Source organism: Anas platyrhynchos, chromosome 7, assembly GCF_047663525.1.
Source record: "Anas platyrhynchos isolate ZD024472 breed Pekin duck chromosome 7, IASCAAS_PekinDuck_T2T, whole genome shotgun sequence".
Taxonomy (NCBI): domain Eukaryota; kingdom Metazoa; phylum Chordata; class Aves; order Anseriformes; family Anatidae; genus Anas; species Anas platyrhynchos.
Window position 1 is genome coordinate 34,702,559 of NC_092593.1, and position 204,660 is coordinate 34,907,218.

The 204,660-nt window shown below is 37.8% G+C and overlaps 4 protein-coding genes and 2 long non-coding RNA genes across 6 annotated transcripts; 4 read left to right on the forward strand and 2 right to left on the reverse strand.

Moving 5' to 3' along the window:
- The first annotated feature begins 1,440 nt into the window (after positions 1-1,440).
- Positions 1,441-10,587, forward strand: ZC3H15 (zinc finger CCCH-type containing 15). The gene is made up of 10 exons (XM_005030717.6): positions 1,441-1,662; positions 2,632-2,733; positions 4,309-4,420; positions 5,297-5,449; positions 6,535-6,626; positions 7,313-7,495; positions 8,187-8,333; positions 8,505-8,609; positions 8,892-9,018; positions 9,781-10,587. The coding sequence occupies exons 1-10, from the start codon at positions 1,585-1,587 to the stop codon at positions 9,972-9,974; spliced, it is 1,293 nt and encodes a 430-aa protein (XP_005030774.2). The 5' UTR covers positions 1,441-1,584; the 3' UTR covers positions 9,975-10,587.
- Positions 10,588-19,434: 8,847 nt separating this feature from the next.
- ITGAV (integrin subunit alpha V) lies at positions 19,435-63,986 on the forward strand. Its single transcript, XM_038181953.2, has 30 exons — positions 19,435-19,717; positions 21,698-21,825; positions 33,774-33,865; positions 34,362-34,476; positions 35,913-35,974; positions 37,448-37,493; positions 38,946-39,071; positions 40,322-40,366; positions 40,568-40,611; positions 40,712-40,768; positions 41,192-41,244; positions 41,655-41,857; positions 44,246-44,437; positions 44,544-44,589; positions 45,304-45,405; positions 46,115-46,173; positions 47,175-47,329; positions 48,817-48,954; positions 49,641-49,708; positions 50,136-50,283; positions 50,794-50,886; positions 51,655-51,734; positions 53,064-53,144; positions 54,136-54,241; positions 55,112-55,270; positions 56,071-56,184; positions 57,127-57,240; positions 57,330-57,437; positions 58,466-58,588; positions 58,970-63,986. The coding sequence occupies exons 1-30, from the start codon at positions 19,536-19,538 to the stop codon at positions 59,063-59,065; spliced, it is 3,135 nt and encodes a 1,044-aa protein (XP_038037881.2). The 5' UTR covers positions 19,435-19,535; the 3' UTR covers positions 59,066-63,986.
- Positions 63,987-67,845: 3,859 nt separating this feature from the next.
- Positions 67,846-100,130, forward strand: FAM171B (family with sequence similarity 171 member B). Its single transcript, XM_038182238.2, has 8 exons — positions 67,846-67,984; positions 86,643-86,876; positions 87,568-87,660; positions 88,048-88,206; positions 90,059-90,226; positions 92,795-92,911; positions 93,728-93,851; positions 94,172-100,130. Exons 1-8 carry the CDS (start codon positions 67,846-67,848, stop codon positions 95,505-95,507), a joined length of 2,370 nt encoding a protein of 789 aa, XP_038038166.1. The 3' UTR covers positions 95,508-100,130.
- Positions 97,351-110,522, reverse strand: ZSWIM2 (zinc finger SWIM-type containing 2). Its single transcript, XM_027461525.3, has 9 exons — positions 110,239-110,522; positions 110,063-110,139; positions 109,604-109,644; positions 108,018-108,234; positions 107,487-107,738; positions 107,145-107,229; positions 105,960-106,078; positions 104,585-104,738; positions 97,351-103,893 (listed from the first exon to the last, which is right to left on the reverse strand). The coding sequence occupies exons 1-9, from the start codon at positions 110,380-110,382 to the stop codon at positions 103,132-103,134; spliced, it is 1,851 nt and encodes a 616-aa protein (XP_027317326.2). The 5' UTR covers positions 110,383-110,522; the 3' UTR covers positions 97,351-103,131.
- Positions 110,462-113,716, forward strand: LOC140002970 (uncharacterized). The gene is made up of 3 exons (XR_011810801.1): positions 110,462-110,591; positions 110,964-111,148; positions 113,389-113,716. It is a non-coding gene; the product is annotated as an uncharacterized lncRNA (long non-coding RNA).
- A 28,510-nt stretch (positions 113,717-142,226) lies between these two features.
- LOC110353887 (uncharacterized) lies at positions 142,227-144,125 on the reverse strand. Its single transcript, XR_002405063.4, has 2 exons — positions 143,989-144,125; positions 142,227-142,597 (listed from the first exon to the last, which is right to left on the reverse strand). It is a non-coding gene; the product is annotated as an uncharacterized lncRNA (long non-coding RNA).
- Between the last annotated feature and the right edge of the window lie 60,535 nt (positions 144,126-204,660).

The following is a 204,660-nucleotide window of genomic DNA, read 5'->3' on the forward strand; positions in this document are numbered from 1 at the left end:
TTCTAAATTTAATGGTGAATGTCAGCTAGAACCAAGTTGCATAAATTTCCAGGAACTTGAAATAAAATGCTGTTATTCACGCTGAGATGGATAACCCTTTTAAGTATGTATTTCATAAAGAAGTACATCTGGAAACAGACAACCAAGACCCTGAATTATCTTGCTGTCTCTGGTAGTTTATAGGGATTGCACCTCAAGTGGTGTGATGTATTTCAAATGTCTGCATCCAGGCCACAAAACTGCAAAAAGATGTATGCAATTCACTCCAGATGGAGTGCGTGTCAGGGGCACACAGGCTGCAGGTCAGTAAGGCAGGGAAGGCACAGAAATACTAGTCTCAAATTCCCAACCATCAGCAATGTTCTCCCAGCTTGCAACTTCAGTAATTCTAATCTAGTGATTAGAAAAGGCAAAGATAAACTTTTTTTTTTTTTTTTTTTTTTTTTTTTTTTTTTTTTTTTTGAGCATGCAAGCAGTGACATGTATTATAGCTGGTAGTTATTTAGCTCAGCAGTCTGAAAAATCAGGATCCTTTCTTAAACTAACAGAATGGCTTCTGTTGCAGATCATCAGGTGTGTAAATTCTGGTAAGAACAGCTCTCTTGGTAAAACTGCCTGTTGTCTTATTTTGATGTTCATGTTGTCTCATTTGGAGTTCATTCAGGTTTCTTACACCCTTTCTACAGAAAGATGTGTCATTCTCAGAGGAACCCAAATCCAGCCTTGGCACTTAGTAAGATGAACTGAAAGCTTATCTCCTCTCAGGCAGGCTGCCACTGTTTAACAGGCTAAAACCTGGCCCAGGCAGACTGCACTGAGGTGCAGGCTGCCTTCTGCAGTCAGACGCCTTATTTACAAGTGATTGTTTATTTAGTAGAGTTCCACTGAGTAGCTAATGCTCCAACGAAGCTCCTTACAGTAGCACACGTTCTCTCCCTTCAAGCCCTAGCAACTGGGCTTCAATGCACCAAAAAATTGTGAAATTCAGTACAATTTTTTGGAGGGCAGTCTTCAGAGAAAAGCGTGGAGTTGTGGGGAGCGGCTGACTGGAGGTTTATGTGTTACTTGAAAGTTGGAGTAGACTGGGAGAGCATTATTTTCTCTGCCTTGTGATTGCCTGGCTTGTAGGCTGCCTAACATACTGATAGCATGGAAACTGCAGCTGGCACTAAGTGGGAAGGCACTCCCAGAGCAGCGATCTTCCTTCACGTGGCAGAGAGCAGCGAAAACCATCACCCTGCCCAACGCGCTTCATCTCCACAAGACACATTCCTCCCCGAGCCCCCGGCTGCTGCGGGCAGGCTCCCCCATCCCCTCTCTGCGCCACCACAGCCTGCGGGAGGCTGCCCAAGATGGCGGCGGCGCCTCAGCGCCCCGCGCCGCTTGGCGCCTCCCCGCCCGGCGGCGCGCGGCCTGCCGGGACGCACCGGGCGCTGCCTTCCCAGCCTGCCCCGCGGCACCGCCGCTTTCCGGTGCGGCCTCCCCGGCGGCGGCGGCGGCGGCGCTGTCCCGGCCGGGCCCGTCCCGTCCTGTCCCGGTCTTTTTCCCTTCCCTTCCCCTTTCCTTCCCCCTTCCCCGCCCGCCATGCCCCCCAAGAAGCAGCAGCAGCCGGCGGGGGGCAGCAAGAAGGCGGACCAGAAGAAGAAGGAGAAGATCATCGAGGTGAGGCCGGGCCCGACAGCGCCGCGGGGGGGGGGGGGGGGGGGTTCTGGTGTCGTTGCTGGGTCCGGCTGTGTGGGGTAATTCCACTTTTATGTCGGGTAATTAAAAAAAAAGAAAAAAAGCTATCAAATCAAAGGCACAGATAGGTTTTAAGTGCGGTATTTCAGCTACAAACAGCAATTGCTGTTTCAGATCCGTGTGTGAAACAGAGCCATCCTTTTTCTTTTAATGAAAACTTTAACAGGTTTGGTATAGAAACTTGTTTCTAGTAGTAAAACTGAAGATGTGGAGGAAGATTTGGCTCAGGCGGTGTAAACAGCAGCTTATTGCAGCGGAGTTTAGGATATACAAACACACGTCTGGACTGGATGTGGGGGAAACACTTAAATAAATCAGTACAAAATACTTGGGGGAAAAAGAGGAAAATGTTTAATGCGGCAGTGTTGACCTGCATGACGTGAAGATCAAAGATTTATGTATGAATACTTGAAGAGGGAAATAGTAGGTGGTTTCAAGCAGATAGAAGGAAAAGACAGTGTTTATGACTATTCAGGTTTTATTTTCCAGTTGTAGCTTGTAATCAAAAAGATCTTGCCTATTTGTCTTGAGGAGTCTTAAAACACTGCGTGCAAACACATGCATTAATATTTGGACGTGATTGGATCTGGGGAGAAAAGCAATAGCTCACAAAACAGCAGTATTTAGTCCTGTCTTTGGAAAAGCGAATTTTAAAGATTGTACAAATGGGGAATGCTGTCCATCTTGTTTCTTCTATTGGTCATGTTGCTAGATGTGCTAAATGGCACTAAATTTGTGTTTAACTAACAGTCTGAGAGGAGTGGCAAGGGTTTTGTTATGTTTTTTTTTTTGGGGGGGGGAGGTATTTTTTTATTTTATTTTGTAATAACGTGAATTTGTTCTAACTATTGGTCAGTCTTAAATAATTTGTGCTCATCTTTTGACTTATAGGACAAAACCTTTGGCTTAAAGAACAAAAAAGGTGCAAAACAACAGAAATTTATCAAGGCTGTGACTCACCAGGTTAAATTTGGTCAGCAAAATCCACGCCAGGTAAGCATTGCATCTGTAACGCTTTTCCTACTGGGTAGTGGAATCATCTTTACCCTACGTACTGATTGTCACATGATACTCGAGTAGAAAACAAGTTCAAATGCTCTTTTTTTTTTTTTCGATTCTCACCTAATCTAAGAAATAGCAAATCACGAAAAATAAAAATAATTCGTATTTAGTTGGGCATTGAGATAAAGTTTGAAACAGTTACAAACTCATGTGCTTGTTGTTCTACCCATGGAAGTACTTACTATAATTTCAAGTGGAAACAAGTCTTACAATTACATGTCTAATTGATAAACTGGTCAGAGAAACTGAAGTTCGGAGCCACTGCTACTACTGCTTTGCTCTTGTTTTGTATCATGAAGTAAAATGTTAGAATGGCTGAGTTACAGTGTTTTGCTTAGTCAGAAAGCACAGATTTCATAGAAATATTACTCCAATGGATGCAAGCCAGGTCTTGCTGCTACAGCGCTAGAGAAGTTAGCTGCTAGGTATTCACACAGCTTCCTGTTAAACGAATAAGCCTACAGAATAATGACATTTGCGGCAGCTAACCTCATGATGTCATAACTGGTGTTGAATTCCTTACATAGCATTAGGATAATCTAATAAATGACAAATGCAACTTTAATGTTGATGCTCATGTCATGAGATGTAAAATTCTTGAAGTGGTAAGGATTATTTGATGTCACTTTGAAAGCATAGATACTACTCAGGCAGTCCTTCTGAAATTTCTCTCTCAAGTCCCTGAATCCTGTAGCACTTACAACAATACTATATGTAAATTAATCAGTCAAAAATAATTTGTTCCTCAAATACTCTTAGCTATTAACTGGTGGATGTTAGAAGCTAGTTTCAGGACAGTTAATGCCTGTCTTATTTTGTAAAATACTTTTCAGTATTTAAATCTGTCAAGATTTAAAAAAAAAAAAAAAAAAAAAAAAAAACAGCTATTTTCATCTTCATGCTTCTGGAATCCTAGGGTGAATCGAAAAAAATAAATAAATAGATGTTTTTGTTTATAAACTACTGGTTATTGTTGAAACATTAATTTGTCAAGTCCATATAGGTTTAAACAAATAGTGTTCCAAAAGTAGTTTGCTACTTCTACAGACAAATACTGTGGCCATGCTACTGGTATACGTGACAAGAATAAAATAGCACATGGGATACAAAAGAGAAGCTTTTTGCATGGATCTTGAAGTACCTGGATAGATTAGTTGCGCTGCTAAAGCATCACAAAAGAGTAGCTAACTTTTCCTTTCCTCATTGTCCATCTTGCACTTGGTTTACGAGCTGGTAAAGGTGGAGTAGAGGTAGCAGCATCCCAGACCTTTAACAGATTCTATTTGAAGTGTTTTCTGTTTGAAATGTCACTGCCACTAGATGGCGTTCTCCGTTCATAAAAGGACAGGAGTTCTAAAAAACGAAGAAATCACAGGCTCCCTGTCTGCACTCCCCTCCCTTGCTAATTGAGAATGATGTGCTGTGCTATTTTAATTTACCATTCATATAAAGTGAGTAATGGCATTCTAATTTTCTATTAATAATTTCAAATTGGGGTCATTGTAGGCTGCTCAAACAGAAAGTGAAAAGAAATTAAAGAAAGAAGATAAGAAAAAAGAACTACAAGAATTAAATGAACTCTTCAAGCCCGTGGTTGCTGCACAGAAAATTAGCAAAGGTATGAGCAACTGAAACTTCCTTTATGTACTGTTTTCATACGTCTACTTCAGGTAAAATAACCTGCTAAAAATGCCAGCTCGCTGGCTGGCTCACTGCCAAGTAGATAGGTCATTTCTTTATATAGTGTACATAGTATTTTGTCTGCTTGGCATTTTATTAGGAACTCCTATGGGGTTACTGGATCTTTAGAATACTGAAGGCTATATTGATATCGACAGGACTTGTAAATACTTGTCCAGTAGATATGTTTCTACCACTTTTCATTTCTTACTTCCTGATGGTCAAATAATTATGTCAGTGTGATGGTGTTTACTTCAAAATCGTAGTTAGTGGTTGAACAGTTCATACTGTAACAACATGTTTATTTTGGAGGCCATGACCAGCCACCTGATTTCTTTATAAAAGAAAGTAAATGATCTGGATGGGTGTGGTTTAGGTTAATGAAATTTATTCCAGCATGTTACTGATTATATTACAGAAACATTGACATTGAAAAGATGCTATGACATGCATTAGAGGCAAAAACAGTTTGTTGTATAGGGAAGATTTTGCATAGCGTGCTATCTGGTATGCGAATAGTTTGTTCAGGCACACACTTCTGCCACAGTTAATTAAATAGTCAAATGTCAGCTTTGAAATTCAGTCCAAATACCCCACTGTATGAACTATAATGACACCTCTATCTGCTTGAAGGAAGGAGAGGTGCTGAACTCCACATGAAATAACTTTAATGTTTAACATGTTTTCATTCTATGCAGATCCTAAAGACGGGATCCTAGCCATTGTGTCTCAGAACTTTTAAGATGTAGCTTTTGCTCCAGATTAGTGTTTACCTTATAAAAATCACTAAAATATGACAATTTTCTTCACTCAGGTGCTGATCCCAAATCTGTAGTTTGTGCTTTCTTCAAGCAAGGGCAGTGCTCTAAAGGAGACAAGTGCAAGTTTTCTCATGATTTGTCTTTGGAAAGAAAGTGTGAAAAACGAAGTGTCTACATTGATGCAAGAGATGAAGACCTTGAGAAAGGTATATAATGCTTCTATGAAATGATAGATAAAAGGTGGCTATTCTGGTTTTGCAGTTGTATTGTTAAGATTAAATGAGTTGTGTTGCATTATATGATGCTGAAGACCAAGGCAACCCATACTGCTGTTTGAAAGGAAGAACAACAGTGAAACATGATTTTAAAAGCTTTCTTAGAAGTATTTTTTTGAAGATATTTTGATAAAGTATCACATAATGGTCTTGAGTGGTGTATTTTAAACCCTGCTGTGTGAAGCGTTATGTTATACAAGTAGCAGTTTGTATGGTGTTTAATCTTTATTGTAGTTGCTAATTTTGTGCAAATTCTCCAAAATGTGAGTGCGTAAGGGACAAGTGTGGTGAGCAACCATAGCTGACTGAGAGAACTGTTTCTAATGTTTGCCAGTTGGATGTGGTTTTTGAATTCAAGCTGCTTGGGATTTTTTTCTGAGTTTTCATTTCCTTTTCCCAAATCATTTGCTGGCAAAGTACTCTGGGTTTTGCTTTCCCTTACAAAGGTTAGGGATTGTATATTAAAATAAATTATTCTGGTTTTCCACAACAGATGAAGTCTCTGACCCTATGTAAATTGTAGCTTCTGTCATCCTACATTAGTGTGATTGGATCCTATAGATGCTACTGTTCTACTGTTACTGTTAATAATCTTGCTTCCTTTGATGGCACATCCTTTTAACACTGAAAATTTGGTATGTTTGGTATTCAGTTATGTTGTCTGTTCTTCTGGATGTTAGCGTCCAGCCTTCTCTTTTATTCTGTCATCTTGTTCTTCTCTCCCCCTTTCCATTCCAGATAATGTACATATGGGATGACATGTTTCTTAGTCTTTAACTGAAACACACTTTATGCATGTCAAAAGATAAGCTTCTAAGGTTTTTGAGGAAAAGGTCTTGTGAGCATCACAGGAAAGTCTGACAAGTTCACTACAGAAGTCTGAATTTATCTCCCATTCTGTAGATTAACTAAAATGTAAGAATTACTGATTAAAACTGCTATTCAGAGGAAAAGCCACAGGACGGTGCTGTTTAGTGTTTGGCATGTTTGTGAAATGACCTGTTGTCTTGTTCTAGATACAATGGATAACTGGGATGAAAAGAAGCTAGAAGAGGTGGTGAACAAGAAGCATGGTGAGGCGGAAAAGAAAAAACCCAAAACTCAAATAGTATGTCTTTTTGTCCTTTTTTTTCCTTGAGTTGTAGTATGTGTTAATTAGCAGCAGAGAGAAGCTAGTTCAGTCATTTATAGTTCCTGATCTCTTACTTGAAGAGTATTCTTTAGTTTGTGTGCTAAATGCTATGATACCTTTCTGCTGTTTTTTGGGACTATTCACCTTATTTTCAATACCAAATAATTACATATTCTATTGATTCTTCCTAAATGTGCAAAAAAATTAAATTCTGGGGCTGTGTTATGAATTCCTTGTGGAAAGCTCCAGAATGGTATATCTTTACCTCAGGATCATGAGCTGGAACGTGTAACATCTGAGATTGGTTACATTTATTTTGATTAAAAGTACACTGGCATTGGTGGGCTTGAATAGAAAGATTGTTAGCATGCTTTTTCTTACCTGTGCTGCTCGGTTTACGAAGTACCCAGTTGTCAGTCTTCTGAGTCATCCCATCTTTCTCAGATTGATAATGAGGGAAAAAAGCCATTGGAATACCTGATAGCTTTAGATAATTAGCTGCACTTCCTTTGTCTACCCTTTTTTAATACCATTGCATTTCACACGTTTCTTATCTTCATTTTTGAGTGCACATGGCTGATTTACTGTACTTATGTAGTAGCTATACTAGTATAAATGGGGCTGAAAGAGAATGCAGTGCTAGTGACCTTTGTTTTATGCAGGTCTGCAAATACTTTCTTGATGCTATTGAAAACAACAAATATGGATGGTTTTGGGTCTGTCCGGGTGGTGGAGACAATTGTATGTATCGCCATGCACTCCCTCCAGGTTTTGTATTAAAAAAAGACAAAAAGAAGGAGGAAAAGCAAGACGAAATTTCCTTAGAAGATCTAATAGAAAAAGAGGTAAAGTTGTCAACAAGGTACCTGTTGGTGGTGTTTGTTTTCATTATACTGAAAAGAAGATAAAATTGTAAATAACTTCCTAATGAATAATTGAAAAGTATAAAATGTTTTTAGAGGCTCTGTGAGCTAGGGTGAGGGATACATAGCAATTAATTCATGGTTTTTATTTCAGTAAGTAATTTTAAAAATTAGGTCTGAATATTTACTGTTAGGGTGGATATCCCTAATCCTGTTTTCGAGGCTTTCTCTTTCTTGCTTTTTCTCTTTTTATCTGTTACAACTGCTTCTATGGGCCTTCCTCATCCTCAGTTCACTGCTTCCTTGGTTGTCGCATAACTCAAATCGTGAGGAAGCAACACTAAGGACGGGGCCTCCTAAAGACTTTGCAGCTCTGCTTCTGGCACCATTGCCTGACAGTGTCAGTTTGAGGAGAACCTAAACTAATGCCGTTGGTTTCTTTCCTCCTACGCTTTTCGTGTTAGCTTTCATGTCAGCTCATCTCACTAACTGGAAAATCGTGCGTGGAGTCAAACTTTATGTTGATGGGGCATGTTTAACAGTGGTAAGAGTGCAAAAGGAATTAGAAAGAAATGTTTTTAATTAGGTTCTGGAAAAGAGCAATTAAATCTTTAATTTAATATATAGCCTTTGGAAACAATTTCTACCATTAATCAGTCTTTTTACTTGACAGCGTGCTGCCTTAGGACCAAATGTTACCAAAATCACTTTAGAGTGTTTCATTGCATGGAAGAGAAGAAAAAGACAAGAAAAAATTGATAAGGCTGAGCAAGATATGGAAAGGAGGAAAGCAGACTTTAAAGCGGGCAAAGCATTGGTGGTACGTTCTACACTTCAATTCTTAATATAAGAAGAAAGAGTAAATGAGTTTTGCATTAAGGTAGCTGCCTTGGAATTGTTTTGCTTTTGTTTTTGTTTTTTTTTCTTTAATTTTCCTTAATGGCATTTAGAATTCTGTGAAGTGATAAATCAGATTTCTTTCTGTTACTAGATTAGTGGACGTGAAGTATTTGAGTTCCGACCAGAGTTGGTTGATGCAGATGATGAAGAAGCAGATGATACCCGCTATACTCAAGGAACAGGAGATGATGATGAGGTAAAGAACACGGGCAACTCAAATAATATTTCAAGTTACAATATTGCAATTTACATGCAAGCTTTGTAAGTTTTTTTGGAGAGCTTAGTAAAACTTAATTTGAGAGTGCAACTCTTACAGTGCAATTAATGTGCTGGGTTCACAATTGAACACTACTACAGAATATATTTTTCTCAGTTTTGGTGTCAAAAAGGAAGATGAAAAAAACGTGTAGAAAAACTGCTGAAATTAGAAATTCTGTGGAAGCATCATTTATAGAGAGCATCTTGGTGTACTTTTCAGATGGAAGATCCTGTGTGCATAAACGATGTGGATTTGAGCCTCTATGTCCCAAAGGCTGTTGATGAGACTGGTATTACTGTGGCTAGTCCTGAGCGATTCAGCACATACACTTCAATAGAAAAAGACGGTAAGTTCATTATTTAGGCGTCACTTCTAAGGGAATGAATTGTTAAATGCTCCCCAAAAATCAGGTAGAAATGAGTTTTTGATTCTCCAAAAAGCATCATTTGTTATTTTATTAATTTAAAAAAATATGATCATGGTGTTTGTCGTTACTGAAGGTATTGCTTCTAGCAAATTCTATACACTTCAAATTTTTCTGAAATTCAACTTTAAATAAAAGGTAGTGTGTTTGACCACTTTAAGAAAATCCATGCAACACCTGTTTATTTGGGCAATTCCTCCATCTTTAAATTTAGTAAACAGACAAATGAATAATGTCAAGAAATACAAGCTTCTCTTAATATTTTTCTACATATCTTAGATTAACTTGTAATTTCTTCAAGTAAAGACTTTATTGTTCTCTGCTTGTAGAATACATACCCCAATTTTTAAGGTTTAACCTTAAAAAAGGTTTAAAGTTTTTAAAGTTTAACCTTAAAAAAGTCTTTAAAGTGCAGGTGTTGAATTGGGAGTAACTCATTGTTTGACTCAGTTACAATAATAGTAGTTAGTGTTTGAGTTTGTGTTTTTTTAAGCCTGTTCTAATTAATGATCCAAGCCTGTGTATTAATTGGATACATGCAATTTAGTTTGCATATGTAAATTGAAACGATATAAAAAGTGATTATTTCAAAAATTTCCGAGCCTCTTCAGTAGGATTGTGGACTACTGATTAAGAAATTTTTGACATTGTCATGTGTAAAATCAATATTTTCATTATTTTCAGATAATAAATTAAGTGAAGCTTCTGGCGGTGAGATAAACGTCAGTGAGCAGAACGATTTAGAGGAAGATAATGATGGAGATGGGGAGTTGGAAAATGGAGTAATTGATGCAGTTCCAGTTGATGAAAATCTTTTTACTGGCGAGGACTTGGATGAACTAGAAGAAGAACTAAACACTCTTGATTTAGAAGAATGAATTAAAAAGCTCAAGTGCGGATTAAAATCTATGTGACAAAGTGAAAACTGACTACATTTTTTTCTCCTTTTTGAATAGAATTCTTAAACAGGATGTTTATGGTTACCCAGCTGATTCTGAGGGGCATGTGATATACCAGGAGTATTTTCCTTCAATCTCATCTACTCCAATCTTGACTATTATCACAGTAAAATATTCAGAGTAGTTTGTAATTACCTGACAGCTGAATTCACAGAAAATGAGATGGTATATTTCAACTAAAAGTAGGAAGCGTAACTGCTTTGCCAGTGTGCAAGTATAAGTGGGCACGTTGATACCAGGTACAGTATGAAATCAAAGGGAATGTTCTTTACCAGAACTTCATTTTAAATGGTGATTGTGTTGACTTAGAAACGGCCTGAAGTATTTTTTGGCAGTATACTAATGGAGCTGGTGCAGATTATGCTTCTTGAAGTTCTGATAAGCTTTATTTGATCAGCTGGATCCTGAGGATACAAATTGTGAACTGATACATCATACTGTACAGTGATACAGTGTCCTCTGTTTAAAATGTTTTAAACTTTCCCACTGCCTTTTGCCAACAAAACTGTAAATAAAAATTATCAACTTTAAATGACCTGTGTTGGTTTTCTCTTAAGTGAGGATATTACAGCAAACTGTTAACTTCATTTTTTTAATACATTGATAAACACTTTTTCTCCAGTCCTGATACAGTAATGCAGATGTTGGCTTAAGTTAAATTAGGGCTAATTGCAATTAGATTTTTTTCTACACTTTGTGCAGCCTGTAAAATTGAGCAAATTTACAGATTTAAAAACAGTGACTTTTCCCTCCTCCTGTTCTGCTCTCCTACCTGTCCATTAACAGTTTCAATACACCGTATGACACTTGCTGCTGTTTCCGGCTCATGCTTACCCTGCTGAGTTGTATGTTAGCTAAGACTGGGAGCACTGCAGAGCAGGGACGTTATGGTCTAACAAATGCCTGTCAGATCGTTGGTGTTATAAGTAACACCAAATTGTGCAGTAATAACACTCACCTCAAAGTGGAGCAGTGGATTTCATTGCATACCCTGCAGGGAGCAGTTACTAAGGTTTAAATAAGTCAATATGCCCTTTGAAAATTTATCAAAACCTTACCATAAGGACTTTCCTGTAGCAGTGCTTTTTCAAGCGGGCTGTGGGTTATGCCTCATCGCCGTGGTACTAAGTGTCTATAACAGTACTGCTGTTCTAATGATACCGTTTGTATCAATGTTTTTCTAAAGGTTTCAAGTTACTTCCTAAAGACTGTTAAAGTTCATGGCATTGTTAGTGAGCTTACTTGAACCGCTTTTGAGTGGGAATACTAGCTTTAATGGTTATTTTTGACACTGCTGAATCAACTCTTATTAATGCTATTTCTAAAATAGCTGACCTTTTTTTTTGCCCTTTTAGGAATCTTTGTGGACTTTTTTTTTCTTACAGGAACAAGAAGCAGTGTTTAGGAAGCAGAGACCTACTGGAATTGACTTGTAACTCTAAGTGTTTAAGGAGAAGCTGCAATATCAGATAATAAATGTTTATTTCTGGAGAATTTTCTCTCGTGGCCAAAAGTAGAGTGTTGAGAGATTATTGTATTACACTGGCCAGCGACAGGATAGCTGGGTATCAGGACACTTAAGAATGCAATTCATGTTTGAATGTATGATGCGTAATTTTTCAAAGCTGTATATTTTAAATGGGAATAAAAGTGATTTAATCATCATTACGGACAAAAATGACTTTTGTCTTGGAGGCTGTTATTTTGTGTGTAATAGTGATTTCTGTAATGCTGATCCATTTCACTGATCTAAAAATCTTAGGTCTTCACAATTGTGCTAAATGTTAGGACGGATTGGCCTTCGATACTATTTAAATACACTGAATATCCATGAGTTGAAGAAAAAGTTACTTTCATGGGCAGGAGACATTGCATGTTAATATTTCTTACTGGACAACAGTCCTCAACTATTTTTTATGGGGCTGGGGGGGGGGATTTTGATGAACTTTGGATGAAGCAGTGTTACTTTTTGTGGTGATTCAGTACTGTAAATATTAGATAGTTTTCATTTCCCAAATAGATAATATAGCAAGAGCTTGCACATACAAATCAGTGTATTTGATGAATACTTCTGCAATTCTTTAGTCAGATGCGTAGAATGAGTGCCGAAGTATACATCAGATATCTTGAATGCTGATTTCAAGCTATTTTGTAATGTTTATGTGCCTTAAATAGAGAAACAAAATCACACTACTATAATAAGCTACGCAAATTGAAATATTTTTATCCTTGCTTATCTTGCAAAAACCATACTTGGAAGCTGCATGAGCAGTGTTTGTTGTTCCATGTGTTGTTTTGGAATAACTTGCTGAAACTCTAGGGGTGATTGACTAAAGCAAAAATCTTACAAGGTTACATCTTTGTTTACCTCACGGTGAAATTATTACAGTCCTAAGTTGAGAGAATGAAATTGCTCGTATGTAAATATAGCTCATATATATATATATATATATATGAGCTATATTATATATATATATATATATATATTCACCTAAATACCTCAGGAGAAATACCCCCTGAATAACATCAATAAGAGTAAGATCACTGGAAAAGTGAGACCTGGGAAGCCAAAGGAATAGCAAGAAACTTTTAACAGCACTGGTACTGTATCAGACAGGGAGACTGCTTATCACTCCAAAAAGCAGGCACGTGGACTAGAAGGAGACAAGAACAGGGCGAGCCCATGCACTTCTCAGCAGTACTCGTCATACATAGTCTCCTTTTTCTGTCTGGACGATTTCCTCAACCCAGTTGTAATTTATGGCTTTCTCTTTACAGTATGTGCCCTCTTCTCCCCCTTGAACCTCTATACATCTTTAGCATCTCTTAGAATGCCAATTTGAGTATTTCAGTTCTGAAGAACACCAACTCCTTACTGTGTTTCCAAGCTAGCAACATTTTTTTTTTAATACATTTTTTTTTTTAATACATTTTTTTTTAATACATTTTTTTTTCTATTTTTTTTAATACAGAATTAGAAACTCTACCTCTTCATGGTGTTCAAGTTTTTGCTACGAATGGGCCTTAATCAGCAAAATCCTTAATGAAGCAAATAGTCTTTGCTCTTGGTTATGGACCAGATGTGTTTTATGTCTCTATAATCCCGTTAAGTGCTTTTTGTAGTGATATCTGCAAATCACCTTTCCCTTTTCCCACATGCTGGTATTAGAGACTTAGAAGTGACCTTGGCTTAGATCTGTCGCTTGTAGTTTTTTGCCTTTCAATAGATGCTCTATCTTTTTACAGAGAGTGGCTGTTGCTGGTGTTAGCAATAAGGCCAAGATGTTTTATTCATTTATGATGTTATAGCCTTAATATTTGAACACAATGGGTTCCTTCAGAGCACACTATTGAAATGAATGGTGAAAATAATCACTTCTTTTGATCGTAAGTACCAGCATTCCAGTTGTGCTTTGTGAAAGGGACTTCAGTAATCTTTATTTTACATTTGTGATTAAAAACTTCAGCAGTGTAATACACTCAAGAAAGGATGGCATGAAAGTGTACTCAGACTTAAAAATATGAGATGAGCTCCTAAATTCAAGGAAGATAGAATGGAAAACCGTGTATTACAAGTTGTCATTTAGAAATTGTTAAATTGCTATAAAAACACACGGGAAGATGCAAAACATTCCTGAAGGGCAAAGATGAGCAAGTTGTTCAAGAACAAAGTTCACAAGGCAAAATCATGATCTTTGTATGGTAAGCCATGAGGGAAATCTGCTCTACCAATGCTACATCACTGGACCCATGTTGGAATGAAGCTGTATTGTTGGTGTGTGATACCTTTTTAGAGCATTTTTTGTAGTTGTAGAAAACCTTTTATTAGTAACCTAATAAAAAAATAACAGGTTTGCTGTTCCAGGAGAATTTTTGTCCTGTTCATGTTTGATCTCCACTTCTGCCTAATTCTTTAGTTTACGTCCTGACCCTGGGGCTGTCACTGTTGTGCTCTGGGTGCTGCATGTAAAGATTGTCTCAAGGACTTTACTGTACTTGGGTGTCTGCAAGATAATACAAGTCCATCATAAGCTCTCTATCGGTTTTCTACTAATCCTGGAAACATTTAATGTTTAAGTAGGTGTCATGCTTAGGGAACAGTAGACTTAAAATCTTTTTTTTTTTTTTTTTTTTTTTTAATGGTGATTTGATGCCCATTTAGAGTTCCATACTTTCAGCTTAATGCCTCCTAAAAGTTTCAGGCACAAACGAGATGATAGTGACATTTCTAGCCAGGAAAATTTTAATCTGCCCTCTTCACCATCTTCTTTTGCTTCTTCTCTTCCTTCTCCCAGAGGCTTTGCTGACTGACCTCTCTTGGTGGGCCTGCTGTGCGAGCCAGCTGGCTGTGTGAGAGCAGGCGGCCTCCAAGGCTCCGCAGCGCCCAGCGGTGTGCTCTGCTGGGGCAGCCCCGGGGCTTGGTTTACGAGCGGAGAGAGGGGTCAGAAGGGACACAGCGAAGACGTGATCGTGGTAAACGTGTCAGATGAGTCAAATTGATCAAAAGGAGTTGATTTAAGCGTGGTTACCTTACTTTTGTCAGCTTTTTTCTTGACTAGGAAGTTAGTGGGTGTCGAAAACTGCTTTTTGTCAGTAGTATCGGCCCTACACTGGTCTCCTCAACCTTCTTGCTGTCAATACAGAACGTCTGGGTTCTGTAAATAGCAATTCTACGTTTCATGTCCCCCAGTGTTTTCCACACCGGAAACACCAAGTTAGTTTGACAGAATATTTGCTAAAAATAGATGGATGCACATTCTTTGTATGTATGGGAAGCAGGAAGAAGTGAAACAAGAACCCATACATGGTAAAAAAAGGGAAAATCTTTTAAATGTGCTCTTTATTCTTTACAGCATAGAAGTGTTTGCATGTTCTATCACTAGGAACTTGTCAGCCGTAATGGGCAGAGGTCTTTTGATAGAAGCAGAAAGAAAATTTACATTCCAGAAATTCTTTTGCCACCAGTACCCAGCTAGGAGCCTTTAGGAACGAAATCCTGGCAATTGAAGGGTAATGTACTCAAAGCAAACAGTAGCAACTTAAAACAAAATAAAAATAAATGTTAGAATCCCTAGAGACTCGATTCTGTGTTGATCTGTTATTTTTAGCTTTATTTTTTCACTTAAATGTGTTGTGTTTTTTTTTTTTTCCCTCTAGTGCAGCAGAAATATAGTCACCAGTATGATGTTTTGTAAACAATGGTATCCTTTGATTTTAATATTAATTCCAGACAGGACAATGTTTCTTGGGTGTAGGTGATCAAAATACAATGGTTTTTGGCATGAGGCTGAGTGTGGGTTCTTGTTTTGCTTTGAGAGAAGGGTGATTTTGTTCTTTGGGTTCTCTTCGGATAGGAAAGAGGAGGAAGTTTGAGCTTTGAGGCATTGTGTAAGATGGTAAAATGTTTTCTGAAGTCTAGAGGCTAGAGCTGATGGTTGAGCTGCATTATCATGCCTGGGTTCAAGCACTTAACACTCTTTTTGTTTGAGAGAGAGGGAAATATCTTTTTATAGATCAGTTTATCTTACTACTATCCTTTAGTGCTTTTGTATTTGAGTGTAAAACAATATTCAGAAAAAACAAAACAATTTAATTAGAGCATTTCTGAAGTATTACCCTGTCATAATACACCTTTCCATATCATCTAGAAAGGAACTCAGCTCTAATTTCTTCACTGCCTTCCGATCTCTTTGTTCTGCATGTTATTATTTTGCTACATACTCCCTCAACACATGCAAAACATGAAGTCATTGCTAAGCACTGAGAAGTCTGAAGATATATATATTTTTTCCATTATTGCTAACTAAGGAATTTTTCTGAAGTTCTAAACTTGGTTTTGTTCCAAATCCTTTGGCGAGGATGTAGAAGTGCCTGTGAAGTACAGAAGCACTAGAGGACTGATGGTTCAAGAGAAGATGTGGCATTGTTTCTGGAAGAGCTAATGCAGAAGCAAAAATGGCCACTCTTTGAGATAGAGCTTTATTAAATCACTTCAAAAATCCATGACAAAAAATAATAATGAAATGTGTGAAAAATTCTCTAGAACTATGGAATAGGAAGAAAAAGTTGTACATAAACTGTGGCACTTTTACTAAACATAAGATTATGTATGCTAACAACAGGAATGGCAATATCTCTGTAACAGGAAGCAGTGACCGCCAGTACTTCTGTATAAGCAGAGGCAGGCAAGAATGTCAGAAAACTGGAAAATGCCTCATCTTCTGGAAATTCTCCATAAATGGAAATTTATAGAAAGAGACCCCTGTCTTCTACACCTATGGATCAGGGCTGCTGGGAAGTGCTCTGTTTCTTTGTGTTCCTAGCAGAAGAGCAGAAGACAGTTTCAAAAGTATTTCTGCCAGATATAGTTGCTTTCTAAGTAAAAACTGAGTGTAGGTTCTAGTAATGTGTTCTATACCTCTGTTTTGTTTTGTTTTGTTTTATTTTTCTGGCTGATAGTTGCATTTGGTAAATGTAAAGAAGTACAGTAAAGTTAATGAGAGATAGTATGCAATTTATGTCCTCTGGAAAGAAAAAAAGCAGCTACAAAAAACTGGAGAAGAGCGTGGTGAAAAGATGGTAGAGATCACTGCTTGTTTATTTGAGTGTAATATTAGCACTCCTGTGCCTGCTGCTTACTTACCAGCCCCCCAGGATCAAAACAGAAGGGGGGATGCTGGAGAAGTGCAGTTGTGATCCGATAATGGCATCGGCCCATACAGGAGCTGTCGTGGTAGCAGTACCCAGCACAGGGAGCCCAAGTTTCTTCATGCAGTGAGCTACATAAATGCAATGCAACTACAGCCCTTTGGCAGGTGTAGGAGCAGCAGGAATACAGAAACATCCTCTATATGTAATGTGTGTGTTACACGCAGGATGATAGAGCAAAGAAAGCCTGCGACTTTGGTATTTCTGCTTGTCTGTTCTCTTTTTCTGGTTTGGAGGTAGAAAGCCAATTTTGTTATACTCTCTAGAGAAGAAAATTCCCTCGTCCCCTTCTAGGAAGTGTTGCTGGGACCCATCCTGGTGGAAGAGGCAAGAGAGCCCCATCTCTGCCAGGCAGCTTAGCTCCTAAAAGGTCCTGGTGAGTAACCAGCGTCCTGTGAAACACAACAGGGGCTTGGAGGAGCGACTGACTAACACTGAGAAAATATTGTTATCAGTGCTGAGCACATGAGAAGAAAAAAAATGGTACGACTCACTTCCTTTCTAACTGGAAGATTTCTATTTCTCTGCTGAGAGTCATTCCCCAGCTAGATGCTGCTTCTACAATCATGGTTATACCCTCATTGGCCCAAAGAAAAATCTGCCTTTAAGCCTCTGGCTAAGGACAGCTTTTGCGTCACCACTGAGTGAGGATTTGCTGGCCTGGTGCATTGCTGGTGGGACTGAAGCAACTCCGGATTGCAACATCCTACAGTGGTTTTGCTGTGCTCCTCACCCCGCAGAGCTTTTGTGCTTGGCAGGTTTCACGGCATTTCAAGAAAACTAATATTCATGTGAATATTAAACAAAAATAGAAATCCAAAGCACCAAATGCCCAAAATGAAATAACAAAGGCAGTCCATCTTTTTGTCAAGTTTGGCTTGCTTTCTGCTGTTTGGTTAGAAACTGAGTTACTTCTTAAAGCTCTGTTCAGGAAATTTAAGCCACTCTGAGTCAGCGTGGCTGAATGGCACAAGAGCAAAGCATGTGCAGAAACTGTCCCCTGGTTGAAGGTTTTTCTGGGTGCCTTATAGAGGTATCTCTGAACAAATCAGTGGTAATCCTTGCTGTGCTCCAGACATTAATACCATTCCTGCTGTAAAGCATTGGATTGACTGAGAGGCTGAAGCTTCATGCGTATGTGCAGGACATAAAGTCAATAAAGAACCCCAGCTCCCCACACCTTCCTTTAGGAAGTTTATCAGTAAGGTCTCCCCTGAGACCCCTGAAGGTCTCTTCATTAGACCAGACTCCCCCAGCTCCCTCAGCCGCTCCTCACAGGCCTTGTGCTCCAGGCCCTGTACCAGCTTCATAGCCCTTCTCTGGACGTGCTCCAGGGCCTCAATGTCCTTCTTTTATGGAGGGCCGTTGGCCTTCTTGACCACAAAATTATTTTTTGGGGAAGACCACGGGAGGTATCACACCTTGCCAAGCCTTTTAAGCAGGACCTTTGTGGCTTGCACATTGGTAATTTCTACCAAAGTATAGGACTTTTTCCATTTCTTGCTGGTGACTGTAATGTCATAAGGTGGAAAGACAGCATTGCAAAGGGAAAAAATTCTGACATACTCTGTCCATATTGCAGGCTAAAGACTAAGGAATGATATTTTAAAAAGGTGCTTGTCCTCCAAAAATGTCTTGCATCAAGCAAAGATTTGTTCAGCTGTGTTAACAGACGGTTGCATATGTAAAAGCTAACTAACAAGATCAGCAGCTTGCTGCCTCTGCCCATTTCGTAGTGGTTAATTTTCACCACCGAATAACTTTAGCAGACTGCAAATCATAAACTAGAGATACCAGGAGAGTAAACAGAGATGCATATAATTCATGTGCTTCCACTGTGTGATACTATCCCAGCAGCTGTTTATCTACGTGTTACTCATACCGAAAACCAGACAGGCTAGCAAGGAAAATCACATCCTCAATGAAAGGGTGGTTCCTGCTCTAAGTTAATAACAAAGTCCGCGTGGGGCTGGCGTTCTGTCTGACATTGTAACTCAGTGCACACCACAGCATCGCTCGCCCATCGGGCCTGCAGCAGGAGATGCTTTCCGTAGCGGAGGGTGAGATAGCTTGGGGTGGAAGCGCAGTCCCCTTGGGAGGAAGCTGTCCCGTGGCGATATCCCCAGGGATGTCAGCACGGCTGGCAGGGCACTGCGGAACCAGCCTCTGGCCCTTTGCTTAGCAGCCTTTAGGGGCTGAAATGTACCGAGCAGCCCCAATACCCTAACAGCAGCCTACCCCAACCCACCTGTAGCCTGAGCTGCTGACACACAGAGTACCCTTCACTTTGGTTTGTTACCGTCTGCATTTGGGAGCTCTCAGGAAAATTAGCCACGAGTATCAAGTCCGAGTTTAGGAACTCTCCAGTCAGGGAAAGAATTATTGTTTCCCGGTTGGCTTAATGAAGGAGTTACTGATACGGCTTGGTGCTGGGGAGCAGGGGCTGGAGCATGGGGTTACCTGGGCTCCTCCCGGCTGCGCCAAGCACTTACTGCGCGGTAAGTCACAGCACGTTTGTGGCACACCGGAATCGGCCCCTATAGCCCCCCTATAAGCCCCTATAGCCCCCCACGGACCCCATGCCCACGGCCCCGAGGCCCGGGTCGCTGTGGGGCCGGCTCTCCCCGTGCCCCCGCCCCTGTCGTGGGCCCCTCCCCGCCGCCGGGAGGAAGGGGAACTGGGCGCCGGGCCCGCCCCTCTGCCGCCGCCGCTGCCGTGGGGCCGGGCCGGGCCGAGCCGAGCTGAGCCGAGCTGGGGCAGCGCCCCGGGGCCATGGCCGGGGCTGGGAGCGGGTCTGGGTGCGGGTCCGGGCCGCGGCTGCTGCTGCTGGGCTGCGCTCTGGCCGCCGGCAGCGCCGCCTTCAACCTGGACGCGGAGCGGCCGGCCGTCTACTCGGGCGCGCAGGGCAGCTACTTCGGCTTCGCCGTGGATTTCTTCGCCCCCGACTCCTCCTCGTAAGTGCGCAGCCCCCTCGCCCCGTAGCGACCCCTCCGGGACCCCCCGGCTCTCGGGAGGCGCTGCCCGGGCTCCCCGTGCAGCTGCCGGGGCTTTTTGGGGCGCTCCTTCGGTTGGCTTCGTGGCTTGGAGCCCGCAGGGTTTGAGGCGGTGGGGGAGAAGGAACAACTCCATGTGTTGCTCCAGCAAAAGTTTAGTTATCGCCTTCTCTTTGCTTAATGTTAGTAAAAAGCAGCAGGGAAGAAGCACCCTGTGTGTGCCTTGTGCCGGGCAGGGGCTGAGCGGTGTCGGAGCGCAGCTGGATATATAAAAAACTCCCTTGGACATAAAAAACTCCCCTCTGTGCCCATCCTCCCTGAAGTATGCAGGTTAAAGACCTCTTTGTATTAATTTAACCTTTATAATTCAACTATAAAGGTTAATGTAGTAATATCTTCTTCTTAAAAGCAAATGTTTCATCTAGGGTCTGGTCAAAGCTGGTGCACCAAGGATGAAGTGGGAGGCGAGCTAGTACCCGTGTAATAGATAGTAATTATAATAATTGATGTGTTTCTTTACTTGGCACCATGGTGTTTGTTTCTAAGCATTTCTGTTATACCCAGAGAGAAGGTTTTATGTTCATTAAAAGCGTTTCACGTTTATGTTCTTGGAATTGAGAGAGTTTGTGAATGGCAGTTCGGGGAAACAAATGGCTTGCCCCAAAGTCTAGCTTTTCTACCTGGGTCCATACCAGGAAATTTTTAAGGTTCTAGAAATTAAACGCAGTTGAAAACTAATCTTGTATGTTGGTATTCTTACGAGTTCAGCTTTGGTAAGGCACTACATGTTTATAGGTAGTATTTACATGCTAAGGAGAAAAAACATAGCTTTTTACTCTAGTCTGGAGGATGCCCATCACAGCCAGAACGAGTTGTCTAAGCCTGGATCCGTCTACCTGTAGACGTCTCCAAGCAGCTTGTTCAGCTCAGCCAATTCCCAAACCAACCAAATATGCTACCTGAAATGGGCTGGTAAGACTTGCTTCCACAAGCTGTGCTCTGTCTTAAACAGTCCAAATGGCAGCAGCGGGGCAGATTCTGCTAAGAGGAAGTATTTTAGTTTTTCATCTTTACTTCTTCTCTGCCTGTATGTCAAAGTGACTTCTTAAGGAAAGTGCTGATCAGTCAAGTGTGTCTCAGCTGTCGGGGTTCCTGGAAGATGTTAACAGCCCTCTTTGGTCTGGCTTTGTAGTCGGGCTTTTTCTGAATTTGGCAGCTTCTGGATTTTACCACCTGCAAAAGCCTTATCTCTTAGCGGTTCCCGCTCAGAATGCACTTCAGTTGTTTATTTAAGCAGAGATGTATAAAATGTCACAGCCATGTAAAAAAAACAATGACTGTGTAAAGAATTTCAGTAAAGATTCATTAATGCGCAAACCTGAGGTTGGCAGTAACTTGGGTGCTTGGTGACTGGTTTTAGAGGAGTGTTTGCTAATGGGAGGCTGACTCACCACTTAATACTTCCTGAGCTCAGAAGCACTGCTGTTTTGTGTATATATCACTGAATATTTTTGTCTGACTTCCATGAATTACTCTTACATACAAACTGAACCAGAAATGATGTCAGACAATGACTTCTGTAGATTGCAGCAATACATGACTTCCTATTCTGAAGCATAAGTGCACATTTTTGAAAGGGAAAAAGAAGGAAATAAAAAGCATTTATCTCATTTTAAACTTGATTCTAAGCAGGTCAGAATATTTTAATTCACTCATCATCATCTTTTGGCTCTTTTGTTTTTTCGCCTACTTTTGTTTGCAGAAAAGAGGGAGCTAGGCAGGACTTGAAACTCAGTAAGAACTGCTGTGAAACTCAACATAGTTTTTAGCAGGCTTAGGTTTGAATGGATAAAACCTTTGCTTCATTAACTCTTTGAGTGTTATAAAGTAGCAATGTCCTGCCTTAAGTTTTGAAACATTTATTTCCTCTTTTTACCCCAGGATATCTCTTCTGGTGGGAGCTCCGAAGGCGAACACCACCCAGCACAAGGTTGTAGAAGGAGGCCAGGTGCTCAGGTGCGACTGGGACTCAAACAGGAATTGCCAGCCCATAATATTTGACTCCACAGGTAACAAGCTGTTCGCTTGAGGGGAAAGGGGGGGTTCTGTTCTCTAGTCCTGTGGCAGCACAGCAGGGATTCGGGTGGACGCGGTGTTTCCTGATGGTCAGTTTGAATGCAGTGGTTTTGGGACTGGCAACAGGTCAAGGCTTCGTTTTGTTGCTCTTCTCCTCTGGCTTTGGGAACTGTTGTATGTGGTAGGTGCTGAAAGCCTGAGCAAACACACGTCTTCTGTTTCAACCTGAGGAGTTAATTCCATTTCTTCTCTGTACTGGCCAGCAGTCTTAAAGCATTTAGCAACCTACTTACCAATAAAACCTTGAGGGGAATGACATGCCCATAACAACATAGCATACGAGTAAGGGTCCTTTCTCATATCAGCAGAGTGGTGGATGCAGAAATAATGAGAAGTTTCATCTAAAACTGGGAGTATCAGCCTAAAACCACAGAGCAAATACATTTTGAAATTTTTGTCTCTTGGATGTAACTTGATAACATTTGTGACGTTGCTGATGCCTCTGGTCAGGCATTGCTGTCCATTTCTTATGTGTGTTGAAGCCGAGCAGCGGCGATGCTGACAGGAACCATTTCACTCCACCTTCACGCTCCGGTACACACAGTGATTTCCACAAGCTGCAGCAGGTCATGTGTGAGTGCACCGCATGTGCTTTTCTGCTCGTGCCACTCAGGGATGAATCCTCTTCTCCACAGCCGGTTTCAGGCCAGTGGAAAGAACTGTGCGTGTCCTGGGAGTGGATTAGCAAGACCCGCATGGTATGGTATGGTGGAGGAAACACCTGTGCTTTAAGGTCTGGCTGGTTATAATTCATTTCTGCCTCTGCTGGTATTTTGACTTGTTAGTCTGAAGGCTGTTACGTTTATTCAGCCTTTGTAAATTAGGTATGACACAGTGGAGAGTCTCATTCCAGTCCCATCATCGAGGTGTACCACAAAACGCTGTTCGTGTTCAGAAAAATACGTGCAGGCTTCAGAGCTCTGACAACTCTTACTGATTCTCTTGCACAAAAAAAAAGTCTGTAAGGGTATGTGTCAAACTGAAGTCACTGTCAGCCTCTACATCATCCTACTGAAACCTTTCTGCCAGATTAGTGGAGATAAATCTCCAGTAAGCTGCAGAAGCATGCCATTTTGTCCGCAACAGTGTAAGACAGCAGAAAATTGCTTTTAGTTTTTTTTTTTGGTTTCATTTTGGAGGTTTGGGCTTAATCTTTTCACCAATACACTTTTTATCTAATAGTCTTGATATCTGTAATATTCACCACTAATGTAATAGCTAAAAAACCTCCTGTGGGGAATGATGAGCCTCTTGTTTAGATACACGTTCAGATGAGAATCGCAGAGCACGTATCTGTATCTGTTTGTGCTGTGAATATTGGCAAGGCACTTCTCAATATGCCAAGCACAGTAAATAGACACAAAGGCAACATCAATTTGCTTCGTGTCTGTGTTTAAGGTATATGCTGCTGGGCAAACAGACAGCATTTTGCTTACCATTTGCCCTTAAAATAATTGGGCATGTAAATCTCTTGAAATTTGACTGCAGAGCTAGCAGGCCATAGTGGCTAAAGAGGATTTCTGCCAGGCACATTTAAACACGTGCCAGCTTTGTGGTAGTGGAGTGGGAAATAATGTATTTGTCAATTATTCTCTGGGTGAAAGAGGGCATTGTATTTCAGCATAATAAAATAATCAACACGCTGAAACAAAATAAAATGTCTTTTTCTTTGTGCACAATACAATGGCTGATTCCCTGCGTTAGGGTGACTGCATCTTACTGCCAGCACGGTGCAGTCCCCAGTTCCTGCCTGCCCCGACGCAGGGCAGCGATGGGAATTGGGGAAGGCTTGTGATGCCCTTCACAGGAAATGGGGAGCAGATGATTTGACTGCTGATCTGTACTGCTAACAGGAAGGGGTTTTTGTAGATGGCTAAACACAATTTCTGCAAGAATTGTGGCTTGTCAATCCACTACGTCAACATTTGTGCACTTGGGTTGGTAACTGCAGGCATTCTGCTTAGCCCTGCCAATACAAAGCAGATGTATTTTCAAGCTTATTTAGCTCTTATGTTAATGGCAGAAGTAACACACCTTCTCTGCTGGGCTTCTTTGGGGTTCTGTTGCAATTGTTCAAGCCTGGTGGGAAATCTGACCTCTGGAAATGAAAATGCTCATACTTCTGCCTTCCTGTGGATCTGCGACCTGCCTGCAGCTGCCCAGCTGTACGTGGAGCTGCAGACTGCGAGCTGCCCCCAGGAAGGCATGGTCCTGATCTTGCCCCCCAGTGTCCCATGCCAGTCGAAGCTACTGCCTAGTGTACAGCCTGCGGGCAAGGAAGGGGCTGTGGCTCTGTGCCCTGAATTGTGGCCAGGGGATGGAGGAATGGGTGAGTCTTGCTTTGGCTGCCCGAGCTCTTCTGTGCCCCTTTGCCCCTGCGGTTGTGCCACACATAAGTACAGGAGTAGGGTATTACAGAGGTCAATCAAAGCAGGGTGTTTTTTCTTCCCTGTATTATTTGCTTTTCTTAGACGTATTCCATATTTTCAGTTAGGTTTTCCTCCAGCCTTGAGTCCTTTTTTCTTCTCCATCCATATACAGGCCACGCTGAGCTCAGCTGTGCAGCAGTGACTGCATCAAAATGGGTTTATTTTCCAACACTTGCTTTTGGCTATGATATTGTTACGTGTAGCCACTTGGCTGCTTACAGCTGTTGGTGTGCATTGTGCTATGTAGCCAAAGAGAGAAGGTGCTCACTGCTTTATGCTCACCTTGAGGAGCAGAGGAAAGTGCTCCAAGTTCACTTACTTTCTGCTGGCATTGCTGCTGAATTGCACTTGCTCTCACCCATAGAGAGCAAAATGTCATCAGGCTGGGAGGGCCCGCTCGTACTGAATTTGCTGTCTGCTTCCTTCCTTTCTTCCTGTGCATGACAGCTGGGTTCTTCTGGGAGGGATAGCTGGGTGCCTCCTGATAGAAATCCCTCTGTGGAACCCACATCTCCTGTGCTGAAAATGTGTGTACTGTTTATATACATACGTGGGTGTAGCACAAAGCTCATTGAAACATGTTACAATTTTAAAGTCCTAGACAGAAATAAATTCTTTCATGGTTCCTATATGGTTTTCTCATTTAAAGCAGCAGCATGTTTGCAAGGGGAAGGGGTGCTCTCACCTTCTCCTAGGTGCCCTAGGTTCCCCTGCATGCTGGTTACACTTGTGTGGAAAACACACTGAGGAATATTCTCCATGTGTGCCTGCGTGCGTGTTTCTGCGTGCATATTACACTAATTGCTTTTGACGTTCTGGTATACATGGTGGCTTTGGAAGGCAAAATGTTTATATCACACATTAACACTTCCCAAATGTAAAGATGCTTCACTGTGGGGCTTCTCGGAGTTTTAGTACTGACATCAGTTGGCTTTGATTTAACATCGTTATGACTATGTGAAAATTGCATAACAAACATATGTGGTAGAAAATGCCCTCGTATTCGGGGGTGCCTATAGCTGCGCTGTGTGTGCTTGTGTGTACATGGCCAGAACATGAACAAATTTTTTTGGAAAGGCTTTCACAGACCGTTTGACAAATGCTTCAGGCAGGTTTTTCCTCTTAGGAGCACATAAAGGGTAAAGTCAAAAAGAAACCAGCCACGCGAGCAAACTTCCTCACATGCACAATTTGGTTGGTCTGCTGCAGAACTGAAGTAAGAAGCAGTGCTGGTGTCTGCTACTCCGACAGGTTCTCTCCCCAAACTATTGATAGAAGGAGCTCTTGCTAAATAGCAGTACATAAGCACTGAACTTCCTTGCCTTGTTCCCGTTTGTCTTGTGAATTCAGTAGCTAAACATGCCGCTGACACACAACTGAAGGTCCTCGTGCTTGTGTTCTTGTACATCCTGACTTGTTACATTTGCCACAGCTTTACCACAGTTTCAACTGAATTGTTATGTAAAATAGTTGGGATTTTTTCCCTCTGTCTCAGTCCACTTTCAGGGTTTCAGAATGTGTAGGAGGGTTATTGCTTCAGCTTAAGCAGCCAGGGGAAACTTCTGTTGGAGATGGTGTGACGTGCTGTCTGCCAAACGGCATTATTAAATCCTTTCCTTTGCAAGATGCCTTACATTTCACATCAAATTACTCAAAAAAAAATGAACTTACAGGTCAAGGTGGATAAATCTTTGTCTTGATTTGTATACACCCTTCACGTGAGTTAATTTGGTGACTCAACATTTATTTATTTATTTATTTTTAAAAATCCATAGCAATAGGGAAATGTATCGAGCTTATAAAGAAAGAATCTGGGTCTGCAAGTGGGAAAATTGCTCTTATATCTTGCCTTTACAAGCATGGGTGTGGCTGTTTTTTTTCCTTTTTTTTTTTTTTTACTTCAATTATTCTTTAGCTGAGATGCTAAAAGATGCGATTGAATTATGTTGCAGGATCTGTAAGCCTGTTTGTTCTGTGGGTACTGTTGTCTGTATAGAACTGACTGGAGAGGTGGTTCCTCTCTTAGAAACCTTAGCAGTGTCTTAACTGAGTGGTTGGCTTCATTTGCCTTTTTACTTAGCGTTTTTTTCCAGGAAAAACACACTCTTTGCGGTACGCTGTAAAAGGAATGCACTTAATATAGCAGTCCATTTTCTGTTTCTGATCAGTTCTGAGACGGAGGTCCCAAAAGGCTTGTTTTAAAGACACACCTCTTCACCCTCCCTTCTCTCCTTGCACAGTCTACAGTGGCGAGCATAGCAAAGCTTGCACAGATACTGCCACGTTACGCAAAGTATTTCCAAAAGCTTGCTCAGGGAGTAGATTCTTGAAAAGTTAAAGGTTTCTCTATAAGTTATACTAATTTTCTACAATTCTCCATTTTAGTATACAAAACTATTTTTTTTTTTTTTTTTTGCAAGGGGTTGGATCAAAAGCTTAATGATCCAGACAGCAGAACCGGGGAGATCACCCGGTCAGCTGTGGTTTTTAGGAATATCAGCAGGTCATCGCCTTTTCTTTCCTTTTATTTATACATTTTACAGTTTGGCATATGTGGAATAGCGGGGTGCATAAAACTAGCTATGTCTGACATCCAGATAAGTACAAAGAAGGTAGGTTTAGATGAGACATCAAGAAGAAATTCTTTATTATGAGGCTGCCCAGAGCAGCTGTGGCTGCCCCATCCCTGGCAGTGCCCGAGGCCAGGCTGGATGGGGCTTTGGGCAGCTGGGCTGGTGGGAGATGTCCCTGCCCATGGCAGGGGGTTGGAACCGAGTGGGCTTTAAGGTCCCCTCCACCCTGAACGGCTCTGGGATTCTTTTGCTGTAGGATTTCTGAGAGCGGGTGCACGCTGCTGGTTCGTTCCGACATAAGAAGATCTTCAGAGGCTCATGTAAGCAGTCAGAGTTAATCAGACTGTACACGTGTGAGAAATATGGAGCAAATTAATGTAAACCAAATGAGTTCCCCATGTGCTTGTTTTCCAAAAGGAAGCAGTCTTCTTTACAACATGATTTTACTTTCCATCTTTGGGCCCTAGCTCTCCATCAGCCAGGAATACCGGGAAGTGGCTCGCTAGCATCAGCGTCCCTTCGTGCTCCCCATGACTTATGATCAAATACTAACAGCACGGCTTGGTGATGTTGCTGGTTTTTAATCAAAACTTTCAGTGGGCTATGTACAAGCTCTGGTATGGGGTGCTTGGAAGTGCAGCTTGTGATGGCAGCATCGAGAAGTGCAGCGTTCAGCCTGCTGCAAGAGCTTCTGCATGCGGAGTAATCTGATGAAATGCAGACAGTTGGACTAACTGTTACAAAGGAAAATATGCTCATAAAACAACTTTGAACTTCGATGCTAATGAGTTGCAGATTTCTTGAACAGACTTTGTTTTTTTGCAGGGGAAGATCTGGTTGCTCAGCTCATGTATTGCTGTGCTCTTTGGATGTGCCTGGTGTAACAGATCGATGCGCTGTGAAATTTTCGGTCCTTTTAGTGAGAAGCTTTCCCTGCTGCGGTGTTAGATAGCAAAATTCAGGGCTGGGGAAACTGACTGAAATGGCTGAATACTAAAAGCTAAGAGCATCTCCAGCAGTCAAGTCCTGTTCGGCTCTGTGTGATGTTTTTATTGCTTTGGAAAAATAATTCGATGTAGCCTCTAGCTGTGTGCAGTTTTTGACTTTGACAGCTGCAGTGTTCGTCCCCAGCCTACCTTCCCTTGTTTTGGCACACCGGAGTCATTTTAACTGAATGACTTGTTCTTCAATATTTCTGGATGAAATTCCTTTAAGACTGGTTATTTCGATCTGTGCTAAAAGACAGGAAAGCAGCTTTTGAAAAGGGAAACACTAATAAAAACCTCCCTCTATTCCTCCTTACACTTCTAAGGGTTTTGTTTTTTTCCCTGCATCCCCGAGTGGGTGATTGCAGACAATAGCAGTCTTTGTTTGGAAGCCTAAACCACCAGTTTGGCATGGCTCTGTCTATCTGTGACCTATTTAGTTTGAAGTGGATATTTTAACTGTGCCGTGCAGCTTTATTCCGTGGCATTGCACAGTGTAAGATCTGCTGATGTTGGGAAGTTGTGACTCGCGTGGGTGTCGTGAGCTTGCATTTAGAGATTTGATCATCTGTGTAAACGTGTCAGCTGTTCATAACTCTCATCTTTTCCACCTGTGGAATAAGTGGAAAAGAATCAAGAATTGGAGGGTAGGTCAGCGTTTTGTTCAAGCAGCATGCTTTAACCAAGTACTCTTTTATTTGCAGCTGATTGGTTTATCAGTATTTGGGTGCAATCAGGATGGGGATTTCAGTTTTGACTTAGTCAACAACAAAGCAATCAATCTTATGAAGACTATTCGTTCATCTGTAGTAGAATGGACTGATTTTTATCTCACTGAAGCTGTCATTACCTCAGTCCCATTGAAGTTTGGTTGTTCTCCTTATCATGTGCTGGGATAACTGAAGTCTGCCTTGGGCTTTGGGTACTGCTCTGAATACAAAAGAGGGAGGTAAAACGTATAAAACCTCCTCCTCTTGTTGTTATAGCTGACAGTGGAAAAATGCTCATGCTTTTGTGATTAGGTAGACTCCTGCATGAAGCCTGTTGGCTCTGTGTGGGGGTAGCTGGATCTCAACTGTATGACTAGCTGGAAAAAAAAAGCTCTTAGTTATATTAGGCAAAGGGAAAAGGCCCAGTCGTTCCAGCTCCACCCAAAGAGAGAAACAGGATTCGTAGGTCAGGAGGAGGAAGGGGAGCAGTGGGAAGCTCTGTATTCCCCTGATCCCTGAGTCACTGGCAAAACAGGATTGCTAAACCAAGGTGAGTCATCGGCTGCCTCACAGCCTGGGGACTTTCAAGGGAAGGTAGCCCTGTACTCGCTCGTTCTTGCCTCTAACGAAGGTTGAGGTCTCTGAGATTGTAGGTGGAAGGACCAGCTTTATGCTAGGTCAAATTCTTGTTCACGCAAACAGTGCTTTTGTATGTTTGATGAGGTTGTCGTTCTTCTGGTTAGCTGCATGATGTATCCCTTTACCTAGAACTGGCAATATCATTTACTTTGGTACTGTGAAGAGGTTTATTAAAAAAAAAAAATGGTGTGAATTAGGTGTCTACTTAAATTTTTACAACTTAAATGTTCATAGCATGATGACACCAAACCAGGCTTCATCAGTTCCCTTCCTTTTGGCTCATGATTGTCTCAGTTCAGCCTGGCACTCCAGCAGGGGTAAAGGAGCCCAGTTTTCTTGTAACTGTGCAAACAGGCAGGCTACAGGTTAGTCACAATGCCAGTCACTTTGTAGCAATGCTATTGTTTCTGTAGCTGATAATGTGTTAAAAATAGAAGGCACCAACTAGGTAAAGCTGATAGCCAAAAGAAAATACACATCAAAAAAGCCTTTGATCTTTTCAGTTTGATTTGGGAGGTGATTTAGACTTTCTTTCCCCTTTATTCGCAGTTAGCATCCCTCTCCATTAGTTTCCAGGTATAATATTTAACCCCACATAGTGCAGTCAAGTGACACTGGTCCACCAATGCGCCTGGGTAAAGGATTTTTAAAGCAATTCTCTTCCTGATGTTTATAACCCCATCACCCCACCTGGAAAGTACTTTGAGACAAAGCAGTGTTGGCTTGGTGTGTCAGCCCTTTTTCCCTAATGACAAAGTTATGTAAAATCATCATGTGAGGTCTACTTTAGTGAGAGGGAGCACAGGAAAAACCGCAGCATAGGCTGTCTTCGCAGACGCCAGCTAATACCCCAGGGGCAGGTGACATGCTGCTGGAATCTGTGACCCAGCAAGTAGTGGCCCCGGAGTGGCTGCGTTTTAATCTGCCAAACAGCATTGTAGAGCTTTACAAGTTGTTTCTTGAGTGAATGTAGTCAGAACCTAATTTGCTTCACCTCCATATAATCATTTGAACGTCTCTCTAAAGTGTGTAGCACTGGTGTGAAGGCACTTACAGGGTATTCCTGAGATAGCCCGGAGCAACTGAGAAATACAGGAAAAGCAGCAGTGGCTGTAGGAACTGTCACAGCAGTAAGGCTGTGACTGTACTGTATGTCACAACGTTGGCTTCGATTTATAAATCCAAGCCATGTTTAAATCCTTCCCGTATTAGCTTGCTTCATTTAACGCAGGTACTGTTTTTAAAAGATATAGGGGGAGGGTTTTCTCTTTTATCTCTATCACTGAGAAGTTGTACCACGATAAAATAATAACGAAACCAGGCTCTTTATTCCTACTAAAACACAAATGCCGAAGTCAGTCCCATAACTTCCCCGTGTCATTTTAAATAAGTCAAGCTACAACACCTTATTGAACTCCGATTTGCTCCGTAGAGGGCTCCCATGTAACTGATCTTTGTTTGTTTTCCCTCGCGAGGAACAGAAACCCAAATGGCTTCTCATTTAATGGAAGGGGATTTTTGACTGGGTGTTTTCCAGGTTTCCTCGCAAAATTGGTTTTTCTTTGGAAACTGAGGAAGAGGCTTATAATCTATTTCCCCATTATTTTCCTGTGGGGAATTTTGAAGGGAGGTGGGTGGGTAAATGAAGGTAACTTCTTTAATGGAGAGTTACTCTTAGACTTGGCCTGCATTTTTAATGTTTACAGATTTTATGAAAAGTCTGTCTTCAAAATAATGTTCTGGTCCATTTTTCTGTGTGTTCTCACACTTCTGTGTTACCACCAGCCTTGAGCTGGACAGCAACCCCCGTCCACAAGAACCCCCTTAGCTTCAGAGAACCTGATGAAGCTTGGAATAGAGGATAAACTCCACGTAAGGCATCTTATCCTTGAAGCAGATGTTGCTTTGTTATCTGCACCTGCACTGACATGAGTGAAGTTGTGTGATGGAGCAGGTTTTACTACGCTTGTTGTTGGTTTTTAAGCATGCAAATTTTAGGTTTGTTATTTAGGCCTTGAGAAACCATGGTGCCAGTTTCTGAAGTCATGATACTTGGAACTTAATTAACTTGGGGTCATGTTTGTTTGTTTTCAGGTTTGGAGGCTTTTAGCTTGATATATGGCAGCTTCTGACTAGATCTTGAAGCCTAGATGCTTGCATATTAAAATTGAAGACAGATTCCTAATATTATTCTTAATTCAGAGCTCCAAAACTGTAGGAAGGACAATTCTGTCGCTGAAAGCCTGAAGAGGAAGAAGTCTTTGTAGCTGCCGTCCTGGACCTTGCTGCATTCCTGTATGTGGGCAGCACCTGGAGCTGCTGCGGCTCAAGAATGTGCTGGAAGAGGCAGAGCGGCTGTTTTGGCAGCGTGTGCTGGCTGGACGACTGCTTCCCCCCTTCTGCGGTGTAGTCAGCATAGACGAGGGATGGATGGCACCATTAAGCATTAGTCTGGCTTTTTTTATCACCTTGTGCTGTCTCAGCTGATACATTCGGCTGAAACTTGAAGGAGATAATTTCCTTAATGTCTGTGATGAAGTCAGATTGCTGGCAGTGCTGTACGGTTGCTTATCTGTTATTCCAGCAAGACCATTACTTCTACATGCTGGCTGCTGTTTTAAACATAAATTGCAAGTCTCTATGTACCATACACTTCTAGGGATTTAGGGCAGGATTCTGCTTTACCCCATAAAACTGCTACGCCACCTTCCATTTGAATCATAGATATATATCATTGCATACATATCCGATGGCAGAAAAGGATGTAAAATGCCACGCTGTGACTACTCCTGGTAAGATTTATATTGTTTAAAACGTTACAGCTTTGTTTGGCAAGTAAAACTGTATTCGAGAGTAGCTGGACAAACAGAGGGTAGAAGCCAAATCTGTCTTTCTAGGCTGTGTAACCTTGGGTGTGGTGTTATAATCAGGAAAAAAAAAGCCAATTTAAGTCCACAGCGCTGCCAGAAAGGATTTAGTTCTCGGCCCTGGCCATGTGTCCCTGCTTTCTCCCCAGCAGGTCAGCACCACTCCCCTCCCTGTGCAGTCAGCTGGCTTTGTACCTGATCGAGCTGCCTATCTTTTTAGGAGGGTTTGTGTTCTGGCTATGTGACCTGAAGGTGGTAGTGCCACAGCAAAAATGTGCTTGAGACACTCCCTATCTGAAAATATCTCACTCTGTCTTTGGTTTTCTATTCCGTAAGAAGGTGGCCTGCAGACCTCCAAACTCTGTTTCTGGCTGTGCACAGGGTGACAGCATGCGATGTACGTAAATCTGTGCAGATATACTCAGTCATCCAGCCCTCCATGTCCTGAGCACCTGTTCAGTGACAGAGTGACAGAGGGGGTGACAGGAGAAAGGCTTTTCTTTTTTTTAAAATAGATGATTATTGCCATTGAAATCAGAAAAAGCACAATAGTTTTCTGTGATGCTGTGCGCTTGGCCTTGACTTCTACATAGTTCTGCTGTTAGCAAAATGGGACTAGTCCAGATCCTTGCTTGTTTTGGCTGACTGAAGATTAGAATCACTTTTTTGTGCCCTTTTTTGTGGGATTTTCCTCATGGAAGTACCGCCGTCTCTTGAGATAGGACATGTTTTATGAGGTGTATGACAAAGAAGGAAATGTTGGTTCAAGTGTTTGCAGGTCTTGAGCAGCAGAAGTGCTGATTGATAACAAGGTTGGGCTTTGGGATTCCCCCACAGCCTGCGGAAGTGATGTGTGGTTGGTGACCTCATTAACTCCTTTGGCTCTAGGCACTGCAAACCAGCAATTTAGGAACCATGTAAACAAATTTCCCAAGCGTTACATGAATTTTCTCATGAGGATGGCCAAGTTTCTTTTGTTCCAATGAAAGCACGTAGGAATTATGCGATGATTTAGGGACTTCTAACGTTGACAACTGCATGAAGGACCGCTCATGGAGTTGCTTCTACCAAACGTCATCGAGGAGCGGTTAACATACAGACCAACTCTTTCAACTCTTGACCCTTTTTTGTTTCTGAAGAACCTATAATTTTACTCGTAACTTGTAAGAGTGCCAGTTGCCATGCTTTGTGTGCTGCAGAAACATTCAGAAGAGAAATGTTAACAGTTGAGAGAATAGCAGATGAATTTCCATCCTGAGTCCAGCCAATGGTGGAATTCACATAACTTCATCAGGGCAATATTTCCTCTAGAAGCGTTAGTCTCACTTGGTTTTGGCACTGGTTCTTGAGCTGTGCTGTAATCTGACTTGAAAATCAAATATTTCAAGTATGAGATACTCACTGTGTTCCTGTCAAAGATGCTGTAAATGTTGTGCTCTTGCAACAAATCACTGTTGTAAAAATGCTTCATGTATAAAAATAGCTGTCTTTGGCCATAGATGTAAAAATAAGTAACAATAAATCACTTTTAAAGCCTGTTTCTGTAAAAGGCTGATGTCCTTCAATGTTGCTGTTTTCTGCTTTTCTGTGTGCGTCAAAACCCATGACTTAGCTTTTTTTTTATTCTTACTGTACAGTTTCCCATGAAATTATGCTGCTTTCTCATTTTATTTTTAGGCAACAGAGATTTCGCTCCTGATGATCCGCTGGAGTTTAAGTCTCATCAGTGGTTTGGAGCCTCCGTGAGATCCAAAAATGACAAAATTCTGGTACGTTTTTGATGCCTTTCAGATGCCTTAGTCCTGGTATATTGCAGTCGACAAATAGTGGAAAGATCTGGGTAACTCAGAATTTAAACAATCCTTCACAAATCAGCTTGATCTGCCTTTTTCAGAATCTATTGGCCAGCCTTCTCCTAAACTGTTTATAAGCAAATGTTGTAGTATTTTTTATTTTTTATTTTTTTTGAGAAAAGTAGAATTAGTTTGAAGTTCAAGTGTGTTTTTAAATTCTTAATGAGTTCTTCACAAATGGTGCTTTAAGAAAATATTATTTCTAAGGTTTTTGCCTTAGGTCAGCTGTTTCTAAAAATACAAACACTTCTGCCTGGGTGGTGGTGGTATAAATCTCTGGTAACACGTGGTACATCTGTCAAAACTTTTTTGGTTACTATTTTGTAGAAAAACTGCAATTCCATTGTATTAGTCCATACCCCCCAGCATTTGGAAGAGGAGTTTTTTCTCACTGTCACGTCATCTTCCGTAGGCCTGTGCCCCATTGTATCACTGGAGAACTGAAACAAAACAAGAGCGAGAGCCTGTAGGGACTTGTTATTTGTTTGATGGATCTAAATCTGTGGAATATGCACCCTGCAGGTCAAGTAAGTGAAGAGCACTTCCTTGTGCTTCTGCTTGGAATTTCTCTCGTGTTACATTTCGTGTACATTTCAAGTGTGATGTTTTGCAAGTATTTCCCCCTTCCATGTATAGCTTCATAGCCATTCCAAATAAACTAGGCTAGATGGAGACATCTTGGTTCTCCTCAAGTTGATGTTCAGGGTCCAGACCTTGTTTTCTCTACTGTAGGCTAGAGGATAATCTTTGACCCCCGTATCACTGGAACTTGAAGACCTAAACCTTTTTATTGACTGCTTCAGGAGTAATGCCACTAGCATCTAAACTGTGCCTTTTTTTTTTTTCTTTTGGACATGTCAAGATGTCTGTGTTTCTCTTCAGCAAGTGCAGTAAACAGGAATTGTTACTACATTTTAGCTGATGCTCTTCAGAGCTGTCTGAATAGCGTAATGTTAGTACAAAATATCTGACACTACATGGGAAGTCAAGTTTTTGAAGACCAACTCTAGAATCTTCAGATTCTCGGTTGCTCAAGTAGCTCCAAGACAAAGCCCACATACATAAGATACTGCACAGGCAGGTTCTGATTTCCATGTATACATATGTACATGGTGACACATTGCCTTAATTATATTCGGTTTTGAACTTTGAGTCTTATTTTCCAAACGCTTTGCATCCGTACCATGTAATTGGCATAGACTGTTTGTAGGCTTATAACCTTTTCTTCTATTATTAAACGTGCAAGTTTTAAGGTTGAACTTAAGATCAACTAAGATGCGCTATTTGTCCTTATTTTGCCCCAAATCATTGGTGAACAGCAGGACTGAAATCGAGTGTGGTCCACCATAAAAAGAGGTTAATAAGAATGTATGAACATGAATTAGTCACGTGCCTAGATCAGGATGTCTCAACATTGCTGTTTTGGAGCTGTATAATCATGAGATTAACTCAGCCTAGGAAATTCTTGCTGGGATAAGTCTCAGTATGTATGGATGCATTTTTTTATTTTTTTGTCCAGGTATGCATTTTTTTTTTTTTTTTAAGGCAGTACTTGAAATAACTTATGGTTACGTATCTTTCCAATTTTATTCCATAAGAGGAGCAAACCTTATTCTGTATTTCAGTGATGCTTTATGTCCTGGATAAAAATTTCAAATACTTTTTCCCTGATATTTGAAGATTAAATCCCAGAGGAATACAGAGTTGAGGATTACTTAGACTGTAGTAGGCTGAAACTTACATTAAGGTTAGAATAGATAATAGGCCAGCCCTGAAGTTATTCAAGTATTTGCTTGTGAATTGTTGATACAGAGAAAATACTGATTTAGGAGAAAGAAAACTACACATTTCAAGGTCAGGAGTGCAAAGTTACCATAGGAAGATATATTGGAAAGAATCCCCAGAACCATCTGATATACTACCGATAATCTGATTTGTTCTTCTTTCTTCTTTCTTTTTGTAGCCACTATCGATGCAGATGGACAGGGATTTTGTCAAGGTGGATTTAGCATTGACTTTACAAAGGTATGTGATTGTTACTTAATTCCTGTGAGTCAGCAAACAGTTGCAGGTTACCAATCACTCCGACGCGGAACGTTTACACGCACTGATGCTATGGAACTTAATGTAAAGCACCATTCCTGGGGGATAAAGAACAAACTTCTTCTAAATTTAAAAACAAAAAGCCAAGCAAACAGGCTGGTAGTGTAACTGCTTCTCTTTACATCTTCACAACAGCGTGCTTCTACCTCTTGTAGGAATCGTGCCATAAGCAAATAATCTACTTTTTCAGCCTGATGCCATAAGCCTCTGCTGCAGCTAGTCCTGAAGTGAAATAAAGTGTAGTGTTCAGGTTTTTTGAGAGCTTATTTTTAAAGGATTGGTGTATGGCTAATTTATTTGCTCAGGAAAAATAACTTACTGCTAAAGTGAATTAGGAAACAATGCTCTTGTGAATGAGGCTTGTTTTTCTCATCTGATATGAGAATTTAACTTTCTTCTTTGTTGTTTTTCTTTTATGTTTGTTCTAGTGTCTGTTCTTCCTCCTTTTTATACTTTTTTTTAATTCACATTTACTTTTAAAATTCAGAATAAAACAGTGCATTACTCTGAGAACTAACTATAGTTTTTTACACTGTACAATTAACTTGTTCAGCATCTTCTGGGCATGTTAAGACCTATTTGTGATGTGGCAATCTTTTGGGTTCTTCACACCTTATAATTGGGTCATATCCCTCCACTCTTTGCCTGAGGACACCCTTGCTTTTCCTTGGGGGAACTGTAGAAAGTACAGGACTGCAAGTGTTTCAGTTATTTCTCCTGAACCCCCTGAAAATGCTTCAGGATTACAGTGCAGACTCTAGTCCGTGTTAAAACAAATGCTGGGCTCTAATCCAACCCCCTATCCGAATGGGCAAGCCTGGTATCTCCAAATCTCTGACCTAGATTGTTCTGAGTGACGAATATGGGAGCTTTTAGATTAAACCAGGATAAGTGACTTAATTATGCAGCAAACCCTATGATTTCAGCCGCCGGATTGAGTAAGTCCTTATGGAGCCAGTTCCCAGCACTGGGGTAGCTAATGTGGTTTGAGTTTCAGAAAAGGGTTTGTGGATTGCAGTTGTACCAAGGAATGTGGAGTTGGGGGAATTACATCACAGCTTTTCTGAATTAAGCCTTTCTAACGATAAGTTGTAGAAACAGGCAAGACAAAAGACGAAACTAGTTTTGTGTCTTGACCATAAAACGTGTTAGTGTTTTATAGCATTGTTAATGTTATCTCCTATTTCTGTTGTCTTAGATAATGTGGGTAGAAGGGTCTACTCAAATAAAAGCAAAATTCTGCCGATAATTTTAGATGGGTGGTGAGTCACAGAAGAGGTATTTTTTCTTATCTTAGCATTTTCCAAGATACATTTCTAACTAGGTTCAGTCATTCCTTCAAAAACATAATGTCTTGATGTGAAGATTCCCTTTTCCTTTTTTCTTTCTCCCAAGGGAGACAGAGTGCTACTTGGAGGACCTGGAAGTTTTTACTGGCAAGGTAAGATATATTATTGGTGTTGCAGAAGAGACTGACCTCATTAATTTTCTCCATCTTTGTATTTCTTTGTGTTCACTTTGCTCCAAACACTGTCAACTCTGTTAGTAAGAAAACCAACAAAAATAATTTTGCTCATCCGTCGAAGTATTTCCTGAATCATGGGAACCACAGATTAAAGCCAAAGTAGTAACTGTATAGATGTCTTTTGCCTTTTAAATAGCTCCATGACAATTTTAAAGGCATTTTCCTGAGAATGCAGAATTTGCGTTTGCACTAGCTGGATACATTTATTTTAGGATGCTTTGCTGCTTTTTTCTAAACCTGCTATTTTTGTATTTTCTTACACACTTACCAAGTATGTATTTTCAATGAGAAACATACCCTGCAAATAAAACTATTATTTTAATTTCAAGGCCAAGATGTATTGAATTTGTTTGACTGATCTGTTTGTGCTACGGCGCACATCCCCTGCACTGCTCTGTTTCCACAGAACATTTCCTATACGTTTTGCTAACATGGTCTTCACTGCATGTTTGCAGGATCATTCAATGTTTACCCATACCTGTCAGTTGAGATGGTGCTGCTACAACCAGGACAGCTGCCAAGCTCTGTTGCCTGGCTTGTTTTTTTTTTTTTTTAATGTAAATACCAATGCTTTATGAAGGATTTTCTGTTTCAAACTCTGAACAAAATGAAATGATTGAAAATCAACTGCAAATACAGGATAATATAGGTTGGTTTTAGATTGATTTTACTACTTTTGGGCACAAGTGCTAGCTAATCTGCTGAAACAAATTTATTCTCTTCTGTTAACTACACACAAAAGAATCTCAGCTCTGAATAGAAGATGGTAACAGCATACTTGTAAAAATTTTTCACCCCAAGTTTTTATTCTGTATTGTGGTATGCTAGACTTGTTGCCCCATGCTTCATAAACGTCTGGGGAATATGCATGTGAACTCAGTGCTCTTCTGAAAAAAAACACGTTTTGTGGTTTAAACTCAAAGAAACAATGTTGTGAAGTCACCATCTAGTGGCTAGTGAAATGAAAACAGGGAGAAGGCAGGAATATAATATGCTGTGCTTATTAGCTTGTCCGCTTTATTATGCTTTCAAGTTATATTTAGACAAGGATTGACTCAGCATAAGCTTATGCTTACTGTTACCTAACCGAGCAGTCCCATTCAAGTCCCAGCTTACATGTAGGAGCCATGCCTATTTTCAGTGAGAACTGTTCATGTGCTTGTGATTAAATATGTGCATAAAACTTTGCCGAAGCAGGATCCTGACTGCCGCTTTTATCCTTTCTAGTACTGCTGCTTTTGGTTCTTTTCTGGTCAGTATTATGAAGAGTTGTTGCTTTAGAGGCAAGCATTCTGTAAATGTCTTTTTTTTACTGAATGAATGCATGTGCATTTACCTGTTTGCTTAAGCTGTTTTCTTTCTCTTTAGGCCAACTTATTTCTGACCGAGTGACAGAAATTGTGGCTAAATATGACTCCAAAGTCTACAGTATAAAATACGATGACCAGTTAGCAACCAGACCTGCTAGTGCTGCTTTTGATGACAGTTATCTTGGTGCGTAACTTGAAAAGGAAGAAAACCTGTCTGTACTTGAAAAACCCTCTTCTGCTATTCTTAACGTTTGACAGATAACTAAAGAGCTGAAAACGCAGTAATTTGTGTGACCAATACTTAGTTATCTTGCCATAACCCTGATTCAAAAACCAGATGATGACAGAAGAAATGGGAATATTTCAAAAAAAATTTCTCTGTAATTCAGGCCTAGTATAAATCATCAGGTATGATTTTTACACGATATATCACTCACATAGCTATTAATTTTAGAAAAACAGCTGTTTCTAAATCATCTACCAAAATAAATATGGGAAATAATCATGATTGGGAATAAAACTAATAAAAAGACTTTCTTAGACAGTTAGGAAATTGCCATTTAGCCTTATGCTTGTCTCAGTGGGTTCAGAAAAAAGCAAGGGTGGACCAGGATATTTTCTAGGGACCTACTCAAAGAACCTACTCTAAAATCCTAAGATAATTTTAAAGAGTTCATTTTCTGTGAATATTATTTCTCTTGATACCAATGGTTAGGTACGTAGATTAAGATTTTCAAGAACAGGACTAACCATATGGAAAAGCATGGAATCCAGGGTTAACGTGGCTTTTAACGTGGCTCACTAAGCTTTAAGCTTGTTTTAGCTCTAAACTAAGCATTGTTTCTGACTGCAGGGTTTAGTGATGAACAAGCCCCTGTTTTTATTTCAAAAAAATCTATTTAGATATGTACGTGGTTAATAAATTTAGCAGAGAGAAAGTAAGTAAAATGTATGCTTTTGTTGCTGCATGTAGAAGTCACAGCACTTCTACACTGCAGACAGAAAGTAGAAAGAGTATCCAAACACAGAAAACCTAATTGTGTTTCTAATTAAAACTTGCATGGCTGTATGCAAATCAGTTCGTCATCCCACAATTGCTAACCACAGCTGGGAAGCTGTTTGTGTAATCCCTAGACAACCTGTTCCTAAAAGCTGAATCTCTCGGAAGCAGAGGTGCTCTTTATTTTGAAAGACCCTTTTTTTCAGTGAGTAACATCAGTTGTAGATTTCTTCTGAGTTGCTAGTTCACTTGAGATTCACTACTGTGGTAGCTGGAGAATAAGGAACATGAAATTCAAACAGAAGCTTTGTGATAATTAGTGTGATTTTAAGATGAAATGAGAGGGCTGTGCACTGAGGCCTATGAAGAGTTTAAACAGATAAAAGGCTTTAAAAGGTTCCTGAAGTGATTTACTAATTCTGTCTGTTGATCAGGTTATTCGGTGGCTGTTGGAGACTTCAGCGGTGATGGAATAGAAGGTAAGATCCTTGTTTCAGTTAAAATAAATAAATAAAATCATGGTAATATGTTGGGCAGGTCTTTCAAATAAATTGTACAGAACAAATGATCAAGTGCATAGGAAAATGTATAAAGCACTGGGACTGAGCTACCCTGTCCGAGCAAAGACTTTCTGCTCTGGAACCTGGATGTTAACCTGTGTGTCTTGCTTTGTATTTCAGACTTCGTGTCAGGAGTCCCAAGAGCAGCAAGAACACTGGGCATGGTAGGAAATTTGAAACATTTGACTTTGTAATAACTGAAAAGATTACAGAATCACAATTACCGTTGTTGGTATGCTATAATGAGTATTTTCTCACATGCAGGTGTCCATCTACAATGGGAAAAACATGTCTTCCATGTACAACTTCACTGGAGAGCAGGTATGTACCTTCATGTGGTGCAGTCGGTGGCAGGAAGGTTATATTGGGGTAGTAGACTGCGTCAAGTTCTGTATCGTATTAGCTGAAGTACATGGGAAAAGTTAATTAAGTTTGTAGGAATCCAAAGAATATAAGCTCTGTGAGTTCTGGTTTGATGGTATTACTTAGAAAAGCAACTTTATTTGAATGGAGTAAATGCTGCCCACGTGGATAACTGGGAAGGAGGAGGGAGAATGCAGAAGGTATCCGAGCCTTTTACCTTCTCATAGGGTAAAGAAGAGAAATGAAAATAAAAGAACAACCGTTTTTGCAGTATATGTCATTCTCTCCCTAACATCATCTTTTTTGTACAGTTTTGTGTAAACTCACTGAAGTGTTTATACCAGTACAACTCATACATTTGTTTTGAATTTTGTTTTTCAGATGGCTGCCTATTTTGGGTATTCGGTGGCTGCCACAGATATCAATGGGGACAAGTAAGTGGGATCCCTTTTCTTACCCTTGCCATTTTACTGAAAAACAATTAAAAAAAAAAAACTTTCCTCTAATATACATTTCTGTTTTGTTTATCTAGTTAAACATGTATCTGTATAATCAACTTCTTTGCTAGCCTGTAACATTTTAACAAGTGTAGATGGTTTCTGATATTTACTCATGAAACTATGTGTGTATTCATGTAAAAAAAATCATCATTTAAAAGCATTAAGTTCTGCTATATTTGTGATTTCTTTGTCATAAATATTTAGCTTCTGTTGCAATTTAAAGATAGGGAACTTTTACCTTAGTATTGACTTGAGTGCTGAGTTAGTCCTGCTAATGGATATTTGAGAGAATGAAACCAGACTTTGATATGGTTATTGAAGAACCTTGTCCTTCTCTGGTCCAGTTATACAGATTTGTTTATCGGAGCCCCTCTTTTTATGGATCGAGGTTCTGATGGGAAACTTCAGGAGGTCGGCCAAGTTTCCATTTGTCTTCAGCGAGCCTCTGGAGGGTTTCAGATCACAAAGCTGAATGGGTTTGAGATATTTGCAAGATTCAGCAGTGCAATTGCCCCACTGGGTGATCTAGATCAGGATGGCTTCAATGGTAGGATATCAATTATTGATCAATGTTCTCAGTTTATAGACTAAATGTAGACAGCACATGGAGTGTGGATTCTGCAAACAAACATTAAGTGTTCTAACCATGAGTGAATGTTGGACATGAAGGTCTAGACTCCTTTCGATGCTTGTATGCTACTCCCAAGAATGCTAACAGGAGTTACATGTATGCATCGAGCAGAGACTATACCATTTAAACTACAGCATGGATTATTTTAGCTGTTACATTAATCAGTGTTTTACTTCCTATGTGATAATTACAGTAGACATCTTGATTAAATATCTGATTCTCCATTGTGACTTGTGAGGACTGATATCCTCAATATAATTTTCCTGTTTATATTGTTTAAAGACAATCTTTTTCTTTAGAAACACAAAGATGACCAGGATTAAAAAAGATTTCTTTGCTTTGACAGTACAGTTGGTGAAAATAGTCTGATAGAAGAGATCTTCCAGAGAAAAGACTAGTTATTTCTTTTTTATTACTGCTACTTTGAAAAAAGTCTGTTGAAAATGTTTTGTAACAACTGTAGTGAACTATACCAACTTCTTGAGTAAGTCTTTGGATGAGAAGTCTGAGTCCGATGCAGCTGAAGCTGTAGATTCCCAAGCCCTTGGCTACTGTTTCTTGTTCCTTTCACTTAGGAATGGGCAGCAGTGTAACAGCCAAGAATTGTATAATTTTGGGTCAGAGACTTCCAGGAATTTTAGGGAGAACATGCTTTGCAAGTCGTAATCCAGTGTTTCTTGAAGAGTGGTGGGAATTTGAGTTTCACAAAAAAAAATCCTTATGGTTTATTTTTTTCCATTCTGATTGTAAGTTAAGCATGTTCTGAATGATCAAAAATTATAGTAGGTTAATATTATAAATTCCCTGGTAGCTGTAATTGATTTTTTAAAATGAAATCATAGGCATTTTATCTTAATCTTCGCTTTTCTTTTGTTGTCTTGGATATATCTCATTCTATCTGTAAAATAGTCATGCTTTAAAACCCTTAAGGTCTATAAAGCAATATAATTTGTTCCAGCCACTTACCTTTAAACAATATTAAGTGGATAAGTGGCTTACTCATTAACGGGTAAAATTTGATTTTGGGCCATCTGTGAATATCTTAAATTGAGAATCCCTTTTTCTAGACCCTATTTTTGTAAAGTGCTGGTTTGAATATGATGTGTATGTTGTAGTTGTAAACGCTTTATGCCATTGGTTCTGATGAAGTTAATATTTAGATTTATTTTTTTAGTTACTAATTTTATATAGAATTAGTGTGAACATGAGATATCATGGCACCTATTTATGGAAAACATTGGAAAGGTTATAGGAGTAGCCAAAAATTCTAGTCACTTGATCAGATTATCCAAATGATGTTTTTATTCAATCATATTTCAATCTGAAATATAATGTAGGTGAGAAAATTGTAGCTAAATCTTATAAGATTAATTATTCTGTCATTAAGTCTTTTTAATTTCTTGGACTGTTTCGTTTTGGTAGTGTTAAAGTAATTTTTTGTCTCAGTAAGATGGATTGAAATTTCTACTGTTTTCATAAAGATGGTAAAGATGAGCCAAAACACAAAATGGTAATTTTTTGAGTGTGTGGTTTTTTTTTTTTTCATGCACCTTTTTCAAACTTAAGAGGGAATAATTTAATTATATTTCCGTATCTTGTTTAATATTTAAACACTTTGTTGTTAAGGAAGTCTTTGAACCTGCTGGGGAAATCTTAAATTTAGATGACGTGTACACTTTTAAAGCTGTCTTTAGAGGTAGTGTTTCCTGTACAGAGTCCAATTAGCATTTTTACTACTGTTCATTGATAAGAGCTCTTTAATTTATTAAACTGAAGAGATAGCATAATTGCAGTAACTGAAGCTTCTCAATAAAATGTGTTGCCAAGCCATGATCGTGGTAGACTGGAATTCAATATTTAACATTGCTTTACGCTGATTTCAGAATCTTTTGCATGTGTTAAAATGTCACACCCTTTCGAGAAGCATGAGTGTATTAATGAAATGGGCAGACAGGCCCACTTTGTTCTGTGATTCGTCTCCAGCATTGTCTAATTCTGGGCGTTTCATAAAATCAAGAGCATCCCAAATCCATATGGTTTGTAAATCAGAAAAGTGCAGAAGTGTTCGTAGAACTGTTCCTTTTCCATAGAAATTTATGACATGTTCTTGTTAAACATTCATAGTTTTTAGTGAATATTTGCATTTAATTTTAAATGAGTAGTTTGAACTTTAAAGTCTGGTCATGCTTTGTCCTTACTGACACGCATTGAAACTGTAATATTAGAAATTATAGATAAACATTGCACAAATATGTTCCTATGTCTGTGTCGGGAGATGTTGAAGGTTGTTCTTTTGGCTTGCAGATATTGCAGTTGCTGCACCATACGGTGGAGAGGACAAGAGAGGACTTGTCTATATCTACAATGGAAGAGCAACTGGTTTGAACGCAGTCCCGTCTCAAATTCTTGAAGGGCAGTGGGCTGCTCGCACTATGCCACCCAGCTTTGGGTACTCGCTGAAAGGAGCCACAGATGTGGACAAAAATGGATATCCAGGTCCTTGGCTCTGAATATTGCTTTAGATGAACTTAATAGTTCCACTGACTGACAATATAGATTTAAAAATAAATTCTAACATGGAGTTTTTGTCCTTTCTTCCCAGACTTGATTGTTGGAGCCTTTGGGGTTGACACGGCTGTTTTGTACAGGTGAGTATTGCTCTATGCTTTTTACATAAGTGCATGCAGAAGGAAAGCTCAGTGGCATCCGTTAGTTACAAAATCAAGCTAGATAAGAGGGAAGTCCTGAAATTCTGCTGTTCCACCTTTCAGACTACCGGAAATAACAAGGTAAAAAGGCTGCACTGCTCTTTACGCTGTGTAAATCTGCAGTCTGCAATTAATTATTTATCCCTCTCAATATATCTGTTGTTAAGAGAAAATTTAAATAAGCTGTGTTTAAAGCTTTCTGACTAACAGTTTTTTAGATTCTGACGTGTAGGGTGTTGGTAACTATTACACTGTGTAGTCTCAATATCTTCATCAAGGCTCATTTGGGGAAAACACCTCATTTGTCTGCGCTGAAAACAGGAAGGGCTTTGCATTAACACTTAGCCTTAGCTGCATTAACACTTACCATTAACACTTAGCCTTAGCTGCATTAACACTTAGCATTAACACTTAGCCTTAGCTGTCCATATTAAAACTGTAATGGTAATAAAAGAGCGCAGCAAAGGTTATTGCTTTTCCTTATCAATTCCAAGATAATTTTTCTTGAAGTTCCAATAAATGTTTAAAAGTGTGAAGTACACACTTTTACACACAAAAGTGAAGTACACACATATGTGTGTACTTCATAGTTCAGTGGAAGGTTATTGTCTACCGTGGTGCTGAATGCTGTTGAAAAGGGTATTTTCTTTGTAGGGCCAGACCAGTTATTAGGGTGAATGCTGCCCTGGAAGTTAATCCAACCATTCTAAACCCAGAAAACAAAGCCTGTATGCTGTCAGATGTAAAAGTTTCTTGGTAAGCAATGTTTCCCAATTTTCCTTTGAGGGGAGGGAACTTCTCAACTTCTATTTTCATAGTCTTCCAATTCTGAAAGGACTCATGAAATCTAATGAGCCAGTTTTTAAAAAAAAAAAAAAAAAAAAAAAAGGTAGGAGGCAATCCAGTGTTCCTGCAGAGATTGCCACTTGTCTGTGTTGAATAGAGTAAGATCTTCCCAAGGTAGAAATAGACTACACCGCTCTTGCAATGTTTTCATCTGGAGACTTTCTAGTCAAAAAATAGAGTGGGCTTATGGAAGACATATGCAGAATGGTCTGCGGCGTGGACTGGTTTTGGTTCAGTGGAATCTTGTTCCTGTACTATTATCCAAACCCACTTATCCTTTCTAGTGCTGACTTCCTTTTAAACTCAGTATGGCAGTTCCTTTTAGCTTTACGAGTGTATGACTCACCTCTGATTGCAGGAGTAAACACTCTGCTACATGGGTGACTATTTCTACATGAATCACGAATCCAAAGCTTTGCATTGTTTTCATTGCTGTCTCCTAATATTAGTAAGTTACAGTTTCTCTTCCACCAATAGAAAATACGACTTGGGAGTGACCTAGAGTCTCAAAACACAAGACATTTGAACTGAGAAAAAGTGAAGAGTTCTAGAAGAAAATAAGGGGACACAAGTGTGTGAAATAAACTGAAATAAACTGTTCTTTTTTCCTCCAAAACAGCTTCAAAGTCAAGTTCTGCCTGAAAGCAGATGGCAAAGGAAAGCTCCCTAATTCGCTCAGTAAGTTTTGTTAGTTTAAAAACTTCAGACTTTTTATACTCTTTGCAGACATGATTACTGGTCACCGTTTTTTCACAGCACAATCCCGACAGTTTGGTAACCGTAAAGATCTACAGGATTTTCTTCAGTAGTTTTTTTTCTTCTGAAATTGTGTTGGTTGAAATCAGTGTAATTTTTAGCGTATGGAGTAGAGTAGGACTTAAGATTTAGAGTAGGACTTCAAGCATATGCTTCAACATTTTGTGGAAATAGTCTTGAAGTCCGTTGTATTTTGCAAAAGTGAGATGAAGTCTTACTTAGAAAGGAGTTTTAAATAACAATGTTCAAGTACATGCATTGTTAGGCCTTAAAAATAAGCCATAAAACTTTTCATATTTCTGTTGAAATTGTGAGCCTTTAATTGATGTAACTGATTTAGGGATTAAATTTTCTGGATCAGAATCAGAAAGATTGTTTCAAACAGGTTAAGTTGTCTGAGATTTTTGTAGTGTGGCAGATAGCCTGCTGTAATCACATTTTCCCTTACGACTGTAAATGCATTTCCTTTTTTTTCTGTACAATGTCCATAAAGGAGGTATGATGTGGGAAAAATCATGTAAATAGCTGTTATATATTTAAAATATTTGCTAATGTTAGATTAGCATTACAGTTAATTTATATAAATGTTATGTGCAAGATTGTTTCAGTGTTTACTGGGGGTGGATGAGCTTTTTTACTGCAGTTCCAAAGCAATTATAAATGTATAGGTGCTCAAACAGTAATTTATTTTCAGTTTTGAAAGAATGAGCAGAGTCCAGTTTCGAACCATAATAGTGCTTCTTAGCTACTGTAGTGAGAATGCATTAACAGGTTTTAGATTCAAACAATTGGAGGTTTTATAAAGCTTCAAGTGTTAGGGTTTTATTCTGGCAGAAATTAGCTTTTAGGCCCATTTCAATGTGAATGTGCTCTGTGTTTAATTGGACAAAATATCCCTAATCTGAATGCTTTGGATTGGACAGATTTCCAGGTGGAGCTGCTGTTGGATAAACTTAAGCAGAAAGGAGCCATAAGGAGAGCTCTCTTCCTCCACAGCAAACAGCCGAGCCACTCTAAGAATATGACTATTACAAAGGGGGGCAAAATGAATTGTGAAGAACTTGATGCTTTTCTGAGGGTAAGTTTCCATTTATGCTTCAGTGAAATCATTTCTGGTGCACTGTCTGTTAAAATTCCTTGTGTTAAACGTGTTTAAAAAAATGCTAGAGAAATTTTATGCCTGATGGATAAACCTAGAATTATTAAACCCATTTGTCTCTCCCGGGTTATAGCTGCTGTCAGAGGATGAACAATGGATAGTGTTGTGATTAAGGTCCTGGTCACTTAAGGGGACTGGAAATTGAATTTTGAACTTTGTTATTGACTTCTTGAAGAACTCGTCTAGGCAAAAAATTATTTATGATTTGCAAGAAGCATGGAAGTCAATAAGCGGAGTTTGTGCTTCTATCTTGGAGGTAAAAGAAATGAAGAAAAATATGGATCTGCAACTAAAAAGCAAAGATCAGCAAATAACAGAGGCACCAGAGAAGGCTGAAAGACTCTTGGCTCCTTGTCAGTCTTTGCTTCAGCCCCTACAAATTTCTGTGGGTGCTAAATCAATAAAATATGTGACCCAGTAGGAGAAACAGAGTCTGCAAAAAAAAAGGAAAGAAAGCTGAAAGTGTAGCTATGTAACTTAGATGCAGCCCAGATTTACCACTGAGTACTTAAAAATCAAGCGTAAACAATACTTAACACTCTCTGTCCCTCAAATACAACAAAAAATAAATAGAAAAATAGTGGTAATCATCAAGGATTCATTGAGGACAGGGAAATAGATGGAAATAGACATCACAGGTCTTAGTGTTGGCAAACTTTATTACTCTTCTGCCTGACATTATCATATGGAAAGTAACAAATTGTGATGATACAAGATGACCTTCAAGTTGATGTAAAAGTAGTTGGAAAACATCAGGAAGAGTTATCACTAGGCTTCCGTCCAAAGAGGATAGCTTCTGAAGTAAGGTCCTGTAATAAACTGTTCTAGGTTCAGTAATTTTCAGTATTTTTGGAAACAATAATGAAGCAGAGTTTACACTGATAAAATAGGCTGCTAATGTAAAACGAAGAGAATTTGTAAATACTCTGAAAGACAAGATCAAAACTTAATAAATGGAATGATTTGAAAAGTATGAAACTCAACAAATCCAAAAAGAATGTGTGCAAAAGAACATTTTTACGAAGCCCAAAGCTGAATATCTTTGTATACTGCTAAACATCCCTCAGATGTTTTGTCTGATAGAAAAGAGTGTCATTGTACAGGCTCTAAGCCCCTTGCTACTGAGCTTTGACTTAATCCTTCTGTATGCTCTAGGTTTACACTTGTAAAACAGGCATGTTAATACCAAAATTGCCCATATAACGAGTTAATATTGCAGGTTCTCTGAGATTCTCTAATCTGAACAGAGCTCACATATTTTAATGTTTTGGCTTTTTCCTTCCTAGCAGAAGGAAGTTAAGACCAATAAACAAAAGTACTGGTCAATATTGTTGGGATGACTTAACTAGGGATACTTTGTTTTATTTACACGCTTTAATTGTAATTCAAATCTTTGGTTTCCTCAGGATGAATCTGAATTTAGAGACAAACTAACTCCCATTACTATTTTTATGGAATATCGCCTGGATTACAAGACAGCTGCAGATGCAACAGGATTGCATCCTATCCTCAACCAATTCACTCCTGCTAACATGAGCAGACAGGTACGTTTCTGACGCGATCTGTGATGTGAGAACACAGAATGTATTTTCAGCATTCAACACTTACTACATTCATCCTAGCACTTCTGAAAAATGAGGATACAAAAATATGCATATAGGCTTTAGTCTCTGGGTTGTGGAACTTCTGATTCGACTTGTATGTTTCTCTTCTCTTTTTTTCCTTTTCTCTGTGGCAAATTTTGACACATTATACCTTAGCATTGGATTTTTTTTTATTTTTTTTATCCAGACAGTGTTATTCTTTAGCACTGGACTTCTTTTTTCACCCAGACAGTGTAACAGTATTCTAAAGAACATATGTTAATAGCAGTACTGAGATGTTATCCTTGAAGTGTTGGAGTATTTCATCCATTCCACATACTGTGCTGCTCTATGTGTCTTATCAGTTTATAGCTCCCATACGGTGACAGTTTTTTGGGTTTCTACCCTTTTGTATAAAGATTTTACACCTCTTTGGAAAGAGGATAGTGGAGATACAGCCCAAGACAAACAGATTATTCAAAGTAAGGGAAGAGGATGAAGACACTTAGGCATTAGTCCTGGATCTGCCAGGAACATTCAGGATTGTGGCAGGCTTTTTGATTCAGTGTTGAAACAACATTATTGGAAATGTGTGGTAGAAGAGATGCAGGAATTATTAAACCAATATGCTTTTGATTTTTGCGTAGGCACATATTCTGCTGGATTGTGGTGATGATAATATCTGCAAACCGAAGCTGGAGGTTTCAGTAGAAAGGTAACTAATTATATGAGAAAAGTGGCGTAGGAAAAGCTAATGTCCACACTTGATTTATAAAGTTTGAGAGCTTGCAATGCTGTTGTTAAATTAATAAAAAATAAAATAATAGTTGTTACTAATCGTTTGCTCTCTGTCAAAAAAAAAAAAAGTGTCGGGTTTTATAGTTTATTGCAGATTTTATTTAAAAAATTATCTCATAAAACAGCATATATGTAGTATTTGCTCCATTTTTTGTTGGTGATTATAGTCATGTTTTTTAAATATAGTGCAGTGCTCTCTTGATATTCTTGAAGCATATGTACTGCCTCTGGATTTCTCTAATGCCTTCACACAATTTCTGAGTGCCTCATTGCTTTGAGTTAGTTAAATGCAATATACGTAGCAACCTGAATGCAGAACTAATTTTTACACATTTTTTTTTCAGCGATCAGAAGAAGATCTATATTGGTGATGACAATCCCTTGACACTAATCGTCAATGCTCAGAATCAAGGGGAAGGAGCCTATGAAGCAGAACTCTTTGTCATTGTTCCTCCCCAGGCAGATTTCATTGGTGTTGTTCGTAACAATGAGGTAAAATTGCTTCTTTTTGCCTCGGCCACTCGAGACCTTTCTAATGCGGCTTATCAGTCATGAAATGACTCTTGCTTTGTGGATGTACACAAAATCTGATACTCAACAAGAGGTCTCAGAGGAGCTAAGCTAGTCAATCTTCGTGTTATTTGGCCTTGCGATCCATATTTCCTGAAGAGAGTTTTAACCCTTGTCTGATTGTCAGTGCTTCTTGATGTATGTTTTAAAGAATCAAGTGCTTTGTCACAGAAATCATCAGTGCTACCCAACATAAGAGTGATGATTTTTTTTTCTTCGATAACCTTGATAGAACATGTCTCATACCAGAAATATGTCTCCATGCAGACTTCAATATTCAGATTTTATTAAGTTGGTTTAGTGATTATGTTAGGACTTAGAAGTTGGATTAAAGTTAATGTGGCATACCTAATGCTCTTCTCCAGAATTTCATACTGATATCAAAAGGTAAAGAAAGACATTTGGTAATATTTCTTCTTATTTTTTTTGCAGGCTTTAGCAAGACTGTCATGTGCATTTAAAACTGAGAATCAAACTCGCATGGTGGTTTGTGACCTGGGAAATCCCATGAAAGCAGGAACTAAGGTAAGGTTTGGTCCAACAGATGTTTCAGTCCCTCCTGGGTTTGTCTTTAGATTTATCTGATACTGACTTTTTAAAGTATATAATAAAGAGCTAGTTCATAATACACCTTTCTCTTAATGGAAAAGTAATAGTGCTTCTGTGTAGCTTTGTGAAATTTGAGGGTTTTGTCTATCTGAGACCTCTGCACTTACATCAAATGTAGCTGAAACTAGACGAAATCAAAAACTTAGTGGGACCTAGCAGATACTAAGATATCACATAATAGGTCTAGTTTTCTGAGGAAGTAGAGTAAGAATCAGTCACAGCTAGAAACACTTTGACAGTGTTTTATTCTAAGAGGCATCTTCACAGATGAATAATAAATGCTACCTCTAAAGCATTGAAGCAACTGTCGTGCACTGACTTACAACAAACGTTGTGAACTTGTGAATTTTGAACTGTTAAACTATGCCCTGTTGTTTAGACTACAGTGGTTTTTGCAACACACGTGGAGGCTCAGTTTTACTTAAAAATGGCTGAAGCAAGGGGGCAAGCATGATGTACACTACATAGTTCTAGTTTATGGCAGTGATGCATCAGCTGTAATCTGTAGAGAAAGGTTCGTTTACTGCTGTGATGAACTGCACAATTTTATTTGGCAATTCTGTATGTGTACTCCAGATGACCACATGCCTCAAGCAATTTCATTGTAGTATAAAAGTATTAAGAAGCTTTTATCTTGCATTTTATTGTGCTTCCACTGAACCATGGTGATTTTTTTTTCTGAAGCTATTAGCTGGCCTGCGCTTCAGCGTGCACCAGCAGTCTGAAATGGATACCTCCGTGAAGTTTGACTTGCAAATACGAAGGTATGGTAATCTGTGAATATGCATGTCACCTGGTAGATCGTATGCGAGGTATATAGACTGAACTGAGCAGCTCTAGGTTCACTCTGGATTAAATCTATGGTTTTTGCCTGGTAATGTTTTAAAAAACACGGACATTCTTTTATGATTTATGCTTTTAAAATCTAGGGACAAGGTAGGAAAACAGTTTCCTATTTGAATGTAGTTTCTTTTGCTACTTCTTAAACATGTAATGGCAGAAGTGACATTGATGTTTTAATAATGAGGAACAAAAACATTTAAAGTGTTTTAAGACAGATCTTGTATTTTTGTACCTGCATGCTGTTGTGGTTTCCTAGTAGTTGTGTGGTGCCACAGAATAATTTTTGTTTTGGATTCTAGCCCTGTTATAAAACTAATGTTTGGACATGAAATTCTTTCTGATGGAAAAAGAGAATTTCAAATTTTATGTATGTTGAGAATGAGAGGTCTAAGGCTTCTAGAAGAGGCAATTCATATCATGGCTTTAGCAGATGCAATATGCAGTGGACCAATTTTTGTGCTGTACTGTAGCCAGCATAAGGAGAGTCTAAAAAAAATTGAACAGAACAGCAATGTCCTTTTAATTATAAGAACTTTCATATAAATGTGAGATATAAATATGAGTGTGTGTTTACTGGAAATACTTAGGATTTGGAGATGTGATTGAAACCTTTTTCCTCCACCATTTAAGGGTTTCATTTTTCCTATGTTGCAAATAAATTATTCTCATGCACACGCATTTTTCATCTACAAGAATTAAATAACTGTAAGCCTGGCGTTCTATTTTAATGATACATTCTATTTTAATGATACAGTGGTTTGCCATACTGATCAAAGGCCATGGCAGCATTCAATCTCTTTGATCTCGCACAGCTGTCTATTCGATTTTCTCCCTCTTCTCCATCATCTAGTAAGCTGTGCCAGTGGCAGAGGGGTAGGCAAAAGTAGCTCGGGCACACTTTTCTGCTGTGGGGCTAGGTCAAGGCCAAGTCTCTAGGCAAAGCAGGTGTCCTGAAGAGGAGCTTTAGGCTTTGCTGGCTACAAAGTTGATGTCACTCAGCATTTTCTTAGGCATGGCAGCTAAGGAGCAGAGTCAGCACAAGCTTTGTTTCCTTTATTAATTTCTCCCTGTGCTGAGTGTGGGACTGGTGTGCGTGAAAATAAGACCTCGCTGGAATGTGCTTTTTAGTTTTTAGCATATGTTTTTTTTCTACAGTGACTCGTGAGTTGTGGTCTGATGTTGCATGTAACTGTTTGAAATTTTTTGAATACGCGATTCACTTCATTTAAGAAATTAACTTCTTTTTTCAGTTCCAATCTGTATGACAACCTAAGTCCAGTAGCGTTCTACCAAGCTGATCTTGCCATTTCAGCAGCTGTTGAAATTAGAGGGTATGCACTGATACTATTTTAATACATCTTTTTTACCTCAAATAAGCTTTGTCTGTTTGTTTCTTTATAATTTAATAAACTTCCAGGACTGCCTATGTTAGTTTTCAGGAAGCCATACAGAATTGTTTTAGCATAAAAAAGAATGGTTTTCTAGCCATTCTTTGGACTTCCAAACCTTACATAATTACAAAATTAATTCCAAAAAATGGGTGTTTGGCTTCTTTTCTCAGTTATTTTTGGGGAAAGGGGGGATCACACCTCATTTTTACGGTTAGACATTTCTCTAGATCACTTCCTTCTTCCACAAAGCTTTTCTAAAACCAAGGTTCAGAAGCTTTCTATAAAGATAAGCTTGCTTCACCTTCTTCAGTCTTAAGCATAATATTAATATTGTAATGACTTCATTATCTCCATTGCCTACTTATTATAAATACATACTTCATAACTAAAAGCTATACAGTCCTCTTGCTTAGCCAGTTAACTCAGCTTTCTGAGTCATCATGTTATTAAATTTTCATTATATTCATTACTGTGGGCTAATTTTATTAGTATTTGGGGGAGCAGGGGTGGAGAATCACTGAAAAGCATTATTGCTAGCTTCACTCTTTTCAGTGCATGTTGAATTATTCTTATGAGTACTGATGAGTCTCTACATCCATCAGTATTCCATTAGTGGAACATTTCACACCATGTTTTCTTGGTGACATGTATAGATCTTAATTCTTCTAATACTTTACTAAATGTTGTAGTGTGAATCCGAAGTTTAGGACAGGAAAAAATGACACTAACTACATGTTCCATTTTTTCACGTAGAGAAGAAAATCAAACATTTAATATGCAAGCCACTCATCCTCTGCTTTTTCAGCTTATTCTAAATACAGAGAATGAAAAATTGCAGGTTTTAGGCACCTTGATTTTTTTGAGATGTTATAGAGAAATTCATTTAATGTTTCACACTTGATTGTAACTACTTGTTTGCTCCACTGTTTAGTGTGTCGTCTCCTGATCACATATTCCTTCCTATTGCAAATTGGCAGCCCAAGGAGAATCCAGAAACAGAAGATGATATAGGGCCTCTAGTTCAGCATATCTATGAGGTATGCCATTACTACTGATTTCAGGGACACAGTTCTGTGATAAAGAGAAAGAACTCTTTGGTGTCTCTTTTTTGCTAGAATAAATTATCTTTGTTTCTATGCAAGAACAAAATAAAGACCTTATTATGCTGGGTCAATAATTGATATGTGTAAGAAGGGTCAGAATGCCTGCAATTAGTGTAACAGCAGTGGACAAGTACAAGACTCTTTTTTTTTTAATACATGATTATACATTTTACTGTCTGTAAGATTTTTTTAGCCCTTTGAAATCTAGCTAAAATATATGAAGTACCTTGAACTCAGAAAATGACTGATGGTTGTAAATTATTCAGTATCCTTATTAGTATTCCAATTGTTCTGAATCATTATTGTGAAAGACTTCTGCCGTGAAAAATTTTAAGTATTTAAAACTTCCTTAAATAATGATCACAGCTTTAATCTAGATTGTTTAATCAAACAAAACTGAGAGCTGTGTGAATAACTATTTGAAGTTGTTCCATAACTTATAAGAGACCATTTATCTGAAGAAACTGATGGGCATGTGTATCTGTGCTCAGAGTGTCTTGGATGAAATGTGCACAGTGGCTGTGATTCATGTAACAGGCAACAAAAACTACATCTCATCAGGGCCAAAAAAAAGTAAATTGTGCCATAGGGCTTTACTTGGAAGAATTTTTTTTTTATCAAATTACAGAAATAATTTTAAGTTTTGCCTGCTGGGGGACTGCAGTTTAGTTAACGTTTTCGTGTCAAGTTGTTGAGGGTAAGGGTCTTCATGTCAGTATCATTTATGGCTCAAGTATAAACTAACTGCTGGGTGTGCATTAACCAAGAAGGTTTATTACATGTGTGTTTTATTTTCATAATCAGCTGAGAAATAATGGCCCAAGTGCTTTCAGCAAGGTGATGATGACTCTGCAGTGGCCTTACAAATATAAAAACTACACACTGTTGTATATTGTTCAGTATGAAATTGATGGTCCCATGAACTGCACTTCTGATATGGAGATCAATCCACTGAAAATTAAGGTAAGTGGGGCTTTTCTTTTTGCTTGAGTGGAATGAAGTACGTTTGTTTGTTTGGAAAAACTCTTAAAAACACCCAAATCCCTGAGAACTTTTAACAAGCTGAGTTAGGTTTTCATCTGTTGCCGAGGAGCAAGACTCCACTGTTTGGTGGTACTTGCCAATGTATAGAAGTGAAATAAAAGGTAGACAACAGATTGTCAACCCAAATGTATACTTTCTGTTTATTCTTGAAAACCATGAGTTTTAAGTCCAAAGCAATGGAATTATGTTGAACGTGGCTTTAAAAACAGTCTAAAAACATCAGGGCTGTTGATGTGAATTTCCTAGGTTTTATTGCCTGCAAGAATATTGCTTTATTTTTTTCTGTTACAAACTTAATTATCCTAGGCCAAAAGTCCCACCAGTTGTTCAGAGGTAAAAATTTGAAACGTTGAGGTAAAATACTTAGAATATTGCAATATCAGATTTTTCACTGCAATCTAAGAGTATTTTTATGTTCTATCTAAACAAGAAAAAGTTTTGAGTTGAAGAGAAATTAAGATACTTGAGGCTCTGTGATAGTTACTAGAAATTTGCACCAGTGATCAAGAAAAGGGCAGGAATAATGTTTTAATTATAGCTGTGGTTGAAACCTGAGTCTGAAGAACTGCAGACCTTAACTAGGATAGAAAGAGGGAAACCTCCTAAGTTATATGTTTTCTTGACCCTTGTAACTTACATGACCCTTGTAACTTACATAGAGATATCTGTGAACCCCAAAGTTAAAAATGACTTATTTGTGTTTCCTTGATGTATCCTAGATTTCTACTTCTAAGGATGATGACAAGAATGAAACGCTTAGCAGGGAAGATAATCGTGATCATCGCATCGGTCGAAGGGATGTAACTGCCATTGAAGGGGATGTGCACACTTTGGTAAGCTTTCAACATTGGTATGTCCATAGGATGCTGGGTTTTTAAGGGAGAGGTATAGATCCACGAGACACAGAATCATTTCAGAAAATGGGCTAGAGCTTGTTCTGTAAAGGGTAACAGACAAAAAGCCATGCTCTGGAGCTGTTGTTTGGGTGTTGTTTTTTTTCCCCACCCTCCCCAATGCATATGTTTTCCTCAGGGTAGTCATCCAATGAGGCATGTGCCTGCAGTTTTGTGCTGCTAAGTTTTATGTCCTTAAAAAACAAGGTCAAATTGAGCACTTCATTCAGTGTTAGTCTTCTATACAGCTCTGTTCCCTCAATTTGGAAATCAATGCTTAAACTACACAGAGATTTAAGCTGTAGCGTAGCTAAAATCACGGTTATGAAACGAAGCCTTATTTAGCTTTGCTTTCTTCTTGAAATACTGATGGGGTTGCATCAATGTTATCTTATGGATTTTAATGTAAATGTGATTGAGAAATGCTGCCTAAACTTCTGACGTTCTAAGTATTGCTTATAGGTTAGGTCAGTCAGTCATGTTTGAAGTCTTCCTGTTGAATCCAACAATGCATATTTTGTTAGATGCATTAATTCCCATGAATTTTCCCATCAAAAACATGTGGAGGGTGATGACATGAATTGATCAGAAGCTGTCTCCCACACTACAGATATTTTTTTTTAATATCTACATAGATAGAGCTACTGCCAGTAGTTTCATCTTTGGGCTCCAAAAACCTAGAAATGGCTTACATAGCACTTCTCTGAATGCAGACTAATGGAATATTTCAAGTAGTTTTTTAATATTGGGTTTTATTTAGTGTACTTAAATAGCTTATGTTGCTTTGCCCAGTTAATAGAATAATAAAGTACATGTATGAATCCAATAAGGCCATTAAATTTTCAAATATTTTCCAATATCCTTCCTTATTTTTACACGCAGGGCTGCGGGAATGCTGATTGTTTAAAGATAGTCTGCCAAGTTGGCCACCTGGAGAGGGGAAAGAGTGCAATATTGTATTTGAAGTCACGCCTTTGGACCCAAACTTTCATGAATGTGAGTGACTGTGTGTAGTATGTCCCTGTCTCTGAAACATAAGTGATTTGATATCCACATACAACACTAACTTTGTCTTTCTTATCCAGAAAGAAAATCAGAATCACTCCTATTCTCTCAAATCATCTGCTTCATTCAATGTTATAGAGTTCCCTTATAAGAATCTTTCCTTTGAAGATATCCACAATTCTACAGTGGTAAGTCATTTACATCCATTGTGAGATAACATAAATAACTATTTCAAAATTAATGAAAAAAGAAAGATTGCTCAATAGCTGTTTATGGTTTGATTTAATTCTAATTTCATTTGATACTCTATTCATAAATTAATTACTGTTATGCACACAATCAAGTACAAAAAATATTTTTTGCGCTAAAAAAATATAGCGTTCACAATATAAAAAAAAACTAGCGTTCACAATATTTGTAGCTTTAAAGATTTAACTGAAAAATGAAAAAAGGAAGTGATGGTGAACAGGCCTAGTGTTCTTGGTAATGTCAGTGTTGCTAGAGAAATATGTGACTTGAAAATTGCACTCTATTGCATTAGTCTGAATAATGGACCTTGATTATATTATATCAAATATGCTGTGTGTGGAAGTAAAAGACCATCTGTGCTCTAGAGAGGTTTGAAGAGAAAGGAGATGGGGTAGAAACAGAAGGGAACATGTGGGTCACTTCATTTGGCTGCCAGATTAAGTTTTTGGTAGGCAGTATAATATAACAGATCTTTAAAAAAGAAAAGGGGGGGAACACGCTGAAAAAGGATTATGATTATTTATTTTTGAATATGGTTTCCAGTGCCTGTTAGGAACTGCTTTTTATCTCCTAAACCTTGTGGAGTTGAATCCTTCTTCCCAGAGGAAGGTGAAAAAAAATCTCCCTCTCCCCCATTTAGGGTGAAAAGAAAGGAAAAGCAAAAACACTTTTTATTATTTTTTCTCTAAATCTCGAACACTTCTGAAATCCTACTGTTGTACTGAAAATCACCAAGCGTTATAGAATACATGTTGCTATGGTATCACTGACTGGAGAAAAAAACAACTGAAAATCCTAATAAATTAGGGACACTGAAGCTTCTATGTCACTATTTAAACTTTCTAATTTTTTTAAATCACAGATTTTAAATATTATAGAATCAAGATAAGCACTACTTAAAATGAATGAATGAACTTAACATTCTGCTGCTGTGCAAAATGTCTTTAATTGCTTTTTTCCCCATTAGGTTACTACAAATATTACATGGGGCATTCAACCACAGCCTATGCCTGTACCAGTGTGGGTTATAATTTTGGCTGTCCTAGCAGGATTATTGCTTTTGGCTGTCCTAGTGCTTGTTATGTACAGGGTAAGTACTGCATTGTTCATTCTTGTGTTGGTTTCCCTTGTAGTGCTGTATTACTTCAAACGGTACCAGCAGCTTGCAGAAATACACCGTTTCCTTAATGACCTGAATTTGTGAACCTTTTAAATAGCTGTGAAAACATTTCAGCTTTGTCAGGAAGAAGTTGAATAAAAGATGATGTCTGCAGTTGTGCTGAAATACTTGGCTTAATTTTTTCAGCTAGTACTTGCTGATTACAGAGGTCAAAAATAAGGAAAAAGCAAGTGGGAGGAGAAAAAAGTATGGGTTGTTAAAATCTGATCAAGAAGCAGAGAGAAAAAGAAAGGATGTGTGTATATTTTGACCATCACACTGCAATTCCTTCATTTTTCCTCTGAATTATAGATGGGCTTTTTCAAACGTGTGAGACCACCTCAAGAAGAACAAGAAAGAGAACAACTGCAACCACATGAGAATGGGGAAGGAACATCAGAAGCATAAGCAGAGTTTTATCTGTGAGACATTCTGAAACTTTAAAATGCCTACACCTTAGTTACAAATACTGGTTTCCCCTTAAGGAAGAAACACTCGTGACTGCAAAGCTGCTGGTCTCAAGATATCAGCACGTACAAAAGAAGAGCAATATACTTAAATCCTCCTTTTTGTATTAATCTAACATGTCTGCACTGATTTTTGTGTGAAAAACCTTAAGAAAAACTTAGTCCTATGATTTTGCTTACTGGGATATCGTAGGCTGTTTCACAGACCAACTTCACGTGAACTTCTACACAGACTCCATTTGTTGCAACTATATAGGGAAGCTGTTGGCTTCAAGATCACGTTTCGCTTCAGTTGATTTGAGTTTTAGTACACTACACTTCATTTCCTTGCTCTGGAAAGCTGGCAGCACAAAAAATGAGCATAGCTTGTACATGCAGGTCAAACCTCCACAGGGTTTGAAGTTGAGTCTGTGTATTATTTGGGCTGAATTTCAGTTTTTGGCAAAATGATGGAGGTAATACTGTGTGACAGGTTATCTGATACATCTTGGAGAAACTGTTAATCATTCTGGCATTCCATGGTTGACCACCTCCAATTGCAAGATAGAGCAAAACAGACTGTTTGAACTATGCTATCATCCATCCAAATATATCTAGATGCAATCTAGATTGCATCAGTACTTTAGCCCCACTCTTGCATGCCCTGAGAGAACAGTGAGCTTGTCTAATGAAGCTAAGTATGGCTGGCAATGTGGAAGAGCTTGAAAAGAGAAGGTTGAGTTGGCTTGGTTCGTTTCATTCATTCAATCTTTATTTCCTAGCACAAAAGACATTTCATTATGCTCAATACATTTCATTACTGGTAGAGACACTAAGTATTTGATTTCATTGCTTGTTTATAAACATACCAAACTTGAGTGGGTTCAAGCCATGGGTTTACATTATTGTTAGCTTACTTCCCTCAGTATTGGTTGGGTAAAATGAAGCCACGTATACTTACGAGAGCACACAAGAACATTGTCTATATGCATTTCAGTAGCCATGTAACTGTAAATTAGGTGGTTATTTGGCTTGCGACCACATGTAGCTGTGTTGCACACATCTCAGAGTGGACTTAATTAAACTCGTACAGAGAGGCCTTATATCGGATTTGTTTACCCTCTTCTCCAAAAAAGAATAGACTCCCTGCATGCAGCCAGATACAGAAAGAAGGGTTCCTGCTATAACTATTCCAATGGGATTTCTATGTAAACAAGCTCTTAGAAGGATGAAAACTTCTGGTTTTGTTTTTGTTTCCTGTGTTGTGGTTTTTATTTGAGATGCGTCTCACCCATAGATACTGCAATGCCCAGTAAACCCAGAATTATCTGAAATGAATGGTCTGATTCAACTCTCATTTCTGCATTCTTTCTGAGATGTTCAACTCACAAATAGCTTTCGCTGTTAAGTCCATTCTTACTTACTGAACCGTGATGGTATTTGAGTTGTTAAGGGAGACAGCAGAAAGGCTGTGGGGACCAGTTTGTATATCAGATCTAGGCTTGCATATTTATCCATTTACATGTCTTTATTTTAGACAAGTTGTTTAGATTTAATTAGTTTGAGAAAAGTGTAGGGCAAAATTCTGGTTTCACTGAATTTTCAAGGTCTTTGGTGTGGCCCACGTTTTACTTTTGCCTTTACTTCTAGTATTATTACTAGTAGTACTGTAAGGAATCAGGAGACACTTTTATCCTGGCCCCAAAATGTGACTGTATAAAACACACTTTGTCACTTACAGAGGCTTCTAGTTCTCACACCTTGTCAATTTATTATCTATGTGCAAGAAGATTGCTTCTACTCAGTCTTAATCTCAGTAGGTTAAGAGGTTTAAGAAACTGCCAGACAGGTCAGTAGCTCTAATTCTTATGTGTGTGTCTTCCTTACATGTACACACCATGTTGACTTGAAATTTATTAGACTACTTGCATGTCTAGGCATTATAAGGAGAAGAGTTTAAAAAAAATAAAATAAAATCATGGTCAAGATTTCTTCAGCTGACGTGGAAGGGATAGCGTAGCCCTCAATGTCAGTGCTAACTACGTCTTGTTTTTCTGTGGCAACTGGAAACTCATTTTGCTGTTTTTCAGGATAAAGAGGTACATTTTATTGGTACATCTACTGTAGCTATGGAAAGTTTCTTCCATTTATTGAAGTCACAGAATACTTATTTAAGTGATTTTTATTGTCTTACATTCTACTAGAGAATAAAAACAAATAGTTGCTTGTCTCATGTCCTCTAGTTTCCAGTTTCTTTAAAAAAGAGAAGTAACATATGTAAATGGAGTATACAGGTTACTGTAATGAATATAAATAGAAAACACCCCAAATTCAGTTTAGAGCAACAGTTGTGTTTCAGGGAGATTGAACAGAATGCTCTCCTGAAGGAGGGTACAAGAAACCTTTCATTTTTGCCTTCTAGATTTGGCTGGAAGCATACAGAAAACACATATATACACGCTTGCATCACTGTAAGTTTCATAGTGGCTTACAAGCGTTGATGTATTCTTACAGCAAATAGTTCAGAGGGTTGTTAAAACTTTTAAAGGAACTTTAATTTCCTTCCTAAAATACATATTTAAATACATATTTAATGTCCTTGAGTCAACTGATGGCCATATGATACACACCGCATGTGTTTTAAAAAAAAAAACAAACAACAGAAAACAAATACAGTAACAGATAATTGACTTAGTCCTCTTGAGAGTTATGTTTCAGAAGCATAGTTTTTATATGTATAAAGTCAGCAACTAGGTAATTGTTTAGTCAATGAAAATATTTTATAAGTGCTATATCTTTTATAATGAAATATGAAATTCTATAACTTTTCCAGTTTGCAATTATTGCAGCATCTCATGTTGCATATTAAAAGGTGATTTATATTACAAAATGCATATTATCTAGTTCTATATTTGTCAATATTTAGAAAATGTAAAGAGAATCCTAATTTATAGGTTTACATTGCTTTCGTGAAACACTACCAAATTGTAGAGATGGCTTTGGTTTAACATTACTGCAAAGTCAAATGTTAGTATTAAGCTTATCATTTTACTGGTCCCATTTTTCTGATTTAAATTCTGATTCATACGTGTATCTTTGATTCACATAATGCTTTTGAAACTTTAAGAAAGTTTATTACATATGTCCGTCCTTTATGCAATGTTCCAAGCAAAGACTTTTAGATGTTCCTAAATTTGTGTCCATGGCTAATTAGTCACTGAGCTAAACTCTCACAGCTGTTTTAAAAATATTTCAGCTATAATCAGCATGTTCTTGGTGCTTTGAAGGATTCGTATTGCACTTAAATTTTTGCAATGTTAAGATCTGCTGATGGTTATCCATAGGCCCTGCAGTACTTTTCCTACACCCTCCCGAACAGTAATGGAGCAGCACTACCATGCTGAGAATCTACTGTTTTTCTCTGTGGTCTAGAGTAAGACCTATTCCACAGTCTAACGAAATCACAGCAAACCTGACATTCACTGCAACCGGCTTTGAATTGCACCCTTTGTGTTTAACGCAGCTGACTGTTTCTGAGGAAGAAAAAAAGAAAGATTTTATAAAAGGAAAATAGAAATGTATATTAAAAAGTAGTTGGCCTAACAGTTGAGCGTTGCAGCAAAGAGGTTTGTTTTTTTTTCTTTGTTTGCCTAATTCTGTGATGGGAAGAACCTCTAAGTGTTGGCAATAGCCTTCTACCACAAATAAGTGCCACATGTTGGAGCGTGATTACATGCTGAGCTCTCCTGACTCACTGATGTGAGTGGGCTCTGAACTCTTTGGTACTGAATCTCTAGCTCCTAGTGCCCAAGTGCAATAAGATGTGATCAGAACTGGTCCACTGCCAAGTCGTCTGTTTTTGTTTGTCTAGGAAGGCATGTAGCATTTGTTGACTTGCAGTGGTCAGTATTTTTAAGGACATAAACAAAACCAAGGTGTTAAAATGACACGGTAAATGAATGGCGCGTAGAAAGTTTTTGATCACCCACATTGGGTGAAACATGATGTATATTCTAAAGTGTATCCATTACTAACTCTTGAATTATTGAGAATTGGTACAATATTAAGTTCTCTGTGGAAGACATGACTAGAGACTATACAATAATGGGTTTGAGTCTGTAGTGCTACTACTGTTTCATGTGATTATGATATTTAGAATTTTGGTCTACTTCTTACCACTCTGTAATTTTTTTTTTAAATGATGACCCAGGAAATCTAGCATTACATGCAATGACCTTCGGCAAATATGCTGCATTAAGATTGAATAACTTGATCTTTGGCTTTTGTAAAGTAAATGATTTAATGTAGCATTTAAGCCTTAAAAAAAATCTTTTCAGGCAACTGGTATTTGCTATGATACACGTAAGTTCAAAATGTAAGTTTTATTTCATCCTACTGGAGTTTTTTTGCATTGATTTTTTGCTCGTGCATTAAATCAGTATAACGTTGTTTGCACAAGCAGAAAATTAACATACTAACAAGACTGCTGCATTTTGGGTTTCTTAGTTAAGTAGTAAATATTTGTAACAAATGGGAATGTTTTCAATAACTATGAACTTATTTCCAAGGTCCTAGGTACATTTAAAGAGAGCAATATACATTTGAAGTCACCTTATTTTTATTAAATTATAAATCTTGCAAAAAGTATGGGTATTATAGCACAGTAATTTTGTACTGATATAAAAAATAGCTATTGAGCTATGGTTTACTTTTCAATGTGTTCTTTTCATCCTACTTCAAATTTGAATTTTTTTAGGTTTAATTTTTCTACATATGTATTCAATTTCAAAATACTATGATTGGATAAACTGTCTGAAAAATGTATTTTAAGTATTAAGTTGATTTTGATGTTTAGATTTTGGAATAAAACATCTCTTCACTAACATGACTTCCTTCTTTTTTTTCCCCCCCTACATTTTTTAAAATATATCCAACTTGCCTATAACTGTTTCATAGTATATATTTGCAACCATGGTTCTCTACTAACAGTCGTATCTATACAGCTCTACTCAGCTAACAGTATCTATTAATGTCAAGTCAAAAGAATTCATAATCACACACGCAAAAAAAAGAGAATCTGGTCACAAATTCTCCCTTGTCACAAGAAAATGGCTTTCCTACAGAAATTTCCATGTCCCAGGAGCAATTAGTTTGGATTTTATAGCTGCTGCATCACTGTAGAAAATGGCCAATACTTAACCTTTTGGTTAGGAAAATTCTCAGAAGTGGTGTTTATTTTCTTGTGTTATTCAACTGATTTTATCTCAGAATTGCAGTCTACTTTACAGTCATACCCATCTTTCTGAGTGAGGTGACAGTATATACTTTGCATCACAATAAAGGCATACACTCCTTTTCCATCCATTGTGCATTGATTTGTTTAAATAAAATTGTTTGCGTTTGTGAAACCTTGTGGAAAAACTCCAAACTACTGAGTTTCCTGGATTGCTAATAGAGGACTTGCTGACTTAAGGGAAATGACAAAAGAAGGTACACTGAGAACATGAAAATCTGGTATTTCTTTTATTTCACTGCTTCCAGTGACTTTACAGTAGCTACGCCTAATTTGTGTACAAAACATCACAGCAGTAGTCAAAGCACAATTCTCAGTGTTTGTTCAATATGCAATGCAGCCAACCCTGGTCTAGTTTTGGATAGCTTCAGTTGGTTATCAACACAGTGATTGTTAAACCTGTTCAGCAGTTCCAGACTAATGCACTACTGAGAAATTAGTGACAACAGCTGTATCATTACAGCAACAAGGGAACAGTTTTTTCCAAGTCCCATTACCATAACCCCCTTAAAGAAGAGGATGGTCTATGTCTTAAGGTCATTTACATCAATGGAACTTCAGTACCTCCATTTGAGTTATGCTTTCTTTTGTTGTCTGGGTTTCTAACTGACAATACATTAATAAATATTAGTACATTACTGTATTTTTAAATTACCAGTTCAAGTAATTTAAGAACATGGTGGAAACTGAGACTTGATTAAAAAAATTATATGAACCTCTTCTCAAATATTGTCTCAAACAGATAAAGAGTTTCGTTTAGTGCTGGCAGAAGCTTCTAGTCGCACCAGGTATTTCAGAAGCTGTGTTTTATTGTATCTTTCTGACAAAGCTACCAATTTTTATTGTATCTTTCTGACAAAGCTACCAATTTGGTGCTGAACCACTACCTCCCCTTCACAAACACGTACAGCACACCAAGACTAAACTTGCAGGACCAAAGTAACATAGGCCTTCCCAATGTGAGAAGCAAAAAAGATGTCACGAGTTTTTACAACATCACATGCAGACCATGCTTATGTATTAACTGCATATCTACATTACCGATTTCATCTCTACCGGCTTTCCTTCCCCTGAGGAAATTTTATCATATGCCTTATTACATTGCTTCAGTGGTTAATGATGTACGTGTATTCTATAATCTGTTCAAAATTTGAAAAGTGTTTGAGCTACCTTTAAAGATAGGAGTTACTGCTGGACGTATACCTCAAATCAATACTCAGGTGGGTGAAGTAAATTATTCATCATCAGTTTTCATCTCTTTTCAAAGAAAATTTGGTTAAGAAAACATAACCCCGATTACAATTTCTTTTTTTTTTCCTGAAATGGGATTTAATTGTTTGTACTCTTTAAGATATGCAGTCCCTTCTCATTAATTTACCTAAATTCAGGGCAAATGCCTAATTTCTATACTTTACTTTTGTGAACCACTTTCAATAACATGTTTTAACACACATTTAACAGATTTAGTTCAGAATTTTAAATATGAGTAATTGTGCATATTCACATCATTGTTCACTTCCAATGTTGTAGCTGCAAATGTGCTAAACCATTCCTCCCCAAATAAACTCAATTAATATATTTTTTAAGAGCCCCTCATATCAAAAAAACATTTAGAAATGAACACGTACATGATCTACGCTTGCCCAATACCACATGCCCATTCATCAGAGAGATTTATTAACCAGGGAAGTAAATTGCTTAAAGTATTTTGCTAGCTTTGTCTGCATCCCTTTTCTCCTTCTGAACACTCAAGATAATGGGGATTCCAAACTGATCTGAACTTTAACAGAAGCTGTGCAGAAGCAGTTCCTTTTTCTTTGCAGAGCCCTGATAAAAGGTTGAAATGGAAAGTTGTTTGAAAGGATATTGCCTAGGCAAACAGGCACTGAAAAAATGTTTTCTAAATGCAAGAGAGAATCTCTCCTTGTGAGTCATTAGAGGAAAGTTACATATCTGACAAATGATGGCTTTATTTGTCTGCTTTTTGTGCCCTCTTGTTTACTTGAAATCAAGATTCGTTCAGAAGAATTAAAGTTTCTGTGGGATGCATTTTTTGGTGTTGATGAAGAAAAGGGAGACCAACTTATTCAGCTATTCTAAAGAAAAGTAGCAAAAAGAGTACCTACCTAAAGCTGAGGCAGGTGTACATCTCCCAGTGCAGCACAACTCCCACGGCAGCTGTTGTCCCTAACACGAGTGGGTGAAGTTTTTTCAGCTCATTTTTCAGCTCATTTTTTCAAGTCAGTTCATTTTTTCTCCAAAGGTTCCAACAAACTGTCAGCAACTGTGAGAAAATTGTATTTTCAGTGACAATCCCAAATCTATGTGACGTTGTTATTATCACTAATGAATTATAACTACTTGTACAGAATGGCATTAAACGATAAGGAAAATACTTTTTTTTTTAGTTTTGCTGTGAAATCCATGTTAAATATGCACTGTAACCTGACAGCTACTCCTTTGAATATACAAAGAGTTTTGCTCTTTAACAGTTTGTAATTGTGTTCCACTCCTTTTTCCATTGCATAAAAATCTTCTGAGATCTGAAAACAAGTTTGGCCTAAGGTGTTATGTAAAATTAAGATTTTATTGATTTTATTTGGCTAATTTTTATTTTGTTAACAGGGAAGGTAATCTCAAAGCACATTTATACGTTTCAAAGAATTTTATATTCACTGGTGAAGCAGTACGTTGAAAACATCAGCCAGTTTGAAAGCCCTTATGCTGAAGGAGACTTGGTCCTGTCCAACATCATTACATGGGCTGCTCAACACCTCAGGCATGAAATTCAGTGTTAGGTGGTCCTGATGTATTTCAAAGACTTTTTAAGGTTGGAAAAGCCCTCCAAGCTCACCTGGTCCAACCATCACCCTACCACCAATGTCACCCATGAGACCATGTCCCCAAGCGCCACGTCCAACCTTTCCTTGAACACCCCCAGGGACGGTGACGCCACCACCTCCCTGCGCAACCCGTCCCAGTGCCCGACTGCTCTTGCTGACAGAAATGTCTCCTCATTTCCAACCTAAACCTCCCCCATTGCACCTTGAGGCCATTCCCTCCGGTCCTATCACCAGTTACCTGTGAGAAGAGGCCGACCTCAGCTCCCCACCCCTTCCCATCAGGAGGCTCTCGAGAGCACTGAGGTCTGCAGCCCAAGCACCCCCAGCTCCCTCAGCCGCTCCTCACAGCACCCCCATGCAGATGGCCGCCTGCTGAGCCTGGCAACCACAGACATTGTGGGTTTGAAAGCCCCCCTCAGCCCTCCGCTTCCCCGTGAGGGCCGCCCCCAGCCCAGCCCAGCCCAGCCCAGGCTGTCGCAGCAGCCCCTCCCCGGCACGCAGCGAGGCAGAGGCGGGGGCGGGCGCCTCAGCCCCGGCTGCCGGAGCCTCCGCCGCCGGCTCGGCCTCGCCCCGCGATGTACCTCCGCTGCCCCCGGGCCGGCCGCCATGCCGCGGGCCCGCGGGCACCTCTCCTCCTCCTCCTCCTGCTCCCTGCTGCTGCTGCTGCTGCTGGCCGCCGCCACCCGCCCTCAGCTGCAGCAGCGGGCGGCGCTGCCGGGGAGCGCCCCCGCCGCGGCGGCCGCAGGTAACGAGCCCCCAAATTCCCAAATCCGTGGCAGCCTCGGCTGAGGAGGCGGCCACGGTGTGTGGGGGGCGGTAAAGGGGGTGCCGGGGGGAGCCGGGGCCTCACCTGCGGCGGGGAGCGGGGAGCGGGCTCCATCTTGGGGGGAGCGCCGGCGGCGCGAGGGGTGAGGGCAGGAATTGTGCTGAAATCATTATTTAAAAATTAATCAATTTTTAAAGAGGTAAATTGCCATCTTTACTTACGCGTTCTTAAACACGTAAAGCACGCAGCTGGATCTGGCTGAATATAAACACGCTTACATTTCCCCGAGACCTTCTTCAAAATGCCTTGGATTGATTTTTTTGGTTTCTTTCTTGTGTTTTTTTTTTCAAAAAGTCTTAACCATACGACTTGAAAGAAGGCGATGTGGTGGGCAGCTTGGTTCTAGTTTTCCCTTTTGAACTGATGATTTTTTCCTTCTGGTTCTTGCCCTGTTTTTGGAGGAGCACACCAGCAATCACCAGCAGCCCCCGGTAACAGCATTGTCAGCACTTCGAACCTGTGCAGAGAACACAACCTTTGCTCATAAATAGATAAAAAAGGCCAAAAAAGATGACAGCTTTTATCATTCATTCATCCTCTTTAGTCTTTCGTGGTATTGATTTTGCCTCAAGGAGCTCTGCCACCTTGTCACGTTCAGTGTTGCCCAAATCCTTGTTGGTACCAAAGGCGCCGCGGCCACCCGTGGATGCACGGTTGGTGCTGTTGCAGCTCCATGTGCCCAGCCGCTGTTGCTTTGCCTTATTTTCCTATCATCCTTCATGGGTTTTGGTGTATGCAAGTCCTGAAGCTGCTGTGTAGCACGCGGCTTTCGTGATCGGTCCTAGTTTATGGATGTTAAAAATGGTCATTTGTGCTGGGCCTCAGCATTTGTTTGTTGGGTTTAAACATGGTTGGAGCTGTTTTTCGGTTGTGGGCTGGCTTTCTGAATGATCTTGATAATTTCAATATGAAATTGAAAGAAGCCTACGTTGATTAATCTTCAGAAAAGACCTACTAATCACCATCATGAAACTCATTACTCCAGAGAAACTGCTAAACACCACTGTATTTCATGTGGTATTTTCAGTCAAGTGCCGTTGGTAATTGTTGTTGTCTCGGTGCTTTTGAAATCTTAAAAAGTAAGGACCTGACTCCAGGTATGTATTTATCAGATATTTATGATGTTTTTTTCATGAAATGATCTTTTGATGGCTTACTGCCGAGGGGCAGGCAGGATAAATGGCTGTTGCATTTCCAGCAGAAGACTGGCAGCAGAGCAGTCCCTGAGGGGAATGCTCTGAAGAGGCCGCTCCTGCCGCAGCTGCAGGCCCTGTGCTGGGAATTTCCAGGCAGGCAGCAGCTTCTGGAGAGGAGGAGGAAGCTGACTGAATTTGGATTTATGCTGTTGGTGACCCCAGCGTAGAAGGGGGAAGGAACCTCAACCTCCTAATAGAGGGAAGGTGCACAGCTGAGATTGGAGTTCGCAACCTTTTCTTATCTGACATTCATGTATCGATGTCCATGTTCTGTCGAAGCTAATTATGCAGTTTTACAGATCAATTCCCTTCTGGCTTAACAGGCTTCTGCCAGTGTAATGACTGTAACATTTAAGAAGAGAAGCTCGAGTCTGTGCAGCTGTGTATGACTGTTTCGGGGTGCAGGCTGTACTACTAACATGAAAATGTAGCAGGGAAAAGGTAGTTGCACATCATTTAATAGCTTTTTTTTTTGTTTATCTTGGCCTTCTTCGCTCTTAAAAGCAACAGCAAGCCTACCACTGCCAGGAGAAATAAGAAAATAGTAAAGACGAGGCAGCAAAAACATGCCTTAGCGGGACTCAGTTCAAGGAGGTGACCCATGTTATTTTATGAATATAGTTATTTTTATGAATTTCAGAAAAAAAATACTCTGGAAGAGAAAGCCAGGTCTCTGTGGATAAGGTGCTGATTGCCGAAGTGGAGAACCTGTCTTAGTTCCTCATTATTCCTTCTGAATTTTTCTGTTTTCTGTGTGGCAGTTTAGAAATCTGGACTCTGGTGTGCAGAAGTGATCAAAGCGAAGTCAGCGGGAGCTTCAAATACTCAGCTTTGAGGTCTCCAGGAGCCACTAAATTATACTGCTGGCTTTCATCCAAGCAGATCCTTTTGTTTATTTTTTTCCTTTCTCCTTTTTTCTTATGCTTATCAACATGCATCCTTTGCAGGAGTGTGGAGTTGTATTTGTTAATGTTTGGGATGCACAGGATACTGTGGACGTGGTGCATTGTTCTTCTCTTCATAGTGCAGATGCTGTGCAATAAACAGAGGAGAGACCACTAATTGCATGAGTGATAGCTCACTGCATCTGTTCCATAGCTGGTCTGCTGTGTGCTGAATGAACAATGCTCTGGAAAAGCAGCCACTGTGCGAGTAGATGCTATGGCACTGTGCATAGGCTGCACGTAGGATGCCATCCATCGTCTTAATGACAGACATTTGTTTCCATGTTGAGACCTGAAACTAGATTGGAAGTAAGTTTTATAGTAAGTATATGACAGAAACTTAATGATATGGCAACTGCACGATCTGCACCGTGGGTGCTTGCCATAGCTTTTGAGGTGCCAGCACAAATAGGAAAAGACTTGCCATCGTATTTGTTACAGATCTTTGCCAATCTACTTTGATTGATACCTGAAGAAAATAAGAGGTTGCTGCTGTACCTGTTGAAGATGAATACCGTGTCTGGATGCTGTCTGTGCAACTTGATTCTGTGACCATTTCTCTATATTATCTGTACCTGATAACAAGTTGCTATCGAATTTGAGGTAGTGTTCTAGACAAGAGAATTCTAGTCCAGGTTTTTCTGAGCTCTTTTGTATGTTGTCTTATTCTTTCTGATCATTCAAAGAGGACAGATCTTTCTTGTGCCTCCTTTTATTTGAGATACTGAAGCAGAAATATTTCTGACACAGCCTTGTGTGTCTTAGTGCTTTTGTAATCTTTTGTTGTCAGTGTTTCTAGCTGCGAAATATTCTTCCTGATGACAAATGTTGATGTGTAGCTGGTATTTAGGTATTCAGAGCAGCATTTGGTTTTGATAGCTTGTTCTGTCAGGCTGGGTTTGAATCAGTGACAATCAGCTGTTTGGTTTGTTTGTTTGTTGTCTTTAAATGATGTGGTGCTGTGTGAAGGGTTTGTTGCTTGGTGGAAAACACTAGGGTGTCCTGCCACTGAAGTCACTCGTAAGGCAGGAATAACTCCAGTTCCATTGTAGAGTTTTTGCTGCAGTCTAAAAGAGACCCGAAAAAATAAGTGAGGTGATAAGGGTTGTATGGGAGTTTGTGTAGCCTTCTTAGGCAGAAGGAAATCGGGCAGCTTTAATGACTGATTGCATAAGATGCTGTTTCTGTTCAAAAAGTCAGGGCTGCTGAAATAGACGGTTCTGATCAGCACTGGGTTTAGTTGTCTTATACAACCAGCAAGGTGGTTTTCTTATCCGATAGGTAATTTGAATGTAATTGGTGTCAGTGAGATCTATTTTTAACTTGTCAAAGCATATGGGTTAACTTACAGTAATTGTCTTCTATTTGGACTTGGAGGAGATGGTTTACGATCCTTAAAATGTAAGTTTCCTTACTAGTTCTTATAAGTCAAATATAAACTTTTGCAGGGAATCAACGTGTATTGCTTATATAAAGAACCTTCATGAAACTTAAGCCAAGTTTTGGTCTGGTGGAGATTAATTCACCATCAAATGGAACTACAGAATTATTACGTGCGCACCCCAATAAAAAGGTTTTGTGTAAGCAACAAGTAAAATGTCAACAACTAACTGCACCTCCTTGAAGTAAGCTTGGAAAGCGCCTTTTTATTTGCTCTTCAGTTTGCTCAGCTTCCTCAGCTTCGGAGCTCTGTAATCATGGTTTCTCAGCTAGGTGAGAAAGCAGAGAAAGAATCCTAAGACTTGTCCTGATTTATTAGAGCTGATGGTCTTAATTGACTTAGCTTTCTGTGCTGCTCTAAAGCTTAGTAGTGCAACAGAATACAAGGAAGGGCGTTAGGTCACTGGGAGGTGATTAAGCATCTGCCATTTGAGACAGAAAGGAGTCATGAAAAGAGATAATTTCACTTTTCTGTCCATGTATTCCATGGCTTAGTTCACTCAGTGACTAAAATGAGAAAAAGAGGAGTTTGGGGTTTTCCATGGTCAAGCACAAATGGAAAAAATAAGTCGTTTTGTAACATTAAGGAAGTGAGGCCATATAAGCAGAAAGGTACTGAGGGGCTCCAAACAGGTAGGCAGCTCTCCTCTGTTGCAAGCTGCTAACAAAACCTGCAGTGTGTTACACGGCATCGGCATCGTGTTCTGTAGCTCAGAAAGCCCAACTCCAAGGAACTTGGATTGATTGTTGCTTTTGTTACAGAGAGTCAAGAGAAACAAAGGCAGGAATGTGATTTACATTCCCCAGAAATGGGGCCCGCAGTTACACCTGGCAGAAGTGGCAGGAAGCGAGAGCAACCAGTGATGGTGGGAAGCTGTATACCGCACGGTAGCAGTTATTGCACTTCTTTGTTTTGCTCAAGTTTTTCATTACTTCTCATAATCTGTTGGCGCACAACACATCAAAGACCAATTGATGTGTAAAAAACATTCATGGAGTTGCTGTTAGGCTGAAAAAAAGCTGTTTACGGATCTGGAATACAACTGCGATCTGTGTCACCGGGGACCCGCGGTATGATTTATCTGTGAACTAGCTGAGTGGATGAAGTGTTTGAAGACTGAGGCGAAGATCTGAGAGCAAAGCTTATTCAGAATAAGCCTGATGTTTGGCATATTAAAAAAAGTGGGTTACTTTGTCATCTTGAGAGCTGCATGATTTTATTTTCACTGTACCTTGCTGTAATGAATGGGGGATTCAAGGCATGCTGTGAGAGAGCAGATGAGTCTTCTGTGTTAGTCTTGACTTTGTGTTTAATTCCTAATTCAGATCCCTGGCAATCTGCTGTACCATAAGAGCACCCAGATGCCTTGATCAGCAGTTTTCATTGTCCTGCAGAGGTTAACGTACTCCTCAATGATGCCTCTGTGTTCACGAGGATGAAACCACCCGATGGAGCTCTTCCTACCGCATCCTGGTTTGCCCGCTGTATTTCAGCACACATAATGGCTGCTCCTAAACAGCGCCTTCCACACGTCTACGAGAAGCTGTATCTATCAGGCTGGGAAGGAGTTACTGCACTTCGTGCTTTGCTTTTCAGGCAGTAATTGCTTTAGAGGAAAGGTGAGGTCTGAAAGCAGCAAACTGCCATGTGCCATGAGTTGTGCCAGCAGCTGTATCTGCAGATGATACCAACAAACCCTCCTCGTCCCATCTCAGTTGGGGCAGCTGCTTTACCCAGTGGTTTCCAAACAATTCTGCTGTCCTTTGAGTGTAAGCACGAGGCGTTCTTGTAAAGAAAATGCTGACTGCTCTGCCATTTATTGTACATGCAGGTGGTGTGACCCTGGTGATGCTGGCGTGTTCTTGCCTGACGTGGCTGCTGGGAGCCATCCTGCTGACTGCTAAGGCTGACGGGGCCGGGAGCACGGCTCCTTGCTGTCTGTGCTGCTCCAGCCCCCGAGGCACGCCGAGTGCAGATACGTAGCCTGTCAGGTTCCCTTGTTATCCCTATTCCTCCCCCCCTTGCTTTTGTGTCCTTCTTTCTCTTCCCTCTAGGCTGTGATTCAGCTTTACCAGGTGGGCTTGAGAAGAGCTTCCACAGAAACAGTCAGACTTCAAGGCACAATTTTTACCCTTTCCAGTGTGAAAATGAGACATCAGAAGGTGACGGGTTACAGGGTCAGATCTTGCTGCTGGGCTTTCCCTGTGACCCTCCTCATTTCACCATCCTGCACCTACCCTTGGTGGTGCTGGTTACCCAAGGCGTTGTGATCCTGCCAGTGGAAGAGGCAAGCGGTGGAAATAAATTGTGGCTCTGGGGGGGAGGAGGAAAAAAATCTTGGCCCTCTGCCATCTGATTTTTTTTTTCTTGTCCTTTTTGATAGGTTTGAACGGTTTTGATGTGGGCTTTACCTGAGCTCCTGGCAGCTGTAGCGGGTTAATCTGCAAGTAGTGGCTTAGTAGCTGTGGTGGGGGGCGATTTATTCGATATCAAACCCGGTGCAGTGGTTATAGGGAACGAGAGTGGGGCAGGTATTGAGCTGTGTGCTCAGTGAGGAACCTAGAAATGCTTCAACACCTCCCCAGCGTGCTGTGGATGAAATGCACTATTGATGTGACTGCTGCACCCCAAAAGAGCTGTACGGGCTGTGGAGCATGGCTGGATCCGTGTGTGCTGCAGCCGTGGGTCTGTGCGCGCCCGAGTGCTCTGACTGAAAACAGCGGGGTCACAGCCAGGCAAACCGGGGCACTGACCCGTTATCACCCAGCCCAGCTGGGAGGAAAGAATGGGATTTAGCTTTTTAGGTTTCTAGATGGTCATTAATAGTTCATCTGCCTCCTCTTAAGTATTTTCCTGTGGTCAACGAATCCTTTGCTTCTCTGTCATCTGTTTTTGTTTGTTTGTTTTTTAGCCTGCATGCAGCTGTTGAGTTTTCCCACTGGAGTGTGCATGTAGCTTTTGGGTTTTGTGTTGTAGTATATTTTATTTGCAGGTCTAATCAATGTTGTCAAGCAGAGACACTGATGGTGCTGAAAGCAAAAGCCTTCAGTTTTTCGCTGAGGGTGAGTTAGAGTAAGCTCACACAATGTATATGTTGTTTTCATCCCATTTCCTGAAGCGTAGAATTTGTGTTCAGCCCTGAGCCCCGACCTGTCAGGTGATGCTGAGCTCCTGAGGCACTCAGGCAGACATGCAGAGCCTGCTAGGGTAGGAGCTGAAATGTGGGTCACCCACTTTATTTTTGTGTGTGTTTGTTTTGTTTTTCCTTTCGGTGTTTTCTGTGCCTTAGAAGTAACTGTGAGGATGTGAAATCATGAAGTGTTCAGGTCAGGCTATCGGGAGCTCTGTGGTCTGACCTCCTGCTTAAAGCAGGCTTGAATTTTTGACTGGGGGCTTGTTTTTTTTTTTTTTTTTTTTTTTTTTTCCTGTTGAAATGACTACTAGCATGCAATATGGACTTACTTCCTCTTGATGAATATTTCTTTGGTTATAAAATCTGGCAAGACACCAAATTTATAAATTATTAGTTATTATTGACTGATACGGGCAAGGTTCCCAAATGAAGCTAATTAGAGCATTCCCATCTAAGTTATTTTTCTGTGAGGTAGCAAAGCTGGTTGATAATTTGCCTGTGATGATTTGCTTGCACTAATGTGAGCTAAACTAGGAAAAAAAGTCAATGTTGCCAAGGTATTTGAAAATATAGGTCACTTTGCTGCTATGAGTAAGGAGGTGCTTGCCCCCTTGTACTATTATGGACATTAATGGAATTACGAAAAGCTTTTTAATGTTGTTCTGGAAAATATTTTTATTTCTGAAGCTTTTCGTTAAGTGACTGAACAGGGCAAATCAGTAGTTTTATGCTGGGTAAATGCTGAAGAGCAGTAAAGCATGAGTAGGGAACAATGGGAGCTGCTAATGACACAAATAATACCCTGTGATAAATATCACCGGAGCTTATTCCCTTGTTTGTGAGAGCAGGGAAGAAAAATTACAGTCTTGCTAGGCTGAAGGAGAGAATTTCTTTGGATTATGAACTACTGGCATGCAGAAAATTGTGTAATTAGGCGGACTGAAACAGAGACTCAGCAAAGCCCTTGTGAAGTGCCAGGCAGTTTTTGTGCGGTATTGGGCAGAAGATGGTCGTGTCTGTTTGCCTCTTCTCGCTTGTCCAGTTCCTTTTTATAAGCACGGTGTGGGAAATCTAGCCCTGTACAATTCTGTCTCTATTTTCCCCCTCCCCAATATTTCATATAACAGAAAGACTGAAGTGGATTCTTATTCCCCTGGTCCAGCTGAAGCTTTGTCAACCTTTCAAAAGCCGGCACGATATCACAGGTGCTGGATCAGTCTGAGTGTTTTGGGGGAGAAAACAATGTTTAATCCCCAGTTTTTAGTCTCTGTGTCAATGAAAATCTTTCTGTCATTTTAGGAAGGTTTCCATAGTGCCGAGGTTTTTTCTGATTACTCCCTACTGGAATTTGGCCGCGTGCTGTGATAGGAGAACTTGTTTGACTCTTGGTGTTCGTGTTGCAGCTTTGGGCAGATAACTGCACGTGCATCTCTAACAGCTGTTGCTAAACTGGATCCTGCTAAACTGAACTGGATTCAGGTGTTTTGCTTTGTAATTTGACTTGGGAGCTGTTTCTGTGTTGAGATCTTTTTTTATGACATCTGTGGAATTTCACTTTATGAAATTGATCATCAGCAATCTTCACGTTGACTTACTGGGGTCTGCAGTCATTTTTCTAAAAGTTAGTATCATATTCATTGGTTTTTATAATTCACTTTATGACTCTCAGCCTTATTATAAACTTGTATATGAAGGAGTGGCTTGTTGGGTGCTCTTGTTTGGTTGCTGCAGTACGGAGCTCCTAACCAGTGCCTTAATGAATTCCTCTCCCACATGTGCAGGACTAGAGCCACTTAGGAGATGTTCATCTGCCAACTCCACGTTTTCTCCATATATGTCTTTACACACTGGGCTCCTACCAAGGGGCTACGACATGTTTTCCTGTAAGAAAAAGCTAAACAGAGCTTAAATATCTTGTACAACAGAGGTAAAATATCTTTTCCTCAAGCAGTACTATGAGATTTTGCAGCTATTGGGGAAGCAAAGTTTTTTCAGCAACAAATAGTGACTAGTATGTTACTGAATCATCATGTCATTGAATGCATCAGCAGTTTTCCCTGGTAACTGGTGACTAAAATGCTTTGATGTTTGAATTATTAGCCTGTACATTGTGTCATTCCACTATGGGTATAGGCATATCTCTTAAGGTTAAAATCTTTAGGGCATTAAATGACGTGTCTGAAGAGGGCACTGCTTTTTTTTTTTTTTTTTGATTTTTTTTTTTCCATTTTCTGCCAAATGAATGGTATGCTTGAACTTGCAGAGGTTTTTTACCAGCTAATTCTCCCTAACTGCAGCTGAGAATTACACCGGTTGGATCTGGTCCCTAACCCATCCGGTTAAAATCAGATGTTTCGTGCCAGGATTGCTGGAATATTCTTCCTCTGTCCAAGTGCATAGATCAGGAGGTAGGACTGACAAACCCTTAGAAATTCTTGATGAGACATGATGTCATTTCATGAAGGAGATGATGCTGAATAATTTTCTGTTCTTACATAACAAAGGGTTGATGACAAATTTCAAGAGTGGGAAATGCACAGAGTTATCATGTTGCATGGTAGGCACTTGCTGACTTTTATTTTTTACTGTGTATAATGTAGTCTGGGTATTCAAGTTAGCATATTTGAAGTGGGTTATTATGTAGATTTTGATGTTTCCCTTCTGTATCTTCTTCCCAATGTTGTGTAACGAAGTGTACATTTTCGATACCAATTTTTTTCACTGCCTCAGCTGGTGCAAGGCAGAATGGCATGGGCAGCCTTTACAGATGAAAGAACAGCATTACAGGTTCACTATTAGCAACCAAGTAAACTGCGAGGAAAAATCTTAGAGCAGCCTCTGAAGTACATGTGCAAAGGTGTGCTGATGTGAATGCTTGGGGAGTTACTAGCAGCATTTGCTTGTTCATTTAAATCTCCTCCACTCACAAATTTATCTTTATTTAAAGTAGGCTTTATTTAATTTTGATATTGTTAACATTAATCATTTAATTCAGTTATTTAAGATTGCAGAATCAGTTGTTTATAATAAAGAAAGGAATCCTAACGAAGTGGAGACCTGCAGACCCCAGCATTTCCTTGTGTTGCCCATCTCTGTTGCTCCGGGAAGGTGAGCCCCCAGCAGGGAGAACGGGGCTGGGTGGCTGGCTGATGCAACGGCACAGCAGCACATCAAAGTGCAAAGCTGCTATGGTAACTGTAATTGTCACAGCATCATTAGCACGTGTCAGTTTGGAGCTTTATGGAAATTATTGTTCTTTATGGCAATGTGCTGATATGGCAAAACGGATGAACAAATTCCATATGAAAATTCTGGCTCTGTGTATCCTGTGAGTTTAAATGTGTTGTCTTGGCTGGTGAAACATTCGGATTCTTATGTGGAAGTTGAGTGAAGAAGGCATCTGCTGGGGGAGGGGGAAATAAAATTCAGCTACTTACCAAATGAGTACCTTACAGCAGTGCATGATACGCATGTAAAACAACTGCTTTTTTATTGACTTCTGTGTACAGCACAGCATTTAATGAATACAGGGGAAAAAAATCACATTTAAATTTTGTGGCTGCTTTTATGTCTGAATTTCCAAGCTCTTGCTCATGTAGCCCATAAAAATATATCAAGCAAAATGCTTGTTTTTCTTCCATTTAATGTATATCTTAATGGGTGTGCTTGAAAGTGTTTGGGGATATATTCCCACTGGAGAAATGAGTGAGTTGTTAGCAGCTTTATGGATTAGCCTGATGACATTCTTGCCTAGTTTTCATAAGCATGATCATTCTGGGAAGGTGGTTATTGATTATGCAGTAGTAATCAAAAAAGATGCAGCCTGTAATGATCTGTTTTATTTTCTAGTTTTTCCAGGGCCTTGGTTTCATCAATACTTGGTTCTTGTCAACAACCATGGCATGAATATTATGCTTACGTGTTTGGTCTGAGAGGTTGTTTGGAAGAGTAGCCAGTTAAAGTAGTATTACTCAGCTGCTGTGAGGTTTTCCTTTTTTTCATGATTAAAAAAGTCCATATATTCAATAGATCTTGAAAATGATTCTGTGACTTCACTAATTGATATACACAACAGAACAGATTTCTAACACTAATGCTGTCCAGACCACGATTTCGAAATAGTTAACCTTCTGAAACACAGCTGCGCAGTATTATGGTAAAATTTATTTGGGTATTATTTCTAAGATTTTACTATTATGCCTTACTTTTTTTGTTTACAAATTGCAGACAGCTTCTTTGCAGTGTCTGCTCTTGGATGCTGAAATCAATAAAATACTGGATTGCATCAAGTAAGAAACATTACGTGTGTCATTGACTATTATATAAACCATTGCACTATATATAAAAACCCCAATAAAATTACTACAAGCACTAAAAGCTTGTAAGAAAAAGCTTAGAAGTAAGTTTTTTCTTTTTTTTTTTAAATATTAACTCACAGTTGTGCTGCAATCTGTACCTGTACATGTTCAACACAAGTAGATGTCTGGGACGCTATGTAATGTCCGTTTTGATAAATCACTAGGAATTTCTAAACTGAATTCTCTGAGGAATTAGCTCACACTAGGCAAGTATATTCAATATCAAAACGCGATAGCTCCAGTTTGCCAGCATTGAATGCTGATCTGATTTAGTCCTGAATAAATTTACATTTTATTTTAAGTTCCTTCTGAATTTGGAGGAACCGATTCCAAAAGCTGTAGGGAAATCAGCATTGATTTGCGCTGACCTAATGACTGTTAGGCACTTAGGAAATGAGTGGCGAAGTACTAATGAGGCATGAATTTGAAGTGGTATTTGAGGACAACATTTCCCTTTGGAAAGCTATGGTATTTTTTTTACCCTCCTGCTTTAAAAAACCAAACACACACACAAAGTACACTCCTACCTCCAAACAGCAGCTAAGCCTCCTTTCACTTAGTTTGCCCAGGACTCGTGTTTATGCATACACATGCACATCCTAAATATAAAACAGGAATGTGTTAGTGTGAAAGGAAAATAAATAATTATCCAATTTCTAAGTGAAACAAAATTGTTGGTGTAAAAGCATTTTTTATAAAAGCATTGATGAAATTCAGTGCTAATTCTCCTGTGAAGATATGGTGCGAAGTCTATAAATACATCTGCTGGAAAGAAGAGGGAACTGAGGAAAACAGCCTGTTCCTTAAGCGGTGTGATTGTTGCTTTTAATTCTTTGTTAGTAAAATGTCCTTTAGAAGAGCAGTGGGCCTTGTTCTTACCTGTAAGGTATTTAATATTTTTTTCACTATTTCAATATTTGGTCAGTTTTTCCATGCTGTCTGACAGCTTTATTGTAACATGAAACTGGTTTTGGGGTCAGTTTTGAACTAGACTAATTATTCAATGACCTACTAATTTATTTGTGCCTTGAAGTTTGCTGTGGGTCACAGGCTGATTTGCCCTGGATGATGCAATGTAGTTTTTCAGTTTGTGAGATTTGTAGTCTCCGTTTGAAGTCCTAGCAGTCCTGATCCAATGCATCTGACTTTATGCAATATGTTTGTCAATTTTTTTTTTTAAAGCTGAAGAAACGGGCAAAAACTCATTTTAAGAGAAGTAACGATACATTTTTTTAAAAAATTTTTTTTTATCGTCATTGCTCTCACGGACTAAAATCTTATGCGAATTCATCCCAGAGATCATCCCAGGATGGGATGAAGGAGGCTGAGCCAAGGTCCTCAGAGAAAAGGGTGGTATGGAAGGCAGGGAGAAATAGGGACAGTGAGTTGTTGATGAGGGTTAGGTGTTTTGTTTGCGATTGCAGTTGGATTTACAGCTCTCCTACACTGCCGGCTTGTACAGCTCTTACAAGCAAATCTGTCTAGTAGTTTTAGGAGGTGCAACCTGGGCTTCATGCGGACCTGACAAGTCAGGATAGTGAGTCAAATGTTTTCTGAAGCATTTTTGGCTTGTTCTAGTAAGGTGGAAAGAAGTGCTGTGTAAATGCTGTAGTGTGCACTGAGATAATGCACGTGTGGACACGAATGAACTCGCAGTAAATGACTTCCATTTGTTCTTACTGCTTTGCAGATGCTTAAGGTCTCGGGCACTGGGGTCTGCATGTGCCTATCACAGCATGTCTTGCAGAAGTCAGGGAATTTCTCTGTATCTGAAATAAAAGCATTATTTGAAGGAAATGAACAAGAATGTTTGAAAACCCCTTAGTCGGCACATTTTTCTTCTTGACTAGCAAAAGCTCACCCAAGTAGTCTAAGGGTTTCAAATCCCCACTTAGTAAGTCTATTAATTTTTTTTTTAGTTTCTCTCTGTCTCTCTTAAATATGCGGTGTTTGCTGAAAGCATCTAGATTTGACTAGAATGGGTTAAACCATCTGCTGTAAAAATGAATGTAAATGCCTTTCTTTGTGTAAAAGGCACTGCTGTTCCCCTCAGGATCTGGCCTGGCTCCTTCATAATTGGGATTTTGTTGATGGCTTCTGTGGAAATTGGTTGACCAGAAATAGGGCAATGTGAATACTGTGGTGTCCTACTTTCCCAGCCCCCGTTTTGCTGCTTTGTCCTTGGAAATCAGTCATGTTTTCTGCACCACTGCATACATTTTTTTTTTTTTTTTTTTTTTTTTTGCCAAAGATGCTCTTCTCAATATACATCTTCCTGTTCAGGGAGTATGGAACCGTACAGTTTAGGTTATGTGGTGCTACCTGCATGGCATCGGCTGCTCATGTTCAAGCGGAGCAGATGTTGATTAGTTCAGGGCACCACTTTTCTTAATAATTTATTAAGAAATAATAAATTTCGCCAGCAATCCCAGGAGGGATCAGGTCCAGCCTCTGGTCTGGCACCGAGTGCCTGAACCCCACAGGGTCAGCCGGTTGTCAAGCCAGGTAGGAAGATTGTATTTGCTGTCCTGTGTGTGTTATGTTGTTAGCATCTAAATCTGGGGAAATGAAAACATTTTTCTTCAGTTTTATGCCGTTATTTTAAATTAATTGGAGGAACAGCACATAAATAGCATAAAGTTCCCTGTGGCCTGACGGTGTGCTGCCCTGGGGAGGGCTCGCTCCAGCACCACGTCGGTCAGGTACCTGCTGCCTCAGCTCACCTTCAGCTGTGTGGGTTTGTAATGAGCTGGAAGGTTGTAACAGGCCTCTACTTCCTATAGCTGTGCCACTGGAGTTTGCCACTGTCATTATTGTGCTTTTAAGGAGACTTTAAGTAGTATCAGTTGTCTTTGGGGCAGAAAGGCTGTTTTTATGTAACCTTTTTACTAAAGCCAGAGGTGAGTGTTGACTGTGGACATTATTTCATTGAGTCTTTTCAGTGGTGCTGCACATCAGGTGTTGCAAGGGCTAGCCAAGGCTGATGTTCTTAGAACATGTGATAGCAATTTTACAGATCAGTGCACCTCTCATATCCCTAATTTTATGAAGCCAAAAAGTATGGGGGGATGCAAATAGAAGAGGGAAAAAATGACTGTTTAGGAAGTCAAGGCCAAGCAAATTGCACATCACACACTTTACGTCTCTGGTTAGCTGAGAGCATGAGGCTGTAGGTAGTTTCTGTAACACACATTCAAGCATAGGCCTTTTGCGGACTTGTTGGTGTTAGTTTAAACATTCTCTAGGCAAAGAAGAGAAGTCTCCTCCTAAGAAAGGACCTAATGAATAATTTACCTGCCGTTGCTGTTCCCTACAACCTGTAAGATAATCGCTTCATTGGAGGATCGCTGCTCCAGGAGGGCAATGGCCTCCCGTGAGGTTAGGAAGCTCTCTCCCTGTAGGAAATCGGTGGTAAATAGGAAAAGGCAATTTGTCTGGGTCTCAAAATGTGTAGGGGTGGAGGAGCGGCTGTGTGCCGTCTCTGGCTGTGGTCTGCACTGACTCCGTGCCCGAGGCAGCAGGGCTGGGGCTGCACTGGGGTGGCTGAGCCCCACGGATAAATCCAGTGACCAGATAACATCTGCAGGTAAGGAGTTAACGACATGGTACATCAGGAATATCATTAAGACAGATTTTTTTTTTTTTTTGCACTGTTTTATTTTGTACCCTGCTTTCAGTTCCAAGCAGCTCCTCGGCTCAGTGCTGTGATACGGTTTCGGAATTAGGACAGAGATGGGAAGCCAAACTCCAGGCCCTGGATGATGTGGCTGGAAGTGAGGTGTTACTTTATTGGCTGGGGCATTTCAGAAACACGTTCAGTGGGGTAGAAGGCATTGTTTCCTTTTAGATAAGTAACAGCTACGTTTGTGTGAACACTTATTAGCAAATGTTTAAATGTCTTGTAAGCTGGCACTTCCCGTGCTCTTGCCAAGAAACAAATCTCTATTCCTTGGAGGCAGCACAAACCAAATTAGCTCAGGCTGAGCTCTTTTTTCTAACTGCAGGGGTTCTGTCAAATTGGTTTAATACAGAGATATAGCTGACCCACTTGTGTGTGGCAAGTGGTAGTGACCAGAAAACAGCAGGAGTTTTGGAAATTATTTGTTTTATGAGCTTTGGTTTTGTGAAACAGTTAAGCAGCAGTTCCTTTTTTTGTCTGCAATACTTAGTTCAGTATGTTCTATCAGATTAAAAATATATAATGGGGACTTTGGTAGGATTTATTTGAGACTCAGAAGTACCCTTAAGGCTGTGTACATGAAGATCTTTTATGGAGGGGAGGAACGAATGCCAAACCAGAATTTTCTTTGGAACTGAGATCATCAGTGTTAAAATAGCATCATTAGTAACTCGGTGGCATTAAATGTGCCTGATAAATTTGCACGCTAAATACGTGCAAGGCATTTGAGGGAGCTGACTGGAGAAGGGAGTTGGTCAAGGGGTGTCAGGTTGGGAAAGGTGGACCTCAATCACGGTGTCACATCACCAGCGCACACAGCCTGAGCCATCGGGACCAGAGGGTCGCTTGGCTTTGTGCTAGGCTGCTAGAGCTGGCCTGCTGCAGGATGCTGTGGTGCAGCCAGCTCCATCAGAACAACCTGGAGAGGTGGCAGAGGGAGGAGGAAGACTTGTGGGTACCAATAGATTCTGCGTTCCTTTTTTTTTTTTTTTTTCTTTTTTTTAACCACAAGCTTCTAGAAAAATGGGTTTTCATTTTGAGTGCACCAAAGGAGATGAGGAAAAAGAAATGTTCTTGCATGAAACCATTTTTGCATGTGCTAACGGCTGCTGAAGGAATGTAGGGACTCCCCAACAGCTTTGTTTTCATTGATTATTTTTTTGGGGGGGGTATTAGCAGGAAATGGAAAAATAAGCATTGAGTGAAATGATTAAAAGACAATGTCAGAATTTTGAGTGTGTTCTAGGCTTTCTGTTTTGTGGCTTAGTTCAGCTGTTAATTCTAGGATCTTTATTTCCTGACTTGAATCCAGCTGTTAAAAATACCAGTTTATTCCAGGCAAACAAAATTCATTCCTACTGGTATGAGGATGAATTATATGCTACTGATTTTTCTTTTTAAGCACCATGTAGCAAAAGGCTCCTGGCAGCAAGATGAGGACATTGTATGCAGCCTGTTTTCCCTACTTAGTGGCCTTTTCAACAGTCATTAACAAGGGCAAATGAACTGTCTTCTAAGCCTCAGAGACCCCTGAAATCTTGCTAGTATATCTGTAAATAGCCTTCGGCTTGAAAAATTTGTTGAGTAATCGTAATTTGCTTACATGATGATGTTTCTAATAATTAGATGATTTAAAAATCCATTATCAACAACAGATTAAGAACAATTTTCTTTCTGAAACACTGCATGAGAAAAAAAAGACTAAAAAAGATTTAGAAAAATTATAATTTTTGTTTAATTCTGTCAAATATGCTTGAATACATTTGTTTTCTTTGCAAGCAGCTATTAACTTGCACAGGAAGATGTAGTTTATCGTGTTGCAGAGGATCAGGCTGGCCAAGCTGTTTGAGTTTTGCTACATGTGATAAATAGTAATAAACTGAGGCCAAGGTAGCTTCTGTGTGCAGGTCATCTTTGTTTGAATATATGGCATGCTCCATGCATGCAATAGATATAAGCAAATACTCATTTCAAAGAGGCCTCACTTGGATGTCTTCTGTACATGCATCCTGTTTTGATAGAGTACAGCCAGCTTTTCAAGGTCTTCTGATGTAAATCAAAGTCAGTGGTAGTAATTTTTGATGTGGTGTCAATCCTGGTGACAGGGAAGGCAACGTAGTGAAACTGAACTGTGTTTTTAGGCAGAGAAATTTCAAGCAAATATAGCTTGGCATTTGACCTAAATAGAAATGCATATTCATAATTAATGCTCATGAAAATATTTGTGTAGTAGCAGCACAGTGGTACTGAACAGTAGGGAGCCCGTAATCAAAATATTGGGAAATTGATGATATTTTGTGGCATAGCCTATTTTAATAGGGGTCTGTAAATACTTTGATTTATGCTAAGAACTTTATTTCACCCTGGAAGTACAATAGAATTGTTTCTTAGTTTGGTTTGCTTTAATGCACCTGCTTGGTGGGAAAAGCTTCCCTAATAGTTTAGTTCCTATCTAGGTGGGAGAGAAATTGACTGTAGTTCAGTGTATCTAAAGAACATCATCCAAGTGCACTAATATTTTCAGCATATTGCTCTCTTGCTGTAATTATCATCTCTGTAAGACACCAAGTACCTTAAAGGAATGTCAGACCAACTAATTAGCAAGAGAGAAGTGCTGTCTAGGAGCTGCAGTACAGAAAGGCAAAAACAAGACCAGAAGGGTAAATCCAGTGGGAGATGGATTAAAACACGGTTGTAGTGTATGAATGCATTTGGTTATTGTATGATCATTTCACATGTGTAAAAAGAAATATGTTATTCCACAGTCTGTAAATTTCAGGTTCTGTGGTTTGTTTTTTTTGTTTTTTTTTTTTTTCAAAATTAGGTGTACATCCCTAAAGGTGAGACCCAAGCTGAGGTTTACACTTAGGTAACAAGCCCAGCTGTAGTGTCAGAGTGATATCACAGGGTGTGTTGAAGGCATGTTCAATCTCATATTGTCACATTTTTCAAATTTTAAATCAGAATGGGAAGAATTACTTCTTGATTTAGGGAGGTTTTACTTACTTTATTGTTATTAAATGGTCAAGTAATGTATTTCCTAACTTGAGTATGCTCTCGCATCTATCTAGCCCTATCTCGAGGTTTTTTGCTTCCTTCTCTGTGGTAAGGTCATATGAGTACAACTCCCTTTGGCCAGAATTTATCCTACAGTGAGACAGATTGACCATATGTTGCCTGAACAGCTAAGGCATGAACTCAAGGATTAAAAAACAAAGTTTTCACAGAATCACCTAGGTTGGAAGAGACCTCCAAGATCACCCAGTCCAACCTCTGCCCGAACACTAACCAGTCTTCCACTAAACCATATCCCTAAGCTCTACATCTAAATGTCTTTTAAAGACCTCCAGGATGGTGACTCCACCACTTCCCTAGGCAGCCCATTCCCATGCCTAACAATCCTTTCAGTGAAGAAGTTCTTCCTAATATCCAACCTAAACCTCCCCTGGCGCAACTTTAGACCATTCCCCTTGAAAAGAAGCACTCACACAACCCCTGAGAATTGGCAAGAGCTGTTTATTGCCAGGACACCTTGCAGGCAAGCCTGTGGGATGTCCATTGCATTTGGTGGCTCCAAACTATTTTTACCACACTTCCGCAAAGAAAAGCTTAACTTAATTATTCAAGCATAAGGCAACCAACAGTCTAACGTTTGCAGCATTAGAATGCATCAGCTAGGTCTTCAGTGTTTCCTGGTTTTGTTAGGTTTTATTACCAGATCGTGACAAAGTTTGAAAACCAGTAATTTCAGTGATCTGCAATAAGTAATGGAATGAGAACTTAGTTACAATATATCATGACCTCCCTTTTTCCTTTTTTTTACTAGGATCTGTGTTTATGCTAAAGGTTCAAGTAAATGACATCATCAGTCACCAGTACCTGGGACAAGCAGTTGTGGAAGTGTTTGTTAACTACACAAAGACAAATTCTACTCTTACTGGAAACAACGGAGCAGTATTAATAAAAGTTCCCTACAAATTAGGATTAAGCTTAACTATCGTATCATACAAGGATGGCTACATGTTAACACCTTTGCCTTGGAAGACTGGGAGGATGCCAAGTACGTAAGCCTCTTATAGTCCTATTATTAAACTGTGTCTGTTGGTAATTAAATTTCTTTCTCTTAGCAGTCTGTGTGCTCAGTGTCAACTGAAAATGACTGAAGCCAGTCAAGGGAGGTGATGCCTGTCAATACCGATGTAAGGGTGAATGACCTGATAAGTTTGTCAATAATTCATACTATTGTAAAACTGAAAATAGCCCTTGCTAACTCTAAGTAGGTTATATTGCAATTTTGCAGGTATATTCTGAGCAATTGTTTATGTAAACTCAGCAAAGGGCTGATGATATATTTTTGTTTCTGACAAAAATCGTCTTTTCTCCATTGATTCCTGGAGTGTTAATGTTTTGAGTCCTTACATCTTCTTTTAAGCAGCATTTCCTCACAAGTTTTCCTTTTTAAAAGTCTCTTAAAAAAGGTTAAGAAAATAACAACAACAACAAAAAGAGGTGGTCTCTTAACGCTAGCCACTCGTATACCATAGAAAATGCACGACATTAGCAAACATACAGCATATGCCGTCTGGTCTAACCAACAAAATTTCTGCTCTGGACAACAGAAGTCATTTATTTATCCAGTCTTCATGTGCTCTTTTTTTTAACCGCTCTATTCCCTATTCTTTCAGAATCAGAGAGCTTATGGGATTTTTCTTTCAGTTGCACAGTGTAACAGATATTATCACTTTCCACAGTATACTCGTCTGTGACACTTTCATTATTCCCACAAAGTCAAGCAAATATATGGCTGTTTGAAGATACTGTTCTAATTACTGGAAAATTGTCTGGTAAGTTAATTGTATATGGACCAAAAAATGTCTACCTTGTGTGATAACAATCTGTGCACACACAAAACAAAATCAGCATCTTCATATTCTCTGTAAAGGGTTATTTGTCAACATTTGTTGCTCTTCTATGGAAATAGAAGCCACTTAGGCAGAAACTACTTGAGCACTATTTTCCACAAGAAGAGGTAGATATTGCCTATCTACTCAAGGTAAAAATTTCAGTTACTTGTTTAACTGTATGTTTGTGACAGATGCTGGACTAGAAATATACAACCTTGGAGGAAGTGGGTGAAAATAGATTGCTGTGCTGATTGGATTTCTAGGCAGTAATAAAAACAGTGGTTGTGTTTTTTGCCATTGTTAAGACAAAATATTTCTCTTTTGCAGATGCCAAATCTCAACCAAGTGTTCAGTTTCAAAAATCTTTAATAAAACTTCCAACAAATCACCATGTTACAAATGTTACAGCTTATCTGACAGTGCCGGAGCAGTTTTTGAAAGTGGACAGTTTTCTCTATACAACAGGAATACTTCTAAATAAATCAGGTATAGTAAATATGTTATTTAAATTCTTAAATACATTTTTTTTAAATGTAATGCATTTGAGAAGTCATGTCACCCTTTAACTTGCTCCATGTAGTATGAGAGTATAATATGTGACTACACAGAAAGACTCCTTCTGTCTGCTTTATATATATATATATATATATATTTATATATATTATATATATATATAATATATATATATTATATATATATATATATATTTATATATATATATATATGTATGTATGTATATTTATGTATCCATAGTTCTATGTAGTGCTGAAGCACAGCTGTGGGGTTCTAATTAGGATTCTGTATTACGTTCATTTCAAGAAGTTTAGGATTTCATGAGACTGCATCACTAGTCTAATAAACACATTAAAATACAGTTATGGCCAGTGTGTGAATTCAGGGAACCTAAAAAAGTCAGTCAAACTGCAGCAGCTGACTTCAGCAACGCTTTTCTGCATTTTGACTAGAACTCTATGGCTTTGCTGTTGGAGCTTTACTCCTAGCATATAGATGGCATGGAAGCTATATTTTGGCTCATAGACAGCTGATCTGTGTAAACCTGTTTGAGACCAAGTAGTCTGTATGTATACAGAGCACAGCTGCAATGCTTTCTGTGATTCCTGTTTCACAGGAGAAGCAGTAAGTGATTTCATTAGTCATTGTAACTCTGCTGAGATGCAGTTGGATCTTTCAGCGTTTGTCATTCTATTAGCTATTTCTTATTTACATGAATACAGTAATCTCTGGCAGATTGTACGGTATACAATTCCATGTCTCTTTTGTTCTTTTCTTTCTATTCCCAGTGGGCCTGAAGCCGTGAGGCTCTTAATTTAATTGCAATGCATGAGGAAGCTACTAGTGGGTGTATTTCAACCAACTCTTCTGTAATTTTCATTGAATTATAACCAGCACGTATACTCAATATCGACTTGACTATTTTAAAACTGTTCTCATCTATATTTCACCTCTTAAAATTTGAAGCATAAGAGAATAAGCAGTGTTTCTCCTCATTGGTTTTTCTTTCAGTCTGTCTGGTGTGTGTTCTAAATTATTCATATGCTCCTAAAGGAATAGGCTTCCTTTTAGGGCAGGTGGAAGCTAATTGATATCTGATGCGCCAGGAGTTTTCTCACAAGCAGCTTCTAACAGCTTGCACAGCTTTAATGGTATTCTAGTACTTACTGATTCAGTTTCTTTTTTTTTTTTTCAATATCTTGTCATATTGTGGACTCTGAAATAATTGCAAATGCAAGGAAAACAAAGGAAAAAACTTAAAAGCTGCACTGTAAGCTTTGTATATGCAGTTGGCTTTGAGTGCTTTGACAAGCTTCAAGATTAACTATTCAGTTAACTCTCTAATTTGGCAGTTATAATTAATCCTTACTGATTAAGGATGACTGATTAAGAGGAGAAATGTAGCAGTTATATGTTTGCAAAATATCTTCAGTTGGATTCAATGCTGCATATATTGAAATGATGAAAAAATTAGTCTTTCATCATATATTTTCATATTGACTAGCTACTTTGAAATCAAAGTACATGATAAACCTTTCTTTCTTCAACCCCAAGCCAAGTTTTGCCTAATCATTGGTTTTACAGTCAGTGCTGAATCTCTGTCAGAAGTATGTTCCTTTCTCAGATTTGGTAGAGAAATGAGTGTACAAGATATAAAATGCTAGAAATATTCATTTTGCTTGTCCAAGTTAGTGACAGAACTGTGTAGCTTGGTGCAGATGAGTGCTTGCCTCTCAGTATAAGGATAGTTTCTTAATTTTAAGTATATTTTTTTAAAAGTACACTGTGAATAGAGAATTACAGACAAGATATTTCTCAAATTCAGGTTTCAAAAGCATCGAATTGACTCCTCTTGCTGCAATATGTGTAAATGTTCTTTTGGCTGGGAAAGAGCTGAAAGTAAATGGTCCTATTCAGATTACACTTCCTCTTCCTACAAATACTGTAAAATCAGGAGATGCTATACCTGCATGGACATTTGATATGAAAAGTGGTAAGTAGGCTAATTTTTTTTCTTTTTTATAGTTCTGGGTGCATGCTATTTTGTTGTGAAGCATTGACTGCACTAATGTATGGGTGGTGGTGGTAAGCTGTCGTGAATTCTGTTAGGGGGTCTGCGTTGCTTGTTTGATTGGCCAGCTTGAATTGTTCAATGGGACATGCCCACTTGCATTAATTCCAAAAGCCTTGGTAAAATGTATTAGCATTCCTGTTGAACAAATCCATAATGTAACTGATGTTTGATTTCATGGAGACTAAGCATTCAAGGAACATAGATTTTGTAAGGTGTCAAACTTAAAGCCTGGAATTTCTGTGCCTTTTTAAAGGACAGCAAAACAGAACTGAATACACCAATGCTTTGTTTTGTAGGGTATAGTTCTCAAAATTAACTTTTTTTTCCAGTTTTTATGTCAACAAAAATTCACAAAGTGAAATGAAGGGGGGAGGTAAGAGTTATCAAAGGGTTATCAGAAAGTTCTTCAAGTATGCATGGGAGGCTGGGGATTAGATATTGTAAACCTCTTTTGTCATCCCTTCATGTCTAATTTTAGTCGAGAGTAATAAGCTGCATACACTTATTTCACTTAGATGTCCTGTGTTAGGTGCATGTTAGTGTACTCATGTATGTACCTTGCACCTTATGCTTCCCATCGCACTTTCCTCTTGAAATATGTGAGTGAAGAAGCAAGAGAGTCTTACTCCTTACCGAAGTAAAAAGCTGTTAATAACTGGAAGTAGAGAAAGGGATACCTACTCTAAAGAATTCTTGTTTACACATTTGAGAAATAAAATGATTGTATTAATTAGGAACAACCAAAGAATACTGATTTGAAATGAGAACATGCTAATTAAAAATGACATATTGAATAAGTTTTGGCATAAAGATGAAATCTGTCTAGACACCTAGAAGACTTCAGAAAGGGAAGTGGTGATTAAAGACAGCATTCTTTATCAAAGTAAGTCATAATCTGTGATGGTAAAATAGCATTAGGGGATTTAATTCCTTGTTCTTCTTGTTGCTGCAACTACCGTTTCCAGCTCCTGTGGTCATCTGTACCTATGCTGAGCTGTTTTAACTTACAAAACTAATAAAACTAGGTCAACAGTGCTATTAAAACAAACAGCTGATGAAGCATTGCATTTCAGCACCAGGGTAGATGAGAAATAAACCCGTGTAAGTTGCATATGTGGGTGTTGAGGGTAGGCACATCAAGCCTACTTGATGTGCCTGCTTGGGCATGTTGTCCTTGGGGGTAGAGCAAGAGTGTAATGTACTAACCCAAAAAGAAGAAAAAATAATAGTAGTTGTCTTTTCACCTTTGGGGTTGTTCTCTGGTAGAGGTTCTGTAAAGGTGAATTGTTTGTGATGGGCACTGATTAAAGTGTCGTGTTCTTATGGAACCTCGCTGCTGCTTGGTGAGGAAAGAACAGGAAGGGCTGGGAGCAAGGAGAGAGATCTTTCAGGCAAAACTTCAGCTACCACTTTATTCTGCTTCCTCATGTCTCCTCTACAGTGGGGTTTTGCAAACTGCATTCATTGTTCTGCATGTTTGTTTTTAAATACCTTTATTTTACCTTTGGTCTGACGTACAAAATATGACTTGTTTCTCAGATAACTGAGTACTAACAAGGTATTCCTTAACCAGAGCTCTGGTAACTGAGGGAGCTGAATACCTCCTCTCTCCAGCACACATTGGAGAGCACCCGTGAGCAGCAGTAGGGCCCCATTTGAGCTGCATGGAGAGGTACCACCACACTGAATAATAGGTTCTGGCATGGAGCATCTTGCATACAAGATGTCCTCAGCAAATGTTGAGATGTACTTTTGAACTCTGAAGTCCTTGGGTAATTTGTCATAAAGAATCAGTGCTTCCATGTCAGGTGGTGCATAATAAATGTATTCAAATAATACACGGTTTAATTCTGTCTCTTCTACTGCATACATACTTTATTAACTATAGAAGCTGGCATACCATAAGACTTGTGTTTTGCATTGCCTCCCAGATGGTGTGGAATCTGTGGCCTAACAATAGACCTTTCTTGGTCTAATCAAACTGTTCTTGTCTTGGGGGAGGAAGGAGGAAAGGGAACATTCACGACAAGCATTGTTTATCCCATTGTAGCTTATTAGATTATGTTGCTTTCCCACTAAGTGGTATGAGCTAATGTTAAACTTCTGTTCATATGTTTAAATTACCTGCCTGTTCATTTTGGGGCTTGGCCTTAATACATGCTTAAGCTCATATAATAGGATTTTTTTTTCCCAAATCGTTTACAGGCGTATCTATGCAAAGCATTTACTAATTTAAAAGATGTATTAGGAAATTAATTGAAGTAATTGATTTTGCTACTTTTGTTTCAAAGTCAGTGTTCACACAGGGATATTTTCATTGAAAATATCAAGAGAAAGTTTGCATGTTTAGCTAAAGCTGTCTAACACATGGTACATAGGACAGAAGCTTAATTTTTCCTGTAAACTTCTATTTTTGATCATAGATTGCTGATGATTTTAGATACAGAGGAATGCTGCATGGCATGTGCAATATTTTGTCTTTTTCAGGTGCTTGGGTAAGCCGTGGTCTAGGAATGGTAAAGGAAACAAATGGTCAATTAGTATGGACATACACTGCTCAACAATTAGGGTATTGGATAGCAGCTCCACTGCCTGGAACAAGAGGTATTGCAACAACTGTAAAAGAAAGTACTGAATAACCCCAGTACCAATGTATCATCAGGATGTCAGATTGTTTTGTTTAACAGTAGCAAGGGACAATGACATAACATTTCAACAGTTGGATAACTTTTGCTTGTTTGAATTCTGATAGCAAGCCTTCATGCATGTAAGCGTTTCCTAGAACTTTGAATACATCCTGGAGTTTCCCAGAGCAGCATTAGTAGGTTGGTGTTTATAGTATTGCTGTCTCTTGGAAGAACCCTTCAAGGGAACTGTGAGTATGGCAACTTAAAAATCAGTGGGCCATTATGTCCGTTACTGTTGAAGATCATGTATGACAAAGAAATGCAAGAAAGTTGGGCATAGGTAGAAAGTCCCAGTGGAACCTGTTTTATGTGGGCTTGTTGCACATCTGGATCTTGAGGATTGATGCTGAGAGCTTCTTAGAGGAGAAATGTGATGTCAAGATTAAAAAACACTAAAAAGCATTTCTAACAGAAGTACTAAATGGAAAATGTAGATGATGTTTCTAAGTCAGTGTGGATACAAATGCCATTTGGCTGGCATTGAGTAGATGTCATGGTAAGTCTATAGTATTTGAAATGAATCTTAGAAGATCCATTATATTGTAACTACTGTTTATGTATTTTCTAGTCTGCTGGAATAGCAAGGTGAAGAGAAGAGATGAACATAGTGCTATAGGAACACAAAATGACTGGAGAAGTAGAATATGACCTGTTAGTTTCAGCTCTGCCTATCAAGCAGAACTACTTGGTTTTGACAACTAATTCTTGTCTGGTTTTCTGTCTGAAAATCTAGAATCCATAATTAGTGCGGTTTCCAAGGACATAACAGCTTATCACACAGTGTTCCTTACAGCCATATTGGGAGGTACCGTTATCATTATCATTGGATTTTTTGCTGTTCTTCTTTGTTACTGCAGGTAAGCAAAAAGAGAGGTTTTAATAAGTTCAGTGTGAATGTAATTTAAAGTTGATAAACAGTTTCTTGATATTGTGACTGGTTTTCTTAACATAACTTAAAAGAAGTTAGGAATGTTTTTTCAATTTGTTTGCTCTATACACTAAGGTCGAATATATATAGCCTTTCTCTTTTTTTTTTTTTTTTTTTTTTGGTAATTACAGAACTTAATTTTAAGTTTGTGACTAGTAACTTCTTAACCAACATCTAATGTTCAACTATGGTAGTGAAGTTAGTATTTCATAGCATGCTCTGCAGTCACTTTGCATTTCTTTTGCTTAGGGATAAATGTGGTCGGACACAAAAGAAGGAAAAAAATACAACGAAACTGGATGTTGTGAAAAAAGACCAGACAACATCAACAACTCACATAAATCACATCAATACAGTCAAGGGATCTTTAAAGTTAGAGGATAAGTCTCAGTTATATCCACCGAAGATCTCTTCATACAGTCCTCAGAGAAGGATATCCATAGACACTGAAGATGGAAAATCAAGAGACAACTTTAAAATCTACAATGAGGATGCTTCTTATCAGTCAGCCTGTCAAACTGGTCAGTCAATGAATTCATCCCATTCATTGGAGCCTAACGCTGCAGTCAGACACTTACAGCAGCCAAAGCATAGTAACAGTGCTATTTCCCAGGGTCCCAGGGACATTCAAGACCAAAACAGGTATCTTACACTGCAAGAGGAGATGTATGGGCTTTCCCATATCCCAGAACATCTAATGCATATTTACAATCAACCTATTGCTATTCTTCAAACTGCTGACCTTTTCCATTCCCCAGAACAATTGCATGCTGCTAAATCAGCAACTTTGCCAAGGAAAGGGCAGTTAGTATATAACCCCATGATGGAGCCCGTGAATCGAGACGGTTACATGCAGACATTACCGAAAATGCCAGCGCACTCTCATCCACAGCCTTCTGTCTGCAGAGATGAAAAAAGCACGTTAGATGGTGAACAAGGCTTACCTTCTCAAACGTCAGGCTGGGGCCGGTACACTAACAGCTTACTGGAATCCGTCTCTGTTCCTGGGACACTGAATGAAGCAGTTGTAATGACTCCGTTTTCATCTGAACTTCAAGGCATCTCAGAACAAACATTACTGGAGCTCTCTAAAGGAAAGCCATCTCCGCACCCTCGAGCGTGGTTTGTGTCCCTGGACGGAAAGCCAATAGCTCAAGTGAGGCATTCCTTTATAGATCTGAAAAAGGGCAGAAAAACAGAGAGTAATGATACCAGTCTGGACTCTGGTGTGGACATGAACGAGCATCATCCTAGTAGGAAACTGGAGAGAGAAAAAACTTTCATTAAAAATATGCCACACTCAAAGATCCTTTACTTGGAAGATCTGGATCTGAGTAGCAGTGAAAGTGGGACCACTGTGTGCACTCCAGAGGACCAGGCTGTGAGGCACATTTTGGATGGCGGGAATGGGCCAGTCATGGAACATCATGATGAAGAAGGTCTAAGAAGAAAAACTGTGTCAGGAAGTCAGGAATCCAGTATCCCTTCACCTAAGAAAAGGGAGAGACCACCTATGACCAAAAGAGATAGCAAAACAAATATTTGGAAGAAAAGAGAGGAGAGGCCACTTATTCCTATAAATTAGAACACAACGTGCTTTGTGCTGTTGCTCTCCCTGCTGGTTGTTGACCTCTTGGCTGCTTGCGTAATTCTGCAGTGTTGGGTTTACAAGGGAAATGTTGTTTTCTAGTATCAAGAAAAGTTAATTTTTTTTTTTAATGTACAGTTTGAGTTACTTCAACTGGGCAATTGATATTCAATATGAATTGATTACAGGGAAAGACAAATTAAAACTCTCCAGTTCCTAAGTTTGATGGCAGTATAGGGAAGGCCCACGTTTTAATTAGTCTGTCATTCTTGGATGCACCTCTCAGAATGCACAGCGAGAAATGTAGGCACAACTTTTGTTTTTTACTTGTTGCTAATGCATTGGCAGAGTGGTTAAAGCCATTCCTCAGCCTTGTTCCTAATAAATGTGACCATCTGTACAGTATTTTCTATGTGAACTTTTCTAGGGATCTGTTGCTACTTTGATGTACAACGCTTCATCATGTAGTCCCGTGACACCAGCACAAGAGCTCTGTTGGATTTATCACCAGAGCTCTATAGCATCACTGCCCTTTCTCTGTGTCCATCTGTGTGCAAAAGGTTACCATTCCAAACAGCAGTGCCAGCAGGGGGACATGTACAAGCTGTGTGGCCACTGCAGTTCATGATCTCTGCTGTCTTAAGATGTTGCCCATCTGTTATAGTCCTTTTTGATCCAAGCTGTGGATGTTGAAGATTGGCATCTGCTAGGAAGCGTCCACCTCAGCAGAACGGGACTGGTTCTGTTAGCATTTGAGGCTGCTGATCCTAGTGGCTTGTTTTGGCTTCATTTATCAGTTAAAATCTCTTCTTTCCTACTGTTGAACCAGTTTTGCTCCAAAACTGTCTTGAATTCCTGCAGGTGTATGTTAAGAGTTCGGCCCATAATGGAAAAGGAAGTAAGTCTGGACAAGTTATACCTTTGTAATAGTTCCTTTTAATGGGAAAGCTGTTGCTTTTTATTTTATGATTTAAAAAAAAAAAAAAGATGATAATTGGAGGCTTATGTGCCTACATTCTGCTAGTCTGAGCTACTTTTGTCCCAGGTTGTGCATCGTAGAGGGGCTAAGCAGGCTTTCAAAAGCTGTGGTTTTTATGAGCATGAGAAGCAGACTTTAAAATTTGGTCTGTAATGCAATATGAATACTACTTATGACTCATCTTAGAGTTAAACGTACCAAAAGTCATGAATGCATGAAATGTAACTATGATATGTATAGAGGAAGGAAAAGGCCATTGGAATATTCTTTATTTTTATGTTCATCTTTGTCAAAGTGATAGTTTCAGCTTTGGCTAACAGAAAAGCATACACAACACCTCAATGTGCTTTGTATGGTGTATAGGATGTTTTTCCATGGCTTTCAAGATGCTTCCCTGATGAAATAAGTTTCAGCATTTTGGCTTTGGCAGTTTGATTACAAATCATCCTAAAAAAGCTTTATAATGATATTTCCCTTAGTTTGTAGTCGTTTAGGTTCAATACTGAGACCCAATACAAGCATACTATGCCTGTATGTGAATTGTAAGGTGAGGTGCACTGAGTTGTCTGTCTTGTAGTTCTGATTCCCCTGCCAGTTATTTGTTACTGTTGGTGAAGTACACCCTGATTTTCTTCTGTGCCTGTGCTTCAGGATTTCTTTCTACAGGAAAAAACAGGGAGTGAAAGGTGGTGGTACATATGAAGATCCATCCCAACCTTGCAGTCAGGATGTGGCAGCGTGATGCTCAGGGTCAGGAACTGTCCTGTGTGGCTGGGCTTCTGGGAGCATTGACTCAGGAAACTGTGCTGTGAGCTGTGTCTCTTCTTTTGGGATTGTTGGTTGTCTGGTTTTGTTTTTAGAAGAATATGTAGGGTAACCAGAAAGGTAATAGCAGTACATTAGTCCAACTTTTTTCTGGTATCTGTGATTTTGTTTGGCCAGAAGACTTAGGTTTAATGGTGCCATTCATCTACTTTAGATGTTAAGATTGCTTGCCATATTAGCATGCCTTTTGTACTTTCTCTAGGTAACTGTAATTCACCTTTCTTATACCAAATAATTTTTTACAATTCATATTTTCCCATATTCAGTTTCACTGGATTTGGTGTATGACTAACTTTCTAGCCCAAAGTGGTGATGTTCTCATCCTTTCCTTTGTTTACATACTTTTAATTATCCATTATATATCTTCAGATCTATATTTTCATATAGATGCACACTTGATTTGGAAGCTTTAGCTTTCAAGGTTCAGTAATACCTTCCTTAGAGCTGCATCAGTGCTGATGAGTTCCTTTTCAAAGACATAGCATCGTACATTCTGTTGAAATTAACAGAAGATCCCTGACAATGATTTCAAGTTGTTGAAATTCAAATGAGATGTCTCTATATTTAACTTTGTTCAACTCTGGTAAATTAAATATATAGCAGATTTTTTGTTCTTAATGCATTTTTTCATTGTAGATATGAAGACCACCTAATTCCTTAAACTTACCTAAAATCATCAAAAGATAAAGACAACAGTAAATGGCTTTATTCATGTGAGTTCAGAGGAATTAAATTTTGCACTCCAGCGTTCCTGTTCTGCATCAGAGTAGGTATCTGGGCACCAAAGAAAAAGGATTGGAAATGTTGAAAATATCAACACGAGTATGTATGAGTACGAGATTTTAAAAGAACGGTACCAAAAGTTGTACTGATTTGGTGCAGGTTCTTGTCTGCTATGCCAGTGGGTCATGAGTGAAAAGTAGAGTTTGTTTTTAAACCATCAAGTCTAAATGAGCTTTTTGGTTGTCTAGATCTAGTCACAGTTTTAACTTGGACATACAGATAATGGGCATACTGAATGGCCTCTTCAGAGACCACGTGCAAACGATGCACTTCAGCTTCTAGGCAGCAAAGCAAGTCAGAGGTGAACATATTCTTGAAAGAGTTTCTTGCTGCTAGACTTTTTTGGTAGTAGGAAGCAAGACAAATTTCTTTCTGAAATAATGATCTGTATATTCTCATCTTCAATAGAGATGATTTAGCTGTATGTAAATACATGTCCTTAGAGGCTGTGGAGTAGCCATAGCACCCCCATGTAGGACACCTCCTATTAACATCTTCCTTGTGGATTGCCATCTCTACTAGACTGTTGCCCTTCTCTTGCTAACAAGAGTATGAGCGTTTATTTTAGTAGAGTATTCAAATTTTTCTCTGGAGTGCACGTGCTGCAGTTCTGATAATACCATTTCTAAGCTGTTTTTAGCTGTTGCTTCTATCCATGCCATGCAAGCACCAGCTATCTTTCCTTGCTTTGTAGATTCCACGTACCGACTTTTATGTGTGTAACTTGCTAGCATTTATCACATAATGTTTTATGCTGCTGGTGACACTTTAGAAGGCTTTTCCAAAGTCTAGTTTTATATGCAAAATAAATATATAATTTGTTTTCTGTGTCAGAATATGGGAAGCTAGTCTGTAGAGATATTATTCCCATAGCTGTATATGGGAAGGTAAATGTGTGAGAATTGCTAATGCCCCTAAGCACACAGTGACAGGGAGTTCTTCCTTGGCCCTATCATGAGCATTAAATCTTGGATTTTAAATGCTATATATTCTAAAATACTTAGAATTCTTCATATTTATATTCAGTATTTACAGAATATATTGTCTGAGTCTTCATGTTCCAGTTGTATGTTGGAATTTATGCACTAGAAACCTGTATTACCTCTTAGTGACTGGAATTCTTTTTTTCTCATCCTTATCTTTTTTTAAAAAAAAAAAAAAGTTTGACTACACTGTGTTCCAAACAATTTTAATTCCAGATACTGTACATAGATACGCATATAGGTGGAAAAGACAAAACATTATCATGATGTTGAGATTCTTCTTGCAGATGGGTATACCAGTTCCAGGTGTCACCTGTTTTCAATGAGGTGGTTAATGGAGTTAGCGAAGGCCTGCTTCTGCAGATTAATTTATGTGGCACAAATCTGTACTTCGATGTATAATAATGCAGGTGATCAGATGAAATAATATATATGTGCGTCAGACTGGATATGTTCCCTAGAATAAGGTAATTAATAGTAATTTTCATATTGTTATGAAATGTCAGGTATTAAAAAAAAAAAAAGTTTGGGGGGGAATGCTTAAAAATTCTGTTAGTTTAACAGGAAAAATCTTCATACTACTGCCAGAAAATGGCAGTTTTATAAGTCTGATATCTTAAAAACCTGAAAGCACAACTTATGATGATTAGAAACATTATTTACCAATGCAGAGTTAGAGGTGATGCACAAAAATAATCCAGTATGCAGGAATGAAAATGTTTAGTGGTATGCTTTGTTTTTGAGCAGTAGTTTGTACCAAAGAGGATGAAATGATTGGACAGCATTTGAAACTCTTGATATTAGTTAAAATGCAAAACAGATTAACAACATTACTCGTAACAGTGTACGAATTAAAACGCAGTGAACTACATCCGTTGCCTATTACTGCATATGAAACATTGCATATTAGGAAAATCTGAAGGTAATTTAGGCTGCTGAAGTGCCTTTGTCTTTCATCAGACTTATTTTATCAGTGGAACACCTGACTATTGGAAAAGCACAGGTAATTTTTTTTCTGTTAGCCAAAAAAAAAAAAAACAACCATGAAAACCAACTAATTCATACTTGCAATTCTGTAGCTTTTATAGTATTTTCAAAGGCAGATATAGTGTTTTTATGTTGGAATACTGACTCCTGCATGATGATGATTGTACACCCTGTCTCTTTTGTATTTTATGTTTGAAAAGAAATTAAAGAAGTATATCTTTAGCAATCTGATTAGTAGTATCTTTTAAAAATCCACATATGGGATCTGATTCAACTTCATAAGTCAAGAGTAAGCATCTTGAAGTTACTGGATTTACAGGTATGAGACTGGAATTTTAACTCCAGAAATGAAATTAATATATGTTTATATGTACAAATTATTATTATAATAAAAATCCTTTTTTAGCTGCTAACCATTGTTGCCAGTAGAAGCAGAAACTATACGGACTTATGTATTTAATTTTTGTTTTCTAGAACTAATTTGTATCTCATTTTGGGGCGTAACTTGTATTGTGTACATAACCCAAGCTTCTCTTTGTTTAAGATTTGGTGGAATTATACATATGCAAAACACTATGGTAGGCCTACAGAGTTAAAAATGAGCCTTCTTTTATAGAATTCTCACTAAATTGTGCCACACTTCTAATTGTGAGCCGGTACATTTCTGATAAAGAATTCATATGAAAGGTTGATTAAGAGATTTTTAATTTGAGCTTTGTTTTCATTTAAAAGCAGTCTTTTTGTGTTATGTTTATTTAAAAGAAAAAAAATGACTTCACATTATTTTAAGACTGGTGGGTGAAAGCTGTATTTATAATTTCTAGCATTAGCACTCAGCTTAAAAGTGATTTTACCAAATGTAACTTTTTTTTGGCCAGTTTATTTCTATAATTTCTACAATCTACCTTTTACAATTTCTTCAATCTACAATTTACAGTTTCTTTGATCTACATTTCTATATTCGCGCCTCCCTAGAAGTGCAGTGGTACTTTTTTCTTCCATTTAACTGATTCAGTTCCTTTGAGGCACTTGTTGCACTTCAGTCCAATACTGTTTTTACATCATCTTGCTACTGTGTAAAAACTTTTTCGTGCACACTAGAGCATGGAGATCATAAACCATTACTGAGGTGCTGAAACGTAGGTGAGCTGATGACACCGGCTGTGGTCACCACCTTGCATGTTGGAGCCTTACAATCAACAGAAACTTCATTACTGTGGCAGTCTTTTTCAGAAACGCTCAAGAGCAGGTATAGTTCATTTAAAACACTCTTGATATTCAGCATCCAGGTTTTAAGTATTTCTACCTTTTTATATTTTGTCAGAGGTGTATTTTCATCTCTGTTCCGGTATCAGTGTGTCTGTTGCTAAAAATGTAACTAAGATTTGTAAAATGTCATAGTTTATGCAATATAATAAAATAGTTTTAAAAAGTCATCAGTCCCTTAACTTTTATTTCACAGAATCACAGAATTGAAGGGGTTGGAAGGGACCTCAAAAGATCATAGGGCCCGACCCTCCTGACAAAGCAGGTTCCTTAGAGCAGGCTGCTCTAAGGCTTTAGGCAAAAAAAGCAGGCTTAGGCGACCAGATGGGCCTTGAATATCTCCAGAGAAGGAGACTCCACAGCCTCCCTGGGCAGCCTGTCCCAGTGCTCCATCACCCTCACCACGAAGAAGTTCTTTCGCGTGTTGGTGCGGAACTTCCTGTGCTCTATCTTGTGACCATTACTCCTTGTCCTGTCCCTGCAAACCACTGATTCGAATGTCTTTGAAATAATACATTGTGTAGGAATGTATTTGTCTCGTGTTAACACTTCTAAGTAATACTAAAAGACTGTATTTCGCATCGCCATAATTCCAATGATAAAAGACTGTTATTGTCCTTAGAAGTTTACCAATTCTAGTTCGGTCATATTCTCTGTCCCATTTCTAGTTAAGAAAGGCTTCTATATCCATGTTAAATCTGATTACTGTTCCTTGGATAGTGCAATTAAGCTTACAGTGTAAATTGATTTTGCTTAATTGGAAAGGGGTACTTAAAGAACAAGAATATTATTTCATGTTTTGCTCTTGCTCATAATCTTTCTTCTCCACTCTTCCATTTAGACATTTTCTGTGGCTCTGAGGAAAAAATAAAAGATTTCTGCATGTCTGCACGATGCAGAAGACAGATGTCAATTCCAACTACAAATCTCAAAGTAGATTATCTGAGTAGAATCCAGGTAGAAGAACAGGACGATTCTGTGATATAGAAGAGCTTAAGTGGAACTCCAGGGTATAATGTCCTGTTTTTAATTTAATCTGATGATAGTATTTCTCAAGCTTTACTCTTTTCTAAACTTCACAAAAGCCATATTTCATGAATTTCATCATTGTTCAGAAACACTACAAGACTACAGGCAAGCACTTTGCAAAGGTTCTCCTGCCACATTAATTAAAATTTATTATATTGCCATTTGGGAAATAATTGTTACACCTGGTAGTTCTTTGGCTTGGCCATCTATACACAGTTGAAAATAGCTGTGGTTCCTGTATGCTAATTCAAGGCTTAGCTCCTCTTTTGAGGAATTAATTATTAGTAAGTGACAGCAGATCATACAGCATGTACCTGACACATATAGAGTTTCTTGCTTATCTTGCTTTTATTATTGCACACTGAAAACAGCAGATTTGATATGACTCAGAAATAATGTTAAAATCAGTCTGGCTTCATTACACCTCTAAATAGGAACTTTGATCTAATTGGTCTTTAAGAATATAAAAGCTCTCTACATTTTACATTTCTTTTGAGTCATTTACTTGACTGAAGGTTAAAAACTTGCAAATAAGAAAAGGTGACAATTTTACAACTATGTAGCTATTTTCTGAAACATGTCTACACCAGCCAGATGAGTTCCTGTGTTTGAGATGATCTAATGCAAACATTTCTTGCAGCACTCAACAGCAGTGGGTTAGTTTTTGTAGTATCTGCAGTTCATGCCATGGGATTATTCACTTATTAACTTATGTCTTGGTCTCTAAGAAATCCTGTGTATGGATTATAGAAATAAAAATATAGCTGTGTTATTTAAAATAAGGAAATCGTGAGCTGGCATGCAGTGGAATTCCTTCCAATAATAAATCTGTTTTTGTTTGTTTAAAGTTAAGATGGTTATCCTTAGGCAGTCGCTTTGTTAGGAGCCTTTGTTGGTGGCTGGTGTTTCCCATATCTTTACTACCTTTTTTTGAAGAATGGCTTGTTGCACACAAATTGATTTTCAAATTCAGCTCCCTGGGGTATCTTTCATTTGTGGAATTATCACAGTCATCTTTTCTAATAGGAAATACTTTCCTTGTTTTGCTGCAGTCAATCCAGTGTGGGCTTCTGAAAGCATTATGAATGTCAGCCTTCCTAATAGTGCTGGACTTCACAGAAAATGCTGCTTCACAAGAGCTTAGAGAAATATCCTTACCATGCCTAGGAAAATTGCATAGAGTTCTGCTGCTGTTAGGATCAGAATTACCTAGATGGAGGTCGCTAAAACTTCTTAAATCCTTTTGAGTTTCAGGCACACTGTTATTAGAAAGCTTTTTGAAGCTACTTTCAGATCTTCCTGATGTATATGCAGATGAGCCTTGCTTGAGATAAATTTGACTTCCAGAGACACAGATTTCCGGTTTCCCTTGTTTTACAAGTTTTTTAACACTTGTATGAGAACCTGCTGGGAAGTTCTCCTGTTTGGCTGGTGTATCCTTCCAAGTCAGGGGATTGTATATAACGTATTCATCAATCGGACATGTGTTTTTTCGTTGTAGTAGCCAACAGTCAATACATTCCCTATGAAACTTAAAAAACAAAGGTCACCTCTTTCATAATATTTCTTAACTAAATATGGGCTAATCAATGTAGCAGTGATTCTAAGACTCTTCAAGTGTTCTGAATGCAAACCAAGAGGAACTTCACTGGGTGCTATTCTGCTGATGTACAGAATGAATGCACTCTAAGTTTGGGGCACTATCAGGCTAAAGGAAGCTAATTAAAAAATTACAGGCTGCTACAAACGGTGTTTAGATCACACTTCTTAAGGTGCTCCAACAATGAAGTTACTGTCACAGAATAAGATTACACATGCTCATTAAAATGGGGAATCAGCACTGATCCTTAGTAGCTTTCTCTTTAATTCCCCTTCTGACTGTGTTCCATGTCAAGTCTGGGCTAAAGGGCAGTAGTAATTACTGAGACTGCACGTTTGGATTTACATTACTCCTATCAGGTTATCAGTGAAAGAAAATACTTCTGATCAGGCAAACTAGAACAAGGTAAATCTGAAAAGGGCTATCTTCTGTGGGCTTGCTTAAGGCTGCTGGTACAAACTAAAAAAAAAATATTAAAAGGCTGGCTGGGTCCTATATACTTCCAAATTATGTAGCTATGGATAACATCAGTGTCAACTGCACAATCTGGCGTGCTACAAGTTAACAGGTTATGTGAAGATTTTGGTCTTTAATATTAAAGGCACTTGTTTTAACCTCTTACCTTGTGATTACATGGCAGGAGTCTTACATACTGACCAAGATGAAAGCTCTTCAAACAGAGTCTACATTGAATACCTGGGGCAAGTAAATTACTGTGTTTGCTAACTAAAATAACAGGTAAAGACTTCACAATGTTCTTTGGGGTACAAGTAGTCCTAAAACAAAACAAAATAACAGTGAATTAAGAAAAATAGCAACTAAAGGTGAATACTTCAGAACGATAAATTGGCTTTGACAAAGGCTTCTCTGTAATAATACCTTTAATAATTAAGATAGTCTAACCAGTCTGCTAAACCAGAGCTGCTGTGCAAGTCATTCCAGTGATGTTGATCTCGGTATGACAGTCATGAACAGACACTTGGGTCTCTCAGGACACCAACTAGTATGTTCACTTAGCCTGAGCAGTTGCATAATGTAAACCATTGGATTTCATGCAATAATTTCTACATCAATTTTCCTGAACAAAAGCTATGAGTTATGAGCTTTTGAAATCCAAGCTCAGAATTCATAACCCAAATATTCTCATGCAAAACTACCTTCAGCTTGAAATTGTGGTATCAGACTCCAAACTTAATCCTGTAGTCTGCTTTAGAAGTAATTGGTGGTTCTAGTTTTGAATGAGAAGTAAATAATGTCTGAATAAGTATCTCAACAGGTAATCCTTTTCAGTAGCTTTTACTTTTATATTTTTGATAAAAGCATGAGATAAGGATAAGAACATCATCTTCTAAGGTATGATGCTTGGTGTAGAACTACTACTACCTGGAACAGTTGTTTATAATATCAGAAATATCAGAATATCAGAAATGTTTTCTTTGGGTAGTACTGATTCATTTCTGAGATGATCCTAGAATTACCAAGTTTTTAAAATGTTAATCTTCTATGCATGCAGTACCTACATCAGGTTATGCTGTTTTTCTAATGAGAGTCCTTGTGCGTTGAGGTAACAGATCCAGAGATAACCAAAAACTTTTGTTTCTCTATATCATCTGTTTTGTTTCTGTATGATAAAGCTGTCAGTTGAATTTTGTTTATTGTATTTGTTATCCCAATTTGTTGAGTGAAAAATTGAAGGCACTTTGAAAAATACTATTGAACAAGGGATATTTTCACTTTTAGAATGTAATTTTTGTTAGTATTGTGCTGTGACTTTCTAAGCTACATGAAAAGAATTACTTCATTTGCCATATATATAATTTTAACAATGCTAAAGCAACTTGTTGCTTCATTAGAAGTATTAGAAGAATGTTCTTACTAAAACATTTATTGCTTTTTGTAAAGTACTTAAAATTGTTTCAGATACAGTTAAAGAAAGTGTTACTGAATATGTTTCGTGTTTGTCATACTAAATAGTAGAGAAAAGGACAAGTTCTTACTTCTGAAGATATAATAGCTTTTCTTCAGAATTATTTGCTGGGTTAAAGCTTTTATATGTTCCTCCTCGGGCTGATAATTCTGAAAGCTGTTCAAGAGCTCTCCATTTCTTATTTCTCTTCTGTAACATGCAAAAGGATTGAGACAAATTGAACTCAAGATATAAACACCTATAAGCAACACAAAGAACGGCTGAGAATAAGTTGTAAAACAAATATGTTCCCTAACTATTTTTAGTGTGGCAAATAAAATTAGCTGTCTTAAGTGAAACCTCTTACTCAGACCTTTGCAAAGGCTGAAACAGAAAAAATTTACTTCAGCTAGAACTTGGAGACATTCTTAATGTTTGTCATTTGTGAATGGCAAACCTGAAGAACTGTTTTTTTTCTGGAAAACCTAAGACAATTTGGCAGCAAAACTAACTTTTAAGGCGTGAGTATATCCAATTATGGTTGTTCTGGTAATATGACTAATTTTTCACTGCTCTGATGCTACATAGCTGCCTCTTCTATACCCCAAATCCACTATTTGTAGAACTGCATATATACATTATCACTGATAGTTATTTTTGAGGGCTTTGTACTCTTGTTCTATTCCTGGACTCTGAGCAATGATCTTGTAGCACTCGTTTGGAGAAAACATGCTGACAGACTGCCACCAGCCTGTAATTGTCTCAGGTATGCCTTTTACAGAAGGTAACTGGTGTTGTGGGTAATACAACTGAGAATTTAATAAGGCACAGTTAAATTTAATTAGGGAGATCTCTAGTGCTGATTCATTGTGCTTCTGCCCTGGACAAGCAGAGCTCAAAGCCCCTCCAAAATCTTCTCATTTAATGTTGGTTCCTATGGCTTTTTTTTTTTTTTTCATTACATTGCCAGCTGTAAGGGGTTATTTACATAGAGGAACTGGAAAGGTAGATGGAATGAGCTAGGATGCATTTGCAGCTGCCTATATAAGGGTGCCATTATGCGACGTTTACAGGCAGAGGGCAACTAAGCTCATAGATTAAGGTGTTTTTTTTTTTTTTTTTTTTTTTTTCCTTAGTTCATTATCTTTCTGTAGCCACTTAGCTTGTAGCAAAGTAAATTTAATGCAGTGTCTGCATGATTTGCATAAGGGGAAACAAAATCAATTAATATTACAAAGGTCAGCATAGGATACAACAAAGAAAACCCGTTTGATACCTGTCTAAAAAGAAAAACATGTGGAGAATGGCAGAAACCAATGAAACATTCATGGCATAGGTGATAGTCAGCACACTCCGTGCACCTGAAAGGTAAAAAACAAAACCACATCAACAGAACAAGGAGTTAGCACAGCAAACAGTCAACACATTGATAAAGTAGTAGGTAAATTTATGATTTGGAAAAGGCCAATCCCAAATACATACAGCACTGCTTGGAGATGGGCTTTCTACGCTGTAGATGAAGTCACTTCTTTATAATAAAGACAGAGGATTAAGCAGTGAGCTAAGAGAGATACTCAAAGACACAACACTGTCGAAATCTGCATTTAAAAGTACATACTTGTAGCACTTTCCCACAATTGGAAATACTCTGCAGTTATTGCAAGGGATTCCGAGGTGCGTATCCAGTCTTGCTTTCTCTGTTGCAGTCACAAGTTGATTAGAGTTTCTAAATTCTTCTAGAATGAGCTTAAGAGGTGCAAATTTTTCCCTGCAGAGTGGGCATTTCACTACAGAATCTTTCTCAGTTTCATCTTGGTGGTCAGCCCAAATTTTCATGCATTTTATGTGTACGTTGTTACCACAGCTGTATCTACAGAAAACAAATAGCTATTTCTGTCATCTTTTATAAGCATATAAGAAAAATCACGTAGCAATACTAAGCAGTCTTCCTTTTCTCTTCCTCATTCTTTACCCGCAGTTCAACTCCTATGATTGCTAAATTTTTAAGATTGGAAAAGGGCTACAATAACAATCAGATACTCTTAATTGTGTATTGATGGTAACAGTATTAGTAGATCTTGTAACACCTATTCTATAATTATATATATACATATATATAGCAAGACAAAGAATAAATGGTGCACTTAACCTGCAGTAAGTGATGGGAAGCATTTTCTTTAGTAACTCCTCCTGACAAATGGGACAAACATCCTCTTTGTCAATTTCTTTCTGATGAATGCATCTGTCATGCTCTTCATGTGGTGTTTGTGAGAGGAGAGTTTGTTTTGCATTTTGTGTTGGTTTCTGATGCAATCGCTCAAGTATCTCCTCAATTTCTCTTTCGAGAAGACCCGACTTACAAGCATCTAGCAAAAGTAAACACAGCTTTAGCTTTTCTGACAGAACTCTCTACTTAGCTCTTCTAATTGTTTTCCATCTATAAAATGCAGTGGGGACCTTCTCTGTGGGGGATGAAACATATTGTATATATTACAAAATGATCTAAATTGTTTTTTTTTACGGCTTGTACAGAAAATGTTTACAATATTGTCTATGCAATTTTATTCAAGAGGCTTATCTCAACAAAATACCGACATTTCAGTAAAACACTGAAGGGCTCTCTCCTTGAAGTTTCCTTATTTTTGCGAGGGGGAAGTGATACAAGGTAAGGCATTCCTCTGCAAACAGGCAGTTCTGGCAAATCACTCTGTTCTCTGAATCACAGTCTGGATATAGTTCTGATACCACATGCCACTACGATTCCTCAGCCAGAAACTAGGTATGAAGTTTTCTGAGTTAAGATGAAATCCAACTGTCTGCTGAAATTGTTGCCTATGCCTCAGAGTAAATCTTCTAACAAATATAGTTCAGATAGAAATATACAAACCAGTTTCTGACTATGTATGAGATGGTTGATTTCATATGTGTGTATATATATATATATATATATATATATTTAAAGTATCTTTTGGAATAGTGGCCATTCTTTAAAGTTGGTTTGTATTTAGCTGTTTTGTTATGGTTACTACGTGATAAGAGATCTTTACACCAATAATTTTGTAGAATATTGAAGTTACTGGAGTTACTCAAGTCCTAGAAAAAGAAGTCTAAGAAAGTACTTGAGAACCTGCTTCTTAACATGCAGTTTATACTGTCTGTATTGGAAAGCTTTGTGGTTTGGGTGACAGAAAGTGATAAATATCAAAACGAGTAAAGGATTACAAAATCTTTTTGACATTTACAGCATGTAGCAAATACTACAGTTTAGATGCTGCAAAAGTAGAAATGGTGGAGTAACCTAGAGAAGTTATTACAGCTATTTTGGTATAAAAGATGAGCTGTACTTCTGTAGCTACTTTCTGACTAGGGAAAGCACCAAGTATGTCAGTGGCTGCTCTCTAAGAGTGTCTGGAGAATACTGGATTAACTTCGATACAAGGTGTTTTTCTAAATTATTTCTTTCTTCCTTCTCTCTTACATTGTTGCAACTGATTAGCTGTTTTGTATTTTGATTCTTCCCGAGACTGCAGCTGTAATCAGTGAAGTAATGTAAGTTTTCTGTATCAGGGGAAAAGGGAAACAAATGGGAAAATGTCCAAGAGTGCTATTTTTTTTTCTTTTTTAAGTGGAGGTGGGAGAGGAGGAAGAACAAGACTGAAACTTGAGGACAATGCTTCATCCATTTAAAATTAGTAAACTCTATCTGCAACTCAAAAAAGTGATGCCAATACTTACATTCATGATCTCTTGGTAATCGGTACTTTTTCAGAAGAATCCTGCAATTTATAACCAAAGTATCTGCTACGTAAGAACATCAATATCAAGTTAGTTGTTAATTCAGCTTTAGAATGTAATTGGAGCAGCTTTGTAAGAATCTCAGGGCTTCACAGAGCACGTAGTGTGTGTGATGTGAGACACTGAGTCATCTTGCTGTGGCCAATTCAGCTAAATACATATAAATTGGTGGAAAACCATGTTTAAAATACAAGGGTTAGTCCCGTTCTGAGTATATATCCCTGTCCCTTCCCTGCCTTGCTGCTTTGCCATTCCTTCTTGGGGCTGTGAGGTGCTTAGGACCCGTCTCTCCCCTCCTGGTCCCCATCTCTGGGATGTGACAGTGGCTGATACCAGCCTTATCTTTGTCCCCCCGCCCCGTCCCGTCCCCTCCCGTCCCCTCCGGCCGCGCCTCCTCACCAGCAGAGGTGCTCGCAGAGCCCCGCTCCCGCCCGGGCGGTGCCGCAGCTGCACGAGTGCGGCGCTCCGAGCAGCACCTGCAAGGACAGCGCCCAGCAGCCGCCACGGCCGCCTCACCCCACACCCGGACCAAGCCGTGTGCGTGTCCCCACACACCCCCCAACCCACGCACCCACCCTGAGCGGCGGCCCGCGGCGGCCGTCCTCCTGCAGCAGGAAGGCGGCGGGCCCCAGCTCCCTGACGACGCGCATGGTGCCGCGCAGCGCCCGCTCCTGCCGCCGCCTCAGCGCCGCGCCCGCCTCCTGCCGCCGCCCCGCCATGGCCGCGCGGCCGCCGCGCGCCTCCACAACGGCCGCAACCGCCGCCAACGGCCCTCAGGCGGCGGCTCGGCCGCCATTTCGTGAGGCGACCCCGGAGCCGGCGGCTGCCCGCAGGTGTCGCGGGGCTGGGGCTGTAAGGCGGCGGCGTTCCTTGCAGTACCAGCTGCTCTTCGTGCTTTCCGTCAGTGGTGGCAGCATCCTCCCTTTTGGTACTCGCCGGTTCTGTTTTGACGCGCTTGGAATCTCCCCGGGTTATCTCACGTGCTTCTTGTGGGGGGAAACATTTACCACAGAAAAGGGCGGGTTTTTCGGTTGTGTCACGGTCCCTATAGGCTTTCCATAAATAAATAAATAAAGATCACTCTTCTGTTTGTTTCCACTTTCCTTTAAATATTTGTATCAATTCTTCAAACAGCTGATAGTTACAATTCTTTTGATAACGAAGTAGATTGCATAGTTTTTCCCCAGAATGTAAAACACATGGAGTAACAGGGGTCCAACTCCCTCTCAATGTTTGTTAAAGACATCAGGGGATACTTTTATCATCTGGGAGGCTTTGCTGAAGTGCCTTTTTATTTCAGAAGTGACTAAAGAGAGGTCCCAGGAGGGCAGGCAGAGGCTGCGGAGGGCCATGGAGGCGATACGAAGTTAGGCGAAGGCTGTGCCACCTCAGAACAGAGCCTACCCTCACGCCAGGCGGTGGAGGAAAGTGTCTATGAAGAAAACCTCATCTAGCTGCAGGACCCCGATCCAGATCAGTGCAGAGGTGAGAAGCTTAGGAAAAGTTGTTTTATTGTGTTTTGTTTTTCTTTATTGAATGTTAGCTTGGAGAAGGAAGCAGCCAGGGAACCTGGTACAGAAAGAACTGGTGTGAGTGGTGTGAAGGATACAGGGAAGACTACAGGGTGACATGATGCAGCCACTCAGGTTGGTCAAAAGAGTGACGAGTGAGCTCAAGTGGACAAGTCAAACCAGAAGGGCTGAAGGGGTAAGTAGGAAATGGGGTCTGGAAGTGCATGTGGTCAGAATTCCAAATCAAAGGCTGAAACCTTGCTTTTAAAAAATAAACAACAACAACAAACACAAAACCACACAATTGAACTAAGCGACATGTAAAATAACCATCAGACCTAATTATTTTAATCAATTCACAAGCCCCTATACCAGCATGTCAAGGTTCAAGGGTAGGGAGCTGGAAGAAGATCAAGTGACAAAGACATTGTAGTGTTTCTTAGTAAATCCTGCGTGCACTTTTTGGCCTGATGTCACAGACTTCTTGTGAAATCTTCTGGATCAGCTTGTTCACATCTTTTCTTTATCCTTACCTGCCATCATTTCTTTATCTTTATCCTTACCTTACATTATCTCTCCTGAACGACATTGTAGGAGATTAACAACCAACCAACCAAACTTTTTTTTTTTTTTTTTTCCTTTTCAATAACCTTAAGATGTCATACCATTAACAGCTGTACAGAAATACCTTACCTGTGAAAAGAGGAATTTTAAGAATGACAAAGCCCAGTGCATTGTCTTGTGGTTTACACAATTTTAAATTCTTGTTGCAGTTAAAGATCCTGCTACACCTTTTGCCTGTACATGATCTACTGGTGTTCTCAGTAACTTTACCCCTGTAACTAACTCACGTGATAATGTATGCACATATTTTTGTGTCACTAAATATGCGTGACTAAATATTTCATACATATATTTGTATTATATATAAATATGTGTGACTAAATTTTTTGTGTGACTAAATGTGACTAATTTTTTTTTTTTGAGGGGGGGGGCTGAACTTGTTTAAACAGCAAACTTTAGAAAAGAAACTGTTATAGTAAATATTACAGATTGGTAGACACAATATATGTATATTGGACAGGTTTCACAAGTCATGATATAGGGAGTTCTAGCACATGAGGAATATTGTTATAATTGGTTATTACATATACAATGTTACAGACCCTTTCTATCTGTAGATACAAACTAACCCATGTCACCACACTAGGTGTGACATTTTGATTTTACAAGGTGTGATTGTCTTTGGAACTATTTCTGTTTTAGAGCCCATCTGATACTGATTCACCTTTTGTTCTGTCAAGTGTTTTCAATCCTTTTCCCCTTGAAGCATTACAAAAGGCAAAATGACACCATTTTCTTCATCTTCAAAGCAGATCAGTTTGTGCAGATCTTGGCCAGCATGCCTAGCATCTTGAATAGCATATTCATACTGTGACAGTCTTCACGCTATGTGGCAGGATCCAACTGTATGAATAGTCTTTAGAAATAACTGTTGTGTAATAGGGATTTTTTTCTAATATTGTTTGAGACAGTGGGTGCCTCTTATTTTGTTTTATTGTATTTTAAGGCAACGAGAGCTTCATCTCTCACATCATTACATAAAAGTTTCTTGAGAGTTTTGTTGACTTTATAAGAGGTACAGATGTGTGGCATCACCCATCTTCATCTCTCCGAACTGTTACCAAGATATATCCAGACAATAGAGATTTATTTCCCCCTTAATGTCATGCAGTTTTGAATACTGCTAGAGGCCAGTTCTGAATTGAACTCCAAGTTGAGGGAAAATTAAAGACAATTTCAATTCTCATCTCTTTAGAAAGTCAAATCTGGGTTTTCCTACATGCATAGCAAGTGTCTGATATCCAGAATTGAAGCTATCTGAAATCAAAAAGAAAAGGGTACTCTGCTCTGTCTTGATGAAATTGTGATGTTGAAATTGTGAAGTCAAGACTTTAGTGGGCCAGAGAGCAAGAGGGTATCTTTTTATCTTGCTTGTTGGCATGCTGATCCGTGCAACCTACAGTTCATAATTTTTAGATAATCTTTTTATTAAATACTCATTAACCAAGCAACAAATAAGTGGAAGAAAGATATGTGACCTTACACATTTCTTATTTAAGGTAAGCATCCTAACCGCAAATTAAATGTTTTTTTTTGTTGTTGTTGTTTTTTTTTTTTTTTTTTGTTTTGTTTTTGTTTTTCTTTTCCAAGGAGATTTTTGTCATCTTTTTCATCTACTTGCAGCACTTGGACACAAAGAATGGAGAATGCCTCCACCACTCCCCTTCCATTCCACTGAAACACCCTGTGAAGTACTGACATTCTCATTTCTGAAGAGAACAGTGTTTTTGTGCCTGCCTAGGGGTTAGGTATTCACTTTTATATGCCTTGGTTCTCTTCAATAAATGCACGCCTACCTTGTGCTTAGGCCCATAAAATTCACAAGATGGATATTTCTTTTCCTGTGTGACAGATGATCCCACTACCTACCTTGGCTAAGAATGAATTGTATCTATTTCCGAAGTATGTATTACAATCGCTGTATCCCAGGAACCTCTAAATACGGTGAAGCAAGACAGAAAGAAATTTTATTCAAAAAAAAGCTCTTTGCTTAAAAACAACACCAAAACCAAACCAAAACAACAACAGCAACAACAACAACAGCAACAGAAGGAATGAAAACTTGATGGAAAAAAAGGGATCAAAGATTCTGGGAATCAAAGAGAGTTATTAGATGTGTGAACTGTCCTGCAAATCCTGAAATCAGATGTTTCCTGTCAGAGATATTAAATTAGTGGTAAAGCAAAACAAAACAAAACAAAACTAACTATTCTAAGACTCAAAAAGTAGGGTGACCTTGTGGCTTAATGGTAGACCACAACTGAAGAGAATCTAACAATCCTGGCTCTTTTGAACATTTCCTGAGTGACACTGAGCAAAACCTCTTTGTGCCTCAGTTTTCTATCATTAACATTTCCTTTCTTCTCTTCCCTTCCTTCCCTTGTCTATTTAGAATGACTCTCCCTCATAGGAAGGGGGAGTTCAGTTACCTCATTCTATATTAAGTTATCTCACTAAATATTGTCAGTGATGCGTTTATTCAGTTCTCTCAATATATACTGGTAATGACCCAGTGGAGTACTGATCAGCTAGTTTCTACTTCCCTAATTACCATAGGCAATGATTTTTTCAATAGAACACTGATTTCAGTGATCTCCTGGCACCAAAGAGTAGATTCTGGGTAAACCAACATAAGCACCAATATCTGGCAGATCAGCTAGCTGCATTCTTTCCACATAATAGCAGAAATATCAGAAACTATGAATATAAGGGGAAGGGGAGGGGGACACAAATCAGAAAAACCTACTTCCCCTCTTCCTCTCCACCAGAAATATGAAGCTTGTTTCTGACAGATACTGGAATGGAGCACAGCCTTGATAAACTGAGACAGATTAGCAGTGGAACATTGCATGTTCAGCTTGCCAACAATCTCTCTTTTTTTAAGTACTATGGGAATAATATTTACTCTTACTTACATTCTTAAATATTGACACCATTGGTATGATACCCAGTGTGATTTCCTGACTACCAAATGATTTAACTATTCTTAATGTACCATTGTTTAATAGGATTAGGGTGCTGAGCACGGAACACAAAGCTTTATTACATGCTGCTGGATATTAATGGTGGTGTAAATGTAACAAAGCCAATGCAAATTGAAATTATATCCATGAAAAATTTTGTGCTAAAGTTGCTGAGACCTCATCTGACAACTGCAGAGTTTGTTTTATTTTTGTTTTGTTTTTCTTGTGGTTACCTAACATGGGGATGAAGGATGAGATTTATTTATTTACTTATTTTCTTCTTGCATCCAACCCACGTTGAAATGACTAGAAATGTTCCCTGTTATGTCAGTGGAAATATTGAAAAATGACTGTTTAACTGGTGCTGTCAGATCTGCAGACTGAGTACCTCAGAAGGAAGAATTTGGTTATAATTGTACTTTACTACAGTTAATTTAGAAGGCCTTGAAGATAAACAAAACCCCTGAATGAACTGTTTAGTGGGAAAAGTTGTGTATAATGTTTGATACAATATGTGACCTTTAAAGGTCTATTTCAGAATTGGAGCAGAGAAATAATGACTATGAAAAATTTATTTTGGCACTGGAAAGTGAAGTAGTCTTGATACTACTAACTGAGTCATTTCAAGTAATGTGAACCTAATTTTAATGTGTGGGATATAATGTTTCCTCTCCACTTTTACTTCAGATCAGTTTGCACAAATGACATTGTCCAGCAGCTTTTTTATTTTTATTTTTTTTTGCAAAAGTACATTTTTTATGGCATTACCAAAAAATTAGCACTGACAGGTTTTTATATATATTTCCTATGTGGGGACAGCTCTTCCAGCCCATTTCCTTCAGTGATATCTGGAGAGGATCTGATAAGCTTTATACCACTTTTCACAGGTCAAAGGGCATTGTCTTCCTCTTCAGTCCAGCTGCCAACAACAAAGTCAGACATATGTTATCACCATCACACAGGAAGCTGTGAGCCTGCTTGTGTTCAACAAAGTACAAATACAGGAAGAACATAAGGTTAGTTAAAAGCTGATGGAGCTCTGCTAAGGTAGAATCTGGCTAATAATATTATAATCCAACAATACTGTATGGTTCAGTATCAGGGTAACATGGTTACTTATTGTTGATTAGTTTTATAATATTACTGCCAAAGTAGTATTATATACCCTTTTACAGGAGGCATATCCTGAGTTGGGGCATAATGTTAAAAGAATAGTTATTCAGTGAAAAGCAAAGCTGTAATGGGATTAATTGATAAGGAACTGAACACAAAATTCATTTTAACAGATAAAATTTGATGTTGCCACTTAACAAAGAGGATGCTATTTGCCTAAAAAAATGTTCTAGATTTCTCTTATTTAACATACAGTGTGCTGTTATGAAGATGAAAATGGTACACAATATGTCAGCAAGCTCATATCATGTAATACTGTCAGTGTTGGCATCATTTTAGTATTTGTAAAAGTGAGTTTTCCATTCCTCTGTAACTTTGGAATATGAAATCAGCTTAATAGGCATCATTTTAGTATTTGTAAAAGTGAGTTTTCCATTCCTCTGTAACTTTGGAATATGAAATCAGCTTAATAGGAGCTTTATATTTTTATCACTGATAAGCAGTATTTTGGAACTGTTTGTTAGTGCTAAATTTGGATCCATTCGCAGCTTGTCTTCTGCTTCCGGTACATTGTTTACTGCTTCAGGAAAGTCTTCCCAACACATTATGTGAGTTCCCATCCTCTGGCCTTTGCTCAGCACAGAACAAATCAGGGCAGGCACACTGAGTTCCAACTCCCGTCTCCAAGGACCAGTTAGCTGAGGCTCTGCTGCAATGGAGAGCTGCTACCTGGAAGTTGTAGGCTGCACCACAAATAACATGCTACAAAGGATATCTGTGGGAAGAGAGGGCTACAGAAGTAGAGCTAGGTCTACTGCTCACACCTTCATGAAATAAGTGAGGAATGGGGAATAAAGTGAGTGTAGTACTTCCTCAGTGAACTGTCCTACTGCAATGTCCCATCACTCTCTCTACTTGTTATATCTTTGTTTTCACACTTCCAGTAGAGACACTTAGAGCTTACTACACTTTCAGAAGGGCCTTAAAAGGGCCATGTTATCTACTGAGATCTCTAGATTAATTTAAATGTGAAACCAGCACTTCAGCTCTAGCCATCCAGAAGTACAGATACAGCACCCAGTGCCTGTGTGCTGGCACTTTGGAATCCTATCTGCAAAGTAAGCAGATATCAAAGTCTTGTGAAAACAGGATGGATTAGTAGATAAGACTATGTCAGGACTTTAAAACTAAACTTCTGAATTCTTATTCTGCCAGTCTGTCAAGCAGAGGATACCAAGAACAGGAAACTAGTTTTGCAGCAACTGAAGCTTAGAGGCCATGGTAAAACTTTTCATTTAACCTGAGGGACAGCACTAGTTGGGGTCAGTGGCTGTCCTTAAAGCCTACTGGGTTTAAACATTCCCTTAGATCACTGCCCTTGGCTGGAGAATAAAGGTAATAAGCAGTATTTGCTTGATTTTGCATTCAACATCTATGAGAAATGGTCCATAGTGGCAAGTAGCTATTGCTGTTCCCCTTCAGTCACTTCTGTACATATCTACATAATCAGTATCCTGTCAGTCTCTACTGTTTTACTCCAGAAATGAGTGATAGTGCTTGAACAATTTCACATGGATTGATATAATGGTCTGTAACATTACTGCAGACTTCAGTCATTCAGTACTCCTCAAAAGTTTGAATTGCTTATCTCTGTAACCTACAGTGAAGCTCCTAACTATATATACCTGCAAATTGGAAGCATTGGAGATGCTCTGAAGAAAAAAGATTTCCAAACACATCTGATGTCTCTGAATTTTCCTAATTATCCATTTTGGGAAGGGCATTAGAGGGCAATATAAACATTGCTGGCTGCCAATTTCCAGTTGAGCTTTAAGGATTTCAAGTGTTTTTGTTTGTTTGTTTTTCTTCTTAATATTGTGAAAGTGATAAAGCTGTCATTAAAATAGGTGTACTCACCCACTATGGCATAAATATCATCAAAACAGCTGAAATATTTGGTAAGTGTACAGTGCATAAGGCAGAGTTTCACAGAACCAGTGCATTTGTGAGTTTCACAGAACCAGAGAGTGGCTGAGGTTGGAAGGAGCATCAAAGATCATCTATGGCAACTCCCTTGCTCAAAGCAGTGTGGACTCCAGGAGGTTGTCCAGTTGGATTTTGAGTATCTTTCAGGATGGAGTGTCTACAGTCTCTCTGGGAAACCTTTTTGACTACTCTCAAAGAAAAAAATAATCTTATGGTTAAATGGGTTAAATTATGGTTAAATTTCTTGTATTTCAGTCTGTGCTTGTTGCCTTTTGTGTACACCACCAAGGAAAGTCTGGCAAGGTCTCCCTCCCGTCCCCACTCAGGTATTTGTTTAGCTTCAAATCTATTTGTGCAGTCCCAGCTTTCTCAGCCTCTACTCATATGACAGGTGCTTCAATCCCTTAATCTTAACTGAGGATGTGCTTTGTCCTGCCCTTTGGGTTATCACTGATGACCTTATTCAGTCTTGGCCCCTGTGTCAGTCCTTGGGATTTTCAATAGGAGTTTGATAAATGCTGTTTGGTATTTAGGATATTTCTTTCTGGTCTTATTTTTTACTATTATTTTTCCATTGTTTAATTTTATGGACAGTATTACGATGTGAACTGTAATGTTTTTAAATCTGAGATCATTGTTTCTGTTGTAGTGGTGGTGTTTTTTTTTTTTTCTCTTGAACACACTTTTGGCATCCTTAGATTGCATCTTTTTGATTATTTATGACTTTGATTAGAAACAGCTTGATGATCTGTTGTGCTTGTATGTAAGCTTTTTTAAATGTATCATGAAGGGAATCAAAATTGAAATTATGATTAGAGCAAAGTGATTGAAATCTTTATATTGAAGTAACATTTAATGAAAACCATTTACTTATGCTGGGTTTCTTTGGTATTATACAGCAGGTGTTTCAGAAAGCTTCAAGGTAGATTAGTTCCAAAGGGCACAATTCATCCTGATAGTCAATGTAAGGATTATCACAGTCTACTTGTCAACAGCTCCCAAGAATCTCATTTTGTTCCTTTGATAACTATGCCAAAGCCACTAAATAGCATGTTTTATTTTTGTTCTGTTTACTCTCTATGCAATTGTTACCATGATTAAATTAACTCTTTGTACTATACAGGCGGGTGAGTGTTGAGAAGAACCAGCCCAGTAATTCACACATCTGGGGTAGGACTATCTTTTGTCACTTCTGAGACTATCAGCATGTTAGTAACGTGTCTGGAAATTCAACCGGTTAAATATGCTTTATTGATAATTACAGAAACAGGATGTTCTACTCCGTTTCAGAAGACGGTATATGATTTGAAGGGATTCTTCCCTGACTCATAATTGTATGTGTATTTATTATACCCTAAGAGTATACTCACCACAGGGTGCTGTGCCCCTTTTTGTATTATTGGTACTAGCATGTTTAAAAAAAACCACACAGCCTTTCATCAAATATGATTCCTTTGCTAAAGCCTACACCGTGAGGCCACAGTGTCATTGTCCACCTTGTCTTGATGTAAATAATATTGATACAGGGATAACTTAAGACTTTTAATATCAGAAATCCTATGAAATTACTTCTCTGGTCAGATGTTTTCACCTCCAGCACATATCAAAGGATATTGTAGCAGGGATGAGGACCTCTGATCTCTGAAATGAATTTTTTTCAGGTGGCTTGACTGCTTATGTTGTACGATGACAGGCTATGCATTTACCAGAGCATTTTCCAGAAAAATGCAGGGTTAGATTTTCTGGATGATAATACCCAATGAAAAAAAACATTGAATCCTATTTAAGAGATCAAAAATAATAAAATTTTTCCATCAGATGCCTTTTAATCTTCTACAGAACTGAATATTAAATTTGTCTATTTTCATTTTAAATTTATCAACATGTTTAATGTAATATGCCATCAAGTACTCCCATAAAAGTAAATGAATGTTCAATATTTTGGTCAAAAAATGATAGTGTTGAACATCATAGATTTGTCACAAGTCATTGGCATTATATTTGAAGATTTCCATGGCATGGAAAAATTCCTAGATGGCATAAAGCCATATTCTTCTTGTGTTTGTATGCCTACTAATCACCTCTCACCTTCAGTGACAGAGGTGGGATGAACTGAGACTTGTTATCTGGTATACTTTTATCTGTTGGCTACTTCCCTGTGGAAGTGTAGTCAGAGAATCATGACAAAGGGAATCTGAATAGCTATCACCCAGAGAGCAAGGAGGAACAGAATGTGTCGCTGTACTATGAGGATTCTCGTTATGTGGCACCTACTGTAATGTTGGGGAGAAATCAGTAATAAATAATTCAATCGAAGTTATTTCATTCCAAACCCATGATCTTTCTAAAGGAATTTTATTTGAATGTGATACTGTACGGTTGGAAGCAGCTTCCATTGTGAAACTGGGTGCCTTTCTGACCATTTGTCACAAGAGGGGGCTGCAGTTCTTTGCAATTCTTAAAAGCTTATCTGCTTTAAGAAGGAAAGGGATTTTGTGTGTGTCTGAGGGTAAAAGCCTTTCTCGTTATAGGCTTATTCTACTGTTTTTAATTAATAGTTTGTAAAATTGTTGAAATGCTTAGGTCAAAACAGTGAGTATGAAGACAATTTTCATACTGTTTTTTATTTTGTACTTTGACAGCAAATATGTAATTGGAAAACTCATGAAGTAAAATGTGTATTGGTAGATCGGCTTTTGAGCATGGTCATGCTGTTAAGCAGTGAAATTTGTGGAATGAGTCAGGGGGAAATCTGTAAGAGAAACTTCATACCTTTAGAGAACCATTGTCACAAGGTGAATCTAAGTCATCAGCTAACTAGGTTAAAGAAAATGAAATGATGCTTTGTACAGCTGAGACATTATCCCTATTTATGCTGGTATTTGTAGGATGTCAGCATGCTCTGTAAATGTCGTTCTCTTATTTTGTGAAAGAGTGACAAATATCATTGCCCTTTTCAGAATCCTCACTGGAAACAAGTTTTGGAAAAAGTGACCAAACAACGCCATTGTTTGTCCATTTTTTTCTATATTATCTTTAAAGAACATGACAGGTTAAGGGATTCTGTACATCCCTGTCTCATTTATTAACTTCTGAGCATGCAGATCCACGATTAGTTGTTCATTCTTGGAAAGGCTGGAGAAAAAGCATAGGTAGGAGGTTAACACACCTTGAAATGGCTAAGACTCCAGTTTTCATATTGGAATAGGGTGATGTAACTGGGCAGATGATGCCTTTCATGTCTGGTGAAGAAAAGGTTTGGAAAAGCTTCTTCAGGTCTGGAGAAGAAAAGAGATTTTTCAAATGATAGATGACTGCAAAGACTTTGTTTCAATTACTGGTGAATTGTTATTGTGTAAGAAATAATAGAGAAATCCTTTCTGTCTTGTGGGGAGCTCTAAACCTCCTTGTTCTTTCTTATTCTGGGAAGAACTTAGTCATTTCTCTTTGAAATATTGTTTGTAAACCCGTAATTCTTAGAAACACTCTTTCACTCATATTTATATTAACCACATTCTGTGTTTCTATTGTGTTGTATAGTCTATATTACCTGCCCGTAGGCATCCGTGAGGGTTGGACCTTTCCCTATAAAATCTCACCTTGCAGCAATAAACTGATTTCAAGTCTCGTACATCTGGCAGCAATTGAAGGTTTTTAAAAATTCAGCACACAATTGAGTGGCTTTGCAGAGCGGTGGCAATGGCTTTTTCATTTCAAGCCTTTGGTGTTTTCAGTCCCTAAGAAAATTGATTGCATGATTTTTCTTAGAATTAAAATAATAGAATACATTAAAATGCTATATTTTTAGGGAAAAAAAGTGGTTTTCAAGGCAACAGCACATATGTTTTCAGCAATACTGCTTTAATGAATGTAAACTCAGTGAAAAAAACAATTTTAAGATGTTGCTAACATGTATAAAAACACCAGAAGACTATATGTGTTCTTTGTGAGGAACAGTATTATGGAGGCCCAGTTTTTCCCTTTCACTGGAAAGGAACATAACTTTTTCTTCTTAGCTTTGTTTAGTTTACTTCAATATTCTCTTGAAAATCCCAACCAAAAAAGGAAAATAAGAAAAGAAAAAGGAAAAAAAAATCAATAAAAGAAAAAAATCTCATGGGCTTTGCACTGCTGAAAAAATAGCTTACACATAAGTGGATTTTGTCTTTTAATTACTGAAAAATTAGAGATTGTATTCTCACTCTTTTCTACTGCTGTTATTGAGTATAACAGAGTGCACAAATCAAATGTAGAGCATCATAAAAACTTGTCACAGTGTGAGCTACAATTCACTTTGTATTTACTCTTGGGAACTTTGAACAAAGGTCAACACAAGTTGCATTACACTTCCCATTTGCATTTTCCCACACTTTTCTTTTTCCCACACTTGAATGAATCAATTTGCTTATGACCATCATGGTGTTTCATATTTAAAATGGCATGTATTTTTGAACTTGAATATGATGCAGACTTGTAACTGCTGTATAAGATAGTCATTTATTCTGTTTGTCAGTAAACTGAGGAAATTCTCTTTCCTCCTCTTGTTCAAGTCAGAAATACACTTATTTGCATTTTTTCTTTACATTTAATTTACCCACTGATTTTTTTTTTTTTTTTCTCAACAGTAGTTTTTCTTAGGAATGCAGCCTGAACATGCATGTTTTCTTCAACACTACTTTTTTTGTGACTAGCAGTTCAAAATGTGAGGGTACTCACAGAGCCTTTTCCCCAAGAACTGGGGAAAATCACATTTACTGCCTCTTAGCTTACTTATTTTCTCTGATTTTGGTCCCAGTCCCAAAGATGTGAAGAACAAACACAGAACCCTGTTACCTTAACAGAACCCTTAACAGGGGTTACTATTTCTATGAACAGGACACAGAGAGACAAAAAGATATAACTCTGATTTTAAACTTCGGTTTGGAGCATCAGGTAGAGATTTTGTATCTTTTGCTTTACTATAAAGGAAATCCCTAGTTCTTTGTTATATGTGTGGGAGAGCTTGAAGTTGCTGTTCAGAGTTACACAGGTCTTAAAAACAGCTGGTAATAGAGAAAGTTCTTGTAGGTCACGGTCTTCCCATCGTAAACTCTTTGCACTGTTCTTCAGCTGTTCAAATAACATACCTCTGCTTCTTGTCTTCTTGCTGAGAAATTAGATCATAAGCCTAAAGAAACAGGTGTCATAATACACTACCAAGCCTGAGCAGAATAGACTTTTGTTTGGAAAACCTTTCTACTGCAGCAGTCAGTTTTACTTACTGTCTTTCAAGATACCAATTTTTAAAATACTAACAAAGGTGCAAGTTAACAGGGAACTAAGTATATCTTTTAAGGCAAATGTATGTTTGACCTATATAATGATTTCTCTGATGACCCTGCTTTGAGCAGGAGGTTGGTCCACATGGCATCTGCAAGTCCCTAGCAGCCTGAGTGACTTGATTGTTGTATGTTGGAGGCAGTTATTTTATGATATGAGCAGTCCGTTTATCCTACACAGGTAAGGCCGATAAGAGACTAGACAGGGGCATCAACTGTTGCTCTTATGTAGTCATTGTTTTCAGGTTGCCATTTGGTGGTCTCTGTACACACTGAGCACCTCTTGCATCATGGAGTCTTGTTATTTTCAGGTGAAATTTGTTTGCATTATAGTCTGAGCAATGAACCAAATAGATTTGAAGTGGCACAATGAAATTGTAGGTTTGGAATACCAATACCCAAGGAATTTGCACTGACACTAAAGCGGTGTTATTGTGTGGACAGATGCTAGTTTAGAATGTAACATGAATAACACAGTTGTAAGGCATAAAAGTAAAGCAGGATGCTTCTACTGCCATTGCTTTGATGATAAAAAATACGTAACACTAAAAAGAAGAAAAAACGATGTTCTCTGTTAAAGTTACGCTTTTCCTTCTACATTTTAGGAGAGTTTCATCTCACTTTCTTAGCTCAAACAGTTTGATTTTTGGTTACCTTTTCTGAATTTAGAGCTAGCTCTCCATCACACTTTTAAGAGGATGCTCGTAAGAGGTAGATCCTGAAGGCCTGTCACTGTCATCAAATAATAGCTGGTCAGATTTGTACTACATCTTTGACATTCCCTTTGCTGGACTCAGCCCAATAATACTTAAGGCTCACTTTGTTCTCAGCCTCTGAAGGTTATACATTTCAGAACCATTCTTCAGCTGCATCAATGCGTTAGAGCATTCCTTGGGCTAAAGGACATGAATTGCTTTACTGTCATATCTGTTCAAGCTAGCTTGTCTTTCCTAACTATGGTTTTCACTATATGCCATATCTCTTGATTAAGTACTCCTTGCTACTAAAACCTGCTCATATGTTTTTCCTCCAAAAGCTTTCTTGTCTCTCCATTAATCTTCTTCCTGTTAAGCCTTCATAAATCCTTTGATAACTTTGCCTTGCTAATAATTATTCTGTATTTCTTCACATCTATTCTTGTCCTGTGCGTTTTCCCTCTGCTCAAGCGAATATTTAGTTCCAAAATATCTTAGAAATGTATTATAAAAAAAGCCATAAAGATTTAAAGATTCTGCCTGGTTTACTTTGCCAAATGATGACAGGTACCTAGAGACAGAGATACTAATGTGAATTATTTCATAAAGATTTTTTGTTATTAACCACATCTGGTGTGCTGTACAGGTTTTTGAAGTGATAGCATCTAGTGAAGTACAGTTCACTATGTTAGTGAATGCACAATACTTTAAACTCTTCTGTACTGAGTATTAATAAGTAGCTTGTATGTAGATGAATAAGTTCTACTGGTTTGAACCTTCTTCAAATATAAAGATAGTATTTTGTTATGTACAGAAATATTTTACAAAAATAGACACTTAGTTGTGCATACAGGATGTCCCTTTCTAAAAGGACGTTTGCAAGAAAACCAGTGTTAGAAAAAATAGCCACTGCTGATAGTTTTTCTAAATTATAAATTTCATTGCAAATAATTTAACTTACAGTTAAAACAAAAAACAAGTCCAGCAAACTAAACAGAGAATTTGAGAAAGTCCATTTAAAGACCATGGAGAAAAGCTTATTTTCCTGAGATGTACAGAGCTAACTTGATGTATAGCTGAACTCTGTATCAGACAAAACAAAACAAGTTGGATTATATCCTGTTCTGTTATATAAACTTATTTCCTAATTTTCAGCACAGTTCATATGACAGTGTAATGGTAATAACATGATTTTTAAAAAATAAGTTTAGGATAAATAATTCTTTATGTTTTTTAAAAAAATGAACAAGCAAAACTCACTACTGCTAGCACAAAATTTTCTATATTATTATCCCTCGATTTAAAATTTGTGATAAAAGGGTTAATATTCTTGGTGAAAAATGTATTAGAATTTGTGCACTCCAGGAAATCAAGATTTTTTATTTTTTATTTCCCCCAAAAAACTTAATTATTAATGCCAATATGCCAATACAAATTAATATTTTCTGAAGAAGATGACTTTTTTTAAAATTCATATTTAGGTCCAACTATTTGATGATACTTATATTACTGCAAAATGATGCTTTGGGTAAAGAACAGGACAGTCAAGAGCAGTTTGTCTGCTGGGATATGCTAGCTGTGAGAAAGTCATCATTTTGTAATTACATTGTGCAAATATAATTCCAGTAGCATGAAGGATGTAGGCTATCTTGATTCAATCATTAAACATATCTTCACTTGCTCTTTTTGTATTGGATATAATTTTTCTGTTATGATGGTGTTAGTTCTAGTCTTCTGTTCCCATGGGAAATTTTATTTATCAGACTCATCAGATGCCTTGTTATGAAAATGAACATGTATACCCAACTCTTTGCTAAGTTAGCTGAATATTTTGTATCAAATATCACCATCTGTTCTTATTATCTGACACGAATACAGATGATCAGGCTAGAGGTGCCTTAACGTCGGTGTGAGTTTAAAGTTCAGATGTTAGATACACTGGCATAAGCCATATCTTCCTTCCTACCATAGAATTTGAGTGAGAAAAGGATTAGAGGTGCTCCTTCTCTGGTGTGTTCCTGTTTTATTGCGAAGGCACACCCTCAGAATGTGGGAATTCAATGTCTTTCTCCTGAAAGCATACTTGAGTGCTGTTAGTATCTTTATTACCTCTATAGAACAGTTTTTTGTTTGTTTGTTCTTGTTTTGTTTTGTTTTGTTTTCCAATGTTTTCTATATGTATGCTCAGGGCCATTAATGAAAATGGAGTTAAAATCTAGGAAAGGAGTCTCTGCTGCTCCTGAGATTCAGTTTTAGTTCTCAGCTGAGCTTTGTATGGCGCCATAAATCAGGTAGCCATAAAAAGAAAAATGATCACACAATTCAGAAGGAAGTGGGATATGATAAACTCCTGTTTACAGCCTGAGTGACTTCCTTTCAAGCCGCCTCCTTCTTTAGGGAACAGAAACATTACCCTAAGCTATTTGATGAATGAATGTCTATTGAATACATTCAATATATATTAATTCCTGTTGTGATGGAGCATAGGCACTTTAACCGAAGACTGGGGGGCTCATTGTGCTTGGCATTGTAGAAAACACACAGAAAAGGCTGGGCTGGCTCCGAAGACCTTAACTTTTAATTACCATGCAGAAAGGAAAGAGCTTTTTCCTTCCTGCCTAATGCTCCAATTGTAGGATACTTGATGCTAGTCTGTAAATCTGTCTCAGGAAGCAGCTGAAATATGTGCTTTTTTCATGGGGAACCGCACAATACAACATGGCTACTCTGTATTTTCAGTAAAAGCAAAGCTGCTAGAACTTGTATGCAGTTCTTCTGCTTCATTAAAACAGTGGAACCCAACTTCTAAAACAAAGCCCAGAGCAATACACTGAAGATGAGCTGTAGTCTTCAGTTTAACTGTTCTGTTGCTCACTAAAAGCCCAGTTGCTATAGGGTGTTCACCAATGAGACGCAGCTTAGCTGCTTACAGTCAGTGGGATTTCATGGCACTGCGGTGTTTAGGAACTCTGTTCTCAGGCCCCACATCCATTGTCCCACAGGGAGCACACGCCACAGAGTGACTAGCCCTGTGTTACAAAGTTCGTAATCTACAAGTAAGAAAAGACAGTGGACACACAAACAGATGAAGAAAGAATTAAATGGCCAAGATGACAGTTCAAAGAATGTTGTAGAAGTACATAGAAAGCATTTTTTTTTTTTTTTTCAGTCCTAGAGTGCCTGGTTTCCCGTTTTCCCAGGAACAGAATGTTAAGCTGCAGCATTTTGGTGAAACTAATGACTACTTTTAAAATCCAGTCACTTACACAGTTTCTCATGGCCAGCCAACAATAAACTAAATGATTTTGTGTGGTTTCTTACCAGTTTAGCGTACTCTGTTTAAATGCAGCGTTAGGAAATAAGTAGGAATGAACAGATTTTGGGGGTTTGCTGCTTAGCCCTCAAATCACAAAGTCAGGCCTCTGCCTAGTGATATGAAAAGTTGTGAGAAGGGTTCAATGTTTAAATCTATGTACTTTCTACAGAGAATATGCTGTTTCTCAGCCCACCAGAATTGCCATGCCTGCCTCTGTAAATTATGTGATTCTGACTAATATAAGCACATCAAATTTTCCTTTATTAGCGCTTCCCAGCGTTAGATGTGATCATAAAATACAGATCTTCATTTGTAGCTTGGATTTTAGAAATCCCCATAGACCAACTGAGGAAGTTTAAAGAGACCAACCCGAAATGTCCTGGGAGAATTTCCAAAAAAAGCAAAGAAGCAAAAAATAGAAATCAAAATAACATCTTTTATTTTCTCTGCCCTAAGTTCTTAGAACACAACTATGCTTTCAGCTTTCTCGCACAATTGTGATTTTGGTATTTTGCAGCTACTGTAGACTGAGAAATATTTCAGGCCATAGTTAGGGACTGGATCTGTGCCTACCCATCCCCCAACTCTTGTTTTATTGAGTGCTGATGTCCAACTTGTCTATAGAACAGAGCGCTTACAAATGAGAAAGAAATACAAGCATTTAGTGGGACTAGTCATGCTATTTACAGCTGGATGTGCACTTACGTGGTTTACTGAAGGTTAGCTAGTGTCTTCTATAATCTCACCTAATGCACCTCTATTATAATGTTGTTGCAGGTGAGTGTTTGTGTATAGGGAATTGCAGATTGGTGAACATGAGCATTTGGAAGATTGTTCTTAGCAAATTCATTCATTAACAACACACTTGATAAATTCATCTTCTTAATCAAACATAATTGTTGCTTTATAACACCTATTAGCCTTAAGAATACGATACTACAGAGCTGATGCCATACAGTTAGGACCGATGGTAAAATCCTTGGTGGTTCTCAGTCTCTGAAATCAGGGTGTGATCACTCTTGAGAGCTCTTTGACAGAAATCAGAACCAAGGTGTGCTTGACTTCTTTCTTCTTTGATTTTCCATAACTATGTATGGTATTTTTATGCTATTGCTCCCTCCCTTCCCAAATGGGTATCTCAATGCTTGTTATCTTGTTTTTGGCTTTGCTGGTCATCCTGCTTATGTAGTAAGGAGGTTGTCCTAGCTATGTACAGTCCCTTGTGCTTATCTTGTGTGACAGCTTTAATTATTTGAATGACTCTTGCATGTATCCACGTTCACCTGTCTTTGCCTGTTTGGTGGTCACAGTGCTCATGTATTTATAACAAGTGTTTATATCTTATGTACAGTTATGCCATCACAGTACTGGAAAATACATACTGTTACACTATTTTAGTATACTGATATTTGGGTGCAAGGCAATTAATATTAATTATATTGTAATTACTACAGTTATAGTTTATGGGTGTTAAAGGCTTCTTTTGCCTGCAGTGCAAACTTAAGCAAAGATCAATAACAGTTTCTCTTAAAAAAAGAAAACATATTGCAAATTTTTAATAAAATTTTCTAACAGATGAGAGCCACGTGAATAAATTATTATTAAAATCAGTTTAGTCTTGCTCCTGGAAATATGGAATAAAGAATGGTCCAGAATAGTTTTTTAAAGTTGGTGTCCTCACTAGAGTTCATCATTTTTCTGCAAGATGCCTGGCACAATACTGGAATCTGAATTATAGCCATGAGAGACACTTCCAAAGTTCTTTTCAATCTAAACTTTCATATGTAACCATGTATATGATGGTGATTGAATCTCGCACAGTGAAAACCAAATCTAGATGTTGCTTCTGTCTCCCTGGGACAGGGACATGTTCTCCTTGCCTCTACACATTCTTCTGAATAGGAGTCACACCAGCACCTGCGTCTTTCTGTGACAGTCTTCTTCCACCAACAACTACAGCTGGCAGCAACTGTTTGTATCCAACAAACAGTTGGATCCAGCAGAGATGAGGAGGCTTCTGACTGGTGGGGGCTTGTGTCTGTCAGAGAAGCTTTCATTCCTCAAGCAGCTGCTCCTTATATTCCCTGGGGTAAAGTCAGAAACATGGATTGGAGCCAGCAGAACCACATGAATTTGGGTGCCTCACATAAAGTTATTGCATTATACTTTCTAAGAGATTTAAGCAATTTTTAAGAACAGGCTATTGATTATCAACAGGTGAACTTAAAGTAATTTCTAAGCTGCCACTCTTTCTTATGTATACATGCGCATCTTTTTTTTTTTCTTCTTTCTTTTTTCTTTTTCTTTTTTTTTTTTTCTCTTCAAATTACATTTTAAGCAACTACAAAGATTAAGTTCTAAACATTTTTTTTCATTAAAGTTTTTTCTATACAATATCCCATTTGAATTGTTATACAAGATACTGTAGTAAGCTGATTACCAGCAGCTCTTTATTCTAATGCTTTTTTTTTTTTTCATCAGAGTTCTAACAGAAAGAGAATGCAAGTTTCAGAAGAATACACCATTATCTCATAATAATAATAAAGGAAAGTGCAACTGTCCAGTTGTTATTCTTGTTCATAAGCCACCCCAACTAGTTGATCTGCAATATGTATGATGGATTTTTTTTTTCTGCTAGCTTTTATGCGTTTTCCTCAAAGCTGGTTGAACTCTACAAGGCAAGCAAATGATTTCAAAATTTTTAATGGGGTAAATAATATAGTTTCACAAATTAGGACTGTTGTATGTAATGGCCATTTGGTTTCACCTGGAATTAGATTTTGTAGCCACATATCCCCAACAGATGTAAGCAAATGTACCATCTCTACTACTAGAAAGTCACTCATGCCCATCAGCACATCTGTGCAGGCAGAACAGAGAAGTTAATACCACATTTGCCTACTCTTGTGTTCTCCCTAGACACTAGCACCTTTTTCTCTCCTGATCCTCAGAATATTGAAGTAGAAATTTTCAAGATGTCTGAATAAGTAATTCAGACATCCTTAAATAAATCCTTAGCATCCTGCACCATCTCCAACATCTTGACTTTGAAAGTGATGAGTGATTTATTTTGATTGGTGATTCAAAATTATTAGAAAAAAGACACGAGTTATTAACACCTTTTTGGACATAAGCAGGATTTGGACAGATGCCACACATTTTTCTATGAAAACAGCATGTAAGGCAGAGGAAACATCAGCATCAGCAGACTGGCTTGTGTTGAGTTCATTGTGAATTTTGGGACAAAAGGTGCTTATTACACAAGGGCTTTTACTGTCGTCTATACACATGCTAAATTAAACCTTGACCCTGCTGCTCTGAACCTGGTTGCTCTTGCTGGTCCAGCACTAAACCGGGCTTATCTTGAAGGCCATCCTGAGTCTTGAGCAGATTAGTCATGCCTAGTCTGGGACTCTGGGAGTCCTTTGGAGCATAAGTGCTCCAAAGCACTCCCTTCTTCCTTCTCACTGCAGTTAAATGTGCCAGGAACCAGTAATAGTCTGAAAAAGTGCTGTCTTCTGAAAAGAATTAGTTTGCTGGTACAGAAAGTGTCTGTCCTGTGTTTCTAATTTGCATTTATCAGCACCAGTGGACACATTCTGCCTCTGAATCATAAACTTGTGATTCATTGGAATGAAAATTTGGCGACTGTAGCTCAGTGTGAGCTATTCATACGACATAGCTTCTGGTGCATTGTTTTCCTTCTTGACAAAATATTTCAAATTGTTTGATTAATGGACCATGTCTATAAATAATTCTATCAACTATGAGTAATAACTATATAATTGTACTAGCTAATTTATTTTTTTTTCTCTACAAATACAAAGTTATGTTAATATCAGTAAGTGCCCTAAAATATCCCTTCAATTCCCCATTTAACGTGCCCCATAAAATACATTTCTGAAATATCAGAAAGGAGAGTATATCTGTAACAGTTAATGAATTTAATATTATACCTATTTTCAGTTCTGCCACCTTACTATCTTGTCTTAAGCTAGAGAAAAAAAAAAAACAACAACTTAGTGACAATTTCAGGAAGCTAAGAACAACATGTTAAATGAATCCTTATGTAAAACTTACAGTAAGTCATGACTATAGTTTCCCTAAGTTAATAAGTAATACATTATTTCTCTATTCTAATTTATGAGATTGATGTGCATTATGAACAGAGTCAAAATGCTGTTTACTTTAGCTGTTGGTTGTTTTTAACTGTATCTGCTAAAGCCTTTCATTAAATTTTTACAGGGATTTGAAAAGACATCCCATGAGATTCAAGCTTGCTTAATTACATTTTGAAATAATCCAGACACATACACAGTTTTCTTAATGTTCTTTTTTATTGATTTCCTGGGATCAGAAAAGGTCATAGATTGCATTTTCCCCTCTTTTTGTCCCTGCAGACATATGCACATCTGGATCTTCTAAAAACAAACAAACAGGAAAACCAAAACCAAAACCAAGCCAAAGCAAAACTAAAAACACCCCAAACCTTAAACGTTGAAGCTAAGAGATTGTGTATAATGTTAATACAGGAAATCTTTGTAGTGGCTTTGGCCTGCATTGATTAAGCAAACTTCCAAATTTGTATCAAATGCGCAATAACTTGCATTGAAATCATTGTTATGGATCATCATGCTTACCTTTGTATTCTGTTTCACTGAGATACATTTATTTTATAAATAGGAGATTGAAATGGTATGGTTGACCTTCTCTATTTTGGAACTGTTTTTCAGTAAAATACAATTTGCAGTAAGTTAGAAGTGTGATAAAGGTATTTTCCACATTCAGTTTTACTGGGAATTCAGAAAGAGCTAGTGCGTTTGGGGCACAGTTCTGCACACTGTGAGTGCCACTGTGAAGTGCTTGAATCTTCAAATCCCCATGGTAGCCCAGTCTGGGTATGTCCTGTGCAAGAATTTGGTCTTGAATGGCTGACTACTTCAGAATGGGGCTCTTATCAATCTTTTCTCTGTACTCCCTTCCTTACTTGTATCCAGAACATTAGCTTCTGTGAGAATATTGTATGTATGTTCTCATTATCTTATAGGGATGACACTTTGATTTTCACCAAGACATTAGTAAGGACTGAAAGCAAGTAGATGATTTGCTACAGTGAGACAAGAATATTGGCCTTTTCTTTGCACTTGCCTGAGACAAATAAAAATAAATTGAAAAAAAAACATAATCCTGAAGGGATTGAGGGCAGGGACAGGAGTACACTGAGAAGTGACTCTCAGATTGTCAGAAGAAAATACCTGCATCTGTATGTGGAGTAATTATAAATAGAAGAGGTTACAGTCTTATTCAAGTACTGCCTTTTGTTTGTTTGGTGGTTAAAATTATTTCAGGGTATTGCGTAGGTCATTGAAATGATTTGTTCTGGTACCACTGATGTCCCATAATTTCCCTACATCCTCCCCAACCTTTTTGAGACACGATTGTGTTTCAAAATCAAAATTCAAAGCAATCGGTAAGGATACCAGAATTATATATTTAATTCAAAATAGCCAATTTTATTTGTCTTTCAGACTGAACTCTGAAAGTAGTATTTAGCTTTATAGCTTTATACTGCTTGTAAAAGCCAATAAATGAAGAATTATCTTTGTCCTATATGACACCCATCTGCATTTTGCTCTTTCACCATTACTTTTCTGCTGGCTCCTCTTTTTTATTGCATTGAAGATTATTCCTAGAAACTAATGGGATCAGACTATTTTTATTCTTTATTTTATTTTTTTTTTTTACTTTTTAAAATTTTATTTTATCATTTTATCTTGATAACATCTATTATTTCTGTAACAGCATCCTGCTTTTCAGATGTGTCTGGCAATGTGCTTCATAATGACTGATGAGAGCTCTGTCAAATATTAGATGTCATTACTTTAAATGTTAAATCCTGTGCAGATTCCTTACATGACAGATAAGTGTTTTCAACAAAGGACAAAAATATATTTCATTTTCAAGGCAATTTTTATTGTGAGGACATACTACAAAGCTAGCATACACTGTTCCAGACACACAATTAGGTAGTTAGCAAAACTTCAGCATTTTCAAGCCACTTTTATAAAACCTGATACAACAGAAGTGAATCTGTACATTTTAAAAATGGTATATACCATTTATTACACAAGATATTAAACCATACAATCTATTTCTGATTAAATTTCCTAACTAAATAATGGAGCTTCACAAACTATTTCCATCCACAACCAAAGTTATCTGACTTTTGTTTTGGTTTGGGATTTTTTACAGGTAAAAAATTTAAAAGCAGATTTCTTGGAATGTGAGAGATCTCTTGAGTAAACTTGAATAAACTAGAATTTAAACTGATTAAACACGATAAAACTCCAGCAAAAAAAAAGATAAACTTTTAAATACATGAATAAGTTGGTAATAATTTGACCAACAACTCAGAGAAGCTCCAGTAAAGTCATCAAAAGTCAGTCTCTTGCATTAGATGCTAATGTTCTGCTTGACCTGTTCCTGCAATTGAGAAGGCTGTTTTTAAAACTAGTCACTAAAATTCAGAAAAATGTAAACCAGGGAACAAACAGAAGTGACTTTCATTTAATGTTAAATAATTTAAAAGGAAATCTTTTCATTACTTGTAGGAAAAAGACATAGTTATGAAGTAATGGAATGCAGATTTTGACACAGTTATTAAAGGCAAAGATTGAGTGAATACTTAAATGGACATCTCTTATCTATAGTGCTTTTATTAGATTTACAGTTCCAGATCTTTTTTTTTTTTTTTTAAGTCCAAAACTTGGGTTAAGTCCAGCCTTGGGTTCCTCCTGTCAAAGTACAATAAATGACTTAATTTTTTGTCTGAATGTCAGCAAAATAAAACTGCCACTTATATAAGTCAATGGAGTTTTAATAATCACAAATTCTGCAGTTGCTTGAAAATGCATTTTACATGCTGTAGTGCTCTTCTGAAAGGGAAATGATTCTTTAAAATCAGTCATGTCTGATCAAACCCCACCCAATCTAGCCCTTGTGAAGATGCTGCAGAGCTGTGTCTTAAAAGGATATATTTAATTAAGAGACGCCCTGGTAGGCAAAATGATCTTCTAACCCTGCAGGAATGGAACAATGAGGGACAGGAAAGAAGCAACTCTATTTTGATGTGAGGGACTCCTATGAAGAGGAAGGAAAAATCTCATCAGGAGACCTTCCATCTGCTTCAGGATGTACTGAAATTGAAAGGATTGCATATTCCAAGGATAAAATTGTACATAACTGTGCTGATTCATGTGAAGGGGCTTCTTTTCTCCATGTTACTAGGCTGAGAAGAGATATGTGCTAGTCTAAGAGATTACTAGAAATTCCAGTTGTGATTATCTTCTGATTTTGATTCTCTATTGAATTCTGCTCTAGGTCTATACTTTCCCTGCTGCTCCCATTCCATTTTGTATGTTACTAACTAATCTAGTGAATGACATGAACTAGTAATGAACTAATCTCGTGGGAGTAACAATTAGTTAAGACTACCATGGGAGCACTAATATTTGTTTGGAAGTGAGATATTGTGGTCTCCCACAACTCACTGTGCAAATGGCTGAAATTAGCACAATTTTATTGCTTATTGTTACAAGTGATTCAAAACTGTAGTTCTTGAAGGATGAAAGCCTTCCCCTCTGAGGTTAAGAATTTGTGTTATTCAAACCCCAGGTAAATCTTTCAATATACTGTGGATAGATTTATTGATATAATCTTTCTTTGTGGATTGCCTACAAAACTGAAAGTTAAAAATCACATAGAGCAACTTACCAGTAGAGATGAAGGAACTATAAACGTGGACAAGGAGAACATTATTTACTGTAAACAAGAAATGATTTGTTTAATGTTCTCAGCACAAACATTTTCTATTTTCAAAGTTGACTTCCTTTTCTCTTGCACACTTCAGGCTGGAAATAATGTAATCACCTTGTTAAAAACAACCTGAATAGCCAAAAAGACCAAAAAGAGAAGTGCTTTTCATAGACCAAGCAAGGAATAAGCCAGACTGGGAATGTCAAGGTATTTTTTTCTGGCAATTTTATACATGTAAACACAGTTATATGCATTTTTAATTGTCAGGCTGATATTCTTTATTTGTTTATAGTAACCTAGTAAAGAGTGAATATTATAAGAAGGTGTGTTGCTGTCTTTTGTTTACCCATGGGATGTTTTACAAATTGATAAATGTTTCCCTTTCTATTATTTTAGGCAGAGTGCAGTAATTTGGCTTAGGATCATTAGATCTGAAGATTGTGTCACTCTGCTGGGAAGACAGCTTAAATGAACAGATGCCTGTTCCCCTGGACCTTCCAATTATTAAAGAGAACCAGGCAAAATGTCTGTCTGGGAATCCTTCCTGCTGCAACCAACTTTCTTGCCTGTGATCAGCCAGCCTGGGCCCAGAGGGGAAGTTCAGTGGTAGAACCACTTGCGATAGTTCTGCCTATGTTGTGTCATGAAATTGCTGGAGCACCTGTCCATGGCCTGGGGCTGCATCAATAAAAGTATAACCAGCACCACTTGTTAGGCCACATATGAAGCATTGTGTCCAGATTTAGTGTTCACACTTAAAGAGAGAGATTGAAAAACTGTGAAGGATCTAGCAGGGAACTACCAAGATGGTTACAAGGACAGAGAACTTGAAATGTGAAGAAAGGTTGGATATCTTCATTTTGTTCAACTTAGAGAAAAGAATGCTCAGAGGAAATGTAATCACAGTCTTGCAATACTGGAATGTATTTACAGACAAGACAGAGGTTCTCTTTTCTGTCCTCATCAGCAAGACATTTCAATACGTTGCCCAGAGACGTTGTGAACTGTCTCTCACAGGAAGTAATGAAGACTTATCTTCCCAGAACCCCGGAGAACCTGATCTGAAGTCTCACTTTCAACAGAAGAGTGGACCAAATGATTTCTGTATGTCTATCCCACTCTAGGCTTTTCCATGGTTCTGAGATCAAGAGAGCAGCTATCTATCACAGTGTGAAGCCTAGTCAGTGGCTAACCAGATATGGTGACCACATCCACTATGTGCAAAGTGATCAAGTCTCCGAGATCATCCTTCACATCTGTTTCCTTCAAATAATGTGGGGGGTGCCTCTGCTCTTTGCAGGTTCCTGCGTTTTGAGGAGGTCACTGGTGTTATCCACAACACTCATCCAGGGCCTGACTCCATGGTTTCTTCTTCGTTGTCTTGGAGTGACAGTCTAGCTTTAGGGGGCTTCTGAAGTGGATTTATGGAAAATCTGTCAGACCAGCAGAAGAACTTGTGATGCCTGCTTCTTCCAGATCCAATGGACTGAAAGGGAACACAGGAAAACTCTTTCTAAAAAACACCAGGGTTGCTTGCAATTTTTAGATGCCTGACTCCTTAGTATGAGAAGCAACATACCACTTCCACAGGTGAGTCATATTTTACAAATTTAAAACACCCCAAAGCTGTGGGTATTTTCTTTTAGTATTATGTATGTCCTTGCTGAGATTTATGAGCTTCTTTAGAGAGGAATACAAACAACCCATCAATTAAATTTACAAAAATGAGGCACTCAAAAAATTCCACTCATTTTTAGTAAGATTAAATGCTTTTATTGTGTCTTACATGCAAATCTCAGAAACTGTGTCTGCAAAGATAAATGATGGTTCTAGTAGTAGTTATACAAAATAGGCAAATATTTCTCATTCAAAAGGTGTTTCATAGGCAATTGCACTCAAACTAGTACAACAGATGCTTACAAGCTGAAATTTTGGTCATCAATGGAACTGACAGGTTGTTTAAAAAATGTTAAAAATTTATTGTGGTACTTATTCAGTCTAAATTTAAGTAATAAATACCAAAAATAGAAATTAATCCTGTAAAAATATTATTTCTTGTATCTTAGGAAATTGTGACTGGACACTGATACTGAAAAATATTAGAACTGAAAGTTTGTCAGTGCATTTGGTACAAATCATAGATTCATAGAATTACAGAATGGCTTGGGTTGGAAGAGACCTTAAAGATCACCCAGTTCCAACATTTCTACCATGGGCGGAGACACCTCCTACCAGACCAGGTTGTCCAAAGCCCCATCCAGCACCTCCAGGGATGGGGCATCCACAGCTTCTCTGGGCAGCCTGTGTCAGGGCCTCACTAATCTCTGGATTTCTCCTTGTCCTATTTTATATATATATTTTATATATTTATATCATATCTGAACTGAATGCATTGCCAACAGTTCTGACTAAGTGTTTTGTTTTTCATTAAAATCCAGATCAGCTCCTTAAGAATAACAAGAAAAAGTTTCTTGTTTAATAAAATGTTGTTTGTTAATTCCAGTGGAATTGTTAATCCAGAACTGATTTTACTGAAAAAAAAAAAAAAAGTTATAATTTACGGAAGACTTACTATGACTTCTCATTAAAAAGGAATTACATTTCACAAGTATCCTGAATGTCTGCTAGTAATCCTGACCACATTACTTGTGTGGTAAGACAGATCCACGCAATGTAAGCAGAAGCAGCTTTGTTTCAGAAAACTGAACGCTTCATTACAGGATCATCTTGCTTAAAGCCTGTCTTAGGGTCAAATTGTTACTGACAACAATCTCACATTTCTGGTATCTCCTTATGGTTGGCTTGTCATTAGTTTAAGTAATTAGTTCTTTAATCCTTTTCTCGCTATCTCACATGTTTTTGTTGTGTATCTGTTATTTTTCTTCTGTATATCTTACCTGTGCCACCTCTGGCCTTTCCTGTATCTTTTTCTTCAGAGTATTATTATGAAATTCTGGAGTGATCAATGTTTATCTGAATCTCTGTAACCATTTCTGAATCTACTATTAGTTTTTTTTGGGACCTCTAACATATTAGCTCTGTGCCTTATTTTTCCTACATCTGCCTTTGGAAATTAAGCCTTACATATAATTAATTTTATTTTTTTATAACAGTTTAGCTATTCTCAGGCTGTTGACTTCTGAAGAGGAATTATTAATTCCTTTCTTTATGATATGTACATTATGATTGAAAAAATAACTTTAAATCTGAAGATATAGCCTTAAGAAATGGACAGATTCACATACGAGTAACAATAAAGAGAAAAACGCAGCAGGACTTACACTGGAATGAAAAAGAATTGTGATGTTTACTGACATGAGCCTCCCTACACCTAATAGCTTGTGCACATTTGTAAAATCTTTCAAAACAGCAGTTGCCACAGTAGGAAAATAACCAGCTATGCAGACAATACCTTCTATGACCTCAAGTCCTAGTCCAGAAAACAAATATTTCTTTACTACTCGGTTGTTCTCAGCAGAGTCATAGTAATTTACCAAGAACTTACGCTGAGGGCTGATGTCCTTTGGGGAAGAAATCTTGTATTTCAGAAATCTGAGACATGCTGTGCAGACAAAATTAATGATGTTATAAAACATTATTATAATTACTCATGCAGAACTTGATTGATGCAGTATGTTCTGAAAGTTCCCATCATATTATTCGTAATTATCTTCTTTCTAAAAGCAACGAGATGTTCTGACTATACAGTTTCCCTTCAGGGAAGAAGTTTTTTGTGTCTTGCAACAGTTCTATAAAAAGATTCTTTATGCACTTAACAATAACACAGAAGTATAATTGTGATTTAGAATTGCTGAAGTATGTCAATTGGGATGGGCTGGTTTACTTATTGTAGCTGTCTACACTATGGAAAAAGGCATGTTGATGTGCGAATAGGTTGTGATATTTTTCATGGTATTTACACCATGTAATCTATCCTGGCAGAGCTGTATCAATCTGTTTACCACCCTATGGTTTTGACGTTGCACTATGAAGTCTTGGAAAACAGATGGCTGTTTTATCTTATGTCAGATGTATATGGGTTATACTGAAGGCCTATATTTCTTTCATTAGCATTTTCTTTCTTTTGCTCTTATATTTTTAAAGTTCATAAGACTTTGGCAACAGCTAGATGGAGCCTAGTTAGATCACAATGCTGCATTTTCTAGATCTGTTATTTTATAGATTTGCTCAGCTTCAGCAACTTTTCTACATTTTTTTTTTTTTCCTTTTCCAGAGCCTGAGAGGCAGGAGAGGTAGACCAAACACCTCTAACTGTGAACTAAACTTCAGTGTATTAAAGGAACCAAAGGCTATGGTGAGTGATGTTTGCTTTGAGATTATGATGTTAGTGTCCTGTAACTGATCATTTATCTTCCATTGATGAAATAATTTTTAATACTTTTGTGGAGAACCCATCTCTTATCTCTAGTACTATGGATTTCCTTTGGTTACTGAGGTCTAGTTTTGTTTTGTAGAAACATTAGAAAGACTATCATTACCATATTCAAAACAACTGTGTATTTTTTGAATGACTCTATCCCAATTATCTCATTCTAGGCTATCTCTCTTCACTCATAATAATTTAGTATCTAAGTGCTACAGTTTCTTAGTGAATGTTGATGGTAGTTTTATTTTTGTGATGCAGTATTATTCCCATGTTTGATGCAGAACTAGACTACAAAGGATCTATATTTATGTTAGAGTGCATAACAATCCTGAGATTCCCAGATAGCACTGCTTAATTTTCTTGTGGAAATATACAGTGTAAAGTCATATAGAATAACTAGCTTTGGTCCTGGAAATGATACAGTTGTGTTGTGGTAGCTCTGCAATAGAACTGATTAGAACTGTTCCTCAAATTGAGATTGCTTTCTGCCTCTGGGTTTTGGATGTCTCTGGATGGTGCTGTCCTGAAAGAATGAGCAGTGATGTGCCTAGTGGATGTGGCTCCGTGAAAGATCAAGACAGAGATGACATGAACTTTGTTTTAATATTGAATTAGGACATACAGGAAGAAAGCATATTGACTAAGAGCAGGGAAGTACTACAAAATAATAAAATTAGTATTTTAGACTTAACTTGAGTGACTTGCCCTATTTTACCCCAGGAATCCAAGCCAAAAGTTCAGTTCCACTCTCCTCTGTCTGTGCCTAAACACTTACACACTATAACATCTCTTTTATTATGTCCTGTTTTCTTTACTCACTGTACAGTGTGGAAAATATACTACAAATCATATTGCTGTGTGGTTCTTTGGGCTTTTGTGGTTTCCTAGTATTAACAGGCTTGTCTGAAAAAGGAAACAATGCCAGGATTTTCAAGAATTCCAGCTTGGACACAGGGGAGTTGGATGGAACATTTCCTCTGTTGTATGTCATGGAGTTTAATGGTCAACTTAGATGCTGGCATTCAGGCTCCACTTGTGCTATTCAGAGTACTGAAGCAACGCTCTGGTTCAGATTCCAGCTACAGTATGAAAATTTTAGTCTCTTTCCAAAATTGTAAGAGCGTAGAAAAATAGGATTGGAAGGGGCCTGAAGAAATTGTTTAGGTTATCCCCGACAAAATCTGTTTGCTCCATAGTCTCTCTGACAGCGGTAGAAATTATTAGGTAATGGCCTGAAACAAGCTGAGTCATAAAAAGATCTGATTTACATTCTGGGTGAAATTTGGACTTATGCAGAGGCAAACATAAAACAGCCCATTTTCTCTGTTAAAATTGTGTTAGGTTATTGCGATTTAGGCTAACTCAATTTTGTATGATCTGTGTGAGTGGACAGCTGGGGTGAGAAAGGTTTGATACAGAGAGAGCTGAAAATCTAGTGGGAAGGAGTCTTTTGTATTTTAGCCCACAGTGTGGTGTGCTTGACTAAATATTTATTTATTTTTTTCTAATAGACTCAACTTTCTTTACCTCATAAATCACATATTTCCACATTGCTGTCAGTATAGTAAGTCGAACTGAGGTTAGCATACATATGATTAGTCCATAGCTGGCCACAGTTTGGAGAACTGTGATTAATAGCTGCTCAGGCTCTCGGATTTTAAACTAAATACACCAGCACTTTAAGGTTTTATAGTTTCACCTAATAGAAATACTCTAAAAGAGCTAGGAACAGATAATTTCTGAATGTATATGCTGCAAATGAACTGGAACTGTTCAGAAAGATTAAACTGTTTATTTTTATGCTTGTTTCTCTCTGTACCTTATTATTTCAGAGGCTATATCTGGTGGTTGCAAATATGACAAATCTGGTTTTATAAGAATAAAAATACTTCACTGAAGATGCTTCAACTTTAAAGCACAATCATAATTTAATAAACAAAAAACTAATGATATTGGTCCTAGACAGGAATAAAAGCTTAATGTGACTGCTTATGATATCATTGACTCCTGTACATTTCTCAGTCTTGTAAACTGAGGATCTGCATAACTCTTCTTTCCTGAAGAACACGAAGATAACTCACAGCAAGTTTGCAACAGCATCTCTGTTATCCTTCACACACCAGAAAAGTGACCATGTATAGATGGCCTTGTTCACCATCATCACTAACACACATTTACATTTGTATCAGAGATAAGGTGTGTGCTTTTGGGGCGAAGCTATAGCAACTATACTGGCAAATGAAGTTACAGTGTTTTTCTATTTTTTAAGTGTAAACAAACACATTTTTGTGGTTGTCATTTTCAACACTGAAGTTTTTCTTTAAAGTTGGTACTAAAAGCTTAAATCAATATTTTTAAAATTACGTCAGGCTTAGAGTAGAAGATATACCAAATTTTATAGTGGTGCAGATCCTGTAAGATTTTTAATAATTACGTTACATTCCTTAAATCCAGAAAAGGCCTCCTCCCTAAAGAGTTGGCAGTCTGAGAATATAGTTTTTTTTTTTTTTTTTTTCTTTTAAAACAATTTACAGTTTTTTAACCAGAAATTTAAATATTAAACTTCTCAGTCTTCACAAGTCACGAAAAGCAACTGCCACAGATGTGTGCAGATGTTACATGAAAACCCAATTTTTATGTCTGAATAATCACAGCATCTTGGCCTGTGGAGCAGCTAACCTTAACACCTTAGAGCTTATTTCTCTATTCATTGTCACTTGAAAAATATCAGAATATACAGATTGTTGTAAGGTATACAATTCTTTATTATCTTTGCAAACATATACATGTATGTAAACCAACATGAATAAGTATTTTGTTTTTTTTTTTGAAGTAGACATGCAGGTAGAAACAGAAGTAACCAATGCATTGCCCTTACATCATGGGCCAGAGTTGGCAAGATACTGCATTTGCTGTCAGAACTGAAGCTGGATGCTTCATCTTGTAAAATTTCATGAAATAAGTTTCATTTGTCACAGAGACTTGTGGACTCCAGTGAGTTCACACATCAGCATAACAATCTGCTTTCCTCAAATACTGATGCACTTCATTTTGTTATGTTGGCAGTCTTCTGGATGCAAACCATTGTAAAGTCTAGTGTAAAGTTGCAATGTGTTGCTGAGTGTAATCACAGGAGCACACCATTCCTCTTTAGGTTGTTTGGAGCTGACAACAACATGAGCAAGGATTGAAGTATTTAGCCATTTCTGAAATGAAATGTAACAAATAGCATAAAATGCAATATACTATCTTAGACTTGTTAACCACCACTATTTACAATAGTTATACTGTAACTTCCCCAAATCTTTTATTTTATTATTTTTATTTTTTATTGTAACTCTATAGTTATGGTGCATGGAAAATTCCTAGAGGGAGACTACACAGATAATTATAATTTAATGTATAGTAGATGGAAGGCAGCTGTGGTAAATGAAAGTAAATGAGCATTATTATTTCTAGCAAATATGGACACAGTAAAAGTCATTTAATAGCTGTGGAGAAATGCAGGCAAGAGTTTCTCTGTTTTCTTATGGCACTTGGTTACATCAAAGGGAAAGGAACAAGTATGGTTACCGTAACACCTGTTGTGTATTATAAGCTCACTAAAAGCTGGAAAGAAAAGTTGTCTAGGGTTTCAGGTAATCATTTTACCTGAAAGCAATCAATAGATTTCTATTAATAATAATTTAAGAAGTCATTATTAATAATTAGTAGTGACTGTGAGTGGAAGCAGGTAAGAAAGAAAAAAATGTTGACAACCTGAAATCATTGCCTATTAGTTGTGTAATTCTTCTAAAATAGGTTAAAAGGATTCACGCACTGGATGTTTTGCTTTTTCAAGGCTACTGCATTGTAACAAAGTGACTGTAGAGTTTCCTGACACTGTGATACCTGCTCTCCAGAGTATAAGACTGAATATTTTTCTTGTGATGTAGAGAGTGGGAACTATAAATATTTGAAAGTTAACATTATGGTGAAGGCTTTTAAGGTACTGCTGTCATGTGAATTTAGGTTGTTACAAAACTAATTTGAGAAAACCACTTTGTGTTTGTTTTTCAAAGGATTCACTTACAGATTAATTTGCCAACTCTCTTCTGATTAAATATTTCCTCACTAAACCTTTCACCCATCTGTTTCTCTGGAAGTATTTAAACATTACCCGTTCCACTTCAAAATACTCTGTAAGCTGGTTTATATACTAGTTTCTAGAAGGAAGAGATCATACTGATAGTTTAGAAATGTTAAATCCAATCTTTCTCCAAGTCTTCTTTTACTTGAATTTCTCTGTTTTTAAACTTACAACTTTAAAATATTTAATTACTATATAAGTTTAAAAAATAGACAAATTCAAGATTATTTTATGTGCAATTCATTAGGGAAAAGAAATACAGAAGACAACATAGTAAGCAATGAAATGGGCAATTAGAATTGTTGACTTCATATTTTTCAGAAGAAAGATAAAAATTATGTTTGGCTCTTTGACCTAGAATGTGACCTAAAATACAGTGAAGGTCCTCTGTCTGAGACTGTACGTGTTCCTCCCCTCCCTTGAGAAAGGAAAGGTACAGAATCACGATACGCTTAAGTCCTAACACACCAACAAAGTTTACGGTTTCCCAAGTCAGCACACATTGCTTCAGATAGCCTCACTTGAACCCCTGACTCTATGGAGTGAGACCAGAGTTTTCTGTTCTACCATCAGCCCCAGAACTCTTCCTCCCACTCAGGTGCCTTCCATCTCATTGGAAATTATCCCCTCACAGTAAGTTACCTGATGAGGAGGTGGGGAATGAGTGGGCTAGACAGAAGAGGAAGAAAAGGGCTCATGCTGGTATTGCTGGTAAGGAGATAAAAAATTGAGCCAAACGCTTGGGGGCAAGGGGGGAAGGCAGAGCTTCTGTTTAAGTATTCCTTTCAACAAAATAAGATTTTTTTTCTGCAATTCAATGTCATATGTGTGTGCACTTATAAATAGAAGTACTCTAAAATAATATAATTTGAACAGTTAGTACAATAATTTCACATATTTTTCAAAATAAAGATTGGGGGTTTTCAGTGAGTTCCTTTTCCATGTTAAGTCACTACCCCTGCAAGTCTTCAAGAAATGTGTAGATGTAGAACTTAGTGGCATAGTTTAGCCATGGACTTGTCAATACTAGTTTAAAGGCTGAACTAGATGATTTTAGAGGTCTTTTCCAACCTGAAATGATTTTATAATGTTATGATATCTTGGCAACTTCTTTTCCCTAACCTGTCAAATCTTGTAAAAGTAAAAATGAGCAAAACAAATCATTAGAAAATCGTAACCATGTCATTTTTCCCACTTTGCATTAAAAAGTAAGTTTTCCTATTTAAGAAGGCAGTGTCAAGTACCTAGAGGTAGATTCTTACCTGAAGCTCAGCCCAAAACATTTCAGATGAAGGTATAGCTATCTTTGCTTTTCTGTCTGCATGGCTATGTAAGTTTCCCTGGTGAGACTAGTGCTATTGTATTCAGTATTTCTCATAAAATTCTTGAGGATACAACAGTGAGCAGTATAGTTGCAGAGTGGTCAGGAGATGAGAAATAGCTCAGAAACATTAAGTTAATCTTTTTTTTTTTTTTTTTTTAAGATGATCCTCTGAGCACTGAACTTACACATTCAAATTGCACTGTTTGTGTGAAAACATACTGAGAAATAGAAGTTTACTGTTCCTCAACCTACATTTTGTTAGTAGAAAAACAATATACAAGCCTCTCTTATGTAACTTACCGCAATTTTTTTTTTTTCATTTTTAGATGAATTAAAATTGGGCTAACCTTTGAAGTAATTTACTAGCTCTGTTTCTTAATTGATGGGGGATTGCATGGGGATGTGTACAGTATGGCTTTGGTGGGTATTTTGTGGAACACCAGTGATTTGCACAGCACAGTCTAAAAACGTCAAAAGCACAGTGCTGCAGTACCTCTGTAGCTCAATAATAATAGAGCTTTACTTTATGTTTACTCATTTTCATAGTGGGGTCTCATGATGAGGATGTAACTGTGAGAAGTTGTGCAGGTGGGCATTTGTGTAGTCTCTGAGTTTTAATGTGTGAACACAAGCTGTTGATTTAAGGATATATGGAATGCACCTGTGTTAGGCCAGTGGTCCGTCTAGGACAGTACTTTTTTCTATCAGTGGCAAACAGTAGATGTTAATTACAGCTTGTGAACTTAGCCTGGCCCTCATCTGCAGATCCTTCCCTTGTACTACCAGACTATTGGATAAAAGTTAACTATTTGTTGTATTTATTTTTTGTCTTTCTAAGTGTTTCATGGCTCAGCTTTAGTAAGAACTTTTGCTTGTTGTTTTTCCTTTGCTGAACCAATGGTAAATCCTGTTTGTTATTGTAGAAATTAAATCTATTGTTTGTTTTACATTTAAGAAACTGTCTGTTGAACTGATGTCCTCCTGCATAGCTTTAAATGCATTGTTCTGTGGATTTATAAGAGACTGCAAGCAGTGAATCTATCTGAAAAGCACACTTCATTGGCAACAATCACATATCCTCTATGAATCACTTGAAAACTTTATGTAAAATTACATATCTTACCTATCAAGCTGCAGATACTTTTAATATTCACATGTGTTAGTCAATTTAAATCAGGAATGATGGTTAATCAAGTTGGTCGTGAATCTCCCCTAAACTGGAAAGCTACTTCTTTAAAGCGCGAGTGTTTAGTGGTGAAAGTTTTAAGGACGACGCTGATCACCAAGTACATAACTTCATCCCAGTTCCAGTTATACTGCAGGAATTTGCTAACTCTGTCTGAGTGCCTTAGATTAGTTCTGAAGTTCTTTTTCACATATGCAACTGCAACAGTTGAGCTGAAGTCATCTGAATTCCCTTTTAATAAAGTGTATTTGTACACAATTAGCTTTTTCCACTTTGCTCCAGAAACTTTTATCTTTCTTTCTTACACCCTTTAACATTCCCATCTTTTTCCCTTTATTTGTAGCTGTACTTGGTTACTTACCACCTTTTCTGCCATACTGTAGAACAGAGCAACCTCAGAGAAATTGCATTTCCTTACTTTTCACTTTTGCTCTGGTTTCTCCTGCTTGTAACTTGGTGTGGACGGTTATCTGCATGAGAACCCCACTAGTGTGGGAACATGTACCGATGCTGCAAAAGCTTGGGATCAGCTTTCCAGAATCCCAATTGTTTTTAATGGAAGAACGAGTTGCAGCTGTGGCTGTAGTTGCATTGTTTTCCTATGATTCCTGTTGGCATATGGATCCAGCACTGTTGGCTGCCGGTGTAGTTTACCAGAAACATGGCTTTTTCTGCAAACTAGCCAAATACCAGTAGTTTACAGCAGTTCTCTTCTAATCCCTTGTCTCCAGTTACCCCAGCAGTTATTAGATCCAGCAGATAGTTTGGCCCTAGATATATGTAATTCCTTCATGATAAAAGGAGAATAGACCATTGTCAGAGTATGGGTGCACATGAAATGATACTCAGTGGAAGGTTAATTTCTTACATATTGTAAGAAATATGAGTTTCTTTCCTATTCTCTGACTCCAACAAGAATTGCTGGTTTTGGAAGGTTTGTGTCAGGTCAAGTACTAGGTTGTTGTGTTGATTTGATTTTAGTCTGCTTTTAAAGTAACTCTTAATTAAAGAAGTTAACTCTTTCAAGCACAAGAAACTTATATTGATAGAAAAGATAATACTGTAGTTCTGGAGAACCGTGTGAAATGTGTTATGTCCATGTTGATGAAGAGCTAGTAAGAAATGCAGTATGCTGGAAACAACTTGATGGCAGGACGGAGATTCTGCAGAATACAATCCCACAGCAACTGAATTTCTCATTTCTAGCCATTGGAAATGCATATAGCAGTGTAACTTCAGTGGATCATTTTAATGGCTTTAAACAAGTGAAATGACACAGTCTGCAGGTCTGTCACTTGACAGTATCTTGAGAATGAGCTCCATGACTTGAACAGGTTTGAACAATTTGTGCATAGAACTGTCTAAGCAGAAGATCTGCTTTGATTTGCACTGAGGGCTGACCAGATTAATCTAATACTCATCCCAGAGCTTTTAATCTTCACAATTATCAAGTGACTTCAATATGTATTGAAACAGTTCTAGCTGTCATAAAGAATTCATTCCCTTTAAGCTTTACTGTTTTGGTTCATATCCTCTCATTCCATCAAAACTGAGTCAAAAGTTTGTGCATTTTCAGTGAGTTATGTCACATTCTAGACGCATTAAAAGTTTTCCTCTTAGGTTAGTGGTCATGTCAATGATAACAGCTTCTTTTCCGTATTTGTTCATGTGACCAGGGACCCTGATTTTCATAAATTTTCATAAGGAATATTTTGTCTGCAACACATGCAGATTGACCTAAAAACGTTTTATCCTATACTCTCCTATACTTCCTCTGGCTTTTTTTTTTTTTTTTTTTCTCCCTTCTCCTCAAGCTGGCTGTCTAGGAGTTACCTCAGTTGGAGTTAGACCACTAACAATCATGTCCTATCACTTAACTCTCTCGTAAATGCTTGAGAGAACACATGAGGTTAGACTGTCACAAAGCAGTGAGGGCTGGCAGCTCTACAAGTAAAGGTGAGCTTGAAACAGCATGGTGGCAGGGCTGGGCAGGAGTCACCCACAGGGGGGTCTGCATCAGCAGGGCCCGTGGCCAGGCATCAGCATCACAGCAGGAGGCATAGCTCAGGCAGAGGCCAAACAGTAGAGGCTCAGCTTGAAAGCAGCTCTACAGGAAGGAAGTGGGCTCAGCCCTGGGCCTCAGTGCTGCCTGGAGCCTTTCCCTGGTCAGCCAAGGAAAGGGGACAGCCTGCAGCTGCGCTGTCCTCAGCTTGGCCCGGAGCCCAGGCAGACAACCCTTGAGGAGGGGAATGCTTTTAGGGCATTGGCGTAGACTTTGCAGTCTTTAAACTTTTAAGAGATGTTGAACAGTGATATATTTAATTGCCTTTTTTTTTTTTTTTTTTTTTTAATTTAATTTTAACTACTTTCTAATTACCGTTTTTAATTGGATTTTTTTTTTTTTTCCTCAGTCTACTCTAAACTGAAAATCCTTGACAAAATCCCATGTTCCTAGGAATTAAAGAAATTAAAGATTTCTGTTTTACCTCTTCCAAGCGTGTTGTTTTTCTGCTGATGCACCAATACTTGAAACATTGTCACCTGAAAGATGACCCATGCCAAATGAAATATGTGAACTATTTTTTGCTTATTTTGTGTTGTTCTACTTTGATTAAGTAGCATCATCTTAGGGAAATGTTAGCAGCTGTGCAGCATAATCAAGACATAATGAAAAGCTTGTGTTCTCTCACACATTCTGTTTAGTTCCATGAAATGCCTATTGCATAGCAAGACTGTCTTAAATGCTTTGTGATCACAGTTCCCCCTTGCTTCTGGTCTGCCACTGCAATGGTATTTGTAGAACTTTCCAAATTGAATGTACTATTTCAGAGTGAAAGCAACACATCAAGAAAGAGTTTCTGTTGTTGTTGTTTTAAATTCTGTTTCTGGTTTGGGATTTAATTTTTACAATTTCTTGTGGCATAAATGAGAACGGGAAAGAGAATGGAGAGAATATGGGGAGGCTGTAAGCATCATGGATGGCTACTGAAGCCAGTGCTTCAATGGTCTACCTTCTGGGTGTACGAGTCTTTATTATTAAAGCACTTGATGCTACCAGTTTAGAATATTCTCTCCTTTTTGCAATTATGCCTGTGCTGCTGCAGTCTCTGTTACATGGTATGACAATTCTTCAGGTTAAGTAAATTAGCTTAAAGAGAGCATGACATGTGTGGGGAGCAGGAATACCTTGGTTTTCCCACTGTTTGCTATTGTCAAACTATGTATCTGGAATGCACCAAATTCCCTGTGGAAGCACTTACTGCATAATGTACATGGGAAGACAATATTAGGTACCACTCAGAGATTCATACTAATAGTAAATCTTTGGTAATGGTCAATTTAAAATGTAGCTAGTATTTTAATAGGGAAGAGGGATAAGTATTTAGTGGTAATTTAAAGCCTTTTCTGAAAACAAGAACAGTTTTGAAGATTTCAAAATATGTACCAAGATGGGTGTGATGGGATTACTGCATGTGATTCAGCTTATGCCATAGAATACTGACATGAAGGCAAGAAGTAAAATGTGACTACTACCTGAATATCTAAACTTTCAAAATTCCTTCAATGTAGACACTTAAATGAGAAAAATGGGATGTTTTGCATTCTGATAACTTTAGGAAACCTTGTGCCACCTCTTAAGCTCTTAAATGACAGCAGTCCACTCTGAACACCTGATTGCAGACAACAAGGTCATGGCATGCATGTAGAAAGCAGCTATCCAAGGATGTGAAACAGAAAGGCTTCTGACCTACCTTTCTAGATCTTTTTGCTTTTAGTGGGTTTAATGTAATAAACTTGTGACTGATGTCTTACAAAAGTAGACAGTGTAGTAGTTAGAAATTCATGCTACTCTTCCCTGCTTGTTTTAGCCTTTTACACAATTGTTGGTATTTGCTTTGATTATAGAACTGAAGAGTTATAACAGTATAAGTATAAATTGTGTGTGTGTGTGTGTGATAATGCTGTACATCTTCTGGATTGTAGTTTTTCTTGTGTAAAACAAGGCAGAAGCATCACAGAACAGGAACAAAACCACCATATTTTACCAACAGCATAAGTTTCCTTGCTTTATATTTAGAAACTGCTTGATCAACCCTTCAGAGTTCATCAAAAATATAAAATAAAATCCAGTTCTTTTATCTGGATAAATTGTTTTATGACTATGAGGGTGAGACAAATGGGGATTTAGTCCTGCAGTCCTAAGTTGCTTTGCTATTGTTGGCTTCTAGCTAGAGAAACATGAAATAAACATGAAGGCTTTCTGTCCTTATCCCTTGCATTTGATGATAGGAGCTCCAAAGTGATTTTTGCAGCTAAGAGACAGTACAATGAACCCCTGGAACTCCAAAATTTGTATTCAATGACCTGTGCCATTCTGAATGGAACAGCAGTATGGAATTACTTAGACTTACTATTTTGGGGAAAGTGATTACTGCCTGTTAATTTCACTTTGACCTTACCTAAACATTTTAAAAGATCAAAATAAAATAACAAACTCTATTGCAGCAAATCAAGTCTATTTCATGTTGCTACATCATGCATAAAATATCATTGTTAGCATATAGCAAAAAAAAACAAACAACAAACAAACCAACAAATGCAAACTAGCTAGCTTAATGCTTTTCAGCTTCTATGCTGTATTTTTAGAGCATAAGCATTACATAAAAACATAAGAGAAAACAGTTTAGAATAAGCTGGAGAATTCTTTTGTGACTTGATACCAGTAAAGATTTTAAAATATTTTCTTTATATTTGAGTCCTGATCACAGGACTATACTCTTCAGAAGGGACTGTAAAGATTTCCCTGACTAGTTGACCTTAACTGTAGATTTGAACATTTGTCTGTCTCTGAACATGACTGGTACTCAGGGAATATTCAAAGTATGTGAACATCACAAAAAGTACCCTAAAATATCATTACATCACAAAAAGTACCCTAAAATATCATTAATGATCTATTAGATTATTTTGTCCTAGTTTTTTTGAGAATTCATGATATTAAAAACTGTTTTTAATGTAGACTTTCTAGACCATGTGTGTTCCTATTTTCATTCCATTGTTTATTAGAATTAAGTGGAAATAGCACAAGTATTTAAACACATATGTGTTAAAGTTCTTTTTCTCAACCACTGGCCTATATATCTTTGAGTATTTTTGTTTCTTGCTATCTGGAAAACACCTTAGCTGAATCATGATTGTAAATGTTACACTGAAGAATCTTCCGTATGGCCTGCTGTTACACTGTTCTCAGAAAAACAGAGCCCTACATCCCAGGTATTTTGAGTCTCTAGGGTTTAGAGTCATGATTTGCTAGTTAGATTCATTCCTAGAATTCCTATTCTTGTGTATCAAAATCTTCTAAGATGAATAATTAGAGTTGTTATTGAGAGGCCAGTTCTTCACTTGTACAAGTTTCAGGATAGCTTCAGCAAAGAAGGGCTTGCACAGAGTTGTTAACCATACTGTTTTGGATTTGATGTGAAGATCAAAACATAATAATGCAGACTGTTAGAATGGATATTAGAATTATTATTATTATTTTAAAGTCTTTAGCCAGTTGCCCTTACCTTAATTTAAGTAGCATGTAGTACTGGGTCTGTACTGTCAGTCCGTCTTTCATTTTGGGACTAAAACTACCAGAAAAAGTAAACATCCAAAACAAAATCCTTGCCACAGTCACTAACTACAGGTCAGTGGAGAAACTTCTGTCACCCCAGAAATTATATTAGATCTCTTTTTTTCCTTCACCTACTCACTGATAGTCTTTAATTAATTGAATTTTTTATCTTCACTTCCATGGTAACTTGATAAATTTTTGCACCTATCTAGGGTAGCTCTTGAATTGCCAGTTGATGAGCTGGAGCCATGTTTTGTCCCTATTGATGTGTTCTTAATAGCTGGACAAGTCAAGCTCTTAAGCAGACAGACATATCTTGGTTTGGGGTCCATGATTTAACCTCTCATCATTTTTTTTTTGTTCATTTCGGAGACCATCTGTTGACTGTCTCCCTAGTGTAAATTCTGCATGTGTTCATATAAGGCTTCAAAGAGTTGCACCTTCAAAAAGATCAGAGGACTTAGCAACAGACAATACAATAATCTTATATTAATTTGCTCAACAAATAATATTTTGTATTTTTCATTTGTTATTAGTTGAGATCATTTCCTGAGTTGGCATTGCCTCATTCATTGAACCTTGGGTAACCTTGTCTCTTAATTAACTTTGAGAAAGCATGGAAGTGTAAGCCTACAGATTAATTTTTATTTCTGTGTGTACTTTACTGTCTGCCAGAAGAAACATTTAATTTCCTGATGACGGGAAGTCCTCTTTGAGGAAAGAATCCCATTCTTTCTGCTGCTGTTATGAGGTCCGGTACTTAATTGCTTTTTCAGCTATGTATAAATAAGGGATCTTTGTGAATCTGAATGAAATAAATACATATAGAGAATGTTGTTGATCACCAGCTTGTATTCTTAAAATAAATATAGTAATCTAGACTGAAATGCAAATAGCCTTGAAAGAATTTTTAAACAGTGTTTTGAAGAGCCATAAATGCCTCTTATACTTCCAAAATAGATAAACCATCTTAGATGCATGCACAAGTTTCAGCGTATCAGTTTCCAAAGAGCAAATTGCTGTTAGTAAGTGTCAAATGTCTCTTGACTTCTGGCAAACACGGTGATATTGGAGGCTGGCTCTGTGTCAACTTCTGCTGATGGAATCTGCAATAGCTTCCTATAGATAGTAGTTGCTAAAACCTCTGAAATATAAGCCATTGACTACTAAAAAGTAAAATCCATTCCTGCCAGTGCCAACTGTGATGATTTAGTGATAGAGCCAGCTCTAAGCTTTGCTCTTTGCTCTCAAAAAAGGTTGATGTATCCTCTTGGTTGCCGTTATTTGTTTGAGGCTCCCAGTTCTTGTCATGCTGCTTGAACACTGCCCACTTGTTGTCACTTTTACACCATCTACCAAACTGTTTAGGCCGCACATTATTTTCTACAACCTTTAGTAGAATTTTAAGTATTTCAGTACAAGATTGTACCTATTCTATTAATGTATCTTTCTTTTAGAGTCAAATCCTATTTCTATTAAAGTCAGTGGAAAGATCTGGAGAAAAATGAATTATTATTATTATTATTTTTAATTTCATTTATGCCTTTTTTTGTTTGTTTGTTTGTTTTGCACATTGTAAAAAAGCTATGTCTGATTTTGAAAACAATTTGAATACTTTTAGAGTTTCTGGTTCATCAGACTCCTTATCCTCTATGCAAGAAAGGCTTTAGATAATGAGTGGTAATAAATCACATATGGAATTGTTATTAGTGTAGACAGAAATTATGTTAACTAGAAACAATTAATTACAGAAAACAAAAGTAGGTGATGTACAATTATATCAGTTTATTTCACAAAAAGTGTTATACAACCAGATGACACAAATAATTTTAGAAAATCAACTCAGAGAAGACATGAAGCATGAGCTGGTGCTAGGGACATCTGTTTTGTGCCAGCTGAAAGCTGGGAAAGTTTCTTTTACTTTTTTTGGTCTGTGGTTAGACCACTTACTAAAGCATCACCCATTTCCACAACATTTTCTTATCTTCCTCAAAATCTTTTAAGTTCTGTTTAGATGATCAATGATCCTCGATGATACATACTTGCTGTCTACCCTCAATCTAGAAAGAGACCAGGTATAAATGATTTACCAGTGCCTGAGATCTGTAGCTCTAAATACTTAAGATAGTCCTGAAGATAAGAACGAGCAGAATAATGTCCCAATTGAGATAAAAACCTTAGTGTCACTACAGAGTTTTTTAATTTATGCAAAGTGTGTTGTTCTGACACTGATTAACTATAAACTCTACGATTTTATGAAATGTAACATGTAATGTGAAGGTAAATTAATCCACCGCCCCACTTCTATCCAGTTTACACAGTAAAAGTAATCTGTGCTGTCAACAATGAGGATTAAACATCTTCCAAGAGTTGTCATAGTCAAACTCATCTCCCTTTTGGATGCATGCAGGAAGCCCTTCTGAAAAGGTATGAGTAGCATGCTTTTGAAAATTATGCGTTATGAAAAGCATTTGGCCTTTCAAAATGTGTATCTGGCTGTACTTTCTATGTTAATAGAAATTCTGAAAGGATCAGCTAAGCCACTTTTGGACCCGACCATAAAAAGATATGAAATGCATTGTACAGTTGTGCTCAAAAATATCTTTCTAGCCAAACACTCAAGCTTACTTGTACTTTTTTGACTCTGAATATTTAGATCCACATGTTCACATTGGCATTCCTTGAGAAACAGGGTTTCCTTTGTATTTACTGCTTTTAGAATTGCTGTAAGTTTTGAGCCTTTCTGAACATCACAGTTCTGACAAAAAAAGAAATAAAGGAAAGGTTACAGAAGAGCAAGAGTAATATTTAGAAGGGTTTTTTGTATGGCCTTGCTTAATAAAGATGACTAGAGCTAAGTGCTAGCTGTTTTAACTACATAAAGTTACAAACTGCAGAGTGGGAAGAATGTTCTACCATAGTGAAAGATCACTGGCATGAGTACCAGAATAAGCACATACCCAGAAGTACGTGAATGGGCACAAATATATAACGAACAAAGTTGAAGAGGGCAGTAAGTGGAATGTAATACGTAGCATGAAAAATATTTACCTTCACTAGTCTAGCAGTACAGTGGCAGAGCAGTTCAGCAACCTAATGCTAAACCTCATCTCTCTATAGTTCAATTTTCTATGGGTGTCAATATTTGACTTTGAAAATGTGGATACTGTATTCTAACCTTGCTGGGATGTTGTGAGAATGAAGTTTAATCAGTTTCAGAAGGCCAATTAGATGTTACTGTGTTGACTAAACTTCTTGTTAAATATATAGAGTGACACTATTGTAGACTAACAGTAAAGAAATCACAGGTAACAACATTTATGTAGGAAGTATTCACAGAAAAAGCATGGGAATTTAATTTTGACTGTTGGATGCAGTCAAGTAAAACAATACAAAACACCTTAGAAAAACTAAACAGCAACAACAGCAGTCTGTATGTTTACACTTGCATGATTACAATGGGAAAAATACTGTGTGAAATTTGGTAACATGTAAGATTTAAATGTGAATCAATGCAGGGTGAAAGAATGAGGAATTTTGGAGGTTTATTTTTTGCAAGCCAGTTTGCCTGCCTCTAGCTACATTACAAAATTGACTTTGTGTTGAATGTGGCTGGATTCTACATTTACATTTCTTGAATTACATGTATGTGTAGAACTTAGAATTAGAAAAAAGTAATTGCAAAGTATATGGCTATCAACCATGCATTGTTATGATATGTTTCATCATAAGATTTTATAGTTGGGCAAAGTTTGTAACTGATTCCTTTTTGTCAATGTTAATAATATCTTTATGCCATCATATGATAAGCTTTAAGCTTATAATTAAAAGTTTTTTATTATTATTTATTTCACATGAGAGACAATCATACAATGATTTCAGAATTTTCTCCATAATTTCAGTGTAGGACACAGTTTTAAATAAGCATGCTCATCACAGTGTTTGGCTATCCATTTCTAAAAATGGGCAGTGCACCTTTTGCAAACCGTGACGTACTTGATCAACTCAGTCTGTCCGTAGTGGGTATAAGGACAAGGAATTGTTATACAGTAAGTTGTTTAGCATAATCTAATTATTCTTTCATGATATTTGGACTTGCCTTATGGTTATGCAGTTTTAACTTTGCTAACAATTATTTTTGATGGTTCTGTGCATGTGGAATAACTTGTTCCACCTTAAGTCTTTCACTATGAGTCATAGTACCTACTTCAGGAGTAATATTCTGCTCTCACTGAAGTCAGTGACAGAAACTACCAAAATTTCCACCTATCTGTCCATGCATGAAGCATGTCTAGTGGTTGCATAACGTTTACTTGAATCATTGAGTATTTGGGCTGAAATATTAAAAACAAACTGAATCCTCACTGTTTTCCAAATTGTTTCTTGTTTGAAAAGTAAAAAAAAAAAAAAAAAAAAAATCTTGTATGCATTTAGAAATAGTGGAAAAAACAAAGGGAAAGCAGTTCCATGGAGAGATTAAGCAGCTGGCTCTTTCAGTAATTTCAGATCATTGGTACTCTGTGGATTTGATGTTTGTTACTTCAGTCTAAAAGCTGAAATTGCATTTTGGTATTGCTCCGACATATGACCTGTTTTTTTGTACATCTGAAAGATCATCTGACTTTAGCAATCTAGTGCATTTTACACGTGTAACCATCATGGACAAAACTTTGCTCATGAAAAAATGGCTGTTTGCTGTAAGAAAATTGGAACAAGGTATTATATATCATAGAAAGACCTGCAAAAAGAAAAGGCCATCACAACAATCTAGTTCTCATCTCAAAGAAGGTGTAATAAGTGGTTAGTATGAGGGAGGAAAAATAAATGTTAACAGATGTAATAGTAACTGTTCTGATATACAACAGATGTGTGATAATTATGTATTTTTATATAGTGATATTTAAAACTGTATTAAAGGTTAAAGGAAAACATATGCAAGATGTGTGGGGAATTCTTTTTCATATTGCTTTGTTTTTCTCAGAACACCTTCAATGTCTCTGCTCACCTCTGAAAAAGCAATTCCATCAACTGCGCTTCAGTTGTTCTTCCATGAAGGTGTAAATTGTTTGTGAAAGAAAAACAAAATTATTTTAAAAACAAAACCAAAATATCAAAACCAACCAACCACCACTACCAAAAAAAGCACAACTGTAATGCTTTCTACATTTTCAAGGCTACATATGTGCCAGAAAATACATTTCTCACATGTACAAATCTATTTTGTCCACCATACTGCCTGTCATTGATACGAATCAGGTTCTGCTCTTTGCTGTGGGAATCTAATGATAGATTGGATCTGGAAAACACACAGAATATTATGTAGGATGAAGGTCTTTTGCAAGATCATATCGTTGAAAAAGGTTAAGAGAGGAGGTGTTTCTTTCTTTTTCCTGCTTAGTCACTGGCTAGTGTCCCATGAGGTAAAGGTAGTTAAAGAAATTTGTTTATGCCTCAATATCCAGAAGGTTGATTACTATGTATAAGAAGGGATCAGAAACAATACTGTGAAGCAATGTAAGTGAAAAATGATGCTTGAGAACTGCATGTTTTAGCCCTCATTTTCTCTGTACTAGAGTAAGAAATGCTGGCCAAACTCCTCGTATTAAAACCTGGGTTTGCTAAAGTCTCTGACAAATCAACCCCAAAGGAAGAAAAGGTGGAAAACACTGAAAGCTAATGATGCTGCTAGACCTGTGGAAAGTAACATGACATTTTCTCATCTGATATTCAAAATCCTTTAGAATTTTGATTTCATGTCAGTTTGCTAAGGCTCTACTTTCTGTAAAAGACTTGATTTTTAAGGATAAATCTGCTGGAAACATCAGTGGATCAGCCATAATGCTGACTGAATTTTAAAGCAATAACCCTGTCCATACTTTGCAACTCTCTTGCTGAAGCAAATGAGTCATCTCCATGTGACATTTTGAGGAAGAATTGGACGTGATGAACAGAGTTGCACCTTGATTAATTGTGGCCTCAGGAGTTCTGATTACCTAGCCATGCTGAGATTCTTTGATTGTGGTGCTAAATTGCTTCTGACCCATAGATTAAGGAGAAATTAGGTGGTAAACATCTATCTTCATTTCTGCTTCAAGCCTCCCTAACGCTGGGTATTTCTCCTGAGAATCTGGGCTGTTCTCACTGTGCTATTTCATCCTCGTATGATCTTCTTTAACATAGATTATGACATCTACAAGAAAAGATAACATGGCTAAAAGTAAGCCATGATTATCACGCTGTGATAAAAATACAAACAGACTTCTGTATGAGATTGTGATAGAAGAAATATACAGGACACTTGCACTTTATGAAATACCTAGCTAGATTTTCGTGAGTGATACTTGCAGTAGTTTTGATCCTTCAGAAGTGACGTTTCTGGAAGAAAATACTAATTATATGGGACTCTCAAGAGTAATTATGCAGTAGTAAATCATTTAATTTGGAGTGTTATAATTTCTCACGTGTTATGATAATGTAGCATAAACATGTGGAAGACTCATGGGTGGAAAACGGTAAGATATTCTGCTTAACTTCTTTTCTTTTCCTGTATTAGCTTAGTTTTTAGAATGACAGAAAAGCCATTACAATCTGCTTTTTATTGCCTATTCTCTTAAGTTTAAATCAGTAATGCCAGAGGTGTACTGAAGGTTATTTTGTACAGCATCTTCAGCATCTTGCCACTTCCACAGTGAGGTAGGCAGATGAAACTTTAATGAACTTTGAGAAGTAACTTGAAATCCTTGGAAGTGAATCTTCTTTTATTCCAGTAGTATTACCAATAATTCCAGTGTTTGTCAATTAAATGTGGCCAAAACTGTCAATATAGTCCTAAGTATCTACAACTTAGACTTTTTATTTATTTATTTATTTATTTTAACACAAACCGGCTTGCAGGCTAGAGGCTCTGTGGAAAGCACTGCTATATAAGCTAACGCAGTATAGTGAACTGTGAGGATTACTGGACTCTACTTTGCAGTTGTTAAACAGATTAAGTCCTAAGGTAACTAGCAAATGGATAGTTCTTTGTGTCTTCAGTTAAAACAGGCAAAACAAGGTGTCCAGATATCTGTACATCATGGGGTAGAGTCAGAATATCTGATGAGATTCATAAGTTTGTAAATTGGGCTTACTTTGATATGGAAGAGAGAATCAAGTTGTCTTTTTTTCCATAGCAAGTGATTATTGTTCTTAGAGTGGATTGGGAGCAAGCTCAGTGTGTTTTTTAAAGTAATCTGAAGTAATGTTGGGTTGTATAAACACTGAGGCACCGATGGAGATATTTACACCATGGATTTATGGGCATATAATTTAGGTGTATAAATTAAGCAGCTCATCTGTCAAGGCTTCTAATGTAATCAGTAGACAGAAAGAAAGGAATTATAAATATGCTGTCAGGAGGTCTGGCTCCAAAAATTTTTGGCTATATAAGCTTTACACATATCAATGAATTATGACTTAAATGGCTGTCTACTAGGTCTTAACTGCTACCCTGCTGTCATGTCTGCTTAACTTTATTCACAAGACAGCTCTATTGAAATAATGAAGCTACGCTACGTATGTTCAGTTATTTCTTCAGCTTTTATTTCTTTGCTAGTCCACAGAGGGATGTGTAGATCTTGCCTTGTTAACTTGACCTTTCATTTCAAAGAACATTGATCTGTGCTTTTGGATATTGAAGCTTTCAGTTCAGGTTTTGCTTCAGACAAGATAGGAACTGTCACTGTACCACAAGAATTTGCAGGGTTGGTGCAAGAGGGGCATAGCAGGATTTATGTTCTGGATGGATGTTTTGTCTCTCTTGTCGGTCATTTGCTTTTTTTAATTTTTTATTTCAGGAGTGCAGTGACTAGGGTCACTAAGACTTCAACTCTTACTTTTCATAGACCCCAAACCAACATTTTCAAATAACTTTTCTCAAAATAACGTACCTCTTTGTTCTCAATTTTTATTTCTCTGTTTTTAAAGAAAGCCCCAGTAGTGTGCAATGGGAAGCAGAGATGAAAATGCTATAAATATTATTGTAGCTAAGAGTAAATCTACTCAGTCTTTTAAATACAGCACTGTACTTGGGTCTGGTGTGATTCAAAGGGATGCTGTCATGAGCAAGGGCTGTATTATGATTGCACTATGGTTTGGTTCTAGTAGTCTGTGTAATCACATCTAGTCTTTCATTGCAGGTCTGGTTTCTGGTATGGAAAGAGATAAAGAACATTAAAGTCTCTCAACTGTTTTATCAGAAAGAATCTTTTCTTCCTTTATGTAATATACCATCTATTTCCTTCAAAGACTTGCTGGTGCTTATACAGTATTGTGGCGTTTCCTTTTTATATACTGGTTGATGAAAGCTTCCTCTGACAAAAGTGGGAAATGATTAGGTTGAGGGCTGGTTTCAGTCTGTGGATTACAGAAAAATGGATAGCAGAGTCATATTTGAGTCATAGCAGAGTCATAACAGTTACAGTTTAGCAAAAAAAAAAAAAAAAAAAAAAAAGTTGGTATAGAATTTTTCTTTTCTGTCAAATCCCTGTAGCTGACATTTTAGAAAGGGATGGTAGCACTGTGCTTGCTTCTCTAATTATTGAAGAGAAGTATTTTTTTAAAAGTCCAAAAGTTTATTAATTTTATAACAGTTGCTAATACTGCTGTTGTAATTCGGGGATATTTGAACACTGAAAAGGATGAGCGGTTGGTATCTTTATCCTGTGTCTGCAGCTGCAGTTGTTAGTCTTGTGTTTGGCCAGATGGAAAGCACTCATAATTTCAGTAGGTTGTATCAGGGCTGTTACCAGTTATCTACCATCAGATATTTAAAAAAAAAAGTAAAGCCTTTTTGTCTTTTTGTTCTTTCATCAGAGATGATCAACAGTTCATCTTTATGCCTAATATCTAATAGAATGTGTATAATTACGTCTTATATCAAATGCTTTAGAGCTAACTTATTCCAGAAGTCACATTATTCTTTGTTCCCTATTTTCATTACTCCCAGACTCTGTGCTATGTCGGTAATCAGGAGAACATTTTACCAAGTGGCCCAGTTTCTACTAGCTGATAAATACTGGATGCTGTCCTTCAGTAACCTCTGCTGTGTCCCAGTTCCTTGGTATGGTACGTTACTCATGAACCCATTACTTTCGTTACTCATTAAAGTAATGTCAAGGAACGTGAAAACTGATTTATAAAAAGCATCCTATACTACATGCTATACAAGACTTGAGAACATCTCTGTTATCCCTGACAGCATTTCAAACAATATGGAAAGAGACTTAGTAATGTTGAAATGGAAGGGCAGGCAGCTTTAAATGTGGTTTGTACATTTGCAATAGGGGAAATATTAACTCTGGATTTAGGGCTAGTGATAAAACCACAGAGTTGATATGTACGAAGAAATGATGTACAGATCTGGTGTTCTGCCTTATTAATCAGCCATAAAACTTTTAGTTAAGCTTTTTTTCCATAATCCTGAAATCCTAAAAAACCCAGAGCATTTAGAATATGCTATATACTTAGAATATTTAGAACCACATTACTGTAAAGCCTTTTAGATTTGATTGTCCTTGCTTGTCATCAAGTGTGTGAAGACCAGAAATAACATTGTATAAACAAAAAGTACCAGGAAGGAGAAAGCCTGAGTTTTAAATTTGGGAGACAAATTCTTTCAAAAAATACAAAGACTTACAATATTATTAAAGTTGTCACTACTAGAATATGGTTGCAATAAATGCACTTGAAATGCAACTGCCAGTTTATTGGTTCATAGCACAGGTTTGGCATTGTGGAATTGTTTCTTGAAGGAAAATAAACAATAAAGTATTTCAGCTTTACTGTAGTTTGCATATATCACCACTCCTGAACTGAATGTTACAGGTCCACATCAACTTCATATATTTTCCTAGAAAAAATGTAATTGTACAATATTCAATCACTTAGTAACAAACCTGACTACTTTGCCCATGTTTGTAGATTCACATCCAACTGAAAATCAGTAGTTTGTGTTATACAGTAACCTCATGATCTGTTGTCTAGGCAGTCTTGGAGAAAAGATTCAAAGATACTCAACTTTTGTTGGAATACTAAATATGTTCTGTATTATTGCTTTCCTTTTGCATGGATAATTCATTTTGAATGACATAGTGGAGTCTGCTTTTTTCCTATTATTATGCCAAGTTGAGAGTCCACAGTACAAAAAAAAATGGAACTTTGAAGTTCAAATATATTTTAAAATGTGTTCTTCAAGAATATTTTTTGTTTTATAAGAAGACAGATAATGTGCAGAGAGCAACATAATCTGCTAGGCAAAAATCTAATATTCTGTTCGGGGAATTGTAATTTGCTGAAATTCCTTAGTCAAACATGCTGTCTGTATTACATCACTCACTGCAGGAAAAAAAAAAAAAAGGAAATGCATTTGAGAACATTTTATTTTAATTTTATATGCTTTCAGAAATGATATTTTTTAAGACTCATAGAATAATTGAAATATGGCTGAAACCAGGCTTCTATTAGTACTGTATTATTAGAATATACCCACACTGCCCACAGTGTTCTCAGAGAGTTTTAAAGTCACCATAAATTTCCTTCAGAGTAGAAAAGATTTTAATTTTTAATGTAGGAAGCAAAGTTCTGAGAAAAATAAAAATCCTGTGGGATATTTTGTACATAATAATAACTTCAGATCAATTTGATTGTGTCCTTCATGGTGATCTTGCAGGAAGCACATGGACTGAAAGCAGAATCATGATTAATTTCTCCAGCAAAATAAATCAAATGGTTGTGTATAAAAATTTATAAACACCCTTGTAAGTGGAAATTCAGTTTCTGGCCTCCTACCTGGATTGCTCCCAAATAGGGCAGAGTGTGTCTTGGAGACAGGAAAGGTAATTAATATTTCTGAGACGCCTGTATGCTGCACTGAAAAACACTGTGCTTTGCTAAGGTTCCTGACAGGGCTGTATCCTTTTCTGTCCCTCACCACCTTAATTCTTTACCCTAAGGGAACATTTCCTCTTCTCTGCAAGTAGTAGATTTAATGCTTGGGAAATATTTCTGTATTCTTGACCAGACATTTAAAAGCAGGGCTTGTTAGAAGCTTTCCAGCTCATTAAACAAACTGAGTTAACTTACTCAGTTCGCAGGACTGGGGATGGCAAAATTAAATTCTGTGGAGGTGGCAGCCTGGCCAATCTTCAGCCTCCCCTTCTGTGTGCTTCCACTTCTTTTTATGCCCAGCCCTTTTGGAGGGATGCCTGACAGCTGCATGGTCTTTTTCCCCTGAGCTTCTCACACAGCTTCTCACTTTTGTGGTGATTTTTGCTGTCCAATTTGAGGCCCTCGGCAACTGCTGCCTTTCCTGACTGTTAGTGCTGATGCGTGGAATCAGCCCGGTTTAGTACAGATTTCTGCTACCAGAAACAAGCATTTGAAATCCAATGTGTGCTGGGAGAACACTGGTCAAAAGGTGAAGGCGAATACCTAGCTTTCACGTAAATTTATCTGATACCATGCATTAATTAAGGGCTTTTATTGGGAAGGAACATATGGTATTGTTTGGCATTGTTAATTAAATAGTCAAAAGAAACAAATAGAAGGAATTACTTTTCATTGCTATGTGTCTATGTGCACGTACAATTTAAAGCTATATTATAACCAAGGATTTAAAGTAAATGTAGATAACGATGGCCTACACAAAAATTGGCCTAGCCAACAGCTTTCTGTAGCTTGTCACGAGATGGTGACATCATTCACAACATACAAATCTGCCCCTGCCAGAATTTTTCAAAACACAACAGCTGCAAGTTTTCTTTCAGATGAGAAAGTTATTGAAACAATATCGTAAGGAAATTTATAGGTAGGAGAGCTTCTACCACAAATGCTTTGATAAAGCTTTAAAGAAGAGAATGAAACAATTCACTCTAATAAAATATTTGTTAGTTAAAAGGTATGACAAGTAATCAAGACAGTTTTAGCTACGCTATTTTACAAATGTATTTATTTTGAGTATGAATAGACTTGGATGCTGACGGAAATTTAATCTTGATTGCAAATAGGACTGACATTTCTACCTAGGAGCATCATAATTAAGTTGTCCAAGACTTAATACCTAATAATAAAGCTTGTTACTAATCTGTTAGGGTACTCTAGGTTTTTACCTGGATGACCGTTTCTTTTGTGATTTTTACATGCTAATTTCCCCAATCATTTAGATTTATTTCTTGGCTTGGTCTAGACATTTAATTAAATGTCTATGAATACACTCTGCTTTGCAAAACCAATGGTCTGTCTGGTCTATCAGTGTGTCCAACAGTGGCAAGGAGAGGGTAGTCAGGAAGAATGTGAATGTGATTTCTTTCAGTCCATGTGTATTGGGCATAACTTGCAGGGTTTGGGTAGTAGGGTGCAGGAGGGAGACTTCTGTATTAGGTCAGGGACTGCTCTATGCTGGGCACAGTTGGCTCCACAGTGGACAAAGTAGATCCATTGCACAGCAAAACTAAACCTGGGGAGTTTATGGAGTTTATGACACATTTGCAAAAAAAAAAAAAAAAAAAAAGTTTAAGAAAGGTCAGTAGCCACTAGGCAGTTGAAACTCAGGAGAAACATGAGACAGGGCTGTGCAGGAGGGACACCAGAGCAGGGGCAAAGGAGAAACAAGAAATGTACCATGGCAGGAGGGAATGTGGGGATGGGGGGGGAGGAAGAGTCAATGGGGAGAGTGACGGAGGGAGAGAGAGAAAGAGAACAGGACAAAACTATATTCAGCAATTTTAAAATCACTTTTGCTACTGTAAAATAGCTACAGGTCCAGCTGGTAACAAATCTAAACACTTTACATACTTGCTTTTGTATTTAATAACAGAATGTTTGTAGTATTGGGTTGCAAGATGGAAAAATCATTGCAAGAAAGTTGGATTTGTATTTTTGTCACAGCAATGAGCTAAACAGGTATCAGAATTATTTTGAGTTTGATCAACACGTGTAAATCTTCATGAGGATTCCAAGTTATTGTACCATGTAAACAGACTCAGTTTCAAAACTGTTTACTGGACTCAATAGCTACCTGAACTTTCTTGTTTACTATTTTGACTTTATAATTGTCTGGCTTGCTGCCATTTCATCTTTATCTGAATATTTGTAGATTTTTAGTATGTTCCACTTTGGATCAATAACTTACAAGGACAGACAGCTTTACAATCTGTGTAATATCACAGTACTTATGACAAAACATAGTGGTCTTGCTTGTTTAGGCAAATCAACTTTCAGAGCCTCCTTCTCTATCTCATGTTGTTAGATATTTCTAAGGTCTCAGGACACTTTTTGCCAAAATGCAAGTAAATATATCATGACCATTTGTACACATTTTCTTTAATATTTGACTAAAGTACTATGCCAGTTAATCTAGTAGCTTTCTCATGAATTTTCCTAGTTCAAGGACTGGTTAGATGTTAATGGCATAGCTCCACAATCAGTAGTATTATAATGATGCATACCAGCTGGAGAATGGATCTCATGAATTAAACTACTTGTATGCAGAGGCTTGAAGACAAAATACCCCTTAAAGACATTGTTCATCTTTTGGAGTTTTGTGGAACTTAAATATATATTAAAAAACTAAGTCAGAAACAACAGACTGTAATGAAAATTTGTTTAGAATAATAGAAAACAGAAAAGTTTTGGGGAAAAAATGGCAAAAATAGATGTGGTCTCTCTTTTCCCAATGGATACTAATTCTGAAAATTATTCTGCAAATTCCTTGCTATAGCATCTGCAATCTCTGTCTACATTGATATAAAAAGAAAAAACTGCAGTTATTCATGTGAATTATTTTAGTTTATGTGGGATTTTAAGCTCTCTATATATTATAATTAAGTTGTCAGTTATTTGCCACTACTTACAGTAAAAATCATGTAAGATTTGAGTTATGCACATAAAAAAAAATCTTGCATGATATTCCAGATGACTTAAATCGCCATTTAAAAGTAGACTGATTCTAATGATGAGTCCAACCTATAGGAAAAGTCTGGATACAGAATCTTTTTTGTTTGGTTTTTATGCTTGTAAGGTGAATAATGCTTATTAAAATATGCAACTAATAAAACACTTAAAAGCACCTTTCATATCTCAGTGCTCTTCAACGACTAGATATTTAAATGATTCCTATAGGCCAGATAAATTAGCAGTAATTACATCCACCAAACAAAAGTGCATCTTTGATATCACTTGAGTAGGTTGTAAAGAGTAGGTGACTCTTAGATCCAGTACTGAATCATTTACAAGAATTGCCTCTCTACAAAAAGATATATTAAAGAAAGCCCTTATCATTTTGAAAATAAAAGCCGAGAAAGTTGAGACGTACATTCAGTACTCTGTGAAAGATGTTCTGTTCTCTGGCAATTTTAGTTATAATATTGTGTAGAATAACCAGATGTTTTTTTCTAGATATTGGCATTAAATTAAAACAAAAAAGAAAGAGTTTTGGCTTCCAGCTTCTCAATAAATCTAGCAAGGGAATAAAAGCCAAGTATTGTGTTCAATTGTTTGTTTCTACACAAATACTATTCTTTTCCTTAACTTGATTTTGTAATGTACTTAGTTTGAAGGGATTTGAATTTTTTTGATTAACACTGATGCTATTGTGCTGAGTGAAATCATAAGTTTGTCCAGATGAACCATGTTGAGAAGGATGGGCTGTTTCTTTGTGCTAGCACTGAAGAGCTTTTGAATAAAAGAGTACAAGCCTAGATAGGTTAGGAGAACACTTGTTTCCTGCTTGTTCTAGCCATTCTATTGCTCAATATACAGCCTCTGTTCCTCAGTTGATATATTAGTAGAATTATATGTGGATATATTGTTTGAGTGTTATGGGATCTTTGAACACTGGGTGCTCGTATTGTTAAGATATGAAGCATGAAAATAAGAAAGAAAAATGTATTCAAATGACAGGACCAATACTTGACGGAATTAATTAAAGTAAAGCTGTAAAAACTTGTCAGTATATAAATGTCCTGCAGAAGCAATCGAAATTCTGCAACTCTAGCCAAGTGATCTTCACTTCAAAAATAAAATAAAATAAATTTCCCCATGGAACAAGACAGTAAATGAAAAATTACTCAGTTTAACTATTTACTCATCTCATTATGTTCTCTCTCAAATAATTAATCTTTATTCAAAGGGAATGGTAGGCAGTGTAGATGTAGGCTCCACTGTGCAATCGAGGGAGCTGGACAGCAAATTCATGAGTAGGCCTACTCATTAATTTTAACCTCTAGGAAATAGTTTTGCAAATATTTTATTGACTTCTTAACATAGACTGAGTTTTCTTTCTCCCTTGTTTTGCCTGAGCATGTGACATAATGGCTTATGTGAAGAAAGTACTAGGATGAAGTCCAAGTTTGGCAGAAACTAAAAGAAATCAGAAATTAGTTGTACTTACATTCCCATATGGCTCTGTGCTTGCTTTCTTGCCCTGTTTATGAGCTAAACTGATAGACAGAAATCATTGAGTCATGAATGGGAAGACAGCACGCAAAATGACAAATTCAGATGGTACTTGTAAAGATGTGAGTAGCAGACAATGAAAACAGCCATTAACTAGGAAATGATAAGTTCAAAGATGATGGAAACAACTCAGCCTCTTGAGACTTATCCCTACTTCCCCGTAAAGTGCTATGCTCTATGGAATTTGTCTTTTAAGTGAAACTGGGTACTTCTGGAAATTATTTTCTTCGTCAAAGTTCACAAATCAGATCCATCAGTCAGTAGTGATCATCTCCTGTAAGTTCAAAATATTTTTACTGATACGTTTTTTTGTAGTCATTACTGAGGGAATTATATTGCTCAGCAGTTGAGAAATATCAAGATTAGGCAATATTTAGCCCATTTAAACTCAAGAATTGTTAAACATATATAAAATACACTACTCTCTTGACAGTCAGTGCATAATATTTAGCTCTATATAAAAATACCTAACAATTCTGGCAAACATTAGCATAAGCTTAAGCTTATGGTTCTTAACTGGAAAGTAAGCAAGCCATAACTGTCTGTCAGAGCAACGCTTGCAGTAAGCTCCAGACATTAACGGGGATTTTTTTTTTCTTCTTTATCACTTTCCTGATCATCAGGTTTTGGATTTCTTGATATTTTCTGTTTTTTCATTTCATGAATGCTTTATGCTTTATGCTATCATTCTGAAGTATACCATTTCCACCAGTCTAGTTGTGTGGAAAAAATACAGCAGCCAGGTTAGAAGGTGAGAGTAAATCCTGACTTCATAAAGTGAAATTCCTGCTAAGTATAAAGTCTGTTCATCTTATTTCATGCAAGTTGCTTGATACAAGAATAGGTTTTAATTTAAAATAGATCTAGAATATTGTCTCTTTTAGTGAAAAAGTTACACATATATGAAAACTAGAATAGGTAAATCTTAGCAACTTGCTCTTTTAAATTTAATACTCCAGCATTGTAATGCAAAATACGCATTACATTTACATGTTTAGAGAAATTTCCTAAATCATGAAGAACATATTGGATCACTTTGGTTACCCCAACAGAGGGAACTATTCTTCATGACTGAGTTGAATTAAGATGAACTAAAGAAAAAAAGGTGAAACCCCTTATCTTTCATGCTGCCTGTGGTGTAGTTTTGTTAACTTACCACATCCCCTTATGAGCTTATCTTATTCTTGTCTAGGAAAATGTTTGTTTCAGGAAGATGCCAGCGAAATGCAGTCCAGGAGCTCTAAACTGGAATGCAAAAACTCTTGATATTTCTGTTGAGGCTTCTTTCTTTCATTCAAAATAGAAAACCATCTTGAAATAATATCTGAAAGAAGGACTTATCATCTCAATTATGTTACAGCGTTAGATCTAAAGATAGTAATTAAAGAGCTTGTGCCCATAGATGAGTTGAAATCATGTAGACAGTTAAAGAAAACTAAGATGAATAAGTGATTAAATAAGTCAAGTAATGTTGGCTGGCTTAGCTGTATGTTCTATAACAAACTGTCCCCAAAACTGTGAAATGGGAGTAGGACCTGATATTATGTAAGACTTTCACAGTAGGCAGGCTTGCTTAATACAGATGCTATTTTCTTTTTGAGTAAGTGCTTACAAGTATTGTTACTTGCTAAAGATTATTTTGCATTCTGTAGCTTTCTAGTTTCTCTGTACCTCTGGAAACCTGTGTATAAAAACAGAAGCTTATTAACTGATACGATCAAGCAAATACGTCTTGATATGCAAGAGTAATAGTTTCCATTTTCTTATCTGTCATATTTAGGCAAAGCCTTCAGCAGCTGGTAAATTGTCTTTTCACACAATCAGTCTGTGGCATTTGATGTTTGTTTGATGTACATTTTAGAACTTTGCTGCAGAGAGATTATATGGAAAGGCAGTAGGATTAACATTAAGTTTGTTCTTGTGTGAACGGAACCTTTTCAGGTGGAAAAGAGCTGAAAACGATATCATTACTCAAGGACTTGTGGGACAGGGAGGATAGTGGAATTTCTGACAGTTACAGCAAAGCTGGGAAGGAAGGAGCTGGGAGGAGAGAAGAGCAGCTAGTTTTGACATGTTCATTTTCATTTGGCAAGAGGACATCTGGAGAAGATTCTGTACAAGCAGCTTGAATTACAAGTCTGAACAAAAGCAAAGGGAGTGAAGAGGCAAGAAATCTGAGAATCATTGACCCAGAGATTGTAATGCAAGTCCCTGAGAATAACTAAGGTTGCCCAAGGACAGCCTAGTCATGATACATGTGTACTACAGAGCCTATTCCAGCCTAAAAATCCAAATCTTTTCACTTAAATATTAATTTTGTAAAAACTGAAATTAAGAATGATCTTGAAATATGGATATCTATAGTACAAACTCAGTTTTACAATACTTATTTCTAGTAAAAATATTCATAATTGGAGAAATCCAGAATTTGAAAGGTGTTCTCATTAGATGGTAGCATGTCTTCAGTAAAACAGTGGTAAAAAATCAAGATTCATTACATTACATAAAATTACATAAAACTTGAACCTGAACACTGAATGGACAATAGTGATAAAACATTTCAGTTTTTAGCACAGAAGCATCAAATGAATTCTCTTGAAATAATAATTGATTTTGTACACTGCATTTTCTTAAAAAACAAACAAACAAACAAAACACCAAAACAAACAAACCACTGTCCTCCCCTATGCACAAATTACTTTTTAAATATGAGGGATTTTTGGTACTATGATTCTCTGAAAGATGCATATAAGTCTGAGTTTCACACGCCTGGAAGTTACCGTTCACGCCCAGTGATAAAAGCCATGCAGAATACTGACATAACTGGGTGTACTGTAGTTCATCTCCTGCTGACGTGTCTGCCTTTTGGATTCAGAAAACATCAGCTGTTCAAAACACTGCAGTTAATAATAAATGGAGAAGAGCGTCAAGAGAGTTTGTTTCTTCAGACGTTCAAGCTTGTGATCAGAGTCAGGTTATCTGCTTCTGTTTAGTACTTAGCTCATCTCCTTTTTCACTGAATTTAGAAAATTCATTTAGCTTCCCATTCATACATTTATTTATTGATACACAAGGTGCCGTTTTCGCCTTCAGCCTGATTCTAGCTACTCTCTTGTTGTTTTGTCATACATAATTTGTCCAGTTTGTTACTTGTTTTCTGGTTTTAGGACAGGTTCACAAGCCAGCATTCGTAACATATTTCACCTGGACTGCTGCTAATTTTCAGTAAATATTAGACTGACTTTTAGAAAAATAATGATTTTATTAGTATGTAGCTGCTCTTGATGTATGGTTTTTCATTTCAGATTTTTTTTTTCTTTTATACTCTTCAATATTCTGAAGAACAGCCCAATCAGTCTTTTATGCCAGTCACTAGCAGTATTCCCCAAGGCTCAATTCTAGGCCCCGTACTGCTCAACATTTTTATCGAGGATCTGGATGCAGGAGTGGAGTGCATCCTTAGCAAGTTTACGGACAGTACCGAACTGGGTGTGCTGTTGACTCTCTGGAGGGATGTGTGGCCTTGCAGAGGGATCTGGACACCTTGGAGCATTGGGCCATCAGAAATGGGGTGAAATTCAACAAAGGAAAATGCTAGGTTCTGCATCTGAGATGGAGCAATGCTGCACAAAGGTACAGCCTGGGAGGTGAGTGGCTGGAGAGCAGCCCAGCAGAAAGGGACCTGGCAGTGCTGGTGACAGCAGGCTCAGCATGAGCCAGCAACGTGCTCTGCCAGCCAAGAGGGTGATCTGCAGTATGGGGTGCATTAAACAGCACGGCTGTCTTTCAAAAGAGGTGATTCTCCTGCTATATTTAGTATTGGTGCTGTCTCACCTTGAATATTGTACTCCACAATATAATAAAAATATTAAGGTCCTTGGAAGTGTCCAGAAGAGGTCAACTAAGCTTGTATCAGGGCTGGAAGGCAAGTCCTGTGAGGAAAAGCTGAGGATACCTTGGTTGGTGAGGCTGGAGGAAAGGTGGCCAAGAGGTGACCTCCTGGCTCTCTGCAGCTGGAGGGGAAATGGAGAGGCAAGTGCTGGTCTCTTCTCCCCAGTAACTGGTGGCAGGATGCACAGGAATGGCACAAAGCTGTGCCAGGGGAGGTTCAGAGTGCACAGTAGGAAAAATTTCTTCACCATGAGGGTGCTCGAACACCAGAGGTAGCTTCCTAGAGGGGTGGTTGATGCCCCATGCCTGTCAGTGCTTGAGGCATTTGGACAATGCCCTCATTAATATGCTGTAACTTTTGCTTAGCCCTGAAGCCATCAGGTGGTTGGGCTAGCTGATCTTTGTAGGTCCTATTCAACTGACCTCCTTTAATGAACAGTGTTCAAAATGCACGATATTAGGAAACCTGTTTTAGAACTGCTTCAGACAGTGTTCCACCCCAACTTCCTACCCTAACTTACACCGAAATCTGTTTAATTCCATGGAGGAATAATGCCTTACTGTTGGACTTCAGAAAAGGGCATAAAGCATGTTCACAGAATTGTCACATGGTTGCCACACTTTGACATAAGTGTGAATGAATGTCCAAGAGTAGAGTCTGCTACTATGCAAAAGCTGGAACTATTATGGGCTGTTAACTGAAGGTCTTCCTTATTCCGAGAAATTATCTAAAGTTAAGAACAGGTAGATAAATTCCCCATAATTCTGGCATTGAATTCAGACCTGAATCAGACCTTTTCCCAATTGTTAACGGTCAGGTTTTGGCTCTGGTTGGTTCAGTTCCTGTGAGTCCGTTCTGACCCTGGCAGGGGGATTTAAAGGGAATCCTTGCTGAGAACTGGAGGTTTATAAATAGAATCCACTCCATCTATTTATATCTTTGCATAAAAGGTAGCTGCTGGAGGCTTCGTTAAACAGCTGCTTGCATGCCCCATAGAATTAATTACCTTTCTCCTTGAGTTTAAAATCAAATTGAATAACTGAACTCACTGAAGTGAGATTCATTTGACTGAGGAAAGTGTAGTTGTGCTCTGTACTTTGGAAGAGTTATTAAACAGACTGTGGAGCTCTTGAATGGTAGAGGATGTCGTTTCAGTGTAAAAAGCACACAAGAGAGCAACCTATTTTGTCCTTTATTATCATTACTGAACAATTGGGAATGTCTTACAGTACCCCGAATCCTTAAATAGAGACCCTGGTGACTCAGAAACTTCTTGGATGTCAGCACGCACACAGTTACCTTCAGTTGCTGTTTCATGCTGCTAGCTGACATGCTGCACCTCATAATTACCACCCAGCTATTAGATGGCTGCATCTGGTGAAGGTTCTAGGTAAACTGCCCTCTTAACCACTGCTTGGTGCCTCCTTTTGGCTGCTGTTTTTGTATGTACTCTTTTCTGCTGTAGTACAGAAAATTCTGTTCCAAGGATTTATAGGCAGTAATGATTGTGCAAACACTTAGTGATGAAGCAGAAAACAAATGTGTTCCAGTACCACCCAGCTCTTTTTCAAGATAGCTCAGATCATCCTATCCTACTTAGACTGCGTTGGCGCCACTCTATCTTGGCGTGCATTATCTAACATCTAAGCCACAACAGGCAACAACCATTACCTTCTCTGTAAAGTGCAGCTCATTACTCTCATCAGTTTGGCAGTTGCTGTTTCTGGCAGCAAAATAGTCCCGCTTCTGTCTCTTAAACCTGAGGGAGTGGGATAATGTGCTGGACAAATCCATCTACACAATAATACTCTGTCTCTGATTGTTAGCTCCTTTTTAGTTTGGATCTGCTTTGAATTTCCCAATGAGATTAGGTCAGATCTGGACCAGAACATCACTGCACACTTTGGTTTGATTGCTTGTCTATGAAGAAGAGACAAATGGTGTGATGCAGAAATTGAAGGATGTAAGAAACAAAATTTATGGCGCTTTCTTTCATTTTTTCCTATTCTTGATATTTTTTTGAATTACAGCATACCTTAAGGTGTATGCACTTTTTTTTTTTTTTTTTTTTTTTTTTTTTTTTTTTTTAATGATATAGGAAACCAATACAGTATGGTAGGACAGATGTACAGAGTACTACTGTGTATGAAGTAATTGGTGCTAAAATGTATGCATTTTTTTATGGAATCCGTAGTTACTTAGTACCACACAAAATAGCTCCCTTATTTTAGCCTGAGGTTTTGTTTCTGCTGGGATACACTTACTCCTTTTCTGGCCTTAGCATTAGTCATTAGATTAGAACAAGATCTGTATTAGGCAGCAGAAAAAGGAAAAATCTGCAATTGAATTAGTCCCAGAGCTCTCCTCATGAGCGCAAAGAGGCAGAATTTCACTTCATTGCTCACGGCATAAAAAGGAGACAAATCTTGTGTGCAGATGTTTTTTCAGTATTCAGGGCCACACCTGGTACAAGAGTTACACTCTGAATGGCTATGAAGCTCTAGCTAAGAGAAGAAGGGAAAAAAAAAAAAAGAGGCAATTCACTAGAGGAGAGAGATGGCCTGCATTTGGGAAATGGTGTATAGCTGGGTCTGCATTTTGCAGGTACACTGACATTGCTAATGGACTTGAGGAGGAATTGGCAACCCATGTAGTGGAATATGAGTAGCCAATGCCTCTTCTCTCCATAGGAATAAGAATGTTTGAGTCCCACCTTAAAGGCTTTTTGCGTGTGCTTATTGAAATGTGCAAAGTTAAAGAGAAGCCTGGCTTAGTATTGACTATGTGGGAGGAACACGTTTGTCATTAATTATAAATAACCATAAGCTCACAATTTTCTTCATGTTGTGGTCGTTTTTCAGCTCCCCATTGTTCACACATTAATAATGAGCCAGTAGACCGTGAATCTTATTTTACAGGCAGTTCCTGGTTGGTTGCTGCTGAGAGGTCCTGTGGAACGAGCTGTTCTCGGGGAGCGATGTGCTCAGGCTAAGGGGACTGAAAATTAGAGCTGCTGACTTCTCTTCCCAGTTCTTCTACTAACTTAATGTGTGGCCTTTTCTGAGACTTAACCTCTGCATCTCAGCTTTAAATTTTTCAGAATGAGCATAAAAATGATTTCCTCTGAGCTATTCTGGGTATGAGAGTGCATGCTTAGACTGGAATGAAAAAAATACTGCTAAAATGCAAAGAAGCTTTATTGATAAAAATGCGAAGTATTCTAATCACAAAGTCATTTGAAAACAAAAACCTCAGCATTAATAATGAAACTGAGCTCTTCTGTTAATTCCTTGAGACATGTAAAACTGCTGTAAATGCCGCTACCAGCACCACCACCCTGTGTCTGCTTGTGAACTTGAATGTAGAGGCATCTGGATGGTGTCGTGCTGTGCAGTGCTCGAGTTCCCTCTCACATAGCACAGCGCAGAGCAGGGCTGTGACACTAATTTGTATCCAGAAGCTAAATCAGTGTAGCACTGAGCCTGAGACTTCTGAAGAGGTCTTGGATTCAAATTAGTTTATCTGACATAAAATCAGATTGCACTTAAGAGATGTGCAGGATACACAGGACTCTGGTTGTTATGGGAATAGTAGTTTGTCCGTGCACCTGTGGCAGAGCCTGTAGTTTGCAAAGGCAAAATACTAAGATTAGGTGTATAAAATCTTATTCTGGATAAGCATAAGTTTAGAAAGAAAATAAAATACGTAGTGTATTTAAAGAAACTGTTTGAGATGTAAACCACGTGCAGCTAAACTTGCAGGGTAAGTTCAGGACTGGCATGTCTGACTGAATGTGATTAAAGGAGGAAATCTAGTTTTGACCCAGAGATTGTATTTCTCTGAGCAGACATTTAAAACAGGAAGATGTGTAGAAATAGATGCAAAATGTCCGTGCTGTAGCCTGGCAAGTGGCAATACCATATGTAATCTATTACAAGATGAATGGCATGTTGAGAAATTATTCAAGCTGGCTAATTTGCAGAGCTCTAATTCTCTAGCAATGTCCTGGGCATACCAACTGAAACAGCAAGTCCCCTGTTAAAACTCCATAGACCTGTGTGTGCTTGTGGACATGTGTTTATTTAATTGTCATATTACAATGATTGGGCTTCAAGATATTTCCTGGGACTTAGTGACCAGCTGGGATTCAGTCTGCAGTTCAGCCAGGTGCCCTCAACTCTCACCGGCCAGTCATTAATCCCCAGGAAATGCCTTGCACTTCCATCTCTATTACTTCTCTGAAACCTCTCTCTCTAAGATTTCAGCAATGTCTTCAGATCTTATTCATTATTAATTTTCCATGTGAATGGAAATGGCTTACAGGAAAATACGGTATTTCCCTCCTCTGCTTTTCATAGTGAAGAAGCATCCAACTCTAAAATATTTGTGAAACTGAAGGGCTGCGTTAACTCCAAGGTGTGTGCCCACTTGCTGAAGTTTTCAGTAATATTTTTGCAACATCAGGCAGTGAGCTTGTAAGGAGTTGAGAAGATTTTCATGACACATGTCTTACCTATCTCACATCAAAGTCTTTTTTTTTTTTTTTTTTTTTCCCCTGTATTTACAGCATTTTAATGCAAGAGCTCTTAATATATTTAGTGCAACAGTGAGTTTGGGTGCCTTTTTTAGTGTCCCAACCTCCTCTGTGGAATACCGGGAGTGGGTTAATAGGGAAAGGCACAGGAAATGTTAGAGGAAGGTGCATCCGGGGAGTGTGTTTGCCCATCCCTTTTAGGAAGTGACAATCTGGTTCTCTGTCATGTCAGTCAGCTTAAATCCACTTGATGCGGCCAGTTTCCTCCAATTCATGGTTGTGTAAGTAGAGCACTGAAAGGCGTTTCTTTTCTAAGTTTCAAAGTACCCTTCTAGGAAAAAAAAAAAAAAAAAAAAAAAAAAGCTATAATTCCACTGTTTCCTGCAATTGTTCTACCTTAAGCTGAAGAAGATATGTGTATAGCTGGGAAAAGGCAGGATCCTGAAACTTAATTGCCTTTGTTACCTGATTTGTTGCCAGAGGGAGGAGGGAAATGATAAGCTGTGGCATCTTCATCGATAATGGAATTTTACAGAAGAATATTAAACCGGGCAGCCCCACTGAGTGAGAAGAATGTGAATCTCTCTCTCTGTTTATAGAAGTGTGGAAAGTAGATTCTTACTGACATTCTCCTACAAGCCCATGCTGTAACTTTTACTTAAATCTTACTGTGTTGTGATCTAAATTTACTATAGCCGTCAGGTTGTCAAGACAGACACTTGATGCCCAGCCATTCCTTGTCCTAGTTCTGCTTAGCAGCTTGAAGACACTGCTGAACAGTTATGCAGTTGGTAGCCTGTTTATCTAAAATATACTGCAAGAGAAATATCCCCTATCACATTGCACAGAATAAAACTCAACTCAAATCTTTCTAGCTGAATACCAATGAAAAGAGCAAAGAAGAAACAATTCTGTTTTATTATAGAGAATGTATCTCCAGGTAACTAAACTGTTAGCATAAAGTAGGGCTTAGAGTTATTTGATAGTCTATGTTTAACACAAAGAGATGAACACAGATTTTGGATTTAAGAGCAAGTTTAGCCCAAAGTTCCCAGATAAGTTCTTGCAAAACCAAAAAATCTACAGTAAGAAGCAGGTGAGAGAGAAAAGAAGAAAAAGAAAAAAAAAATGTAAGAGAGAATGAGAAAGAGGAACCCCTCTTTTATCTGTGCAGAGAGTAAAAAATCAAGCCTTAGAGAACCAAAAGATAAAAGGCCTTTCTACAATGGACATCTAAAATGTCCCACACAAGATTTGGGTGAATGTTCAGAAGTTCTGATTTTTTTCCAAAATGTAAATCAATATAGAGTCTCTGTAAGGAAATAGCACAAGATTTTCCTAATGAAAGAGGAGATTTTTTTACTGGCTTCTTAGCAGTAATTAAGTACAAGTATTTTCGTATTATTGAGTGCCATTCTCCACTGGAAATGGGTTAAACTAAACCACAAAATGCCCCATTTATTTCTCAGTAAGTGACCTTGTGGGAAGCTAGTAGAGATGATCATTTAGGCTTTAAGATTGGCATTTCAGCTTGTTTGCATTTCTCTAGCTAGACAAACCCTTATATCGTTCCGATGTGCAGGAATCAAGGTATGGATCTTGTTAGGTTTTGCAAACTGTCAAGTCCATGAAACTGTTGTTGTTGTTCTGTCCAGTGTCTTTGAGATACAGTCAAATTAGTTCCAATCCACAGTGGCAGACTTCCAGGTTTCCGCTGCAGATCTTGGATGAAATTAGGAAGGGTAGCAAAATGTGACATGTAGCCAAAGCTGCCAGATTAAATGTAAAATAATTCTAGCTATTGCTAAGAACTTAGGTTTCCTTATTCTTCACAGTAATCGTTATTATATGAGATAGTTTTTTGTGTAGTCATTTTTTGTTTTCCCTTTACAAAGCTTTGAGGTAAAGAAGAAAAAATACTTTGAAGATATTTGGCATTTTCATCACTTAATTTTTCTTTAGAAAGCATAATGCTTTGTGCGCTTCACCTTATCAATATGTTCTTTTTTACTATGTCTGGATATTTGAAGGATGTTTATTTTGTAATTGAAAACTGTGGAAAATAAATTTGTTACTTGGAGAAATACGAAGGAAAAATGTTCTCTATTCTTATGTAGATGAGCCAGTAGGGAGCAGTATATTTCTTGGCATTCGTTTTTATATTCTCAGCGTTTGCTGGCTGCACCGTAGCTCGCTTTTTCTCTGTCAGTCTGTGAACACTTGGAAGCAGACATCCTCTAAACAAATTGCCGTTCTGAGAAATGGATTCCATATTGGCACATCAGCACAACAACAGATGGAGTTTCAAAACGAAAGACACTTTTGGAAAAGTTAACATGTCTTTTTATTAATAAGTTTACTCCCTACCTAGGCTTCTAGAAGAAGTGATAATTCTATTCTGTTAGCTATGAAGTCTGTAGTTTGCTAAAATTCAGCATGCGGATAACCTATTGGGATCCCTTGATTAAAATACTCACTCACAGGTGTAAGTGCCTTTGTGAATCAACCATAAATTAAAAGCTGCTATTGTTAGTTTCTGTGAAATCTGAGTCAGGTTTTCCTATTTATAGATTTAATCCTAGTGGAAATAGGCCAGTGGGGAAGCAGAATTTACAAACAAAAATAGTTCATATTTTGTCTTGAGTTCTATTTTGTTTCTATTTTGTGTCGTGTCGTCCCCCCCAACCACCCTCTGCCCCCTCCCTTTTTTTTGGCTGGGTTCATTCATTTACAGAATGAAAATTTGAATTTATTTTTTTTTTCTACCCAAAATGTTGCATTAATTTATTACTTTAACTTACTTTAATTACTGTAAAAGAATTAATAAAAATTAAAGAAACCTTAAAATCCTAACTCCCTACTCCCAGTTTGCTTGTTTGTTTTGTCTCTGTCAGCACTTTTTATACACTACCTTATCTTTTCCTGGGGTAGGTAATTTTAGTAGCGTCATATTGAGAGTTTTGAAGATGTATCACATAGTACATCAGTAGGAGAGTTTATTTTTTCTTACAAGGAGTTCATGATAAAACCTGATGGGAAAATGCAGTAAACTGAATAACCTTCAACTCAGTTTTGTAAGGGAAATAATTGCTATTCTGGGTAAAAGTAACGATTTTTGGATATATTTGAAGTTATTTTTAATAGTTTATGGTTCGAATTTAGATTCTTACTGATTGCACATAGGATTTAGTTTCTGTTACTATACAAAGCTTTACTGGTGAGCATGGAAGGGATTCCCCTGTGTTCTCAAGATCTGTGGTATTTCATTTATTACTTCTTTGTTAATGTGTTTTTTCTTATGTATTCTTCTGTTTACTTCTTTCATTTGCCATTACTCACTTTTCTTTATTCACTACTCACTTTCCTATATTTGTCTTGCCTTTAACCTCCCTTTTCTTGTTTAGTGTTGCTATCATCTATTTTTGTATTCCTGTTTTCCCTTTGCCTGTCACTTTTTCTCCACCTCTCCAATCAGTGCTATACCTTCTATTCCCTTATGCTCATGACAACTTTCAAATCATGTTTGATTGCTCCTTGCTGTGAGGAAGTTACGGAGGGAACAAATGCAATTCTTTTAGCTTTCGACAAACTACAGGTAGCTTCCATGGGTGGAAGAATTTTGTTTGGCTCCTTTCTGTCTGTGGAGATGTCAGACAACAGAAGTAGGAGAAGAGACAGAAGCATTCTGTTGCATTGCAGTAGAAGTAGGCAATGACAAATGCTGAAAATTCAGAGAAGGGAAAATTCTAGTGCTAATTTCCATTTTGCTTTTTCTGTTCCCATCTCTACATTTTTGTGCCTTATTACCAGCAATACTGCTATACTAAGGGAGATCACTCTGCCTACAAAGTAGCAGACAGGGAGGAGCCCAGCAGTCACTAGTGCTGTTTCAGGCCACATTAAGTCTTGATAAGATATTCTCCAGAATATCCACTTGATCAGCTACAATGCAGAACAATTGGGACATAGATCAGTCCACCTCTCAGTTCCAGAATAAACACTGGAGCAAGACCTTGGTGAACCCTTTGAGATGAATTTAAGCTAGTTCTCTAGGAGGAGGGAAAGATGCTGTGAAACTGTTGCTCTTCCACTTGGATGTCTTTTCTAAGAAAGCAGATGGATGGCAGTTCCATGAAAGCACAAGGACCGTGATGCCGAGACACTACAGCAGGATTATTGTTTCCTTGCTCTGGAACTGCTTTATTTTGTGTGTGGAGCTTTAATCCTACTTAACGTAGTCTTAAGAAAACAATACCTTGAGACTCCTGAAACTCTTGTAGGCCTGATCTTGAGCCAAATCTTTAATTACCTTCCTGTCTTTTGGTTGTTGATTTTGCCTTGCAGTAGCAAAAACAGAGTCTCTATTTTGGATTCAATAGTGCTAGTTAGATCGTGACCTTGCTCCGAAATACTGTTTCTTATACTCTTCAAAACCAAGTAATTCTTAGAAATATAGGTTAATAAAGGCAGCACCTTTTTCACGTTAATCAATTGTCAGATGTCAAAATGTAGAACAGTTTTTGTGTTAAGAATGTCCAAATGTACCAGGCTTTGTTTTCATTCTAATTAAAGCTTTGTCTTGGGATATACAAGAATCCAGTTTCTTCTATAGATTGTCAGAGGAGTTAAATCTCCAAATATTTAGGTATGATATTGTTTCCTTTTAGTGAAATGGTATTTTAAAATTAAGCCTGGCCAGATTAACGGACTTCTACCTTTTGACCTGAAAGATTTTCTCCTCAGTTGTCGCCACATTTGTCAACTGCATTGCGTGTCACTTATATAAAAGGTGGCTCCACTCGAGCTCCACACATTTAACTACAGACTGAATTCCTCTTCAAGCTGCTTCCTAGTTGGTTGGGGAAAAGGGGAGTATCTAGTATATTAATTAGGAATCTGTAGCTTGCTTGATGAAACAATGTATTAAAAAATCAGAAGGTTTCCTTACCTTGACTAGTTGAGTAATTGCTTCAGGGAAGAAAAACCCTGAGTTAATACTCTAGCAAGGAAAAAGAAAAAAAAAAAAAATCAATCAAACAAAAAAAAACACAGGGGCTTTAGGAGGGAATATCACTAGCTTTACTCAGAAGCAGAGAAATTATTTACCCTGTACAGGCGTTGTAAATGAAACTGACTGATGGTGAGTCTTTCAACCGTTAAAATAACCTTGTCTATCACTCCCTAAGGAAACCTAGTTACCACTGTAGTGATGGAAGATCATACTTAATTTCTTCAAGAAAAACTGATTCTATATTATCTGGTGGCCTGGATTATACAAAATACCCTGCTCTTTTAAATTTGGTTTAGCTACAAGTGAAACAGAAGAAGGAAAAAAAAAGGGATTCTTGCCTTTCTGAAAAAGAGCCAAAGGATTTCAAAAGGGAAGTGGCACGTAGTCCTTCATTTTAGCTGTCAGGGCTGGTTATGTCCAAAGGGAAGGCCTGTTGTACCTGTGCAGTCATGTACAGGTACAAAGAGCTTTATAACTTGGGAGTGCCTTGAATGAAAGCAAAAGGACAATTTCTTCTCTTCAAGAGTACGAGAGAAGCCTTCTAACACTGGTTAGTGAATAGTTAAAATCATGACTGCTTTATTATATACCTTTATTATATTTTATAATCCCATGATTCTTCTGTGGCACAATGCTTGGTGGTGAGCTTTTCAGCTGCTAAATTATGGCTATACACTGCTGAACAAACAAGTGTTCAAATCATTATTCAGTGCTTTCTCTACATCCTCATCTGTATTCAGAATTTGAAGGTGGCATATGAACAGCCTAAAGGATTGAAGCTTTTTCTTTAGTATGATAGCAAGCTACCTACTTAGTAAGCAGGGACATTGTGTAATTAATATGCAGCGATCTTTTGGCAAGGAATAAAAAAATATATTGTTTAGCATCAGTTCCTCTTAAAGGACATTACTGATTGGCTGCACATCAAATCCTATTCTGCTGCTTCTGACTGGGAAAAGGGAGTTTAATTTCAAGTCCCACCATTAAAATTGAAAAGGGGAGTGTTTGCTCACAGGAGCAAGTCATAGGAAAGATCTGAAGTCTAGAAATGTGGAAAGATTAATTTTTTGAATAGAATGTCATTTAATTTGACAGATGTGAGACAGAATAAAAGACCTTTTAAAATGTCATTAAATCTGTTGGAGTTATTAACATGGCAAATCGTACAGTTGCTGCTTGACAGTTTCATGAATCCACTGTAATAGCAAATCAGAAAATTTCAGACCGAACTCAAAAGTTATGTGACAGTCCAGCATTCTCATTTGCAAATACAAGGAAAGCAAAGCTATTTTAGCCTAGCCATGGTATCCCTGAGAAGGGTCTGTGACAAATCAGGTTGGTTTTCTTGCTCCTCTGGTTTTGGGAGGAGGTAATGGAGGGGATTTTTGTTCAGTTTTGGATTGTGTCCAAGGGTAGGTTTGATGTCCAGCTGGGTTCCTTAAGAGAGTGATAAGCTCCAGTGGAGATTTTCTACTCCCATTTCTCAAAGCAGGCAGTAGTTTCACCAGGAAAGCCCCAAGCTAATTTTGCAAAGTAACTGTAAACCATTATGCTGACATCCCCAGCAGAGGAGAAACATCTATTTTGTGGGAAATCCCACAGAGTTCAATTTTAGATGTTTAAACCTCCTATAAGGTTTTTGTTTGCTTATGAACACACAGTCAAATATAATATAAAATGATATAACATCTACAGAGCAGGAAAAAGTATAGAGATTTACAATAAAGGTCAAAAACATTCAGAGATATTTCTCAAGAATGCTATCAAAGTGCACCATACAGGACTCTTTGTATGACTCTGCTTTTCTTAAGCTTGTGAGATGAAGAGCACTGAATTGCCAAGAACCTGGAGCAGGCTTGTGACCTTATTTCTGGAACACCTCAAACCAAAGATTTATGGCTATTTAATGCATGGTGTTTGTAGAATAATATTTTGGTTAGTTTTAAGAATTCAAATGAATTCTGATTATACCTTGACATGCTGCTGGAGGAAACCCTTAGAATGTGTTTAATGCAGACAGTCACCTCAGCCCTCTTAATTAATCATTAATTGAGAATTGAGTAATTGATAGCCAGGAGTATTAGTTCACTGTACATTACTGAGCTCCCTGTGGCCCAGTCAGTAACCTACAAAGTCAAGTAAATATATAGCTGTGAATAAATTGAGGCTGTAAATTAGAAAGGTTCTAACCATCAACTAAATAATGCAGAGAAAATCTCCCAACTTGCTTTTAAGATGGACCATGTGAAATTTGTGAGTGGGATTGTATTCATGATAGTTTACATGTGAGACTCAGTGACCCATGGATCTCTGTAGAGTCCCCTTTCGTATCTCATTAAATGCAGAGCATTATCTATGATCTTTCTAGCTGCTTATTAGTAATATTAGAATAACTGTTGCAGATGGATAGGGTGTATCAATTTAAACCAACAGTATATTTAGATGTGGAATCAGTTACTGGAAGTGGTCTTTTTAACATATTTGTTTTCAGTTTTCATGTCTGCTCTTGTGTTTTTCATATTTGAATCCAGTAGAAACTTAATCTGAAAGCTGAATGAATCTGACAGTACAAAAATAGTTTCTGGAAAACCTAATTGAAGAATTGGTTAAATGTTTCCTGGTAGCATTGCAAATTCAAACTCTGGTAAAATGGAAATTTGAAGAGTCTCAGCCGTTAGCGATAAAATTATTATGGGTATTAAAGCTAAAGTCAAGAACATAGTGTAGTAATTATCAAAGGGAAGTATGAAAACCAGCAGTAAATTACTAATTAATGTAATTCTAATTAGAACACCAAAGCCTGCCATGGGTGAATCTATATTCTGATTTCCTGAGTTTACAGTGAAGTAAAAAGATCCAGCTAGAGGGCTGTTTTATGTATGAAGGCAAAGTCTTGCTCAGGTTTGATAATTACTTCCTATCTTCTCTTCTGGAAACAGTTGCAAAGAATATTTCTCTCCATTGGTTGTCATTTCCTCAGGTAACTACCAGATGCTTGGTAAAGTAGGGAGAAACTAGAGCATTTGACATGGAAACAAAAATACATACAGAGCTAATCCAAAGCCCAAGATATCCAGAAAAAGATTTCCACTGATGTAAATAAGCTGTAGGTCAGGCCTGTGTCACAGAAGTCATCTGAGTAATGAACTCCTCCAGTACCCCATCCAAAGGGGACTCATTATATTTATGTCCAGGCACTGTCTTTGGAATAATTCCAGCAGAGTTTGGCTGTAATTTGACATTAATTTATTTCAGCTTGTTAAGCCACTACTATATGGTTTAAATAAATATTATTTTAATGAATGGAGATAAAAAGAGATCAGCTTTATGCCTTGTAGTTCAGTTTGTGAGTCCGACCACTTGAATCCCTCAGTTCTGTCAGCACAGAACTAACTTTTCATTAGCAAAAATGACACATAGGTTGGAAACCAGGACTGTATGTTGAAAAAAAACCATGTTCACCTTAGGATTTGAACTATCTGTTGAGGGAATTTCACGTGATGGTTTCATATAGAAACAATTTGAGAAGGTTTAGTAGTGGGATTATTGAATCTTGTGCTTAAATTGCAATTCAGCTCCCTGTGGCAGTAACGGAACTGAACTGTATCCTACTTCTTCATCTTAAATAAAAAGGTTGCATTTTAAACAAATAAATACAGAGTTAACTAACAGTCCTTACCCAAAGTCTGTGTAACCACAGTAAATTGTAAAATAATATTTAGAAATGATCTATTCCATTTTTTTTTTCCTAAACCCATTTGCAATTTGGATAATTGGAACAAGATAGAGTAAATCTCAAGAGACTTTCTATAGGATGCAGTTTGAATCAAAGGGATGGGCTGTTACAGAACTTGCAAGAGTGATGTAGTCCCACAGGGGGAATCACAGAGCCTTGGATTATTTGGTGAGAAAGGTGGACGGCTTTGTGCTGGGGAGTTTTGGGAGGGATGGGCTGGGAGAGTGCAGGGTTTGGGGCTCCTGCACTGAGGTTGTGGTAGGCTAGATCTTGATAGTTTCAGAAGGTGCTACAATTAGTGCCTGCAATTGTAATGACTTAGTATCCACCAAACGGAATGGCATGGGCCAGGTAATTTTAATTAGTTTGGCTACAGCATACAGACACAGGTAACTGAGGTGAAATGCAACAGTATGATTCTGCACTCTTCTGCAGCTGATCCATTGTGGTACTGAGTGTCATAAACCTTGCTCAGGCGACATTTATGGCTTTCCTTTTTCTCTAACATGGGTGCTCTTTTTCCTTGAGTCAGTGACCTTGTTTTTGCTCTGAAAGTGATGTAAAATGTAACCTTACTTACAAATGTTCTATCGTCAGTAACCCTAATGCACAGAGTGATCTAAATTGATTCTGTACAGATCAAAATTGTTATAGCGCAAGCCTTACCCAATGTTAAATAAATAACAGTAGTGTCTTATAGAACTTGCAAGCAGAAGTTTTACAGAGGCTATATGAACTTCATGGTGGTGTTGCATTACCCAGTGAATGATTTTGTGTTGGGAAGAACGTGAGAATGTTGTATATAAGCATATCGTACAAGTATAGAAAATTCCAGGTGGAAAGTGATTTCTGGAGATCAGTGTGAAATCAGAGCCTTAGACAAGACTATTCAGGGCCTGGCCAAGCTGAATCTTGAGTATTTCCAGTGAGGCAGATTCCTCCAGTTTCTGTGCAGTCTGTTCCAATGTTAAGTTCTTATCTTGATTACTTTTTTTTTTTTTTTTCCTTCTCATGAATTTCCCCCTGAAGTTATTTGTGCCCATCTGTCACTGTTCATCCTTTCAAAGATAGCATCTTTGTTTTCTCTGTAGCTATCTATTAGGTATTGCAAGACTGATTTGATCCCTCAAACCTTCTCTTCTTTAGGCTGAACAAATCCACTTCTTTCTACATTTTTTCACACATCAAGTTCTCCAATTTTCTTATCATATAGGTGGCTCTCTGTTTGCTTCTTTAGTTCATCAGAATCTCTCTTGAAAAGGGAGGACTAAAATTGGTCTCAGTATTCCAGGTGTGGCCTATCGAGTGCCAGCTAGAGTGAAAGAATCACATCCCTTGATCTACTGAATAGACTTTCAGTAATGCAGCCCAGGACATGGCTTGCCTTCACTGCTGCAAGGAGACAATCGTCAGCCTAGGTTCACCTAGCTGTTCACCAGCACTTAGAAAGCCACACACTTGATACTGAGAATCCCAGCCTGTAGCGCTGCTTGCATGTGTCCCATCCTGCACTTAAGTCTTTACATTTGTCTTCGTTAAACCTCCTGCAATTCCTGTTAGTTTTTTATCCTGCTAAGCTGCCTTTCTAAGGTGTCTTCTCTCTTCTTTCTTCCTCTCTTAGCCTGGTGACACCCTCAGACTCAGTTAGAATGAATCTGATTCCATCATTGTACTCCAGTATTCACCCCAAAGGAACTTGTGACTGGCTGCTGCTTTGACTCGGAGCCATTAAGCACTCCCCAGATGCCTGACGGGCATCTCCAACAGGTGTCTGCGTGCATTTACTTAGCATATCTAGCCTAGAGGTGACAGTCTTCTGAGCATTAAAAAATGCACACACTTCATGGAGATTTACATTTATGAAATTATAGCTGTGACATGTGAAAGATTTAATGTGCATAAGTATACATGCCACCCATCTGGCAGTTGTTTCCCTGACAGTAACTTATGTAAGATTCATGCATTTCAGAACATTTTGGATACTCTAGAGATCTGTAGCAAAAATGTAAGTTGTGCTTTGAAGCAATGCATGCCTGTCAGTGTATCTTACATAGACACTTCTTTTTCTGATTCCATAATTTCTGAAGCCTAATGTTTTGCATTTTAATTGTGTACATTGTCTAATATCAGAGGTGTCATTAACAATAAAATGAATACAAAAAATACTGATGAAGTCATATGTCTAGAGGCAAAATGTCTTTAGAGAGTTAAAAAAAAAAAAAAGATGCTAATTAATTTACACGCTTCATGGCACAATGTGCTTGCTTGATAGCTTAGTTCTTAGTGGGTCATTTCAACACAGAGTTGACTAATTTTTTCAATCATAAATTCTATATCATGTTGAAAATTCATTTTTTTTTAATACTGTGATAGCATATTTCAGGAGTCTTATGAATACAGAAGAATATTTTCATAACCTGATGTTCGAGGGTTTTTACCAAAGTCCTTTATTTAATTTGTAGAAAAATTTGGATTAGAAGGCTTAAAATCTGAGTCTGTTTTAGGTTTTTTATGGCTTTGCTTATTTTAAGTGGAAAGAAGGTACTCTGGAATAGAGAATTTTTCAATTACATATGACAAACTTTAAAATCAAAACAGCAAAAGATTTTCCAAGTAGCATTGCCACAACACTTATGCTTTTTGAGATAAAGGATGCAAGAGAGTTATTAAAATCTTGGCAGTGAGAATTACATTATAACTGATGCTTTTTAATTTCTTTTTACTTTATTTTCTTTAGTTGTTGTTGGTTTTCATTTGCTTACTCCCCATTCCGGGTAAAATCTCTGTGAGACTAAATAATCATTCTTTCTCAAACAAAGTCACTAGAAAATCCTAGTTTGCCTTTGGGATGGAACTCTGGTCTCCTTGTGTGGCAGCTGAGAGCACTGATGATTCCTGGGATAAGTTTCAAATGACAAAAGTGTGTCACTTAGTCTTTGATCTTTGGTTTCGAGCACTACTGGAAAAGATGTGATCACCCCCACTTTTTGCTAAGTGTGGGTGATCACATTAAAAGAAAGAATTACATTGCCCAAGTGTAAAACTGTTTTTGCAGTAACTGAGCATCCCTCTATAAAACTGGACAAACATCCTGCCTGCATTATATGAAGAATTTTTCTCACTTTTCTGTTGAACTGATTTATTACCATCAGTCATGTTGGAGAGTGCCTGAACTCGCTTCCTCTTTCCTTTTCAGCTTCCTTGTTTTAGCTCAGATGGTACTTTACTTTAAAACACATAATATGGTAAAAGGTCTGTTATTTGACCTGGGAGTAGGGTCACACGACCAATCTTAGCTAGTCTAAAATTAAATATTAGCAGTGCTAAAATATACTAAATAATTCTCAGCCTAAACTTGGGAGCTGCCAAGTAGGCTGGTATTTTATTATTGCACAGTAAAACATAATTAGAATGATGACTGTTACTGATTTAAGGTGTATGCAAAATGAACACACCAAACCATTCAGCCCACACTTCTATTATTGCAGCTGTACCCTATTTGTTAAGGGCTTTAGGAGACATTTCCTATTTTGTTTGATTTATAGCCTCATAGCCTCACAAATAGGAGGAATTTTCCATCGGTGACTGCACAATGTATGGAAAGGACAAAAATATTTTTTAAAATTGATCGTGTTTCATAAATTGCCGTTTCTTTTCTATAGTCAAGTATTCCCTACTTGTACAGAGCCTGTTTTGCTCTGAACTGTAAGGAAATATACTCACACAGTCAGCTTTCCAACTACACTTGTATGGTAGTGCACCAGCTTTGGCAGTTCCCTGAAAAATTGACATGAAAGGATAAGGAAAATTAAGAAACATTGCATGGCTTGAGAAATACTACATGGAAACACTGTGGTTTATTTGAGAGCAGAAATCCACAATTGCTGTGTATTAATTAGCTTCCTTAGTGAAGAGCTGGCTCGGTACCACGATCACTTCTGTTCCAGAATGCTTCCAAATCTCTCTGATACTAAAAGAGTGTCCAGACATATTGTATATTGTATCGTGTGTCTCAAGAACATCTGTGGTTGTCTCTCTGCTAATCCAGCACGGGATTAGTTCACATGCAGCTCTTGCTTTGATGGGTGTGTGTGGTGAGCAAGATGATTTAAGATGGCCCGTTTTGTTTAGTTACTGTAATTCATCTGGGACAAATAGAAAAGAGAAAAAGACTTTTTCCCTCAGTCAGAGAGAGCAAATCAGCAATGCTAAAAAAAAGTGAAACTATGTGAAGATGTGGAGCTTCTTTGTTTAGCTGTTAGGTTTTTTAAGCATATTGCCTTACAGCTAGGAAAACATGCAGCTATTTTGCCAATATTTCATACAGGCCGTGGAGTCCAGACAAATGTTTTTTTCTGTCAGAGGCACAAACAGGCGAGAAATTCTTCTTTTACAGGTTAGCGTCAATCTCTTAGTTGGCCTATTTAATACAGCATTGCTCTGAGAGATTCACGAGTAAGCCAGAACTATAACTCTTGTTGGTTTGGAGGCTTCATTTGCCAGAAATGGCAGTCTTAGAACAATCTCCATGTGACTGTGATTCACAGAAACTGCTGGTTTCTGGTTGAAAAAGCTGCTGAAGGTCACAAAGTGCTCACCTTTGCGTATTAACTCTGCTGTGCGAATGCAGTAACTCAGTAATCATCCGCATGTTCTCATCCTTTGCAACATTTTTTAGGGGAAATCTGTGTATAACGGTATGACCTCAGTCTCACAGCCTAATGGAGACAAAACTTTCATAATGTTCACTCACTTATTACATAAACTGCAGAGACGGGGAGTGTCACTTGTAGCGCGGCCAAAGAATCAAGACCCTATCTCAGTTTTCATTTAAAAGAATAATTAAAAAAAAATAAAAAATTGCTACATATCATTATCATCATCTTTGTCATTATTTTTAACTGTTTCATTAGAAGCTTCCTTAGCAAGTTCAGATCAAGGTCATTGTGCATGTGGGTGTCCCTGTGCATGTGTTCTCCAAGTATTTCTCGTTCATTTATTGTGGTTTTTAGTAAAGTAAAGCTTAAAGTGAAGTGTTGAAAGCTTAGGCAGCAGTTTTAAAAGTGTCTCTTGAGTTCCAGGAACTCAGCTATTGTGAATTACTATTCTTAAGAAAATGTCACTTAAAAAGAAAAGGCATTTTCTCTGCAGCTATAAAATATTAATATTTTAAAAGCCTAAAAGAAAAAAAATATGTTTTTAGACAGGGTGGGATTTAGCATGCAGATTTAAACTGTTTTATTTTGGTTTGCATTTACTTCTGAATTATTGGCATTACAGTGCAAATATTCATAGTCATTTGTTTAGAGATTAAAAATATACTGGAAATAGATTCTCTATGTAATGGAAAATCAACACATTTATAAGAGCCAGACTGATCAATTGTTTTGTTTTGTGTTTAAAATAGAAGTGGAAATTTTGATAAGTTTTCCAAGCCTCTGGTTATATCCATTGTACAGTACTTAAGAAGACACACCAGTAACCTAACATTTATTTTTACAGAGGGCATTAAGAGGCATTAACTTTATTAATGATAGTCAGTTATTTTGTTTTTTAAGTTTATAATACGTACATCGGTACTAGAAGAACCTTGTTTTGTGCTAAAGATAATGAAAGCTGAGTTTTCATTTGGCTGAAACTTTTAGTCATGCACCTGTGAAAATGAATATGAATCCATGTTTGTTCTTGCAGAAAGGGCGGTTGGGCAATCCAGCATCTGTTAGTTAAAAAATGAAAAGCCCTGCTTACTATGGCCTGCTATTCAAGAATCTCATCTGTCTTACATAGTTTTGCAACACTAGCTACAAGCTTTTGTGAATTGAGATTTTGGATCAAATTTTACCATTTAAAAAAAAAAAAAAAAAAAAAAATCAGCATGTGACAAGCATGATGCAAAGCCTCTGAGAAAAATCACAGACGCAGTGAAAGTAATCCAGACGTCTTTTCAGGCAGGGTACAACACTTCTCTTGTTATATATCATTTCTCTATCACCTATCCAGGTTATGATTCATTATGTTAACTATGAAATTATCTAAAACTCAGATGGTTCTGTTAGAAGCAGAGATGAACGTGCTTAATTTTAAAATAGGTTGGTTGACCTATTCTTTGATTACATGGAAACTCCTTGCCTTTCTATATCCAGGAGACAGAATAATAATTTCTATTCATTTTGCAAAAAGGAAACCATACAAAGAGACTGCACTACCCAAACCCAAATATTAGTATATACTGGTGAAAATAGAGGGAGATTTCCCAGTGTATATAGAAACAGTACAGTGTGAAGTGGTGATAGAATCATTTTATTTGTGATTGGAATACCTTAAGTTTAAAATGAATGCATATTACTGATTGTGTTGTCCTTACCACAGTAAATGCAGTGACAGGAGTTTACAAATTCAGTAAAAGCAACAAAATTTTAAAGCATGAAATGATAATTTAGTTGAGTGCTCTGGTTGAAATGTCTATTTAAGTTAAATGTCTGTCTAAACTTTTTAAGAAGGAAGGTTTGTTACTAATTCACCCACATTTTAAGATTAGAGAATGAATCTATGACTTAATGATTTTTCATTACAAAGTTACTCAGACAAAACATCCACAAAACTTTCAGTAAACATCCCAAGATCTTTGAAATATCAGACGATGTGTACTTTGCTGCTATTTGCTTTTCTCTTTTGGTTTGTATCATTAAAATTTATTATTTGATCTACTGTATATGGTAAAATTAAAATCTCGGTGTTTTGACAGTTTCATAAGCGCCTAGAAATACAAACCAGGAAAGAAGAAAAAGTGGTGTACTCCAAATAAAGTAAGGCAGAAGTAAGGTAGAATTTTACCTATATCTGTCTGTATCCCTGTTTTTAGATCACAGCTTTCACTAGTTGCTGTTGTGCTCTGCAGTCTTTCTGCAGTGGGAATTTCTGTGATGGGAACATGGTAGCCTTGGAAATTTCTCCTAAGGGCTATCCCCAGAAAATGGCTTAAAGCGACTGTCTGGCTGCTTTGTGTAGTAAACGGCAGCCTGTTTGTTTCAGCATTCTCTTGAACTTTTGCTAAACCTCAAAGTAAAAATACAGGTGTATCCCCAACTCTGACAGAAAAACTTGGTACAAGTAGTTAAATTGATGTAATTAGATATAAAGCCAACCCATCTTCCCCAGGTTTTTTAGTCAGGAGTGAACTTTTGAAGTGAATCTCCCTACTGTCTGCTCTTACTGTGCAATTGCTTACATTACTTTTGTAGTGTACCAAGTTCATGTTTTTAATGAATTAAATTCCTAACAGACAAAATTTAAATGGAAAGGGTGCACCAGCAGCATTCCTAATGCTCTCCAGTCCGTGGAAGCAGTAGAGGGTGAATGTCAGGTCTCTGCTGCGCTTCACACTCTGCAGGTCTTTTCTGACTGGTGCACGCTACTCCCTGCTGTAGGCATGCGTAGTCCGAATCGTCTGCCACAAAATAAAGAAGCTAAACATGCAATTCACAAGTTGTAAGAAGGGACAAAATTTTGTTATGTTTGCATTTGTGGAACCACAATGTGTGAGCCCGAGTAGGAGTTGAGAAATTTTCGAGTTGCCTGCTGATTCTGGGTTGCTTTGAAAACTGCTGAATAGATAGTCCTGGAAGCCTGCCAAAGTTGAAGCAAATGGCTCAGAATGTTTTGCTGAAGAGGTACAGGTTCGTTACTGAAAGAACTAACAATGTATGCAAGGCAATAACACAGAGACACTGCTCTGATTTTGTGGAAAATGTGCCAGCTTTTTAGGTAATTCATAGGCTGAAAAGGTGGTGTGAACACCCTCCATCTTCAGTTTATTTTAAGGGAAACAATCTTTGTAAATACAGTTTTGTTAAGGAGATACTAAACACTGTGTGGTTTCTTCACCCAGTGGTTCTATTATTTCTCCTTTGCCCATAGAACTATGAATATGGGTCAGAGGAGCGTGTGTGGCCCCAGTCTGAATTGCTTCTCCTTGTGGATCCGTGGACATTTCCTGTGACCTCTTCCTTGTCAAGGGTATTTTTTGCTAAGGAGGCCCTGTTAGCCTCTGGCTCTAGCACCTCCAAAAAATACTTTCCTGACCTAAGTGCTCTGCTAAAAAAAAGAGTAGCTCTTAATTAAAATCAGAACAAAATAATTTGTCTCAGAATGAAAGGAATAATTACAGAATGGTTGAAAAGAGAGAGAAAAATGGGAAAGATCTGACTGGTTGTTTTGACTTTCCCCTTTTTGTTTTTATTCTAGTCTGCCAAAGCAGCAATTTTGAAAACACTTGGCCCATTTTTGGCAAATTAGGTCACACAAACCACATGTTGAACCATGCTTCCTTGCTTTTATGTTGCCTCACATGGTGGTCTTCCAACAAGTCTGCCATCCAAGCTGTGACTGGCTGTTCAGTTTCTGAGGTGACAGGAAACCAGGCATGCTAAGGCTGTTGTCTACAAGGAAGGCAGACTGTATGTTGCCATGACTTTGGCCTAAACTAGCAACAAACTCAGGTTCTGTAGGAGATGGTTTCTGGCAGGCATGACTGTAAGGTCCTTTATTTGGAAGTCTTCTATTTCAGTTCTCACAACATTTTCTGCTGATATTAAAAAATACCAGAAGCATTTTCAGGAAAGCAGACCATGCTTTCCAAAAATATGAATGACTGTACATGTCCGGAGAAAATCAGCATATACAACGTTGTTTCTATGTAATCTGAATGAAAATATGGGAGCTTTATACAGCAGTCAATGACTGTTACAGCAGACTGTTATCTTGGTCATCTCATGGTGCAGAAAGATCTCTTCCCTCTAGATTTTTAGGTCAACATCCTAATTTATTTCCTTAGCAATGAATATTTACATATAACTTATTAATAACGTGCACATATTTGATAATTTGGAGCCAACCCCAATGAACACTTGAATAAAATATTTCAGTGAGGCAGCAATACCCTCACAGAGCACTAAAAATCACTGCAGGATACTGAATGGGATGGGTATATTTAAAAATGAGTTCTTTGCTGTTTTTGTGTCTGGCTGTCAATCTGGATAGAGAGGAATTACCTTATGGAAGTTAATAATTGTTTTGTGGGATTGCTCCTTGCTGCCTTGTGGGAAGTAATTTAGGAGATTTTGAAGAGTTCTGGGCACATAAGTTGTGAGAACTCGATGCATGAATAATACAGCATGACGTACCTTTTGGGGATGTGTGAGCACAGGGCTGTGACCGAGGCCCTGGCTGAGCACAGAGTTAGTCTTCTAGAAGAGAAGCTATGTTTCTAAGAGTGCTGGTGGGATGATTTATTCGCTGTTTTGAATTTGGAGAGTTTTCCTCACTGAGTTCAGATCTGGTGGAAACATCGTTCTCTATGTAGGCTTCTCTCACAGCACTCTGTACCAAGTACAAAGATTGCACATCTCAAATTCAGTGTTTTGTAGGGACATGAAGCCTGCTGTAGTTCATTGTCTAACAGCTTCTTCTGAATGTAGGAAAGGGCATGGGGTCATCCGGTTGTGTCAGTACACTCCTGTCTTGTGGCCAGGTGTGAATGCACATTGCTTGTAGAGGGCAGCTGCAGTCTTCTGTGCCCCCTGTGCCAAAAGTCAGCTCCTAGACACACTTCTACACTGGACCCACTCCACGGTGCTTGATAAATCAAGTAACTGCTTGCTGTTAAACATTTTTCTGTACATCTTCTCCTAACTGTGCACCCAGTTCCAACGTGTTTCATCAAAAATATACCTTTTGAGATAAAGGCCTTCCAAGATTTACTCCTTCACTAAAAGAGTGAGTTATTTAACTATTTATGATAGGAAGCATGTGCTGCCTCTTGGCTACTGACAGTACCATTAGGTAATTACAATGTAATGGAATTACTTTCAGCACATTGCTTTGAATTACCGTGAGACAAGATAATGAAGAACTGACTACTGTAATTGCTTTTGAAACATCACTTTGGATTTAGAACAATCAATGTGCCAGAGGATTTCTCGAATACAACAATTTCGTTAACAGAATTTATTGGTTTTTTTTTGTTGGCTGTGTGATCTGCAGTTAATTGCTTAATTCATGTTGGGGCCATTCATTAGAAAGAACAATGTAATATTTTTCTGATGCTATTTTTAAATGCTATATAAGCTGTCAAATAATAGATCTTAGTTCCAAGACTAGGTTTCTTCCGTATTACTACATTATAAAACTCTTATAAAACTCAATATCAAAATTAAACTAGTTAACTTGTACTACTGCTGCTTCTTTTCTGAAAGAAAGAATTATGGACTGGCTCTTTCAGTTATAAACTTCTGTCCTGGAGAAAGTTCATGTCATTAGTACAGGTCTGATGCATCTTTTGGCTGATAAATGATTATATCACTTCAAATCTCAGGGGTCTTTTGATTTTACAAAGGGATCTTTCAAAAACAGCCTGATATAACTTCTATTGCTATTACTTGTGCTATTGTAATTACATCGGTGTGTGAATGAGCAATGCGAATTGAGTTTGATAGGCAGTGTAAACATAATAAAAGGGCAGCTTCTACACCCAGGGAATTCCTCCTAGACCTTATCTGCAGTGTTGCATATGCAGGGCGTGCCAAAACCACTCCTCTTCCAGTGCAGTCTTGAACCTATGGAGAACTAAACAGACACTATTTATGGTACCCATTCTATTTAATTTCTGTTTCTTACTTGAGTATTTGTTTTTAATAACAAGAGAAAATGACCGTGTACTCAGTGGTGAAGTCCTAGCTCCTTGCTGTTTTCTGTTCACAGGGAGGCATGTTTTCAGAGCTGAAGATTAATGATAAAGTTTTGGATCATACAGTCCCATGTAAAAGGTCAGGCAAACATTGTCTCACGTCTCAGGTCTCCCTTTCTCAGGCTTTTTTTTTTTTTTTTTTTTTTTAAACAAGTACTCAGATTTAACATAATAAAAACAGCTGAGCAGTTCTCCTTTCCTTAAACAAACATGTTTCAGGCCCTGTACAACCACCAGGGCTCTGATCCTGAGAAACGTTAGCTGTAGTGATCTCAGGATCAACAGTGACAATAGCAATTCGCAAGACCAACATATGGGTTGAATGTTGCCTCTTAAAGCTTCCAACTTTATCCAGCAGATTTGCAAAAACAAAGAGAGAAGCTGGCTATGATTATATAGTGTTTTTGGTCATAGGCAAGCTAAGTTAATTACATTTACTGTGGAAAGCATGAAAAATGAAAAACAGAAAGGAAATGATAATGTAAGAGATTCCTTGGCAGAAACAGATGGCATTTAAGAATCATGTAGTATCTGATAGAAATGTTAGCTACTCTTGTAAAATATTTTGTATGTTTTTGTCATCAAGTAGTTGTTGGAAGCTGTATAAAAGTTAAGTGAAATGTATGATTAAACCAGCTCCTTATTGAACCAGAGCATATGTTTATCATACATTCACCCATAATAAAAGCGAATTATATCAGAGATTTTTTAATTTTTATTTTTTGCTATACTTGCAAAAATTCTGGGAGCAGCTCTAAGTGCACTTCCTACCATTGTTGTAAATCACTAGCTAGATGCTTAGCCCTTCTTGGGAAATTCTTCTGTAAATCAATGGCTTCATTGAAAACCAGTTACTTATGAAAGTATGCTGAGAGCTATGTTGAGATTTTTATTTATTTATTTATTTTTCTGGGAGTCAGGCAGCACTTTTTTTTCCCCTCTCCACCCAGTTTGTGTGATATTTGAGTTTCAATTAAAATTTAAGAATAACAAAAGAAACAAAAAAGCATAATTATGGAAGTTAAAGTAGTGACCTCGGAGAAACTTCACATTGTCTTCATTTTGTGATTAAAAAAACTCTCTCTTTTTTTTTCTCTTATCACTGCTTTTGTCTTTTCATGTTGAATTGCAGACTATTCTGTTGCAAAATAACTCTAAGCAATGAAGTTACACAGATGTCTTATTTTGAGGTCAAATCTCCCATTTCTTTCTTAGGTGACTTTTTTTTGTTTGTTTGTTTTAAAATTCATCCACTGTGTCTAAATCCTGGGTAATAAGCATTCTTGGCAGGGATAATCATTGCACAAGTACAGTTTGTTACTTGTACATATAATATTTGGCTTGGTTTTGCTGTGTGGGTTGTACTTTTTTTGTTATGTTTTGTTCATTTTTATTTTTTTTTAGTAGAAATTATGTATATTAAAAACAACTAGTCAGAGGAGATAATTTTCTCTATACAAAGGTTCCTATATGTCCATTTACTTGGTTTGCTGTATTTCTTTTCAAATAATCCCAAATTATATAGACTCATCACATTTTTTTGTAGTGAAATATGAGTAGTTGCATGACTATTACAGATATTTAAATTGAAGTAATAATGCTATTTTAAAGCAGGGTTTTGTAAATTATTAATAGATGTAATTGACATCACAGATATATTCTTTTATGTGAGAAATTCTCTTCCTCAATTTTATGTTTGCATTTCCCAGCACATATTTAACAAATATAAAAGGTGTAGTGTTACTGAGTTAACTATGGTACACATTGCTTTTTTTTTTTTTTATTATTATTATTATTTTTGATGGCAAAGTCAGTTTAAAAGGTCATATTATAATCATCTTGGCACTTGATCATTTTATTCCTCCCTTTGAGGTGGAGGTCACAGTCCCCTCAGTTCTACAAACTTGAGTGTTTACATGGAAATTCTGTAAAACTAAGCTGTGAAATGAGCCTTAGATGAGCTTTAAAAGATTCTTTCTAAACTACTTTAAAAGAGCTTTTTTTTTTTTTTTTTTTTTTTTTTTTTTAGAAAAACAAACAGAAACACATATTATTATAAATTTTATTTTATTTTATTATTATTTCTTTAAACCAGACCACTTGCCTGTTCAGTTTAGGGTGCAGCTGTGCTACCCACAGAATCAATCCAGCTGAGGAGGCAGTGACATCCAGGAAGGTTGAATCAGCAAGAGGGAAGGTCATGCAACATGCTCAGTTCAGAATGAAGTTTTATGGGCACTGAAAAAGCCCTTTATAATGATTTGCTTCATTCTGATTATTCTTTGGATTTATATTGATCAGTACAAGCAAATTTTCCAAAGGGCTTTATCCTGCTTTGAGATAACAGCAATTACTGTTGACCTCAAGCTTTTCTTTGTCTGTTTCCACAGTGCACACAGGGATATTATTGTAGCATAATAAGAACAATTGTTTTTCATTGAAAGAAATCTCTTTTAATCTGTGACTTATATTGGGGTGCTTTCATGATGTATTTGTGAACTCAATAAGAATCAACCAGAAGGAGACAAATATATTGAGGCCATTAGGATTTAATTCACAGTGCTTCCACCAGTTGCATGCTTCACTCTGTTCCTAATGGTAATTTCAATAGCTGTCAAAATGACTGTTCTATGTGGTTAAATGTACTAAGCAGTGTAAATAATCATAAATAATTTCTTAATAAGATCCGCTTTGAAGGCTAAAGTAAGGCTTTCAGAAAACTGTAAATCTTACAATGTTCTGACAGCCACAGTTTTCAGAACATGTATTTCAAATGAGACTAAGAAATATAAAATGGCAACCCATTGACCTCCATAACCTGAATACGTAGAGTATAAATGTTGTATGTTATCTGTGTTAACAAATAATAACAGTAATGTTAACATTTACTAGAAATTAACATAGACCTTGAGATACTCTCAGTACGAATATACAGAGTGCTGTATTTGTCAGACCAAAAGTTCTGTCTAGTTCAGTACTTTTCTCTGAAAGTAACTAAAAACAAGTGCTTGGAGAGCAGTAAAAAACCACTACAGTACCCTGAGTGATTCCATCCAGTGGATTTGAGAGTGCTTTTGTAGTCCTTCAGCCATATGGAATCTTTTTTACATTACATTTACAACATTTTTACAGTAGGCAGAGGTCTGTTGTGATGGGCAAAAACCCTTTTGTGTTAAACATTTTAAAATCACATAACAAAACAAGCAAACAGAAAACAACAACAACAAAAAACCCTTTGTTTCCTATTGCACTTTTGCTGAGCCTGAAAGCTGTGACAGTAGCAGCATAATTCCACAGCCAAGGTTACTTAATTTATCAGTAACAATTGTGGAAAACAAATATGGATAGCAAAACAATAGCAGTAACAACAACAAAAAAAAAAACACAGAAAAGAAAACAAAAAGAAATGAAAGAACCCCCCCCCCTTCACACTAAAACCAAAATCCTCCCATCCATTTTTATAGCTTCTGAGCATTTTCTTTAATTACTCAGTTGTCTTCTAGATAGAAATGGAGTGGGCAATATAATGATGTAGAACAGTTCTAGAAAACAACTAATTGAAATTAGCTTTAAACGTCATGACTTTCTTCTTGCCATTGTTTCACATTGTTTTGAAAATTGGTAGGCTAAAAACATTTTTAGTGTCACTGCTGCAACTCTCCTGCCTCTCATACTGATATAAATATGAAACGGTTGCATCTAGGAAAAAGCATGCTATCCAAATTCTCCACCGAACTAAAACCGTCAGATTGAGCCATGTCGTTCCATTGTGTTAGAGCACAGCTCATAATGAAGTGTCAGAATACCGAATGTCAAAGATAGAACTTTGCTGGCAGAATAAGCCTGAGGCTTACTAATGAAATCTTTGCATTTTGTTCAGGCTCCATGAGGCTGGTTACACTACAGGATAGGAAAGGACATAAATTTTCTGTTCCTAAGAACATAAATGCATTTGCAAAATACTTTTTTCCTAAAATATTTATGCTAAAATTGGAAGCTGTTTCTCCCCCAAATTGAAGTGTTCCCTCTCCTATAAAATCCATCAGTGAGGTTCTTCTTACAGCCAACCTTAAGATTCATCACAGGAAAGCATGCTCCTGTAAACTCATCTGAGTCTGATTTGTTAATTTCACGCCAGACTTGCAACACCACTTGCCTTATGTTCCATTTTATCAGAAAGATCTGTCAAAAATATTTACTTACAGTCTTTCTTTTCTTCATCAAATGCAAGCAGAAGTCTTCATGGGTGGGTGGGAAGCAATGTTTTTAAACTGTTTCTACTTATTTTAATGGGAATCTTCGCAGTAGAGGAAAATTGGGTTCTTTTTTATCTTCTTCCTAGAGTATTTCCTATGTGAGTGCAAGTTGACGTACTGAAGAACTTCATTTCTCTTTCATGTATGCCTAGCATGAACAGTGATGCTGAATCCTTTTTGGTAGTACTCTTTTTTAGTAGTGGTCTTTTACATTTAAACTTCAGAAGATGAACACCAAATATCACTGAGAGAACAGCATAGTTTTGGTGAAACACTGCTCAACGATGCATTAGCTGTGGTTTTGATGACATCTTGTTTTATATCTATTCCTAGCGTGGATTTGAAAATACATCTCTTTTGCCTTCTATACATATATATATATATATATATATATATATATATAAATAGAATATATATATATATATATATATATGTATAGATATATATAGATAAATATGTATAGATATCTATCTATATAGATATCATATATCTGTATATAAAATGAGTCACTGACTCATTTTGTCTTGTCCAATATCTGTCTCTGTTGTGCTGACCTGAAGCTTTTCTTCAAAACTATAGTGAGAGGCCAAGTGCTAAATAATTGTCTGTGACCTGTCATAACAAATTTTTCTGTCGTGATAGAAACCGTTGCAGTGAGGATTCAAGATACCTTGGTAGTCAGCTAGGACATCTGTGGTTGCACTGTTGCTGACGGTAAAATTTCTGCTTGGGAATGTACTCCCAAACAGTTTTATGAGGTGATTCTTGAGTTACTGTTATTAGCGGAAGTAAGAATAAATAAATAAATATTTCACAACTAGTGCATTATTGAATGAATGTCAGCTACCTATTGAGAAACTGTTGCTCTGTAAATCAGGTTGGGAGTTTAACAGGATTTTCAGAATGTCTTTTTTTCCTGGCAAAATCAAATGTACACTTAAGACTGCTTTTCTCAAGACATTACCTTACTGATACTGTTTATATTCAGCAAGTGGAAAAAATAAAGTGCAGCAGCACTCAGTGGCACTTCCCCAGCTTTCTGGCTTTTGTGAAGTCCTTTCTCTCACTCAGAACTGGTTTCTATAGGTAGAGAGCATTATTAGAAGCAAGAAAGGATGAGATATGGATGTTCTTTTCTGTGCTCCAAAACTTTAGCTTATGGAAATTGTGTTAGAATATTTATTGTTAGTCCTCTTGGCTTGTTCTTTCCTTTGTGATGTTGATCTTGCAGGGATCTAAATGAAGACCTAAAGTTTGAACTGAGCTAGCTTTAAATTAGCAGTTACAATCTTGAAAAACAGAACAAGATGTTATAATAAAATACTGCCTTTTATCACTGCATCTCTAGAATACACTAACTGCATGGTTCAACAGCTAATTGGGGGGGGGGGGGAGGGGGGGGTTGGAGGAGGAGTAGAAAAAAGGTTGCCTTAGGCATTATCTTTCTGAAACTGATTTCTGACTCAAAGTTTTGTTATTAATGCTTTGTTTAAAGAATTTTCTGTTACATCAGTTTGACTTGGTTTGAACTCAGTTCCAGAGGTGAATATTCAGTGCTGCAAAGTGAGTGCTCCACCCAATGCACTGATTATTCAGGTTCAAGAGATTTCTTTTCCAAATTTTCCACCCAATGTGTAGGGACAGAACACTTAGGATGACACAACCACTTTCTGTATTTGTGGGAACTGTTGCTATGAGCAGATCCTAATCCCATATGTAATGTTTTATTTGCAGGGAAAAAAAATACTAACAACTCCCCATACACTACCCAAATAACAAAGTGTTATTTATTCCTGTCCTTAAATCACTCCAGTTTGTCCAGACCACTTGATGGTCTCAAAGCAAGTTAAAGATATTACCTTACTATTTGATAACCTGTGCAAATGTTCTCGTCTCAGACAGGGCCATCACAGCAAAGAAATACAAGACAAGTAAACTTGTGTAATTTTTACTTTATCTGAAGGATTGAGTAGCCATAGTAATAGAAAGATCCTTTTAGTCTTCGGTACCTTCTCCTCAGAGAGTGGTTGTGAAGCTGTGCCCTTGTCATAACTTGAACTTCTCTGAGTAAAATGCTGGCTATGAGAGAGGTTTAAATCAGAATTTATGGAAAGAACATGGCATTCAGTTTAGCTGCATATGGTAAAAACTTTAAGTTTTGTTGAACAGAATGCTATTACCTCAGGTAGTGAAAAAGTTGAATTATTGATTATATTGTACTGACTAATCCAAACCAAATCTACATTCAGGTGAGGAAGGCATGTTAATGTAATGTCAACGCTGTACAGTAGGAACAGTAGTCTCTGAAAATAATCTTAGAAATAAAGATCAAGAGTGTAAGAACAGGCAAAATGCAGGACGACTGCTATTTGGTAGCAATACAATGGAATAATTACAAAATTAAGATTGATTAAAACAGATTTTCAAGGGAGATTAGATAAGCATTTTTTACCCAGACAAGTATGAGAAAGATGGAGAGGACTGAAGAAGGGAATGTGATTTCAGAGGAGAAAGAAAGTGTTTGGGTTGAAAAACAGCATATATTAGAAAAAAGAATGATGAGAGAGGAGAGAAAAAGTAAAATTGAAGGGCAGGCAGAGTTACTGCTGTTTGTGGTTGTGTGGAAAGACAGCACTTGACTTGAAGGGGTAATTCCTAAACATTGTTAAGCACCTGTTCTGGCTGAAATCTATAGAAACTGCTGAAGAACATGGCTGGTTGGTAGAGCACGCATCCTCAGAGGCACTTGAAGCCCAATCAGACACGGCCCTGGACAACCTGCTGTAGCTGATGCTGCTGTTGAAGGGTGATTGGGTTAAATAATGTCCAGAGGTCCCTTCCAACCTCAACCATTCTGTCTCTCTGACTTTTGCTGTACAATTGAAAGATATGTTTTCCTGTGTGGGAACACGTGAAATTGGACGTGTGTATCTAATTTGAATGTGGTCTTGGAAATGTGCCCATTGGTACCCATAAAGGAAATATGATGAAAATAGAGGAGAAGAAATATGTCTATAGAATGGAGAAGAAATATGTCTATAGAATAAGATATTATAGATCGTTAATAAAATATGATTACTTTTTATTGTGCAGCCTTTTTTTTTTTTTTTTTTTTTTTTTTTTTTTTACCTTTACTGGCTTTTTACACTCCGAGACTTTTAAGATGAGTTTAAGTCAACAAAGTGAACTTACAGAATTCTCTTACAGAATGGCCTTCTATATACATAGATTATTATCTTTTTAACACAGTTATATTTGCATGGAGCCCATAAAATATTGTAACATACTCAGTCTTGAAATTAAATTACTACCCTAAATTACAGCATGATCAGTGAGTTAACATTGTACCATTGGCACAGTTATTAGGAGAGCCTATGGAAACCTTGGAAATGACTATAATAGATATGTCTTTCAGCATTGTTTTGGAAAACAAACATTTTCTAGTGTTGGGACTTATTCATTCATGTAACCAAAAAAGTGGATGCTAGTTAGCTGTGGGACAAAACCGAAGTGTTTAAGTTGACTGAATATATAATAACTTTTGAATATGAGGTCTCTTTTTTTTTTTTTTTGAGCTGTACATGTATAAACATAGTCATGGAATTTCAGTCATAGGATTTTCAGGTTTCTTTCTTCTCTTTTCCTTTTTTTTTTTTTTAATTGTTTCTTTATGCAATGTTTGCTTTAGCAGTGTTTGTCAATTAAGTGGCCACTAAAAAGAAGACTTATTGGGTCAAGTAAAGGTAGGCAATAAGAAAGAATGGTTCTGAGTAGGTTTGCTGTTTCAGAATGTTGTGGAATTTGAAAAAGTTACCTTTTGTGGGCAAATTCTCATATTGAGTTCCAGTATTGTAAAACTTTCAAAAATTTGGGTTAGCTATTATTTAAAAAAAACAAAACAAAAAAACAAAAAAAAAAACAGCCTTGCTTAATGTTCCCAATTCCTCTTCTAGAGATGACATGTGAAATGTCTGTATTTACTATTTCAATATATATTTTTTTAATTATTATTGTTTTCCTTGATATTATTAGTCCTCCATTCTAGATTTCCCCATCTTTAGGGTGAGACTGAGGCCAAAACTGAGGGTTATAGCAGCACTCACAGAGAAAAACACTTTTCTGGATCCCTGGAGTTATAGGATTAATGCTTAATTTAAACATCCTGCTTCTGCATTTTGTGTGGCTTTCTAGGTTGGGCTTTGAGTAAGGTTTGCACCAAGGGCTGAGGATTTGCACCGATACTCAAATAAAGAGGATGTTTCTGGGCCAAGCTACCTCTGGTTGCTACCTCTGGTGGGGTATAAGGCGAGTGCAGAATTAGAAATAATTAGAACTGTCTATTCCAATTAGAATGACAAAAGCCTGGGGAGTTGAAATATGGCAGCTAGGAAGAGGAACCGTTCTTTCTCCTCCTTTTCTTCCAACTATTTCTGCAATTGCAATTGATAGTTTTTGCTTTAGATGTTTACAGTTTATTTACTTTATTTACTTCTTTATTTCCATTGTGTTATGTAAATAGCCAAAATTACATTTAGGTACTTTGGGAAACGGAACAACATTATCCCTATTTCTGTAGGTGTGTGTGTGTGTATATACACACTGCTCTTTTTTATTATTTATTTCCAGAAATAACAGATCTTTAACATTTCCAGAAATGCGTTTCTATCAGAGAGACTCATTAACAGTGAAACCCAGCAATATATTTAGATAAAGTTACCACAGAATTTCCAGCCTATTGCAAAAGATGAAGCTCAGGCCTCTGCCAGAGAAGGTCTGAGCTCTGCCAGGGAGTACCCAAGGCTCTGCTTAGGAAAAATTTAGCTATTGCCAGTAGTAGTAGGGTGGTAGAAGGCAAAAGTGAAAGAGCGGGCATAAGGCAAGCCACCCTGCAACGCCTTTAATAATAGCTTTTTACCGATCAGCACCCCCATCCCCAAGGGAGCTTGTAGCTCTGAGTGAAACCTCTTGGTATTCTTATTATATCTCATAAGTCAATATTGAAGTGAGAGGCAAATGTTGTGAAGGCCAGTGAGGATACTTGGAGGGAAGGGGTTATATGGAAATATATAACAAAATGGGCTGGCTTGCTCTATGTTCAAAATGATTTGTTGAAACTTGACAAGAATTGTGAAATAAAAACTGTAACAAAGAGTTGGTTTCTTTCCATCCCTTAACTGCAAAGAAAACTGAATAGGTTTAGAGCTTGAGTGTTCTTGTTTTTTTACCCTTCTGCGTTGCTTAAAATAGTTGCTTTTTTTTTTTTTTGCTTTTTTTTTTTTTTTTTTCAGATTTCTAGATAATTTGATTTTCAAATACACAAGATGGTGCACTGGGGGAGAGAGATGGAA

Coding starts and splice junctions, on each gene's coding strand:
- ITGAV (XM_038181953.2), top strand. CDS start 19,536: ATGGCCGGGGCTGGGAGCGGGTCTGGGTGCGGGTCCGGGCCGCGGCTG. Junction 47,330..48,816: donor AACTTGATGCTTTTCTGAGG/GTAAGTTTCCAT, acceptor TGGTTTCCTCAG/GATGAATCTGAATTTAGAGA. Junction 55,271..56,070: donor TCAATCCACTGAAAATTAAG/GTAAGTGGGGCT, acceptor GATGTATCCTAG/ATTTCTACTTCTAAGGATGA.
- ZC3H15 (XM_005030717.6), top strand. CDS start 1,585: ATGCCCCCCAAGAAGCAGCAGCAGCCGGCGGGGGGCAGCAAGAAGGCG. Junction 1,663..2,631: donor AGAAGGAGAAGATCATCGAG/GTGAGGCCGGGC, acceptor TTTGACTTATAG/GACAAAACCTTTGGCTTAAA. Junction 7,496..8,186: donor AAGATCTAATAGAAAAAGAG/GTAAAGTTGTCA, acceptor TTTACTTGACAG/CGTGCTGCCTTAGGACCAAA.
- FAM171B (XM_038182238.2), top strand. CDS start 67,846: ATGCCGCGGGCCCGCGGGCACCTCTCCTCCTCCTCCTCCTGCTCCCTG. Junction 88,207..90,058: donor AATACTTCTAAATAAATCAG/GTATAGTAAATA, acceptor TCTCAAATTCAG/GTTTCAAAAGCATCGAATTG. Junction 93,852..94,171: donor GTTCTTCTTTGTTACTGCAG/GTAAGCAAAAAG, acceptor TCTTTTGCTTAG/GGATAAATGTGGTCGGACAC.
- ZSWIM2 (XM_027461525.3), bottom strand. CDS start 110,382: ATGGCGGGGCGGCGGCAGGAGGCGGGCGCGGCGCTGAGGCGGCGGCAG. Junction 109,645..110,062: donor CTCTGCGAGCACCTCTGCTG/GTGAGGAGGCGC, acceptor TATAAATTGCAG/GATTCTTCTGAAAAAGTACC. Junction 103,894..104,584: donor TCCTGCCATGTAATCACAAG/GTAAGAGGTTAA, acceptor TTGTTTTTTAAG/TTTCATAGGGAATGTATTGA.